The following is a 288,358-nucleotide window of genomic DNA, read 5'->3' as shown; positions in this document are numbered from 1 at the left end:
TTGGCTCACTACTCAAATGTCAGTTGAACCTGTCAAAACAATATGTGAAATCTTTCACAACATTTTGTTACTTTCACATAATACAATGATTATTAGCACATCTAGTCAAATGACTCAGCGTAACTGCCTTCAATTTGAAGACGGATCAGGTTGTGTATGCCTTTGTGATCAAGTTTCTCAGCTGAATAGTAAAATAAACAGTAAAAATAATGCTGGAATTATTTCATTGTGTTAGTCATCGCATGCAAACTAGTCCATCAAATTCAAAATCTGGCAAGTCCGGAGGAGTAAGTCGTGAGTGTTAGTATTGTACAAATATATTTGTAGAGCTTGATTGCAATAATTTGCAAAGACGGGAAAAACAAAACCTTCTCAGTGAAATTACGGGAAAGAATGGAGATGTGTGGCAATTCAGGAAGGGGAAGACAACAAAGTACAGAGGGGGAGAGAGTGCAGAAGATGGTTGGTATACTTCTTCCTCTGTTAAACTGCCAGCAAGCGTCATGGGTAACGAAAAACAAAACAAAATGGACAAATGGACAAAGGTGACAGGATGTCCAGGATGTTTTGTAATTCCCACTATTTTAGTGTTTAATGTACTATCACACATCGCAGTCCTGTGTTTTTTTTTTCATTGTTGGTTTTTTATCAGTGACATTCTAAATGTCTTAATTATGTTCAGTGTTTTTTTACTGTAATTTACTGTGTTGTGTGACCCCCCCTTCCAACGCACACACACACACACACGCACACACACACACACACACACACACACATTACATGCAATTATAGGAGCTCTTTTGCTGCACAGAATAAAAGGGAAAACCTTCTGCTCTCCTCTGCTCCATCCATCCATCCCCATGAAAAATTACAGTCTGCTACAGCGAGCTTTTAGTGTTAGAGAAACCACAGAGGAAAAGATTTTAAGAAGAAAACAAATCAAACTTTTACAGCCCACAGTCATTCTGAAAAAAAGTATATGAATACTTTAACCACTGTGGTTTACAGAATGCCAAATAACTTTTCATATGAGATGATTATTCGGTGATACCAAAGCTTCATTCTGACATGCGTATGAAAGGTTTTAGGAGAGTTACAGCCTCTTCGTTTTTTGGGGGAGAAATGCATCTGCTTCAAAAATGTTGCACAAAATCTGACAAAACATTTAACCCTCTCAGGCTCAAATTAAACTTTTTGTTGCTAATGCACAACCAAGTCCTGCAGTGGTACTTCTGAGTAAAAAAAAAACTCGTAAAATATGTATGTGGGGTAATCAGGTTGTGTTTTTAACTGTTGCAAATCTGCAACGCCTGCCTTGAGAGGGTTAACAGAACAAAAAGTTTAACTCCACTGTGACTACTCCTTCAGTTTCAGTTCAGTTTAGAGTTGCAGAAGATTGTTAAAGCATTTTAAAACAATGCTTTCCTTTCTGACAGCAATATCCAATTTATGACTAAAAAAATGGAGGCCTGAATTCAACAATCCTCCCACTCTTGAAATCCCATTCAGCCCTGTAAAACAGCATTTGGTAAGGGTCCAGAGGTGTGAAAGTCTCTTTTTTTTTCATTTCTTCACACAAGTAGTTCTGTCAATTTTGCACAACACCATAAATTCCTTAGAGGAGAGCCTGTTAAGAAGGATCCTGATATGATTCATCGTGTTGATAATACAACGATGTGCACAGGAGACAGAAATGGAAAGGCGCCGATCATACATGCAGTGTGATTCAGCCAGGGGGAAACTATAACTCCATGCTTTCTGCCCTGCCTGTAAGGTGTGGCCACTTGGAACGGGTTGGACAGCACCTCATACGACACAGTAAATTGGAAAGGATTCAAAAACGGTTCCAGTTGAAGACCAGTTTTAAATTGTCCAATCCTTCTGAATCTTATGCCTCCACGCTTTTCAGTTCCTTTTTTAATCAACACCCCCATCTTTTTATGGCAGGTGTGTATTCCAAAACAACTCGGTGGAAACTCTTGGCGCCAGAGCTCTTGAACACCTGAGTCAAACTTTTTTTCGACATCGTGATCACGTTCAGACATCATTTACTGGTTGAAATTCACTGAAGGCTGACATTCTTCAATGACCAGGAACCAGTAAGCATAATCTATAATGAATAAGTATCAATAACATCCTGTCAATATCCATCTCTACAGTCCAATGGGCATATCATTTTTCTATATGCAGTCAACACATTAGTAAGGTCTCTAATTAACAGGTTATATGGCAGGAATTTGTGGACAGGTGAATTAAAGGTTTAAGATTTAAGGCTTTAAACTTAGCTGGTCACCTCAGCCACACAGCTCTAGCTGTAAACACGTAAGCCCCTCCCACTTGCTGTTCAAACTTTATGTTTGTAAGCAACAGCCAATCACAAGAAAGTTTGATTAAAGCAGAGGTGCTAAAAAAGCTGGTATCAGACTGAAGGGCCACACTAAGGCCGAGTGTTACGTAGATAATTTGGCCTATTGCCATTCAAATGGGGCAATGAGTATAATGGGTCCCTGTCATTATCTCATAGTCATCAATGAGAAAATGTTGATTACATATTACAAAGGAGCTGTGATGTGTTGAAAGACAAACTAGCAAAAAATGTGTATTAGATAAAATCAGTGGTGGTTTAAGTGCCAAAAAAAGCAGTGGGTGCACAGTTGTTTTGACTCATGCATCAGTGGTTATTTTGTGATTATGTCATTGCTGTTTTGTATGCAGTGACTTTACAGTTCACATCTATGCTCTGAGAAGCATCATATCTCGGGCTGAGTGCGGCTCTAGTGATATACAAAACATCCAGAGTATTTTGAAAGTAAGGGAGGTTATCCTCGGCAATATCGCGACACCAATGGAATTAAAAAGAAAGGAATGGTGGGAATCGAAAATACTGCATATGGCCACTGACAGTTTTATTTGGAGTAGCTGTGCAGCTGGCCAGAGGTCTTTGACTATTTCATTATATAATATCTTTCTAAAGTGGAAGAAAGAGCAGGCAATGAGGGTTAGATGACAAGAACAAAGTAAACTGTCATGGTCTGCTACTCTTGCAATGGACAGACTCGCAGACTTACTTTCCATGTATTATGAGGTATGCACAGGTACGGTATGTTTGCAGTGCTAGTCTTTTATCTTGACCGATATGTGACAATTTTCAAATCATGTGGCCTTAAAAATTATGTACGCTTGAACTAAAGACACACACACACAAAGACAGGCAAAAGATCAGACTCTTGAAAGGCAAGTATGAATTAAATATATACCATTTCAACTTGGATGCCTGACATCCCTTTCACTGACAGCAGTGATGATCACACTGTAGTTGACCTTGCCAACTTTGCCAGTTTGTCACTATATTTAGTAGCGCTTTATAACCTTTATGTGGCTTTATTCTTTTTTTAAATAAATTTATTTCTGCTGTAAATACACCTCCTGCTAGGTCTAATCATTGAGAAGCAGCAGCAGCACCTGGGAATAAGTTTACATGCCCTGTGTTATTCTTGTGATTTGTTGCCCAATGGGAACAGCACACTGAGAGAAAAAGTAAAAAACTTCGTCACCGAGTTACCATGATTTAAGTCATATCTTTAACTTGTGCTTTTAGCGATGCTGTCACATGTGCGCTTCCTGTGTCATGTTCAACCATGACTACTGAAGATGTGGAACCTGGAAAAAAAAGTGGGGTGTATTTGTGAAACCTCTATAGTGTAGTGTATGACAATATAAGTACATTAGCATGCAAATATGAAGTGGAAGTGCAGCTATGGTCTCCTCAGATGTGACATTTAAGACTAAGAGCTGTGTTAATGACTGTATTCATCTTCTGTTTTATGGTAAAATTTATCACCACATCTATAAAATGCCAAATTTAGTGTAATAATCATGCTGGGAAAAGGCCACGTAGTCTCAAGTAATACTTTTATGTTTAGTGACAGCCAGCAACCAATATGTTTGATATCCATTCATATTCTAAGGAGGAGACGGCGACACGGTGCATGAGTATGTAAGGTGGAGGCTAGTTAAAAGATGTTTTGAGCAAACATTATGAGCTGGCGCCTTCATGATATATTTTGTGATGTTTCTTTCTGTTTTCCTGATACATGTGACATGATGACTTCAAAGGCTAAACGTCCTCAGCTTTGTTAATGAGTGTTACACGGCTTCACACGACAGTGTAGCGTACGGCCAGTTAAAAAATATAGAATATTCAAATGGCTGATCTCAGTCGTCTTAAACACGGATTACTAATAGGATCCAGTAGGAAGCAATCTAAGTTGTTATGCGGTGTTTTATTAAAACAAGGAAACATGTCACACATTTTAAATGACGTTGTAGATGTGATGTATTGATAAATGATTTCCACGTCCAGCCACAAATAATACTGTGATTAACATATCAGTCATGTTGACAGAGCAGACTGTGAGAACAGAAAATAGCTTGCTGGGCCGGGGTGCGCAGATTGATTCCCTTGTGAAGCATTGTGGCTTACTGTATGTAACAGATGCACGAATCAACCTGTAAGATATATGGGAGCTTCACAATTTCCATTTATTTCACAGAATTATTACTTCTATGCCTCCTTTTTTTTTTTTTCCAGATATACGAAAGCAGAGCAGAGCTGGCAGTGAAATCTGTAAACTTTCAACATCAGAACCGGAGATACTTTTTCACAAGCACGGTAAATGCACCTGGATTTTCCAGGGTGTCTGTTGAGTGGAGGTGATTCAATATAATTAAAGTGCTTTCTGGATTGGTAATATATGCTACAATATAAATGGGTCTGATTAGAATGGATCACCTCTTCACACAAATAATGTGCTATTTCCCATTGGCAACACACTGTTTTATATTATATTATATTATATTGTAATTTATTATACTATATTATGAAAGAAGAGTATCATTATATTATCTTGAGCCATTATAATATATGAAACTATCAAAAACTAAATCCAAAAACTTTAAATATGGTAATTGGTTTACATTACATTAGGAAATATGATTTAGTGCCTCAACATAACATTATATTACTTCATATTATGACAAAATTATATGGTTATGTAATATACTTGGTAATCTAATGATTAATATCCCTTATACAAATAAATTAGGTAATTAGGGGATATTGCAGTGAGGTTAGTGGATGAATAGAGTACCACAAAAAGGCTCTTTGGTTGGCTGTCTGAGTCACAATTGACTGCTGATCTACAAGCAATTATCCCTTTCCAATTTACTGACCATAATTCACAGGTAAAGAATCTATCATCTAATTAGTCTGCTTCCAGTCAAAGGCACATTATTGCAGAAATGGGGACAAAGTGGATCGATCAGACATGCAGACTGACAACTGGCAGCCGTCTTACCTGAAATAATAAAAGAAAATTCAACCAGAGCCCCCTTATTAAGACTTCAAACAGAGAGCAATCTAACCCTTTTAAGCTAGGAGAACGTAGAAGAAACAAAACGATTAGTGGAACGGAAGTGAAGGCAGAAAGGAGTGATGGGATCAGGAGCAAGAATGAGATGTAAAAAGGTAAATAGGAGAGGCATTCGGTAGCTGGGAGGGAAATTGAAAAATAGAATCACACTTTAGGACAGAGAGAGCGAGAGGGAGGAGGAGAAAAGGACAACGGCTAAAAAGGATGAGGCAGTGAGAGAGGAGCAAGGGAGGACATTATATTAGATCTGAGTGGAGGAAGTCATTTAGTTAAATTTAGCCATCATTTAGAAAGCTCTTCATGTCCCCTAAACAACTCCACACCAGCAGGCTACTGGATGCCACAAAGTGCCTGGTGCAATTAGGAAAGGAGGAAGGAGGGAGAGAAGAAAAGAGAGGGAAAGGATGGAAGAAAAGACAGGGAGGGGATAGAGGAGAGGAGAGGAGCAGGTTGGCTATGTGACACCTCTCTGTGTTCTCTGTCTTAGTCAGTGCAGTGACGTCAGCTTTTTAACAGCACTGGTGTCAAATCTGGCCTTCCTCCTGTTTCTAGAGCCAGGAAGACAGCCTGAAAGAGATTATAAGACAGTAAATGTGGATTTTTCATGTATATTTATGAGACATTTATCCTTTTTTGATCACCGCGAAATGCATGCATTCTTAAAGAGGATGGACACAATATCAAAGAACACCTGTGCAATTTAATGTCACCTTTGTGAAGCTTTAAATGTTTCATTTTGTACTGTAGCCTCACCTCTCTCTGCACTCCCACTTACTGAGGAAAATGGCAGAGCAACAAACTGGAAGGATGGCTTTGCTTTTTAAAGAGCAGCTTACAGTAATTTTGGCAATTGCATTTGTACAACACACCATTTCGTCAGTGCTTCTCACTCATCTGCACGACGACCAGTATGGATACAAAGGTAAGTTATCTTATTCAATATTCAGTGTTACACAGCCCATATCATCAGGACTAAATGTTGCAACGACTTTAACTAATGTCCCCCAAAACCTCCGGGGATACCACAAATAAAATATCTAAAACGCCACTGCAGATATCAAATGTCTCCACACAGCACCAAACACAAACATTATAACCGTAGGAAGTACATTAACTTTTTAATCACTCAGGTTTAACTGCATATGGAGGTGCATCAAGTTCACAATTAAATATTAATGGTAATACAGGGGAAACTAAGGTTTATGGCTCTTGATGCACAACATTAAGCACATTAAAGTCTGATGTGCAACACTGGAAAACAAAAACCAAATGGAGGGTACTTCAAGCCCATCACTTCTGTCTGTTCATCTGTATGCCGGGTCTCATAAAGAAACAGTCTGATTTGTGTTGTTTCCAGTTCATTAAAATGATATGTCCAGCTGATTGGAATGGCGGGATATAAATATTAAATAATAAATTATGTATGATTTTTTTTTTTTTTGCAAGTAGTTGCTAAAGGTTGCTGGCTGTCACCAAGTGAAAAACATCACAAAAAGGATGCTGCATCTGGTAACTGCTTTGTAGGGACACCGATTATTCTGCTAACTGTCCCCAAGTACTCTCGAAACAGTAGTGAAACTGCAAAAACTGATGCAAACTAGAAGTGAAAGTTGTACCTTTTGAAATATGTCATTTGCAGTAGTAATGACAAATATTTAATTTGAAAGTGTACTGTCTTCGTCTATGTTACCCAACATTTTCTATGCAAACTACAAGTGACGTCAGCACACTGCTAGCAACTAAAGCACTGAGATTTTTGGTGAAGTGCCATATACCCCTAACAGCCAATTTCAAATAGTGACTGCCAGCAACCGCTTGCCAACTGGTCAGGGAATACACATTTTCCCTAGCAACCAGATGTTACCAGGGGACCAATCTCTTTATAGCAACAGTTTAATTGGAGTTAATCTGTCTACATGTTTAGATGTGGTAGTTGTCAACAATGTGTAGCTTTAATTTGATCATTCTTCTTGACTTGTTCAGTGAATCTAATGCTGACATTAATTATTCGTTTTCCTTTACCATACGCACATTTATCATCATGGGACATACGCTTCTTTCCTCATTAGACTCTTGAGCGTTAGCTCACTCTCTTACCTATTGGATTTACTCTATCATTATCACTGTTGAGCTGTGGGTATTGATATATTATCATGTTCCTTATTTATACGATGTCTTGATACGCTATCCTGTTACTTTATGTGGGAAAGTAACTGTGCCGTAAGCTGCTTTGGCGCTGGCGGTATGCAGTGCCATACGGCTGTAGCTAAGTCTTGGAGAGATAATGGCTTATTGTCTGCTTCTCCTCAACCATCAACAGATTAGAGGCATGTAGACACGCAGGCTCTCCCTCTCGTTTTCTCTTTTGCTCGTTCTCCTCCTGCTTTTTTCTTCTCGCCTCTCCCCAGTCTTCTCCTTTCACTCCTCTTATCTAATTTTTCTTCTCTATAAGCTCTCACTCTGCCTCCTCTTACGCCCACCTGGCACCCCACCTAATTTTTAAACCTGTTCACTCTATTTACAAATATCTTTTTCTTTTTCTTTACGGCGAGAAACATAGGAAAACTGCAGCGTCAGCGTAATCCCACCACCAGCGCCGCACACTCACCTCACCTCACTCTTTTGCTCCCCGTGTCTCTGTTTCTGTGTTACTGACCAGAAAGCTGTTTATAATACCAACAGTGGGTGATGTGGCCTTCTGACATTTAGACAAATGATCTACGGAAGCGGCAGAGGAAATTGAGAGGGGGAAATGAGAGCAAATATAAGAAAGAGGTACTGAGGCAAAGAGAGAGAGAGCGAAAGTAGAAACTGGGAGAGGCAGAAAGTAGCACAGGAAGAGGATAAAAAGAGAAAACAAAAATCAGTGACGAGAGAGGGAGGAAATGAGCAGATGTTAAAGAAAATGAAGAGACAGCAGGTGGAGAAATAGATAGAGAGCAGATGAGACTGTGAGTTATTTCAGTGGTCATATAGACATCTCAATGAAAATGCCAACAACCTAATCAAAGAACTCAAAAGGGCAGAGAGAGAGCAGGGGTAAGAGACATCACAAGGAAATGGAAAGCAGAGTGAGAAGGAACGAGGTAGAGGAAGTTGGTGAGAAAGTGAGGGCCGAGAGGGACAGAGAGAGGAGGAGAGAGAGAGATGGAAGAAGAAAGGGAGGACAGACATTGAGGGAATAGCTGGAGAAGGAGAAGTATGCAAGTGAGGAGAGAGTGGAGTCAAAGGGAAGAAGAAAATTCAGAAGACTGAGTGACAGGGAGAAGAAAAAGCAGACAAACGATACACAAAGCAAAGGATGAAATGTAGAGATAAGAATCAGAGTCATGGATGAAAGAAGGGGGAAAGACATGAGGAGGGAGAAAAGGGCAGAGGGATGAAACAAGAGATGAGATAAGGGATGAGTGGAAAGAAAAGGGAAGAAAATGGGGTGAGAGAAAGAGAGTCGAGAGAATTGCTTGCTCCTTGACATTCAGGAAGCATTACTTGAAACTCGTTATAGAGGCAGCTTATTGTCTAACATGCTAAAGGGGTTTGATAATGTCTTTGCTGGTAAGTTTTGGCAGAATTAGAACAAATTTGACTTCAAAAACACCAAAAAAAAAAGTTCGACAATAAAAACAAGGCAACTGGGATTTGCTTATTATCCATCACCCTGCATTATTTTTCATCCTCTTTCTCCTCGGCTTTGCTTTCTCTATGGATTCCAACATTGGGAAAAGATTTCTGGCTCTGGACTCCTTAAATGTAGGATGGTTTGTTTGCTTGATTTAAAGGCAAACAAACAGGCAGGATGACAGGCAAAAAAGCCCGGTAATTCAGCTGTGGTTTGTCAGACATGAAGTAAGCAAATGCCATTGTTCAGATTTAATGGCCTGTAAAGGACACTGCAACATCAATTTTCATACAGATCTCTGTGTGTGTACTATACACGCAATGTTTGACAACTTTTAGAGCAACCAAAATACAGAACTTCACCTTAAAGGGGTGTTTAACTTTTTCTTCTATAAAGACAGCATTTGATGACCTCTCCTGTACTCTTAATGACATGTTTTGACACCACAGTATATATCAATAAAGATGTGGTTTGACTACCGTTAGAACAGGATTTTCCAAGATCTGGAGACCACCCTCACTAACTTCTTTATTTTGTTTGATAAGCAGGCCAGAAATATAACAGAAAATAGCTTCAAAGGTTACTCCTAGTAGCCTTTGAAGAGGTAAAGAGTTAAGTAGAGACTGTTATAATCAGCAAATTAATTTTAAGGAGTCAAGAGCAGGAGACAGAAAATATAAGCCAAACTGAAAGTGAGTATTTAATGCTGATACCGTAAGTCTGAAGGATTACAAAGTCCAAGTCCAAGAATACACGAAAAGAAAAGCCAGGAAATCCAGAAATCACTTGAAACACAAGCTCGGGAACCACGGGGGAATTCACAGTTAAGTGGACAATACAACAAAGCACAAAGGAAGGCTGAGCCAATATATACACAAAACAAGGGAAGTTAAACAGGAGGGGAACTAAACACATATAAACCTAAATGCAGAGAAACTAGGCATCAAAATATTATGGGAAACTAAACAAGATGCAGACTCAAAAACTAAAAGCACTAAAAGCTTCAAGGCTACAACTATAAAAGTGAACAACTGAGCACATAAAGAACCCAAGGAGCAAAAAATTAAATGCAAAACTCAAAGAACAGACTAAACACATGCAGAGGATAAAGGGGAGGGATAATAAACAAAACAGCAGAAAGAGTGTATACAACCCTACATTTCAAAAAGAGCGAAACTCAAACATGAATCATACTCAAAAGAAAGAGGGACCATGAACTCGCTAAACCCTAAACCCAGGGACCGTGATAGAAGTGCCCGTAATATTTCTCTGGTATGTTACAACACATTCATAGTAGCTACATCAGATAAACCATGCATTCTAATCCCAGTGCACTTTCTCAGACGCTACATCTGTCCTTTGATGCTGCAGCTATATCAGCAACTGAAAGATAATGGCTCCTTTTCAGAGACCTACAACAGGAGGCTGGAGAGGTGGTGGAAGCACAGTTTGCAGGGTTATCAGTCAGGACTGTGGTTCATGTCCCATTGGGACCTTGTGGGTGTTTTTTTCCCTACATACTTTGAATTTCATTTTAGGCATGTTTAGGATGTAAAAGCTACTTTGTTGGTTATGTTTAGGAAAAAAAACATGATTTGGGTTAAAACAAGCCCCTTCACAGGAGTAACACTCCATGTTGACAAGTGAAGAAAGTTGGAGCCAAGAACTCTTATGCCATAACCCAGTTGTGTGTAAATGAGCACCAGCAGTTTTGACGAAACGGCCCTAATTGACACCCCGGGGATGAAGACGGTCTGGCATGAAACTGTTCTACAGTAATTACTCTAAAACTATTACAATACTGGGCTGTATAGAAGTTGAGCCTTACAATTTAATATCATAACGAGCCACTGTACTTTATTTTAGTCTCCTCACTGTAATCATTACCAAGGATTTGACGATATCTTAAAGAACTTGCATCTAATAACACATCATTAGATATATATCATGACACAAACATTCAGAGTCAGCTCATCATAGCTGGCTGTAATTGTAAAGTGCTTAGTATTCTGCAGTGTGGCCACAGCTAACCCTGGTCCGAATCCGGGTCACGGCATTGTGAAACAGTGTCACGGCAGATGAGCTTCATTTAACCCAGCCACTGGGCCACAAGCCAGTACACTCCTAGTGCTGGTCCCAAGCCCAGATACATGGAGAGTGTTACACCAGGAAGGGCATCTGGTAAAAACTTTTCACCAAGTCAAACTTCCAGATCATCAAGAATGGGGTTTCCGTACTGAGTTAGATGGAGGCATATTATCTGTTACTGTGAGCCCTAAAGGAAGCAGCCAGAAATCGACAAGCATTAATTTTCGCATTAATTTTAAAATACTCCTCTATACATTTAAGGCTATTCATTCTCTCTCCACATCATACATCTCTGATTTGGTACAGATCTCCATCCCATCCTGGTGCCTCAGATCCTCCTCTTCTCTCCTTCTTTCTGTTCCTTCCTTTCATCTTATTACCATGGGGGGCAGGGCTGTTAGTCACTCTGCCCTTCGACTTTGGAATTCCCTTCCCCCTGACCTCAGAAACATCCCTTCATTCCCCCTTTTTAAGTCCACCCTCAAAACCCACCTCTTCAAGATAGCCTACTCTAGATTACTTCTCCATGCCCTTAAACTTTCTTTTATTATTGTGTTTATTTCCTGCTTTTATGCCTGTCTTATTTGCTCTGTACAGTGTTCTTGGGTGTTTTGAAAGGCGCTTTTAAATAAAATGTATTATTATTAGTAGTAGTAGTAGTTAAGTAGTATTTGCAGTCCACAGTACAGTAGCTCCTGTGTCATTACTGAACTTATGTTGCTTAATGTTATTAATGGCTGGTTAAAGCAAGCTGGAACTGTGGAGCTTAAAAACCATTCATGTAAAAAGTAAACTTGAAATGTCTACGACTGAATTTATTTTAATTTCATGAACCAATTTAAAAAATAAGTTCAGTTATGACCCAAACACTTTCCAAATAATGTTCTTAATGTGAGATGTAACAAAGCACTAAAATTCCACAATCCACTAACTATCTAGCTCCTCTATTCCTTGTAGAGCTGATGCACCCTCTTCCAGTGATAACAAGTCCTTATGGCAATTATCCATCTGAATCAGTGTGTTCACTTCATTAAAATATTCCTTTTGTCTGATAGAAAACCCTTAATTAATCTTACTTAATAAACATCTGGACAACCACGCTTAAGCATAACACTGGTTACTTAGCTCGGGTGTTCCATTGCTAACTTAAACTAAATACTCTTCCTCAGCTGTGTAAAGACAGGAAACCACGTCACACATCCAAAACGATCAGATCTAATCACAACACCATCCATCCACCCATCTTTATGTATAAAGCACCTTAAAAGCTGACACAACGTTTATGCATTGGAACTATATGATAAAAATACAAAAGATATAAATAAAAAACACAATTTAAGAAAGTCAAATAATTAAAAGAACAAGTAAAAGAAAAAGTAACACACAAGTGAAACAGGCATCACAGCACTTTATTACAAAACTAAATTTAGGATATGAACTCACACATTATTGGTCAAGTGAGTCTTGAAACTGTTCATAGCATCAGCAAGTGTCTCCTGCTACAATACTTTCACCTGCTTGATGACTCAACATTCAAGTGTGACGCAGCTCAAAGAAAGTATGGTATTACATCCTTTTATGCAGTAGCCTACTTTTCCCTTAAAGGCATCAACATTTACAGTATTCGTCTATATTTATCATGAACTGTACATTCAGGGATTCAGTGGTAATGGTTAACGATAAGCTAATGGTTAAGTTGAGGGCCCGGGGTCCCCACAAATACAGGAGTACACGGTGTGTGTGTGCATGTGTCTGTATGTGTGTAGCTGATATTGCTACAGTTGGAGTCTTGGAGCATTTTACAACCTTCCCTTTATTATTTCCTTATCACACTGCTTAAGGCCTTCCCTCCTCCTCCTATTTCCCCTCTCCTCATTCAACCATTTTCTCCTTAACCCCCTCCCTGCTTTCCTCACTCACTCTTTTCCTCCCACTCTTTTCCATTTTTCTGCACTTCCCCACTCCTCTCTTTGCCTTTCCTCTCCAGCTGACAGGGCAATAATGCTCAGTTTACACTTTCGGATGTCAGCATAGCATGAAAACCTCAGAACATCAGTCGTAAGCCTTTTTAATCTTTTTCTTAACCTGAACTGAGAAATTGTTTCCAATGTTTCCACAGTGCTACCAGTTTAATTTGATTCAATTTTGTTTTATTTGATTCAACGACATTTTTGGTGGCTGCAATCCTGCAATTTCCTTCAAGGATGGCGCAAGGAAGCATTGGTAATAAAGCACTTTGTGGTGGTTAATTGAAACAAATAAAATCTAAATTTAACAAGCAACAATTAAACAGCCATTATGTGCTAAGAACTTGGTTTGGCCTTTGGACTCTGGAAACTTATTTCAACCCTTGTTTTCTGGTATTTAAGCACAGTTAAGAGGTCTTTCTCTTCTCTCCTGCTCTGCTGTTACAAAGATACCTTGTAAAAAGTCTTCAACAAATCAGCAATTGCGCCAGTCAGTCACATAGCCTGCCTGTAACACAACCAATCAACCAGCAAGTCAGTCAGTCAGTTTACAAGCAGTTCATCATTTAGTCAGTAAATCAAACAGTCAGTCAGTAAGCCTTCTGGCCTGTTTCTCACCTCCTCCCTCACTCTTCCTCACCCACCGTCCCTCCTGCAGGGCCGTACTGCGGCATCCCACTGTATCGTGGGACCTTTTCAACAGTACCCCCTGTGATGTTCGTTTCCAGAAGCTAACATCTATTAAAAAAAACCTCCAAGCTTCTCTCCTCTCCTTTCAGAACTAGTTTCCAACCTCCCTTCTTCTACCTCCTCCGTCCTGTTCTCTTCGTGTACCACGGGACCATTTTTTGCTGCGTCCTCATGAAGTAGGTTCAACACTGCTAGCGACCATTACCAATCATTAAAAATGGATAGAATAAGAACGATGCTACTGGAGCAACGATAGCCTGTGGCTAGTGCATTTATTCTCAAATGCGCACACACACACACACACGCTGAGTGGAAAATGTCTAAACACAAGTTCACACACAAAGACGCAGGTTATCGATGCAAGCACACACAGAATTATTCAAAACACCTTCTTATCTACAGCTCCATAGTTTACATTTGCACGCTGTACTATTCCTGCGCTCATCTGCGCACGCAAACTTCCAGACGTAAGTGCATAAACACAAATTCCTTCACATGGGCGCACTCATAGAAGCAAATATAAACACTCGTGCAAGCTAACGTACATGCATAAACAAATTCAGAACTAACACATTCACTTCAACTCACAATACTAAACTAATATGACACACAGCTTGTACTGCTCTCGCATGGTTGCACTCAGAAAAGCTGTATACACCAAATGATGTCTAAACACAGTGGCACATGCATTCTTTTAGCTTACACACGGACATTTACACACAAAAGGGCACTCAAGTAGAACGTAATCCCCTCACTGATCCCCCTAACACACGCGGCTGTAACCCTAACTAAGCATTTTTCTCTTCAAGGCAAAGACAAACACTTTCGCACACGGACGCTTTATTCTTCAAAACATTTCATCCTCTGCACACTTTTTAAATTTTCACAGAGAATGATACTGCAACACTCAGCGACCCTGTTAATGTGACTGACAGCGGCATTAAAACACTGGACTTTTCAGTAGATGAGTGGGGTACAGATAATTTGAGGAAAAAACAAGGGACGACAGGGAGATGGGAGGTGGTTGTCAGGAAGAGAGGAACACAGAGACAGAGACACTAATAAACAATCTGAACCCTTTGCCAACCTGGAGAGTAATTATCATTGTGGCTCTATGTCGTTCCCCGTGTGGGTCGTGTGTGTGTGTGTGTGTGTACGTGTGCGTGTGTGTCTCACTGTCTCGCTCTCTCCCTAAAATCACATTAATGGATGAAAGTGGCTTCTGCTGCTGCTGACTCGTCGCTTTGAAATGGAAATGTAACTCATTGGCTCCATATGTAGAATGCACATCCACACACACTCATAAATACCCGACACACGCGCAACCACCCCACACACACGCACATACACACACACGGAGTGTAGGTACGCTCTCCCAGTGTCAAACATGCACACACTTTGCCCTTAAACCATGGAACTAAGTGAGAGAAAAAACTGAAATAACACTAATGTAACATTAACAGACACATTAGCCTGTTTAATGTTAGCCTGCTAGCCAGCTATTAGCCTACAGCTTATAGAAAATGTCATGCTAACAGAGAGGCAAAGCGGAAATAATAAAACAGCAAACGTGCCGCACTGACAGACCCATTAGCCTTTAAATTCATCGTGTGGCTTCACCAGACCAGCAGATTCGAAGCTGCAGGGTATACACGATTGACACTCATTCGATATGAGATAGTTATTCAAACTCGTGCCTTTGAGTAAATCACTGAATTCAGACCAGTTCTTACCAGCTCACCCTGCACTGTCATCAAAAAGTGATTCTCCCTACCTGGTTTAGTAATTACCATATTACTTTTATCTGGGTTATTTAAGTTTCATAGCTATGGGGAATCGTGCAGTGAGGAATAGTTTACACAGACCAGCTAAGGAACTAGATGAAAAAACCCTCAGCATCCCAGTTCAAGGAGTGCTGATGCTGTGCCGGAGGATCAGGGCTGCAGAAGGCACAAAAAAAGAACTTCTCAATCTCATTTGGTAACACGCACTTTAACACTTAGAGCACGTCTTTTGTGGGAATGCGTCACTCAACTAAAAACATTTCCTAAATTGCCCTTGCATTTGTGAAAAGAAGTTTGTTCATTTCTAGAAGAAGCATGAAGAATGAAGCAGCCAATGTGGCGGACTGCTATTTGAGCCGCCGCTACCAGCATGCATTGCACGGCCACTAATGGGACAAATGAACGGGAAGCAGTGGAAATTATGAACTTTACTGGAATTGGTTAAAAAATGTACCATAGCTGTTGATGTACTGAATAATCTGTCAAATTAAATTTGGATATTAGTTTTCATGGGTGTCTTGTAGTCACGCCGACAGATCTTTCATTATGAACTCCATTTGAAAGGTTCATTTCATGCTTATTTTTAGAGCTGGCTGGCTGAGTAATCCTGTGTTATGAAATAACCCTCAGCTCCCACCACAGCGAGGCGTCTGCACCACAAGGTGCAGGAAAACAGCAATAAACTGCTGTGCCAAACGTGGCTGCATTAAAAACTCCGCAGCAGCCGAATGCAAAGTTTAAGACATGATGCAAATTGAGGGTGTCATAGTTTGTTGCAGCTGATAGCTATATGATGTATTTGGGGTTTTAATGGCATGCAGCAGAACTTTATTTAGATTTATTTCATTTATTCAGGCAAAACACTATTAAAAAGATGAATTGAGTGGTCTCTGTTACTCAGCATTACCATTAACATGGTGGTTCTGAAGAACAGCTTAAAAACTACACTAGACATGACATTTATCCTTGCATACAAATGGGTGGTAAAACACAACTGGGCGACCAATGCAACACCACTTTTATAGTACTCATAATTTTGAGGTCTGTCAAGCCATTCCATATGATATACACATGGGCTTTTATTTCCCTTTTTTCATGCTGTCCTCTCAGATTTTAAATGACAGATAGATGTGAGATTCTGCTGTGTGTGATGCAGTATTTACTGCTAGCATGAAATATTTGAGTCCAGTCATTAATATCAACAGATTTCAGAGCCCTGTGTGACCGTGCCTTTAGGTCAGTTTGGCGGATTTCCCTTCGCATCCAAGTTATAAATTCACGGCAGACATGGTTATGATGTCATTACTTAATGCTAGACATTACTAGCCGAGCAGCACAAGATGGAAAAGTCATTCCTGATTAATTGCGTCTGCTGGGGAATACATTTTCATTTTCTCTTTCACTTTGTCTCCCCCTGCATAGCATAGCAGCGCCTCCTGTTCCTCTCTGTTCCAATCTCTCACACACTTGTTCTGCTCTCTGCTTTTTCCTTAACTTATCTCTCTCTCTCTCTGTCTTCATATGCATTCTCATTTCCACTCTTAGTCTTTCTCTCACTGCCCTCTCCCCCCTGTATTAGTGTACTGTATGTAGGCCATGGCTCTGTTAAAAGTTCTGTCATTTGAACACTATAAAGACAGATTACTTGCTCGTTTTGCTCAAACCAGGATGGATTGCTAAAAAAACATAACAAGGATAATGGCCCATATATATTTAACATCTATTGTGTATGTTAGCCAATAATTAACTGTTGTGACCCAGTAGCGCCTTCTATTGTTTTTCCCTTTATATGTTATGCATATATAAATATGCATATTTAAATTTCAGATTTCAGTATTTGTTACATCTCTCTGTATGCCTCACTCTCTCTCACACACACGCCACCTCGTTCCTCTCCACTGAAGTGTGTACTCAGTAGTTAACTGTATTGAAGCGTGTGTGTGTGTGTGTGTGTGTGTGTGTGTGTGTGTGTGTGTGTGTGTGTGTGCATTCTCTGGTCTCTCCGGACATCTAGAAGGACTCTTAAGTACCTGAAAATCATCAGCACTCAATGAGTTGTCTCACTCTGTCTGTTGCAGGTGCACCGACACGTAAAGGGTCTCTTCTGCAGTGTCTCAAGCTCAGATTATTTGAAATGTGTGTTAGTGTAACTGAGGGGAATCAATTACAAAACAAACACCAGAGAACACCTGAACACGTGTGTGTGTGTGTGTGTGTGTGTGTGTGTGTGTGTGTGTGTGTGTAGCTTTTTATTATTTATTACGCAAGCATAGTGGGATGTAATAATTGTTCCAGTACTTCTCTTGCAAATGAAGCAGTAAATTATAAAGATATGCATGCAAATGTACAATACAAACTCCTGTCACGAGCGAAAACAGTGCATCTCATGGAAATTGTTACATTTTTACATAAACAAACCTCTGATCATTTTTGGATAGTGTCTATGAATAAATTCAGTATGTGCAAAGCAGCAGCACGTAAAACTACCATTTTATTTTTATGTTATTACAAATTTCATTTATTTTCATAATTCAGTGACTGGAATCTTCAGCAGGACCAACTGCAACTACAAAGCAATGTGCAACAAACAAATTGCTTCACATGTGGGTGGAGCTTTAAAAATGTCTTAGGTGGTAGCAGGTGGAAGCTGACCTATTCAAACCTCTGACATCCAGGGTCTGGTGTTCTCTTGATGTGCTACTTTAAGGCCTTCAGAAAAGATGGTTCAACATCCAAGGGAAGAAATAAAATAATAAATCCTTTCATTGTGCAAGAAATCACAGGAAACCCCAGTGAGTGGAAAATAAAATTTGAAGTCTCTCGGAAGGGGATGCACAAATTTACCTGAAAGGTGGGTGTGTCAGGAAAAAGCACATGCTGCCCACACGCATCATTAAAGCAAAGCTATAGATTCCTGGCACAGGCAAAGACTAGTGCCCCCACTTATAATAAAGTTTCACATGCACAGAATGGGGCCTGATAGAGATATATGCACCATCCCATCCATAAAGATAAACTTAAAAGAACAATGTGCTCACTTGTGTGACTCATTATCACAAACATTTAGGAGAAAGGGAAATTTGATAATGCATATAGTGAGGTCATAAATTCAAGAGTGACTGTAAAAAATATTGAATCACTTTACCTATAATGATCTGTCAACTCATACATTTAATTTTACTGCAGATCACTTAATCCAAGTGATAAAGTGAATCCAAGCATATCTCACTTGGATTCACTTTATCACTAGCATTAAAACCAGCAGAGTTATTATTTGTGGGCAGCACGGTGGTGTGGTGGTTAGTCCTTCAAAAAACCAACAGTGCGTAACCTGGTGGGGATGACAGTTTGTACAGTTTGAATGCTGATCAGTTGGAAAGTGGACCAGAACAGGAAAGGGAGTAGGAAGGAGTTCACCAAGTACTGAGAGAAGTAAGGGGGAAAAAAATAAAAAAATAGTATGAAAGGCACAGATTTTATATAGTATACTATACATGTTCAATTCAATCTTATTCATAGAGCACCAAACCACAGCAGACCTCAAATTGCTTTATATTGAAAATAAAGCCCATACAAGAATACAGGAAAAACAAAAAACAATCAAATTAACCCCTCTCAGCAAGCACTTGGTGATAGTGGGAAGGAAAAACTCCCTTTTGACAGGAAGAGACCTCAGGGAGGGGCAGCTCTCTGCCACAAACGGTTGGAATTTATGACCAATTATTCTCAGAAAATCATTACGTTCTATATGCTCATTATCACTCGTGGCAATAATATGAGCCACTGTCACTGTAACAGTTTAATTTTCAATAAATATCTCAGAGTGGGGAAACTATACGCTTGTTTTGGCAAGTTGTTAAGTGACCAGTTTGATAGATGCAAATATATAAGTACAGCAACAAGTCATCCATATTAACGGATAATGGATGCAGTAAATAAATGGAGGAATAGCATCTATCGACATTACTGAAATGCGCTGAACATTTATGGTTGTGAACTGTGATTAAAAAAGCCAACAGGTGTATGTACACATGGTTTTATAAATCTGATTCATGTATGACGCAGACCATTTTCAGTTTTTGTGTGCTTGTATACATCTGATATGGCTTCCACACAGGATTTTATAAATTAAGTCACTGGACCTTGAAATAATGTGTTCTGAACAGATGAATCAAAGGTGTTTGTTTAGCCACAGTAACAGAGCAAAGCTTTTCAGGAGAAGAAGTGATGGAAAACTGTAATGGAAATATTTGTCAGATTACAGTACATACAAGAAAACCCTCAAATATCTTTCAGCTTAAGAGTGGACACAAATCCAGAGAGCCGATGTCAGGAACTGGTGGACAAAGCAGCAAAAAGAAGTTATTTCGATTACAGAGGACAATAGCTTCTGAAGCCATGAGTGTACCTACTTTTCCACACAGACTAAATTACATCGATTCATATTTTTGCTAAATAAATAATTGAAAAAGCAATGTTTTTCTTGATGGGTTGTTTTATTACTTTTATTCAGACTGTTTCAAATCATTTCTTATCCAAGTATATCAAAAAGCCAAAATTTGGTAGGGTGGTGCTTAGTTTTTTTATAATGAACAGCACAAGCACAGAGACACAAGCTCAGAGCATTTCAACTCTACTGGATTTCAATATATAACCTTTGATTTTGCATTCGTCCTAGAAGGGAAACCTACTTTCCAGGCAAAATAAGTAACAATTTGTTTTAACTCACTGTATTTATCAATCATAGGCAGAAGACAAATGCTTATATTTAAACACTTTAAAATAGCTTTATATAAACAATTGAAAAATGTAACTTCTCAATTTCTCCTACACAGTCGTATTCCATTATGCCAACATTTCATATATTAACACACTCCTTCCATTTACATGCATCATAAATGCATGTGATAAACATTACAAACATTAGTTTCACTTATTTAACTATTCCGCACATCTTTATGTCATACCCTTATGCCTCAGTAATGAGATAACAGGTGGTTGCATATGGAGAGAAATCATTAGCCAGGGCTGACACCTGAGCAAAATTTATTCACTGAAGATGATGTAGGCCATGAATGAAAGATTTAGGAACAGCTAAGTAAGTGGACCTTGCTTTAGAAACATTTACCACAAGCACGTCCGTGTCCCCAAGGTTAAAAAATAAAGAACTCCATGCTCAAGTCTTCTAAAATACTGTTAACATCATATTAAATGGCGTCTGACATATACACCCACTTCTTCTTTCACATTTTCTCATGCTTTCTGGATTTTCACTGCAAGAGGTTTCACACTTTTTCTATACATCTAATTCCCTCGGTTTGCTGTTTCTAAAGTGAATGTGGATTGTGCAGATAGCTCTATTTTAATTAGCTACCTTCTCACAGTATATGTGTGTGTGTGTGTGTGTGTGTGTGTGTGTGTGTGTGTGTGTGTGTGTGTGTGTGTGTGTGTGTGTGTGTGTGTGTGTGTGTGTCTCCATCTGTGCATTTCCCGTGTGGGATATTAGTATGCCAAGCAGGGGGACAGACAGCTAGTTCCAATATCTTGTTGTTTGGCATTGATTCAATGTCAGCTAATTGTCACCGTGCACATATACTTTCATTTGTGTGTCTGAGTGTGGATGTGTCAATACGTGCATTTGGGGCTAAATGTCCTGATAAACATTAAAAAGCTTCAAAAAACACAGACATTTAACCAGTTCTCACTTTGAAAGGGGAGCAGAAATAAGTCACTGGAATGTCCTATGTGTCGGAGTCTGCGTGTGTGTGTCGGCGTGTGTGTCGGTGTGTGTGTGTGCTCCTTTAAGAGTATAAGTGTGTGCGCGAGTGATTAAACAAGTGCTTCATAGTCCCAGTGGGAGTCTAAAATGAAGTTCTCAGACATGTTATTCTCAGTAGTGTGTGCGTGTGTGTGTGTGCGTGTTCGTGTGTGTTTGTGAGAGTGTGCCAAAAATGTCTTTTGTACAGTCCCCTGTAGAGTGTCGTTAACAATATATCAATTATATAAGCAGTAGCTGGGTTTTATGGGAATTATCATCACAGTTGGACATTTGGACGTTTCTTGGCTATAACAACCTGTTGATGAAAAGGCTGAGTTTATTTTTTATTTATCTTTATTCCTGCTTGAGCTTCTGATGAAGGAAACGTAACTTGGCGAGTGAATGTAATGTAATGACAGTGAATAATTGAACTGGACATTTCGCAAAAAAAGATGTGGCTTCCAATAAACACAATGTTGATACACAGTTAGAATAATATTTATTTTATTTAATCATTAACTGATGTTCTTCAAATGCAAATTTCGATGTTCAAATTTAATCTTACTGACAGACTAAACCTAATAATGAGAATGTATTTATAGAATATTTCGGCCAGTTAAAAGTTGCTTTGATCTCGACTATATTTGTTAAAAAAATTGAGCCTGCTAGCAAAAACAACTACAACAATAATAATTGTGATAAAAATCATAATAAATAGGAGTCGTGAATACAAGAATAAATTATGGGGCAATTATGAGTAGAACACCAAATATCACTGAATGACAGGGACTGAGATTCTAGGTAACATTTTCCTAAATTACTTTGAAAATATAATAATGAAACAAATCACAAGCATCATAAAAAGCTTGAGGACTATTTAAAGAAACATGTTCTTCACCTGGGCTTTTTTTTTCTTTCAGCTGCAGTCATATCTGACTTTTTATGATATTTTTACATGACATTTCCAGACAATCAATTATTAGTTGTGTTGGAATTTAAAGTGCGACATCACATTTAAAAGGGTGGCAACCATCTGGGGTTTGAGGTTTGACGAAATAAATTATTGCCACCCCTCCGTCTGTCTTTCCAGATGTCTGTATGCCCTTTAATTTTCTCATTGTATTTCTGTGTGATTAACTCTTCAGCAACCAAAAGGCTTCATTGAGTCTATCATGTAACGCTTTCTTTAAATTGAGTAACATAATCAAAGAGAGATGCAGAGATGTAGAGACTTCAAGGATGATAAACACGGCATCAAACGCACAGACACGCACAGATCGGGACGAAAGATAAATCACAGGTGATAATCATAAACAGCTTAAAAACACATCTATCATATTTATCAACATACACAAATCGCACGCTGTCTTACATTTACTCAAATCGCTTTTTATTCTGGGTTGATGGCCTGTGTTTATGGCAGAATACAGATGGATAAACATACAACCACCAAAACACACACGCACACACCCTCAATATAATGCACAGTATTAAACATCCAGAGCAGATCAGAGTTAAGGGAAAACACAGCTTACACAAGAACAAAACAAGCTTACTTGCACACATATACATTTATCAAGAATTCTAGCACAGCTGGAGATCTACATCAGAGGGGGGAAGATCTGATGGGTCCATGCGTGAGAAGGGGAGTTTGGGAACAAAATACAGAGAGGACCAGCACCGAGGAAGAGAGGGAGGAGAAGCATACACAGAGAAGCTATTGATGACCTGAGTAACAGAGAAACGAATGTTAACACTTTTTTCTGTCTTCATCTATCTGTGGCACCAGGAAACTCTTGGCCACAGCCCCCCTCCCCCCAAATAAAAAGAGACATGCTGGGCTGCTGACATGAAGCATCAATCCCCTGTTATACCATCAGACTCCACGGCCTTTGAGAAAACTGCTCCTCTGTGTGAGTTCGACTCCACAAAATCACGTTCAACTATGAGCATGGGATTTCCCCTCTTCATGCCCTCCACATGAAAATCTCTCTCTGGTTATTCGTAGACTGTAAACTGAGTTGGTTGCTGAGCTGTGTCACCAAACAGGACTTTTAACTGCTCTAAATGCAAAATTTTAGTCACTTCATTTACTTAGAGGAGGTTATCTGGACAGCACAGAGGCCTGAAAACGAGCATGCCTACACTCCCCAGATGAAATATTGTGTCCAACTTGGCCGCTGCACGCTCTCTTCTCTCACGCGCACACGCACTCTCTTAACTCCCCGTGCTTGCATATAGGATATAGCTCTCACTCCCTCTTTTACAGTCTCTCTGTCCATCTTAGTATCTCAAACACGCACGCACAAAAAGGACGCATGCACGCAATGCCCGGAGCTGAGAGCGTGCGCGCACGCACGCACACGCGAAACTCTCCTGCACACACTCACACCAACGCTGTCTGCAGCAGCGAAACTGCATGCATTACCTTTCTGTCCCTCACTCTCGCCTGCGCGCGCACACGCAAAGTCCAACCTGCGAACACTGTGATCCTCCGGCACACGCGCGCGCATATGCATGCCTGCGCACGCAAACAAGCAGGCGATTTGAAAACCTCCAAAACTCACCCTTGGACGAGGAGAAATCCCCCAAGAGAAGCCCCAGCAGGAGGAGAAGCGGGAGGTCGCGTCTCAGCCTTCCCGTTTTCTTCACGTTCAGCCTCCTCCACATCAGCAGCATCTCTGGCGTTCCTAAATCCGTCATTTTGCTATTAAATAAATCCAAGCTGGCTTAATTTTAAAGCCCTCTCCCCACCTTGCCGCTCTGCTTGACTGAAGGAAGCGGAGGGGGGTAAAAGAGGACGGCCGCCCCCCTCCTCCTTATTCTTTCGTTTTTATATATTAAAAAAAAATACCCGAAGATCAATCACGAATATCCCCCACACACATGTCCATGTTAACGTTTGGACAGGACAACCGGTGACGGGTTGATGGTCTGAGATCGGGCAACACGCCGCTGGTGTGAGCTGTCATAGCAGAGACCGGAGGACCGGAGGAGAGAGACAGAGAGATGAAGAGATTTAGGGAAAGAGAGGAGAGAGATGGTCGGTAGGTCCGCACAGCACAGCGAGCGAGCGACGACTGAGAAAGGGGGGAGAGAGAGGGGGAGAGCGAGAGAGAGCATGGGAGAGAGAGGCAGAGTAAGAGTACGACAGACGGGTTAGTTGAGGAAGTAAAAGAGAGACGGTAAAAGTGGGTGATTGTGGAGGAGGAGGGGAGGAAGGAAAGATGAAGAAAGAACGAGCCACTGGAAACGGAAGAAAGGAGGTAAGCAGGTGAAGAGAGGGATGAGGGGATGAGAGGAAAGGGGGAAGCAAGTAAAGAAAGAGGGAAAGTAATGGAAAAAGAAGGGGAAAGGTTTGAAGGAGAGAGGATAGACTGGCAGGAAAGAGGTGGCGGACAGAAATTTCAGGAAAATTGAAGTGTGGAAGAAAGCGTGAAAAGGGAAAAACGGAGGATAAAAGCACAATGACGGAACAGAGCTGGAGCAAGAAATAAAGGAAGTCATAAGAGAAGGCGAGAAGGAAAAGGAATTAAAGGAAGGACAGAAAGAGAAGTGTGAATAAAATGATTGGAGAACTGTAGAGGTCTGGCGAGCAGAAGTCAGGAGAGAGGGGAAAACAGAGAAGAATTGGAGGATAAGAGTGACAGGGGGTGAAAGAGAAGGAGGCCAAAGAAAAGATGGTGTTGGGGGGTGGCTGGGTAGAGGAATTTAGAGAGGAGGGAGGCATAATAGATGCAGGAAGTGAGAAAGAGTGGGAGGAAAAAAAGACAAGACAAGTAAAGATGGATTTTAGCAAATGGAGGGAGAAGAAAGATCAGACAGAAAGACAGAGAAACGAAAAGACAAGTGAAGAGGAAAGGGAAAGGAAGGTGACACAGATTTTAAAAAAAGGACAGGTTGGGGAAGAGGAAACAAAGCAGGAAAGGTAAGTTAAAGAGCCAAGTGAGGTTAAATAGCCAATAAGACTTAAGTGAAGGAAGGGGATTGGAAATGTGGGCAGGCTGAGGAAAGACACAAGCAATATAAAGACAGAGTTGAAGTGACGGTTGCTGAAGGAAAGCTGACAGGAATGGGGGGAAAAAGAAGTTTTAAAAATGAGACGCTGATGTAGAGCTGTTAAAGAAAACTGAAAAACTAAAAACGACTGTTAGGGAGGAATAAAGGGGGAGAGTGGTGGCGCTAAAGAGAGGTAATGCTCTTGGCCGGCCTACCAAAGTCACACACACACATGAAAATACCTGCTGCATATTTTCAATCACATTTCCAGACTATGTGCTTCCAGACTATGAGAAGGTCACCCGATGTTAAACTCACAAAAAATAATTTTACTCTACTTCTTGTTAATCAGTCTCAGTGTCGCATTAAACACCACTCTGATCCTCTCATCTTTAAGAGTGAATGTGTGTATGGTGTGTGTACCCCAAATGGAGCCACGAGCCAGTTATTGATCCCCGGTCCCCGGTGGCATGTACAGAGGATCAGACTAACAAGATTACAACGCTCCAAACACGACGTGGCGACTTAGCCCGCTGAGCCACAGACACGACCAACACACGGGAACATTTGAAGGCAAATGCACGTCACTCCAAATTTGTCCCATTACAGTATTTCACAGCAGGTGTCACCCAATACTTTCACACTATGAAAAGAGAAGCTTGTGAGTGGGTTTCCCAAAGTAAATGCACTGAAAACTGACATAGCTTTAGTGACATCACTCAGTTTTCTTAGAGATTTTCTGGGATTCAGATGAATTGTGGCAGCTATGAAGCCAATCACCCACTAAGGCCTTAAGATGTTCTTAATGGCATCCTCTATAAGAAGGGTTCTGTTTTTTTTGTAAATATATTACATTATGTTTGTTTTTGTGGATTATTTCTTGTGATTATTGCTGTTGTTCACATTTGCCGGGGAAAAAAAGTTGTGCCAAATAAAATATGTGGATCCACCCACTGTGGTGAACCCTTGCAAATAAGGGAGCAGCCAAATAAGCTTTGATTTTATGCTGTCGGTTATCTTGAAACAGTCAGTAAGGGATAATTCACCCAAGTCAGGAACAGAGATCCATAAACAAATCTAGTAAGGAACATTTTATTGCTAATAAATGTGTATTAGCGATTAATCAGTAAGCAACTTGTGCATCTAGCAGCTAAATAATTTAAAAAACAACTGAATTCAAACTAATCCTCATTTTGCTGTAGGCCCCCAGAGCAACTCCCGTGGGTCCTTTGACCACATGCTACAGGGATTTGTCGGCTACGGCAGCTTGTTGTCTGCTTCTTCAGATATTTTTCTTAATGCATTTTGTCCTGTCTGACACAAACGCTGCATTCCTTCCTGTACAGACAGTGAACCACCTAAACACTGACATCACATCCTGTGTGTGCATATCTGCATGCCAGAATCATGTGCTTTCACACGGGTTTATACAGTACGTGCGTGCTCGGCTGTTGTGCTACATGCTTTAGTGAGTGTGTTTCAGTGAGTGGATGTGTGTGTGTGGGTTGAGCTATTTCACAGCATTACTGTGAGTCATCCATCAAGCTGGTAGCTCTCTGTGCATTGGGCTAGTTTAGTCATTTTATATATATTTATAAAAACATTTTTTACATCCACTAGTGGGAGGCTTCATAACAGCATACGCTCCTAAAAAGACTGTCATTTTCAACCTTGACAAGAGGGTCGTTTGACACAAACACACATCTTCTGCTGCACTTCAACCAACAGGCAGACACAGGGAGGCAAAAAGGCAGATCTGAAATACAGACAGACAGACAGAAAGACAGAGAGATACATAGAAAGACAAACACACAGATGAATAGATGGGCACTAAGGATACCATCAGCACCATGCACCATTCAGCACTATGGAGAGCTCCTGTTTATAGCTCAGTGTAGTCAGGCTGCCATCTGCTGCTGAAAATTAAACTGCAGGAGAAAATGACTAGAGAGCAGAGGGAAAGTGCAAGCCACTGAAGTTTAAGTGCAGATACGCAGCTGAATATGAACCTGTGCAGAATGAATCAGTCAGGTCTACGATGGCCATCACTTTCACTCCAACTGGGTTCAAATCTGAGATATTTCTAATCTCAGAGACACAGAAGTTACTGTTGGAACATGTTTTTCCATCAATGAAAGAAATCAAGGATCATAGAATCCCACATTTTACCGCTCTGAAGGATACCTCTCATTTTAAAAGCTTTAATGGGGCCAAGGCTGTAATTATGGTTACAGCAGTAATGCAGTTGGGCATGTGGTGCAGCCAAGAATAAACAGGATCAAGTTGGAGATTTGACTCGAGAGCTTTATGGCTGTAGGTTTAGAACAAAAAGCATAAACGCTTTCTCTACAAACACATTTGCACTAACAGCTAATTAAACCACTGAAGGTCTCGCGTTTATTTATTTTACTGTGAACTAACAAAAGAGGAGAAAAACAGGTCCCCTCATTTGTCCTATGAGGAGCTGCTAACCTGTGAGTCAGAGTAGAAATGAACTGCATTTCAAACTAATGTCTCGCTGATGTTATCTGCAAACACACACACAAAAGAAGAAAATATCACCTCTCACTGCAGATGTATTCATTGCTCCTTTATTTTTGACCTCATTATGCAAAAACTCAAAGAACATCTAGATCTAAACTGCATTCTTCTTTAATGACTCTAAAAAAAAAAAGGATTGGTTGCTTTGATAATTGTGTTTGCAACTTTTCGTATGAGGTCTGCCAGTTTTTCCACCGTATTCATCTATTTTAAAATAGCACACATTATTGTTTTTCCTCTTACATTAGATGTTAAAAAAGGAGGTGCATCTACTCAAGCTCAGACAGGGGTAAATATGCACTAACTTTACAAAGACAGGGCGGCTGCTCACTGTAGTAATGATAACATACATGGATAATTACAGCATGGAACATAAAGAGTAGGCACTAATCAAAGGCACAAGCATTGTTTTTACAATCACTTCCTTTAAAGTTCCCAGAGGCACAAAGCCTGTATTTCCACTGGAGACCTTTGTTTTCTGCTCTTCTCTTCTTCAGTGGCAAAGAAGCACTGTTGTGTCTCCAGCAGCTTTAGAGTTTAGCAGGGTTTTTGAGCTCAGACCACAGAGGGCCTGAAGTTGAAATATTTAAACTTTTGGTAAAACAGCACTCCACTTCAAATGGGTCTTCGAAAGTCTCTGAGCAACAGCAGGAGCCACAATCAGCACTTGCCCCAAAATCTGTTTAGAGCTGCTAGATGATTCACAGGATAACTGAGCATGAGTCAGTCAAATTTCATCACACAGTGTTTTCTTCCCTTTTGTGTTAAAAATGTCCCACGCATTAGATCAGTATTAACAGACAGACTCATAAAAGCATAAAGGTTTAACAATTAAATCTTTTTTTCCCCAGTTAATAAATAGCGTGGTAAATTATATTCAAAATCAAGTGTTGCAACTGGACTAGTTTTCACTTTACATTCAGTCATACAGTCATCGCATCAGATCATCCTCTGCCAAAACAATAAAGAAATAAACTATTTACTTCAGACTTAAAAAAATCTTTTTATCCAACTAAATCTATCTTTTAAGAATGCTTTGAACATTTTTGACTATATTAGTAGAAGTACACCAAACATTCAATTTCATCAAGCAAAATAACCAAGGGAACAAAAAAAGCACTCTGAAGTACCCTTGATCAAACATTAGAAGACAGCGAGGGAGAGGTTTGGGGGGGGCGTTCAGATCCTTCTGTAATCACCATCGAGCAGCTCAACAACAGAAAAGAAGTATCTGCTATTTATAGTCTTGTGTTCCAATTTTAACACTAGGTACATACTGTAGTTTACATTTGTATCCTAACAACAGTACCTCCGTCAGGTAGCAGGTACTAGTTATAATTCATGTCTCTGCACCATAAGGGATGGATGGATGGATGGAAACATTACTGACGCAGAGTGGGATCATCTGCTCTGAATTTCCTTCAAGAACACCCAGAAGAACAATTCCTGGGCTTTGCAAATATGAGGTTTGAGCAACAGGTGGATGAGGATGTAAGCTGTAGAGGGACATTTGGCCTCACTGACATACATAGCCAAGCATAGCCACACGCTGAGCACTATCAAATTATGATGTTGTGTCTAATCATTTATCTTCTCGTCTAATAGTTTAGTATTTAAGAGACCAGCCGGTATCCAAGGCAACATCTTATTGCTACACGGTCACAAGATGGCAGGGTTATTTCTTCTACCTAAAACCATGCTAGGTCAACGCTACCCATCTTAGTGGGAATCTAAAACTGAAGAGTTTGGCTTTTTGATCAAGTGCTGTTTTAAAAAGTCCTGAATTCAAATTGGTTTGATTTGCAACAATATAAAAATGAGAAAAGGAAAAACTGGAGCAAAAAAAGAAACTGGAAACACTAAATGCTGACATTTTGGCATAAAGAATGAGTAGAAAGATAACCTTTTAAACAAATAACTGTTGACCTTAATTATGGGATGCTACCTGTCTTAGCACATAATGGCAGTTGTCATGGCATTTTCTTTTAGCCTGTAGACCAGAGACCTTTAAGTATGACTGAGGAGTTATTGTGTTTCCAAATCACAAATCACTGCATTTTAAATTGCGTTATTTTCACCTGATTTTGCTGTACAAGCGGGGCTGTGGGACCTATTTGCAATGGTTACCCAAATGTCAAAAGCACTACTGCAGCATGCCTATGTACCATTTTTAAAAGCCTTCTCCTATTATATTTAAATCACCCAGAGAAGCAGTAGGTACACACAGTGTGTCTTACTGAGGCAGGGTCAACAGAGGAGAACCTTAATTGACTCAACTTGAGTCCCCACAGGTTATGAAAACCAGCAAATTTTAATGAGCGCAGGTCCAAGGTGAGCCACTATATTTATTCAACTTGACGGCAAAAGTTTTAACGCAACTCATTCGTATGAGAAATATGGAACTACTTTGCAGTGCTCTGCCATACCCGAGTTGTCTTCAAGTATCTTCCCTATCAAATACAAGGCCCCATGTTCAGAGGATTGTGTGCTCTGTGCTGCTTATTCAGATCCGTCTGTATATGCCTCTGTGTGTGTGTGTGTGTGTGTGTGTGTGTGTGTGTGTGTAACTGTGAGCTAATAGAGAACACACCTGTTCTCCTAAGAGAACTAAAAGTCAAACACGAAGTCTTTTAGAGGGAATGACAGAAGAGGGGAGAGAATACAGAGCACAGGGAGGTGCCAAGACAGAAACATGAGCAGAGAAGAAAATCAAAAGAATTTTAGACAAAGATTAAGTAGGATGTTACACTAGAACAAATGAAGGAACTCAGAGGTCAGGAAACACAGACAACTGTGATGAGGGATTTAAGAAGAAGATCAGGTGAAAGTGGAAAAGGGGTCAAATTAAAAAGGAAAGTGTTAGAGGACAGGAGCTCTGCGGAAAGAGATAGCTGAAGAGAAGTTGCTGGTGATTCCAGCATATTCTCAACAAATGGCTTCCTGACTAAAACTTCAGCTCCATGTCTCCACTACTGCATTTCCTTTTTCTTCCAGCGATAAAATGAGTCCTTGGTGACTTATCAACCTTGAAGACACCTGCTGATTTTAAATAAGATATAAAATCCTTAATTAGCTAAAGGAAAAAAAGTTACTGCACCAAGATCGAAGTCCTGCTCTGGCACTCCATGTCAAATTATTTATGCCCTACAGGTTTCGTCTTTATCCAGGTTATTATTAATTGTTGGCTTGAAGGCGGCAATAATTAAAGTCGTAGCTTTAAGTGACTGAAAATGATGGCTAGGCATGAAATCTAAATGTATCTAGGGCTGATAAATAGATCAACTTTATAACACCAATCAATATGCACAATCCCTGAAGTAAAACTTGCATTATTAAAGGGTAGATTCATGCAGCGTCGGCAAATGGAAAGAACAGAAAACTTTGTATTATTGCAGCATACAAGCATTCGAGCATTACTTGCAGAGACAACCATAATGCATACCTACTCGTAATTGTGCGTAAATGTGGACATCTTGCTGAGTTGGTTATTATAGCTCTCAGAACATGTTGAAACATCACACTCTGATTTAATAATGTGAATATGAAACATTTTGTCATCAAAGGTCAGAAGGAAGATGGATAATATTAATCATCCTGTGAGTCCAAAAGAAACATTTCAGTTCAGTTCATTTTTATTTCAAACATTTCAAACATGTGCCTTCACAATCATTACAAAATATCATTCCATTATTTGTTTGAAAAGGAGTAGGCAGAACATAACATAATGATGAATTATTGAGTAACATTGCAGGACAGACAGGACAGAGGAACGCTGGCAGGGAATAGGGAATTATCTTGATTCGGATGAGGCCGCTATCCCAAAATAGGTCAGAGGGAAAAGTCCACCAAGGTGCAGCACAGGGCATATTAAAAGGAAGTGGAGGAATTTGTGTTAATTTGTAACTATGAACCAAACAGCCAGTGCTTTCTTGATGCTGTCACTAAGAGAGCATCTTTGAACTGACTCCACTGATAATGAACAGGAGAATGACTTCATCGACACCGTGGCATGAAGCTGTTGAGGGGAAATCGCCACATTTTCAGTTTCTGAGCTATTTGCACCAACACTGGGGAGAAAATGGAAAATAGGTGTAGCAACGCAGTAGAAAGGAACTTGTGAATTAGGATTCAACTGAGTTACTGAGGAGCGGGGGGTTGTTAGGTGGAGAGGGAGTGTGGGTGGGGAGAGTAAACAGATTGGGAGGAGGTGGTGATGATAATGATGAAAGCTGTGTGGTGAGCGTGCGGGCTGGTGGGAGGGGGAGTGGTAGGAAAACAGGAAAGAGATGGGGAGGGGGTGGTAATGATGATGGTAAGGGACGATGAGATGTGGTTAAATAAGAAATGATTCGCAAGATTAGGAGGGAAGGAGAGGAAGCAAGGAGCTTATGTGATGATGAGATTGGCTTAAACAAGGAGGTGGAGAGTGGAGAAAGTAGTCAGCTGAAGAGAAGCCACTGGAGAAATGGAGGGAAGGAGTTCGAGGGTGTGGAGGGATGAGAGGAGGATAGACAAGGTGTATGAATACACACAATGTGCTATTGACCGAAGGCTTTCCTTGTTAATTGCACATTCCCTGTGATTGCACTGTGAAATATGGTGCTGAATGAGAATAACTTTCTCTCGCTCTTTTTTTCAGACAGAGAAAGAGAGAGGGCGAGAGCAACAGGCATGAGTGAGACATGAGGGAAAAGACAAGGAGACAGAATATAGGAGCAAAAACGTCTGCAGCAATTTTAATGGCAATCAATCTACTAGCTGCTGCAACTCTTTACTCAAGATTGCAAATGTGGTGGCACTAGAGGAAAAGTCAGGGGGGGACTGTCTATCATCGTGATATATATCATCTGGGCACTGTGGAATAACGGCATCAAATGTCATCCATGCAGAACATGTTTATTTCACAGGAAAAAACTAATTTTAAAGATCCCTCGGATGCTCAAGTGGACATCGGAAACGCCTGTGCAAAAATTTCACAGGAATCCAGCCAACAGTTATTACAATAATTCAATGAGGAGTAAAGTGGAGTTCTAATATACAAAAATACTTTTTTTCAAAAAGCAAATGAACCTTAAGAGCCAGTCCTGAATCTACATTCTTATCTCTCATTTACCTAGTTATTGCATATAAAAGAAAACACCAGCAAAACAGCATGTGCAAAGAGACTAATTGTTTACACAGGCAACAAAGATGCCTGGCAGTCTTAAACCTTTGCAAAACATTAAAAATTCATTTCTGAAACCCACAGAGAAAGGAAATCTGCAGATGTTTTCTGGATACAAGGCACTCACACTGTGCTGGGTTATATGAAATGGAGAAATCTATATTATGGTTTTGAAAAGATGAGTTGTATGAATCGTGTTACTTGGAATAACACCAAGTAGTTATGAAATTTGTTTTACCTATGTATCACATACATGGTTTAGACACCTACATATACCAACAATATAGAAGTCACACTTTGATCTTCCACATGTTTGATTTGGCTGGATCCCACAAACCTGACACAACCTGATACAAACCTCACCATTTATCCAGGCTTAGGACCGGAACTAGGTGTACACTGGACTGTGGCCCCCACATATTTACATGAGTACATCAGCAGGACCGCTCAGATTCAGAGGTTTGGAGACAGAGTTAAAGCGGCAACAGTGAAATAGTTTAGATGTAGTCTAGAAGAAGGATAGTACAAATATAGGACAGAGGATTCCGAAGCTTCAGATGCAGTGAAGAAGAATATGCATAAGAGGATGCTAGAGATAGGCTGAGACGGTACCAGATGAACTGCTGTGGCAACTCCTAGATGAAGTACACAAAAAAAGAAGAATTCATTCTTTGATCAGCCAGTTATGTATTGTGCAGGTCCTCTTTACGCTGCCAAAAAGGCTTAATTAACCTTCATTAATTGGAAGCAAAACCTTTAGTGTCTTTAGATGTTTACTAGGCATCAAAGTCTGCATGCTAGGACAAGGCCTTTGACTCTTTATGTTTTTTGATCCATTCTTGAATGACTTTTGTGGGTTTAGAAAAAAAAAAGTACAGGCTATCTGTCATTGTGGTGGATTAGAACGCTGAGGGTGGATCTACTTTGCCATGAAATAATTTACACGTGAGACTAAGTGTTTTCAGCATGATCATAACAAACTGTATAGCCTAACACTGACTGAGGGCTATACGGTTTCTTCTATCCAGTGAAACACAAAAGTGTTTCAAGTGTTACTGTTGACTTCCTATCAGCTTGAAACAGTCTAGACAAGCTCTTGTGACCTCTGGCATCTGCAAAGCATTTTAACCCTGAGCGGCGCCTCTCACTGGATATCGCCTCTTTTTCAGATCATTTTCTGCAAACTCTGTGCAGGAAAATCCCAGCAGATCCACAAGCCTATCTGATTCCAACAGCCCCGTTCAAAGTAACTTAAATCACCTTTCTTCCCCATTCTCACTTCATTCTACACTTCAGCAGGTCGTCTTGACCATGTCTACATGCCTAAATGCATGGAGTTGCTACTATGTGGTTGGCTGATTAGATATTTGCATTGATGAACAGTTGAACAGGTAGCAAAGCAGCCGGTAAGTGTGGCTGCAGCAGTCTTCCAGTGCAGAGGGAGTTCAAACTATGATATTTTTCACCTGCAGGTTCAGAAAGACCCACACTTAGACTTTTGATGACTTGGCTATTAAATTCTGGCTGAAATTATGCTATTATGAGAAAATATCTTCTCTAAATTAACCTCCCATGATAAATTTAATTGCAGTCAAGCAAACACTCAGCTTCAGTCCATTTACTTCATATTTGCCTGTTTAGGCACAGTGACAATGGTGTTTTACTGCCACTGCTCTAAGTGTGGAAAAAAATCATTCATCTGCTTCTTGTGCTGTGGCCATGAGAAGCGACTGTACGTTCTGTGCTTTTCTTCATTTTTCTTAGGTTGCCCTCATAAATGCAGACCTACTTGTTTAGATTGAGTTACTATTAAATACATGCCATTATTGCTTTTAAAACATGGCATTTAAAATGAGGGACAAAATACCATTATGATCTCATTTTTATGACCCTGCTCGTCATAATGATGAACAACTAGAAAGTCTAGGGAACCCCTGGGTGGTGTGTGTCAAATTAACCTCCATATTAATGCTGGGAGTCAAGGTTTCCCATTGCAATATTAAAGAATGATCAATGGTTTTTCACTTCACCTGTTTTTTTATGTCGCTGCAGCTGTATTCTTCTCAAGAGACGGTGTAACCACCTGTCAGTGGTTTTAATGTTGTGACAGCTATGGGCACGTGGGCTTTATGAAAACTAAATCACTGCACAGCTGGAGAAATATGCTCTCAGGAGGAGTTCTGCACTAAATCTGCTCAAACCCGTACTGTCACATCAGATCAACACAAACTGAATAAAATAGATCAGTATTCAACATATCACACGAAATAAAAATAAAATAAAGTATTTCGGCGAACGTAGATTGTGAAAGGTGGGATGAGATGAGACAGAAAACAAATCTTGAAACAAAAACATCATTTTGTTCCCCTTTTATTAGCAGAGGAAATATTGCTGCACCTGTTTTATTGGTTGGTGACAAATGACATGTAATGCATCTGACTACATGCTTTATAAGGAGATATATATAAGTGAACACAGGTGTTTCACAGTAAATCCATACTATAATTACCCAAACAATCACTGGCTTTGTGAAACATCTGCCTCCAAAAGTATTCATCATTTATAAACACCAGGTGTTCTCCATTGCAGAAAGCAATTTACACAATTCATAATAACCCCAGTATGTTTTCACTGCCTTACCTACTGATTTCTTTATATTCCACCCTTATGTACCGCTATTGAATTAGAAAACTCTAACACCCTGCATATAATGTTGACTATGATATGATCTTTATGCAATGCAGATGCACACATCCTGAATTGATGTACAAAATAACATTTTTTCTAACAGCACAAAGGGCTTTAACATGTTGAAAGCAACAAACATCAGGTCCTTCTTCTTCTCCTTCCCTTTAAAGGTAAGTTAAGGGGAAAACTATTGCAAGGTGACCCAGCATTAACAGCCAGTGGAAAATATTTGACCCCTATTAAGAAGTATCTGACCAAACTCCAGATGCTCTTCTTTCTCTTCCCATTTTAATCAATCAGTCTGATCCGGTCTCTTCCTCTCGCTAATATGCCTGCAAGAACACCGATACAGAGGCCATACAAAGTTCATACGGGTGTAGCCAATAGTGCACTTCTGTTTGTAAACCCACTTCCTGACATGCCAATCACAACACAGACACACATGTCTCTGGGATCAATTTCAATTCTGCGCTTAGGCAACAAATGTGCAGACAGCCTTTCATCTCTTTAGCCTCGCTCACTCTTTTCCTACACTGCCCACTTCTCACTATTGATCTCTGTCACTCTCCTGTTGTCTTGGCTTCCGTCTCCCGTTCCATATATTCCCATTTTCCTCTTTTTTTCTGACCATGACTCATTTTTTCCTCTTCGTCACCTACTTATAAATATTTACTTAAGGACTCTTTCCATTTTACTTTTTTTCCCCTCTCACACGTCTGTGTTTTCACTCTTTCTATTACCCACCCACACACAACCCCAGAACATGCACACATCTCATTAAATGAAGTTAATTTCCGATCCATGAAAAGCTATTGGCCCTCTGCAGAGGTTGCACACATTGTCAGATTGTATTGAACGGGGCACATCTGTATGCCTGTCTGACTGTCTCTTTGATCTGCCTGGCTGTCCTGCAGCATGTCGGCTTGCCTTCAATATGCATTACATGTGAGGTTATGAGTGATGACAGAGGTGGCGTTTATTTACCTAAGTGTAGTAAACCCTGACTTCTTTTCTCTTTTGGCATATTTTTTAGGAGATAAGCTGTCACTGCTGGGATTTTTACGCTTTAGATCACCTGTTAGTCAGCAATGGTGGTTTACAGTGATGTCTTTTTACATGCATTTATGGCGATCATGTTTAAATTTCCATGGTGGCTCACTGAAGTGCTAACCTTCTTCTGCTTCTGCGGATGTCATAAATAAAAATCTTCAAACGAGACTCTAATGTTTAGGAGGAAAGAGGCTGTCAGTGCCTCTGAGCAACAGGGCTAGGCCTCCTTTAATGAACACAGACTTCACAAAAGAACGTCGGATTTAAAAAGAAAAACAGATATAACATGTGAATGTGAAATGAAATGTTAGCAGTAAAGACACATCGATTGTTTGAAGTTATTCTAAAAAATTAATAACAACTCTGCGTGCCCACGCTTTGTTTTTGGAAGATAAGCAAATACAGCCAAAATGTGTGTGTTTGTGTGAGTGTGCGCACAAGTGCGTGCGTGTGTGAATGAATGACAGAGTGAGACACACAGCAAGAGAGAAATAGTAATTATGGAAATCTTCTGCTGAACCTTTGAAAGACTTGTTGTTAAGACACTAAAATACAAAAACAAAATTGTGGTTTGTTTATGATGACACATTCAATGTAGATAACATCAATACAGAGGGCTGCTCGAGTAATTAAGAGTTTGAATATGCCCACTGTCTGCTAATGCTGCAATCCGAATGAGCCGAACATCAGTTAAATGCCTTTAAACAATTCAAAAGGAAGGCTTTACAACATGTGACTGCATTTGCATCATTAAATGGTCTTCACGTTTGGTGGCATTCACGTTTTCAAACTTCTACATGCTGTACAGAGCATGGTGTTACATACAGTCTCCGTTCATCTTATATTGGTTGGCTGGTTTTCTTTTGCCTTTTTCTCTTTTTCCCTGTCTTTGTCAACATGACACAGAGGCCAGGGGACCAACCACCAGGGTTTTAATAGTTTTGCAATTTTCATTAGTTTTTATTTTTATTTAGTTTTGACTTCAGATTTTCAATTTTATATCAGTTTTAATTAGTTTTTACCAATTGTTTGCTAGCTTAGTTTAGTTTTTATTTTTTTGAAAATCCTTAGTTTCAGTTTAGTTTTGATTAGTTTCAGTTATAGTTTTAGTTGTGTTTGCAAAAATTAAGTGTAACAAAATCCCACTTTCATCATATCAGTCATGCTCTTCTGCTTATCCTTGGGTATGTTGCTATTCCAGCTACCATACCCTGCACCCTGCACAGGTCGCCTGTCTGTCGCAGGGCTAACATGCAGAGACAGACAACTCACATTCCCACCTATGGGTTCCTTAAATAAATAAATAAATACATAAATAAAGGCAGATGAACAACCATTGATACCAGGCAACTATAAAATGTATATCTTGGCCCCAAGAGACTATTAACTCTTGCAGCACCGGGTGTTCGTAATTTTGGTTCAAGTGAATTGATAAACTTTTTGAAGGCAACTGACTCACACAGTTATGTAGATGTCCCCGTCCTGTTGTCTCGGGATGCATCACGCTGCCTTGCCTGGGGTTAGCTTCTGTTTTCTGGGGATGAGGGTTGAGTGTGCTCCCTTACCTTCCCAAGGTAAGCTAGGTTAGCCTTCTTGTGTGAGCTTTTCAAGTGCACTTTAAGGTTTGTGGGATTTTTTCCCTTTAGAAATGTCCTTCATAATTTGTCTCTTTCCACTACAAGACACTTGCTTTATCCAAAACACAGACATATTCAAAGTAATCCCAAATTGGACTCTGGCGCTTTCTCCCGACTTTTCCTGACATGATTCTGCACGTGGACGGAGCAGCGACACAGACGACTCGACTAACGTACTGCCACCTGCTGGCATAATGAGACACAGCAAGAAAAAAATCTGGAAACTAAACTTCATTTTCACCCTCGACTATTCTATGACACGCACACATCAGTGAAAACTGAACACATTTTTGCTATAAATTCAGTTAATTTTAGTTAGTTTTGTGAACGCTCATTACAGTTTTAGTTAGTTTTCCTTTTTTTGTTTTTATTTTTATTTCCGTTAACGAAAATGTTTTTTCACTTCTAGTTTTCGTTATTTCGTTAGTTTTCGTTAACGATAATAACCTTGCCAACCACATCCCAACCTACCTGTCAGTCAGTCAAGATGGCATCTTCCATGCTTCCAATTAAAGCATTTACCAGAAGGATTTTGGTGCAGAACTGTTTAAAACTGTTTATAACTGATTTTTTCTAGTCAGCAACTATTGGTCAGCTCATTGGGGAATATTCAGTTTTCCTTAGGGATTAGTGGTTGCCAGGTGTTCAAAAGGCCTGACTGAGACCTTAATGCCCACTTTCTGCTAATGCTGCAATCCGAATGAGCCTAACATCCGTTAAAGGTGTTAGTGTTAATTATTTGGGTTTTTTGGGGGCAGGGGGCGTTTGTTCCTGTTTTATGGCCTTTATACACTAGATGTGTGAAAATTTAGTACATACAAAAACATTTTTCAGATGAACCTATTCTTAATGCAGCAGTTCACATTGAAAGCATAATTTTGAAGGCTGATTTTGGGACATTTATTTTTTGAGATCAAGCAAGATTTTTCCAACATTTTGCATCCAAGTAAACAGATCTGACCAATCAGATCAGAGCATTTGGCAACAATTGCACTTGTAGCTCAAAACACGCACCTGTACTAAATACACAATGATATGGAAATAGTAAAGTAATACTATTTTACTGAAAACGGAAACTGCTGCGGTTCAGGCCGCTCTCTTTAACTATTTCTCTGCCTCCTCAGATGTGGTCCCATCTCGGCCAACAACAGCCCAAACTGCCCCACTGTCATCCTGAAATATGTATGAAATTGATGCAGCTTAAACTGCTGGATCAAACCATGAAATTCTCTTCTCTTGAGAATCGGAAGAAACCAGAATCTCAGTTTCTTCCTTTTCTTGTTTAGAAACATTAGCAGCTCATCATCACTTGATGTCAACCACCTTTTTTTTTTGTAGTGTGTTTTTGGAGGAAATGCTTTTGAATGTTGTAGAAAGGTCTTTGCTTTGAAGGTTTTTCTCATGCACCTTGTTCTGGCTTTGTCATTTGTCATTGTTTGGTAGTTTTTCCTTTGACTGTTTCCACCTTGTTGCTCGTTTCTACCTGTGTCTCGTTTCATCATCTGTGTGTGTATATGTAGTCACGTTTCTCTCTCTGTCCTTACCGGTTCATCTGTTTATGCTCAGAGTGTTCAGCTGTTTTTGCGTCAATCTTTGAATTTAGTGTTCTCTGCAACAACCATTGATCTTTGTTGATTTCAGCTTGCCTCTGCACCCCTCATTTAGGTCTTCTCTCCAGCATTATCCCTTCTCCAACGACACACACACAAACACTTTGGTTCCAAATAAAAGAAAATCTTTCTAAAAATAAAGGCCTTTAGTAACCAACACAATAAAAGGTTAGCCAGTGATCGGTTAAAATGGGTTCAGAAATCAATGTAAGTGGCACGTCTGGCACCATGTTTATTGCTTGCCTAATCCCATTTTAAAATAAAAAAGGTTAAAGGCTTTTCTTTGTCCTTAACATAATTTTACCCATGTAATAAGTATTCATTGATAGCCACACACAATTTGCAATGCTGAAAGTAGGAAAGCTAAATTATTATCAAGACCTGTGTTCAATGGCGTTTAATGGTAAAATGGAATAAAATGCTCTATAATACAGAATGAAATTCCTTAAGGACAATTGCCGTGTTGTTCGTATGATATTTAATGACACCATACTGTGCATCTATATCCGATAAGTAAAAAAAAAAAATAATAATACTGGGGTAAGTAAAAGAGAAGTGTCAGAAGAAAAATCTGATGTTTATGTGAAGCTAACAAAATTAGAATAACCTAATGAGGAAATAATATCTCCAAATCAAATCAAGGCAAATGATTAAGATTGCTTTGCGTGTTTTTATTGTTTAAGCAGTGTCACGCTGACACTTCATGACAAAATATTAAGCCTAATCGTTTTACAGACTGATGATTACCTTGTTGTTTTGTTGTTATTGTCACAAAGATGAGAAGACCTGAGTTAGAATGGATCTGAAAAGTCTTCTAGCACATTAAAAAGTATAATCTAGCATGGGTCGATACGCCATCATTTAGATCAATAGGAGACTGAGATAACTAACCTCCTTTGGAGCCCTCCACAATCCTGTTCCTATCCGATCGTTTTCTGTTTATTAGAAAGCAATATGCAGTCTCATATTAAATGGATATGAAATGGGGAGGAAGCCACTGGCGTAATGATGCACAAGGTGATACAGAGTGGCTTTCGGAGGGAAGATAACGGGTATGCCTTCATAAAATAGAAAAGAGCAGGGCTCTAAAGCATTTCAGAAAGCGATGTAATGGCATTTTGACCTCTTTGTAAGTTAGCATTGAGCTGAATGTGGAAATATGTTGAAGCAAGGTCAGGGAGTGTGTGATGCTGGTGTGTTTTGAGTACAGGCAGCAAGATGGAAGCAACTGAAGCGAGCAGGTTTAACATTTGACATTCCCTCGCAGGGATGATAAAGCCTCCAAAACAATATCATTCTGCATTTTTCCAGCTGTTCATAAATGTATGCATGGATTTATTTATATTGCAATCAATAACAATCACTAAATCCCTGACAGTATTTCAAAACATTACTTGTGTGTGGATTTTTGGCTTATTATCAAACTCTTAGAAAGGGCCTGTAAGGTTCCCTGCTGGGTTGGGCTAATGGCCCGTGTGCATGAAATATGACAGCCTTCTAAATTAAAACATTTGTTCAAAGCAGGTCAGCCTCAGAGGTAGCTATGTGCCAAAACGTGCCTTGTGAGTCTCCACTTTCATGGCCTAAAAAGTGTCATATCCACGAATAAGACCATTAAACACAATAAACTCACAATAACTAATATGTTTGTTTCGAGTGATTGAAAACACAGCTCTGCTTCATTAGTTTTTTTACTTCCCTCACGCTAAAGTCTAAATATACTATAAACATGATGAGGAAAAGGAGAAGATTAAGAACTCAATAAGACAGATCTAACAGATGTTTGTGCATGAAAAGTGAAAGAAATCAATCAATACTTTTATGGTTTTCTTTATTTATTCTTTTTACAGGAGAGCATTTGGACTTTTTTGCTTATGCTGTGACATACTTTGAATAAAGACATTCTCTGTTATTATTATAAATTTTTAAAGTGCAAAAGCAATTTGTAACGTAACTGGATGATTTTCTGTTCGACTTTATCATTGTCTCACATCACTGTGCAGGAATTTTGGGCCACTCTTATTTACAACATTGAGGGCAGCCATGCAGGCAGTCATTTATGCAGATATTTTAAAGTCATCTCGCAACATTTCAACCGGGTTAAGGTCTGGACTTTGAACTGGACCACTGCAACACCTTCATTTCTTTTCCTTTCCATTCTGATTTGTCACTGTGTTCGGGGTCATTGTCCTGTTGTACGGCCCAATTTGGGCCAAAAAGTAGCTGCTGGATAGACAGTCTCAAATTTCACTATAGAGCATTTTAGTATACAGAAAAGTTTATGGTTGAGTCAAAGACTTTGAGGTGCACAGGTCCTGTGACTGTGAAACAGCCAAATGTTAATGTGCTATGTTTGAATTTTAGCAAACGTGGTGCGGTGCATTATGGCCAAGCATCTCCATTTTGGTCCAAAAATGAAGTTAGGCTCAAGTTAGGGTCTTACCTTGAGCCTACAGAGTCTAAGATGTGACTCTTGTTTTTATTTTTTGTTTATGCAGTTTCTTTCTACGTGGGGTTGAATTTGCTGGGAAATCCGCTCCAGCAAAAACTGTTAACTGTTTTGACTGTTTTAGTGAATAATCTTCCTTACTGTAGAACATTGGACTTCCATACAGCTACATAGCTCTTACACGACTGATCGGGAGCTTGAGATCATCATCGAGGTCTCTCCTGCTTAGCATTGTGTTAATACACACCTATCAAAACTTTTGCTTTTACAGAGGTGCTCACACTTCGTGATTGTCAATTCATGTAGATTTGATATGGCTGCTACTTACCCTCTTAATTCCTGTGGAAGCACTAAATGTGTACTTATGTTTTGATGCCTGCTCAATCATCCAGGTCAGGAAATCCCAAAAAGTTTATTCTGTTCATCTGGATATAGTGTGAATGGTACTCGCAGAGGTTGTTGATCAATAGTCATGACAATTTGCATATTCATGATCAAGAAACTGACCTCACAGCCTATTGCGGTGCTAGTTTCAGTCATTATGCAAATGTACTGTTTATAAGGTTGAAGAAACCTGCAGTGCGCTGAGACAGAAGAAGTCACTTGGATGAAATCGCCACATCCAGATGAACAGAATCAACTTTTGATGTGTACTTTTTTTTCACACAATACTTCTGCATTTTGCCTTCATTTTTATTTATTGTAATGACACATTGCAATATTTTATGTTTTGTTATTCAGCTGAGGTTGCCTTTACCTAGTGTTCAAATTTAAATTGACTATTTTCTATATTGCGCAAAAACACAACAGTTGCCTTTAACAGAGCTTTATTTGGTATGGTAAAGGTCCTACAATGATAAATAAAACATAACATATATCAAGCCCTGGTAAGGATTTCTTTTTAATGTCCTGAAATATAAAACCTTCGGCTTGAAAGAGGGTGTACTTTCGTACAAATCTATATTATAAAATCATGACTCAAAATACGATGCAAAATGAACTCTTCCGTCTGAATTTTGAAAAATGTGGAGTTTGGTCCATTACGAATTCAATGATTAAAATGCATGCTGGCATGCTGATCAGAAACTTGAATTTCCAGCAAAATGAGTGTCGACCAATATAAGGGAATGTGCACACACTTTAAAAAGGAGAGGGTGGAGTGGGGACATCCATCCATTCATCCATCCATTTTCTTCCATTTATCTAATTCAGGCACAGGGAGAACATGCAGCTCTATACTGGATTTCAAGCCTTTTAGTTGTGAGGCGTTGGTGCTGGTAAATGGACTCCAGACTCATTACTGTTTAATGTTAAAGGTGCCACATTTGTGTACAATTGCTGAGAAGTAATGGACATAATTTTAACCAAATCATAGTTGCTCTGAACAAACACTAGCAGTCATTTCATGAATAGAACATGAATCCTTTTTGTGAGTTATGTTTTTGGTATGGTGTTCACTGCTGTTATGTTTGACTCATATCAGGGTTTTCAGTGTAAAAATGTTGTTTTAATGATGATTTTATCTGACTTGTCAATTTTAAATAAATGAATCTTAAATTAAAATTTGTGCCTCAGAGTTTGTGGTCAATACCCACAGTTTTACACGTCTAACAAAGTTTAGTTGGCAGTATTAATAAAAGGTAATGTAGCATATCTTTACAGGATCTCCAATACCATTTAATCCTCAGCCAAATCCATGATGAACCGTTATCTCAAATGTCTGATTGGAGTTCATTTAACCGTACAAGCCAGACTGCCTCACGTCTCTGCACGCTCGCCTTTCATCTTCCGTTCTTTCTCTACATCCCCTAATCTCACATGTACACATAATATTTCAAAACAAATAAGTAAAATAATACATATAATCTATGATAATAAGAAGCCTCCATTTGAATGCTTACTGAGGCTTGATTGCATGCTGAAGCTGCAAGTAACTTGGATGAAGTTCAAACAACAAAATCAAATGGCGTAAATTAAAATTCGCTGACACCTTCCCTCGCTCCCGCTCTTTATCCCTGCCTTCTAACTCTCCCTTGCACACACCAAGCATTCACAACACTAAAACCGGCTGTGTGATATAGTGTAGGTTCCCCTACTGCTGCCAAAATAAGCCTGAACTTTCAGGGCTTGAACATATGGGACGTCCTGTGGTGTTTGGCACCAGGAAGTTGACAGAAAGTCCTTTGGGTCCTGTTGGTTGCACAGTGGGGCCTCAGTAGATTGTTCTAGGACACTCTGTGGATGCTCAATCTGAATAGCATCTGTGGAGTTTAGAGGCTTTTTCTGGGTAATTCTTGCTATGTGGTCACACACAATATCACAATCAAACACCCAAAGAAAAAAAAGGGCCCAAGGTGCTTGACCTGGATTTAACGTCGTAACGATTGGTATTCCTGATTAGAGATGGTGTAAGATGCTTTGTTGCACATGGGGAAGACTTTCTCTGTATATTAATTTTGATTTGGAGTAATACAAAGTTTAGTATCTGAGCCTATGCAAAGCAAAAACCAAAGCATTCACCTTGTGCAGTGACACATCACTCACAGCTCTCCTTCTCCACTTGGACGCACCGTAGAATTCCTGTTCATACGTCAAGACATATCTGCGACGTGCTGAATCTGTATGAAAAATGGCAACCTTTCAACTTGAATTTTATAGAAGAGGATGAAGCCACGGTCAAATATGGAGCCAGGATGGAGCAGCGAGTAACTGCTGCATGGGTGCACCCAAATAACAAACAAGAACTCCAGCTTGTTACAGTCAAGCTCATTGTTGTAATTTTTTTTAATGAAAAGTATCTTAAATGAAAGAGATAAACCAAGCACAACACTACACATGTCTGGTTCTTGTGGGTCTTTGAAATGTGCTCATTTTTTTATTTTAGAATTTCATTTTTTGGACTGAACTACAAAAACTTTACATGAATCACAGCTGAAAATATTTATCTTGTTTATCTTGATGCAACTGCTCAATTCAGAGGTCCCACCTCCTGAAACAACTCGTTTTAGCTCCCTCCTCCTTTCCTTTAAGCCAAATCTTTTTCTTTTCTTTTTTTTCTGGCTTCTGGACCCTCAGCCAGAGCTGTGCCTGAGATGGCCGTAATAAGGCTCTGTTGACACCTAACACAGCTGAGAGCAGAAAACCTGAATCTCTGATCTCACATTCAAGGCTCTTATCTCATATACCACTTACATTTACAGCATGATTGCGATTTTTACACCTCTCAGTTGTACGTGCACTTGTGCCTCTGGGTGCTGGATCTCCTCCAGTGTGTCAAAACGGCGATCCTTCATCTTGACTGTCATTTTTCGGAAGATAAGGTTACAGGGAGGGGTCCAGGTGTTGGGCAAAGATTATGTGGCCAAGAAACTCCATGTGCTCTGAGGCAACACGAAACAGAAGCTGATGTTTGCTCCTTTTGCAAGTTTGATGTGATGTGGTGAAATCGCAGAACAACGTAAAAATAGCAGGCGTAATGGACAGGCCAGGAAGGGGATCTTGAATGTGAGATCAAATTTTAATCAAGTAAAACTTTGTTCTTGGACTTTAATAGAATAACTTTTAAACTTGTTATTTATCTCAAACTGAGCCTTGATGCCCATTTTAGCTCCCATCTTCCTTTAAGCCAAATTTCTTTTTATTCTGGCTTCTGCACTCACAGCCGGAGCCGTGTGTCTGAGGAGGCCATATTAAGGCTCTGTTGACATCAAACAGAGCCAAAAGCAGAAAATCTGAATTTAATTTTGGCTGATCTCATGTTCAAGGTCCTTATTGCTAAACTTTTTGATTTTGATTTTAATTAATTATTTTTAATTAAATTTATGTATCTCAGTCGGTGCTATAATAAATACTTCATCTATTTTAACCTACTTGACTACAGTTATCCGGCACTAATTAACCAACATCTAAATTGTAAATTCAAATTGGAAAATCATCCATAGAAAAACGCTAAAGCTGACACGTTAAACTGCTTTTTATATTTATTTATTCATTGTTCAACAGAAAAACAAATTTGAAAAAAAAAATCAAAGAATCAAAGCGTCTTTTCTATCACAGAAGCTTGAAACACAGTAAAGGCATTTATGCTTTATCACCACACCCATATCTGATTAGAGCACTGAAGAAAAAAAAGTCAACATAAAGAAAAGATTTACAGAATTTGACATATTAATGAATGAATATAGCTAACAACTGCAAACACACTTTGATGTGTAAAATCAGTGATTCTTCTGCTTTAATTTTGAATATGCTTTCTCCATTTCATATCAGCATCCCATTACATTAACTATTATCTTCATAGTGAGTTTCTTTCCACTTTGTTACTGGAAAAAGGACACAGACAACGTAATTTCGGCGCTAACCGAGCAGTAAGTAATTTAACATTGAGGAAAGGCAGATCAGTAAGAGCAAAACAAGATTTAGAAGTTCAGTTTCAAAGATTTTTTTTCTCAGCATTGAAAGCAGCAGCTGACAAAATAACCTTGTCTCCAGACTCATTTAGTTGCCGTTATGGAAGTTATAATCATATCACATGATCTTCCTGAGCCAATGGAGTCTGAAAAAGAGCTTGTTCAGCACCGTGGGAATGTTTTAATGTGCAGAGTGTTGTTTGGCGTTCACTCAGTATTTTTGTCATTAATAAAATTCCACAAGAACCAGCCCGCAGGGGTAAAGTGGAATAGATTTAGTTCTGTATTACCTCCTCCTGGGCCCCCAGGAGGAGTGTAGCTCACCCACTGAGAGAGACAGAGGGCAGCTGAAGTTGCAGTGGAGAGAAGAGACAGGAAAGAAAAAGTCAGACAGAGAAAAATGGGGGTACAATGAGGACAGGAACAGGGAGGGAAAACGGAGAGGCAAAGAAGAGAGAGAGGCAGGAAGGTAAATTGACTTTGAGGAGGTTAAACTCTGAGTCTATGCCCAGAAGAGACTGATTATGATAAGGAGAAGAAAGGAGAGAGAGGAGACACATATTTCATTAAGGAATGGGTGGCGAGAGGCTTAGGGAGGGGTGAATGTTGCCTTTTCGATTTTGTTTTTTTGTTTTTTTTTTACCTGTGTTGTTAGACAAGCTAATTAGGTTAGCAGCTAATTAGCTTGTTTTGATTCACCAAGTCACCTTGACCCAAGCCGTGACCTATCCGCCACTAAATGAATAGACACTCACAGAGAGGCATACAAAGAAAAACACAATGATAAAACATACAGACATGCTCACGCACAAACATAGACACCCTAAGAAGAATACAGAAGCGCCTGTACTCACACACAAACAACCCACACACCAACCCATACACAGCTAAGCAGCTAGCAGACAGTTATATTGGATTTGTTTAGGGGGTCAGGCCCAATGAAATTAATCAAGTTCTCTTTCAAAAGAACAAGACTCTCCTGCATACCTCTCCGTGTATACCTCTCTCTTGCTCTTATAAAGTCTCTCTGACTTTTTTTGTGTACTCTGCTTTTGTAAGCTCTCTCAGTCACTCTCTCCTGTCCTCTCTCTCTCAAACAAACACAGGGAGTTGCATTACAGTAATAACAGCTTTATTACTCCCAAAATGTGATCAGATCTTGTGTTATCAATTCAGATTGGATATTACTGTAATTGGACGGCACTAAGCTTGAATTTAATTAGGAAATACAGTTAGCCAACTACAGCTCAATGATTTCATCAGTCATTATTAGTTTTTAACTGCTTGTATCCGAGACTTGGGAGTCAGAAATTCGTGAAACCATCGTGCAGTATCGTTTGATTAGCAACAGCTTCATGTTCCTGCATGACTATGTTTGCAAACACACTGCCAATGCAGTAAAAGCATACTTGGAAAGTTTGAAATTATTGAAGCAGTGTGCTATTGGTCTTGAGAGAGATCCGAGCAAATGGCAGCCAATATTCAAAGAAGAGCTTTGAATGTCCTTCAAGAAGTGCCGTTCCTAAAGACTACTTAAAGAAATTACAGAAAAGCTTTCCCAACAAAGTTCAGGCTGCACTCAAGAATAAAGGTGGTCATACCAAATATTGACTTTTAAGAACATTAGAATTTTCCTTGTATCATTTCCTGGCAAAGTATGAGGAAATGAAGGGTGTCTCAAGACTATTGAGAGTATTAAATGTAAATTACTTCCATCGTGCTGTTGCAATTAGCTATCATCTCCAGAAGCTACCCTGATTACGTGGCGTTGATTTGATGTCCCCTTAACACAGCCTGGAAGTAAAGAGAGAGGTGAGTGGCCTTCGCGTTTGCACACAAACATTGTGGATAAAGCTTCTGGCTTTTAATGGGAGCCCAGCATGTTAGTCATAGTATCCTTAGCTTAGCCTTCACTTTTTTTCTGTTCTCTCTTGCTATTCAGCTTGGTCACCATGTGTGAGGTAGAAAAGTGCAGTTTGAAAAAAACTTGTAAAGTTTAACCAGTTGTTCCGCTAACACACTACCTTAGTTTTTAGATATTCACAGTTAACCATGTCAGTGGTCACCAGTTAATGGTCAGCTATGATTATTTTTATTATATACATATATTCTATCATTCTTTGTTAAATCAAGGTGTAGGCTTGTTTTTTGAGTGCATTGTGTGACACTACAAAAATAGGATTTCATCCATTATGATGCATTATTGCAGGTTAAACAGAGTTAAGTAAATAAAATATTAAAAAATTTCCAGAATCTTAAACATCTGCAGCAATCATATGAATCCATGTAAGACTGATGGGAAACATTTAACAGGTTTATATAAATTAGAAGACTAATAAAAATAAATGCGGTTTCGTTTTTTCTTCTCACAAACATACAAATGTACAGAATAAAAAATAGCTTCACAAAACCCTCTTTTGCAGTTTCCCATGTGTCTGGTATTTTTTTTTCCCAGCATATCAGACGTGTGTATGTGTATGGCACGTTGACACAGGTAATGGTGCACGCTGTAAAATGAAGGCCAGCCTGATGAGTCACAGAAATATCCAGGATGAAGATGTCGGGTTGTCAATTACAGGGTTCAGTGTGTGTGTGTGTGTATGTGTGTGTCTATAGCAAATATGGCAAAACATATTTTGACAAATAAAAAAAATGGGTAGCAATTTGAAAGAAAATTGACAAAATACTAACAAAGTACTTTTTGTGTGGGGGTACCTTTCTTTTTGAAAGCTACAAGGTGAAAAACAATGTGAGCGAGAAGCCATCAGAGGAAAAGCTACAGCTACAGGTGGAAGCGTTTTCGTCCTTGGTGCAGATTTTAGACTCCTTGGAGCCGAGGTATGCTTTGAAAGAACCAACTCATATTTGTACTGTCTGACTGGAATTCAAAACTTTATAGCTTTTCCTAATTGCCACACTCAAAGGTCGAATGTAAAGCTGGCTATCGTAGAGAGAGTTGAGACGTGATATTTTTTAATTGTTGGGATAATGGGCCACATTTTCAGGCACTCGCTTCAGGACTTTCAGACATTGGGGGATTTGCATCTCAGCTCATTTCTTGCTAGAATGTAGACTGTCAAAGAAAGAGGACAGGTACACTAGAGCATGTGCCTGAAAGGAAGGTGCTTGCTGTCTCACAACCCAAAAAGCAGAGCTCCAGACTGTGCTATTTTTACTACTTTGTGGCAAAAGCAGCCACTATCACCTGCCTCCCCCCCCAAAAAGAACCCCCTTTTATGTATGATTTATGTTTATTCATAAATACTTTAGGAAATGTGGATCCCACGAAAAGGACACTCTTCCACTTTACCAAACAGTCATTACTTCACTGCTTCATGGAGAGTGGATTGCTTTTAAAGAGGTGAGAGGAGATGGATCCATGCCAATTCCCACAGTAGCACACCCACTCACCAAGTTATTCCTCAAAATCCCACTTAGTTTCTCACTGCGAGGCAGGTGAACCCCATGTCTCTGGCCTCAGAAATACCAGACATAGACACCATGCCCTGTGTGATCTCTACAGCTGACTGCATTTTGCACCTGTGCCCTTGCTTCCCAAAAATAAAACTGCACACAAGACCTTGAACGAACTTTCCCTCAAGCCATGTTTCATCCTTCTGTCATCTTTATCATCATCTGGGGTTTTTTTTTCATCGTTCGTCATGTCCTCGTCACATCATTTATCTCTATACTGACCGTTTATCTTGGAGATAGCAAGAATGAAAGACAGACAGACAAGGATAAAGTCCAGGGTTTCCTCCAGAAAAATTGTTTGGCCCAGCCCTCGACAGTACCCGGTCACCTACAGTCATGTAGAATTCCACTTACTGCAACTACTGAGTGTAAGAGAAGAGACAGCAAGAAAAGGTAACTTTTCTGAGCTCTCTAGATTTGCAGATACCTGGTATTTTTTGTATTTTGACTGGATTTCAGGCCTTAGACTCTGCGCTTAGTTGCTCTCTCATATGGCAGAAGAAAAACAAGAACAGCCTGTGCAAAAGAGAAAGGTTATCAAGGCTGATAATAAATCTGGTTTTCTTCAAACAATTTGCAGGTCTTTGACTGCAAAGTCCAGCAGGTCTCTAAAGGCTGCTCCCCACAAGCTTAGAGTTCACCTGAGAAGGTCAAACTGAACAACATTATACTTCAAACATCTAAATTTGCTTTCCAGCTCTTCATCTTTTTTTTTTATCAGCTATTATTGCCTGAAAAAAATGACCACAGGTATGAAATCTGTCATTATTTATCCTCCCTTACATATAGTGTACTGTGCTCAAGAACAGTAGCTGCAGTGGACATCTGGGCCTGTGCAGGGTGCACGGTTCCTCGTCTCTGCATCCACTAAAATCCCCCATTGTGTGGTTGCTGTGTCTGGCAGGAATGCCAGCCTTTGAATAGTGGACCTGTGCCCTATCCTATATATCATTCCTTGACAGCTCATTGCAATTTTCTGTGGGAATCATTATGACAGATGAGATCGTTTGCAAATGCAAGCGCCATATCAGGTGACTGGAAGTGGTCAGAAATGAATTATGTGGTACAAAGAGGTCCTGGAATAATTAAAGTTGCAACAGAGCACAAGCCTCTCCTGCATTCAGTCCTTTCACAAACATTTCATCATCTTACTGTATGTTCCTTAAGCAGTTTGAATTGTGGCTACTACAGTACACTAACAGGATATTTTGTGCATCACATCAGAACACACTTGTTTGTTTTGTTACAACAATCACTTAAGTTTCTCCTCCACAGACTAGCCAGGTTTGTTCAACAATATATACACAATCGCTTCAAACTTAGGCCAAGAAAAGATGTTGATTTGGGTGCACTCCACTGAAGTACAAGATAGAACAACGAGCATATGGTACGATGCTTCTGTTCCTGTATCAGCGCCTAATGAAAACACACAAACGTGGTTTTCTGAAGGCAGACGCTTGTAAACTGTGATTCAACTTTCAGCCTGCATGAACAAAAGAGGCCTTTCCATCTGATTTCACTCTTTCATTCTGTCACTCTTTCTGCCTTCCCTTCTTTTTTGCCCTCCTCTCTTAATTTGTTTTGCTACCCTATCTCCCTCTCACACATTCTCTCTTTGTCTCCCAAACACTTTTTCTACTAACACAACTCCATACTTTTCTCCCTCACTTGCTTTCAGTTAGTCCTCTTGTCCGTTTCTTATCACCTGGCCTTAATTCCTCCTCCTCTGCCTTCATCCTTTCAATCCTAGGTTCCTTTTTAATTTTCCCCATTTGATTTTCCGTGTTTGCTGGCACAACTCCTCTCTCTCATCTCCATCCCTTTGCCTCATTATCTTTCTCTTCTCCTCATCTGTCAGTCTATCTCCCTCCCTTCCTTGTTCTGTTTTTCATTCCTCTCTGCGCCTGCCCACCCACCTGTCTCGATTTACTATTTGCACATCATTGCACTGTCATCCAACCATCCATTTCTTCATTCTTTCTTTTGTCAATTCTCTCTTGAGTAATTTTGGTGTTTAAACCCCACAAGGAATTGGGGGGAAAAAAAACAAAAAAAAACTTTTTTCTTTTTATTTCAAAAAAATCGAATATTGTTTCCAGTCAGCACAGAGGATCAACTGCCATTAATGTCACTTCATGAAAAAAGGATTCAGGAACCTCTCTCTTTGGTTTTCCACGTGTCACAAAGAATCTTTAGATATTTGAAAGACTGAAAATATGCACATTACTGCTGGTGCGCAGTCCTCTTTACAATGTGCGAATTTGGTTAGCGTGTGACAGACTAGCTTGTCCACTGTCAACTTCCAAAGCATGTTTGGAGTGATTTTTGTCCTCAATGATCCTTCACAGCACAAGTAGGCAAGAGAGCCAGTAAAAATGTAGATTTTTCTCTTATTTGCATATATTTTATTATACAAGAGTGATGAAAGACATTTAAAATATCCTGCTATGCTTGAGTATGTAAATTCAGGTGGACAGTCATTATTACAAGCATATTAAAAAGCTTCAATATAAAGTAGGACAACATTAGTGCACCAAAACACAACAGCCTTATAACAAATAATAACATGGATAAATTAGGTTTTATGAAGAAAGGGAAGCCGCACCAGTATCTGAGAGTACTCTTGTAGTTTATAGTGGTAGGTGGAGGTGAAAGCCTATTATATCACCAGAAAAAACAAAGCAACTACAAGTGATGTGCAAAGGCCAGTTATTTAACTAATTTTTCATTTAGCTGCACATGACAGCAGAGACACTTAACCTGGGTTTCCTCCAAAGCCAGAAATGGATAAACACATATTGGAACGTTGAAGTTTTAGGGTTAAACAGTTAAGATTTCAATGATTCATTTTAACACTAATTACATCTCAGAGAAGTTGAAGTAACTATTTAAAGTCCACGCATATTTTAGTGCTTATTTGATTCTAGAGTCCTTCACACCTCCACCAGTCCACCATCATCATAACAAGATCTCAGGTTTGTGACTCTATGCATAGCTGTCTGGTTACAAAGAGAGAAGAATTATAGGAATACAACCAACTTAGAGGCTACACAGACTCAATTGCAGCCAGTCCTCCAAAAACCCGATAGCACAAGACTCCACAGCAGGATGTGCAAACTGAATGACTATTGGTTGATAAGCTAGCCTGAACAGGAAATGCCACCCAGCTACAAGGAAATGATTTTTCTATTAACAGAAACATGAACAAAAGTCACCCATGATGTCAGTTGTTGCACATATTTTTGACAGTGGCAGTAGACAACAATACCATGTGGACATTAAAGTCCCTTACCTAAACACTGTCACACACACACACACACACACACACACACACACACAGGCCTTCAGCCTATCTTTAACCAATCAAAATGAGCAACAGCATGTAGATATGACTTTTAAGGTGACAAAAATTGACCTTTTGTATTTGACTACTTAAAAAATGAAAATTGTACTCTAGAGACTGTAGAGTTTTATAACCCCCTATAAAGTATTGAAAAGAACTGAGTAAAAGTTCATTCAACATTGAAGCCACACAAAGAGCAGCTAGGATGAAGTTGCTACACTGGACTGAGCTCTGAGTAGCACAACAGGACCAGGTGTCACCCGATCCCCTCGTCCACCTCGGCGTCATGTCTGTCGGATCTCGAAGCAAGCAACCAAGAAATGCATCACTCAGTTCAAGAGCGAGGCTCAGACTAGAGGATGTTTTTTTCCCAGAAAAGCCATCTCACGAGGGCATCTGGTCACAGTTGAGGTTTGCAGTTTAAGAGCGTGACCACTGAATTGCTGTTTCAACATCCAAATTATTACTTGTGTGCTCTGATAAATACAGTGGGTAAATTCAAAATATTAAATTTTCTCTTCTTTTTTTTATTGAAATGAGGTCATTTTAAATGATCTATTATGGATATCAAGTGAAATAAGACCTTTAATGATTATGAATTTTCTCATCTTCACTGCCCAGCAGCACAAACAAGTGATAAACTCACTAAAAGAGCACAAAAGTGGTGGTGCAGAACTGACTTCACATAGAGCTCAGTTGAGCTTGTTTTCATTGAAAACAGAGACACTACAGGATGTCTAGCATCTCTAAATGCCGCTGTATGGATGGACATGGCACCTACCACCTATCTGTTGTTTTTTTTTTTTTTTTTTTTTATACCTGCTCTTTTAGTGTGTCTGAGCGAGAATGCATCATACATCTGCCCCACTGTGACTTCTTGGCCATTTGAATATTGCAGTTATTTGATCGAGCTGTGGATTTCTCCCAAGTGGAATAATCTTGTGATCCGTTCATCTTCATGTCAACTTCAGACAGGCACAAATAATGTCTTGTGGTGGGAGCGGCACAGCAATTTTGAGATGTTGAGAGTGCTGCAGACTGCACTTACAGTAGCTCAAAGAATGCTACCAGGTTTTATAGGCTATACTTACTGCTTTGATCTGTCGATGTGATCTCTACCTTATACCACAGTGTCATTTAGCTCAAATAAATTCATGAGTAACAGTGAAAATAGCTGGGCAAAAAAAAAAAAAAAGGGGGGGGGGGGGGGGGGGGCATTGAAAGGTAGCAAGTAGATGACAACCAAGAATAATTTCTCACTAGGTTTTCATGAATTTGACTGTTTGCTCATAAAAATTAAAAGCCTGCACTGAATTAAGGATGTGGGAGGTAATGGGAAAGAACAGCTAAAATAATGGGCTTCCTACCACTTTAAATAAAGTAAGGAAAGTTTGTGGCAAGACAAAGAAAGACGGAGTGTGTGCCAGTGGGCAACGATCAGGCTGCGAGTGATAGATATAATATATGATGGCAGAACCAACTGCCCCACAGTTTAATAAAAGTGACATTTCTTTACACTGAAAATCAAGATATATTGACCTCCAAAAGTGGTGGTGCTGGCTCTCTGCAGTCCCATAATTCATTTGTAGCGGCGTGGTATTATTCTTTATGAACACTGGCGTTAAGTGATATTATAACCAAGCTAAGCTTCTCTTCCCACCTCTGCCCTTATTTTTCTATTGATCTGACACACAGATAATGCAGTGAAAATGTTTCATTTCATTTCATTTCACTCAGTAGGGGGCAGGGATAGCTCAGTAGGTAGAGTGGTGGCCCCACGATCGGAAGGCCGGGGAATTTCCCCATGGGGATCAATAAAGTACACTTTCTTTCTTAATACCTTTCTCTGTTGTTATCCGTTTGCGTCAAAAAAACGAGAGGATTAAAAACAAATTAAGAGAAAAGGCGGCTCGGGTAAAAACAAAAGAACAACAAACTCAGGATGTGACACGAATATCCTATTTGAGTAGATCACATCTACTATGATATCATTCATTCAAATGCTTCAAAAGGAATATACAACCCAATTTCCATGTATGACAGGAACAAAAACCTCATTCTGAACTCAAAGACAGAACAAGAACAGGAAAGGCACTCAGAAAACAGAGGTGAGTGAGCAAGAGAACAAAGCAGAGCAAAGAAGCTGATGCCATCTGTCTTGTTGTTCTTCATTACAGCTGTTGCACATATGTACACACGCCCACACACAAACATCCTCTGAGTACACCACCACCTCCAGCATCTCTCGCTGCAGGACACCAGCAGTATTTTAATGTAATTCTGTCCCGAGATGAACAGAAAGTAGAATATGCCACTTTGGGACTTGATAGAATTGCAAATGGCAGTGAGAGCAGACAGAAACAGACCGGGGGTCACACTCAGAGTTTGTTCGTGGCTTGATCAGTAGAGTTCACCGACAGTACGCGCAGCGTCATATGACATTTGCGGGACCTTTGTTAGAAAATGTCATGTTCTGTGTTCATATTAGCTGAAGACACTGTTTTACAGTACCTTGGTGAAGAAAAGACAGCGCCATGTTAGTCAGAGAAAAAAGTGCATGGGCTATTTCACTTTTATCTTGTAAATAAAGCCTGCTTCAGCATTTCTCTCTCTATGAGCACCTATGAAACTAATGCTTCTCACTGAGCAGGCTGGACTACTGTAACAGTCTGGCTCCGATCAGCTACAATTAATTCTGAATTCTACTCCCAGGTGCTAACCTGGACCAGAAGGAGTGAATACATTACGCCTATTTAAAGGCCTTACATTGGAATAAGTATGAAACTTCAACACTTAGTCTTTCAGTTGTTCCAAAGTGGTGGATGACAAGATAACTGAAGCAGATTTTATGCTCTGAACCAGTGCTCCACTGCTTTATACCCTCAGTAAACATTTTCTGATGAGTTTAAGGTTTCAATCCTTGTTAAATACATAATGTTCCATTTGTAAATGATGGTCTTTGTTCCAATAAAAAGGAGGATAAAGCAGTGGGTGCACTACCATCTCACTGATAAGTTACCAGCCTAGAGCACAGTGTCAGTTTCTCAGTCAAAACCACACGTTTCTCATGACGGTTTCAAAATTTAAGATAGTGACAAAGACACTCAGCTAGAGGGTACAGAATGGGACTTTGCAAAGGAATGGTGAAACATACTGAAATATTTATAAGAACATTTAAGCACTCTGAAGAGGGTGAAATGCCACACTTACCTGCCAGAGTCACAAAATCATGATTCCTCATAGGTGAAGCTCATTAAAAGAAAGGTAAACTGATGTTAACTAACATACGGTTGGTGGGCACACGGGCAACCAATTAACCAAGGCTTGAAAGTTACTGAAGCTCTCTGTCCGGCAGCACTCAGGGACAACAGTGCCACCAACTCATTCAACAGGATGTACCAAAGAGGAGGAAGCTTGTTATATTAGGTTCGTGGGTATGGTCAAGTAAGGAGGTTCTGGAAGGCTCTATCACGGTGGGGTAGGCCAGTGTGTTTATGAAACTGACCCAACATGCAGACACGGGAGAAATTAACTGGTGTTTAAACAAAAAGCGAGCCTTTATTGTGGCTGATACAAAAAACCCTGAAACCCTGAAAAACAAGGTGAGGTGAAACAAAGGCGAAACTAAACTGAAACCTAAACTGGGAAAAACTAACTATGAAAACAACAACGAGAGACAAGAACATGAAACTGAACAGGAGACAAAGTAACTATGAAATAATCCAAACATGAACCTAAACATTGGGCCGCATAAACTCTGTGACTTAACATGAACACACACAGACGACCCAACAAAGAAAAGCAGGAGACAGAGGACTTAAATACACAAGAGGATAATGGGGGAAGTGGAAACACCTGGAGAGACACAGCTGACACAAATGCACATGAGGCCACAGGGGGAAGTTGAACAAAACACACTGAACATGTAAACACTAGACCCTTCAAAATAAAACAGGAAACATGGAGAGACGTAGACATGACACACAAGCTCCACAACGTGGACACAACTCTGGAAACATGACACATAATAATGGAGACCTAGATGAAACAAAAACTAGAATAAAACTCAACTAAATCCTAACTAATAATAACACAAGAACTTATGGTGGTATAAGATGTCCTTGAGAGGCCCTAACCTGCACGGCTTAGGCCTGGCTGATCACCTCCTGGCCATCTCTGCCAGCAGGAGGCGACACTGCAGCATATTTTCAACTACTGCCAAGGAGCTTGGAAGAGTAATGTTAGTAATGCTTGTAATTCTAACACCATGGCCAAGTTTTTACCGGCATTAGCAGATATCATCTGTTCGGATAAACCACAACAAACAGCAAAAATCGGCAAACCGTATCAGTTTGGTCCACAGAGGGGAGGAGTAGCACCCCCGACACAGTATACAGCGTGGGCTGCTGGCAACAGCAAGAGACTGGCAGCTCCTGGTTGACCTAGAGACACGTGAGGTTCCTGGACATTATTATAAACAGGGAATATGTCCGGGGATTAGACCAGAGGTGGCCGTGCATTCGCCTGTGTTGCACCCTACCTCTGGAATAGTCTCCCTCAAGCTATTTCCGCGTCTCAATTCAAGCTTTTAAATCTTGATTAAAAACGTATTTATTTAGCCTAGCCTTCCCGGCTTCCTAGAGCCCGCATTTGTAAGTGTACTCAAATGTATTTATTTATTTTGCTCTGAATTATGTTTATAATGATTTAACCTTCAGCCTTTTGGCTTGTACCTACTGTGCCTGGTGTATTATTGGTTAGTTATGTCTCCCACCTGTCAATATATTTGTATTTGTATCTGTTATTGCTCTTAATTGGTTCTGTGAAGCACTTTGGCATACCTCTGGTTTTTGAACGTGCTATAAATAAAATTGTATTGTATGTCACACTCAGGCCAGCAAGTCATACTGCTGGAGCTGACCATCCCTTGAAAAAAAGAAACAATTGGAGGAGGTGCAGGAAGGAAAAAAGCGCAAAAATATGTGGCACTGGTAGCTAATCGGGAGAGGCAGGAGTGGATGTGAGCCTGTGGAGGTGGGATGTAGAGGCTTTGCAGGTCAGTGTCTACACCCATACCTAAAGTTCTTGGCAATCTGCAAAGGAGTAAAGCCATCAAACTACAGAAAAGCTTTGGCTCAAGAGGAGTGATATGTTGTGATGTGTACCTGGAGACAAGTCAGGGCTTGATCACCCCCAGCTGTTTTGCCCAGGTGATGTTAAGACATGAAACACCCAATGACTAGCAGGCGCACCATTTAGAATGCGTCCAGGTTGCACTACAAGGTGTAAGCTGGAACAGTAATCGCTGTACCATCATTGTGAGTTATTGTGCGATTTCCATCCCTGCGGTTGATGTCTTTAAACACAAACTTAATTGCTATGCTTTCAGACAGTCAATATAAGTTACCTCTAGAGCTACATCATATAAAATGATACAAAATTATTTATCCAAATTGCTTGACCCTTGATGACGTAGTAACTGCAGTGCTGCCTTTGTAAGCACCATAGACAATTAAACATTCGTATCATTTTGTATATGTAACAACGAGCCAGTTTAAAGTAAAGTTTGTGAAACTTCAAAGAGAGGAGAAGCATTTTTCTGCCGGCCTTCAATTACTTCAGAATCTCTTCTTCTAGAAAGACAGACAAAACCTAATAACACACACTCAACAATGTGATCTACAATAAGAAGCCATGAGGTAGGAAAAAAAGAAGTACAAAGTAATTCTCGGTGTTATACAGCATTGCAGTCTCCTGCAAATTGTTCTTTAAGGACAAGCAGAGTTTTCGCTTATTTCGATTATCTTATCCAAAAAAGAAATTTATCTTGCTTTTTTATATCCCAGAAGGTCTTTTGTTCAATGTGGGGAAAAAAATTCACTTTCCCTTTTAAACTAAATGTCCTAAACAGAAGTGAAATGAATCAAACCTAAGCTTTATTCCAGTATTTCTGTCCAAAAAAATCTGATATTGTTTGGTTTGTTCAGAGAGGAAAAATCTAAACTCTTCTGACCTACTTTTTTTTAATTTACCAGCACTAAGACTGCAAACAGTGCCAATAATTTTAGCACTTTGGTGGCAAAAAAGTCCAATAAATACAGAACGAACAGACTCAAATATGAATTTTAACTGAAATGAATGAGATTCCTTCTTAATTAAACTTGTTTCACTAAGTCTGCAAACTTGTTATTTTAAAAAGCAGTATTATTAGTACTGATAACATTTTGTGGTAGAGATCTAGTAGCTGTTGTAAACCTACACTGTTATCCATATATCTTTAAAAGCCACTTCAAATGAACATCAGTCTTTACTGACAAAGATATATATAGGTATACTGAACCTGAAAATAAACATCATTGCACAAGAAAAGCTAACTTAAAAAATTGTTATGAGCTACACACATCGTACAGAAGAGGTGCCCCAACTAGCTCAAGAAAGCATGCTTAATTAACCATTATATATTCTTTTGGCTTGGTCTAAAAACATCAACTTTACACTATCTATTGCTGAAGGTGACCTGGAGATCTTTGCACTCATTGATAATTTACTTGCAAGTCTGAGTAATGTAATGTCCCGGGCGAGTCTGGAGTCTATAATGATGAGCACATTAAATGTGAAGCAGTGTAGATGTAGGTCACCAACTTAAGAGTACATCTCACTCTAACAAGAAGGTAATGTCATTGACCTGCTCATCCAGAGCACATAAGGGTGCAGAGTCCTGATCAAGGCCACTTTGGCATGGAATCAGCAGTGAGGAATCGAACCACCATTGCCAGATGATCCACTGTACCACTGGACTTTGCTGACGGTATAATTTAATACTAAAAGATTAGGACAATGGCATTGTCAGCCTCACAAATCCAATTAATAATTCTCAATAAGTGAGCAGAGAGAAGTCAATCTCACTGTCAATATTTCCACCATATTAATTCATACAATTATGGTATTCGTCTTGTAATGAATGTACAAGAATGATATAATAGCCAGCAGAGTCAGTTTCCATGCATCTCAAATAAACAGCAGAATGGAAGCCGCAGTAATATTCAGTTTGACTGGTAGAACAGTAATAGAGTCAGTATATATGAGCCTTATGATAAACATCTACCTTATGGCCTCACTTATATATTCAGCATTCTCTCTGGACATTTACCAACACACACACAAATACAGATAGTTTTCCAAACTCCAACACATAGATATGGCCGAACTAACAATTTGGCATAAAATCTGTTTTAAAGGGTAAGAATTCAGTTTATTTTAATAGAAAGCGTTTTAATGTTGGGAATTTTATTTAGAAATTTCAGTAACTGCTTGGGTTAACATACCTTTAGGCTTGCCAGGTCACCATTGGGCCGCTTCTCTCCAGTGTCGTGCAAACAGTTCCCAACCACACCATCTTGCCATGTAGCTGGCAGCGGTAGTCATAGCGAGATCCGGGACTTCCAAAGCAAGCTGGTGGGCTTCTCCAACCAAAACTTGCAGCAGCAGGTGGTGAACTGGTTCACATGCTGTTACACATAGTTTATCAAGGCTGCAGGGGAGAAAAACAAAATCTGAGATGAGAATTGTGGCTCCGGTTGTGGAGTTTGATTAAAGAGCAGAATGAGATCTTTTGGACAGAAAAACTGCACCATCAGTAGAATAAATTCAACCCTAGGATTTTCTCTGGATACTAGTATTGGCAGTGACTGTGTAGAGGCGCATTTATAGCCTGATTCAGTCACTGTAGTTTGCAGTCATCAACCATAACTCTCATAACTCTCCAAGCTTTCTTTTAAAGCTTGGAGAGTTAGGTTTTTCTTTGGATGATGGCTGCTTTATCACAAATTTTGAGTCCAGTTCTTATATCTATCCATTCTTAGAGGGTTTTTAATCTATTATTGAGACACCTAACACTAGCATATGAATCACTGAAAAATAAAAATGACTCCTAACTCAAAGGATGAACCAGATTTGTCTTTACTAATATTCCCATTTCTTCAGTTGAATCTATGAGAAATACCAAAGATAATACAGTTTGACAGGCATAATTTTTTTTCGACCAACAAGGACAAAAAAGTGGTACCCCTATAGATAGATAGATAGATAGATAGATAGATAGATAGATATTTCAAATATATTTCTGGTTAAATCATCATCAATAAGTACAGTATAAATGGTGATCCTCTCAAAACTGATGGAATTAAGAACACAGACAAGTACTGACAGATTTTGAACCACCATCCGGAAAGCAACTGATTGGCAGCAGCTTCATTTTTCAGCATGAATATGATCTCAAACTCACTGCCAAAGCAGTAAAAGCATACCTGGATAGAAGAACATGCAATGGCCTCTCCAGACCCTGGACCTCAACAATATTGAAGCAGTGTGGGATCATCCTGACAGACTGCTGAACGAAAGGCAACCAGTTTACAAAAAACAGCTTTGGTTGGAAGCACTTGTTCTTGAAGACAAGTTAGAGATTGCAAAAAAGCTTTCCTAAGAGATTTCAGGCTGTGTTGAAGAATAAAGGTCGCCAATTTGAACTGAACTGAGTTGTACAAACAAAATTTTCTGTTTTCTTGGCAAAATAAAGAAATGGAGGGTGGCTTAATACCTTTGCACACTATTTTATTTCTGTTAGTTGATTTTTATCATTGTTTTTCCTTAATCTAGTATAAGCAGTTCCAAAGAATATTAAAACAAATATGTCATACTGCAATACCAGTAGAGTAAACCACATATGTTACTCAGCTTTATTTAAATCAAATCGAAAAGTGACATCAACAATGGAATCAAAATAGCTAAATTCTTATCAAATCTCGTTCCTAACGGTGTCTCTTAAAAATAGCTTTTAATTTCCGTTAAATTGTTTTCTCAATTACATTTCAAAGGAAATGTTCTAATCTGGAAGGAGTATGACTTTCTCCCAGAGATACATCCTTCTTAGCTCCATATTTGAAGGAGGAAAAACTTGTTCCAAATCGCGTCTCCATTCGGGGTAACAGGCAGGGGGCGCTAAAGACTATCTCAGCTGTCACAAGAGACAAGAGTCACAACAGGTACAGGTCACTAACACAGAGAGCCAGACAGCCATTCATGCTCATATTCACACCTACGCCCAATTTAGAATCACTACCTAACGTAGATGTCTCTGGACTGTGGGAGGAAGTCAGACTATTCAGAGAGAACACACGCGGGAAAAATGCAAACTCAACAATCAAACCTCTTCTTATTCTGATGCTCTTAACCGCTGCCTCACTGAGCTGCCTGTGTTTATGACCATTTATTTTTAAAACTACAGGGCTTTAAAGTATAATGGTTCAAATTAAAATATACCCCCAACAGTTTTATTGGTTGTAGTAGCCCTGGCTCATGTATTTGTTTGTTAGGAGGGTGATAAGTTCTGTTTCATCAAGCTGTTGCCTGGAAAGGAGCAGCGGCAAAGGTAAATTCATTAAAAATGTATTTGTCAATGAACAAATGGACTCCTTGAGTCCTTGAGTCCATTTGTTCATGCTTTACTAAGAAAACCTGCATTTTTGCTGAATATGAATTCAATCCTTATACGAGATAGAGCTGCAAATTGATATCTTGCACAGTTTATATCGTGGCTTGTAGTAAACACTGTTTTGTCATTTTAGTTTTATGGGACTTCCTTTAAAGTTGGTCACAGGTAGAGCAGGGCGATATGGCCAAAAATATTTATCACGATATATATTTGAAAATTTGCGATAACGATATAACTGACGATATAATTGATGCGAGACAAAATACAACTCCACAACATTACTAGCGCAAAAAGACAACCTTCCATTTATTTTCACGTAAACAAGAAGCTGGTTTTTATGTACACTAAAGCTTTATAAAAATGTATCAGTGCAAATGCAAATTCCTTGCTGAAAGTTTAACCCAAAGGCATTTCCAGTAGAAATGGGCTGACATATCCTGAGCATAACCATGTATAATATCCACTGAAGTTAAAAAGAGGTGCTTTGCAACATTAAACTGCAGTGTGCAGTACGCATTTTTCGGACCATAAGGTGCACGGGATTATAAGGCACATTAAGCGAAACAAAGCAGTCAGATAAATCAAACTTTATTAAACTCATTCTTCTTGCTTCCTCCACTTCTGTACCATTGATTCATTAATGTTGAATTCTCTGGCAGCTGATCTATTCCCATGTTGTTGCAGTATATTAATGACTAACCTCGTATTGTGGATGGATTATCTCAGTTGTTCTCCTGACTGAAGTTTGGTCCGTTTACAGCATCCGGACATGCGATTGCATTTGTCTCTAACCATGAGGAACCTTCACGTTAACTTTTATAAGTGGAAAAGTGTTAGTGTTCGTCCTCCAGCTTCACTGTTTATGTTATGCTAACATAGCTGTGTCGCTAGCGATCACGTAGCACATCATTATATACCAGCTAGCCCAACTTCAGTAACCCTACAAACGTCACTGCTGTTTAGTTTCCTGTCTTCATTTATGTTGGAAGTGATAGCAGAGCTGTACGTTTGAATTTTTTCAGAAATCTCTCAGTCAGAACGTGCTATATCATGCTTAGGTAACTAGCGAAACTAGCGAGCTAACTTCCGCTAGCTTCCTGCTAACTTCTAACTCCGTTAAATGTAATAACTTTTGTTTTCATGGATGCCTGGAAGTTAAACTTCATAGTTACACCTGGTAAAGCAGCAATGCTGATCGTTTTATTAAAGATGAAATAATTTAGACAGTTTTCAACTCTCAGTGATGCTGCAGTGTTGTTTGACCTGAAGTCAAATATACGGAGTTTGGGACCCAGATTACTCCCAGATTTAAGAGCATCTTAGTCCGACAAATACGACAATAACAACGGCCGCTTGCATGTTCTGCAAAAAAATGTGCTTTGTTGTGTATCTGACGGACAAACACCAAACCAGTTCCACATCATGGAAGTTGCACCATTTTTACAAACCAATTCTGGTTCCTCAACAATCGGCCATGTGCGTATGAAAACAAAGGCACTGCGCATGCGCGTTTTACTCCCATTCTATCGCGATATTTCATTTAACTATCGTTGCCTAACATTATACCGGTATTACCGTGAACGGTATAATATGGCCCAGCCCTAGTCACAGGAGAGAAAAATATTTGCTGTGTGTGTTGAATGGATTGGAGGGTGCTTTACCTTAACTGATCCTGACCTAAATGCTGTTGGGTTTTTTTTTCTTTAGCACAATCAGACCAAATCGCTGCCCTCAAGCCAGCAAAAAGCCCTTGCTGTTCATAACTTTCTTTCTGCTTGTATTTATTTTCCCTTAGTGTGCTGATCAGCAATACTTGCTTTCCCATTCATCCAGCTCAGTGGCAGTACAATCTTCTTTGGCTTTTGAACATATCTGCTGAAACAGTTGGAAGCTAAATGTTTTTCTCAAGTACACATTAAATGGTAGTTTCAAAGCAATAATTTTTGACTACTAGAGGGAAGAAAATACAACGAGGGCTGGGGATTCCTTTTATGAACTTTTTTATTCATGGAAAATGCATCAAATTACTGCCTGATAATATTTACTGGCTACATCAAACAGAAACAGAGCAACATGGACATCCCACAGGAGTCCGCTTTCTGTCTAACTTTCAAATATACTTCAAGTCTTTAAAAGCGTTTTAGCCCTAGTTTGGTCTACTGACTGCTGGGAGTACTGAGAAAGCTATCTAAGTCCCCTGGGCTTGCAGGAGCTGTGACTTTTATCACAACACCCTCATTTACTGCAGCACCATTTCATTCTGGACAGATACTGCACAATGAGCAAGCTGGCTGGGAGTGGTTGTTCACATTCTTATATGGGAATCTAAATATAAACATCAGAATCAATAAGCTGAAAGCTAGAAGCTACAGCTGCAGAATGGACAGTGGCATCAGACACCTTTAACCTAAAGTGTCTAATTTATGAGCAATTAAGTAACTATCTTCTGGAAGAGGATGCTAAAGGGGTTAAATTCTAAATTTTGATTAATTAGCATGCTCAACTCTTGCACTTCTATAACCCCTGAGCCACTGATAAACACTCAGAGTTAACATAGCATGTCCATGTGTGTCTACAGCAGGTATTTATTCTCAACACACAGCCCATATAGCTACTAATTATAGTTTGGCACAAAAGAGTTCAGCGAGTCCACATTGGAGTCAGGCATGGATACCTTGCCACTGACCTTTCTGTAGATCTGAGAGGCATCAGCTGTGAATAGCACTAACAATACCCTCTGTGACATCACCTCTGTGATGTCGAGCACATTTTACAGATCATGGAGCAGGACTGTTGAGCTGAGATCACAGCTACTGAGAAAGGCTAAACTCATGCCTGATATAACTTCCTGTGGTCTTTTAGCCACGCCTGCTCCTTTTATGAACAATTAGAGATGTTTTATAAAGGTTTTTCATTGCTTCACCAAATTAAACCCATTAAATCTGCTCTCTCTCTCTCTCCCCTGCCTTGCACTGTGGTTGCTGTGTGTTGTTATTATTGTGGGACTGCTTTTCTCTCAAACTCCACCACCTGAAGGTGGGGGGAGATGCCACTGCCATGTTGACCATATGGCCGGCTTATTATGCACTGGCAAAGCATCTTAATGAGAGTCCACAAACTGACGGACACATTCTTTTGAGCTCACACTGCACGTACATATGGACAAAATGCACATGGACACACACAAATAGACGGACACATTAACATTCAAGTACATGGCTCCATAGCTGCACACATACAGGAAAAAAAAGCACACGAAGATGAAAGTGGCATGGAGAAACTATTGACCCACACAAACATTCATGGATAGAATCCATTTCTTTGCATACACACATGAAACTGAAAATCATTCAAGCATAAGCACAGGATAAACTCAAAGCCCTGTACTGACACCCAGTGGTAACAGTCAAACAGGGTTTCACATGAGCCCAGCAAGAAGAAAGAAGCTCCGTGTTGTTACGTGTTGCTAAAAATGGTGGACTTTAAACCATGTTCAGCCCAGAGATTAAAAACGTTTCCACTAATGTTGAACCCCAAACCATAAATCTGGATTTAGACCAAATTAGAAAATAATAACAGTGTAATTCAACATTCGAAAGTGTGATGCCTACTGAGCTTTAGGTGAAAACAACATAAGCATTATCAGTATTTTTGGCATTCACTGAGTCAATTACAAGTAAAGTAGTTTATTAATTATGAAGTATTAGAGCAGCTCCCACAAAAATACTGGCAACATGTGAGTTAGGTGTATTTAAAAGCTAGATACAACCACAATCATGACATTACCCACTGTTTTGTTTATGGCGCCACTTTCTACAGTAGCAACTGTAGCATTTCCACACTAGCCTCTTGCTATTCCTTCCTTCTGCTCTCCTGTGCCTTTGGTGGTGAGAGCAGCACCTAATTCTTGAAGCACATATCTGTAATATTTTTTCCTTGCTTTGTGGTATATCTGACTATTTGCTGTTGAAGTTGAAACCGCTTTTTGAGTTTCATCGTGTTCTTTTATTCACTTTGTCCGTAGTTTGAGTTGGAATGTTCTGTACTGTTTTCACTGTGCACCTCAGGAAGAATAGTTCTCGCTGCAGTAACAGTCAACGGGGATTTAACCTTAAAATAATAAAAAATAGTAATAAACAGAAACACAGAGGCACCAACAGCTGCAGTTCCTCAAACAGCCACTTGTAGCTTGATCCACATCCAGCTCAGTTCGCAGATGCTCTCATTTTAAACGCAGGATACTGATAAGTAAATTGATAAGTAAATTTATATAGCTGATTCCTATTTCATAATTCCCATAGGGTAGTGACTTTTTTTAGATAACTCAGCTCTTTGGATTTTGACGTTTTAGCCATCACTCACCTCAATAAACGTAGTCACTTAACTGGACACCTACACCTATTTCTGCTATTGGTGCCTTTTTGAGGCATTTTTATTGTGAGACAAAAAAGCATGCCCTGACTGATGATACGGCCTGCTTTGACAGACAACCAGTCCAAAAAGTCTGTATTTGTTGAGTGAAATTCTGATATTTTCTTTTTATTTTCATGCAGTTACATAGGACCCATTAGCAGGTTCTAATTATGAAAATTTCACACACAAAGCAAAGTGATTACATTTCAAATCATCAAAATAATAGGTTTCAACATAGTTGTAGACATCTTTCATATACAGCCTTGGTGGTAGCAACATATGACTTTACTTTTTTTTTTACTGGCAGATTTTCTGTCAGGTCATTTAAAAAATAGTAGATTGGCAACGATGGGATGAACCAACATAAATTATGTACATGATCTCTGCTTTCAGTAAAAGGATTGACAGCAGACCAAATATTCAGGTTTACCTCTAATAAGTACACAAAACTCATTCCAAAAATACCATAGCCGACATCTTGGAGTCATATCCCAGTGATGACATTTAGCTGTACTGAGAGGAATTACTTGTTCATCTCATGTAGATGAGACCCTCTAACATATTAGTAGTGCCCCTCTGTGAAGCATTGTTATCGCCCAGGGTTAACTTTAGTCATTATCAGTGTAACAGTTACTTAATGCACAAAGGGTGTTGATAGGTTTGTAGCTTGAACCCATCCGCTGGAACGTTAAAGGCAATATAATTACACTGCAAAGCAAGACACAAGTAGGCAAGCTTCTTCATGTTTCTCGTGCACGGGAGAGAACCGGACAGGCACCGTTCCTTCGCTTGACCCCAGTTGCTCTCGTCCGTTCTCCCGTACCACTGTTCTTTTATTGAGGTTACATGAATATGCATAAGTTCATTAACATATGACGTCTACATACACACAAAGAGTACCTTGCCTGTGTGTGTGTGTGTGTGTGTGGACTGCTGATCAAAGGGTCAAACATCCTTGGTCAGGAAGAGGGTAGCCTCCCCCTCCCCCTAGATGGTTCATCCTAGATAACACGGTGAGGAAGTCCTGCAGTTCATCTAAACAAAGAGCACTTAGACTAGAACAGACCCAACTACGTTAATCCTACCATAAAACAATAAGACACGGTATGACCTCTCATGCTCCCAAAGTGCTGTCTAATACACACAAAGTTTGCAGACTATCAAGGATCAAAACCTCTACCAATCTACAACTAATTACAAAACTCTAAGCATATATAAGTAAATATTTCTAAGCATAAATGACAATCAACAATACAAATCTAACAGGTGTGTACACAAACAGTGATCCAAAAGCAGCTGTACGAGAAGTATAAACAGGCTAGAGTCCACATTTGTGCGTACCACTTGAACCTTGTACCACTTTACCGCCCCTCATAAAGAAGTGGATAGATAACCAGAAATTTCTGATCAGTGACAAGCTTTGAGCCCTTTCCATCACCCGAACAAGCAGGAACAAATTCCTAGTTTGTTTAGCTTACTCATGATGAGTGATTACAGCAACCTTTGGTCGTGGTTAAATATCGTCTCCTGCGAAATCCACACAAACTTCCTGGTTTCCATAGCTTTCATAAACTATGATCATCAGAGCACATACATGCGGGGGTTGTGCCTTACTGTCTATATGGGTGTCACTTTCATAAACTGTGATAAGGCACAAAATAAATCAGATGTACAAAGGACAAACTCCCTGACAGACCAACGGAGCGAGGCAGCTGGGTCAGGCCAATTATTAGCATAGGCATTTCTAAATTGAATTTTACACCTGTGTGGAGTCTTGATTTGGCATTTCACATCATTTTATTGATGTTTTACTTCATTTTAAAACAGTAGCTGGTGTTTGATTTTGTATTTTATTTTTTATTTTGGGTTGACACTGAAGGCAGACTTTTTCAAGAGCTTCAGCAGGGTGGATAGTTGGACACTTAAGAAAAGATTTAATCATAGGGCAGTTATCAAGGTAAAGAATCTCTATGTTTTACATTTAAATATGTGTCGATTAAGTCAATGCCAATATTGTTTAAAGATTTTTTTTTTGTCTATGTCCTGAACATGGTTTAATTTAAAATGCGTGCTATAAAGCCAGTTTTTTAAACTATCTTTAAACGATCTATTTTAGGTTCCTGGTTGATGCAGTGGAGTAAACAAGAAGAATGGAGGATCTGAGAGAAAGAGGAAAGAAACGAGAAGGAAGGCACAGGTAAAAAATCTTCAAGAGTGTGTGTTGAATCATAAAGGTTATGTGGTTTCATTTCTGCTTTAACTAATGGCACAGATGTGAAACTGAGCATAATATGTGACATGAGATGAATTTAAATATGGAAATCACATTTATATGAGTGACAGGCCACGAGTCCACCAACCATGCTTTGATCTTAATTAACCTGCTTGATCAAATACATACAATGGAGGAGGAAAGCGGTCTTGCAGACACTTTCTTTCTAGGCAGTAGAAATCCATCTTCTCCTCTGGGTCTTTTATGCTTTGTGACCCATGCGGTGTTTAATAAAACTGGCTGTGTGCTGTGGAAGCATGATAACTTGCGGTGGGAGGAAAAAAAGAAGGAAAATATGAATAAAAAAAAGAAACAATTTCACCTGATTAAATCAAAAGTAACATCTGTATTGATAGGGTGACATAAAAACAAGAACACAAATATTTTAGAAACATCTCAAAAACGTGTTTAAAATGAAAGATTGTATTGTTATTTATTAAGCCATAAAAACGAAATTCATGTTGAATTACCAAATAGCTCGCTGGACTTCTCTGAGAAGTCGGAAATTAATTCAGTATAACATTTAACCACTAAAACTAATTTTCTATTCAGGAATGGAAGGAAATGACTGTAATTTGGCCTTTTAATCAAAAAAATAATAATGTGCTTTAAAAATATCATTTTGATTGCAGAGCTTGAAGATAGTGGTGAATTAACCTTTACAGAAACATTAAAAATGTGTTTAGTAATTAGCAGTACTGTTAATTTAGGATATCTGTGGCATCTGTGGTCTAATAAATTTCTTTAGCGCTGTATCTTTGCATTTTCTCCTTCCCTTATTATCGAAATTTCGGAATCGTGTGTAACGTAAGCTTTTTGGTTTTAGTCTATGTTCACTGTAAAAACATTGCCTCTGATTTATTTCTACCACAGGAACTTACTGAAGTCAGACAGTTAGTGAATTTGTTTCCTAAATCAGGGTCAGCACATGTTATTCTTTAACTGACCAAGCTGCAGCAGGAACGTGTTTCATGTCATCACGGCGGCTTTAAAGTTGTTTCCTATTTGCTGCGCTGAGAATGAGACAGAAATACATTCAACACCACATGCCACTTTGAACCAGGCAGCTATTCAATTTCCTGTCCCTGGATACGCTATCCAGTTTTATTAACCTCTTCATCATTGTTAGGAGGTTAATTGTTGGTGAGATATGTGTTGGTAATGGATATTACATATATATATATTATTTTTCACCATAAAGTATTGTGTTACCAGGTTTCCATTTGATATAATTCACAGCCAAGAAAACAGTTAATTTGTTCTGTGCACTGCTGTGCTTCGCTTTATTGCTGTAGCTAATATCATCTCCACTGTTACTGCCTGCTGTTAGGGCCTCCATTTCAAATGTTAAATACACGCTGAAGTTGTAATTAAATTCTCCATGTAGGTATATCTGACACAAAAATTATGACACTGTCTCTGAGTTTAGCTTTTTTACACCACCCTTGTTGTGATTATGAAGTTATAAAGAAAAATAAAACAATATTTTATCAGCAACTTTTGATTTGAAAGCCTCTAAACTTCCACTAAACTAAACTAAAGCTAGGAGTGGTGTCTATAAAGTTTTTAAATATTAACTACTTTTATATAAATCATTGCAGTTAATTGTTTCCCAATTTATTAAATGTTACGCAACTTTAGAGAGTAATATAACTTGACTAGAAGGTCACAGCAAAGTGAGCCAGTGCACCAGTTTCCAAACTCCTAACATATGGCAGCCAAACTGTGTGACAGTTTTAATTTTTAATGGGGAAAAAAACCTTACTGAAATAAAAGATTTTTGAGCTTTAATGGGCCATGTAATCGAGTGCACTCTTAAACAGGGGTACGCCTTATGACATTATGATGTGATGGAGCCAAGTTGAATCTGGGTGATTACAGTCTGCAGATAATCATACAGTGTGATAAGTAAATATTGTAATCTGAAGTTTGTTGTCATAGTGAGTCATTCTTGTAAAAACTTTTTGAGTCTGGGGAACTGAAGTCCTTTCCTGATTTTGCTGGTCTTTTCAGCACAAATTGCTCTTCATATAAATCTACCTCACTGACTGGATTACCAAGGCTTCGAGCTGCGTCTTTCCACTGTTACCATCTTGGTGTTTTTGGGGGTGTTTTTGTTTTTGACTAATAACCTGTGATCGACAAAGCTTTGGATAATGCTCCTTTTTTTTATAGGGTTAGGGATAATTTACAAAAAGAACTTGAATCAAGTTCCTCCATAAACTCATAAGGAAATGATTTACTGACGTCACAGAGCAAAGGAGCTGAGAGCTATTTTTTTAAATACCTCTCCAGAAAGCAGGAAATCTTTTTCGAATAGTTTTCACCATAGGGGGCCGCGGTGGCGTATCCTAGTGAGCTTTGGGTAGAAACATCTGAAAAGTTAAATTTCTTCCATCAATATCGTGTCTAATGAAGACTCACTAGTTTCATAAATACACAAAAAAATAAGTCGCTTGTCTGCTCGTCACTTGCCATTGGGGGAAAAGCTAAAGACAGCAGACTTTTGTTTTCTCACTGCTTTTAAAAAGTTAGATTATCCAGTATATCGATATCAGATTTTTTTACTTCCTAAAAACTGCCACTGTCATTTATCCTAAAAATCCAATAGTTATCAAGCGTCACATAATAATAATAATAATAATAATAATAACAGCTATAGTGTAATATCATTAGTCCTTATATAACAACCTTCTGCCAGCATCAATCCATTTTGTACTACACCTTGACTTAACAGTATTTCAGTTGCTATGGCAAAGCCAGAGATCACAGTGTAGCATAATCTCAAGGTAAAAAACCCACACCCTGATAATTATTCTGCACTCTGTATTAATCATCGGGGTGGCAGAGATGGTGACGTTTAATGTGCCAGGAAACACAGATATCGAGTGTAATTATGGCCAAAGGGTTGCTTGAGAATCTCTTAGCTTAGATGCCTGTTTGCGTGCCAGTCACATTCTAATCTGGAAGCACCAAAACCATACACTGTGCCTTTCATGCTAAAAGCTTTTGCTATATTTCACACTGACAAGTGACAATCACTGACAAAAATAAACACAGACCCCCCAAAAATGGGTAAAAAGAGAAAGAGATGCAGCGCACTGTTGAAAGAATACTGTTCAATAAAAACTGTACTCTGACCTTTGCGATGAACTGAGGGCTTTGGCAGATTTGTAGATAACAGAGGATTCTTCATTTTGTGCTGTAACCAACACCCAACAGACCATGATCACAATCAGCAATAGTTTGAGGTATAAAATGTAAAACTCTTCACTTAATTCCTTGTTACAGGCTCATCCATTGACTATGCACCCATGGTTTATCACATATTCATTTAATAAATGTAGTCATGACCATACAAATGTTAAAGTATCATGATAAGAAACAGTGCTGTGAAAACCTCGCCCCCCTTCCTGTTTTTCAGGAATCAGGAAGATAATTAAATACAATACAATACAACTTTATTTGTATGGCACATTTAAAAGACCAGCGGTACACCAAAGTGCTTTACAATAAAAACAGGAAAATTAAGACATTAAATAAAAGACTATTAACAAAGTACCACATATGTCATCAGGTTAAGGGCACTAATTATACGGCAATAGAAGGGAATATAAGAACAAAGTACTAAGAACAGATATAGCTAATAGATAAAGTACATAAATAAGAAATTGAACCAAATATAAAATAGGGACACTAACTAGATGGAAAAGCTATGTTGAATAAATGAGTTTTTAAACGGGATTTAAAAGATAAAACGGAGTCTGACGCACAGAAAGCGATAGGAAGGTTGTGCCACAGATTCGGTGCAACCAGGGCAAAAGCACGGTCACCCCTAGATTTAAGCCTAGAGCTAGGCTGAGCCAGGAGTAATTGGGCTGAAGACCTGAGGGCGAGCCCAGGGACATATAGACTAAGAAGATCAACAAGATAACGAGGGGCTAAATTATTTATAATTTTAAAGTTGAGCAACAATATTAGTTAAAGTAATTAACTGTGATTAACCACATTTTTGGGAAACCTGAGTTCAGTTTGATTAGCCCTGCCAGGCAGCCTTGATTACTGACAGACCTGTGGAATCAAGAAGTCACATAAACAGAACCTGTGTGACAAAGTCTCTGACATCTATCGGTCTGGCAAGGGTTACAAAGCCATGGATTCCCATGAACCACAATAACAGTTATTATTCCCAAAAGGAGAAAATTTGGAACAATAGTGGCAGGCCCACCAAAATTACTTCAAGAGCACATGGACAACTCATGAATCCAGTACAACATTTAAAACAACAAACAGGCTCAGGGAGGGGCGGCCATCTGCTGCGACCGGATAGGGTGACAGAAGGAAAACAGGATAAAAGACATGCTGTGAAAGAGAGACGGGGATTAATAACAAGTATGATTCAATGCAGAGAGGTCTATTAACACATGTTGAGTGAGAAAGGTGACTGAAAAGGAAAAACTTATCATGGGAATCCCCCAGCAGCCTACACTTATTGCAGCAAAACTAAGGGAGGATTCAGGGTCACCTGATCCAGCCCTAATGGGTGAATCCTGCTCTCTACCAGAACTTTCTGACGTAGAGTGTCTGGCCCTCAGTTTATGCCATGAAGCTCAAGTTCACTTGGGTTATGCAACAGGGCAAAGATCAGAAACCACACCACCAAGTCCATCACTGAGTAGCCCAAAGAAGGTCTTGGTGTGCCCTAGTCAAAGTATGAACCTAAATCCTACTTAGATTTTTTGGCATGAATTTAAAAAGGCCATTAGTGTTTAGCAACGAGAAAGACTCAGTGCCAGTTGTTGCAAATGCTTGATTGCAGCACTTGCTGCCAACTGTTGTGTAACCAGTTGTTAGGTTTAGTGGACAATTACTTTTCTCAGATAGGGCTAAGTTGGTTTGGAGAACTTTTTCCCTTAATAAATGAAATGATAACTAGGGCTGTTTGATATACCGATATATATCGGATGACGATATAAAAACATCTATTTTAACCTATCGTTTGTTTCGTGGTGTCGTAAAATAAACTGTTTACAGCAATATTTTTTCATCGTTTTGATGGCCACTGTAGTGGCTATATTAATTTCCATGAGTTCTCGCTTTCTCTTATATTTAATATAACCACACTACTGACTATCAAGCGCCTGTTTTTACGTGTTGTCGATAGCAACAACGACAATAAAACCATCGCGTGGCTCCGCTGTCCACTTATTTGTTTTCTACATAAACCTTTCACAATAAAGCTCAAGATCCTGTTGAGACTTTTCAAAATAAACTGAATCACGTGAAAGATTATGCAGAGAGTTTACGGATGAGAAGAAAAAAAAAGAGCCGTCAGGTGCTAAAAAATTAATCTTAGACTCAAAGAAAATGGTGGCCATTACAACTTATGTCTAAAAATGTATAGTTTCATGCATTGGTTAAAACACTCGAATCCAGGTAAAGGACGGAAAAAGTGGAAAAAGTTCACGCAAGTCGAATTGCCCAAGATTCACAGAATTTGCAGAAAATATTACATTTTTGTGATTTATATCGTTGTCAGGACGATAAATGTCTTATATCGGGATATGAGATTTTTGTCATACCACACAACCCTAATGATAATTGATAAATAAACGAAATCATCGTTTAAAAACAGCATTTTTTATTTACTAGGGTTGTCTTTGTCTATGTTTTTTTTTTATGACGATCTGAAACTTTTGAGGATAAAGAAAATATGCACACACAAAAGACAAAAAAAATCAGGAAGGGCACTGCACTGTAGTTCAATATCAGTAAACTGAGACAGCTCAGTGTTTTCTCTTTCACATAGATGAAACTAAAAGATATTTCTACTCTATTATTAATTCTCTGTCATCCTTCAACTGACTTTAATAGATTATTAGTTAACCATTGTTTTAGTACATTATTAAACAGTCGTTCTAGTTTTCTGTTTTTATAGTCAACCAATATCTATTTTCCAGGGATACATGGGATCCATTCCAGCTGAACCCCGCAGGAGCTGAGAAGGAACAAAAGAGAAGATGTTTCCAGCTGGCTCAACATCTAGTGGCTGTTTTGGTGGGGTTAGCTGTCTTGACCACTGCTGTTGTTGCAAAGGTAGGACCATTTGTGAGTTTATCTTTTTCTCTCTGTGAAGTTATTCATCTGGTTACCACTGAGGCTGAAGTCCAAGCTCTGGCTAAAAAATGCTGACTTTGGACACAGCAAAATTGCCTCCAACTCCTCAGATTCTAGTATTTTCTTTCATAGACAGACACTTAAAAATCTGCATCTATGGCTTTGTTGTTGTTTTAGTGTTTTTGGTTTTTTTCTTGAAAGTGCTTTGGATTATTTTGATTCATTTGATCACCACTGAACAGTAGTATTGCTTTCTTAAACTCTGAGTCTGTACTGTGTTCCATATATGGAAAATAAGACCACTGTGTACTGTATTAGAGTCTGACTGATATATTATATTAGAAATTTCCCAATTCATGTTGCATAGTTTATCCATCAGAGCGCACTCTGCAAATCAATTTATGTTTTGTATGTCTAAAAAACTCTTTCAGGCATTTCAGCAAAGAACGCATCGTGTGAAAAGTACAAATCATGTGACAACAAGCTTATCTGTCTCTGCCTGCCTGATCATAAAGTAACACGAAGAAGATTCATGCTATTTATGAGAGGACAGAGTTTACAGTACTGAATGCCTTTGTACCCAGCACTCTCTTTACTGGGATTCCCCATCTAGTTCCTATTCCTGGAAATAGAATTTTCTTAACACACAATGATCATATATCCTTTCAGGGCTCCCTGCTGGTGTTGTCAACATTGTCCAGTCCAATGTCCCGGCGCACCTCAAAGGAAAAACAGTTCTACATGCTGATAATGATGTTCTGCCTAGTCTTCCCCAACGTCCTGGTCTTTTTGAAATCGCTGTGGCGATGTTCCTTCAAGAGCTTTGTACCACCCAAAATGAAGATCATGGCATTTGTATGTTTTTCTACATATTTTTAGTTTAAGTACCTATAACTAGACAGCAGAAAAATGTAAAATTACAAATCGTTACAGACAAACTTAGTAATAATGTTTTTTTTGTTAATCTTTGGCACAAAGTAGGTCCCATTGGGCGCAGTTAATTAATCATGAGTTTATCTTCTAATAGTATTTTCAACAAAATGCTATAAAGAGAATTTTGTCTTATTCTTATTTATGTTGTTCTTGTTTGTGTATTTATTGCCATTTCTGTAAGAATTATACAGACGATAACAGAAAGGTTTATTTAGGTCAAAAGACAGAAAAGAAAAAAAAGTAAAATGTACATTTGATGGTAATGATACAAATTAATGGTGAATATAAAGTATTTTTAATGGCTTCTATTTCCATGTCCAAAACCAATAGAAACACTGCATAAGTGAGGACATCTTTCTGGTTTTGTGTCTTTTCCAGATTTGCCTCATTGAGGTCCTGGTCTCTCTCGGTACTTCAGTCCTCGTGCTGGTGGTTATGCCTCAGTTTGACGTCCTGACTAATCTCTTCATCGGTGGAGGAGTCTGCATTGTGTCTGCAATTATGCAGATAATATTCAGACTACAGCGAGATAACTGGAAAATTGTGTTCCCAATCTGCTCCCTCATACTCACCTCTATTGGTAACTCCTTTTAAATTAGCTTCTATGTGCAAGCTTGTTTCCCTGGCTTTCTTTTTAGCTTTGTCCCCTGAACATTCATAGATTCGGTGTGGTGAAAACACAAAAAACCGAGAGCCGCTCTACAAAAATTAAATATAATATAATCCTTAATTACATTTTATGATAATTAGCTCACAGCAGGTATAGTAGGAGGTTTAACAGTCATGTTGGCAAACCTTACCTGCTCACAAATTAGGGGTAGGGAGTGAATGAAGCAGAAAGCAGTAGAGTCGACAGTTATTTTCTTAGTTCTGTACGTCACTCGTTTCTCCCAATTGTTTGAACACTTCTCAATCAAGGTTTGTGTTTTCAGGCTTTGACTGAACTGATCTGCTACTAATTGTCTGTCAGCTCTTTTAAACTATCATTCCATTGTTGTCTTGTTTATCCAATTCTGACACAGTAATTCTGTCACCCTCATTACAACAACTGCCTCATATAAATGATATAAAACGTCTTAACTGCCAAAACAACAACTCTGTCAAGTTTTGATGCTTAAGATTCAAATCTAGCACCAAGCTTGCAAGCTCCAAGTTCCATGATTGATTTAAAAAAAATATGGTGTATAAAAAATGTATAAATATTGGCAAACTTATATTAAACTTTGCCAAAGTTTCAAGTATTCGGAAAAAAGAGAGAGAAGGTACCTCAGAATGAGATAAATAGGGATTATTTTGTAATGCAGAGTCCAAGAATAATATTATGGAGCTGAAAATGTGAGTGATAGGTGTGTTTTTAGGACATTTGGATAGACAGTGGATACAGCGTATTCCATATACACTGTATCTACTGATATAAGAGAAAGTTTAGATATGCATTTATTAACTGACTAACTTGACCAACAGGTTACTGCATGCTGGGAATTGACTACTATGTCCGTGTAACGTCATATGTGGACAGACAGGGTTCTGACTGCTATATCTACGTGGCACTTGGAATTTTCTCTTCCCTCCTTGTCTCGTTGTGCTGGTGGGAAAATTCACTACAAGCAACCAACCGCATGCAGGTACGCTGTTTTTCTATAGTGGAGCTTCAGCTAGCTTGCATTCTTCCAAGTCTGTATGTTTATGATAAGGAAACTTTTTTTTTTTTTTTACACGATCACTGAGGATCTTTTTTCCTCTCTTATCCCACAGGATACGTTGTCACAACTGGATGGTTTCAGAGACTTTGTGTTTGTCATCAGCAGCATTCTGAGGATATTAGTGATAGGTAATTATTTGCCATCAATGTCTGTATTGACGCAATGAATGGAGAGGAGAAAAAAAAACATGCTGGCAAAATTACACCCACTCTGCACTGGACGCGTGATGAAAAATCTAATTTCCCACATTCGCACTGGAGAACAAACAGATTTCTGTGATGTCAGGGGTGCAGATGGATTGCAGAGGATGTTCTCCAGCTGTGATGAATTCTTCAGTTGTTGTTTTCAGTATTAGTAAATCTAGGTTTTCTATTCTGCACAATAAACCACTATTAATATGTTCTCTTTTATTTTTATTTATTTAAAATCCAATGTATTTCTTAACTTGTAAAATTATTATTGCAAATGTTCTGATACATGGGCTGATTTTTATAAAGTGTTTTTTCTACTGTAACTAAGCACTGCAAGCTAATGACCCAGTTACACCCAAATCAGGGGTCAGGGTTCAGTATCTTGCCTACGGATAGTTAAACGCAAGCTTCCGATTGGTAGATGACCCAATCTACAGAACAGTGCAGATTTATGTTATCTGTACCGTATCTCTGTACACGTTGCAGATTAAATTGTTTCTTCTATCACTGCAGGAATTTAAAACGTTACCACTCTTATTATTTACAGTATTTTTTTTAAATCAATGTATTTCTATACCATAACAATATTTACTTGACCACAAACAAAGAACAGTGATAAAAAATAGTTTCATTGTGAACTAAATGATTTGAGTGAAAGAGGGGTGCATTTTTAAATGTGGCAAGCATGTAAAATTAAAATTGTTTTTGTCTGTTCTAGGGGCCGTATACCTGATCTACCACAAGCTAATTGCGAAAACCATCATATGGGACAATTTTATCCTGTGTGACGGAGAACTCCTGAAAACAGGACTAGTGTTGTTTTTCTTACAAGTAAGTAGAAGGAAGAGAGCATGCAACATGTATTAAAATTACTGTAGGAAGACTAGATGCTATAAATGTAGAATCTGATTTATCACTGCATGTAGCAGACAAAACTGTGTCTGATGGTGATTTAGCAAAAAGCACTTTTTCCCCATTATTGCATTTGATCATTTTCTTTTTATGGCTCTCAGCAGGTTTAGTCTAGATTAATTACTTAATAAGACAAAACTTACTTAAACCAATCAAATCTCATTCACACAGACTCTTTAGCAGCCGCAGGTTTAATCAGTCAGGGGTCTCTGTATCCACTACTTACTTGCCCGAGGCATGATAATGATCACATGTTCCAATTATGATCTGAGTTTTGAAGTGTAAAGCACTTTTTTGCACTTCTTTCTTACTTTTCCACAAAGAATTGGTTCAGAAACATATTTTAATGGTGGTAGGATGGTCTAACGTGTAAATTAAGTACATTACAATCTTAATTTTGTCCTTATGACTGTAAATTAGGCTTAATAAATATTGCCCTCATCTTCTGTCTCAGGCCTTCTGCTCAGCAGCCTGCCACTGGTTTGGAGTTGTGGCCTGTAAGATTCATTCTGTCAGGATGAGTTTTGCCCTTCCTCTATGTTGCACTGGACCTGCAATGCTACTGCTGGGAATAGTGCTGTTCTTTACACTGGGATGGAAACTGGATAATGGGACAAAAGCAGAAAGCATCATAGGTGAGTTTTTCCTTTTTCTTTATTCTTTTTTTTAGGTCAAGACAAATTGAACTACCTTCATAAAAAATTCACTTGCAATAAGTTTTGCATTCAGTTTTTAATTGTTTAATGAGTCGCTTCAGCACAGGGGAGTTTCCAGGAATTTTAACGTTGTTTCCACTTAAGTAGCTCAATATTTTCATCATGAAAATACACTTTGAAAAAATACACCATGACTCCTCTGATGCACTGTATCATTTATATGTATAAATTGTTATAATTATAAATAAATTAGTTATTTAAACTACATGTAATAAAGCTAAAAAAAAAAAAAATGTTTGTTTTATTGCAGAATTTTGTGACAAGTTGCTCTATCTGAACTCCAAAAACACGTCTGCGGTCTTACTCGAGCTTACTAGGAGCATGTGTCGGACTTCACTAAACAGGTGTGTTTGTATGCTGAGAAATGTGTTAATGAAACGTAGCATGTGAGTTTTTCAAGTCACTAATTCTTCTTACACTTCAAGCAGCCTGGTCATTTATAATTTTTTTTTAATGCGAATAAAATGGAAGTATTTATTGTCCAACCTCATCTGCCATGTCCTATAGCAATATATTAAGTACAGATATCTTCTGTATTTCTTATCTTTGCACACTTCACTCAAAATATTTATTTACCATTTGATTGACAGCCACTACTTTCAATGGCCTTTTGCCATGCTGGCACTGGAGGGAGTGTGCATGTGGTCAGGCCTCGTCACATGTACCTACTACGTATGGAAGATCAAGGTATCAGAAAAAAACACAGCGCATATGCACACACTTTCACTCAATTGGCTGTGAGAAGATGTATGCTTTAAATGAATTCAGTCATTTCTTTATTTGGAAGTTTTATTTTAACTCCCAGAAAAGCCACACCACAACATATTAAAGCATATTGTTTTTGAGATCTGATTTTTTTAAAAATGACATACACTTAAATAGCTTTGTGGTTCACCTTCCATTAGGTCCAGCGTATAGAAAGAACATCTCAGCTCTTTGTTCGTCGATTGTATGAATCTGCTTTCATTGACCTGTCTCTGCTACTCAACACCAAGATGAAGGTTCCAAAAGCCAAAACCCAAGAAAGGTCAGTGTGATCTGAGAATAGCTTCCCTGTTGAACATTATTTCAGTGTGGCCATAAATTAACCTAAAAAAAAAAAAATCAATCATAATGGGTGATAACTTTTCAAATGCAGTAGAGGCACAGACATTTCTTCAACAGGAAAGGCAGTATGCAATTATGCAGTGAATAATTTATTTGAAGTATAGGTAGAAAAAAATGCATTTGAAGTTGAGTTCATGCAAACTGTGTCGCTAGCAGAGCACGTCTCAGTGTAAAGACATACACACAGACATGACCCAAAAACAATTGATGTTCATCTGCGACCTCAACAAAATTGGAAACTCGCTTATTTGCATCCCCAAATTCACTGCAGCTGCACATGTGGCACATTTTATGAAGCCATTTCCACAATGGGTGTATAACATTAATGAGCCTCCATAGCAGATGCTTCTAAGATGTGCGTGTTCACAGCATGAAATGTTTAAAAATTCTGCTACAACTTCTCCTCTCCTTAACAGCCATGATGAAATGCAGAAGTGTGTGATCTATCTGTGCGCCACCATGTGGCATGAGACCTACGACGAGATGCTGAAGATTCTCACCTCCATGTTCAGGTTAGAGCCAGTACCTCTGAAAACATCAGGGGCCAGACAAATAAATAAGTGTAGGCACAAAAACATGCATGTGCATACCCCAGTCACTATGATGAGAACTTCTTATCACATTTCTTATCATTATATATTTTATCTGCACATACAGACATAAAGTAGATCAGGCTGCATACAAATCCACAGTGACTGAGATTTAACAACAAGCATGCTTAAGCACGGCTTTATAATTCTGATGAAAATAACGAGTTTGAGTTTAAAGCATCTAGCCCCAGGTGTACTAGTATCACATACACAGCGTGGGTTTAATTTCTCTTTTACATATCATTAAAGAGCAATATAACAGCGTATTAAAATATGGGTTTGATTTACCTCCACCTGTTTAATTTCGCACCAGGCAGGTGTCAGTACACAGGTGAAATTTTTAACCAGAGAGGCGTTTAGAGCCTCTCAGTCTGATGTAAAGTGGTTCTTAAAAATGTAAATAAAAGGTCAAATTCATTAGCTTATGACCTAATATATTCAAAGGCCTAAAATGCCAAGTGTTTGGGCTGCTTAACATTTAAAAAATGCATTTTCCTGTCATTCTTGTTATTTCCTGCTGTGCACTGACTGTTCACACTTAAAAATAAGACCTAAATGAAAAGGCTTTTGCTGTGTTATACAGTCATCTGTTATTGTTTCAGGCTGGACCGTTATCGAGGGGATCCAAAGGAAGATCACAAGGACTGTTTTGACTTTGAGTGTCACATTTTAATGGACGATGCCTTCATGACTGACGATGACACAAACAAGAGGCTGGTTAATAGTTATGTTAATGACTTGATCCATGTTGTCATTGAAGTTTACAGGTGAGATAACCCCACAGTTAAATATATGTGTGTACATCTGCATGTCTCTCTTTATCCATCTTTCAAACTGATCACCTACACATCCCTCCGTTCAGGGTCTTCACCAACAAAGAGCCTGACGATGTGTCGATCATTGAGACTCCCTACGGTGGCAGGTTGATGTTTGTTCTGCCAGAAGGGAACATGCTCTATGTTCACCTAAAAGACAAACTACTCATCAGGAACAAAAAAAGATGGTCCCAGGTACAGATTAGCTGTGAAAGTTTCTATCTCTATATCCCTATTTATGTGTATGTGATTGTGAAATACACTAAAAACCAAGTTCTCTCACTCAAACATGCAGACTTGTTTTCTTTTTTCATGTATTGGAATTGTATGAGCTTGAATGGACCCATCATGTGTATGGTCTGATTCTACTATTCTATAACCTCACACAGTGGGACGGGTTCTTCAACACTCATTATTATTACTCAAATGTGTCAAAAATATATGTTTTACTCAAAAAACTATTTACTATTGAATATGGGATAGAAAAGCAGCAACTCCAAAACTAGATATTTTTATTTATATATATATATATATATATATATATATATTATATATATCTTAGGCATGAAAATAAATGGCTGAAATCATTTCAGTGCTGTTCAGTATTTCAAAATAAGAAACTGTGTTGCTCTATTGTGCTGCATGCAATTATTAATAATGATTTGGACTGTAGTAAATATACTGAGATACTGGAAGTGCTGTTAATTAAATGTGTGTTCAACTCTAATTGTAAATGTATGAAAATGCTTAGTTAAAATTTAAAACATGCTTGCTAGTATTGCTGGTATAATCATTCTGTATTTTCTACCTGTGTGATAAAAGTTTAATTAATTTGACAAATCACCTCTGTCAAGTCATCTAGACTATTAAACAGTGAGTCTCCAAAAGGCTGTTCTTGGATTTTAACATTCAATACTGCTGCTTTTTTCTTTTTTCTTAGATAATGTACATGTATTACCTGCTTGGCTGGAAAGGCTACATTGTGAAGAACCCTTCAAAGATCCCAGTAAGACTTTTCAGCTGTTCGAGTCAACTTATTTTGGCTTTGTGTATAATTTCTTATAATTTTTCAATGACCTATCTTTTTTTTTTTTAGCAATTGAATAACTTTTCCAGAGCCAGTTTGGTCTCTCTGGATAGTGAGACTTTCGTGTTGCCTCAGTATGACAACGACAACAAACGCAAGTTCATCTCAGACGACAACACGTATATTCTTGCTCTTGACGGAGACACTGACTTCCACCCTAAAGCTGTGATTCTGCTTGTAGACAGGTGAGCAGCAGAACAGTCAACTTCTTAAAATCTGTCATGGCTCAGTATTTACATCATTTTCCTCCATAAATCACTGATGCTATTGTAGACAACAAATACCACAAATACTCATTTTATGAGCTATTTAGTCATCCAGTTAGAAAGTGTCGATTTTAGTTATTGTTGCTTGTCAAACATGTCAATTTATAAAACATATTTGTGTTCACAGGTTGAGGATGTATGACAATGTAGGTGCAGCATGTGGTAGAATCCATCCTACTGGCATGGGTGAGTGGGCATTTCATATGTATTGCCACTGATGTATCATTAAATGTATTTCATTTAAAAAATAAACATTTAAAGAAAGCCTTTTGATAAACTGGAAATCGTGTATATTTCATAGGTCCACTCTAGTTCTTGACATTCCCTACATCAGCATTTAGTGGGATTTTTGCTTCTGCAGTGTTCTTTTAAGCTCTGTATATATGATGGACTAACTTAGAAACAACGTACTACATGTACTTTTTTCCAAATGCCTATTATTCTTCAACCTCCTTTGCTTCATCTCTCCTCTCATCTGCCTCTCTGCCATCCCAGGTCCCATGGTGTGGTACCAGAAATTTGAGTATGCAGTAGGTCACTGGCTCCAGAAGACAGCAGAGCATGTGTTTGGTTCTGTGCTGTGCAGTCCGGGATGCTTCAGTCTGTTCAGAGGGTCGGCCCTGATGGATGACCATGTTTTAAAAAGATACTCAACAACTGCACAAAGAGCTCAAGAATATGTGCAGTATGATCAAGGTTGGTAAACGCAACCAAAAGGATCAGTAGACTTTTTTACCTCGTCTAGTTTGTACTCTTAGTGTTTTGACATTTAAACTCTTGGTGTCTCGTGTGTGCTCTTCTAGGGGAGGATCGATGGCTGTGTACTTTGCTATTGCAACAAGGCTGGCGAGTCGAGTATAATGCTGCTTCAGATGCATACACCAACTCACCACAGGAATTTGAAGAGTTTTACAACCAGAGGAGACGATGGGGACCTTCAACATTGGCTAATACACTGGACCTTCTCCACAGGCTAGTGTTACATGTTATTAATAATAGCAGGGTTTCATTCTATAGCCATCCTGCTTTTTACTTAAAACATTTAAAAAAAAAAGAGAAAATTTTTCATTCTTAGTTTGATGGTTTCCTGGTTATGTTTGTAGGCTATAAATCCTACAAACACTTCTACTGCCATACTAACTCTTTTGTGGTTGTGAATCTTAGTGGTCCAGAGACAGTGAAGAGAAACGAGTCCATCTCAGGGATTTACGTCTTCTACCAGATGTTCACTGTTGGATCTTCTATCCTGGGACCTGCCTCTGTGACTCTCATGATAGCAAGTAGGTTTAAGTCTAGTTAATGACTCTAACACATTTATCACCATTATTCATGCCATTAAGTTGCAGTTTATCTCTTATCCTTTCAGCTTTCAAACACTTTTTTAGGTTTTGAAATATATAAAAAGTTCCGTTAGGGAAGTAAATCCTACAGATTCTCTCAGAAACCCGTGACTGTCTTTAAATTATGCTACTCTGCAACAAGGAAACAGAACTAAAGTAATTGAGCAAACACAACTACAATAGATATGGTATAGTGGTTTCATTTTAAGACCGCTCCCATAAAGTAAGCTGTATAATAACTTGTTTAAAGATTTGACTGAACCAAATTCAGATGCCTTACTTGTTCCTTATGGTGTCAATAAACTTAGTTTTATCACCGGCAAATGGAAACGCACAAGACTTGTTAAAATCCTTCTGATCCAGTTCACTGCATGTCACACATTAACATCTTTACTGTATGGTATAATCTTTGTTGCATGTCATTTTATGCAAATTCTTTATACCGCACTTACCAGAACTGGCGTTTACAAAGTTCCTTATTAGGGTTCACATTGTGTAGTATGGTAGACCACACTGATTTCATTGTTTCAATCCACTGTTTAGCACGTGAAATATTATTCTTCTATCATTTGTTTAAACTTGTCTGGGAAATGTTGCCATAATTAATTTATGTATTTATTTATTCTGAATTATGGCTTGGTGGCCTGTTTGAGGTCCTAATGACCTCTGACCATTGCCTACCAAATTCAAGTCTGGGCAGATGTTTGTGCTATATTTTTTTAATAGAAAATTGCCACATTTGTACTATTCCAAATGCGAATACCTGTATGCATCCACAAAAACAGTAAAAAGGACAAGAAAAAAAAGGATGAAACATTAATTATGTAAAGTGAGTTTAAAAATTTGAGTTCTCGTGGTTTGTAAAGATGTATCCTGGAAGCAAAACCTGGAACAAATATTTCTAATCTGAACTTTAATGCAGTCATTAATGCAGGTAACTACAGTGTGAACCACCAGTTTTCATTAAACACTTGGCTTAACTGAAGGCAGACTTAGTAATAACTTGTAATGGTAACTACAGGGAAATTCACTTTGCCAAGCCCATCTGCATTAATAATTTTTGTGCATTAATAACTTTACATCAGTCATTTATTTCTCCTTCTCTCCTCCCCCTCCATCTTTTCCTTCCAGGTGCTTTCCAGTTTGTCTTCAGACTCACTGGTACACTCTCCATCGTCGTCGCGTGCGTTCCCCCCGTGTTCTACATCCTCATTTGCTTTTTAACCAAGTCGAATACCCAAATAACCATTGCCGGCATCATGAGTGTTCTGTATGCATTCCTCATGACTGCGTCCTTCTTTTCCATCATTGGTGGGTAGAATCGTTTTTTGACTGTATGTTGTTGCAGTCTCATATCTTTCAAATAAATGTCCATTAAATGTGCAAATGCCTTTTTCTCTTTTAGGTGACATGGTGATTCAGCAAACCTTCTTGACCCCCACTGGATTGTTTTTGATTTCAATGGCAATCATGTACTTGATAACAGCTTTACTCCACCCTGAGGAGTTTTGTATGTTCATTATTATTGTTCTAAGCATTATTTCACATTTTTTGTGTGATGTTGCTTCATGTCATGTGACATTTTTTGGCTTTGTTTCCTTTTCTTTCTTGCAGTCTTGATTATCTATGGTCTGATGTATTTCATCTGCATCCCCAGTGGATATCTCCTTTTGACCATCTACTCGCTGGTTAACATGAACAATGTGTCCTGGGGCACAAGGGAAACCAACAAGTAATGCATTATTTTAGACCACTGTTTGTTTAATTAATTATCATGAAATAGCAATAATATTATAGGGATCAAAATAAGAATGGAAAATTATAACAAATTCAAATCTCAAACAGAAATGTTGCATTTCCCCAAAACGCAACATTACTGTGTAAAGTTCATAAGATCTGAAGAGTCGGTGGAGGAGCTGCTGTGCTTACAGCCAGAGCTCTGGACCTAAAATGACCATATCAAGAATATCGCCTGTCTTTGACATCATAAGGATCGAAGAGTAGAAAAAAGCCTCAGCCTTTAGAGAAGTCTTAGCCTGAAAGTGTGTATATATAGTCGTGCAGAACTTTTAGCTGACCAAATCCATTAGTTCATCCACTTCCTGTTCCATATTTGACACTCATCCATGAAACAAAAACAAATAAGACAGCAGGGAATTGATTTTTTTTTTTTTAATCTTGTCATATCAATCACTCTTTGTGACCATACATCCTCATATCTGTCTGTCCATTAGGGGAGGTGTAGAGCAGAAGAAACTACACAATCTTCTCTGTGACAAAACCTGTAGATGCTGCTGCTGGGACATGAAGATACAGGTATGGTTACAGTTCCCGACATACCTGACAGCAGGTGATGGATGAATGGATTAATGAACTCTGTTGCTTTACAGATAACCCAGGAAACAGAGCGTCTGATATTTCAGCAGCTCGCGGGTCAGATTATACAGCACATCCCAGCCAATCCAATCACCCAAAACGAAACACCTCTACACCCAGCCTTAATGCTGGAGCCTCACACCAAACAACACGCCAAGAAAGAAGAAGCCAAGGAAGAGATTGCAAGACCTCTAGTTGATGATTTGAGGAAGAAGGCAGCAAAGAGCAGTGACCTGGGTTCCAGTAGCAGGTAGCGTTCTGTTGTTGTTGTCGTGGTTGTTTCTCCTCCTTTATTTGGTCAGTCATTTCTAATGTTGTTCGCTCACAGGCTGATCTGGCCCTATATAAATCAAATTGAATTTAATTAATTATTTTACCAGAAATCCAATATACTACTGGCCTTGAAAATAACACAGTTCCATTCAAGTCTCATACTGAACACAGCTGTTTATAAGGACAAAATGAGATGTGCGCTGGAATTAAGAAGCTCACAATAAGTGCATGTGTGCTGTGTGCAGTGACGATGGTGCTGAAAACAGGAGCATGAGTTCATCTGATGAAGAAGACAGTGATCATGATGATGACTATATGATTCGTGAGGCAGAGATTCCCGCCGCTGGTGAGAAGCACTCTAAATGCATTTAGGTCCTGAGTGCACCACACTGTAATTTCCAGCTATACATGTAGCTGTGGATCATTATATACTATACATTATGTAGCATATAAAACAGAGTAATGATGCTATCTGTGTGTGTGTGTGTTTTCATGTGTATGCAGACTGGGTGCACCCAGTGAAGGAAGAATTTCTGAAAAAGCTGACATACTTCAACATGAAGAGAAATCTACAAGAACAAATACGGTAAATAATAAACATCATCCAAGTATTTGCATGTTTTTGTTGTTCACTTGCAGGCATTTTTACAAGAATAATTAACATTTACACTAAAACTACGTTTGTGTAAGATGCTGTACAATTACCCCGATGGCAAAGCTGCAGTTGTGTAGTTAAACTGCTTTTGTTCTCCTCAGATATGCACTCCGTAACAAAGATTACGATGAAGTGTGCGAAGACTTGGTGCTGATGTTAACAGACACACTCAATGTAGAGCTCAATTCAGTGGGGCCTGAAGACGTTCTCTCAGACTATCAGCTGGAGGAGTTACAACTTGCGCTAAACAGACAGGTGATGACAACTTTGGTGTAAATAAAATAATGACATGTTGCTTTTAAAACAAAATGAAATTAATTTGAGAGGAAACCTGATTTCCAGAGTTTCTATTCTTCTGAAAACTTCTGAAAACTGCTGCTGCAGAAAATACATAACTGACCTGACTTCTCTCTGTGTCTCAGGCACGGCAAACCCTTAAGACCAATCGAATGGAGAAGTTGGAAAAGAGAGTAAAGCTAGCCATTGAGAAAACACTCGCTGCCCCACAAGTGCAAAAGCTAGAAGAGGTAAGATGTTTATTCAGCTGTCGGGTCTGTGAGATAGAGGTAGATACAAAAAGTTGTATTTAAAATGAGTATTTAAACACAGTATTACTACTTCACAATGCACGGTAGATGTAAATGTTTCTAAATTTTGCCGTTCGTTTTCAGTAATTAAGGTATAGTGAACAAAGCAACCGCCCTGAAATTTATTCATTAGCAGATTTCTGATCTTCTAAGGAAAATAAAATTTATATTTGCTAAATGGAGTTAGTCAGTTAAAAAAGTGATCAATTAAATTTTTTTTATTGAACTGTGTGCATTTTTGTGTGTTTAGAATGAGAACGACTTCTGGAACAAGCTAATCGAGCGCTACCTGAAACCAATCGCTCACTCTAAAGAACATCAGGAGGAAGTCAACAGAGAACTAAAGTCACTGAGAAACAAGGTCAGCACTCTGATGATGACAATGATAACAAATGAATGATCCCAAATCATTATGAAAAAATACTCTGATGCGTCAGGTTGCAGGTTGGGAGTGAAACCTTTAAAAACAATTATCCACTTGAAATGTGGCAAAACGAAATCAAATATTAAATTCTCTTACCTCTCCACAGGCCGTCTTCCTGTATTTCATCATAAACGTGCTCTGGGTGGTAGCTACCTTCTTCTTGCAGGCCATTGGAAATGATGTCATCAGCATCAGGATCCCAAAGTATTATCCCAATGGAACTAAAAGTGATGAATTCCTCAAGGTTGGGACCCACAACAGACACTCCTAAATGCATGTGCTGCAGTTAAAGAAGGATTGTGATTCTTTTTAAATAATTGTTTGAACTCCTGTAACATCTGATGTAATTAGTAATCCATTCTATTGCTCTTTTTCTGACAGGTGGAGCCTCTCACTTTGATGTTTCTGTTGTCTTTTGCTATTCTTCTCATTGTGCAGTTTCTGGCCATGTTATATCACAGGTAATAACATCATTTCACATTTAACTTTTATTTTTTTTCCTCACAGGTTGTACTTTTTGACTAATTTAGTGACCTTGAAAATGAAGCAGGACAATCCAGCAGGCTTGATTGAGAAGCAGAGAAATTTAATCAAAGTTATTAATCTGGCACTGAATAACCCCACCCCCCACCCCCCCACCCCGCAATCATGAGCAGGGAGTCTTTGAGTTCTGTCTTTATGGAGAGTTATAATGGCTTTGTCCTTGTCACTGTTATCCATCGATTTCTTCATTTTCATTTTCCCACATTTTCCCCTCATGTTTCATCCTTGTGCCTTTTTGTTTTCAGAGTCTACACCCTGATCCATGTGGTGTCCTATCGCAGCTCAGAGAAAAACTACAAAGAGAAAGACGAAGTAAGTAATTACACTCAAAAGCATACAAATAATCATGAGGCTTGATTATGTTCGGCCACTACGTCACATGGGCCCCACACATACCGGCAGTAAAGCAAGAAAATCAAACTGCAGCCGACTTAACATGATTAAAACAACAAAATAAATGAAAGAATAACTGCACAAATCCAAACTTCACAAACGCTAAAAACATAATAGCAGCTACATCAGGCTGTCAGACATGACAACAAACATTAAAATGTCTTCCTTTCTTTTTTTAAATACAAACTAAAGTATTCAAATTAAGCCTGGAGCTTCACATAGTGCAGACCAACACAGCTGACGTTTAAACAGGTTTCACATACAGTACGGTTTAATCACAATATAGCAATTAAGTATTTGTTTTAATCGTTCTGTACATTTCAGTCGATTTACGATGAAATGAAATGTTTTCATCTTGCTAGGAACAGTTCAAAACTTACCAGGGCCACAATAATTAATTAATACTTGAATGAAAATAACTAACTAGTTTCCATATGATTTTCAACAAATAGATACATTTAAAAATAACATAACAACATAAAAATTGAGAGCTTTTGGGTTTTACTTGCTTTTTGTTAGTTCAGTTACTTTTGTGTCCCTGCAGGGAAAAGAAGCTATTAAACCATGATGAATTCTTTATAGACTGCAAAATATTTAAAATAGTTATTAATTATTAATAAAATGATTCGCATTTATAGAAGCATATGGCATTCGTAGACACACAAACGTGTTGTCTTATGACTTTGTTTCTTAATTAAGTGACAAAAAATGTATTTATGTAAACCAGATTCATAAATTATTAAAAAAGGTGAAAGTGGGTAATAATCAGTACTATACGAGAGAAACTGGATGTAACTGTAATGCACGTTTTTAATAATGCACCATTGTGAAAAATGTTATTAATACTTGTAGAACAAACATATATGAAAGAAGTATAAACTAAACTAAATAATGTAAACTTGTAAGCAATGTGTAATTTGTGTAATATTCACAACTATTACTGAATTTTTTTTAATACTAAAGAAATCTTAAAAATCTGATGATCGTACATGATGCTGAGTTCTGACGAGTGCCCATTTCTGTTAAATTGTCTTTTTGGCATAAAGCTTTCCTTACAACCGTTACCTCTTAATAGCCAATTTGGGACGCAAAACTTTTCTAAACCAGTAAACATGAGGGGGCATTTGCAGCGTGCAGTGTGGATCATTAAAAGCATTTACTGGAGACGGAATTGAAACGTCTGGGGAGAATAACATCAGCAGATGTGGTTGAAGCAATCAGACCTTTAACTTAAGTAAAAGTAGCAATACAAGAAAGTATTAGTCCTATCAGCTACTGACACAGTCACGTTCAAGGCTAACAGTTATGCCACAGACGACGAATTTAGCGCATCAAACCATTCCAAGATTCCACCAGTGTGGTCTCAATGAAACCTGTTAACTGTCCATAACACTAATCCAGACACGGGATCTTCTCAAAGCTTAAAACATAGAGACTCCTGTATTTTGGAAAATGCTGATTGACCTTTTTCCCTGTCATCCAGGACGACACTGGTGATGACCACTTCATTATGGAGAACCCCGCACACAATGAAATTTTCCTGACAACTGAAGACCTGTAGTCAGAAACAAGAAGATGTAGCTGCAAAGACGCAACAACAAGCCGAAAGTGGCATCATTAGCAAGCTTTTTCCCACCTCAGGGCTGTTTCCTCCACTGTGGTTCATTTTTCTCAGGTTTCACTGTGCATTAAACACGGTACATTCTGGTCATGATCATAGCACACACTGTCACACAGTCCTTGTAGACATCCCATGTCTTTAGCTTTCCATCACAGGAAATAATTTACTTTTTATCTATTATGTAGCAGCTGTTTTGCCTCCCGGTATAATCCAGCAGGGGAGGCCAAATGGCACAGGGGAAATCAGTCAGAACAGATCCAATAAACTTTGTTTGTCATTGCACAATGAATTATTAACATGTGAGAATGGGACCTAACACAATAATATCAAAGGATGGAGTGATTTTAAAGATCGGCTGTTTAATTTTAATATAACTGCTTGTAAGATTGCTGTTTTTGCTATCAGAACTATAGTTGAATCCATCAGGTTTACTGATTTTGCATCTCACTATAAAACAGATTTTTTTAAAAAAGCTCTTTGAATAAGATGGATTTTAAGTTTACTGAAAAATCTGTGTAAATCCTGTTATTGTTCTTCTTCAACTATTGCATCCAAATCAATAAAACTACAATACTGGGCTAGATGTAGAGAGGAGTATAATATTTTCACCTGTCTGGGTATTTATGAAAAGTGTATATCTAAATCCTTGGTCAATATTAAAATATTGACAGGTACTTGAATGTGCAGGAAACAGTGCCAGTAATGCAATATTTGCACATAGACTGTTGTTAAGAAATTCTTTTAGTTTATTTTATATTGTGGTGTAATTAAACTGTGTTGCCCTTCCAATATTGTGTCAGTATATTGTGATTATGTTTGCCAAGTACAGCGATGCGCTAGACAAAGTGGACAAAATTGGTACAAGTAAATTAAAAAAAATATTGTGGGCAATAATATGCTTGTATTGAAAAAAATTAAATAACGATCAAACAAAATGTCAAGCTGTCTGTCAACGATATAACCTTACAACTTCTGATCTAACGATCCAATACAGTAAAATGAATATTTATGTACTGTGACTCAACTTTGTTATTTTATAGCAATGTTTGGCTCATTTAAATAATTAAACGTACATCATGCAGATTTCAGATTGTCTGTTTTTTGGTGTAATGCAGAGTTATAGTGTTGCTCTGGTTGTGTGCTGGGTAAAGGAACCGAATCAGTGGACTAACCCTGCAACGTTTAGTTCTGTGTACTTGTTTCTTCTCAGTGTGGTGTGAAAGTCTCACTGCACATAAAACACAGCAGAAACAAAACTGTTAATAATCCACCCGTGCACTTAGTATTATATTTATTTACCACATGCTTCATTAGGCCGACCTTGCTAGCACTGGGCTGGACCTCTCGGCATAGATTCAACAAGTTGCTGGAAATGTTCCTCAAAGATTATGGTCCACATAGCTGCACATCCATGATGTAAATGCACCTTTTTATAGATTCAAAGGTGCTCTATTGGATTGAGATCTGATGACTGGGGGCCATATTGAGATTATTTGAGCTTTGCGTGGTGCATTTTCCTGCTGCCGTGGTCACAAAGGAACAGAGGTAGGTTGCAGCATTTAAATGTTGCTCACTTGGCGGTCCAACGCATGCCAAAAAAAACATCACCTAGACCAGTGGTTCTTAACCTTGTTGGAGGTACCGAACCCCACCAGCTTCATATGCGCATTCACTGAACCCCTCTTTAGTGAAAAATAAAATGTGATTTTTTTACTGGTGCACAAAATGAGCCATGCATGTCATGGCGAAGGCTCTGCCGAACCCCTGAGACCGACTCACCGAACCCCTAGGGTTCAATCGAACCCAGGTTAAGAACCACTGACCTAGACCATTACACCACCACCCATAGCCTGAACTGTTTATACAAACTAAGATGGATCCATGTTTTCAAACCGTTTACGCTAAATGATGCATCAGAAATCAAGACTCATCAGTCTTTCAAGCTTTTGTTGCCCAGTTTTGGTTATTCTGTGCGAATTCTGGCCATTGTGATAGGAGTGGCTATCGGGGTGGTTATTACAGTCACTGCTGCCTTCCTATCAACTCTGGGCAGTTTGGGACCATTTCTCTCTGACCTAGCATCAACAAGGCATTTTCAATTGTAGAACTCACTGGATATTTTACTCTTTTTCAGACCATTCTCTGCAAATCAGAGATGATTGTGTGGAAAAGACACCAGTAGATTAGCAGTTTCTGAAATACTCAAACCAGCTTGTTTAGCATCAAAAACCACACCACATTCAAACTTATTTGAATCTCCATTCTCATGCCCAGTTTAAACTTCAACGGGTCATCTTGAAAATTTCTACGTGCCTAAATGCACTGAGATGCCTTCTTACCACTAGTTAATTAGATACTTTACTATTGAAGTGCTCAGTGAGTGTAGTTTATTGCCAGTCTGATTCTGACAGAAGACGAATGCCTTAAACTATTTCATAAGCATGTTACGTACTTATTTTACCCCTTTGGAAGGAATAAACACAACATGACTTGACCTTTTTAATGAAGAAGTCATTTCATTCAAATGAATGGAAGCAGTAGACAAAAGTTATTAAATAGAGGCGATTGCAAAGCAATCATCCAACATATTTTTGGGGAGAGAGGTTTCAGCTGAGGGTAAGGCAGCAATCTGACACTGAGCACATTTGTAAAGGTCAACACCATCGCTGTTCTCTGCGGGTGCAGAGTAGAACCATCTCAAACGTGACAGTGCAACATACTGAACAGGTTTGATAGCACTCGTACATCAAATGTGACGTGAACAAGATTGTGCATCTTCCATTTTGGACAAAAGCCTTAAGTGTGACTGCTGCCAATGTTCCCCAAACACCCATAAAAATGAACACTTTACCTAAAACCCAATAGATGACATTTTCCAACTTTAGGTCATGTTATTGAATATTGCCAAGATTTCAATATAGGTTATATAACCAGTAATTACATTTGGTGCTTGTTTATTTAGTTGCAATGTCATTCCAAAAGTTTCAGCTAAAGTGCCACCTTAAAGAAATGCACATCAGGCATCGCAAAAATGGCTGCCAGTCTTAGTTTTGTATATATGGTACGGTACACAGATTTTCATTTTAAACCATTTTTAGATAACTATCTGTAAATTAAAGTAACATCTCACCCCCCCCCAAAAAAAAATCTCCTCTGTCCTGCAGAGTTATGTATCCATCTGGAATATTTTGGTGGGATTTGCCCAACTCTGGAGATGTGTGGTGTAAAGATGTCCGTCTTTTCTTGAATATAACGGGACTAAAAGACACGTGTGCTGTCCTAAATGGGTTTTTAAAAAAATCTGAACTAAAAAACAAAAAACAAAACACTACCTACATTAAACAGCAGCCCAGATTAAATGAAATTTAGTCACATTATATTAAAGAGAAGGCAAACATTTCTGCTACACATGCCTCCAAACCTGTGCAGATGAGCCAAAAAAATAAAAAATCTAGATGGATGACATGCACAACAGACCAGAGGAAATAAATATCGAGCTTTACGGTAAACTGCACCTTTAGTATTACTCTTCCGATAGCACGTTTTGTTAAAATTATGTCTCAAACTCTGTAATTCAATTAATTCTATATGAAATTACACAATTAAACTTGTTTAATGATGGAGAATGTTGACCAGCCAGCCAATAAGAACCACTGCCAGCCCAGCTGAGTGACAGTCTGTCCTATCAGTCCACACATTAGTACTTTAGTAATCAAACGCTTGGTTGAATGTGCGTTTGTGTCCCCCTCTGTTGTTGCCGTAGCCGCCGCCGCTTCCGCCGTTCCGGAACCCGTTGCCACGGCCACCGTTTCCACCGAAACTCCTTCCCCTGCCGCCTCTGAACCCTCCTCTGTCACCACGGTTACCACTGCCAAAGCCTCTGTCACCACGGTTACTGAACTGCTTCTCCTCCAGCTCTGGCAGCTCTGTGGCCACAGTGAGCTGCCAACGGCGACCGTCCTGCCATGTTTCCTAATGGAAGAACAAGTTTGGAGACAAAGGATTTCAAACAGGACTGCCAGTCTGTTGAAATATATATTTTCACTTTTTTTCACATTTACAAGAAGTCAACTACATATGTTGAACAGATGTTGGGGTTATTGTTGTTCCCACCTGAATCTCCTTGACTTTATCAGCTGGGACGTCAAAACAAACTCCCTGTTAGAAAAACAATAAGCATGAGATGGCGAGTTTTTCAATGTCTGTGTCAAACAGACATGGTCACATATGTTCACTCATACTAACAGATGTCTCTCTGTTTACATGCTGTGGATAATTAGCTTTGTGCTTATTGTGCGACCAGAGAGACTCAATTCCCATACAACAGGACAATACATTATAAAAAAAAAAAAAAAAAAAAAGACATTTTACTCACTACTTCTCTTAATTTGCATTTTCATTTACCAGTGAGTTTCCAATTCACACTTCCATTTGCTATCATTCATGTGGCACGCTGGGGTGTGGTTTTTTCACTATTTTGCAAGAATGTACAATTTATAAGAAAGTAGAACAGTCGCTGAGCCCAGTCCTTTGTAACTGTACACACGCAGACATCCATCAACATACAACCTCTCCCCCTCTCACACAGATACCCATTATTTTACAAAGGTCTAGCATCTATGTATACACTAGCCACAGCTCACATATCTACATATTGAGTGTGTATACATACTGTTCTGCCTTTGAGGAAGGTCATTCTGTGAATGTGGTTCTCAATCTCCTCTCCTAGCTGCTCTTTGATGGTTCTCCAGGCGTAACCCAGATTATGCATCTCCTGGGAACACACCAACTGCATTGTGCTGAAACCCTGCAAAAAAACAAAAACAAAACAGAAACAACACATTAGGCAGAATTACAGTTATACATCACCTAAAGGCACAGCGCATTTCTAACTAGATGGAGGACAAGCACTATACTTAGTGGGTGGGCAGGGGCAACATGTTAGGCCTGCATGAGAACGCCCACGGGCTTTAAAACAAAGGGCAGACACAAATCTATCGTCTAGGAAAGCTGTATGCGAGGGTGAACGGTGCCTAGTACGACATAATAGCGAGTTCTGTACGCATGCATAAATAACTTACAGCATCAGAGTTGAGCAGTGACCTCTGCTCTAGACTTGTGGCTCCAGAAATGTGGGCCAGGGCAGCAGCCAGTGCATCAACTGCTCCTCTCTCCTCAATCAGCTTCTCAGCTGATGCTCTGAAGTACCCGATAGCCGCGACTGGAACAGAATCCAGAAACCTGGACACAGTATAGGAAAAGTCAACAATCAAACTCTCGCAGTCAGGAAAGATTTTTCACATTCAGTAGTGTCATGATTAAGGCAGAGGCTTCGTGGGACCACCAAGCTGCCAGTACTAAAGCATCGCCCTTGATTATTAATAACACCTTGTGGCCGACTGAATACAAGCTTTCAAATAGTAAACAATTAAAACTATTTCATACTCCTGTAACAAAATATAATTGCTTGCCCTTGGCTCTCACTCCCCTTAATTACCTACCTGACAGCATCCTTGCTTGATGACTTAATAATATCGTTGGCAGTGGGAACGCCAACTCGCCTGAATGTGATGCCCTGAAATAAGAGCAAATAAAAAATGGTTAGTTTAACAGTCACATAGGAAGGCCTCATTGTCACAGATTGTGTAAAAAGCGCCTTTATTTAGCCGGTGCCTCTTAAACACCCTCCTCCTCTACCTTTCTGTTCTTTTCCCTTTGGATCTTATCCATTTCCTTCTCACACGTAAAGAGAAAAGACTGAGTAGGACTGATTGTGTTCTTTTTTCTGATTTTTTTACAGCTTCTTTTTTTAAAAAACAAAAAGGTAAGCCCGGCACTCCTGTTTGCCCAAGTGAGCATTTCAAAAGATACCTACTGCTTTGTTTTCTACGTAGCGCAACTGGTCCTCTTCTTTTCTTTGATAGAAGCAGATGCAGACTCCAGTCCTGCCTGCACGCCCTGTACGTCCTGAACGATGGATGTATGACTCCACATCCTGAGAATAAACACAAAAAAAAACTTCAGACAAAGTAAAGATTTGAGGCTTCATCATTTTACAACATTTCTCCCTTGAAGGCATGGAATATGTCAGGTCTGTTTGTTTGTTAGCAGTGTAGCATCTGCTGTTTCCAAGATATCCTGTTCAGATTTTATGTGATGTTAGGTACCAATAACAGCTGGAGCAGAATTTATTTTAGTGAAAATCTGGTCAAAGTCATACCAAATGTGAAAAATCTACAAAACTGTTATTTTTATTGAGTCGTCAAATTATATAAACTATATACAAATAGAAATGGGTTTGGAGGACACGAGTACCTAGATCAACCTTGACAAAAATTAATTTGAATTAGTTATTAAAGTTTCACAAAAAAAGGGAAAAAAAAGAAAAAGAAAAAAAATCACACTACATATCTCTGTGTGTGTATAGCAATCATATATATCTTAAACAGCTTATAGGACCCAAAGCTTTTTTCCAATTCTACTCCACGTGTACAGATCCATAATAAAGAATATGAACAACGGAGAAGAACAAAATACACCACTTTAGTATGGAATGCTTCAAGGTCATAGGTCAAAGGTCAGACATCAGCGTGTCGTTATAAAAATCAGGCTGACTTCGGCAAGTTGTAATAAAACATTATAAAAACACCAAAGTGTTAGCAGCACCTTTGCCGTTCTGGGGCAGATGCGCTCTCCCAGTGATCTTGTTGTGTATAATCGTGTGAAAGTGTGCAGGTAACATCCATGCACCGCAACTTAATCACTCATTTTCATCCATCATCTTCACAAGTATAAAATCAACACTCTTACAATATTTAAACAAATAAATAAATATAAAAAGGCATAATTAAGGAATTCTTATAGATAACTGGAAACTCTTCTCACCTTGGGTGGAGAACACTGGACCACCAGGTCAACTTCAGGGATATCTAATCCACGGGCTGCAACATTAGTGGCAACCAGAACCTCAAAGGCGCCGTTCCTAAATCCCTTCAGCGTCATCTCTCTCTGCTTCTGGGGGATATCACCATGAAGAGACTGGGTGCTCTTAAAAAAAAAAAAAAAAAAGAAAATTACTGAGGATTTTACCAATTTAATGTGCAACACATCAGTCTGTTAAATGTGCACCATGCAAGTATGTGCATCTACCTGTTTGATGGATGCATTCATGGAAAGCTCATTGGCCTCTTTCTTTGTCTCACAGAAGACAATGGTTCTCCCATGGCTGCCACTGTACACCTGAATCACGTCGCCTATCACTGCCGCACGCTGTGACCAGTGACATGTTATGGCTAGATGCTACAGTAGAAAAAGAAACAGAGACAAATGATTCACCAGGGCGGGGGAAAGCGGGGCGTGAGAGGAGAGAGATTTTCATTAATCCAACTGGCAGGCTAAAAACTTGTACTTTATTACAACTTCACTGAAGTGGATGATGATAAATACAGCAATTTTTACTGCAAATGAACTTGCTGGGTTTTCCTGGTGGAGATGTATGCGAGCTCATTTTACAGTCCGTTACTTTAACTGGCCCTGCATGCAAGCATCTCTAAGCAATGTAAACCAAAGACCCAAGACTGCTGTAACGCTTGTTAAATTGCACCAGTCTCAGCCTCTACGTCTCCCTCCCACACAAACACACTTACTTCCACAGTTGTCGCAGCTTTCTGAGTTTTCTTGCCAATCAGGTCAATATGTTTGCAGTTGGGTCTCATGTATTTCTTTGCCACTTCATACACCCAAGGTGGGCAGGTAGCCGAAAACAAGAGAGTCTGTGGGTTGGTGTCGGCGTCTAAACAGGAGAGATGTGCACGACATTAAAATTTACATATATAACCAAACTAAAACAATTACTACTTCAGTAAACAGTCGTGTAAAAAGGAAAGGACTCTATGCAGTCCTGTGAGAAACTAAGTACACCCTTGCACCCTAGCAGATAAGAGGCTAAATAGCAGCAAGGTGCTGCTAATCACATTCACACTGGATTAACTGATCATCAGGAAGTGTGAGCACCTCTACAAAGGCAGACGTTTTGGCAGTTTGATAAACAAACTAAAACACTATCAGCTCATTTTGGCCTATATACATATTTCAACATACAAACCCAGAGATTGAACTTTACCTTTCTTATACGATGAACCCAAAATCTCTTCGACCTGTTCTGCAAAGCCCATGTCCAACATTTGGTCCACTTCATCCAAAACAACATGTTTGACTTTGGTGAGGTTGAGTTTATTGTTCTGGATGTGGTCCTTGATGCGACCGGGGGTTCCAACTAATATATCAATACCATTACGGATAGCATCAACTGGAAGGAAAAGGTTAATAAAAAGAGTTTTATTTCATAACAATATATAAAGCAAGCTGAAAACAGCAAACAGAAACTGCATTTAAAAATATTCTGACATCTACTTAAGAATCTATTTCTAGAAAAAACAGCAGTGAAGGAATGGTCTCAGTTACCCTGATTATCATCGACATTTTACAGTCACTGAAACTGAAGTCATGATTGAAGCAATCCCAGTTATTAAGTTAATTTGCAAATCCCATGAATCATACACTACAAAAAAAAAAAAAAAAGCCCATGCGCTGTTCCAGTATACAGTCCTGCCACCTTGTGTCTGCCCTGAATTACTGCAGTCAAAAGGTTAAAAGTAGTGCATTTGAGGCATTCAAGCAAAAAAGGTGGATAGAACCACAATTTTTGCTAAATTAAAATGTGTAATACATGTATAACATCCCTCTTTTCTAACTGGAACATCCAAAACTATTTGACTTAAAGAAAACTGTGTTGTTGTATGTGACATACTCTGTGGGTTGTAGGAGCTGCCTCCATAGAAACAGGCGATAGATACGCGCTTAGCGATGTCTTTGAAGTCTTTAGCAACCTGGATAGCCAACTCTCTGGTTGGAGTCAACACCAGAACCTATAGTTAAAAAATAAATAAATAAATACTCAGTCACACAGAATCACAGCGTCCATAAATATTCACTACCTCTGCTGTGTATGGGCGTGTACCTTGGGAGGACGGCCTCTGGCCATGTCCACTGAATCCTTCTGGAGCTTCTCCACCAAAGGGATAGCAAAGGAGAAAGTCTTTCCTGTTCCTGTTCGGGCTTGGGCAATTACGTCCTCTCCATCATAGACATGATTAAATGTCTTTACCTGAATGTCAAACAGATAAGAGACTCCTCGGGCTAAAAAGGGACAGTAATAGTGTGGAACACAGAGAAAGAAAGAGAATCAATGGTAATTAGTTATTAGTTAATTATTTAGCAAACCTCGAAGCACTTCAACAACTCCTATGCCCATGTTAGATTAGCCCTAGAAAGCTTGCAGAAGTCTATAAATATTCAAATAAATTCTGTAATTCTTCATTACATAAAAAGCTGAAGTCAGACTTAACAACATGACTACCCAAAACTATGACGCACCAAGCATGTCAAGAACTTTGCATGTGCCAGTGACCTTCTAATTCTGAGGCACTGTATAAAAATAAATAGAATTAAAAATAAATTAATGAAAATAGGGTAGAAAGTTCTGACATTACCTTTCAGTTTGTCAATAGTGACTTTAGAGATCCTAAAGTTGGAGAATGCACCTTCCTTCTGCTCTGGTGTCTCTTCCTAAACAAGAAAACAAAGTCAGTTTTGTTTTTAAAACCTGTAACTGAAGCCAGAAGATGTGCTGGGAAAAGCAAAAGACATTCTCTCTGCAGATCTTACCGTTTCTTTTTCGCTGTCACTGGCCGAATCTTCGCTCGACTGGGATGGTGTCTGAACCGGGGTGTTTGGGGTGGAATGTCCATTGGTTGCTGCCTCTGCAGTTGCCTTCTTTTGCTTCTTCTTGATTTTCTAATCCCATGAAAAGAAGTGGATCAAATATTACAAATATTACAGAGATCACTTTATAGGCAAAATTATTATATTCCCCTAATATAAACAGGATGTATTAATATGCCCATAAACTGTCCATTAGTTCCAAAATTAGACCTTTGGCTAAGGACAATCAACACTGACCTCTGTGTCTGTCTGTTCTTCAGTGCTCTTCTTAGTCTTCTTCTTTGATGTTTCAACACCATTGCTGTTGCCATTCATATTCATATCAGTGGCCTCATCGAGGTCTTCGTTCACTTGGTCTGCCGCAAGCTTGTCTTTTTTCTTTTTCTTTTTGGGTGCAGGAGGCTCGCAATCTGGATCCTCCTGCTCTTCCAGCTGCTGCTGCTGCTGCTTCTTCAGCTTCTTGCCCTCTTTGGTCTTGTTCTATTTTTTTTATTTTTTTTTAATTTCATTTTAAGACACAAAACAGTAAGAAATTCAGGAACCCCAAGGACTCTGTAGCTACTCAAAGTTTAAAAGTGTTCAGTTCAGTTCCTCCACACATTGTTGGCTAATGTTGTGCTTTTTGTCCTACTATCAGCAAAAACGTCATTTAGATATTGCAGTGGTTAATGTGCATCTGCTGTATCACACAACCTTTCTGCTGGCAAAATATTCAAAGACTACAGTTATTTGGGTGGTTTTTGGCATTAAAGTGGTCTGAAGCTACTTCCAGCTGCTCTCTTATTCAGTAGGGTCCACCTCAGTGGGCAGCTCTGCATGTCTGGCTGATTTTTACGCTGGATGCTCTTCCTGACAACACCAAAATAACTAGTGTCTCCTCCCTGCATCATAACAGGAATATTTTGCTTAATGTAAACCACTGGACTATGAAGCCACTTATAAAAATGAGTGACGTTGAAAACACATTAAACAAAAGACAAAACACTTCTATATGGATATCTGCGTGGTGACTGACCCCAAATATTGACATTTTATTGAATAAATTAATGACTTAATGAAATAAAAAATAAAAAAAGGAATACTACTTTAATAACCAGACATGAGCCCGCTGCTAATAAGACGGCTCCTCTCCTGCACTGCCACCCGCAGATAACATTAGCCGAACAAACTTATAATAAATCATTTCGACCAAAGAACCAGCCAAACTGTGTTTCCCAGTTTAAACGGTTGATTTATTAATCCTGACCTGAGGTTGACAATACGAACACTAATCAGCCATCCACCTTGTAAGTCTGACAAAACTTAATTCTAGGCGGCCATACAAACTTTAGCGAATTTAGTGTATTTAGCATACCAAAGTGATATTCGGCAGCACCTATAGTTATAAGTAAAGTGTTGTTTACTGTTTTACGTAGTATTTGTTTGGGGTTTTTTTTTTAGAACGTCTGGCTATAAAGTAAACAAAACTTAGTTCGTGTTTACAGCGCGGATGTATACTCCAATGTAAACAGTTTCGTCAGACCACACGATCAACTCTCAGACACATGGGCATGCCACGTGATCTTCTCTTAGCTTAGTTAAATGGCTAACACTCGCATTGTGTGCTAACATTAACTTAGCTCACCATCGGACCACGTTGCTGCTCTTCCGCTTCATTACAAAATTTAAGTTTTAAACAGCACGGGACATGAGCGCAAAAATACGTCACTGCTAAGTTCGCTACACACTGTTATCTTATCTCTCTCAGTTTTCCTAACAGTTAAGTAGAGTTAGCTGTCTGGTTAGCTAGTTAGCATGTTCAGCCACATGCTGCCAAAACATGGAGGAGCCGAGCCGCGAGTAAAACCATTTTTCTTTCTTTCCAGGTCGAGACGACCTGCTTTGCTCACCTTTAGGGTTTTAGTTTCCAAGACAGTGTCTACTTCTTCGTCCATTGCTTGATCCTCAGTTTCAAATATGATCTTTGATGGCATTTCTCTTCCCTGTTGGAAACCCTCAGCGTAGACACAGGTAAAACCCACGGGCACGCGGACGGAAAGGAACGCGCAGGGCGGCGCAACGACGCGTGTTCGCGATCCGGGTACAGAAATAGACCTCATAGACACTATATCCAGTCTCCGGATAAGCAAAAGACAAGAAAGAATATTGGTAACAATTTTCTTACGAACGTGAAATAATTACAGCAAAATCACAACGAATTATAACAATGAAAACAAAATCAAATGTTAGGTAAAAAATATTTTCGGATCTCAAGAGGGAAAACAAATCTTAGAATCAGAATCAGAATCAGAATACTTTATTGATCCCTGGGGGAAATTATTTTTTGTTACAGTGCTCCACTTTAAACCAACATTAAGACAAGACAGACAATACACTAACTAAGAATAGTACAATATATACATATATATACATACATACATACATAAGTCACTTATAAATAAATATTTGGAAAAGAAACATGTGTAGCTGTAGCAGCAAACAGTGTGTTAAGTGGATGCGTTGTACAGGGAGATGGCCACAGGCAGGAATGATTTCCTGTGTCGTTCAGTGGTGCTTTTCGGTAATCTCAGTCTCTCACTGAACGAGCTCCTGTGACTGACCAACATGTCATGGAGTGGGTGGGAGGTGTTATCCAACATTGTCTTTATCTTGGACAGCATCCGCCTCTCCGACACCACCTTGAGGGAGTCCAGCTCCATCCCCACAACATTGCTGGCCTTACGGATCAGTTTATTAAGTCTGTTGGCATCTGCGACCCTCAGCCTGCTCCCCCAGCATGCAACAGCATAGAGGATCGTACTGGCCACCACAGACTCATAGAAAATCCTCAGCATTTTCTGGCAGATGTTGAAGGACCTCAGTCGCCTCAAAAAATAGAGACGACTCTGGCCCTTCCTGTAAAGTGCTGTGGTGTTTTTAGCCCAGTCCAGTTTATTGTCAATGTGTACTCCAAGGTATTTATAGTCCTCCACAATGTCAACACTGACCCCCTGGATTGAAACAGGGGTCAAGTGTTTCCTGGTCTTCCTGAAGTCCACGATCAGTTCCTTGGTCTTTGCCACGTTGAGCTGCAGATGATTCTGCTCACACCACGTGACAAAGGAGTCGACCACAGCCCGGTACTCTGTCTCATCATCCCTGCTGATGCATCCAACCACCGCAGAGTCATCAGAAAACTTCTGAAGATGGCAGGTCTCTGTGCAGTGGCTGAAGTCTGTGGTGTAGAGGGTGAAGAGGAAGGGGGAGAGGACAGTCCCCTGTGGTGCCCCTGTGTTGCTAATCACCTTGTCAGACACACACTGTGGGAGACGTACATATTGTGGTCTTCCTGTCAGGTAATCAACAATCCAGGACACCAGAGAAGCATCCACCTGCATCGCTGCTAACTTATCACCCAGGAGGGTCGGCCTGATGGTGTTGAAAGCACTGGAAAAGTCAAAAAACATGACCCTCACAGTGCTCGCCGGCTGGTCCAGATGGGTGTAGACACGATTGAGCAGGTAGATGATGGCGTCCTCTGTTCCGAGACGAGGCTGATAAGCGAACTGAAGGGGATCCAGATGTGGTCTTACTATGGGTCGCAGCTGGTCCAGGATGAGCCTTTCCAGGGTCTTCATGATGTGGGAGGTCAGTGCCACGGGCCTGTAATCCTGGGGGCCACTGGGACGGGGCGTCTTTGGTACAGGGACGAGGCATGATGTCTTCCACATCACCGGGACCCTCTGCAGACTCAGACTCAGCATAAACAGTTTATGAAAGACTCCACACAGCTGGGGGGCACAGGCCTTGAGGACGAGGGGACTCACTCCGTCTGGTCCAGCAGACTTGCCTGAGTGAAGTCTCCTCATTTGCATCTCAACCTGGTATTGAGTGAAGGTGATGGGTGGGGGAGGGGTGTCAGGAATCTCACAGGAGGCAACATGTGAAGAGAGAGGCTGGCACAGTGGTGTGGCTCTGGATTCCAGGCTGACTGCAGGTGAGGTTGTGGGGGTGGGAGCAGACACTGTGGTGTCGAATCTATTGAAAAACAGATTCAACTCGTCGGCTCTATTCTCACCTCCCTCAGCTCCCCTGCTGTTGGTTGGCCTGAATCCAGTGATGGTCTTCATGCCCCTCCACACCTCTCTCATGCTGTTCTGCTGGAGTTTCCACTCCAGCTTCCTCCTGTAATTGTCCTTAGCCTCTCTGATCTTGTCCTTAGAATCAAGTAACTGAAATGGTGAAAAAAGTAGCCAAACAGCCCTAACAGTATTTAATTGAATTTAATCACAACCACATCAACATACTTCATATAGAGTCTGTAGTAGTTTCACATTGTACACTGTCTATTAAGCCTATCAGTATTTTTATTCGTCTTTAGGCATGAAAAGATGAATAAAAATACTGATTGAGGTTGTCATAATTCATGCATGATGGGGTTAAATAACAATAATTGCAATGAAACACGTCATACATCTATAGTAATATTAAATAACCAGTGGGTGGCAGGGTATGGAGTTACACATCAGTGTCCAGTGTAGTGGTTTATGTCCAAGTATACCATCAACACTGACACAAATGCAAGAAAACATCCTTTGAATAGCTGTCCACTGTAGTGACCACTATGCGTGAAAGGGTTAATGGCTGATAACAAGTAAACAGGTTAAAGGACTTGTCACATAATGATCCAATGCAGCTCATTTTGTTTTACTACAACATTCATGTATGTTCTGTAAAGCCAATCCCTCGTTTTGTCGCCTCTACAAACAATATTTATTATAAAATTGGGTTTGGAAAGTGAAGTCTTATTTTTTGCAAATGCTGAATTTATTTAACAGCAAGCAGGAGGTGACAGCCCTGGTTGCAAAAGCCAAGACGGTTTTTATAAAGTAATAAAGTAATAACTTCTACCTTCGGCTATAACTTCAGTTTAACTATAGTTAAAGTCTTCTTAAGTGGAGCATGTGCAAGTTATGATCCTGTTTAGGGTAAAACAGACAATAAAACAGGGGGTTTTTTAGGACATGACAACTTTGTCATTGAGAGATTGCTACTCCTGGGCAAAGAAAATAATGAAAATGAAAATAATTATAAATTGAAGGAAAGATGTGAAGGAGAATTAATAATTAGGCTCCTTAGGAAAAGAAAACTGTGGCGCTCAAAAATGCACACTACCCGCACATATGGGCCTGCTGTGTTCAAAGACCAGTTTTGTGAAGAGGAACTACAAAAATCAAATCCTCAAGATCATTATTCAGCTCCACTGTTTTGAAGAGCTAAATAAATATGGATATCTCAGTGGAAAATAAAACTTCTTTGCTGAGGTTGACATAAAAAAAAAGACAAAAACTTGGTTGTTACAACAGTGAAGCAAGTATAAGTCATTTTTTGTCTTCAACTTTCAGTTTATTTAAATATAGCCATCTTTTTGATCAGTATTATGGTACAGACTGTTTCACACAGAGTAATCACCTTATTCCAAGCAGATTTTAAGATGCTAGTATACTGTTCACAGATTGCATGTTTGTCTAACAAATGTTTACATTTTCAAAAGATATATTTTAACATTTTGTACAGCTTTTTTTTATCCCTACTGGGAGAATATCCTGTGTCCTGGTATGCAGGGTTAACCCACTGTGTGTTCTTGCACTGGAAGGAGAAACCGGAGTAATCATGTGGAGATTATATAAACAGAAGGACCTTCCGTGGTTCTGAAGCAGAAAAAGCAGCAGTAATTTACACTTTGATTTGCATTGCTTGCCAGTCATTTGTCACTTTGCTTTGTATGAACAATTACAATAGAGAGAAGAGGCCATTTTTGAAGATTAATTGTGACCTCTTACAAGTGTGATGAATAAAATGGTGAAAGACAAGCACTTATTTGTCAATTCTTTATCAGAGAAATTTTCACTACACCAGTATCGTGTTGCCAGAAACTACAGGATCCAGTCAAGAGTCCACTGGCAGAGATACCCAGTTTTACAGAGGCAGTTTTTAATGTTCTAGAAAATCAGATGCAGAAGGCCTTTATATATCCTCTCTTGGTCTCACAGTGCGCTCAGTTAAATATTTAAATTGACTTCTGGACCATCAGTTTTAAGAGATGCACTCTGAAAAAAAGAATAAAACTGCAGTAGTTTTCTTCTCTGTGCATTTTATTCCTATGGCTTTGTCCGTCTTATTTCATGCAGCTTCTTTATGACAATACCAACAAACTGAGGTCCCACTTAACTTAGTTTAGTCTATGTTAACCTGTGCTTTTAAAGGTGAGAAGAGGTGCAGTTCGATCTGACAGTACCCTAAAAAATAACCACAGACTTGACATGTTTCCTAGCAGAGCTAGAGCCAACAGTTTGATCGGGTTTGGTTTTCTTCTCATTTTGGGGGAGTGTTGGGGGAAAACTCTGCAAAAGACCCAGGAGAAATAAAGACACAATGAGACAAAGTTACTTTCTTTATCAAACGTGTACACGGGTGAGCTGCGAAGAACAACTCACCCCATGCACAGTGGCTTAGTAATTTTTATAGGCACAGAGCACAGAGACAGTGAGAACAGGATAACAAATAATAAACAGATAAAATAAAACAACTCCATATATGGTGCTAGTCTCGTCAGCAGAGAGCTAGGGAAGATAAAACAATCTAAAACAATATGTCCCAGAAACAAGATGTGTTTGCTGGGAAAGTCTAAAAAGATAATTCTAAACTAATCTAACCATAGGCAGAGGGCAGACAAAAGGCATCTTTGTACATTTAAAAGAAGGTAAAGAAAACATAGAATCATTTTTCCTGTAACATTCCCTCCTGTTTTAACTTATTTTAAATGTATACAACAATTGTCTGTGAAGGTTATTTATTAAGTATCTTAAGCAATTTTTTAATTTTCAAAATGTCAGCATAGCAGAAATGGAAGTCATTTGGTCTAAAGAATAAAACAAAAGAAAATAATAAAAAGAAAAACATAGTAAATGAAAATCATAGTAAATGAAATAACAAGTGGAATAAACAAGAAAAAATAATAAAACTAAAACTACAAAAAATAAAGGATAAAAACCTTATATTTTAAAACGAAAACTACAGAAAATAAAAGGATGAAAACTAAAATGAAAACTTTGTATTTAAAAATGATGAAAACCTAATATGTAAAATGAAAACTTCAAAAAAATAAAAGGATGAAAACCTGCATAACCTACTAATGTTTTAATCAGTGCGTGATCACTTGACAAGTCATTTTTAATCACCACGTCATTCATTAGCAGTTATTACAAGTTCTCCTCTAACAGAATTGCAACGGGATGCTGGTCTTCTTCAGGCACGGCAACATAAGCAGTCATTGTAGTTGTTATCATCTTTGAAATCATTACTCTTAGGCATGGCAACACACACAACACTAATATGAGCAGTGCTATCATGATGAGACCTAGAAGGAAAAATGGCTTTGCTACAGCAGCCAGCCATGAACCGCTGAACAGCCAGTCCAGCCAGCCTTGTGCTGTAGCTGCTCCAGGTGTGTGGTCAGTGACATATTTTTGCAGAGCGGTCAAATTCTGCAAAGCTTCATAAATGTCTCCTCCAGTTTCGTATCCATCAGGGATAAAAGTGCAACATGTTTCCCCGATCAGCTTGCAAACTCCTCCTTGTGATGCTGTTAGCAGGTCTAGTGTCAGTCTGTTCTGCAGCACCATCGTTCTGATGGCCTGCTGTTCTCCTGCTAAGGCGGTTCCCAGGGTCTTAGTCAAGTTGATGTGTCGTAGCAGAGCATATCGGTTGATTTCCACATGATCCCGCACCTCGGCAACTCCAATGCCGGGGATCAAGCTCTGTAAGAATTTCACTCCTCCTCCCCAGATGCGAAACTCTCCCGGCACTCCAGTGTCCACTGTAATGCCGAAAGAATTGGGTGAGGCGATGTCCACTTCACGTCTCTGTCGGCTGCTTGGGTGATGTGCAACACTTTGCATGAAGAAGACGTGATCTGATAATTGCACCAGGGTGCACAGACCCCCCCAACCTTCAGGGAGTGACAGATAAGCCTTATTGCCACATAGGAAGTACCAGTCAGCCAAAACTCTGGTTCCTCTACAGCTGGGTGCCGTCCGTGCACATCCTGTCTGGTACTGAGTCTTTGTTTGTAGTGGCATTCGGTAGCTGTAGTCGGAGCAACAGTTGAGGCTCATCAGCGTCGTGTTACTGGCACAGGTGGCGTTGATTGAACAGGCCATACACTTCCTCTCGTTCCTTGGTGGGCAGAAAGTGTATATGTACTTACATAGGTGAGTAGGCAGCTCCCCCACTGCCCACGATCCATTGTTCATCACACATACTGGCATGTGTGATGCGTTCAGTTTGTTCAGTAGAATTACATCAGGCAGCGGGTCTGAGACTTGGGGCCAGGTCAGTAGGTAGGTCTGTCCGGAACAGTTCACATTTGTGGGTGATGATGACCTCCAGGTTGCTTTCGCTGGGATGCTGTAGTTGGCTTTGGACCAAAGAGTACCATAGCCTGGATGTGTTGCCAGGCCCAACAGGCACCAACTGCGATCTTCAGGTATGCTGTACGGCCACAGGCCAGACGTCTGTGAGGATAGGGGCATATGGGTACATGCATAGCAGTCAGTTTTGTTATTCAAGTGAGCTGTAGTGTTCATAAACTGCCACCAGAAGTTAGTGGCGTAGCCATGGGGAAACTTGGTGTACTTTCCTTTGTCATACAGTGTCTGCCTCTTCTCCATATAGCGTGACTTGTTGTCCCTCACGGAAGCAAAGGTGAGGAGCCCGGCCATGGTCAGGGCTGCTGCAGTTGTTAAGAGCCACCACCTCATGACGACGGGACACACCCTCCTGTCGCGAGTAGACCCCCCGGCCAGGAAAGCTGACCCCTCCACCGGGCGAGATCACAACAAGTGGGCAAGCCTGCCGTCAGCTGTGTTTAGATGGCTTCACTGACTCGCCTGCAGTGACTCTGATGGATCCAGGATGGTCGTTCCGCAATTTTGCAAGCGGTCGGTGTAGTGAGGAGGACTTGGTATGGCCCCTCCCACCTGGGTGTGCTCCAGTTTTTCCTTTGGAGCACCTTGATCAGAACCCAGTCACCAGGCTTTAGTCTGCAAGACACTGGAGAAACATCATCAGGTTGTTGATTATGTACAATGATCTCTTTGTTTTCTAACAGCTTAGACATCCATTCTGCTAATGTGTTTTCTCTGATTGCTTTGTCTATTGGTTGACTGGTGATTGGCAGTGGGAACGGCCTGCCATGAATGATTTCAAATGGAGTTAGTTTATGGGAGCCTTGCGTTAAGCGCATCCACATTTTCACTAAACCCAAACATTCAGGCCACGGCCTTCCTGTTTCTGCCATGCATTTCCTGAGCCTTTGTTTTATAGTGCCGTTAGTTCTCTCTACAAGGCCTGCGCTCTGAGGGTGATAAGCACAGTGGTGTTTTATGCTGAAACCGAGTGCTTCAGAGACCTTAGTGATGACATCATTTACAAAATGAGTGCCGTTGTCTGATCGTATCAAAGCTGGAATGCCATATGTGGGTATGAAGTGATTGCACAGGCATTTTGCTACTGAAATTGCATCTGCCTTTTTCACTGGATAGATTTCCGGCCACTTTGAGAACACATCTATAACCACTAGGGCGTATTTCGACCCTTGACATTCGCTTAGCTTTATAGTGTAGAAATGAGAGTTGACAATACAGGTCATTCCCCCCGATGACAAATGCGTACAGCCATGAGTCACTAATGCCGCCATTTTGTGGAGGAATTTTGGCAACACTGGCTTGCCATAACACATCATTAAGTCGTTTGTCAGAACTGCACCGTGTTTTAGCCATTTTGCCTGCTCTGCTGTGCTTGCTGCTTTTGTTCATTTTTCAACACATCCAGTGGAATCTGATGTGTGTTTACTGCCATCAATGTGATGTTTGTGTTTTGTGCCGCCTATTTTGCTGCTCTGTCAGCAAAATTGTTGCCTGTAGTAATGAAAGAGTCAGTAGGCTTTGTAAGAGGTTGGCATGCTGAACCGGTTTTCCAGTTGGTGTAATCATTCCTCTGTTATGCCAAATTTTTTGCAAAATGATGTACAGCAGAGAAAACATACTGGCTGTCTGTATGTATATTTATTAGTTTGTCTTTGTGTATTTCACTTTCGCGTATCACAGCTATCAGCTCAGCGCTCTGTGCAGAACATGAAGAAGAGAGTGGTTTTGCTTCTATTATTTTACTATCTGTGGTTACTGCGTAACCTACACAATTTCGGCCTGTGCTGTAAGGTCAAATAAGTTCTTAAGTGGCTGCCTCAAAACTGTTTTGCATTATTTCTCTGTGGCCTACTCCTACAATCTCGTGTGAAGTGACCTTCCTCTCCACGGTTCTAGCAGGCGTTGTCTCTATGTTATCTGCTGTGTCTGCGTGGCTGTCTGCAGCCTTGGTGTTTATGACTTTGCTCGCCTCTCTGTTCCTGATAGCCACCTGCGGATTAGTGTTTTAGTCTGCTGTCAACACGTCAGCCTTATTTTTAAGTTACAGAATGCTTCTTCTTTTTTTTCTTGGTTTGGGAGAATAGATGCAACACTACATTTTCACTTAAGGCAATTTTAAATAATTTCTAGTTTTTCAAACAATTCATGGATCTCACACATTTCAAACTTTCAAGTTAGGGTTGTTTCCCATTTATACAAATATATATATATTTAACTTTGCATTGCTCACAGCTCATAGCTCACAGCTCTAAACCTAGGCATTTTTCAATCATATGCCTAATCACTATGTGTCACTGTGATTCTCAAGTATTGTCACAAGTTCGTTTAAATTCGTTTCCAAAACCAACAAAATAATCAAACAAAAACAAAAAACATAAACGTGTCAGGACACAAAAGAAAAAGAAAAATGCTGCCACCCGAACAAGGCAGAAGTCTGCATATGTTGGCTTTTAATAGCATGCAGCTTGTAACATGGTAGACTAATGTGCCTGTGTTAATTCAGCTCCATATTATTGTGTGAAGTTGCACTGGGTTGGGAGTGGTTTTGTGGTTGTCACATTTTTGGTGAGCCAATGGCTGGAATGGGGTTGGACTAATTAGAGGCAGGTGTACTTGATTGCACTGATACACTGGTCTACATATAGCCCACACTACAAACACTGCTGTGTTGTTTTGTCTCTCTGTGCAGTCCAGGGCCTATTATATGCCACAGCCTAAAGGCAGCAGAGTTCCAGAGGCTTGAGTGACCACTGACTATATGCTTCCAGGGTGGTGGGTCTCCAAGAACAACTTCTAACCCTGTTAAAGGCAACATGTGGGGTGCATCTTGGCCGTGTGGCATAGCTGGCTCTGGCCTTGGGACTGTGTGTTTTTATACAATTCATAAGTGGGACACTGGACTGTTTTATCTTTTATCTCTTGATATATTTTTCGTCAATAAATTATCTTTTAGAATTTTATTGACTGTCATCTTTTTGCCCACGACTGAGACGGTTGGTCAGACCTAGAGTCTTTCTTTGGGTGTGTTACAGCAGCTTCTGCTCTAAAAGAAACAAAAAGAAAAAGAAAAGAAAATGTGGAACATGCTCATCAGCTTAGCAGTGTCTACATATTTAATTCAGCTTCTCAATCCTGTAGTTTTAGCTGTTGTCTACAGGGTTTTGCTTATTGGTTGTTATTATAGGTGTGCTCTATATCTCAGCAATGTGTCATTCTAGGATGATAGGTTTCAAGCTGGTCAAGTGCCTCTATGCACTTCATTAGTTTAGTTATTCTCTGTATTGTCTTCATCTCACATGTCATTACACTGAGTTTCAGCAAACCTTAAGCTTGATGCAGACTACTGCTTAACAATTATCCACCTCACATCATAACCGATTAAGGTGCCTCTTCATATTAATATTATGTCATTGTTAATATTATCCTCTTTGTCTTATATGACAGCAATAGCATATTATAATATTTTATCAGTGTGTACCACTATACTACTACTGAGCCAATTTGATAGTTAGGATCATCTTATTCAGCAAACAGATAATTTTGAATTCATCCAATCTGCGGTCACATTTGTTCTCTCTGTTGCATGGCGGACCAGGCAGTTCTATTATATTATTTATATTTTATTTTGTATCCATCAAGGGCTTCAGATGACCTGCAGAATCATCCTTTTCCCAAGGTGGAGACAGTTACCTTTTCACACACTGTCCTTGGCTGAACAGTGACACAGCCTTAATATACTTTATTTATGTTATTAAAATATTTTCGTGTGAAGTATTTGCTTTATATTCATTTTATACATTGTGGGCATGGTCATCATGCCAACTGTGTTTCATTGATAATATCACTTTACAGGTTGTTATCCTTGCTATTATTAATTTCAAATACTCTAAAGATAATTTCTACTGTAATTTTCCCTTTGTTCATCTTTATTTCGTACTTTTTATATTTATATCTACTCAGTGGGGTCTGTTTTCAACCCTTTTAAACTACCTCAAACTACTTTGATCTCTAGTTTTCACTTAATAAGGGATTATTATGTTCTTCCTGATATGGGTGTTGCTGCACATGCGGCTGCAGGAATGAGTGATGGTTTACTAAAAGGATTGTGGGAACTGCACAGTGTCTCGTCTTCTGGTTTTACTAAACTGGCAGTTGGATTCTGTTCTTCTGACTGTTTATATTTTGTTTTCTTAAATCTCTCTCTGTTTTTGTCTGGACTTTTCTTTTCTCACCACTGCTCGTCAGCAGGAATGAGTTTTAATTTCACTTGCTTGATTACCCATCTTATTTATGTATTTACTTATTTTTGTTTATTAAGTAATATATACACGATACAGCTGCTATCACCTTCGCTGGTATTAGAGACGAGAGTGGTTGCTCACACGCCCTTCTACTTTCGGACTATTTCCAAAAGCGGTGTGAACTTTACGAGACGGAACTCGACCGTTCTCTCAACTCACCAGCACGTCAGTGAATAGCAGTAAAAGAAAAACACAGGAGCAGCTCAGTCTCTTATTGGACCGTGAAAATTCAGCTTGCTCCGTTAATTAAAACAATACACACACACACATTCACATTCACACCTATTCGCGCGATCGGAACCCTTATCATAAGGGGAGCTGCCAGTCTTTCTGTAGACGAGCTACTTATTCCCTAGACCCTGTCTAGACCCAGCTGGGGGAGCTACCCAGAGCTCCAAACCTAACCCACAGAAGTGGGGAGCTTCCAGTCGACGAGCTCCAAGCTACCAGCCGACGAGCTACTTTAAACCCACAGAGGTGGGGAGCTTCCAGTCGCGACGAGCTACTTTCGCTATTTTAAATTCCCTGAATTTAAAATACGCTTTTACGCAAGATTGTGTCAGTGTGTCTGTATCTACCTGGTCGGTGTCGCCGGGTCTGGTCCACCTCGATCGGGCCCCACCACGTCGCTTTCTAAGACGTTGGCCAAGACCCGAATTTAACGCTCTTGGTCTTTTTCCACACACCTGGTGTGTGGGCTGTCGACAGGCGAACAACGTGGACTGGTCACGGAGATGGGACACGATGGAGGCGCTCCGGCTCGAAGGACCAAGAAATGTTGGGGGAAAACTCTGCAAAAGACCCAGGAGAAATAAAGACACAATGAGACAAAGTTACTTTCTTTATCAAACGTGTACACGGGTGAGCTGCGAAGAACAACTCACCCCATGCACAGTGGCTTGGTAATTTTTATAGGCACAGAGCACAGAGACAGTGAGAACAGGATAACAAATAATAAACAGATAAAATAAAACAACTCCATATATGGTGCTAGTCTCGTCAGCAGAGAGCTAGGGAAGATAAAACAATCTAAAACAATATGTCCCAGAAACAAGATGTGTTTGCTGGGAAAGTCTAAAAAGATAATTCTAAACTAATCTAACCATAGGCAGAGGGCAGACAAAAGGCATCTTTGTACATTTAAAAGAAGGTAAAGAAAACATAGAATCATTTTTCCTGTAACAGGGAGTTAAGTATTTCCAACTGTGCTGCTCTATTTCACTACAACTCATTATTAAGGGAATGAGCATAAACAAACAAAAACCCATATAATTTATGTCTCTTGAGCCCAATAATGCCAAAAGTAGGGCTTCAGTGGACTGCAGCACTTGCAAGAAAATATTGTTCTCTTTGGTAACTCCTTAAACGCAAGACAAGTGCTCCTAAAGAAGAATTTAATGAACACAAACATGTAAAAAATAAAGATCATCATGTTATCATATCTATAGCACACTTAAACACCGTGTGTCTTCATAGGACCCTTTATATCTACCCAGGGAATACCATGTCATTCTTCAGGTAAGTGAAGTGAGAATTGTGCAGCACAGAGCTATAATTTAATAAAACAAACACCCAGCAGGCAATGTAATATTTTAAAATGAAGCTGCACACTGAAATGTATTCATTACTGCTGTCACTGCCGAATCATCCCATGAATTTGATCAATTCTTAGAAATTGTTTAACAATTTGCTGTTATATATTTTATCAGTGACATCTTGTCATATATTAAAAAATACTGTTTCCTTTTTGAGCTTTTGCAGCTCATATAATGATAACCCCAAGCCAGATGTGAAGCAGCTCAGCAAGAAAAAAGATAAAAAGCATCGCTCAGACAATTGCAAATGGAAGATTGGAGACCTCATAATGCAAAGTAGATGAGAATCCAGAGTGTTAATAGCTGGTTGACGTACACTTGACATCCATTGTGTTGCTGTAAAGAAAATCTACATAAAGTGCTCTACCATTGTTAAATCAGGCAGTAAAATGTCTCATAAATGTATAATATGGCAAAAAAACAAAAACTGGTGCACCTCTGCTGCTGGTTTACCACAGTAACTACGCTCTCATGCATCTGCACACGCTGGATTCAGCTTTGCCAGTTAAATGCCCTGCTACCCTGCTACCACACTACCCCTGCATGTGTACATGGCTGGAACTTAATCTTTGCTGGGAAGGGCTTTAAACTCCCAAATCCCTGCACAGGAATTGACAGCTGCAGTGACTGATAAAAACTTCAATCCATACGTGATAAACAGACAGCACAGTTTTAAAGCCATGATAATTTTAGAAACAGAGAACGTCTTTTGACACAGCAGCCTCACAAGATAATAATGGAAATGTTTCCCCTAATGCAGTTACAGTTGTGTTTTTTCCTTGTATTTATCTATTCCTGTTGTTTAGAGATCGCTCTGTGGGAATCCTGCATCTGAGGTATATGCTGGAACTCCTCCAGTGGATATGACCAAGATACTCCTGCCTTTTGAATACACAGTGGCAGACTTTTAAGGTTTTCAAGAGTTTAGCCAATTTTTTATTTCCAGGGTGCCATATAACTTTTTAATGAAATCTTGTATAAGCCTCTGACCAAATGAAACACTTCATTGGAACAATAAATTGAAATTAAATAATTGTTTTTCTTTGCCACCATGGCGTTAGGCTTATATATTATTAAAAAAACAAAAGTGTTGGTTTAGATTTTCTACTTGATTTGGCCGAGTGAAGGGTAGTCATTTAGCTACAATTTTGTTCTGTATACACTGAACAGCCACTGTATAGGTACATCTTGGCTTGGATTGTGGCATCTGTATGTCACTATTGTGTTAATGTGGACCAACAAGACCCGAGGACTGTTACCAGCACCTTGTTGAATCTATGCATGAACACTGAAGCCAGTTCTGAAGGCAAAAGGAGATCCAACCCCAAACTAGCAAGTTGTAACTAATAAAGTAGCCACTGAAGGTATTATTGTAAATGTTGCTAGAAGATGCATAATTCATTTGTTTGTTTAGGAATTTTTTTTATTTTTATTTTTTGTAATCACTTTAGTTTCAACTTGGTAAAGGCGAGATCTCTGTTGTCTATCTTCCCAGTGCAAACTGCTTGCACAATATAGTACTTAGCACGATGAAATGTGCCACCATCAGTACTGACAAGCAGTTTAGCCGCACGCAGCAAGAAAAGCAATAATTTTTCTAGTTTTCTAGTTACAGCACCTGATGCTTTAAACTCTTTCTTGCCCAGTTTTGTCACAATGTTTGACATGTTTTCAGATCCATAATGAGGCAGATTATGTTTTATGATGGACAGTCTCTTCCATAACTGTTTTGAAGCTGAGTCACTCAGTCGGCTGTCTGCTGTTCTTCATCGTGGCCACTACAAGGTTTGAATTTCTTTTCCTGCATCATATGTACCTCAGGTTTATGGAAGTTGTCATTTATGTTGTTTTGTTCATGGTTTCACCTTTTATACTATGAATGATTTACCGTATCATTGTTTACCCCGATGTTCTAAAGATAATCCAAGGCTATGCTTTAATGTATAGCAAAGGCCTTTAAACATTTTTATGCTTCAGTGATAGTCATGGAAAGAAACAATATGCTTTTGGGCAGTCTGTCTGTCCAACCACTGACCATAAGAATAACCACATACTTATTATGAAAAAACTTTACACGAGCGTCCAGTAACAATGCATCATGAAGTGATGACATTTCATATCCAATGTCTTGAGTCTGACACAGTTATAAACCACAATATGTCTGGTAAACTCAACTTAACCCAGACCTTCCCAAAGTGTGGGGCCCGCCCCCTAGGGGGGGGGGCGTGGTATGAAAATGGGTGGGGGGGGGGGGGGGGCTAAACGCTTGGACATTGCTAGCACGGGCAAAGCAGGACATGAAGCATTGCTGAATATGTTTCCAAACCAACTTCATTCTAAGCCAAAGACTCGAAAGTATGGTGAAGAATATCTTCCCTTTGGTTTCACCTGCACAAGTGCTGAGGTAGGTCTCCCCTGCTTAATTGGTTTTCCCTTTGTCGGGAGCAGCGCTGGGCTCTTCAAATCAGGGACAAACAGTATCCCACATTCTTGATTTTTAGTTCACAAACACTTGTTGTGACGACTAACTACTCCTGACATTTTGGAGATTCTAGCTCTTTATACAGTAAAGTTACAGCAGGATACAAATAATATCAGGCTGATCCTGCCACAATTTGTCCCCCGGTTCAAATCACAACAAACAGTATCCCACAGTTGTTTATGTTTTTAAACCCATTTTGCACAGAGCAGCATTTTTTGAAAAATGCATTGATAGCAATGTTGAATATTATTACACATGAAAAAAAAAACCCAACTACAGTAAAATAATCACATCGTGACGCCTCTGCCTTTCTAAATGGAGGGACAGTAACTGCGTGTATATGTAAGCGTGTAAAACCTGAAGATAGTCAGATTAACAGTATTTTGTCTCTGCCATTCTGCAATTAATCTCATGTAAACAATAACGTGTGCACAGCATGACGTGAAAAAAGGCACATACCTTTGACATTGCGAGGAACTCTGTATTCCTCGTCCACACGTAAACGAAAAAAAGGAGTTTTAAAAAAATCTCAGTTTTCGGTGATTCGAAACGCCGTTTACATGTGGACAAAACAGCTGCGTTTTCGAAAATACCCGTGTAGGTGTGGACATAGCCTAAAAGAGTTAGTAGTTTATTTTATTACTACCTATAATTTATTGCAGATTACTTGCATTTGCTTAATTGTTTACTAAATGTTTGAGGTGTGAAAGAAACCGCAATGGAGCAAAATATGGGTGTGTGTGTGGTTGGAGGATGTGTTTGTGCGTGCGCGCGTGCACACGTCGGAGGGGGGGGGGGGCGAACATTTTTAGCAAAAATTTTGGGAACCACTGACTTAACCTGAGGCATACTTCATACTTCCCAGTTCAAGGTCTACTAGTGATGAGATTTCCGGATCTTTTTAGAGAACCGGCTCTTTCGGTTCGGCTCACTAAAAAGAGCCGGCTCTTTCAGCTCCGAACCGGCTCTTCAGGTTGTTTTGTTGCTTTAATTAATTTATTATTAACAATAATATAAAATTATGCACAAAAGGAATTACTAATGTTAAAAAAAAGTGGTTTTATTTATATATATTAATATATAAATATATGCAGTGGCCCCTAGAGAGAAAACATGTATAAACTCTAAAAAGCACATACAAACTCCAAAACACATTTCTAGCATGAACTGAACTTCCAAACAGAGCTACCTAGATCACTTAAATTACACAATTGAAAGCATGAAAGCATATGTGTATTGTTTGTGTATTTATACACAAGCATTCATATATAGTCAAAAAATAATAATAAAAAAAAAGTTCATTTACCTGTTATTACCACACACCAAATCCGGTCGTTGGTACTTGCTGGCTTGTGTAGCCACTAGGTAACAAAAACTCAACACTGCCCTTAGCATCCTGGAGCACTTCTGTTGTCTTTTGTACGTGTTTTGAGTTTTTATGTGCTTCTGAGTTTTTACGTGTTTTGGAGTTTGTACGTGTTTTTACGTGTTTTGGAGTTTTTACTTGTTTTGGAGTTTGTACATGCTTCAGGGTTTGTACGTGATTTGAAGTTTGTGTGTGCTTTGTCTGTAGGGGCCACCGTAAATATACTTTTATTTATTCACTCCACATAAAATGTAATAAATAAATCATATAATACAAAAATCAACTATTCACATTTCAACTTTTAACTATTTAAATTTTCAGCTTTTTCCTTTTATAAATTTAAAGTGAAACACACAAAACACTGCAAACCATAACACAATTAAATATAAATTATAATGTGAAAACAAAAAGAACATGCATATTCTCTGTCATATGAACCTGCATGACTAACTTTCTGAATCCTTTATCATCTGCAACTGAAAATAGTTGTGGATGATTACTATACCTTTCTAATGTGACGTTGTTGTCCCTGGCTCTCATTCTCTCTCTCTCACTCCTGCTCTGTTCCTGTGCTACTGAGTGTAACTACCGCCTCTCCCCCCTCTTCCCAGCGTAAAGCACAAGGCTCCCATGCTGAGTGAAGCGGAAAAAAAGTGCGAGAGAGAGGGTGAGAGAAAGGGGGGAAAAAAACCCCCAAAAAACCAAAAAAAAAAACCCCACGGCTCTAAGAGCCATTTCATTCGCGACTGACCCATCACTAAGGTCTACATCTCTCCTGGTGAAGGAAACTGTTATTGCATTGCAGCTGTCTGGGGGTGAATACTTGAGGGCATGTACATTCTTCTCAAGTACCAAAACCCATTTTTTATTTGAATTAGACCTTTAAAGGACAAAAAGATTTGCCTTCAAAACACTGCCTGTTTTTTAAAAAATAAAAATAAACATAGTTCCTATTACATTTACAGCAATAATTTATCTGTTGCTTCCTCTTGTAATTTCTCAGAAACTGTGAAAAAACTGTTCAAACTGTTACAGAGGAGGACAAGAATCAGTGTGGTAGATAGAGTCACCTTAACATGTACAATGTCAATATTAATACTAATTTATGTGTGAAAAGAGAATCTACCTTGGAATTTCTTAACTCTCTTGACTTACACCATATCTCCACTCATACTTAAGCAGGTATAGTGAGTGCATTTTGTTTCCTCTTTTATACAAAAAGTAAACCAAGGTGCTGTCTCCAGAGGGCCTTCGATCAGACATTAAAGTCATTGGGATCTTCCAGTTGGTCAAGAGCTATGCTGAGGTGTAACTCAACCATGGACCATGATGTCAAAAATATTCAAGAACTGAAGCCAGGTGGCCCCTCTTAACAGTGGGTAAATGGTTTAACAAAAGTGACTTCAAATTTAATTCAAACATTCTGAAATCAGAATTCATTACCGAGTTAATTTTTTTTTTTTAATCAATTTTTTTTATTATTTATGGGGGGATTTCTTCATGGTACAAGTACACAGAATCTGATTTTTCATGGCAAACTCTCTAACCTTTACTTTCTTGCTTTAAGATCATGATGTTCACATACTGCCCCCTGGTGTTGTTTGAGTGCACCAACCTAATCATGAATCTAGACAACAGATAGTGTCCCCTGACTCATCACAGCAGGAAAAGCACGAGTCAGTCTCTCAGTAAGCCACGACAATGATCCGGCATGTACAACAGCAGGATCCCCCCACAGTGGGAAGCTGGCATTACTAACATACCATGAGTCAAATTGTTTTAATTCTATACACTGTGCACATCAAATAATGAGTTCATTGACCAAACTGGAGCTTATGTTTGATGTGTGATTGACAATGCCATTTCTGCTTTGTTTATGTACAAAGGTGCCCCTGAAAATGAATGGTAAATGGCCTGCATTTGTATAGCTCTTTTCTAGTCCCTAAGGACCCCAAAGCGCTTCACACTACATTCAGTCATTCACCCATTCACACACACATTCACACACTGGCGATGGCAAGCCACATTGTAGCTACAGCTGCCCTGGGGCGCACTGACAGAGGCGAGGCTGCCGGACACTGGCGCCACCGGGCCCTCTGACCACCACCAGTAGGCAAACACGGGGTTAGTATCTTGCCCAAGGATATTTGGCATGCAGGCAGGAGGCAGCCTGGGATCAAACCACCGACCTTCTGATTAGTGGCTGACCTGCTCTGCCACCTGAGCTACAGCCACCCCGGATAACAAATTAATTATGATTACATTAAAAACAGGAAAAGGAAAAGTATCAGAGTATGTGTGCAGCATGTGCAATATTAGCATGTGTGCTTTTTACATTAATGTACGTGTAACAAAAATACTGCAAAAGATTAGTTTATGTCTGGATTCAGACTCATAAATCTTGACAGATAGAGCAGATTTGAGGTTTTAATGAGAGAAAAATATTTTAATGTGAATTGTGATTTTTTTTTATGATCGTAAATTCAAGTAAAGATAAAAACTGTTATTTAAATTCAAATGGAAATCAGCGGATGTGTTTCTGTTAGGATATTTTAAAAACAACACCTGTGCATTTTTGTCATCCTGGACCAATTTTAACACACCAGCACTATGTGCTATGAAGGTTTTCAAAACACTGCCTGATTACGGCTGCTGCTGCTCATTTTTCTGTGCTCAAAACTAAATTGCTAAAACTAAACTAGAGATGAAAACCGGGTTTGGTGGACAAGTGCAACATCTTGTTCCATATGTATTCGGTTTAATCTCAAGAAAATGCACTTAATTAATAAAAGAAAAATTATATAATTCAAGATCATAACACAACCATATGTCTACAGCAGACATATAATACACATTTAGGCTTGTCCCAAACTTTGGCTGCATTCACAATGAAGGAGGTGACCAATTTTTTTTTTACATATTTGACTGGGGTGTATGGGGTAAATACAAGCATGAATATTGCAATTTTTTTTCTTTTTTAAATTCTGATTAGCGTTACTTTCATATGCATCTAAATCAGATACAGGTTAGATCTTCTACAACGTGACTCCAGTGTGAACTTCTACATCATTCAAAATAATCCAATCCCTCTTGAGGAGGTGTGTGTCTGAACTGAGAGCGTTGGTTCTAGAGTCCCGTGGAGATACTGACAGATGTAGTTTCAAAATCAGTTAAAGGTGAGCCTTAGCCATTTCGGAAGAATCTGTTTGTGAATTCTGCCTTACACATTATACTACTTCTGGTTACTTTACATTCACCCAAATCTCCACAGAGAAGAGGAAGCTGTCTTATCATGAAACTCCTAACTAAGAAGATGTCGTTATTTTTCTTTTTTTTTATTAGAAACAGCTGGCTTCTACTGCATATCACCTTGAAACAGTACTAAATAAAAATGTAAACGCTAAACTCAGTTACCTCCATGTTTACCTCATAAACTGATGTCGCCAAAAACGTGCCCCCCCCCCGGAGGTTATACTTATTTTTTGTAACTGAAAAAGTTGAAGCATCTAAAGTATATCTGTCTCTGATATCCTCTCTGACTTACACATGTTTACACCAACATCTTTGCTAACTATATTTTGGTAGTCTAAAGTTCTAGAGGTCAGATGCCGTCTTCCAGCAATTCCTAAAGCGTCAGCCAACCTTTACACGGGACTGAAGAAAGGCACATTCACCACTTTTTTAGTTACTTCGCCTTACCTGGAGTAATAGTTCTGACCTGATCTTATAAATTTTATTTATTTATTTATTTATTTATTTATTTATTTATTTATTTATTTATTTATTTATTTGCCATAGTGGGCGTTGGTTTTAACAGGAGTGCCGGTCTCCAGTGATTGGTTGTTATGCTGGGCAGCACCCAGCCGTTTGAGGTCGAGCCACGTATTTACGTCAGCGTCGTAAAACGTAATGTTATTGGTTGGAAATTTGACCGTCCTCTGAGCGGATCTCCCAGTCGCCCTTCAGCCGACAGAAAGAAACATAAAGATCGCTCTTCTCGCCCAAGACAGACACCAGCCTAACGTGAAACCATGGCAGGGACGATTGCACGGAAAGCTATTGAACACTTGAAGAGCAAGGAGTTCAGGGACTACTTGATGAGGTCTGTGTCAGAAGCCGGAACATTTCTCTGTTAGCACGGCAGCTAAGCTAGTCATGCAGAGTTAGCTAACGTTCACCTGCCCTAACTAAAGTTATAACAAAATTTTAATGAACATTTTAAACAGTTTGTTTTTCTTTTGATATCTCTCTTCATGCATAGATTTCTACTTCGTTTTAAGTTGGTTTGTTTTCAAGAGCGACCATGTCTCCCGTATTTTCTCCACATTATCAGCTTGATTGTTAACTTATAAGGAAGCCACTAAAACAAACAGGTAACCTAGAAAGTGGGCCGAACCCTGACGGTGAAACAACGTTAGCTTCTTAAGATGGTGGTGAACGGCTTTAAAAGTCTGAATCTGCGTCAAAAGCTGGCGGAGAAATCTGCTCCTGGTCAAGATATTGGTAAATGTGTAAGTGTGTTTACATGCCACATATTAGCCACAGGTCTGAAATTTGGAGTAAAGGCCAAATTTTTGCATCTTTGGTCAGCATTGTTTGCGTTTGTCACAAATATACACAGTTGTTATCACTGTTATCTGAAGAGCTTTGCCTGTTTTAACACTTTAAAACCATCGATGGGCAAGCGTTATGACGTCTGGTGTATACTTGTGCAATATCTGTTCTTTTAAATCAAAACTACTGTGTGTTGGCAGTCTGCACAAACGAGTTTTACTGCTTACTTTTGTTAAGGACTTGCAGCTGCCACCGAATTATGCGGGTGTTAAAATGCTACCTCGCTCATTATATCCTTACTAAGAAATGCAAAATTATATTGACATTTGCTACCTACTTGAAGTTGTAATGATGTGTGAAAGACATCGTGTCTTTGTGACTTATCTTTATTTGTTTTCTTTTTTTATGTGGAACTGAAAAAAATAAAACAAACGCCAAACAGCACAGTAAGTTACCATCTTTTCTGTTAGTATATCCTTTTCTGTGACGGGCTGTAGTTTTAACTGTACCTTACTATTTATTGATCTTGTATGTCATTTACAGTGTTAACTTAAAAAATATGACACTGAGTTTTTAGATCCTTATCTTACGGTTATGTCTGGCTTTAAGTGCACAAGCTTGACTGATTCACATATAGTTAAAACAATGAGTCTGTGCTACCTTGTGCAGCAGAAGGTGTTTTTTTTTTTTTTGTTTTTTTTTTTTGCATTTTCTGTCCATTTGTTAAATTAAAATGAATTTTACGCTTGAAGGAGTTAAAGCCCACTTTAGAAAAAGTGGTTGAAGAAAAAAAAATTATGCTAGTTTTGATTATTTCTCCTGCTTGTGGTGTTCGAAAAGTCTTGTTTAATAGATTAAGGCTTATTTTTTCTTTTCCCTTTTTCTACTTTTATCCTTTTGATGTAATTTATTAGTAACTGTATCTTCTCTACATTGACATGACTGTTGTGACTTTTTGCAGCATTTCTGGGGTCCTGTAGCAAACTGGGGTCTTCCTATCGCTGCCATCACAGATATGAAGAAGAGCCCTGAAATTATCAGTGGTAGAATGACCTTTGGTAAGATGGTCACAGATACATCCAGTATACATGCAATATTCTAATAATTTTCTAGTTAGTATTGATATATTTTGTGAGTGGTTCTTTTATCTCAAGGCTACTAAGAAGGCTTTGAGAGAAGCCGTGATGTCTGCACTGGTCTTTTGATTTGTTTTAAGATTTTCTTTGATCTCCATGCTTTCCTGTTAAGATGCCGAAGAGTCTTATATAAAGACTTAACGTTAGAGCTGTAGTAGGTATATAAGAAAATATGGTTCTATTAAATGTATGGTTTCTCTCCTCAGCTCTGTGCTGTTATTCGCTGCTGTTCATGAGGTTTGCCTACAAAGTGCAACCTCGCAACTGGCTACTGTTCGCTTGCCATTTGACCAATGAGTCAGCCCAACTGATCCAGGGTAGCCGTCTCATCAAATACAAGTAAGAAACTTTTCTGTTCTGGGGTTGGTTTCTTTTAAAGTACATTCTAATTTTCAATCACCCGTTCATAGAAGATCATAACTCTGCAAGATATGAGGACTGTGTTTTTGGCAAAGTCTGTGCACATGATGTCACATATCAGGACTCTGATTCAAGAGCCCTGGTTCAAATTCTGACTGAGGGTACAGCTTTTGTTTACTTTGGCTATTTTCCCACTGTGACCTTTAACCCAGATCAGTATTTCATCATTTAACTGCAGTGCTTTAGATTTTAGCAAACAAAAAACCCCAACAACATTAGATATGGTAATAGAAACATTAATGCCTTACGTTTCTGTATTTCAGCATGGAGAAGAAGACGGGCTCTTAGTCCCTGATGCAGATGGACTCCAGAGTGGCACTGTGCTGCTTCAACACTCACCTAAACCTTGAAATCTTGTCTCTGAACTTATCTAATTAGTAAACTGCTGCACTTCCGTTCTTTTTAGTAAAAAAACAAACTTGACGTTATCATGATTTGTACCTTAAGTTTCAGCCACTTTATTAAAAACAGGGATTAAAAACTGATGCTTTGCTCTATAAATTAAGGTCTATTGGTGTGAATAATTGTTATAATTTTTATTTTTTACTTTTTTGGCAACATTCAATATGACGCACCAAAATATAATGTGGAAGAATGTACACAAGGCTAAGCAGCCTGACAGTAAGATGTCTTGCACCCAAGATCTACTTGCTTTGGCACACTTTTAAACAAAACAAACGATTATTTGTCTAATATTGGCAAACTTGAGGTCACGCTTTTGAAATGTGTGGGGTTTTTTTTGGTTTTTTTTTTTTTTTTTGTTAAATTCAGAACACACGGGGGTTAAGCTGTTTGTCTTTTGAGTTGGAAGTTATTCTGTAAATTGTATATATGAGTATATCTGTGGGAAACTTGTCAAACTAGCTTCCCACAAGTGTCAAAATACATTCAAACAAATGTTTAAAACAAAATCAATAGTTACATCTTTTCATGTGGTGAAACTGTCCACGTTATAAAGCAGTATATTCATGGTACAAACTCAGACTGGCTAGGTTATCATCTGGCATGACCAGACAAGAGGAGCTGCTGCTTCTGCCGGTGCTTTTCAAACATGCACTGTGTGTTTTTATGTGTCATTCCCATTAATTTATTGTCACTGAATAATTCACGTTATTTTCCCTGATTAATATTTGGATTCTATAAGTTTGTTAAAATAAACTGACTACGACAAAATTGATTTATTTTCTGAGTTTTGTTTGTTTTACTTTGACTTTGAACTTTTTGTTTGTCTCAGTCATGTCCTCTGTCACTCTTGGTGATCCAGTGACATTTAATTGCATCAGATATTTCTGCTATGGAAAAGTCAAGAAGTCACCTCTCTGTATTTACACTCAGCATTGCCACTGTTGAATAAACAGAAGACACTTTTTTTTCCCGCAAAGATAGAAAGTACAAATCAGAATAACTACGTGAATTCTTTATGACTTTTTGTTCACATGTACACCCAAGGCTTTCAGTGAAAACAGTTGATATATACTATATTAAGCAATAACATTTTGTCCATATTTAATGCTGAACAAATAGCTTGTTTGCACTATAATAACCAGTGGTTGAAGAGGCACTCTGATCTTTTAGTTCCATTTTTATTGGTACCAAATTAAAACATACCCCTCAAGGCAATTTATATTATATGATAAAGACTACAATAATGCGGAGATAATCTCAGCAATCAAATGAACCATTATGAGCAAGCACTTGTTGACAATGGGAAGGAAACATTTCCTTTTAACATTAAGAAACCGCCTGCATAAATAGGTGAAAGCAGTCCTACATCAGGAACGGATCTAGACTGGTGGCATGTGCCACCCTAAAATGATCCCTTGCCATCCTAGTTTTGCATATGACAGTGCTGTTTATTAAAATAAGACAGCATTAACACTTTGAGCCTGTTTATTGTTTATTGATCTTTTGTATGTATTATGCTTGATGTGTGTTATTCTTGTTGGCCATAAACAGGAGTGCAAAGTTGTGTTTCACCTCATGTGAATGTGCTAATGTGACAGCAAAATCCATGTTTCTTTTAAAATGATTAAAGTGAAGTGACCTTTTGATTTGACCATAACTGTAATTAAAATCTAAAGCTGCAATAGAACTCCGAAATGTAGGCAAGCAATGCTTTTAATGGAGTAAAACAGGAATAACTCAAAGGAAGGAAACTCACATGGCCAGAGAGAGCAACCTCCGGTAGATGGCAGCAACGCAACAAGAAGCACGCAGCTGCGCCAGAACGCCGAAGAGGACCAACATGGCGTCCTTCAACAGCAACGAATGGAGAGCTATCTGCGACAAATTCACGAACGCCCAAAATCTCACAGAAATAGAGTCACGAAACGACCCAGAAAATGACCCCTTCCGCTCTAAATACAAAGCCAGGGAGCTTCTCAGAGAAATATACTGCTCGCTGAAGAATTTTGAAGCGGGCGAAGGTGAAGAGGAGGGCGGCGGAGAGAGCGGCGACCAACGGCCGACAGAGCAGCCGGTGGACGGGCAGAGAGAGGACCTGTTCGGCCAGGGCTTCAGCGGTGATTCACCAGCCGGGTTGCGGGCCGCAAAACTCGGAGCTGTGGAATACTACCTGGGCGTCAACCATGTGGACACGGAGGAGCTTCCAGCTGGGCAGGAGCACCTAATGAACTGCATGAAGCTGCTGGAGAGATGCAGAGTGTCGTCCCTGAATGTGTCCCTGTTTATCCACTTTAGGGTAACGTTGATCGTTTCTTTCTTACAATAATACAAAGCTGCTATTTAAAACGCATAAATAAATAAAAATGACACTACATACAGAAGTTATGGTATGATCACTGATAAGAATATGTATTAACCCTGTGACATGTGATTATAATGCTATGGATGATTTTTGAAAACACTCCATCAGAGTGTTTGTGAAGCGTTATAAATAAAGCACTGCTACATTTTTTTAAGAGTCACACCGCTATAGTAGGAGCATCAGACGATGCATGATCATTTGATGCTCATGTCTTGTCTCCTTGTGTTTTCAGAACCAGCTGGGTATCCTCTGGGCAGGCCGGGATGAGACAGAGACTGCACAGGGCTTCCTCGAAACTGCAGAATCCATCTATCAACGTTACATGAAGGAGGCAAGGCTGATTTCCTGAATAAAAGTTTATTTTTGAAAAAATGAGGACTGAATGAAATATTAGTTTTCAGGAAGGTAATGCTGCCCCCACAGTATGGCTGCTGCAATCACAATAGGTAAATCCTCTTCATCATTTAATTCCTTCTTTTTTCAGGATGGTAGTCCTCCCACTGACATGACAGAGTACTTTGCTGCTGAGGAGAGCCTGCTGACTCACCAGGAAAGGATTAAGAGGTAACTTCCACAGCAGATTTCCAGGTTATTGCTATTTCCTTGCTTTTATTTAGTCCTTTTGTCTCTCTCTGCTTTCCTTGTGTATAGGTTTGAGTTGGCCTACACCCATACCATGTACTACCTTGCTCAAGTTTATAAAAACCTGGGTGAGTATGAGATTGTTTAAGGATAATACACGCACACAAAAAATTACACTGATGAAACAACAAGAAAATGCATCTGACCCTTAATTTGCTATGTAAATTACTTGTAATAACTATAGTAACTATAGTTTTGTCCCTCAGGTCAAACTGAGCGTGCCGCTACCTACTGCCACACAACCCTGCAGAGACAGCTACAGTTAAATCAGTTTACTCCAATGGAGTGGGCACTAAATGCTGCTACACTATCCCAGTATTACATCACTAAGGTAAGCATATAGCCAGTTTAAAGTCGTTTATAGACATTTGATCTGCAACCTAAGATATTCTGCATGTTATATAAAATGCTTTTTCTTTTAAAAGTGCTGCATGCAGTATTCACAACCACTAGATGTCACATAAGAGTTACTTAGAATGTCACAGATGATGGCAACAAGAGTAAAAAGGGAGGTTTAACAAGATGGTAGTGAGACCTGCTGTGTTTGGAGCTGATGGCAGTGCTGAGTGGAAGATGCTCAGATTTTCATCAGCAGTATGGACATGATTAGAAATTAATATAATATAGGTTTGAGTTAGAGAGGCAAGATTGAGATGCTTTGGACACGTGCAGGACATCTTAATTTATTGATTTATAAATGGTGTAGATGAAAATCTAATTTTTTAGCGTCCTGGTTTAGTCTAAATCACATACTATAGCGTACACACACAGCCAGATCAGAAGCTTGTAGTAAGAAGAAAGATTGTGTCTTATCCAGCTAATTTCAGCACTAACCCTGAGTTTTCTGCACTACAAAGGTGTTTCACTTCTTACCGGAGTAACTTGTCATGGTAGCTTATACTGTAACGTCGTCTGGAGCAGGCTAAGTTCCACATTAGAGATCAACAGCTCTAAAATCACCGTCTACTGATCAGTCAGTTCTCCAGAACATAGCGTCACCATTCCTAAAATTCCTTGGATCTCTGCAGGCAGAGTAGGTTTGGTCTAAAGTTTTTCATCACCATCTAAAGTCATTGTGTTTCTGATTCAGTAATAAATATAGATTCTTACATGCAGATTTACTGTATGTATTATTTTCTTTTGACAGGGAACAGTTTTAAAACGGTTGCATTGTTGTGTAAGCATTACTGTCTGATCCTAAAGCAGCACCCCTACACTGCCCTTGGTGACATCATATCAAGTCTATGTTTCATTTCTGTTTTTATATTTAGTCTTTATTCTCAAACCCTTAAACAGTATTGAGTCTGCAGCTGAGAGAATAATGTCCAGTTTAAGCCATCCCTTACTAGGACCACTGAAAGTTCAAACTGAGTCTCACAGAAATATGCATATGTTAATTTATTGATTTAGAAAATGTATAAATGTTGTTATACTTGATTCTAATCTGCTGCTAAGTCTCTTTTACACGGACTGAATTGCAGAGTACCTATTTGATCTTCCGAAAAAACTAAGCACATCGGCTTAATTAGGCTATAGGTCAGTAAACTTTAAGTTTCCGAGCTATAATGTGCAGCTGTCACCTAAGAAATAAACAGCACTATGAAGCCACTCGGCAACTAAAAAACAAAATGATTATTTTACTGCTCTGTGCGCTAACGATTAACTGTTAACAAATTGCTGCAACATTCATCTTTTGTTGTTTTTGCAAAAGTGTTGGATTTTACTGGCACAGTTTTTAGATTTTATTTGTTCTTTATAGCTTCTTAATCACCATTTGATAACATCTCCGGAGTAAGCAGCAGTCATAGGGACTTTTGTGGAACAAAAGTCATGTGACCTGTGAAATGTCCCTTTTAGATTAGTTCGCTGGTTAGAAAACCAAATGCAGGAGACACTGCATTCATTTTGTGGGTTGATAACTAGCCTCGTTTTTTAGCTCTTATCCTTATCGCCTGGCCAAGTAAATTCAGATAACAGAAAAATACCCTGAATATGTTGAAATACTTCGTTATACAGGGCCCAGTTAGCCAAAAATATTGACTTGATAAGCTATCCTCTTATCTATTCTCCACTCTTTACACAGCATGGTAAAATTAAGCAGCATTAGTGGCTCGCTGGTTCATATTGCGTCCACACAGCGAGCAAGTCTCCGTGTGGTGTTTCCATTATCTCCTGGTGCTTTTTCAAGGAGCTCCGATTTCTCCTGCAGACATAAAACACACCAGGTTAATGCTGCCTACCTCCACCCCGGACACTAAACGACATTCCTCATTTCAATAGCTTCACTTTCTATTTGAATAAAGATGAGTCAGTCTTCATATTTTGTAGTTGTTTGCTACTATAGAAATATCCAAGATTAAGCCTTAAAAGGAATAAATCTTGAAAGGTTTATTCTGTTCAAAGAGAATAAACCTTTACCTTGCTTTTTTTTTTTTTTTTTAAATGTTCTCCAGCTCTTATGTATTTTCTTATGGTTCAGATGTACAGAAGCATATTTTTAATGTCTGGTTTAATTGCCATGCCTGTCACAGTAGTTTGTTTTAGATGAAGTGATGAGAAATGAGTGTGTAGTTGTCTGTGCTTTTGTGTTTTCTAGGGCCGCTACATGGAAGGCAGACACTGCCTCTCAGCAGCTACTGTTATTTCTGATTTGGCAGGCGAGGTTCCTTCTGAGGCTGCAGCACAAGAGAGTAATTATCTATACCAACTTAATTTGAAATACTTATTAATGCTCATTTACTTTTGTACCCATCATCAGCTACACTGAGTCAAACAGGAGAAAATGCAACTGTGTCCCAAAGCGGACAACTTAAAATTCTTGTCCTCGGCACGGTCCGTGCGAACCCCTCATGCCATCCTTACATCCTTCAGACATATTTGCTCTTGGTTCTCTATCTCGTGGCATATCTCAACATCTTTTTCATCTTTTTCTCTTCTGGTCTGACCCAGATGAGGCAGAGAGTGAACGCAGGGAACATCTTAGACAGAAGAGAGCAGAGATCGCAAGATGTTGGATAAAATACTGTTTGAACCTCCTGCAGGATGCCAAGAAGCAGCTAGAGGTACTGCATAGATGTGTGTGGCTTTATTGTGTTTGTTGTGACACTAACCACAAAAACTTTATCAGCAGAATGTCATGTCTCAGTTAAAACATTTTTTAAGCACTGTCACGTCAAGTTGACCGTTCTTGGTCTTAGAGTATTTTGTCATGTGGAACATCTGTTTTTCTGTGTGTTTATCTCTTTCTGCATCTTTAATCTGCACTGGTGTTTTGTTTTTATCTTAAAATGCAGTCTGTTTGCATGTGTTTGTGCATATTCAGGACAACATCGGTGAGCTGGATACCGATCGTCAGGAGGAACTGAAGAGAGCTAGACGACGTGAGGAGGAAGAAGAAGAAAAGGGCAGGAAGAGTGCTCTGCTGTTTGGCTCTGAAGACACCTTTGACTCTATTGCTAGCATTGAAGAGAAGGTCTGAATCTTGTGCCAGATAATTCTTCTGCTGATACTAAAACTGTAAATATTGTAGGTATTATTGTTAAGAAGAATAATGCTACTGGTTCTGCATGATGCTGCAGGCCTTGTAGACAGTGTGTTTACAGAGTCTCACTCATTTTTTTTTTTTTTTTACTGAGGGGAGAGTTAAAAAATCTGACTATTAAGGAAGAATGAAGCATAGCCTTTTGTAAATTTATAATCGAGCTAATGCAGAAGGAGCAATCAAATTAATTAGCTTTCTTATTTGCAGGTGATGTGTTTGTTCCCCTTGGACTTCACTGAGGCCAGATCTGTATTCTTGGTAGGACAGAATCATGTCACACAGGTATGTGTATACACACACACACACACACACACACACACACACACACACACACACACACACACCCCCAACAAGGCTGCACAATAATTCACTATAATCCCATACAAGATGTACAGATAATCATATAACTCTGTTACATAAGAAAATGCAGCGTACAAACGCACACATTTGTTTGTTTTTGGCAAGCATTTATAAGCCCAAACAGCACTGCAAGATACTACTGTATATGTCAAGGGTGTTAAACATAAGGCACAGGGGTCAGAATTGACCCTCTAAATACAGCCCAGTGGACGGCTTTGGAAAATCTGAAGAATGGCATAGCGGTGTTTTCATAAATTTTACAGCTTTCTGTGGTAAAGACCATTAATACCAAACCAAAGTAACTAAGTAATAAATAAACAATGAAATGATAAAAAGTACCTGTTTTTTCACTGTTTATGATTGAAGTATATATGTGTGTGTGTATGTATATATATATATATATATATATATACATATGACAAACACAAACCATTCACTCATCACAGGCAGACGAACACACACATTTTTCTGTCATTTTACATGCCTATCACTTACAGTTTAGTCATAAAAAGTCATGTTAACAGATTTCTTGGATTTGCTGCAGCGATCTTTCTTCATCATGTAGAAAACCTGAAACTTTCTGTTGAAACTCTTGGATTCAATGGGGCTGTACACTGACAGAAAGGGTAGCTTCACTTGTTTCACTTAAAACCAAAGTAGGCTGGATGTGGCCCACTGTCTAAGATGAGTTTGACACCCTTACTGTATCCAATGTAATATTTCACGTTACAGTTGATCTGTCATTTTATTTCTTGCTGATGTAAAAATTAAGTGCACATCTTAAAGACTAAAAATCCTGAGTTAGATTTGATCCCAGTTTCGTGTTTACCCTTGCTCAAATATTTTCTGCTGTTCATGTGTGAGAAAGAAACACCAACCACTGAACCCACAACGTGTATTTAAAGCCGTACTTTTTGGTGGTCCTGAAATGTGTACGTGGGTGTTGTGACCCAGTGGTTAATGTGTGAGGTTGGCTTTAAGGTTGCTTTTATATTATAGAAAAAGCAATAGTTCCCCACCCAAACTCACTCATAAAGAGAAGCGTGAGGAAGGGAATTTTTTCTTTTCTTTTTTTGACTGTATCTCTATTGTTTCACTCTGAAAGGCCAAGGACTACTTTCAGATGGATGGCTATGTGACAGACCACATAGAGATTTTGCAGGATCACAGTGCTCTGTTCCGATCCCTGGCCTTCTTTGAAGAGGATCTGGAGCGGCGCTGCAAGATGCACAAACGAAGGGTGGACATGCTGGAGCCGATCTGCAACGGTACTTCTTTAAAGACACTGTCATGTCTTTTCTAATGAAGTTTAGTTGAGGAAGAACAGAGGCAAATGACCAGTTAGCTGACTTAACTTGTCTTTCCTTCTCTGTAGACTTGAACGCACAGTACTACCTAATGATCCGCAGACAGTTGATGTTCGAATTGGCTGAGACCTACAATGAAATGATGGACCTAAAACTTGCATTGGCCAACCGACAAGCAGACACACAGTCTCTAGATAACCACACCATTAAGAAATTTAACCATCTCTGCTCTGCCTCTGCCAAGTAAGTACTTTTTTATTTGTTCTCTGTGGGTCTGTTTTACTCATGTCTGAGTAATTTCTGTATCTTCTTCTCTTCAGGTACTTCCAGATGTTCTTAGACTCTCTGTGTTCTCCAGAAGGAAAATTTCCAGAGCGCCTGGAGGAGGAAGTTCTCAGACCAGCTCTGGTCGCACGCTTCAGATTGGCTCGACTACACAGCCGACTCATCAGCACCTCACCTACTGTTCAACTGGACAACCTAAACAAATCTCTGGAAAACTACAAGTACGAATATTCACCCAGCACTTTGGCAGTTAGATATAAAAATAGTTGGCAGGACTTTAAGATTGCACAAAACATAGAATAGAAAAAGACTTATTTAGATCAACTGCATCCTGCTAGTTGCCATGATGTTTGATTTTCCATCTTCCACCTGTTGTGCAGGTATGTGGTGCAGTATTGTGAGGCCAACCCTGAGGCAGGAGCCACTGTGGAGACAGAGCTGGAGCTGAGTAAGGAGATGGCCGGCCTCCTTCCTCTCAAAATCAACCGTCTCAAAGCAAGGATGGCCTCAAACAACTGAAAGAATACACTCTTTACGTCACTTGCTTACTAATCCGGTTAAAGTCATCATTTTTAGGCGCTCATCGGACACTCCCATCTAAAAACTGAATGGAAACTGACTGACTTCTGTGTTTATATTAGCTTCTTTTTGTGCAGTGGGCATGCTGCTTTCACTGTTGAATACATACCCGGCTGTAAATACCTGCTCGCCGCTGTGAAGTAGCCTTTGTGGTAAATTAAGTCTCATTACAAAGAAAATGCATCCTGTTAAACATTCATAAGAAAACACAAGTGTCTCTTTTGTATTGCTAAGAAGTCAAAACTGGTTGGGTATGTTATGAAAAAAACAACATCTTTGGATCAAATGGGCGACAATCTGATCTCATTTTTCACTCTAGCAGTGGAAGAGAGTACAACAAACCAAACAGCCACAGCCTTTGTAAGTTTAAAAGTAAAATATCAGATGCTGCTATTGCGAAAACAGCGTTTTGTTTTTTTATTTTGTTAAATTGTAATTTGTTTAAAATTCTTACTATCCCAGCACCCTCTGGCCTCTGACCCTAGTCTGATTAATACACGCTTTCTAATGTTAATCATATTGGTTTTAATTTATTGTGGCTTTATTTTCTATAAAGCACTCGGTGCACTACAAGTGTCTGATGGTGAAATAAGTGTGATGTCGTACTGCGACCAGCCTGAGGTAACGTTAAGAGAGTTCATCTATTTTGTGCTACTGACTGACAAGATGACCATTAATGAGTGGACCTGATCACACTGGTGTTAGCTTAGTAGACATTATAATTTGTATAACGTGAGGTTCATTTTTTTCAGACAGTTTTTTCTTCCTGTCTGAGGAACCTTATCATCCAGTTTTTATGCACAACATATAGCGATTAGCGATATAAAACTAATGAGCTAATTCACACTTGTACCACATTAGCAACATGTTTTTGTTTTTTTGAGTTTTTGGGGGAGTTTTGGTTTGCTTTCTTTTTTCTTTTTCACTTGCAGTGACAACCTAAGTGTTAAACCGACTTTTTTCTGGTATGCCTTCATATAACACAAGGTGTGGCTCTGAGTAACAAACTAAAATTATCTCAATTTTGGGTGCCGATGACTTTAAGGACTATACTATTAAGCCAGATTATTCGATTGCTTAATGCAGAGAAATGTCTAAAGCTGTGTCTGTTAAAATGTCTTGACTTCACTGTGACTATGTGATCGCCTATAAAAAAGTGCATGTGCGCTTCTTTTTGTCGAGTTCATACTTCTTCTTCTTTGTTCTTCCGCCTGTCATTTGCACTCCGGTCAATTTATACCTCAATGTTACTAATTTACCTCAAGAGGTTTTACATTCTATACATGTTACAGGGCTACATATTTACCACTATGTGCAGCTAAACTAAAGTGTGTTAGGCGACACAGCTTCATTCCTAGAAGCTATTTACAGTAAACATGATGGATTTGGGGTTAACTGAAGTTGGCTGAATCCTTAGAATGTGTTGCAACAGAGGTCAGATGTGTGGGCCGTCAAACCACTGATTGCCAACCAGATATGCAGTTATGTATCTTCCCTAGCAGTGAAGCAACATGGCAGTCACAGAACTGAGGACTAACTTTTTTGTTTAAACCGTTAATCTGAGTTTAACTAAGTCATCAAATATCTTGTCCTTACTCGACATAGTTTCAGACAAATGGAAAGAAACACAATGAATAGGTTCCCTCACAGAGTGATGTATCACAAATCCATGTCGTAATGTTTCCAAAGAACCAACATCTATTTACCACATTTATTTTGGGAAATAACAAACATCGTTACATCCTTTAACCTCTGCGTCAGCTCCACATACCTGCAAACCTACTTCCACAAGCATGCAAATAAAAAATACTTTGCCATAAGAGAGTATTTGTGTTTTTATCACATTATGTAAAAGCATACCACGGCCCAATTTCTGCTTTCATGCTCTCCATTTAATACTTGTCAAAACATGCACTGGCAAACCTGCTCGGCATCACACAATTACCACTAATAGACTGTGAGCAAGAACCTGTTCAAGAGCGCTTAGCGGAAAATGCTGCACACTTACGGAGAAATATTCAGGCTCATAGAAATTCCAGGTTCTTGTTTACATTCATGTGAGAAGAAAGTTTTTACAAGATTTTTTTCAGAGGAATCAAGAGGGTCAGGAGTAGCCAGGTGCTGCTAATCAAATGTAGACAAGAGTGACCAACTCTAAAAAGCAGACATTTTATAATTCTAGACATTAAAATGAAAAAAAAAAAACACGGAGCAGGTATGACTCCGTCTTGATGCATGCTCAGTCATCCAGGTAAGTAAATAATCCAAGTCATCCACTCATCCAAGTGACTTCTTCAGTCTCAACCGACTGCAGGTTTCCCCAACCTTATAAACAGTACATGTACAAATAACTGAAACTAGCCCACTGAATGAACAATGGACTGTGAGGTCCATTGTTCATGAGCCCACGGTTCATTCAGTTGGCTAGTTTCAGTTATTTGTAAATGTACTGTTTATAAGGTTGGGGAAACCTGCAGTCGGTTGAGACTGAAGAAGTCACTTGGATGAGTGACGAAACATTTTCCCCACTGAAAACGCTACGTCCAGATGAACAGAATCAACCTTTTGGGAGCACGTATTACTTGTTTGGAAGCCTCTTCTCTCTAAGCAGAATATGACTTTGGTGTGCAATGTTGACTCTAAACAAAGCTAAGGACTTGTGGAAAATTGTCCTGTAGACAGGTGAGACCAAAGTGCAGATGTTTGTTTGGCTATAATACACAGTTAATGCAAAATTTGGTGAGAATCAAACGGCACACATAGCAAAGGTCAAACACGATGCAGGGCAGATGATTTGAGCTTGTATTGCAGCCACGGGACCCCGTCGATTCTGAACTCCTCTGTGTACCAAAGTATTCAGTTAAAGCCTGGCTGAAACTGCAACAGCGCGAAGATCACAGCAGCAAATGTGAAGCAGAGTAGCTGAAAAAGAAAAGAATCAAAATGTTGCAAAGTCCAGACCTCAGACTGATTGAAATCCTGTGGCAGGACCTTAAGAGTGCTGTACATAAACAAATGCCCACAAACCTCAATGATCTGAAGCAACAATGCAGGCTAAAACTTCTCCACAGCAATGTGAGAGGCTGATTAAGTCAGATAGAAAATAGTTACTTGAAATTATTGTTGCTGCAGGTGGTTTTATAAGCTACTGAATCACGGGGTGTATTTAGTTTCCACAGGACTGCAAAGAGTGCTGTGGAAACATTTTTTTCACATGACTATATATTTGTAGGATTGCCAAGCATTCGAATATAACTTAAGACACCTAAAGAGGTCTGAAAGATTTTTCACTTTTTATGAAGTGGAAAGAATTTCTGTGAAAATAATTGTAGCTAATGGTTAAACATTTATACAATTAAAACAAATGTGATGCACAAAAATTAAGTAAGTTTAATGTATTTGTAATTCAAATGTATCATCCCAGTGAGTGCCTTAAACCTCTATTTTTTTTTAACATTTGATTCATTCTGATGTTTTTCTCTGGTTCTATTAGTGCGATTGAGCTTAAGACTGGTGACACTGCAAAAAGAAAGCAAACAAAAGCCAATGAGTGTGTTTTGATATGTGTGTGAACTTGCAAAATTGACGAGGACCTTTTTTGTTTTCTTTCTTTTAAACTGTTAAGTTTCAGTTTGCATTCACAGACCTGACGTACGCACGCTCCTAGGATCAAACAAAGCAGGAGGAGGGGAAGGCAATATGGCACTGCAGATTCTTGTCTTTGACTGTCTACGACACAGAGATGGTTCACGAATCCAGAAGCAGAAGCATTTCTATAAAGAAAATGGGTTAATTGGTTCTTATGGTTATCAGTGACTACGCAAACCCCGACTTGGACTGGTAAAATGATCCTGGTCGATTTGCGCATATGTTAATGGCTGTGTTTGCATTTGCTGTCTGTCTGTGTTTGAGAGTGTAAAAATAAGACAGTCTGTGTTGCCATAAACTCTTGTCACCCAGACAATAGACTCGAATCCCACACAGTGCAATAGTGGTGGGGATAGAAACCAAGCTGACTGTAAAATATGACTGTTTACAGATATAGTTCATACTGGCTAGTGCAGGGGAACACATGCACTGCAACAAATGTTAGTGAATGTATAGACAGTGCTTTGTTTCAAATAACTCGAATATTTAGTATTGCAGAGAAGAGCAGGATTGTGTAAGCGGCTATATGAGCCTCATAAATAAGTTCATGTATGCCTGTGCGTATGTGTGTGTTTGAGGCAAGGCTGGGCGGGCTAGTGTGTCATTTCCTGAAGAAAATGATAGCAACTGATGTTACCACTTCCTACTGATGTGTCAGCTGAAACAGGCAGAAAAAGAAGAGAGAGAAGGAAAGAGTAAACTGCTGTAAAGCTGACGACTGTATACACTAAACTGAACTGAATTAAAATGATTGATCCCTTGTTTTTTGACACAACAAAGCCAAAGAAAGGAATGCAGTCTTTGTGCCACTGTGCCACTTCTGCCTTTGTCTAAGAACTTAACAAATATTTGAGTAAGACTGCTGACAGTAACATGAACGGAAGCACCCACACAGATGCTCATTGGGTCACTGGGTTAGGCTGTTCCACAAAACGTCCATCCAGACGTCACAAATTCAACCCGGTGTGATGTTCCATATAACCCACATGAGGAAATCAAATCTTTAAGTCAGCATAGTCAAGGAAGATGAAGAAATACCCCCTTTTTTTTTTGTTAATGGCGGAAATCCAGTCTCTTCATTATTTTCTTTTCTCAGATACAACTGAGGACGGTTTGTACTTTACAAGAAAACGTGTATGGGATTAGAACACCATCTGATGCAGTAAGGCGGGGTAACATGCTGATGTTGTGACACTAATGATACCACAATCATGTTATCAGTTTGTTTCATCAGGAATAATTTGAAGCTACAATAAACTTCCACGAAACCATCAATAATTTCCCCAGAATTCAAGCAAAGCATGAAAAAAAACACAGAATTTGCTTTTACATTTAGGTTAAGTACTCAAAACGTGCAGTACATGTAGAGTATAGTATGACTTAAATAAAGCTTACATTTCTTCTTCGTGTTACGGTGTTTGAATATTGCCTTTTAACTAAAACTGATATTTAATGATTTGTTTCCAGTTTTAAATGATTAAATAACTTTAAATGTTAACAATCCCTGGTTTCACATTTAGAGTAGCCACAACTAAACTCTTCTCAGCTCTCACTACTTCTATTTTCTGACAAAGGTAAAGCTCATCCAACAAACGTGTATGGTCTGAGAGCATAATTACTATTCATGATTTTAATACCTGGATTTCCCCCAAAATACCTGCATTAGAGCTACCGGACTTGCACATTTCTTATTAATGTTCTAGCATTTTTTACTAATCTTGTGTTTACTAATCTGTGTTTCATTGTTCATGTTATCTTAACTTATCTTAGCTGTTCATCAGTCCTGAAATATGACATGACATCCTGATCCAAGATTTGTTCAATGATGTCAGCTTGTTCAAAAGAAACGACTCTTTCTTAAAATCACATGTGTTCTCCTCACAAGCTTGTGACACAAACTTTTTATATATGGCTTACCTGCAGCTCTGATTAGCTTCTGAGTCATCCCCTTATATGCTTGAGGCTAAGAAACGCACCAGATGTCAGCAACCAAAACTGTCTCAACCTGTACAGTCTTCCGTAAAGAGAAAGACAGAGTTGATCCTTAAAGTTCAAAAAGTAGCTCAATTCAGTGTTATAATGATCATCCACATGTTATCGGGACTACATCATTTAAAAATATATATTTTATTTGAATAAAACATGTATCCTCTGACATACAATGGAGCAAATTCTCCTCCTCCTGAAAAATAGTGCATCAAATTGTAGAAAACAAAACAGTGAATGCATTTAATTGCATTACTGACCAACATAAGCATCTGCCAGACATGTGAGGCACATAAAAGGCACAGAATCAAAAGAATGGCAGGCCACATTAACTCACACTGAAGGAGCCAAGCTAAACATATGAAGAGCAGACAGGTCAGTGATAATGGGAGTACTGTTGGTATCTCGGGAGATGAGGCTGTTGCTGTGGCATTTGGAGTGTAAATAATTTAACACAGCAAAGGTTCTGTTAATGGTTTAAAGCTGCTGAATGATACCTCTGTCCCCCTTTCCATTTCTCCGCTTCTGCGAAATTAGGTGAAGCGAAGTAAGGTGGGTGAAATAAAAAGTGAGAAAGAAATCTCTCACACACTTACACAAACACACGCGCGCACATAGGGGCGCCAAGGTAGCGTAAAATTACTTTTTTGGGGGTGAACTGAACTGAGAGAAGTAAAAAGAACAGAGTCAACTGAAGTGAAGGGAGTTGATCTGAAAGAAGAAGATCCCTTTGATGCTATCGTGTCCTTATCTCTACATGAAGTGGCTCGGCAGTCAATTAGGGTAAATTATCGCTTCCTTTCACATTATAAAAAATCGTACAGATCTGAATGTTTGCTGCTATCATTCGGCATTTCCTTCGTCCAAGTTTGCAGTTGCGCAAACTCAGACCTCATATCTGATGCTAATGCAAAAGTTTCCACTCAGGAAGATGTTTCAGCCACTTATTTTCTACACAAGAAGACTCAGGAAACCATGACGCACACGGAGGGCTGAGCCTCTTCAGGGGGAGTTTGGCTGTCTGAGGCAGTTTACAGTTATACTTCACAACGCAAAGAAGCTTGAGCTCAGAAAGGGACTGCCTTCAGGAGGACATTTTCCTGTTTTACTAAAGAGAGACAAATTGAGCAAGATGAAACTGATTCTTCTCCTCCTCATCTCCTGCCTCGCCTTACATAGCACAAAGGGTAAGTCGACAATTAAATCTACTTTGTGCCTCTTTTTTTTTTTTTTTACCGGGATTGATGTCGCAGTATACTTTATCGGGTCAGGTTGTTGAGGAAACAACAAGTGGACATGTTTACCATCCTGACAGCTTAAGTGCTTTCCGGGAACATCCTCACATAGAAAGTCACTGGGAATCCCAGGGCCCTCGGGGGTTTCTGATTGACAAGCAAAAAAATAGGAACTGTTCCACTTCACTGGTATACAACTCTGCGTCAGCATACTGTGATTACCGTAAGTCTCTATGACTCATTTAATCAATCCAGGGTTCTCAGAGTCGATCAGCATCCCCTCAAGTTGAGCATTAGACTTCAAAACCCCTATAAAATCGAATGTATATATATAAAATAAAATACATGTACATAACATAGATGCTGCGTGCTTTACAGTAACATGCCATGATGTAATGGTAGGACTCCAGGTATCGGAAAAAAACAAAGGCGTTTCATTTTCCGAGTTAAGTTTCGACGATACTTCTTGAACACTTTTTAAATATAAATGTAGAGACGGAGAGAGAGAGTAGTGAAACGGAATGGACAAACCATTTTGCGTAAAATATATCCGATACTAAACAGCCACATTTTAACCCCCCTGAGGCCCCAATTAATCAGACACTATTAGATATTTTCCCGTGTACACGTGATTTTATTGTATTTATGATAGCAATAAGACTTTTATGTTTTTATCCACTGAGTTAAATACTTAAAAAGTTTGTAAGTAATTTTACAGTCATAGCAGATTTTCACGTGTTGGTCGTCTAAGAATTTTCTTTCTTTCTTTCTTTCTTTCTTTCTTTCTTTCTTTTGGCTGCATGATTATATAAAAAAAAATACTAGACTTTATTTTATTGTGGGTGTTCAATACACCCAAAAGCACTATGGGCACATGACACCATCACTTATACTCATCATTTTATCATCAGTGGCTACTGAGTGTTCACATGTATATTTACTGTGACAGCCTTATGACAGGAAGCCTGTGGTGCAAAGAACCCAGCTGTCTAACTTCCACATCTTAATTGCCTGAATAACAGATAGTGATAGATTATCTTTGCCAGTAGTATAGATGTAATAAATAATTATCAGTACAGCTTCAGCAGCACAGGCGCTTTTCTAATAAAAATTTACAAAAAGAGTTAGAGAGGGCAAACAAATCGTCAGACCAACCAAATACTTGTTACAATTTCTCAAATATTTAATATTAGTTGGAATGACTCAACTCTTAATGGTTTTAGCATCACACAACCTCCACGATCAATGTGCTGCAATGCGTGGAGAAAAAGTTGCAATACTCCTACTTCCTATTTTAACTAATTTCTTACGAAAATAAACAGCTCTGAATGCCTTTGAGAAAACCGTTACTTTATTCCATCACAGACTAATGTTGTAATCTTAAAAACGTCCAAACGTGGAGATCACGAACAGTAAATATATCCAGAAATGTTCCCCGAGTGTGTGAATAAAGGTAAAATGTACTATTAACGGGGCAAAATAATAAAATGTTATCTACACTTGTCTGTCTCTAGGAGCACCAAGGACTGCTGTGTATAAGTTTATGAGATGTAACCCTGATGGTGACCAGGCCAACTGTGTGACTCAACAAAGCCCAGAGATGGAGTGGAGTCCAGATCTGCCATCAAAACTGCCTGCTTCTGCTGCAGAGTATCTGTAAGTGTTCGTGTGTCATAGTCTGTTCACATCTGGTATGTGAAGTTTTGTTTTTTTTTTATTTGTGAGCTGCTCAGAGGACAGAGGTGGCGGCAAGTTCACGTCAATGTTCAGTTGGGTCTGAAAAAAACAAGAGAGTGCTGTTTTTAGACAAAAGCTGACTTTAAATATGAAAAATGCTGATGCTGCACTGGCTTTGTCACCTTGGTGAGCAGTGCAGGCTCTCTCTGCATGCTTGCCTGTGTGTTTTCTTATCTTGTGCGTTTGAGAGTATATAAGTGTGAGGTAGGTGGCCAAGAAAAGCCAAAATAGAAGACAACGTGGAGGGATAAAGAAAGAGAGTAACCAGAGAAAGGGCAGGGAGGTTACAGCTGGACTAAAGAAAGAAAGAAAAACACAACAGTTGATGATCTTTTTCTTCACAAGACACAGAAATATTTAGAACTTAAATGAGCTGATGTCTGATAGTCTGAAATGAATGCAAGGAATGTTGGTTCTTTCTCTGCGCAGGAAATAATTTAGATGATTTTAACTTTACCCAAAGTATACATATCTTGAAAATGTGCATACCCTGGAGGTCAGAGTTGCCAAGTGCACAAAACATTAAGACACTTCCAAAAAAATTGTATTTTATGGTATAAAGAGATACATTTGAATAAAAATGCATTCTGCATTATATCAACATAGTAACTCACATATATTGGATCATAAAAGAGACTCCAAACATGAGGTAGACTTGAGCTCTGCTTACTGCAGACTTCAGCACAGAGGAAGTGAACTCATCGCTTGTTGCAACAGGCTATTAAGACAGATGCAGAGACACTGTCCGTAGGTTTCGGAGGAAAAATGGCTCATTTCATCATTTTTATGATGAATTTCATATTTCAGCAGGATTTTAGCCCACACTTTATAAAGTCTCTTTTATTACAAATGAAAATCGCTAATGTCCTCAGTGACTTGTTCCTCTGAGTGGTGGCATCAATGGTTTTAAATGTGTTGTATGATGATAGACTTAAAAATGTAAAATGGAAGAAAAGCATCAAAAATTGAAATTTAAGGTTGTCTGTGATTTACTTCTGTGTGGATTAGCTTCCCATTCAACTTTAAAAAGTAAATAAATAAGTTTCCATATTAACAGTTTCAGATATAATCGTATCAAATATTATTTGTTATGCTTTTAAAAAAAATACAAACATAAAAAGTCTCAGCTGTGCTCCTCTCACAAGGTCCACAATGGATTGTTACGTTAACACACGAAGATTTTGTTTCACGATCATCACAATTTTATATTGAGCTAAATAGTTTAGTATCAAATTAATTTTTAAACATTTTAACAGTTCAGTTGCTACATTGTTGCTCTTTCTGTATAAATTATCCGGCAGGTACTATAATCTTTGCTGCTGCTTTGTTAAAACTATTCATTTTTACTGTGTAATATGTGTGTATACTGTGTATCCTAGGAGGACATATGCTTATGTATAAAGATTCTAAAACATACATTAAAAACCTACTTAATGAAATTTTACTAAACTTAGAAATTTATTAATGAGCTGGTAAAAAAGCAGCATGTATTTGAATTTCTGTTTAGCATAAAATGTGTCTGTGAAAAAACTGATATTTTAATATGTGTGACCTCTAAAAAAAAAAAGTAAGAGTATCACAATCTTGGTCTTCGCCCTCAGTTTCCTCTTTTAAAGTTCCTCTTAATGTCAATCCTTTCAGTTAACAAAATTATATTCAAAAATAAAGGAAATCTTTCAAAAGTGAACATGCCAGATTACATTTTTCTCAGTAAGAGTCCTTCTATCGTGTTACTGAAACATCTGTGACAACACAAACCTTCAGATAACTTAATAAAAACTTGGATGAATTTCACATGTTCTGCGTTTTCACAGGTGTGTATAGAAAACATGCCATAAACTCATTACAGACACAAAGACAAGAGTTAGAGGGTAGCAGGTAAAAAGGTTCAGCTGTTAACATTGTGATGAAATGTAAAAAACCTCTAAATATGAACAGCGTCTGGCTTGTTTGAGTCTTTTCGCTGAAGCTTGCTTATAATCACCGGAGCTTCCGCAGCAGCCGTCCTTTTTACAGCACGCCTTGAACGGGAAGTCACAAGGAAGTGTACAAAGGAAGTGGGCTGTTGCTTCTGGTCTATTGTTTTGTGTTTTTGTATGTGTCAAGCTCTTTGGATAATCCTATCTGAGAAGCACAGGATTATATATGTATTACTTGTATCATTAGTTAATATGAAGTTATTTATTTCAACAACCTGGAAAAGAAAGCCCACTGACGAAGCAGTTCAAGTCAGATTCTCAAACTAAATTTCATTTGATAAAGATATATGCAAAGCAAATACGCAAGCAAGCTCAAGCTCGACAAGACTGTAGAAATGTTCTTAATGATGCAGTCACAATGAAATTCAAGTTGTTGGTAGGAGTGTAAAAGCAGAAGAGGACAGGAAACAACGCGATTGAAGTGGTGGAGACATAGATGGCAAGTTAACAACAGCAGCTCAAAGTTGTAAAGTCGATAGTTTTGTTATCAGACACTTTGCTGTCTTAGAGATCTCAAATGCTTTTCACGCTCTCTGCTGCCAAACAGCTTCCCTCGTTCTGTGCTGGTTGTAAGAAAAAAAAATAAAGACTAGAGTAAAATCCCAAACTTTCAGCCAGGAAAATGTGGATGTTTTAGTACAGTTCAATCCCTGTTCATGGAGTTGTTATCATGCACACAAATATTAAAGTCTCAAATCAGAGCAAAGTTTGGAGATGCAAAGACAGCCGCAAGAGCAAAAGAGAAGGCTTACCAAAAAGTAGAGAGACCTACTATTATATATGTTTTAGAGATGCTGGCACTAACACAAAACAGGAGGCACAGCTGAAGAGGTGAAGGTTTCCATTGGGCAGGATTAGAAAGGAGTACATCAGAGGGACAGCTCAGGGAGAGGAGCTGGGAGACAAAGTACAACTTTATTTGTATAGCACATTTAGAACCAGAGGTGGTCAAAGTGCTTCACAAAATCCAGCCTTCCTGCAAAGTAAATGCAGGAAGGCTGAGATGGTTTAGATGTGTGGAGGCAGATGATCTGTTGAGGCGACCCGTAAAAGGAGCAGCAGAAAGAGAAAGAAGAGACATTTATCAGCTAATCTCTCTATCTCACGTCTTATGTGTTTTCAGGGAGGCAGAGCCTGTGGAGGATGAAAATTCACCAATGGAGGAGGACGATGAGGAAGAGCAGGAATACGAGGAGGAGGCAGAGGAGGAGGAATCGAAACTGAGCGAGTCACCTGGAATATTCCTGGGCGAGGAAGGTTCTGGTGGTTACGAAGGCTCTGCAGCTGAAGGTCCATACATAGCGGACAAGAGCAACCTCGGTGAGACTGGTTCTGGCATGCTCTGGAAAGAAAGTGAAGGTATTTTTTGTAGGACAGGATTCGCATGGATTCAGTAGAATCCATGTGTTTTCTCTTTTGTTTTCTCCATGTAATTTGATCTTTCTCCTTGTTTATCTTTCTCCTCTGAAGATATGAGTGACCTGAGGAGGCTGTTCGCCAGCAGGCGTACCAGCGATGAGGTAAAACCCGATGAGCGTGATTACAAAGAAGACCACCTTCTGCAGCTGTAGACTGGACTGCCAACCACTCCGAAGCACATAAACAAGGCTGGCATCTAATTTGATTCCCTGTCTGGGCTTATAGTAAACTCCACCTGCTGGGAAAAAACAAATGCCATTTTTTGTACTCTCTGTGTTATTGTTATTAATTATTTTCAGAAAGGCCAAAACAACGACTGTAAACAATGTGAAAATAATTGTGCCAGTATTGTGCTTTCCTATGGAAAAAAGCTTTCAAATGCTTTTTTAAATATAAATAAAAATATTCTTTTAAATCATTGTAATACCAGTGCAATAAAAGCATGCCTTTGTCCATGCATTGCATTACGCCAGCCATTTTTTTTAGTTTTAAGGAACGTGTTCCTTAGAAACACTTATTTAAATTATTTGATCCCTTTATTCACAAATCCTGCAACATTTTATGCCTAACCTGAGAATATTGAAAAATATTCCGGCTCAAGATTTAAACGAGATCATCTTCAAGACACAAACCCCTCAGAAATGGGTTCAGAAAGTCCTAACCAGAGTTAGAACATATTCGAAATATGTACTATAAACACACATGCATTTTTAACAAACTCTGTAATTTCAATTTGAAAAAAACTTCTACCAATAAAGTGTTTATTTTATCCCTACTACTGTGTTATCTGTTCTCATAACTGCTTTCATATATGTCAAGTTCCTCAGTAATTTAAACTGAGGTACCTTCTATTATTCAAGCGTTTGATTTTTTTATACGGTACTTGCAAGCAACATCAGGAGCTATTTTCACTAGAAAAAAGTACATATTTGCCATCTATAATTAAAAATTAAGTTTACTATCTCAAAATTTCAGACTTGTGAGAAAATAATCAAAATGGAGAAATATCTTGAAATTCTAACTTTATTCCTTTTGAGAAAATGGCCTGAAATTTCTATTCACTTCTATTCTTTTTTTCAGTGGCAGAAACAAACTTCTGTTGTAGGTTGTCTTCAGATTTTCCACTGTTAAATTTGTGGCCAATATTAGAACACTGTTGAAATTATTTATTCGCCCACCAAGTGGCACTGAACTTAATTTACAGCTGTAAAACGGCTTCCTCATATTTTCATTTGTTTCATATGAATTCATATGTTTTTAGTCTCAATGGGGAAATCAATTTCCTTGCCATGCTATGCTAGCTTTGTACTGTACTAAAATGCCACCTTTGCACTAAGCTGTTTATTTCTTCCCTTCTGGATATGCCACGATAAATTCTAAGTGGTATTATTGGAAAGTACAAGCATTTCCTCAGCCATGAAGTGGCAGACCATGCCAAGTTATGAATGCTGAAGCTTATAGTGGATAAAAGTCACCAACACTTTGCTGACTTCATTACTGCAACGCTCCAAACCTCCTCTGGCGTTAAAATCAGCATAAAAACCACGCACCAAGAGCTTCACACTGTGGGTTTCCATGGCTTAGCAGCTCGTATTGGGATCGAGACATAGATTTCATCATCAGACAAAGATCCGTGTGGACAGGTGGGTACCACGACATCTCTGTTTTTTTTTGAGATGTCATGGAGTTGTCCGACAAGAAATTGCATTCCATCTAAACATGATGAGTATAACGCGAATGAATTGGTCATCCAGTCTCCAGTTCGCTGTGTCAGTGTCCACAACAGAGCTAACAAGCCAACGCTTTTGTCCATGTAGCGCAGGGGTGGGCAACTCCAGGCCTCGAGGGCCGGTGTCCCTGCACGTTTTAGATGTGTCCTTGAACCAACACAGCTGATTTAAATGGCTAAATTAGCTCCTCAACATGTCCGGAAGTTCTCCAGAGGCCTGGTAACGAACTAATCATGTGATTCAGGTGTATTGACCCAAGGTGAGATCTAAAACCTGCAGGACACTGGCCCTTGGGGCTTGGAATTGCCCCTGATGTAGCGCATTTAAATGTTGCCTTCCTGTAGACATGCTACTGGCTGTGTCAGTGCTTCTGCCATGTCCACGCCGTGTAGCCCGCTTGGTTTCTAAGGTTGCATTATCTTTTGGTTTGGTTTTGCCCTTACAAAACATGCCTCATATTTGCCAGCAAATCCACACCTCGCTTTACACCACTGATACTGACTTACACACGTCAGGGTTTTTTCCAATTAAGTATAGCTGAACTAGACGTTTTGCAAACACCTGGAACGACAAGAAGCTATAGTAAGTCAGGATAATCTTTAATTAATCAGGCAAACCTTTAAGAATAGTTTTTTATAATGGGGGTTGGGCAATAAAGCTAAATCTATAGAGGAAATTGAGGTAACAAAAAACAAACAAAAACTAGAATTATGCTGCCCCCTGGTGGTGAATGTTTTAGTTAAAATGTGCAGAAAGTAACTACAAAAACTACCTTTAAAGTCTGCACCAACAGCAAATACATGAACTCAACCAGCAGCCTTACCTATACAGGTTATGGCTTTTTTTTCCTTTCTAATTGTTAGGTGGTACCGGTATTCGTGAGTGCCTTCAACCTCCAATCCTCTATATCCGTGGCCGCCCACATACACATGATTCGGGTCACATGACGGTTATCCCTAGTTCAGTGACAGACTGGCTACACGAAGCGAGGCTAGCTGTTAGCAAAACTGTCTAGACGGCCGAGATGGTAAGTGTAAAAACAAACATTGGCTGGTCAGGCTACAGTAAAATTGGAGGCGGTGTTTGGTGTTTCTTGTTCATGAAAATATAACATTAACACGAGTTTCCGTTTTTCTGAGGAAGCAATTAATTTTAATACTCAACCCTGTAAAGAAAGCTAGCTGGGCTGGTCGAATTAGCATCGCTAGGAGGCCGTCTTTCTCAATGATCGTGATGTTTTGGTTAGCTAATGGCCCAGCAGCATGATGCCAGCAGTTAAACGTGTTGATTGCTAAGGCAAGTATTTGAGTTCGGTCAAAAAGTCGGGTAGATGAGTGGTTCAAACAAATTTCACTGTTAGCAGACGTTGCTGATCGTTAGCTCAGTGAAGTTGTGCCGTCACATGCATGTTGAATTACTGCAATAACCGTAGAAATTAAGCCAATTCATTTTCTGATTAAGGGCAAAGGGTTGTTCGCTTATTGATTCGAGGGTCGGCTTTCAATAGTGATTGGGTAGCTGATAATTTGTTTTATTTGGGGGTAGGGGGTTCTATGAAGAGTTTACTTCAGTGTTGATTCTCATCTTATATAAATACTTGATGACTGAGCTCATTCTTGGTGGTTTGCTGCTTCTGCATGTTGAAGCATTTGTTTGTGACTTTGTGCCAGCTCAGAGGAAAATAATGCGACTGTGCAGATAGTGACTGGTGAATTGGTTGTTATGGCAATAACAGATGCCGTAAATAAGTAGGAGGTGAGATAGTGGGTTTTAACATGTGATATTCATGTCAGAGCTTCCATCACAGATGAGGACACTAACCTGGCATCTCTCTCTATAACTGTCATTGTTATCACTGCAACATGTTGTTGGGGTTGTGTGTAAACAAAGTCATTTGTCTTTAGGGCAGATTCATGTTGATGGAAGCTACAGCACAGCTCAGGGCTTCTTATTACAGCTAGCTGCAATTTCTCTTTAGTTGTTTTAAAAGCAGCATATGTTTGATTACATAGCATGTTGATTGCTCTAAATTTCATCCTCTGAATGTTTTTGTGTTTCTAGAGTTTCCTGGGAGGATTGTTCGGGCCGGTTTGTGAGATAGATGTACTGCTGAATGATGCAGAGAACAGAAAGACGGCCGAGCTGAAAACAGAAGATGGGAAAGTGGAGAAACACTACCTGTTCTACGATGGAGAGTCGGTTTCTGGAAAGGTAAACTGTGTTTGCGTCATTTATCACATGTCACAATGTGGGTCCTGCACATGTGAATCATAGCTTAAGTTTGTTCTCATTTTCTGTGCAGCAGATAGTTTCAGTCAGTCAGTGTATAATGGACTTCTCAGTCTATTTTGGGTTCATTGCTTTAAGTCCAGTGGGAAATTACGATTCTTTTGATGAGCGTGCAAGACTTGCTTTGGCTTCGGCTTTGCGTCTGCTGTTGCTGTGCATGAGCTCTATTGAGCAGTCTGATATGTGCCTTGTTCACTGTTGACTTCTTCTGTTATCCAGCACAACTCAAAATCAAGTAAAAGGTCAGTTAGTGTGGTAACAGCAGAAAGATATTCACCATTGATGTTGATTGTAATAAACAGTTTTCACCGTGATTACCTAACAGCTGTCAAGCAGAGAAATGTGAGATTTATTTTTGGAGAAGAAATTATTACAGGTTTGTTGAAAGTCGGCAAGCAAATAGGAATATATGTTAGTTATAAAGAAATATGCACAATAATCATAAAAGAAAAGCCCTTTAAAGGAACATTATGCTGGTAGCATGTCAGAATATTATCTTTCTGTTCAGTCCACTTTTATTCATAGAGCACCAGTTCACGCAAGCAAGAAGAAACTTGTTCTCAACAAATGTTTCCTCTTCAGGTGAATCTAAATGTGAAGCAGGGAGGAAAGCGGCTGGAGCACCAGGGGATCCGCATCGAGTTTGTTGGACAGATAGGTGAGCATGGTTGATGCTAATGTTAATGTGGCTTTATCACATGGCTGAAAGGTTTAACAGGGCATGTGGTTATCATGTGCAGGTCTGCCGTAGTGCCGCTAACCCCCGCCTCCAACTGTATTTGCTTTGGGACAAAGATAATGAGTGCAGTGTGTTGAAAGAGAATGAAATGCTCAAATAAAACTAATAAATACAGATTTGGGTTTTTTTTTGTTTTGTTTGTTTTTTAAGTGAATTCAAAGCAATCAGACCTTCAGCCAGTCTGAATCCTCTCTGCTATATTTCAGAGCTTTTCTCTGATAAGAGCAACACCCACGAGTTTGTGGACCTGGTCAAAGAGTTGGCTTTACCGGGAGAGCTCACCCAGAACAGAAGCTACGACTTTGAGTTCATGCAGGTGGAGAAGCCCTATGAGTCCTATACTGGAGCCAACGTTAGGCTAAGGTGACACAACCTATTATATAATGTTTATTTTCTGTCAGATTTCTCAATAGTCTTTACTACTGAGTAGGTGCAGGGCTTGTGAGCTCGCTGTGACACAGATTACCGCTTTTTGGATGTTTTTGTTTTTTCTTCATTTACAGTTAAGTCATCAAATGTCATCAATTCAAATTGTTTTATTTTCAGTTTGCCTGTCTCTCCTCCACTCCACACTGTACTCTCCACATATAAGTGTGACTCAGATACTATTTAATTAAAAGACACACACACACATCGTGCAGGAGAGAGAAACTGATGACCCTGTATAAGATTTAATTAAAAATTAAGCAGACAGAAACAACCTTTGAGATAGAGTATGAACATGACACACATAAGTGTTCATGAACACTTATGTTAAAATGTTCAGGCCAAGTTTGTTTGAGGTGAAACTTTCATGGACAATTGTTAACAGGATATAAAACATACTAAGTGATGCCTCAGCTGGCCATCACTCTTGTGCACCAATGGTATCCATCAAGCTTTTTTTTGTTCAGCTACTTCTTTTTTTTTTTTAATGCATTTTATTTCTAATAGAGAAAAAAAATCTGTATGATTTCAGTCTGACTTTTATAGCTTGGTGTGTTGTCGTGTTCGACTTGCAGATACTTCCTCAGGGTGACAATAGTTCGGCGCCTGTCTGACTTGGTGAAGGAATACGAGTTAATTGTCCATCAGTTAGCCACCTACCCTGACGTCAACAATTCGATCAAAATGGAGGTCGGCATAGAAGACTGTCTTCACATCGAGTTTGAATACAATAAATCCAAGTAAGAGCAATGTGACTTTAACTTATCAAATGAACAAGTTAATGCTCTGTCACTGCAGAAAATCCCAAATCTAAATAAGAGCTGTCTTTACTTGCATTTATGCCTTTCTTATAGGTACCACCTCAAGGATGTGATTGTTGGGAAGATTTATTTCCTGCTGGTCAGAATCAAGATCCAACACATGGAGCTGCAGCTCATTAAGAAGGAGATAACAGGCATAGGTGAGAATCCAGGGCAGCCACATATAAAAATAAAGTAACCTAGATAGAGCACATAAATGACAAGTCATTGTGGACTTGGATTAACTCTGTAGTTCATCTCCTCTCAGCTTTTAAACCTGGTTTCTTTTCTTCTCTGTAAACCAACTGTGTCCCACTAAGAGTACTGGAAACTTTGCTCCACTTTAATATTTTGTCTCCGGTAGTAAAGTCCTTGTCCTCCTTTTCAGGTCCCAGTACTACCACAGAGACAGAGACGGTTGCTAAGTACGAGATCATGGATGGAGCCCCAGTTAAAGGAGAATCAATTCCCATCAGACTGTTCTTGGCTGGTAAGAGCTCATCTCCTCTTTGGCAGCTATTATGTTGAGTGCTGATCCAGACTCCTATCATCAGGATATCGCTTTTCCTGTTAACTTCCCTCGTCATGAAACAGTCAAACAGGCCAGTTTTTGTTTGCTTTTTATTTTGTTTTGTTTTTTGTTAGTGACATCTAATCGTCTCTCATGTTTCCTTACAGGATATGACTTGACACCCACCATGAGGGATGTCAACAAGAAGTTCTCTGTACGCTACTTCCTTAATCTGGTGCTGGTGGACGAAGAGGACAGGAGATACTTTAAACAACAGGTAAGTCACCACCACTCCAAATAAACGGGCTCTGTTATATATGTGTGATTGTGAAATTATATTGTGTATATTTATTTATTTCTGGAGAGAGGTGCAGGGTTTTTGATTTTTGTTATTAGAATCTGTAGTTCCATCAGGAAACTGAGGGGATCCGGTACCAAAATAATGATGCACTTGATTCCTAATGCTGTAACGCTAATTGCTAAATGAGTGGTAACCTTAGACAGCACAGCAGGGCTGTGGATGTGCAGTGCACAAAGGAAAACAGAAGTGGGCCAGAGAATAACACCAGGAACTTTTAAATCCTGCTTTGATCACAAAAAGTGATTAATGTATTTACAGCCACTGGCCACTTTATTAGGTGCACCTTGCTAGCACTATTTTTGGTGAGCTTCTCTGAATTGTAGCTGCAGTTTCCTATTCTTAGCTGACAGGAGTGGCATCCAATGCGATCTTTCTGCTGTAACCCATCTGCTTCAAGATCCGATGTGTTGTGGGTTCACGGATGTCCCTCTGCATACATTGGTTGTGACAAGTGGTTATTTAAGTTACTGCTGCCTTTTGATCCTTTCAAAGCAGTCAGTCTGTTCTCCTCTGACCTCTGACTTCAACGAGCCATTTCCAGACCAGCTGTTGCTCGCTGGATATTTTCTCTTTTTTGGGGCCAGCTGTAGAGATGACTGTGGCGCTAAATCAGGGTCAAAGGTTTCATTCATTTGAAAAAGTGATTAGAAACTGAAATTATTTTCATATTTGAAACAAAAACAAAATGTGTTTGCAAAACCTAAATTACTTTATTTTTAATAAATTATTTGTTTTCATGCAGCTTCAAAGTAATTTTTTTTTTTTTGTTTCAAACCCTTTTGTTACGGGAATACTGTTATCTGATTGGCTGGTAGGTCGCTGAGCTAAAAGAGCTATGAATGCCATAAAGAAATCTAAGACTCGCCTGTTCATTTCTGTATATTATTTATTTCTGTCCATCACAAGATGATCAAAGACCGTGTTTCTTACCTGTTGGGTGGTACCGGCGGCATCCTGTGAACGAGCAGTGGCCATGTTCAATCAAAATACCGCTTTTTAATTTGTAACAAACGTGACACAGTAGGTGTCACTCATTAGTCTATGCCCCGCCCTTCCCCTTTGATACACGCTCACAACACATTTTTGCAACATTTCTGTTTTTGTTGTGTTTTTTTTTTTTTTTTTTTTAACACATTTTTTATGTTTTTAAATATCAAAACTTAGAATTTTAGTTTCAAATAACTTTTTGACCCTGATTTCGTTCCATATGTGGGAGAATCACAGTAGATCAGCAGTTTTTGAAATGCTCAGACACTCTGGCACCAACAGCCATAACACGTTCAAAGTCTTTTTAATTCGACCTATTTCCCCATTCTGATGCTCAGTTTGAACTTCAGCTGGACATCTTAACCATGTTTACATGCTTCCATGTGATTGGCTGAATAGATACTTGTACTATACAGTTTAATAGGCATATCCAATGAATTGGCCAGTGGATACAACATATACCAGCACTGAATCACAGTTGATTTCATTCACGTACACGTCCATAATTTAGCCCACCTTAGTTGGTATATTAACTTCACATTTGTAAAAAAAATTTCCTTTTGCATAAAAAGATGAACTGAATTTCAATTGTGCTTGATTACATCTAGATTTCATTTCATTTCTTCCACACACACACAGCAATACTGTGTGTGTGTGTGTGTGTGTGTGTGTGTGTGTGTGTGTGTGTGTGTGGTAGCAGAAGAAAATAACAAAAAATTCCTTAAAAAAAACAAAAGGCCACACTGACGACGCTCTGAACTTGGCATGAACTGATGTAATGACTTCCAGCAGCATTACTCACGCAAGTGGAAGCAGGTTTATCAGACAAGGCAAAATATGATTCCTGCACAAATTAATACTGGGGGGGGGGCAAGGGATAAAGGACGTATAGTGTCTTAGGCACATTTATTAATTATCTCTTTGATGGATCATTTTGACATAATTAAAATGACATTAAGTTGAATTGGCTGCAGCCGTTATAATCTCAGCAACTGCTGTTTTTAGTTTAATGTAATTTAATTGTGGTGTGTGGCTCTGTGCCGATGTGCAATATGCAGCCCCACCCTGACCTCCAGCTTGCTTAACTTTTCCATATGATAAGTACATGAATAGTTCTACATTTAAAAACATGCATTACCGTATTTTTATTTTTGCTGCTCTGTGTCTGTGTTTAGGAGATTGTTTTGTGGAGAAAAGCTCCAGAGAAGCTGAGGAAAAGAAACTTCCACCAGCGCTACGAGTCTCCCGAGCCCCGAACCCAGCCGGTAACTGCAGAGCAGCCAGAGATGTGAGGGCCGGGCTAAGAACTGATAATACATGCAGACGCACCACAGCTCGTCACTGCTGAACAGCCAGAGATGTGAGGCCTGCCCCCACTCTCTTCCTGGACTGAGAAATGTCTGTATTCATAAATACACGTAACACACCTTCAGGCATCCCCCCTTCCCCGCCCCCCGCACCACTTCACAGCTTCAGGTGTGAGCTGCCCATCATCACTCTCTTTCGCGCCCCGCCCCAGGACGTAGACACACTCGCATACAGATGCACACAGTCAGAGTCTGCTGAATGCTACATGTCAAGGCAAGCGCGCAAAACAAACCAACCCAAGTAACGAACAATGAGACAGCCTTTTTATCATCCTGACGTCTCGGACTGCAAACACACTCAAGCACACACAACTGAAGCCATACAGTCGGGTTTCATGCGGAATAAAACAGGAGCAAAGACGGAAAAGAAGAGAGCGCTACAGACCAACGCACCATTTTATCTTGTTATTCTGCAGCAGGAGCTTCTTTTTGTTTGCTTTCTGAACAGCACTGCTCTTGGACTTCCTCTTGCATCTCGCCCAGATACTCTACAAAGTGTCACTTTCTAGAGTCTCGATGGACCCAGTAAGTGAAGGTATTCATGATGTGGGGTGGGATCAGCCCGAACAAAGAATGTGAGTCAGCACCCAAGTTCTGCATTTATTCATATCAGGTGTTATTCATCCATGGAGCTGGGAAAAGAAGGAACTTCTCAGTTAAATATTTTCGTTACTGTAACTGCTTCCAGCCCAACAGAAAGGTTACCCCTTGTTTGATGTTTTACACATTTCTAGCTCCAGTCCAAAACACATTTCAATAAGGAAAACGTCATTCACCGTGGACATCAGGTTCATAAAATCATCATTTTGAACCTCAGCTAGCAGTTATTTATTTCTAAGACTACAAAGTGCCAGATGGTCAATATACAATCATACAATGGAGAAAAATGCAACAAATCCTCACACTGGAGAAGGAGAATTGATTATGTTTGATTTTTGATTCTCTGATTGATTAATGAACTAATGCCACAAGCATCATCAATACATCATTTCACACATTTCAGGTGTAACATATGCAGATCAATGAAGATGTCAGTTTTCAACAACTTGCATCAGGAATTCCTCCACAAATATCTGAAGGTGTAGTTTCTCTGTTCATGTCTTTGGCTGCTACGACACCCGTTCAGTTTGAATTTTCACTGCACTTTCTATCACTAACCTGTAATCTTAGATAACTCAAAGTTTGCTTCACCCATGTTCCAAATAAGAAAAGCTTTGTCTTTTCTCTTTAGTACTTTAGCACTATAAGGAAATTCCTCTGACCTCCTTTATTAGAGGAAAAAAGCTCAAAAGTCAGACTTGTTAAATTTAAAGAAGATATGTCTATTTGAAATTTGGGTGAATTGAACTTTTAAGCAAGGATTGAAAAAAATGACTGAAAAAAAACTCATTTCTGTTACATCAAAAGACACTTTTTGTGTTTACAACTTGATTCATTAGAAACAAAGTGGTTAATGATGATCAGCAGCCTGTAGACTCGCTGTTCTTCTTTTTTTCATGCTGTTTTATTGAACCTGTTGGTTTAGTGTGCTTGAAATACTAATGTGATGAATGGCTCGCGTCAGCTGTTGTAAGCACTGGAAGAGTTGCAGTATGGTTATACTGTCAAATCCAACAATGTTCCACTGTGATGCTCAGACCTGTAGTCTAGGTCCTGCTTTAAAGACACTGTTCAGTCCCATGTGTTGGGTGATTTTTGCCCTTCAGCTTTGATCCATTTGCACTTTTCCCCTGTCATGCTTACCTTTGTACTAAAGAGGCATGGACGCTGAAAGCAAACATCACTCAAGGACAACTTCACCTCAGAGATATCCTGAGTCTGTAACACAAACTATACACACATTTATACTTCACTACATTTTTTTGTTTGTTTTCTTTGTTTGACTTTATATGTAAAATACTTGTAGCTTTAGTTCCCCATTTTTCATATATGGATCATGAAGCTGTGCTGCTTTTCACCTCAGAAAAGTCTGAATGCTGATCTGCACTCCAGCTCTTCGTTGTCCAGCCTTGGAGTCTGGTTCTCTCTTGTCTGAAAACTGTAATTTATTTGCAAAAAACGCTCTCTTCACTTCTTTTTGCTTGGCAGAAATATTTTGTCTTTCTGAATACTGTATAAATAGGGTTTCAATGGTTTTCTTTAAAGACTGTCCAAGGTCACGAGGAGAAACACTTAAAAGCCAAAACTCTCGGCCCCCGTCTTATCTACTGCATGTTTATCTTTACACAATGTCTGATCATGCCATTGTGTGTGTGTGTGCGCGCGTGCGTGTGTATGATAATGTGTGTATATGTGTGTGTGTATATATATATATATATACATATATAAATATATACACTAAACACAGATATCTAGCTAAAAATGAATCATAAATAAAGTTGATTTATACTGAACTTTTTTTTTTTTTTTTTTTAGGATGACAGAAAGTGCATTTAGACCAATGAATTCCAACCAAGGGTACAAATATACCAGGGGGTAATTTACAGGATCAATCAGTAGCTTTTACGCTGATCAGAATACTAGGTTACTGTCAGTGTAATTGCTCAGCAGTAGTCCCGGCACAGTTAAAACCGCTAAAAGTAATTCTGTTAAATACTATTAAACAAGTAATGGATTCAATTTTAAATTACTTTAACCCAGTGCATTTCTGCAGAGAGATGATGAAAGAGTACCTGAGTTCATCTGACAGGCCTGTGGGGCCACATCTGTTTGAAAAAAGGATAGGATGGTTGAGAACATAAGGAAATAAAGCTTCGAAAAATCAAAGTCATGCTGTGGGCTGTCTTTGTGATCAATTTAGTGTAATAATTAATTCTTCAATTCTATCTGCAGGTAGGTTGATAATGGCTAAAAGTATACTTGATTCCCCAAATACCATAAAACAAAATGAATATTCTTTTAGGCTTCTGTCTTTGGATAAGTTGATGCATAAAACTTGTTGGAAAAACATTTTTCTTAATAAATTTAACTCTATGGATATGGAAGGAACCCAGAGGAAGAGATGTTATTTACTCGCTTGAGAATAGGACATACAGGTTTAAACTGCACTGCACTGAAGAGGGAAACACCCAGCAGGTCCACCATCCACTCATGTAGGTGGCGGTAATGCACTTGTAAGTGTGGTTTGCCAACCAGCATTGACCTCCAACGAAGAAGAAGCTAGAGCAGGGGCAGTTCAAACTGAGGTGAGGTGGTCTGCAGTAAACCGGACTAACCGACAGAAGGTCCTGAGGCGTCGTTGCACTTTTTGGGTGAATTAAATGTGTTTCTACGCTAATCAGTAACAAACGCCTTTAGCTAGCTAAGAAGAGCAGTTGGGAGAAAGCTGTTGTTCGGTAGTTAATCTGTGCACATGAATGAATTTACCCTGAATACAGAAATCACTCTCTTGTGCTTTGATGCTAATTAAAGTATCTGCTGTAGTCCAGACATTAGCTCTATTGCTTTGACTGTACGGAGCTGAAGGATGATCAAACCGGCTGCAGGTAGTTTAAGATGAGGCGTTTAGAGGCTAAAAACATATCTGTATTGGTATCAGCAATACTGACCCTGTATTACTTGGTATCAGATCAATACCAAAATTTCCAATCCTGCACACCACTACTCAGTCACAAACCAGTGTTTCCCTTAGTTCTGCAGACTCCCTGCAGAAGTCTAAATCATGCATTACTGTGACATGAGTGAGCTGGACTCTTCTACAGCTTCCTCTCTCCAAACAGTAACACTAGAACACAACAAACGTGTCATGCACTTCTACAACCTCACATGAACAGATTAAACGCTGTAATCACCAAAGATGAAATATTGAGGGGATTGAAAATATTCTCACGGTATTAATTCATTCACAAACTGCCTGTAATATCAGCTCGAGTCTCTAGCTAATATCTCAGTTTGTTGCTAACACAGTTACATGTGCCGTACTCTGTGCAGCTTACATCCTTTGAGAGAAATAATATGAATCGTTAATATATATTGTTCAATGCTAAAGCAACAGCTCAAACGTGGTCATAAAACCGCCATATGTTTCTTTGAGTTTTCCTGCAGATGACCCTGATGCAGCAACACAACTAAACCAGGATTGGAAACCTGTCCCATCAGCTCATCTTTGTAAATCAACAACTCGAAGGTGAAATATTATACTTGATAATCTGTTTATATTTATAGAGCTTTGTCTTTTTTTTTTTTAACAAACAGTCCACCTGTTAGCTGTCAGCAAAACTGTAGACTGAAAAAAATGTAAGCTCAGAACTTATGAACCTGAAGTGTGTGAGGACTGAGAAGGATCAAACTTCATTTCAGCTTTGAGGAATAAACTTCACATTTGATTGATGATTCTTTTCTGTTTGTGATTACAGGAGCTGCCCTCAAATTCAGACTTCAGCACGATCCAGTGACAGCAGACAAATCTTCCCACATTTTAACCGTTAATGCTGAATACACTCATTTAATATTGTAGTGAATTTACTGTAAATCCAAAATTAACTGATAAAAAAGGTCAAAAGCTGTTTCAATGAGAAAGTTAAAGACAAAAACAAAGGAATGATATAATAATGTAACTGGTATCATGATGCACTCTATTGCCAAACGTATTCACTCATCCAAATCATTGAATTTGTGTGTTCCAATCACTTCCGTGGCCACAGGAAGTGATTGAAAAAAAAAGAATCAAGCATCTAGGCCTGCAGACTGCTTCTACAAACATTTGTAAGAAATGGGTCGCTCTCAGGAGCTCAGTGAATTCCAGCGTGGTACTGTGATAGGATGCCATCTGTCGAGCAGGTCTAGTCGTGAAATTTCCTCACTACTAAATATTCCACAGTCAACTGTTAGTAGTATTATAACAAAGTGGAAGCGATTGGGAACAACAGCAACTCAGCCACGAAGTGGGAGGCCACGTAAAATTACAAAACGGGGGAAGTGGATGCTGAAGCACATACTGCGCAGAGGTAGCCAACTTTCTGCAGAGTCAATTGCTACAGACCTCCAAACCTCATGTGGCCTTCAGATCAGCTCAAGAACAGTGCGAAGAGAGCTTCATGAAATGGGTTTCTATGGCTGTGCAGCTGCACCCAAGCCTTACATCACCAACCGTAATGCAAAGCACCGGATGCGGTGGTGTAAAGCACACCGCCACTGGACTCTAGAGCAGTGGAAACGTGTTCTCTGGAGTGGTGAATCATGCTTCTCTGTCTGGCAATGCGATGGACAAGTCTGGGTTTGGCGGTTGCCAGGAGAACAGTACTTGTCTGACTGTATTGTACCCAGTGTGAAGTATGGTGGAGGAGGAGTTATGGTGTGGGGTTGTTTTTCAGGAGTTGGGCTTGGCCCCTTACTTCCAGTGAACGAAACTCTTAATTCTTCAGCGTACCAAGACATTTTGGACAATTTTATGCTCCCAACTTTGTGGGAACAGTTTGGGGATAGCCCATTCCTGCTCCAACATGACTGCACCCCAGTGCACAAATCAAGGTCCATAAAGACGTGGATGAATGAGTTTGGTGTAGATGAACTTGACTGGCCTGCACAGAGCCCTGACCTCAACCCAATAGAATACCTCTGGGATGAGTTAGAGCGGAGACTGCGAGCCAGACCTTCTCGTCCGACATCAGTGTCTGACCTCACAAATGCACTTCTGGAAGAATGGTCAGAAATTCCTATAAACACACTCCTAAACCTTGTGGAAAGCCTTCCCAGAAGAATTGAAGCTGTTATAGCTGCAAAGGGTGGGCCTACTTCATATTAAACCCAATGGATTAAGAATGGGATGGGACTCAAGTTCATATGTGTGTGAAGGCAAATAGCTTTGGCAGTAATAGTGTATATATCCTTATCTTTGACCATTTACACGCTGCTCTTTACATTCAGGAACATAAACAGTAAATGAATTTGGTGTATAAGATAGCTGTTGATCACAGACGGCTTCTGCTTTTAACACTGACATGTAGTCCCCTTCATGAAAGTGAAATGATATCTTTCTCTGACAACATTAAATAAAATCTGATAGACGGTCAAAGGTCTTCACTTGTATGTTGAACTAAAAACTTTAATGTAGAACAGTGTTTTGTAATATTTTGTTTTATTTGGCATAAGGTAATCAAGAGACAGTAATATACATTTTAATAATATAAGTTTCTACAGGACTGAATATAGCATCATTATGTAGAAGTCCAGAGCTTCTGTGCTTTATCTGGGAATCATGTGAAGTGTTTGTGACATCAGGGAGGGGCAGCCAACTGCTGCAACCAGTTGGGGGTCATGGGGAAAGTGAGAGGACAGAAGAAACACTGTGGAAGAGCATCAGAGATTAATAATAACCAATGATTTAATGCAGAGTGGTATATAAGCCCATCATGATTGAAATAGCTGAGTGAAGAAGAAAGACTCAATGCAAGCCCCAAGCAGCCTAAGCCTAATGTGGTGTAACTAAGGGAGGATTCAGAGTCACCTGATCCAGTCCTGACTATATACTTTGTGAAAACAGGCAGATCTAGAGAAGTTTTTCAAGGGTGGCATGGAAATCAAATGGGGTAACAAAATCAAAGCCTTTTTTAAACACATATGTAGGTGTTACATATGGTTATAAAGAGTAAAATGCAGTAAGTAAACCCATGTTTCATATAAATATAGTCTATAACTTCTTTATTAATTCATGTAGCCCACATAATGAAACATTTCAGTTACATTAAACATGTGAATTTTAATATTATGTAATGTATAGCTTGTATAATGAATAAATATGTACCCAATAAGTAGAACATTTAAAAGGTGTTAACACAGTTTTTCATGATTTGTTGGATTAATATTCTGAGGTCCAAAATATAATTGGCCATTTCTGGCTACTTTTGATTGTTTGTTTTGTTTTTGGTTGTTGTTGTTGTTGTTGTTTTTTACCTTGCTTTGCTTGGTATCATTCTTTTCAGCACAACCTCACATGTCTGAATTTGCAGTTATTTTTTCATTAACATACTGTATTAACACAACTGATTTGAAATCACACAAAAACATAAAATCCTAGTAGTACTTATATTTTCTTTTTACTGAAACCACAGACATGTTTAGTAAATTATTTTCATAACCTGAAATGCAAATATAAATTGTAAATTTTTAAAACTAGTTAAAAGTAAAAAAAAAAAAAAAAACTACTTAATGAGAGAACAATCAGGTATCACAATAAGATGCCCCACAAATTATTTGCGCCAGTAAAAAAATAAAAATGTCCACCACAAGACAGAGAAGAACACCACAGGGAGAAACCCTGCAGGCCTGACAGCAGGAGGTGTATCACTCTTTCTGTTTTCCACCTGGAGACAGTGTTCACGTTGCATTCTGCCTATGTGACATTCATTAGTGCCCTCACTGACACACAAAACAAAACAATGACTACACAACACATTAACTACACAAAAATGACTCCACGATTCCTCACAATGTTACCGTAGATCAAGACAATGCCATTCAGCGTAAGGATCTGGTTAGATGCTAAGACAACTGGGTCAAGTGAGGACTTTTCAACTAATGGTTTAATAACTGCCACCTTAAAGGCCTGTGGTAAAGGCTGAACATAATGATACATCTGTGAGATGATTATGAATATTTTTTTCCTCTAATGGTTAAATTTTGTTTGTGAAGAAACTTGTGAAGTCAATACTAGTTAGGGTTAAAGGAAAGCTTGTTTCAACAGAGCTCTGTGACTGTGTTGGCACACTGTATTGAAGAAAGTAACAGTAGAGAAATTATATTGTTACATTTGGTTACAGCAAAAAGACATCTACTATAATAAAATGTCTTCCCCATTGCTGTGTAATCCATTAATGCAAATTTAAACGATATTAAGAAATTATCAGACAAAATTGGGTTTTCAAGGAATTCTATTAAATATTCAGTTTCTATGGCACATGTCAGAACAAGCTCCAGACTCCAATGGGTGGGCTCTTTTACATTTTGCGAGAATCCAAATAAATCTAATACTAGATTAAATGCTGTATTGATTCTGTCATTTTCATCTACATGGATAAATTCGTCAACAGTAATTATTTTACCTAAACTAAGTACTAAAGAGACAGTGAGAAGGAGAAAATCTTAGTAAAGGCCAGGTGGGGAATAGATAACAACAAATAAAATTGGTTATCAGTGTTCCCAGTTAGAGAGGACAAGGCTAAGAGTAAGACATTCACAAGAATTAAAACCGTCTGGGTCTATGGTTGATTTAAAAAAAAGAAAAGAAAAAAGAAGTGAAAACTTGCTGCCACTCCCCCTCCTCAGCCCGTGGTTCTAGGATTCTGCCAGTTAATCTAACTCTAACCCTTGATTCATTAAAATTAGCATAATCATCCTGCTGTAGCCAACTTTCTGTAAGGCAGAGCAAACCAATATGTCGATCAAAAATTAAATCATTTACTAACAGGAACTTAGAGAAGGGAGTTTAACCATCCACATTTAACAGTTTTACTGGTGGGAGGGAGCGACTTCACCCCAAACCACTACTGCGCAGACTCTAACTCCAAGTATGTGACATAATATTCCCCATAAACTGTCGATTTATTTGTTGGTTTTAGTACAGTTTGAGGAAGTGACACCATGTCGTCCATCTATTATACAATCATTAATCTCGACAGAAATTTTTTTTTTCTTTTTACTCAGGCACATATGTGGGGGCCTATATACGGACTGGTCCTGCAGCACGTTGTGCTAACAGCAGGTCAGGAAGAGGAGTGTGTTGACCGTCCTCTGTTGCTGTGTGAGCCATTTATTCACACTTACCTGGCCGTATGGAGTGAGCCTGGCAAACTTTTTGTGTAGTCCTTGAGGATCTCGCCCACAGCCGACATGTCGGTGAACCGCTGTGTTTGTTTCATTTCTCGGCTTCAGCGTCACTTTAACTCCCGGACCCCTCGCATCACCACCAGCAGCTGTCATGCGTCCTCTGGGTCTAGTTTGTTACAGGGACAGCATCGACCCGGTACAGTGGTCTGGAGCAGGGATGTTTCATCTAACAGCTCCTCTCCGAAACCTCCGGACACCTCGTTGTTTGTCCCCGTCTCCCTGAAGGCAGACGCCTCGGCAGACGGCGGTGTGGGAATAGAGCTCACCCAGCCGCTGGATAAAAGTGAGTAAACGAAACCTAAGTTGGTCAGTTAAACTACTCTGAACTTAATAATGTACAAGATAATACTGGGTGTTGTTTTTTTAACATTTTTTTTTTTTATTAAAGTGTATACTTGTTCTATTGGTTGCGAATGATTATAAAGGTGGGGGTTATTTTCTCAGATGATGCAACATCGTCTCTGCTGTTTGTGTCTGTGATTCAGATGAGCTGCTGAAGGTTCTGAATCGGTTTTACAAAAGGAAAGAGATGCAGAAGCTGGCAGCGGACTCGGGTTTGGATGGTGAGGGGAAAAAAAACTCATCTGTTGATCGTGTGTATTTAGCCATGGAAGGCCACAAGCCAGTGATCATATGCCAGAAAGAGATTTCCTCTGTCTAATAACCTTGTTTATATGTTGACAAATAGGTTATATACAGATGTGGTCAGAACTTTACATACACTCATCAAGGTTTGAATTTATTTAGGGTTCTCTCTAATCCACATAGGGTGAAATATATATAGACTCACTTAAATCTTTTAATAAGTGGTGCTGAAGGTTCTCCAGTGTCTTTTAACATAACATGGCCAACGCCTAGTATCTTCTCATTAGTTATCATGATTGACTACAACTTTTTGACTGGAACTTCTCTTTGTCAGCATAAAAGAATTGATTGACAACACTTAGTGGATTATCCAATACTCATAACAATGGGAAAGTAATGGAATGAATAGCTAGGAAGATAATTGTAAATTTACACAAGCGGGGAAATTTGCACAGATTTAACACCAGATATCTTTGGCTATCCGTTTTCTCTCCATGCACATGCAGCTCGTCTGTTCCACCAGGCCTTCATCAGCTTCAGGAAGTATATCCTAGAGATGACGTCGCTCCCTGCCGACCTGCACATCATCCTCAACGACATCTGCTGTGGAGCAGGTTTGTCTCTTTATGGAGTAACTGTTACTTGGTTGAAACTGTTTGTTCAGTGACCGTTATATTTAGAAATATTCCTCTGTCTGACTTTTCTCAGGTCATATAGATGACATCTATCCATACTTCATGCGTCATGCCAAGCACATCTTTCCCATGTTGGACTGTATGGATGACCTGAGAAAGATCTCAGACCTCAGGGTCCCGGCCAACTGGTGTGTATTTTAAACCCGACCAAACGCCACACACGTCGCATTAAAAGAAGCTTTCTGGCTTCCGCTACCAAACCATATTTATGTGCTCGCTAGGTACCCCGAGGCTCGTGCCATCCAGAGGAAGGTGATTTTCCACGCTGGGCCAACTAACAGTGGTAAAACCTACCATGCCATCCAACGCTACCTGGCTGCTAAGTCTGGTGTGTACTGTGGCCCCTTGAAGCTGCTGGCCCACGAGATCTTTGAGAAGAGCAACGATGCTGTACGTAACTGTGCTCCTGTGTAAACATCAGTCTTTTCATGTGTCCTAGTGTGTTTGTGTGTGGAGAAAGGTCACATTGTGTATGTTCTCAAGGTGTCTTAGTTTCTATTAATACTGACATTAATTGCACTTTCTCTGTGTGCTTCAGGGTGTACCATGTGACCTGGTTACTGGAGAGGAGAGGACCTTCGTGGACCCAGAGGGTCGAGCAGCTGGTCATGTGGCCTGCACCATTGAGATGTGCAGCGTCACTACACCGTGTAAGTGTGATAATCGTTATGTAAATGTTCTTTACATACAGTTCAATATTTTAGATACTGTTCTGATATTCTTTCTTTGACCTGAGTTTCTGTGATGTTAATAAATAATCTGTCACGGGAAACAAATATTCCCCTTATAACCACGTATGATTAAACTATAAAGGATGGCTCTGAATGAAGTTTGAAACCTTGCTCTAGAAAGGATACATTTCTTTTAATCTGAAAAAATGAATATATTTTTTAAAAAGAAAATGGAGAGGTTATCGATTCATATTAGGTAGTTATTGAAATTTTGTGTATGTTAACTGATTAAAAGGTAGATTTTGACCTCAGTTTTATGTGTTTATAGATGAGGTTGCTGTAATCGACGAAATTCAAATGATCCGAGATCCTTCCAGAGGATGGGCATGGACCAGAGCTCTGCTGGGTTTGTACAACATACTCAGAAACGTAATTATTATTTTATTTTTTTTTAAACCTAAATTACTTTATTATTCTGTGCATTTGTGCAGGTCTCTGTGCAGAGGAGATCCACGTGTGTGGGGAACCTGCAGCCATAGACTTTATCAAAGAGCTGATGTTCACCACTGGAGAGGAGGTGGAGGTGAGACTGTGATGGACGCGACATCTGAAAGAAAAGATTTTGGCTGATGTTTCTAACCTCATCATTGGCGATCCCCTTTTTCTCATCTCATCTCAGTCTTCTTCTCTCTGCAGGTTCACAATTACCAGCGTCTAACTCCTTTCTCAATACTGGATCATGCTGTGGAGTCATTAGACAACCTGAGGCCAGGAGACTGCATCGTGTGCTTTAGTAAAAATGACATCTATTCTATCAGCAGGCAGATCGAGGCCAGAGGGCAAGAATGTGCTGTAATTTATGGGAGCCTACCTCCAGGTGAGTATCTAAGTGGTTTTATATTTGTCACTTGAATGCTTGCACTCATTAGTCACTTCTTAAGGTACGCTTTTCTGGTTCTGGGTTGAAGCCCCGTTTGTCTTCAGAACTGTCTTAATTCTTCATGACATAGATCAAAGAAGGTGCTGGAAGAGCTTTTTATCACAAAGTTGCTGCGGATTTATTAGCTGAACATCCGAGATGTTAATCTCCTGTTCTGCCACATCCCAAAGGTGCTCTGTTGGATTGTGGACTGTAGAGGTTATATGAGAACAGTCAACTCACTATCATGTTTGAGATTATTTGAGCTTTATTTTATTCTGTTGGAAGCAGCTATCAGAAGATGGGTATCCTGTGATCATAGAAGTATGGACATGGTCAGCAGCAGTACTCAGGCATTCAAACAATGCTCAGATGGTACTAAGGGCCTAAGAAAATACCCCCCACACTATAACACGACCACCAGCCTGAACAATTGTTACAAGGCAGGATGCATCCATGGTTTTGTCTTGCTTATGCAAAATTCTGACCCAACCATCCAATGAACGTCCAAGCAAAACTGGTGACTCAAAAGACCAGATGACATTTTTAAAAATGCGTAACATGGGTAAACGCAACTCATTAATGAGCACCTGAAGAGGTCTGTCTAATGAAATGGCCAGTGAGTGTATGCCTTTGTGTAGAACTGAGCCAATAAGTCAGTTTAGTCAATTTTTAGGAGAAAAATGGTTAAATGTCAAAATTTTGATTTACAGGCACCAAGCTGTCCCAGGCAAAGAAATTTAATGACCCTGATGACCCCTGCAAGATTCTGGTTGCTACAGATGCTATAGGCATGGGGCTTAACCTGTAAGTGCAAAACATACTTTATGGAATATTTTTAGAGCCATATCAATCTTTTTTTTTTTTCTCTCTTTCAAGTGGTTGCATGCTTTCTGCCATATAGGATATTGTTCATCTGTGTGCTTACCTTTCTGTTTTACTTCACCCTACCGCCCCTTCTCTCGCTCCAGGAGTATAAAACGCATCATCTTCAACAGTCTGGTGAAGCCTAACGTTAATGAGAAAGGGGAGAAACAGATGGAGACCATCAGCACTTCTCAGGCTCTGCAGATTGCTGGCCGTGCTGGGAGGTCAGCCTCCTTTGATACAACAATGCAGACAATCCCTTTGAGCTTCTGTTAGGCCACTATATTAAACTCCATCTTCTGCCACCTGTTGCAGGTTCTCCTCCAAGTTTAAAGAGGGAGAAGTTACAACCATGCACAGAGACGATCTCCCCGTGCTCAAAGAAATACTCAGTCACTCTGTCGATCCTATAGAGGTGATCATTTTACACACAAACACAAAATCTACTTTCAGCATTCCTGCAATAACACATCTTTCTCATTTTATTCTCCAATTTATTGCCTCAGACTGCAGGACTCCATCCAACTGCAGAGCAGATAGAGATGTTTGCTTACCATCTGCCCGATGCAACGCTGTCCAACCTTGTTGTGAGTAGAGCCACTCGTTTAGTGATCAGTGCGAGAATTGAAATGTTCATTATAGACCTTCAAACAGCAGAATAAAAAATAAATACATAAAAACGGGGGAAAGATTTGTAGTTTTCCAGCTACATTTCATGGTCTTCATCAGTGAGTAGAGTTTACTGAGACGGGTTAAATAGTTGGTAATGTGGTAAAATAAAGCCTGAGCAGTCTTTAGATTGAAACAGAAGCTGGTATTTTACTGTAGTGTGAATTTTTCAGGAGCTGCATGTTTTTATTTGGGACTGTTAGTCGCTGTTTTTTTTCCTCAACAGTTTGTGAAACCACCTGAAAAAGTCTGTTTAAGTCTGGTTAAGACTTAAGATCTGAAATGCCTAAATGTAAACAAATACAACTGACTGCTGCATGTATCCTTTCTATATTACACTACATGAAATAATTTGATAAAAGAACATTTTCATGACAAAACTGTTGTCATTTTTTAGTAGCATAAAAGTATTTTTACGCGTTAACACAGATTATCCGCCATCACAGTCAACGCGATTAAAAGTTTTAACTGCATGCGCATTTTTAACCTTTGCTAAAAGATTGAAGAAAACTATTCAAATTCTCTTTTTAAGCACACATTCTTTGTTTGTTCTGCATTTACTTCATTATATTGCATAAATGTCAGTTACAAGCTTAAATATGACGTTAAAAAAAAGTAATTGCAACCAGGCTATTGATCAAGTAATTGCGATTAATTGGTTAATTTTTCTTAATCTATTGACAGCACTAATATTTTCAGTTTCCCCTTTGTAGCAAAAATGAAAGTTAAATATTGTTTTGTGTTTCAGCGCAGACCCGCTAAAACTAAAAGCAAAGGATCGTCATTAGTTTATTTCTTTATTATTTTTTGAAGACGCTAATAGCTAACTTTCCTTTTTAAAGTCCAGCATGCGTGCTGAAATGATGAAGCAAAATGCACCCTAATACAAATGTGTTTAAGCTGTGAATGGGTACATAAAGGAAAATGCACGTTTTGTATTTCAGTTTTACTGTTCGACATTTTAAAGCCACGTCTTATTCAAGATTGTAAATGCTCTCGTTCTCTCGCCCCCTTCTCAGGACATATTTGTCAGCCTCTCTCAGGTGGACGGTTTGTATTTTGTTTGCAACATTGACGACTTTAAGTTTCTGGCGGACATGATTCAGCACATACCGCTTAACCTGAGGTCACGCTACGTCTTCTGCACTGCTCCCATCAACAAAAAGCAGCCTTTTGTATGTACCTCCTTCCTTAAGGTGAGTGAGTGGATGTAAACATTAGAAGGCTGCAGAGATTTAAGGTTAATGGTGGAAGGACAGGAGTGAGCAGTAGAGGGTGCTGATGAGGAGAGTAAAAATGATGAAACGAGGGTGAGGAAGTTGACCCAGTGAGGCATTGGTGTAATAACCCTCCTGTCACACCTGATTCTTTTTATGGTCTTATCAAACTGATAAAACAAGAGTAGATAAAATTCCCATGAATGAGCAACCTTTGAGGTTAAGGGTTAAGTTCTGCGTATTTCTATTGTTTGTGTGTGCTAAGGCTCCGAGTATTTAGTTTAGAGCAATAGCGATGCACCTATAGAAGGTAATTTGGTTCTGTAAATAAAACTGTGATCAGATAATAAATACTAAAACTGTGTTCAACACAAATAAAGTATACGTTTAACATTTACTTTATTATCTGAGTGTGTACAGCATGTCATCTGCACTGTTGATGGATCAATCATGTTTCTTCTCCAGTTTGCCCGTCAATTCAGTCGAGACGAACCCCTGACGTTTGACTGGGTCTGTCGCCACATCAGCTGGCCTCTGGCTCCACCTAAAAACATTAAAGACCTGGTTCACCTGGAAGCTGTCCATGACGTGTTGGATCTCTACCTCTGGTTAAGGTAGCTTTATATTTCCACCTTTGGCAAGTTGCCTCACCTGTTTTTATGCCTTTTTAATATGCGATCACGATGTGTTTGTTTGTATGAACTCTTCTTTGTTGTCGTAATTTCCAGTTTTGCCATATTAATCCTCTTTATCTGTGTCTACGTGCCTCCGCAGCTACCGTTTCATGGACATGTTTCCAGATACTGCCTCAATTAGAGAAATCCAGCGGGAACTTGATGATATCATCCAGCAGGGTGTGCGAAATATCACCCGGCTCATCAGAGCCTCTGACACAACAGTCACTGACCCACTGCAGGCGCAGAGCAACAGGCATGGCCAGACAGGAAGGGGAACTGGCAGCACACATTTTTTGACTGGAAGCAGAGGTCAAAGGGGACAGAGAGCCTCAGGACAGATGATGGACAGCTCTCTGGCTAGTCGTCTGGTGAGAGACGGGCTGTTGACGCCCGATTTGCTCCAGCAGCTGCAGAGGGAATGGTCTAAAGATCAGAAGCAAGACAACAGCAGTCAGAGGGCACTTGATCTGGAGCATCAGAGTAATAACAAAGGGAAAAGGAAAAAGAAGAAGAAATGAAGAACCTTTTCATTTTGCTTCAGTGAAGAGCAAAAAACTGACATCAGCATTTGTTGATGTTTTAAGCATTTAAGACAGATGTGAGAACTCCTTCTAGCACTGAAAGTATCCCAGTAAGCTTTGACCTCCAGCGTTAAAACTAAAAAAACCACCTTGTTCCTGTGCTACAGATCTAACCAAATGTTTTCTTCCATTCAACAAATGTACAAACTCACTAAAGCTGGAAAATGTTTCTAGCTCCAGTCTCTGTCTATGAAGGATCAAGTGTCTGTGAGAGATCTCCTCTTTGTGAAACCAATAACTGACAGACATCATTGTCAAATGTGCTGTTTCAGTAGAATTTTTGACACCAGAAGACACTGAAGTTCATTAAATGCTGGAAGTTTTCTCAGTCGTCAGACTCTAACACGTAATTTCTATGAACATTTCTTTAACTGAGGAAAAAAGTGAGAGCCTTAACTGGGTGAAGGCCTGTTATTCAGATGAAATGTCATATTTTTCCTCTTTGTATGCTTGAAATGATATGATATTAAACAGTATTTTAAATGTGTTGATGTTTGTAGTGTTCTGTGTCAATGTGATTTGCAGCTCATGCAAGGGGAAGGAAACAAAAAGAGCCTGAAGGTTTTCTAAAATGGGGTTTTACTGCAACATAATATATACTGTCTCCTTTTTTAAAAATATATTTATTCCCAAAATATACAGTGCATACATGCAGTTTGTGTATTTTATAATATATTTAATAAATATTTAATAAATCATTTCCCCCAGGGATCAATAAAGTATTCTGATTCTGATTCTGATTTATTATTTTTTGCATTATTAATTTGTCTTACAAATTTGTCTAATGAGGCCAAGGTGCATCACTTACAGTGCACCGCAGGGGGGATTTCAAATATTTTAGTTTCCTAAAATCTTCAGTTCAAAGTTTAGGAAAAGTCACTCGAGCAACTATGACGAAAACACTAAGCAAGCCTGTATCTGACACATTAAAGGAAATGATTGTAGAAAGGAGGTTGTGCTTGCTGTTAATCATTGAATTGGTGCAGAGGCTGGTATCTGCTCAGTGGACTCGGCAAGAGACAATGAGAGCACAAACGTAAAAAGAAATAACACCTAGCAGAGTGGAAAGGATTGGGGGGAAAACACATTTTTCCTTATTTTAGTGAAGTGTGTTCACCTGTCACGCACGCTGACAGTATCAAAGAATAGCTGGAAGACTTTGTGGTGATTCTTATCAGTGAAGATGTTGGCTGTTCATCTCATTTCCTTCTTTTTCTCCAAACTCCAGGAGGACCCCACAAAGAAGGTGAGTGCTACACACACAAACACAAGTCTGTTTCAAACAGTGCATATAATTAATACAGCCCTGGTAATGAGGGGGTTTGAAGCTCTACAGTTATTTAAAGTCTTCTCAGTTATGAAAGTGTAAGCTGCTAATGCACTGAATTTATGCTCTTGATTGGAAATCGTATTTTAAATGCAACTCTACTCGCTACATTAATCATCAGAGATATATTTGCCACCAATGACAAACTTACTCTTCTAATGTGTTGTTTCCTGATTTACTTCTTGGGCAGTTCTATCAGGATTTATCCAGAAAGAGAAAGTGATTAAAAGAAGGACAAATCTCTGATGATTTCTTTGAGGATTTGCAGAAATGCACGTGACTAAAATTAAGTCAACGAGACATGGCAGAAGTCAGTAGAGTAATATAAATGATCAAGGTGAAATGTGGGATCATTAGTCACTGTGTCACCATTTATCTTTATCTGAACAATCATTAACAACTTTCCCTGGCAGTGTCGCTGCTCCTCTTAGTCCACATTGGATCGCACATTTTCACCCGGGACAAAGTATGGACACTCCTACAATCACACTGTCCTCGCTCACGCTACACTCACACTCTGGCACTTATATCGTAAAACCTCAGGGTGTTGTCCTATGAGCACATGCTCCACGGCGACGGTTCAGCTGTGAATACAGCACACGGGGTGTGGCTGATGATCTTCAGCTTTTTTGTTTTGTACTACTTCCTAACTCATTTACAGAGACAGTTTGGCATGTTGAGTTACTGTTACAACATCACTGAGTTTCAAATTCAGATTATTAACCCCAAAATTCAAAACATATGTGAAAAGACATCAGATACATGAAAAAAATCCTTCATATCTGAAATACAAGAAAAAAGTTGCTTTTTTAAACTTTTTCTCTGTTGATCAGATGTTCAAATTGATTCTGGTGAATTTTGATATGTAATATTATAAAGCTGTGATGAGGCATGTAACAGTAACAGAGGATATAAAAAGAAAAGTAACTGAATGAGAGAAGCAAAACTAGTCTGACACCTAATAAGAAAGTCCACAAAATACAAATGAGAGAGAGAGAAATATACATTTTTCTCTCTTTCATCCCTTCTTGTTCGAGTGAAAATCCAGCGGTACATCTCACTTTGTTTTGCTCTCTGTGTTCTGTGTCTCTTTCAGGTCGACAGGTTTCTGCATGCAATGCGCCTCCATGATGACCAGTTAATTGATATCTCAGCTCGTTTCCAGGCTGAAATGAAGAAGGGGCTCTCAGCTGAAAGTTCGGCCGCCGCAGCTGTAAAAATGCTGCCGACACATGTCCGCTCCACTCCTGATGGCTCAGGTTACTCGTGTTAATGTCCCTTTTATTAGGGCTGCTGGGCAGATCTTAAAAAAAAGAAGAAGACTGCCATTGTTTTGAAGTAAAAGCAAGAGATTAAAGATCTTCCTTCTCTTTCAACCACTCTTGCAGAGAAGGGACAGTTTCTGGCACTGGATCTTGGAGGCTCCAAGTTTAAGGTGCTCCAGGTTAAGGTGAGAGAGGGGATGGGGGTCAGGAAGGGAGGAGTGGAGATGGAGGAGAAGATATACCCTATGTCAAAGGAGCTGTTCAATGGGAGAGCACCAGAGGTAAGAATAAAAAGATCTGAAAGTAGATTTGAGGAGGATTCAACAAGCAAGAAGAAGAGATTTGAACTTCTCCCTCTTCATTGTCTTTGTGTATGTAGTTATTTGACCATGTGTCAGAATCTCTGAAGGACTTTCTTCACGTAAAGAACATCAGTCTGGATAAGAAACATCCTCTGGCATTCACTTTTTCCTTCCCCTGCGAACAGACCCGCTTGGATAAGGTATGACTCTCTACATCGAGACATCTGGTTTTCATGAGCTGTACCTGTAGTGTGTTATACTCCACGTGCTGACATCTGTCTGTCTTTTTAGATTTAGATCCCATAATCATTCGAACCACTTTTTTCCTCTTGCAGGGATTACTGTTGAGCTGGAGTAAGAACTGCCGGGCTCGAGGCCTTCAGGGGAAAGATGTGGTCCAGGCTCTCAGAGAGGCTATTGACAGAACTGGGGTGGGTTGCCAGTGCTTGCTTCCATAATTTACCCATAAACTATCTGCAGAAACTGAGACATGATGAGAAATATAACGTAAGATGAAGTGGAAAAATAAAGAGTTGAACCCATCTGATACCCAGTATGTAAACTGAACAGTATAACCTGGTTTATCTCTTTAATAACGCCCTCTGCAGGGAATGGACATAGAAGTGTTAGCGATGGTTAATGATACTGTGGCGACAATGATGACCTGTGGTTTTGATGATCAGTACTGCGATGTAGGGCTCATCATTGGTAAGTAGATTCACATAATTCAACTAGTCTCTTGTGTCCTTTTACAGAAACTATTGTTTTGTATGAGTGTGACATGTACATGAGCAGCCATCACTCTAAACTTCTTCTGTAGTTCATTTAAATAAGCATAAAGTTATCCAGTGTTCAGTAAAACAAAGCAAATGTTCTGCATTAAAACTAGAAAAAGCTTGAAACCAAAATTCTGTATTATAAATTAGGTTTTATTCTGGTTTCTTTTTTATCTAGTGAGCCTTTGGAGCCCTTACGATTGATGCATAATTATCTAAACATAGCTAATAGATATTATCTAATCAAAGATAACTGCATATTAGTGACAGGAAATAGTGCTGACTGTAAATGCAAAAGGCATCAATAACTCTGATTCTGCAAATCTACTCCAAACTTTGTGTTTTAACTTTTGCAAAACACGTTTAAATATTTTTAGATTAATTCTTATTTATGTTTTTTGTGCAAACACATGGAAACAATGACAATATTTTGCAAGAGAAGACAAAGCACACTTACCCATAGTCATCTTGCTCCCTCTGGTGGTTTGCTGTGCATGTGTGGATATTGAATTAGATGTGAAGTATAGACAGATAGAACCATTAACGTATCCTGTTTATTGTAGTAATCTTAATGGAATCAGTCTATGTATCCTGTGTGTTTGGGTGCTTACAGGCACAGGCACCAACGCGTGTTACATGGAGGAGCTGCGTCATGTTGACCTGGTGGAGGGAGACGAGGGCAGGATGTGTGTGAACACCGAGTGGGGAGGCTTTGGGGACGATGGGGCCCTGAGTGATTACATAACAGAGTTTGATCAGGATGTTGATGCAACCTCTATCAATCCTGGAAAACAAATGTAAGGAAAGCAGCTTTGTCTTTTCTTTTGATATAAAATAGTGTGTCCATTAAGACGTCCTTCATTTCTTTATGACTTCCGAAGATAAATTTGAAATAGGTGCAACTTTCTTAGGGAAGTTTTCTTGTAATTTCTTAGAGTAAGGGATAGTTCTCCAGGCTTCTTGGAGGACTTTTCTTTGGATGATGGCTGCCTTTTGTTCTGCCAAGAAGATCACACACTGCTTCAGTGATATTAAGGTCTGGGTTCTGGGGAGGCCAGTCCATGACTGATACTGTTCCAAGTGGGAGTGTGTTTGGGATCATTATCATGCTGATAATCAGACAGATGCCAATCAGAATCTTTCCTAATGTTATTGCATGGTGTCAAAATCTGATCTGATGGTATTTTTCTGTATTTGTAATCCTCAACGCAGCCTGCTGAAATGCAATCCCAAGCAATGACAGGCACCACCATATTTTACAGATGGCTATAGACACACACTGTTGTACCTTTCTTCTGATCATCTCCATCCAGCTTCACAATTAAACCAGAACTTTCAAATTTGGATTACTCACTCCATAAATCCTGTTGATACTAATTTTCAGTCCAGTGTTTGTGTATTTTGCCATACGTGACTTTTGGATAATGTTCTTCTGATGTCGATTTAGCATTCATGCTTTTTTTTTTTTTTGTCCTCCACTTGTCCAGTTTCCAGTTTTCTTAAGGACACACTGCACATCGTGCTGAGAAATGCCAGCTTTTCAGTTCTAGCTGTTTGGGTCTCAGCTTCTTGGTTCAATATTACCATTTTATGCTTGTCAACCTGTGGCATTTTGGGGATTTTTCATAGATTCAACTAATGAAATGGGAAATAGTTTTTTGTGACAGGCTAACAAACGGCTCAATTTAAAAGCGCCGTTTCATCCCTTCAGTTAGGTGTCTTTTTAATGCTTGAACAAATGTCCATTGTTGGCTTATCAAACTGAAAAAAAAAACATTAATTGAAAAAGTGTCTGATACAAGGACGGGACTAAAAAGTGAAAAAGCAACGAATATCTATAGAAAAACTCTGAAGAGCTTTCAGAAATGAGTGGCTTAAGATGTTTGCTCAGTACTGTAGAACTCTGTATAAACCTTTTACCCTTTTCTGGTCTATTGTAGCTTTGAGAAGATGGTCAGTGGGATGTATCTGGGTGAGCTAGTGAGGCTGGTTGTGTTAAAGATGGCTAAACTGGGACAGCTGTTTGATGGACTCGTGCCTGATGCCCTGAGGACCAAAGGGAAGATAACCACAGCACACGTGGCAGCCATGGAGGAGTAAGCTGTCTTTATCTCTCTTGGTCACCTGGCGTCTGTCCAAAAACAGCATGAATGCCATAAATATTCATTTGTCTCAGGTACAAAAATGGTCTGAAGAACACCAGAGATATTCTCGTGGAGCTCGGTTTGAACCCATCACAAGATGACTGCGTTGCTGTTCAACACGTCAGCACCATCGTGTCCTTCAGGTCCTCCAATCTGGTGGCCGCGGGGCTGGCTGCCATCTTAACCCGAATCAAGCAAAACCGGCATTTGAGGGCATTGAGGATCACTGTGGGAGTGGACGGAACTGTGTACAAGACACATCCGCAGTAAGTCAGTGTGGGAATCACTCAAACCCATATTAGTTTACAACTACTGAGATTAATAAATATGTAACTGATATAACACAAAAAGAGCCAGTACTCTCAACAGTCCTCTTCCTTTCTAACTATGACTAATGGCTGCTGTAAAAAGTTTCTGATATTTTTAAAAAAAATCCAAAATAAATAAAAGTTTGAAGCAAAATCAATTAAACTTCACTCACAAAGAGCCTTGAGTAGAAACTAGAGTTAAGCAATGGATTAAATAAATGACCAAAGACATAAGCTGTTAAATGATTGGGGTAAATTTGTCACACGTGAGTTTAACCTAACATCAACCACACAGTACCACAGCTCAGCACTGCACTCACCACTCATACACAATGAGAATCCTCATGTGCACAATTTGACCTCAACTATAGGCTGTAAATAAAAGATGGACTATTCTGGCTCTGTGGAATTGCCTTAATCTCTCTGATGGCCAGCAGTGGATAAAAAGAAGCCTGTATAGAAGCCTATGGAAAACCTGCCGTGGCTTCTTTGCTCTTCGACCTGAGGTCTCAGTCATGGTTTTAGCATCTCAGCATCCCAATCATCACTTTCAGTGAGTGAAGAAAATCCTGACAAGGCTTGAAAAACTGAACTTTGGAATCCAGTGGATGATGTGTATGATAGTGATGCCCTGATCACCTCTGATAAAGTCAGCGAACCCAACACAACAAACAGGGCCTTGATGAAGAGTTTGGACATAACAGCATCATGTCCTCTCTTACTTGATGAGCTGCAGATCACTAATATAAATACTTCTTAACAAACATCTAAAATAGCCTGATGAAATATCGAATGTTTTGTGTTTCTGTCACTTCTATTCCAGGTATGCTAAACGTCTCCATAAGGTGGTGCGCCGGTTGCTTCCTGAGTGCCAGGTTAGATTCGTCCTCTCGGACAGCGGCAGCAGCAAAGGGGCTGCCCTGGTAACAGCAGTTGCCCAACGCTTGGCATCACGGAAGAGACAGGTTAGAGCGCTGCAAGTTGTATGTCTGTGTTTGTGTGATTCTTCACAGGTGAAATAAAAAAGAAGGGCTTAAATATCTGATAAACAGTATCTCTGGTTTTCCAGGTGGATGAGACACTGGCTCCCTTCAAACTGAGTCAAGAGCAGCTCCAGTTGGTCAAGGCCACGATGAGAGCAGGGCTGGAGGCAGGGCTAAAGAACAAAGGCCCCTCAGCAGTTAAGATGCTGCCCTCTTACGTTTACCATACACCTGATGGCACAGGTCAGAGACAAACACTGACGTTCTTACAGGCCTCTTAATCAAACCCAAACAGCAGCTTCACAATCAATACATTCAGCGTCACCTCTAGCTTTCGCAAAGATGTAACTGCTTTGTTAAAAACTTTTTTAGGAAGTTTGTATTTTTAAAATATAAACAAAGATCATAATTATTATTTTTTTAACCAGAGCGTGGAAAATATCTTGCTTTGGATCTGGGAGGAACCAACTTCAGAGCTATGCTGGTCAAATTCAAGAAAGGCCTTCAAAACAACACACGGCTTTACCATAAAATCTACACTGTACCGCTGGAGATAATGCAGGGAACAGGAGAAGAGGTGAGAAACATGCATATACCGTCAGCACCCTGACAGAAAGCATCAAACTGGGTTTAGTCATTAAGTAATTAAATTAATTATAAGAAGTTGTACACTGCTGACAGTGTTGTCTAAACGAGGTAGGGTTGAATTCTTCTAAAACAGTACTGAAAATCTAACACACAGTTTGTTTGTTTTTTTCTCTCTCTGTTTGTCTCCAGCTGTTTGATCATTTAGCGCAATACGTGAGTGACTTCCTGGACTACATGGGGATGAAGAAAGCACATCTTCCAGCAGGCTTCACCTTCTCTTTCCCCTGTGAGCAGACGGCCATTGACACGGTACGTCAAAATCGTTTGTTGCAGCCACAGAAAACCTGGCTGCACCTTATTTTACAGTGAAGCAGTAAAACACAATAAGCTAGACTTTGTATCAAAGTGGTTAAATTAGAAATAGTATGCCCTGGCCTGGTGGCCTGGCTGCCCCTGAGTGGATCGGGGGCAGGCGTGGGGGTTTGGGGTTCGGGGGTGCTTCGCCTCCGTGCTGGGGCTCTGGCTGGGCCTTGGGGGCTTCGGTCCTCGTCGGTGTGTCACCGAGGTTGTGGGCGGGTGGGTGCACGGGGGCTCAGCCCTGGCGCAGGGGGCCTCTTGTGCATCGGCCTAACTGGGGGGCTCTTCAACTGGCGGGGAGGTTGTTCCATCCTTGCAGGAGTCCACTCTGCAGGTGGGGGAGAGACATAGGAGAGGTGGAGAATAAACTTAACCTGGGTGTCTGTTGTCTTGTGTAGTCTGGGAGATGACCTGGACCTGGGCTCCCTTGCCTTGGTGGGTACCAGAGGACAGGGGTGCCTACTGGGGTCAGCGGGGGAGCTGGCCCTAGGGAGGGGCATCCTCCCCTCCCTCCTTTTCCTCCCCATCCCCGGCTACCTCCCTCTTCCCGCTCCACCACACTCACTCACACAGGTAGGGCCTTGGGGTGCGGGTGTGTCACCAGGGTGCAAGGGAGACATCCCCCCCCCTCCCCTCTGTCCCCTTCTGGCCACCTGTGCCTCAATTTTATCTCACAACTTAGACATCCACATTACTTACACTCTCATAACACACACATATATATAGGGCCTTGAGGGTGGGCACGTTAACGGCGTACAGTGGACGGTCTGTGTACTCAAACCTACCTCTGGCGCCGGTGCCCACCTCTCAATTTTAAATCCATGTAGACATTGAGGGTTCTCGGGAGGGGCCGTGCTAACACCTGCTGCTCTCTGGCAGCAGCACCATGCTCTCCCTTGTTTTAAATGCACTTTAGAACAACACGCAGCAACACTACACATGAGCGGGAGGAGGGAGGTATGGGGTCTTCACACACCCCCGTTCTCTGCTAGCCGGCGGGGGGGCTGGGAGGAGATGTTGGCTGTCCGATTGGCCTCCCTGCTGCTGCGGAGCCTGGGACGGTCTGCTTGCCTCCACCCCGGGGGGAAGGGTAACATCTCTTGGGTCTGGGTTCTGTTTCCCCCTCTGGGGGCGAGGGTACCTGGACCCGGGGTATAGAGTATGTTTGGGGAATGTGATTGTGTGTACATGTCCATTTATGTCAATCCTTACGTTGGGTGAGTGCTGAGTGTTTGTATATGTGTGCATGAGGGTGGGAATGCATGTTTGTGTCTGTGTGTGCCTGTTTGTCTGTGTCTATATGTCAGTTTAGACTCCACCTCTCTGGGAACTCCCAGGCCCTCCAGGGCCTATCTCCCCTCACCACACTCCCTGCCGGTGACTGATGCCCTCAGGGGTCGGTGCATTGGTGGTTCTTGGTGTCCGGGACTGGGCGCTGAGGTATGTACCAGCTCACTCCCGGTGGCTACCTGGCGCCTGTTGCTCGGTCAGGCCTCCTCCTCCTCCATGAAGCAGGCATGCCTCCATGCCTGCTTCATGCCCTGGGGGACGGGGCTATGGCTCTCTACATCCTCTTGCAGACCATTACATGTGGAAACCATTTGAATACAAGCGCGCTGATCCACACAGGTGTGCACACGGATGTTCACTGTTCGTAGACTTAAATTAAACCTTTCTCGGCTGCTACTTCAAAGCACATTGTGCGCCGTCTGTCCTGCGTGCTGCACAACAACATTGAATATTTAGTACTTACTGCTGTTTACACTTAGCTAGATTAATGTGATGGTGTTGTGTTTAGTATGTTGCTTTGGTTTTTTTTGCTTGTTTTCTATTCTTTTTCTCTCAACAGGTGATCCAGGAGATTCCCCCCCCCCCCCCCCCCCCCACTTCTCACTGTCCCTCTCCCCTTCTGTTTTTCTTTTCCTTCCTCTTTCTTTCTCCCTTTCCTATCCCTCACTCATGTCTGTCCCGTCTGTAACAACTGAAAATAAAATAAAATAAATAATAAAAACAAAGGTCGATCAAATAGACCAATACGGCAATGCCACGATGATCGATTTGGCAAAATAAATCCATTGGGTATCCTTGTTGGTCTTCAGACAACAATTCTGACGGCTAAAGAACCAAATGGGACAGGCAAAAAAAAAGGAAAAAAAAGAAATAGTATTACCCTGTGAGGGACTGGCAACCTGTCCGAGTTTGACCGGGTTTAACACACCGTGTCCCTGCTGGGACAGGCTTCAGCCCTCAGATACAGTTGGATAAGCTGTTAAGAAAACTGACCGATGGATGGAAATAATTCTTATTAGACAACCAAACCACCTTGAACCTGTTCTAAATAATTAGAAACATCATATAGTGCTTGAAGGAAATTGCCGTCCCGGGTTTCCTCCGTGGCGTGAGCGATAAGCAGAGTTCTGTCCTTTCCTTCTAAGATTCCTAATTATTTAAAGTAACACTCAGGTATGCCATTCAGCTGGGTTAGTTACGACGTCGGGAGCAGCTTGGGAGAACAAGGAAACACAGACTGCTTCAGGTTGTCTTCCCAAATCGACTCAAAGGTTTATTTGATACACAGCAGTTTATATAGAGAAAAAAAGGTTCGTGTGTCAGCTTTCCCAGTTCAAACCGGTACAGACTAAATAAGGAAACGTCTTCCTGCCTTCTGAGCAAAGTATCCCTTGTGTAGTTTATCAGTTCAGCTACAATTTATGATCATCCCAGCAAAATACACTCCTAGACATAAAATACAGAGTTCTTTCATTAGTGAATTCTGAAACAAACCACCTAGCCTTTAACGAGCCTTTTTCTAAGAGATAAAGAAAAAGGGAGGATGGGAGTAAGGAAGTGGTCTCATCTCTGTGGTGTTTTCGACCTTGGGGTACCAGCTTGTGAGTCTTACACATTAATTCTTGGGTCACAGAGAAAGAGAAAAACAACTAGTAGATGGGCCTTATTGAGTAACTCTTTTCTGTATAATATCACAATAAAACAATATCCTGTAAATGCTACTATGGTATCAAAATATCACAACAGTGCTGATAAAAGTAACAATATTTAGACCCGCTGTCACAGTCTGGCGAGGGCAGACTGTATGTGTTGACAAAAGGACCCAAAACGCAGACTCCAAAAACTGAACGTGGCGTGGATTTAACAAAAATCAAGCCGTTTATTGAGGCTAGCAAAAAGGGTACAAACAAAAGGGCATTGGTGAAACTAAACAATAACCTAAACTGGGTGAACTAAAACTAAACATGAAAAAACCTTAAACATGGTGAACTGACATAGATTCCTGAAGTAGTGACATGGATGAGCAGACGACCTGACAAAGAATGACTGAAAGCACACGGACTAAATACACACAGGCGGATAATGAGGGAAGTGGGAACACATGGAGAAACAGCTGACACACATGAACATAACGACACAAGGAGAGAGTAACACTAAAAACATTGAACATAGGAACACAGGACCCCTTCAAAATAAAACAGGAAATATAATGAGACGCAGACCTGACAACATAAGACACACAGACATGAAACACACGAAGGGCAAGAGAGACTTCACAGGGGTTGAAAACACAAGGGGGAACTAATAAGCAAATGCACATAGGAAACTTAATAAGCTTAAACATACACTATAAACATCAAAAGAACTAAAACTCAAAACACTGGGTCATAAGACCCAGGATCGTGACACCCGCTCATTAGAAGAAAACTGTAGCTTTACACTGTCTTAAAATTACACTGGTTCACACGGTTGTTTCCCTTCCAGGCTGGATGTTGTTCAAAGTCCTGTGGAGTATATTATTTGGTATCTGATTTCCTCAAAGTGCTGCTCTCATAAAGGTTAAAGGCCACAGATTGTAGATTGATGTAGCAAACCTGACATCGCTCACTGGTTTCTAAAGTCTGCATTTTGAAGCCTCAACATTTTAGCCACCAACTTGTTAGTTTTTTGGAGCCAGAAGTTATTATATTTGGATGAGAGGGTGGCCTGTTATCAGTTAACACTAGATAGCTTGGTTGCATCTGTGAACTGTATAGGGACACATAAAGACAAAACACTGACAGACTAACTGAGAGACTGATAGAAAACTGAAGCACAAACTTGTTGTTCAAGCTCATACCACACAGGAAGCCACGTGTAAGATGGATGATGGGGGGCATCACAGACATCATCATCAACTCATTCAGTTACATTCAGCTCTCTTAGATCTATAGGCAAAGATCCTTAACATGTCCCAAGGTCACGGCTCAAACAAAAAGCCTTTGTAGTCGCTGTGCCACATTTGTAGGATCATCTGGTTGTTGTTGTCATTATGTTTATTGCTTATTGTTTATGGTCCATATGTCCACCTTTGAGTATTTCAATGTAATTACACACATACATATATAGCTGTATTTAAATGTGCTTTACAAATAAATTGTACTCACTGGCTATAGTTCCATGAGAAATGCTCCAAAAGAGATGAACACTTACAAACACAGATGAGAGGTACAATTCAGTGAATCAGCACAGGTGAGGCCATTGAAATAACAGACACTCAGTCGTCTGTTAATTAAAGCGACAACATCCAAAACTCGAGCACACAGATAGACAAGTTGTTTTTTGTTTTAAATCACCTCTCAGTGCAACTGTCTTATTGCTCTGATGTTGGGCATTTTAAAATATGAATCTATGGGCACTGACTAGCCTCAAGTGGAACTAGCCTTTTTGGCACTTGATCATTCGACGTTCTCAGAATGTTATATTTACAGAACTGTTCTGTTAAATAAAAATGTAAACAGACTCCTAAAGCAGTAGCATTATTATTTCTGTAGCAGTTTGTAATCTTTTTCAACCTTTGGATGTTCTGTAGGGTATCCTGGTTAGCTGGACCAAAGGCTTCAAGGCCACAGACTGCGAAGGACATGATGTTGTTAACTTGCTACGGGAGGCCATCAAAAGACGTAACGTGAGTCAATAAAAACAACAGAGTAAAGATTTAAAATGATGGCCAGGTTTTAAACAGATGAGGGGAAGAAACATTACATCAGATTGGTACACGTCTAGGCTAACAGGAACATTACAATGCATTTGTGGGTGTGCGCACACAGGAGTATGACTTGGACATAGTAGCAGTGGTCAATGACACAGTTGGGACAATGATGAGCTGTGCCTATGAAGACCCTCAGTGTGAAGTTGGACTGATTGCAGGTATGTGGCCTCAAGGGTGAAGAAATGCTAAGTTAAGAATAAGCTTATAGTTATGATGGTTCATTTAAGAATTTTAAATGCAAAGAACAGTATTATAATATTTGACGTAATAAGGAAATAAGCTATATGAGTCTGTTTTACAGGAACTGGGTCAAATGCTTGTTACATGGAGGAACTCAAGAACATTGAGAAGATTAGACAAAAGAAACAGAAAACAGAAGGAGACGAGGAGACACCTGAAGCAGTGGAGGACAAGGTGGAAGGACTTGCTTGTTGGGAGCTAAAAACATATTGTTAAAACATAATTAAACACTTTATGTGTGTGTGTGTTTCCCTCTCTCATCAGGATGATGGGTCAAAAGGAGATAAGAAGGCGGAGACTTCTGAGACATCAAAGATGTGTATAAACACGGAGTGGGGGGGTCTGGGTGATGATGGATCCTTGGATGACATCATCACACCTTTTGATGCTGAGGTGGACCACAACTCAGTAAACCCTGGAAAACAAAGGTTAGCTACACTCACCTTACTGTGTATGTATGATGACGCCTACTTGAGGCACACACATAAAATTTGATGTTTTATGACTGATTTTTTTAAACATACTGTGACACATATGTGTCTCGTGTAGTAGTTAGTTGATGTTTTTGAGATTTATTCAGTAACTTGTAGCAAGTTGAGATGGTCACACAACATTTTTACAAGTTTATGTTCGTGTTTATAGGTTTGAAAAGCTCACCAGTGGGATGTATTTAGGTGAAATTGTCCGAGAGGTATTACTGGATCTAACAAGAGGAGGTTTGCTGTTCAGAGGACGCGTCACGGAAACCTTAAAAACACCTGGAATATTCCAAACTAAATATCTGTCACAAATAGAGAGGTAGGACAAATGATGCCTATGTTTGTGCTATTTTTTGATAGATTTAAAGTATTCATAATTTAACATGAATATTGCATTTTCTGCTGTGTAACTGTGTTGTCTCCCTCCAGTGACCGTTTGGCTCTACTGCAAGTCAGATCTATTCTCCAGCACCTGGGGCTCAACAGTACCTGCGATGACAGCATCATTGTCAAAGAGGTACAAGATAGAAAAGCAACATGCCACACAGTAACCTCCTACAGACTGCATCACAAATTCAATGTTTTCCTCTTTTACAAGGTATAAAAATTTTAACAATTAAGCCATTGTGTATGTGTTTTGACCCGGACCACGTCGCTTACTTCCAGCAGATATTTTGATCTAGTGCAAACAATGCACAGGTGTAATTTGTAATAACCTTGGCTGTTTTACAGGGTTTTTGCAAAGTGGAACACTGAGGCCAAAGACGGCTCTCAACTTTTATTTAGCCTGTTGGTATCTTAAAGAAAGACGCACCTGAAATTTTCTGTGTCTTCTCCATTAACTTGCCTCCACCAGTGTGTGAATGTGAGAGTGAATGAATAGTGGTAAAGCGCTTTGGGTGCCTAGAAAAGCGCTATATAAATGCAATCCATTATTACCATTATTATTAAGCCATGTTGGTGAGCCATCTTGCACAACAGAAAGACTAGACAAACTCTGGGTACACTAAAATAAATATTTAGTAATGTTATTGGTTACAACTTTGTTTGTGGACATCAGAAAGTCTAATTTCAGCGAGGAATTGGAGGACTGTGACTGTCAGACTTTTGAACCTTGTAAGCAACTGTTAAAACTAAGCATTGTCCTTGAAAAGTAGCATTGTTATATTGTTATTTCTGGTATCGATCCAACCCTCCAGATATTAATGGAGAGAGGAAGCCCTCAGATTTTTCTCACATCACATCATGTACATAATGCTCTAGATTTTTCTGCCATACTAGATGTGATACAGCCACCAGTTGCTAGGGGAAAGTACTGTATGTATTCCCCGACTATTTGGAAGTGGTTTCTGCATTTTGCTGGCTCTCGCTGAGTGAAACTGGCTGCAAAGAATCAGAAACCTGCTTGTGATTTCTTTAGTTGCTAGCATACAGGCATGATAGCCTCTAATTTTTCATGTTTGTCTGAAAATTCTCTTGCAGCCAGTTGGGGAATAATAATTTTTCTGACTAACAGTTAAAATGTTTGAATAAAAGTCTGGAAACTGTTTCCTAAGAGTATGGATACCTGGTTGAAATGAATGAACATAAACAGTCTTGCTAACCATAACTGATGGTTAAAAGCAGTCCAGATATCCAGATTAAAATAAGTTTAAATTAACAAACAATCAGTTGTGCTGTTGGAAAGATTCTTCATCTGCCTTTACTGTAAAAGCTTTCTGCCATTTAAATAAATTAATTAAAAAAAAATGCTGCCCATAAGTCAAAATTTTCTTTAATATCTTGAAATTCTGAGCTAAATTTTGAGATACCCAACTTGAAATTTCCACAAAATTTGGACTTATGGACAGCTTTCATTAATTTTTTTTACAGTAACAGAAATAAGGTTATCATCAGATATAGTTTGGGAAGTAGTTCAAAGAAATATGCTCTCTGCTTCAACCTTACCTTGAGGTTGGGTAATATTCTTCATATTATTTGAGTGGTGCATTGTCTGGCTGAGAAAACTGTGACGCCAGGAGACTGTTACCTGTTGCAATATTGATAAAGGTTTCCATTGTTGCTTAGGTATGTGGAGCGGTATCGCGCCGAGCAGCAGAGCTGTGTGGGGCAGGCATGGCAGCCGTGGTAGATAAGATCAGAGAGAACCGAGGACTGGACCATCTGAACATCACTGTAGGGGTTGATGGTGCACTCTACAAACTACACCCACAGTGAGTTAATTTAATAAAAATATTGTTTGTTTGTTTTGGGTGCAGTGATGTGTTGGGTGTGTGTCAGGTGTATACTGTACTTTCATTTTAACCTTTCATAATTATTCAAACAGCTTGGTTAAAACATTTTCTGTTGTTTCTAGTTTTTCTGGAGTCCTTCAAGAGACTACCAGAGTTTTGGCTCCTCAGTGTAACGTGACCTTCTTGCCTTCAGAGGAAGGCAGCGGGAAAGGTGCTGCCCTGATTACTGCTGTAGCCAGGCAGAAGCGAGATCGTTGACTTCACACACCTGGAAAAAAGAAAGATGTCCGAAGATGTTTTTTCACTTTTTGCATTCAGTTGCACTGCTGTTTCTTTGTTGGGTTTTTGTTGGGGTTTTTTTGCACTACCAAAATTCTGTATTGGCCTAAGAGAGTTTCAGACTGTGTGGATGGAAGATGGAAGCATTGCTGCCTGTGATTAAATCACTGTTTGTAATAAATTTTAAAAGAACTGTAATTGGTTTGAATTGACTATTATATTAAGGGTGTGCCAGTCAACACTCTGACACTATGTTTGCTTCAGCTTAGTTAACTTAATCCATGTTAGTTAAGTTAAATAGAAGAAAACTTCTTCTATTATCTTTACTGCTCACAAATAACATAAAATAAAATATATGTAACTTGATAAGCCTTCTGTGTTAATCCACGGTTATCTGTGTTTGCAATAAATGGACAATGTCATTTGAACTGAAATGAAAACCTGGCATAAGACAACCCACTGTGGTTTAATATATATGCTTCAAACCCAAACCCTCCACATTCCAGTCACCAAGTTAGCTGTGGGAAAATGTCAGTCACAGCTGTGTGGTCACATGCCAAAATGAGAAAATCCCAACAATCCTATGAGGAAGTGCTTGGTGACACTGGGGAGGAAGAACATCCTTTAAACAGGAAGAAACTGCCGTCAGAACCATGTTTGGGGTGGGGCAGCAATCTGTGGGATGTGAGGGGTAAGAGAAGTGAAGTATGAACATAGAGAGACAAGGACAAAACAAAACTTTAGAAAAGAGAAGCCAAAAATTATTGTCAGGTAGCAGAAACATATAAACACATGTGGAGAGGAAATAGGTGAGTGGAGAAGAAGCATCGCAAAACTACAGGACGCTTCAGGGTCACCTGATCCAGCACAAACACAAGTGTCAAGCTTAAAAACTAAAGAGTGTGCATGTCCCAAAACCAAACTGGGAGCTGGATCTAAAGGAGAAGGAGCTGATAGCTAAAGGCTCAGCGTCCTATTCTACTTTTAGAAACTCTAAGATCTTAAATGCTCTGATGGATAATATGATACTATGAGGTCTCAATGATGTGATGGGGCCTAATTATTGAAGACTTTGCATGTAAGGAGAAGGATTTTAGTTTCAGTTGTTGATTTTAGAGGAAGCCAATCAAGCAAATATGGGAGAAATTTACTCTGTTATTCTCCCCCCTGTCTCTCTGCAGTGTTTTGGATTAACTGGCTTTTAAGAGAGATTTTTGAACAATCGAGTGTGGATTTTAATCCACACTAAATTGTGTGTCTTCCTTCTCTCACCCCAACCAGTCGCAGCAGATGGCCGCCCCTCCCTGAGCCTGGTTCTGCCGGAGGTTTCTTCCTGTTAAAAGGGCGTTTTTCCTTCCCACTGTCGCCAAAATGCTTGCTCATAGGGGGTCATATGATTGTTGGGTTTTTCTCAGCGCCTTGAGGCGACTTTTGTTGTGATTTGGCGCTATATAAATAAAATTGAATTGAATTGAGATGTTTTTCATCATTTCATCAGGTTTGAGTAAAAATAACTTCATTTTTGTCTGAATTTAAAGGTAGAAAATCATTCAAGCTTTTATTTCCCCAAGACATGTCTGGGATTTAAATAAATGATTTCATAGATAAACATGTGTATGACTGATAAGAAGTTGTAGTTAAATACATTTTGTTCCTCTCTTTTACTTAAAGATTTATAGACACTCCTTAGAATGACTTTATATTGTGTAACAGTTGTGAACCTGATGATTTATATGTAAGTGTGTGTAGAAAATATGTAATATTCCGCAAAAGAGAAAGTATACACGGTCATATCGTGTAGACACAAATCTCTTTACACACTGATATCATGGGCATCAGTCTTATTCTAACTAAAAGCAATTACCTGTGCAGCCAACTGTTACAAAATTGTGTGTGTGTGTGTGTGTGTGTGTGTGTGTGTGTGTGTGTGTGTGTGTGTGTGTGTGTGTGTGTGTGTGTGTTTGCTTGCTTGTGGGGGTTAGTCAGCAGTTTCTTAGTTTATTGATGGGGAGCAGGAGGAGGACTGGAATGCTGCTGACCACATTTCCTGACAATAAAAACAACCAATCCTCTGTTCAGTCACTGTACACTGATTCTCTGTCCTTGTGGTCACCCGGCTCTCTCTCTCTCTCTCTCTCTCTCTAACTGTCTCTGGCCATCTGTGCCATTTTAGTCATTCTCCTTGTCCCTTTTATCTGTCTGGCTGGAGCTTTGCCCAGTCTTTCTGTGTCTTTATCTGTATGTCTGCTCGGTGCATTAGCAGTCCAAGCAGTAACCTGAAGAACTCCAGTGATAGACCGCTGTTGAAAGTTTATTAATTAATTAATTTAAAAGAAAAAAGAAGTAAAGATTGTATGTTTTGGCATTTCTGATGAAATTTCAGTCTATGGTCAACTTTAAAATTAGTTTCATTAGGCAAAACTTACAATTTGCGTTGTTGTTTGTTTACACATTTAATCTGAAGCTATTGATCTGATGATACTGCACTGGGTTAATGAGAGGTGCGGTGATCAGTGTGAGGCTAATCCATTCATGACAGATTAGATGATGCGTTGAAGATGAAGACAGGCAGGAAGACAGTAGCGGAGTGTAATAAGTGAAGAGAATAATGCACAGGAACAGTAAATAAAGACAGAGTGCGATAACCACTGCATGACTGATGAATGATGAGGGATTAAAGTAAGGGAGGAAAAATAGTGTGCTAACGGGAGTGAAATACTAGCTAATCTCTCAGGGATTAACATGTGAGAATGCTACCAGCTGAGGGCTACGTCATCCTCACACATACACACAATAATCCCACGCTGTCCTTGTATCAAGCTACTGTCTTCACAGTACAATTTCACAGGCTGCGACACGGCAGCTTTATGTGGCACTGAATGCAAGCGCAGATAGGCTCCTCAAAATATAGCTCCTGCATCCTACAACAGAGCAGAGACTGATAAAAAAGACTGCATCCTTTCTTTTCCTCTAACATTAGGCCTACTAACATTCTTGTCCTTTCTACCTTCCTTCATTGTTTGGCTCGTTCTGTCTCTATCTTTCATTTAAAAACACTCCATCCATCATTTCTCTGATGTTTTTCCTAAAGGGGCCTGTCTTAGGGAGCAAGGCGTCTTTGCTGTGTATTTTTTATTTTATCTTTTGATTGAGGGCTCTGTGAATGTGTGTGTCTTTGTCTGCCCTACAAACAAACAATACAAGCTTTCACACACACTCAGAAATTTTCTCCAGTAGATGGGCAGAACTGAGCTATTGCAGCCTACAGTGGAGAGAGCACTGGTCTTATTCTGGATATTGTGTTGCAGTCATTAGTTTTGTGAGAAAATAGACCTTCAGTTTAGTTTCACAGCCCGACTAATTCTCTTCAAAGATACAATGAATCAACGTTTGAATCCCAGGCTTAAACCTCTGAGTGGAGTGGACAGTGGAAGAATTAGACGCCACAATGCATCAAAACATCAGTATGATGAGAGCTGCTGGACACCAGCTCTGCTGCATCATGGGGAGCCTTTGTTGATTAAGGTAACTAACTTATTTATGGTAAACTGAAAGACCTCTGAGACTGAATAAAGAGGTGACAATGAATATTATTATTATTATTCAATTCAATTCAATTTTATTTATATAGCGCCAAATCACAACAACAGTCGCCTCAAGGCGATCAATCAATAATATTATTAAGAAGAAGAAGAAGAAGAATTTGTTATTAAGCTTCTGAAAATCTGTATCCATTTTTTCCATGTGAAGTACGTTGGAATCAAAATTTTCTGTATATAACTTTAACTTATAATTATCTGTATTATGACTGTATCTGAAAGGACTCCTTTATTTTAGTGCATAAAAATGTTATAATACTGTACACTGATCATTAGAAGTACATTTATATTTACAAATCACAGTTTCATAATTGCACACTGGTTTCTCTAAACCTTCCTTGTTTGGTATGCATTCATTATCTGGTATAATTTGTGGTGCCTTGATGTGACCATTTTCTATAATGTTTACAATGCCAGACCTTATAACAGGCGGATTGTTACAGTGTTGTGATTTACAGTCTAAAGACTTAAATAACTGCAGTTAAACTTTTTGTTCTTTGTGTTAGTCAGAGGAAAATTTGATGTTTGACGTGGCAAGTTACTGGATAACGCACTGACCTTGGTGGTATTTTACTATATTTCATTTTATGAAACCTATATTTTAGGTTTCATATAGTTGGAGAAATGATCTCCAGCTCAGGTTTCTTCAAGGAAACCATATCATTGTCTAAAATATCAACAGTAAAGTTAACCAGACACTATCGTGCTCCAGTGTTCGTCAGTCTCACACAGAAAAATCCAATGCACATAAAGCGGTTTATTTTTTGTTTAAGCAGCGTGCCTCTCATGAGCATAACAAGTAAAGGCAGGCTTGCAGGCAGTGTGTCAAATATATAGTACCCCAGAGAATGAGGAATTCAAAAGCAATAGAGACAGATTGATGCAACAATTAAAAAAAAGACCACAACTGGACTCTAGAATGAATTAATAAACTTTTACAGGTGTCATGTGCTGTAAAAGGCTCAGAAAAGTTTTCCATTAACAGTACTGATACATATCTCTGTTGTCTTCAGCCTTTAAAAAGTAAAAATACAAAAAAAGATTTTTATTTTATTTTTCATGAAGTTGAACGCATGAAAAATAATTAAAAGAAGGTAGAATGAATTTAGAGCCAACTTATTAGATATACAAAATATAATAGTTCTGACCCTAGTCTATCAATGTCCTAAAAAGTGTCTAGAGGCAGCTGTTGTTGCTGCAGTGACAATGTCACATCTGTTTGAAAAGACAGTTTATGAAAGTAGCAGGCTGATGGACTGAATCTTGAGAAAGAAGGCCGAGTGAATGAATGGCCTTCATTCTACTTAAATTATGGTCAAGCAGGTGTAGTGCACAAAAGGAGCGGCAGGTGTGTGTCCTTCTGTTAAACAAAAACAAGCTGAAGCAGTACATCACACTTATCTGCATCACAAACATTCAGTTTATTGTCTAAATGCTCGGTCACGCAGAACAAATACCTTCACCCGTGGGGGAGGTGGGTCAGAAACCAGAAACCTCCATTGTCAGTAAGACAAAGACACTGTGGGACAGTAGACATGTCTTAACTGGAAGGAAGATAGCGTGGAAAAGGCAAAAAGACCATGTAACTTAAGATGAAATGGTACGAATAATAAATAAATGTCTATCCCAAAGATTAATGTGGGGAAAGTGCACTCACATTGCAGTAAATGTGTGAAATATGGCCCGAGGGGTAGCAGTGTAATAACCCCCACTCCTCAAAATCTCATTCAGATGATGAGCCTGTGCTGCTATACTTCACTATATTTCAAGTTGATGTAGATTTCAGGTTGGGGTTTGTTTGTTTTTTTGTTTTTGTTTTTTTTGTTGTTAATAATTTCAGCCTTTAGCCATTTTTGATTCAGTTATCTAATGTGTGTCCCTTAACTTAGTCAGTATGACCCTGAGGGGAAAAAATATTACCCATTCCTGCTGAGCAGTATCCCGTGCCCACAGGAAACACTTCGTAATGTCCTTAACCAGAGATGGGCAGTAACGCGTTACTTGTAACGCGTTACTGTAATCTGATTACTTTTTTCAAGTAACGAGTAAAGTAAGGGATTACTATTGCAAAATCGGTAATTAGATTACCGTTACTTTCCCGTAGGAACGCTGCGTTACTGCGTTACTAAAACCGTGATTTTTTTTGCGAGAATGTCTCATGACAGTGACGTAAGCAAGTGCGACGTTGGTGACAGCAGCTGTGTGCAGATCAACAATGGATAATATATCGAGTGCGGGAGAGAGTATGAGCGTGCAGCGTTTAAAGTGTGGAAGTACTGACCTTACTTTGAGTTTGATTCCATAAAAAGTGACAAAAACATTAGCGTCCATCGTGCGTGGGAAGAAAACTTCTTTTTCCAGCGAAAAAAACCCCTAAACTTCCGAGCAAGCACCGAGTAGCTACGACGTGATGGGAAACTCACAGAGACACTCGCGCGGATTCTTCAACTGACCGCAGCACACCTACACCAGGGTAACCCTCCGCCTACCCTGCTCCTGCTTTACAGGTGAAAATAGAGCAAAAGGACCGCTGAGTCTTTGACTTTATTTATTTTCTGCTGTGTTTTACTTGCATCTGTTTGAAAGAGTGAGTGAAAACACAAAAAATATTTTATTTTATGTGCTGGAATGTGTAGAAAATAGGTATAAATGTTAAACTAATTTATTCAAGTCAGAGAATGTTGCATATAATTAAATGTTTTGCTTGATGCATAAAGTTAAAAGATTAAAACTGATAAAACAAGTTAAAAAAAGAGACTTTTCCATTTGATTACATTTTGTATGATGGATTATGTAGAAAAAGTAGAATTGGGCTGAAAGATCTATCACTTTATCACCTATTCAGGTTGTAAATCGTGTTTTTAAAAAGTAACTAAGTAACTAAGTAATTAATTACTTTTGAAAATAAGTAATCAGTAAAGTAACGGGATTACTTTTTGGGGGGAGTAATCAGTAATTAGTTACTGATTACTTTTTTCAAGTAACTTGACCAACACTGTCCTTAACTTCCTGGTATGTCCCTGAGTTTAGAGAACCAAAGAGCAATAAGTTTCCCTTGAATTTCCTCACAGCTAGCCGGCAGCAGTAACTAAAGTGGCACTTTACAGCAGTCTGAGTAATACCATAACTGTGTGGCTCATTGTCTTCCTGGCACAGGCTAAACAGAATGAAACTTTACAACTTCCTTTTGACAGTAAAGCTCAAATCCTCACGTCACCCCCTCCCTCTTCTTCCTCCATCACTGGGTTTGCCTCCAAGGCATCAGCAGGCCCGACCAATAGCAGGCCAGAGGATGTAGCAATAGTTCTGTCTAGCCAATGAGCTTGCAGGCAGTGGGCGTGTCCTTTTCTGCGGCACTCCTGCCTCCCTCTCCCCCCCTGAGTGTCTCTCTCTCTCTGCCTCCCACAGCCAAACTTGCTGTATCATTCATGCTTCCTGGCTTCACTCACATGCACAGAGAAGGAAGAGTTAGAGTCTTAGCCACACATGAAGGAGCTCCGGCTATTTTAAACCACACTGGACTAGACTCGGGATATCTTTATACCTCTTGCAGATTATATTTACGAAACAGGGGCAGAGAAAAGTCTGAGTTAACTTTCTTATCTTTGGAGTTTTTTAAATCCATCTGCAGGTTAAGGCGTGTGAGAGACTGAGGAAGCGTTTGAGTGAGTCTGTATGAGTGTGTGAGAGAGACAGAGCGAGAACAAGCAGCAGAATGATTGCGGCTCAGCTACTAGCCTATTACTTCACTGAGCTCAAGGATGACCAGGTTAAAAAGGTGAGTGTTTACCTCTTTCCTCCCTTTTTGATTCTGTTTGTTTGTCTTAGATACACGAAGAAGACGAGCTTATAAAAGATGAGAGAAGCACATGTGTTGTAGAGGTCACCGGGTTTACTAGGTATCTCCATCATAAGTTTTTCCACCACACGGGTACATTTCTTCGAGGAAGTGAAAGAAAGCTTCATCCTGTCGCGAGAACAGACCGATTTCTCGGACCCGTGTCATTTTCACAGACACGCGTTTTAAAGGGAATGACCCCGGCCTAGTGAGACGTGACAAACTGCACAGGGAGGTGTGTGTGCGTAGTAAAATGTAGTCACAACATGAGTAAGGTTTTTGTCGTGATAGAAGATGTGAGGGGGCGTGGCAAAGAGCAAGAGAGGAAGTGAGCTGCAAGGATGAAAGGACGCATGAGCACAGGATGAATGGGTAGAAGTTACTTCAGGGGTCACAGAGTTTCTATTATATTCTTGTTTAAAAAATACCCACACTTTAATTTACCTTCAGTGGAGCCCGAAGGGGTTCGGTACGGCCCGGCCGAGGAGGCGGAGGCCTTGAATAGGTTGAATTATTCATGGTGTGTTCATGTGTCCCTATTTAAAAGTGATGAGTGATGTGATGTACACTTCAGGAAACTTAAAGAAGTCTGTCTGATCATTAGGACCAGATTTAGTTGTCCTCAGAGAGGTGTGTGTGAGAGAGTGAGATCAAAAAGTTGATCTTTTCCAATCAGTTTCCAGCACCTCTTCATTGAATGCACCATAAAATCTGGTCGCCATAGTTACGAAACAGTAAAACTTAGTCAGAGGAGGTTAAATTACTACCAGGCCCACTGGTGTCACAGTTTTTAGTCTTTGTGTCTAAATTTAAAATTGCCGTTTCTCATCGTGTGCTTAAATTTCACACGGCACGGTGTCCATTTAAGGTCGCTTGTCGTGTCACACACAAGCTGCAGATTCAGCAACAAGTCTGTTATCACACTTCCTTCTTCCATTCTCACTTTCCCATTCTTATTCGAGCTAATCTTTGTGGTCTGTTCACACGGGGCCCTGTCGTCTCCAGCTGTGCCTGCTGTGCTGCACTAAAGTCAGAGCGCAGTCTGTAAAGGTAAAAGACATGAATCAGCAGCCAGGATCTGATGTAATACAACACATCTCCCTCCCTTTTTACTCCTGCTCTCTTCCTCTCCCTGCTTCCCTAAAATAGGCCAGCTTTGAACCATGTGACCACAGGTGGACAGCAGGAGGAGGCTTACACCCACACACGCATACACAGACAGGCACACAACGCCAGCTATTTTGGAGCTTTTATAAGAGCAGGGTTTGTGTAGCACTTTCTCTAGTTGTGAAATTGTCAAACATGCAGTTCAATATTTGAGCAGCTATAATTAAACGTGTACACACAATCTGATCAATAATGAGTTTCTAGATGACCTGTGGTTGCCAAAGAGACTCGATCAGCTGATTGTCTCTCCGGTCAACCCAATTCACCGCCGTGTCCTTGACCGTACGTTCCCGCTGCAGCTGGTAGGTCATCCAGAGTACATCGTGCGAGTACGTCTGTGTACACGGAGTTGAAAAAGGGAAGCTGCAGCAGGGGGCATTGTAGAGGATGGTATTTTTCCACATGGTGAGGATGCGTGCGCACAATTTCTTGTGTGCGCACACGTACACACAGTGGAGTCATGTTTCAATGCTTCCCTGAGCCACCTCGTGGTGAGGAGGAGAGCAAGGCATTGTTGAGAGAAGGAATGCAAACAAAAGGGAGAATGAGAAGGAGGGAGGGAGGGAAACAGCGGCAGAGAGTGTGACCTCTTCCTGAAACTTGCACCGAGCTCTGGGCGGAGGCACAGAAAGCTGTTTTAGAGGTGTGTTGAAGGGCCTTTACAAACTCTTGCCTCCTGTCTCCTCAAAAAGGGAAACTGTACAAATAAGAAAATGAAGTTGGTCGTGAAATCTAAACAGTCTTAGTCATCACACACACCTATTTTCTCTACAAACGGCAGCGGAGATATTTTTTATTTATGAGCAATATCGTATCAGATAGTGTCCTGATACGATGAAATGCTTAGACATGAATTTTTGCTGAGTCAGAGATGTTTTTTCTTTTCTTTGAAAGGAACTGTACAAGTAATATTTAGTCAGATTTTGGAGGGGATTTCATTTAGGTTAGTGTGAAGCAACTTTTTAATCCTCCTCCTTTGTAGCTGAGCATCAGGCAGGACAGCTGAGAACACATTGTTATTTAAGTAGAGGAGAGAATGCCCCCCTATTCACTTAGCTAATTGGGCACATTGTTTTAAACAAGGCAACAGAATAAAAACAGTCTCATGCAAGTATGTTAGCCAACAGCAAACATACACCAAGGGTAGGTGGCAGAGAGTTTGAAACCTCTGCCACCTATAAGCATTCATATGTTGTATGAATGCTTATGCAATTGTTGCTTTTACCGTTACAAAGTTCCTGCCAGCAGCAGTTAAAAACGAAATCTAGAAATCAGAACATGAGGAGATCCTCTGATGATAGGAGATGTTGAAGCAGCACTGCGGGCTAACTGGCTGGGCTGCCAGCAGTTGGAAGTTTAAATAGCTCAGAGCTGCAAACCTGAATGGATCTATTTACATCAGCTGACAGTCAGTGCAGTGCACAAGAGCTGCACTAAATAAAGAAATGGGTGAAAGATAACTTTAAGAAGACTCCCTCTATTGGCAAGCCTGCACTCTTTTGGCCTGTGCAGTTTTCATTATTAAAAAGTGCCACTTAGCCTTTCAGCAGTTATTCACGTTCTGAATATGATACTCAAGCGAAAATATTGGGTTAGATACTAAATAAACTGAAACAGACTGCGCAGACCACCTGAATCAGTACTGATCAGTAGAGTCTAGGACATGTGCAGTATACACACATGCATAGCGAAATGGATAAAAGATGAGCTGACTTCCAAAATTGGGTGAAAAGTTAAAGATTACACTTTTTCAAAACACTGTTGGCGAAATTAGGAACCGATTTCCATCACAATAACAAAAATGTCCTTAACCAAACGTTTGACCCCCACTGCATGGACTTTCTTAAGGCCTTTTGTTGCAGCTAAAGTCTTTCATCTCTTGTTTGGGAGATTTTCCCGTGCTTCCTGATAAAGGCTTCTCGTTCTGTAAGATTTTGGGCCTGTCTTGTTATAGCTTGGAGGACTGTTCGAGCCCCACAAACCTTTAGGTTGTTCCTTTAGAGTGAGCCTGTTGTGAAATTTGAGGTACAGAAGCCATAAGCTTTTTAACTTTAGCTTATATTTGTCTTTTTAATCGATCTGTAATATGTAACTCCAGAAAACTGTAATAAAATTCATTATTCCATTTGTTGGAATAACATTTTTTGTTACTCCTCTACTCCTTGCTTAACAAAGAATTTCGTTTCGTTTGTAACCTGCAATTATTTAAATTTTGCTGGCTCAGGGGAGGCCAGGGCTGCAGAGTCAGACTATTTACAAGGCTTTGAAATATGATCCTCCTGTCCTTTCCTAAAGATGACTGTAAACAAGACATAACCCCAACAAGCTAGATGACAAGCGTGAAGCTGAAAAGAGGTCGAAAAGAATTCAAGATATTTAACTTCAAGCGTTATGGAGATCAGCCATGAAGAACAAAGACGTTTAAATAATATCAATATTTGTGTAATGCATGTAAACTGTATCAGTTCCATTTAGTTTAATTTAAAATCTCTAATCACTGTCTTATGAGTATGAAAAGCAGAATGGAAGACATGTTTGCATGCACGTGTAAATGTGTGTATGTGCACACTGTAAATGAAATAACAGATGTAGAGTTACAAAGGGAGGACGTTTGCAAGCAACAACATGTCACTGCTGTTAAACCATCCCTTCTAACTAAGGACTACATTTGGGTGTAAAATACAACCCAGCACAGGTGTGGACTTGTTTTTGGCTGTATCCAAAAAGTTTCCTGTGCCTGCATACTCTAACCCGAGTATGCAGTATATTCGGGTTAGAGGTTACATTTACTCAGCTGTGCCCTCCTGTCTGACAAGAGCTTGTGCACATAATGAGCCTTTATTCCACACACTCCACATTAGGCCCCATACAATGAATCCGTTAGACTACTTAACAGTTACTGCAGATAGGATGGTCACATACATGAGAATAGTACTATGGGTTGGAGATAAGCTTTTATATATTATTCATGAATGGCTGCAAGGTGAAACTAGCAGGTGAGAAAGACAAGTCTCTGCTGGTTGCACTGGATTTGTGCCTTAGTTTCACCACACATATTTTCTGTGATATAAAATCCATGTCAGTGGCCAACAGTTTTTCCTGTTTCACAGCAGACTGCCATTGTCATGTCACAAGGGCCAGATTTATAAAGGAAGTACAGTTAACACCCCTAAAAGAGGATGTTGCGACATTCCTATGTGACAGATTTGACAATTTCTGATGCCTGTAAGCTGTCACATTTCCCTGGCTTCACATTACACTGTGACTTTTAATACTTACCAGCTACAGAAGCTTAGCCAACATTGTTGAGAGAGATCATTGCAAGATGTGACACTAGTGACGATACAAGAACAAACTGAAAGATGCGAGTTTTGTCCATGCCTGCAGTATTTTTGAGTAGTAATCACAGACTGTATAAAAGCCACCCATTGGTTCCCGAACTCCACACTTTATCGGCTGCCGTGATTAAGTTAACATTGGAAAGCTTGGACAGCAGGCTGTATAATCTATAATCACAATTGAAGTAATGCACATTCATACCATAGATACCTGCTATTTAGGGGTAAGTAACAGATGAATAAAATTTTACTTCTTGGGTGGTCTCCATATGTCCATGTCTCTTCTCTGGCAGGTAATTAACTCAATTAAAACAAATTAAAATGCTCTGGATTCCTTCAACACCACAAATAGAGGTCCAGATCAATGAGACCAGGCAAGCAGACTGACTAGCTCCCTTTGTCAGCACACCTCTCAGTCAAAGCAGCCGTGGCCCCAACTTTTATGACCCCATCTACAATTCTTTAATTAGTTTTTCCTCCTTTGAAGCCTACTAGCGTTAATTAACCCTTTTCCTTTTTTTCTGGACTGAGTGGTTTTGCCATATTTTAGTCCTGCTTCCACAACAAAATGACTGAGTGTGTATCAGAAATTAGTGAGGATGATCTCTGCCTATGCAGCTTATTAGGAAAAACCGAGAAGAACCTATTCTGATGGTCGTCAAACCAAGTCTTTAACCACATCTTTATATAATACCCATGGGGCAACATGTTGTTCATTATGTGCCATGTCTGTGTGACCATTAGGCATAACATCCAGCCTACTGTCGACTGAGGTCAAATGATTGGGACTTTTACCCACAATTGAGAATATATTCTGTTTTTGGTTTCTGAAACCACAAAAGCATCTCTTTGCTTCATCACAGTGTGTGATGTAACACTGGATTTCAGCAGATTGTTTAACGTGCTGTTCCTGAAGGGTCAGACAGTTCAGCCTTTGCACAGTTGCTAAAGTGGGAAGTTTCAATAGGGAGACTTTAGAATTTCAAGACTTGATGGTTTAAGGCAATTTAAGACAACTGGCTCTTTTTCCTGGTAAGAATAATGTCTGACTGAATTCTCGGCATACCTCCTACTTTGCCTTATCACTGTCATTCGAGCAATAAAACCACAACCCTACCCTGCTGTGCAGTGTTGCCTTTTGCTAGGACTGAGTGACACACAGTGGACTTCCTTGTTTCACTGTGTCACCAAGGTGACCCTGTGCACACATTGCGATGACTCCGATCTGAGAAATTGATCTGATTATTTTGGAATAAAGCTATATAAGAAATCTTCATTACTGGTATATTATCCAGCTACAGGTTATCTAACATTTTATGATATCGAAGCAGGTTATCTTTATGCATGAGTCCAATCATTATGAGATAGGGAGTCATATTTACGATATCCTCATGCTTGGTCATTGTCAGTGTGTGTGTGTGTGTGTGTGTGTGTGTCAGTTAGAAGTGTATTTATTGCAGACAGATGCTTAATAGTTTAGATGGAAATAATTTCTATTTTTTGTTTGTCGTTATTTTTACTCTTAGATCGATAAGTACCTGTACTCCATGCGTTTCTCTGATGAGACGTTACTGGACATCACGCAGCGATTTCGCAAGGAGCTGGTCACAGGACTGGGTCGGGATACTAACGCCACTGCTACACTGAAGATGCTGCCAACATTTGTACGCTCAATCCCCGATGGATCAGGTTAGTCCATCTAAACCTGCTTTTATATCACTGTATCAGGGAACAGAAGCCAGTCTCCACAGGCAGTAAAGGCTTGGTAAAGTCCATGAGGTCATTTATATTTAGATCATATTTCTTCATGTTTGGTGTGTGAAAGTGTAGAAAAGCTTTACAGCTCAGAAACAGGAACACTGACCTTAGAGTTGCAGATCCAGGAATATCCTTTTATTATGCAGGTCAGTAAAATTCAGAGAAAACCTTAATGGGACAGTGTTTTGTAGAGAGTGTGTTATGCAGGAGCAAGGTGACAGACGGTCCCTTATCTTTTACTTGCTGTACTTCTGGGAGCATCGGTCCAACGAAGACTGACTTTTGTTACTTATGCACAGTCATCATCATTAACAGCAAAGCTCTTTGAATGAACACAACATTTCTGCCTTGCAACAAGTCTACTTTAGTTTACAGTGTAAGAGCTGTGAGCCCTGACACACATTACACACACAAATCAGAGATTAGCACTAATCCTGCTGCCATTGTTGGAGAAGACATCACTGTGAAAGCTGGTCCTAAACTTACAGAAATGCACATGGAGTCAATTAGAGTTATATAACAAATTCAAGGAAATTAGTTACTGTTGCAGTTGCAGACGAGGTGTAATAGCTCAGCCAGTGTTGCTTTGTAGCACAGTTTTTTACTTATTTTAATTCACAAATAAATAATTTGTGAACAGGAATTTTACTCCCTGATTTTTAAAGAGAGACAGCTTGATGTGTGGTGATTTAAAGTGAACAGATTTTTACAGCACTTGTCTATTCAGGGTTGTGGGGGGTTTGAAGCCTATCCCAGGTGTCACAGGGTGAAAGTGCAGGTACTCCCTAGGTCACCAGTCTGTTTGGGGGCTGTTTCATCACCTGCTTTTTTAAAAATGTGCGCAGATATCACTGAACAGCTGTGGGGGAAAATGGGTACATGTAGTGGAAGATATTCGATGTTTGTTGTTTTTGTTGTTGTTTTTTTAAAATCAGGTCCAACAAAATCAGATTGCCCCAGTTGTGTTAATTAAAGGGTACGCCAAATGGGTCTGTTATTATCAACAGTGTCTCAGTCATGTAAGATAAAGAATAAAAAAAATTGTAGCTGTGTAGTTGAGCTCAAAATAAAAGCCAAGTTAAAAAATGCAGCCAGTTTTTGCAAGCTTCGTGTACTTTTAACGCTCCACATGATCTCTCTATATGTACTGTAAAAACAAAAAATTATTTTCCAAGAAGGATGTCGGCCGAGAACTCAATGGCTTCACTGCAGGAGTGACCCCATCGCAAAATTGTCCCTGGTTTGTACTTTCTAGAGTTACAGCTTGATTTGTTTGGACTGACTTGCTGCTCAGTAAGCGTTAGGAAGTGAACAGACCTTACGTGATGAATCTGAGATTACTGCCAGTTTTATCAAAGGTCAGTATGCTTTAAATTCAAATGAGCCATGATGACGCAGCCCGGTTTATCTAACTCTACTGTTTATCTAGTCAGAAAGCTATAAAGAAATTAAGTTCCTCGTTGAGATACACTAAATAAACTACTGTACCATTATTCAGCTAAATATACACATAGGACTTAAAGGGATATCGGTGGTGAGATTAAGTAGTACTTTTTCACAGCCCATCAACAGCCTATTGACCTCTCACAAGCTTTTATTATGCAGGGTATTGTCAGGAGTTAGGATTTCACCAGCCGTATAATTGTTTCATTTACCTATGAAGCACCATTTCTGATAAGCTGTTGACCTTGTGAATATATGTCCTTGATCATAATGCCCCTGGTGGTGGTAATCATTAACCAATGAATATACAGGAAGCCACAGCAGGACAGACAGAGCAAAGTAAACCTGAGCTATTCATACACATGAACAAACATAGGCTCACAAGAAACAGTAGGAGTTTATAGATGGGAGCTTTTAAGCAAACATTAATCTTATAATCTGATTCTTTACCTCATCTTCCTTATAGGCCACTCTCACTGTATTTGTTTAAGCTTACAGATATTAGACATGCAGAGAAGGCAGTGACATTGGACACATTCAATGCTTTCTGTAGGTAGAAGTCTCAAACACTAATGCTCATGTGTTGCCCCTTTCAGTGAATAAAATATTCCTGAAATGCTCTGACTCGCTTTTTAGTGTTACAAGTGAGTTTTTCCTTTCCCACATGGCAAAGTGTTCGCTCTAGGAGGTCACTCGATTGTTGTTTTCTACAGTACTGCTGGATCTTTACCTCACAGACTGTTGTTGTGAATTGATGTTCTGTAAATGAACCTGAACTGTACTGATGTTTTTTTCGCTCTTCCCCTCTCCCACTTTTGGTCTCTCCCTGTATTCCAACTCTTTCCATCGCAACAGAGAAAGGAGACTTCATTGCACTCGATTTGGGAGGCAGCAACTTCAGAATCCTCCGCGTCAAAGTGAGCCATGAGAAGAAACAGACTGTGCAGATGGAGAGTGAAATCTACGACACGCCCGAGGATATTATTCACGGCACTGGAGCGAGAGTAGGTTTACAGAGAAATATACACATGTAAACAGCTTATTCTGAGCTCCACATGAGATAACTTCCCTCTCTTTCCACCTCCATTCCAGCTGTTTGACCATGTGGCAGAGTGTCTTGGTAACTTCATGGAAAAACACAACATCAAAGACAAGAAACTTCCAGTTGGTTTCACCTTCTCCTTCCCCTGCCAGCAGACCAAACTGGATGAGGTAAACTAAGCAGTCAACAAACTTCCCTCCACCCTTTTCCCGTAACAAGTCGTCACAGTTTGCAGACTCAGCCAAGAAAATAAACACTCAACAGAGACTTGAATCTCTTACTTTTTCCTCTGGCTTTCTTTGGTTGTCTCCAGGGCTTTCTGATAACATGGACTAAGCGTTTCAAGGCCAGTGGAGTGGAGGGGATGGATGTTGTCCAGCTGCTTAACAAAGCCATCAAGAAACGAGGGGTGAGTGTCTGCTGTCATCTCCCTTGGTACCACACTTTAGTTAATGTCATTAAACTGGGATATAGTTTAACAAAAATGGTGCTAAAAGGCTCTCTTATGTATTTTGGCTTTTAAATATTTCAGGACTATGAGGCTGACATTATGGCAGTCGTAAATGACACTGTGGGAACAATGATGACCTGCGGCTTTGATGACCAGCGCTGTGAAGTCGGCATTATTATCGGTATTGCAGATTTACTGTCCATAAAAATAAAGAAGCAAAATAAAAATTAGATGCTTATATGGGAAAAATTGAAGACAAATGGATAATTGTAGCCAGTCTGTGTAAAATCGATGTAACTGTAGGCGTATTTGTGCTTTAGGTACAGGTACTAATGCATGCTACATGGAGGAGCTGCGTCACATTGACCTGGTGGAGGGAGACGAGGGCAGGATGTGCGTGAACACTGAGTGGGGAGCCTTCGGGGACGACGGCAGGCTGGAAGACATCAGGACTGAGTTTGACAGGGAGATAGACAGAGGCTCTCTCAACCCAGGCAGCCAGCTGTAAGTCAAACCAAAAGTATCACACCTTTCCTCACATCATAAAATTAATACTTAAACTGCTCCCAGTTAATTTACCAGAAAACCATGAGAAACCTGTAAACATCCTTTCAGCTGCTACAAACACAACTACCGGCAGCTGTGAAAGAGCAGCTATAGTGAGTAGTGATGCATTTCTGAACCTCAAGCTGAAATGTCTTTTCTGTGCATTAGATTTGAGAAGATGGTCAGTGGGATGTACATGGGGGAGCTGGTTCGCCTCATCCTGGTGAAGATGGCCAGAGAAGGCTTGCTGTTTGAGGGAAGGATCACCCCCGAGCTGCTCACTAAAGGAAAGATCGAGACCAAGCACGTCTCAGCCATAGAGAAGTGAGTCACACCACAGTCTTAAACCGAGTAGACAAAAAAATTGAATGATTTTTGAATGAAATTGTAAACTTTTTTTTTTTTTATCTCTTTTGTTTAGGAGCAAGGAAGGGTTGATCAAGGCGAGAGAGATTTTGAACAAACTGGGTTTGGAGCCATCAGCGGACGACTGCATTGCTGTGCAGCATGTGTGTATTGTTACTGAGAAAACACTTCAGTTATTTATTTATTTCTTTTTGGTTTCAGAGAGGGAACTTAAATCAGGAAAATCATATAAGATGAAATTGTATAGTTAAGTAGTTAATTTGTAACTTTTAGTCTGTTTAAAATATTAAGATCCATGGAACAAATGAAATCAAATATTTAAGACGTTTCTTAATAATTTGGATGGTCTTGATGCATTTTTGCTTGTCTTCCCTCAGGTTTGTGCCATTGTGTCTTTCCGCTCCGCCAGCCTTGTAGCTGCTACTCTGGCCGGCATCCTGATGAGGCTGAAGGAGAACAAAGGAGCGTCACGTCTCCGAACCACTGTAGGCATCGATGGGTCTCTCTACAAGATGCACCCACAGTAAGTGATAAGTTTAAAGACGAACCGTTTAGATTAGTGTTTACTTAAATGCTCTCTCGCTCTTTAGTTTTGTACTAGAATTGCCGTCCGGCATTTGGGAGTTAAATGTGTACCTATCGTCTTACTTTGATCTTAAGTAAAATGTGCATAGTTAAGCAGAATCTCATATGCATTTCAGATATGCCCGTCGTCTTCACAAGACAGTCAGACGTTTGGTCCCGGACTGCGATGTTCGATTCCTCCTCTCGGAGAGCGGCAGTGGAAAGGGTGCTGCCATGGTGACCGCTGTGGCCTACAGACTCGCTGAACAATCGCGACAAATCGCCCAAATACTGTCCGAGTTTTCCCTGACGACTGAACAGCTGCTGGAGGTGAGAAAAGATGCTGCAGTGTTTGTTCTGCCAATTTGCGTTTCACAATATTTAGACTCTGACAATAAAATATTAATTTTAGGTGAAGCAGAGAATGAAGATAGAGATCCAAAATGGCCTTTCTAAAAGCACACAGGACATTGCCACAGTCAAAATGCTGCCAACCTTTGTGCAAAGCACTCCTGACGGCACAGGTAATGCGCGCGCGCGCGCACACACACACACACACACACACTTCAGCATATGAAAATATCCAACTAGATAGTCAAAGGAGCTTGCAAAGAAAAGCGTCTGGACTTCTTTAAGTTGCTAGAAGACATAGATGGACATAGTGGACATAGATGTCATAGATGTCAACCAGTATGACATAGATGGACATAGAGATAGCTCACAGTGGACATAGATGTCCACTGTGAGCGACCATCTTTGAACAGTGGCGGGGGTTTACGACACCAACTGTCTGCCATCTATAATCCAGTTCTGAGATCCCTTCCCAGACGCCTTAACGCCCACTCACATCCTGGGCCATCTGACCTCAGGAAATCGCATGATAAGGTGGGGCCAGGTTTCACAATGAGCTCACCCGAAACCCTGGCTGATTGGGACCCACACCCATTTTCACACCTTGGCTCATGTGATTAGAGGACCGTCAGGGGGTCCTTTTGTCCCTCTTTGGGGGGAAACTCCCACAGGGTTTAAATCTGGGACTCTCCACCATTTGACCTTTGAACTGAAGAAGCTTCTCGGATGAGAAGCAACTTAAAGAAGTCCAGACGCTTTTCTTTGCAAGCTCCTTTGACTACGATGACCTGGATGACTGAGAACCTTCACGGTCAAACTAGATAGTTTGACCGCAGATCTGTTCGGGAAGAAGGAACCGTTGGCTTCACTACTTCACACCTTTTCTTTCTGCAACTCTTGCAGCTTTAACAAAAAAAAGATGTTTTTCTTAATAGAACAGCTTCAGCTCTGTACATACACAGCAACACACATGTACCCACATAACTGTATGAATATTATGGAAAACCTATGGCCATAAGATAAAAGATTAGTCTGTTTATTCTGTTTTTCAAGCTTACATTGCCTATTAAGTCTTTTCCTAATATGTTTGAATGTTTTGACCGCTGGTCATTTATCTTTCTCTTGTTTTGTTTATCTGTGTGTCCAGAACATGGTGATTTCCTGGCTTTAGATTTAGGAGGAACCAACTTCAGAGTTCTGTTGGTTAAAATTCGCTCTGGGAAGAGGAGATCAGTGGAGATGCACAACAAAATCTACGCTATTCCTCTCGAAGTGATGCAGGGCACAGGGGAGGAGGTGAGATAAACAGCCTGTAATCTAGAGTTAACGGTGTAAAATTATACCGGCAGGTAACTGCGACGAAAGGAGGACTGGTGAATATCTCCCCGTTAAATAGAGGGTAAAGATTAGGATGGTAGATGGGGGATGTGAGGCTTGTTGGTTTAAGAGATAAGTAAATAGGATAGAAGCTGGGAGGAGGGTCAAAAGTTTAGGGACAGACAATTAGAGAGGGACAATTAGAAAAGTTGACTGGCTTAGATTGGCATCGAGTTGACAATCTCTAAAACAGAGAACTTTAAACTTAACCCTTAAGCACCAGCTTAAGCTTATCCAGTCACCTTTGACTTCTTTAGTCTCACTCCTCTGGAAACAGGACAGGAGAGTGATATTTAACAGATGCTCTTTACAATAGGATAATTTTAACACCTTTGCAGCCTGTGTTATGTATTTTAGCGTTATCACATGTTTCTCAGTAATTCTCAGAGGTCCCATTATTCAAAGCAAGTGGCCATTAATGAATCAGATTTGCCACGCAGATCATTTTAAATGTCTTTGAAATCATCTGTGTCCTAATATAACAATGCATTTCACACACAATGCATCAGATTAGTGCATGGGCAAAAAAATAATACATTTAACCACAACACTCTAAACTGCATCATTCTTGAATTCCTCTAATTGAAATTATGCAGCGTTTTGGATGTTAAGCCACTAGTAAGTATCACAGTACATGCAGAGAGAGACTTTCCTCTGGTTTCTGTGATGAGGAGCAAATACGGTCTTATGGCGTAAAGTGCTTTGAGTCATCATTAAGACTAGTGATGTACTTTACAAATGCAATTTTTAATGTGTCACTTTTTTATTTTTCCAGTTGTTCGATCACATCGTGCACTGTATCAGTGACTTCCTGGACTACATGGGGATGAAGAATGCCCGTCTTCCTCTGGGCTTCACCTTCTCCTTCCCCTGCCGACAGACCAGCCTGGACGCTGTGAGTAATACTCCTGCTTCTTCGTCTTTTATGTACAGCCCTGTACTTTCTTCTATACTCTGAGAGTCTTAAACTGGCTGTATTGCAAACTAAAGCTGTGATTTATGCATAACTTGTCCACCGTTAAGCAACATCAAGAGGGGAAAAAAAGCCAAATAACATTTCATGAACTGATGCCTGAGCCATCCATGAAGTTGTCACATGATAAACTAAACTTGTGTGCGTCTGTGTACAGGGCATCTTGGTGACATGGACCAAAGGCTTCAAGGCGACAGACTGCGAAGGGGAAGATGTGGTGGGACTGTTGAGGGACGCCATTAGGAGGAGAGAGGTATGAGGATATGAGGAGCAGCATCACTCAGTACAACATGGAATCATGGTGTTTTTGTGGCACGTCATATTGTTTGTCTGGTCTGCAGGAATTTGATCTGGACGTGGTTGCTGTAGTGAATGATACAGTGGGAACCATGATGACCTGTGCCTATGAAGAACCCACCTGTGAAGTTGGTCTTATCGCCGGTTAGTTCACCTTAAAGTAACACTTGTTTTTATAAAATATTCAGCTTTTTTGTGCTATATCTATATAATGCGTCTCTCTGATTACAGGTACTGGCAGTAATGCGTGTTACATGGAAGAGATGAAGAACGTTGAGATGATTGAGGGCGATGAGGGTCAGATGTGTGTCAACATGGAGTGGGGAGCTTTTGGAGACAACGGATGCCTGGACGACATCAGGACAGAGTACGACCGTTCTGTGGACGACTTCTCCCTAAACCCGGGGAAACAAAGGTGCCTCATACACACCATCCCATGCTTGAAAAGATACAGGGCATTCATTCCTATCTTTGAGGTGCATGTAAATACCGTATATTTATGTTTCCTTTGTCTTTGCTTGAATTCTGCATTTTAGATATGAGAAAATGATCAGCGGCATGTACCTCGGTGAAATCGTGCGGAACATCCTCATCGACATGACCAAAAAAGGATTCCTGTTCAGAGGACAGATTTCTGAAACACTAAAGACCAGAAGCATCTTTGAAACAAAGTTCCTGTCACAGATAGAAAGGTAAACAATGAACGCTATCTTTGTTTGCGTCTAATAAGAGTGTCAGTTCACCCTTCCACGAGATAAGAAGTCATCTGGACAGGAGATTATACTCCATTAGCACCGCTTGCTATCGTACCACTGATTGTGTTGTCTATTTAATGATAAGATATTGCTCCTGTCTCCTTACTAAAGTTTCATTTGTCATCTTTTAATGACTTTCTGTATGTGTCTTTGTACAGTGACAGATTGGCTTTGCTGCAGGTGCGATCAATCCTGCAACACTTGGGCCTGGACAGCACCTGTGATGACAGTATCATAGTCAAAGAGGTAAAGAAGAGTTAGTTAGTTAGTAATCAAAGTCTTAGACTTGCATTTGGACACTGAGAGAGAACCATAATACTATCTTGTTAGCCTTATTTTATGAAAGACTATGTGACACAGGAGTAGGAGAGAAACTGAAACTTAGGCTGTATTTGTTCTCAGTTTGACTGATATGTACAGTGGGGCAAAAAAGTATTTAGTCAGCCACCGATTGTGCAAGTTCCCCCACCTAAAATGATGACAGAGGTCAGTAATTTGCACCAGAGGTACACTTCAACTGTGAGAGACAGAATGTGAAAAAAAAATCCATGAATTCACATGGTAGGATTTGTAAAGAATTTATTCGTAAATTAGGGTGGAAAATAAGTATTTGGTCACTTCAAACAAGGAAAATCTCTGGCCCTCACAGACCTGTAACGTCTTCTGTAAGAAGCTTTTCTGTCCCCCACTCGTTACCTGTATGAATGGCACCTGTTTGAACTCATCATCTGTATAAAAGACACCTGTCCACAGCCTCAAACAGTCAGACTCCAAACTCCGCCATGGCCAAGACCAAAGAGCTTTCGAAGGACACCAGGAAAAGTATTGTAGACCTGCACCAGACTGGGAAGAGTGAATCTACAATAGGCAAGCAGCTTGGTGTGAAAAAATCAACTGTGGGAGCAATCATCAGAAAATGGAAGACATACAAGACCACTGATAATCTCCCTCGATCTGGGGCTCCACGCAAGATCTCATCCCGTGGGGTCAAAATGATCATGAGAACGGTGAGCAAAGATCCCAGAACCACACGGGGGGACCTGGTGAATGACCTGCAGAGAGCTGGGACCAAAGTAACAAAGGTCACCATCAGTAACACACTACAACGGCAGGGAATCAAATCCCGCAGTGCCAGACGTGTTCCGCTGCTGAAGCCAGTGCATGTCCAGGCCCGTCTGAAGTTTGCCAGAGAGCACATGGATGATACAGCAGAGGATTGGGAGAATGTCATGTGGTCAGATGAAACCAAAGTAGAACTTTTTGGTATAAACTCAACTCGTCGTGTTTGGAGGAAGAAGAATACTGAGTTGCATCCCAAGAACACCATACCTACTGTGAAGCATGGGGGTGGAAACATCATGCTATGGGGCCGTTTTTCTGCCAAGGGGACAGGACGACTGATCCGTGTTAAGGACAGAATGAATGGGGCCATGTATCGTGAGATTTTGAGCCAAAACCTCCTTCCATCAGTGAGAACTTTGAAGATGAAACGAGGCTGGGTCTTCCAACATGACAATGATCCAAAACACACCGCCCGGGCAACAAAGGAGTGGCTCCGTAAGAAGCATTTGAAAGTCCTGGAGTGGCCTAGCCAGTCTCCAGACCTCAACCCCATAGAAAATCTGTGGCGGGAGTTGAAAGTCCGTGTTGCTCGGCGACAGCCCCAAAACATCACTGCTCTCGAGAAGATCTGCATGGAGGAATGGGCCAAAATACCAGCTACTGTGTGTGCAAACCTGGTAAAGACCTATAGTAAACGTTTGACCTCTGTTATTGCCAACAAAGGTTATGTTACAAAGTATTGAGTTGTATTTTTGTTATTGACCAAATACTTATTTTCCACTCTGATTTACGAATAAATTCTTTACAAATCCTACCATGTGGATTCATGGATTTTTTTTTTTTTCACATTCTGTCTCTCACAGTTGAAGTGTACCTCTGGTGCAAATTACTGACCTCTGTCATCATTTTAGGTGGGGGAACTTGCACAATCGGTGGCTGACTAAATACTTTTTTGCCCCACTGTACTTGTGTGGCTCAAAAAGCTGTTGCAATAATGATAAATGTCTTCTTTGTTAGGTTTGTGGAACAGTGTCACGTCGTGCAGCTCAGCTATGTGGCGCAGGAATGGCGGCAGTGGTCGATAAGATTAGAGAGAACCGTGGACTGGACCATTTGGACATCACCGTAGGGGTAGACGGGACCCTGTACAAATTACATCCACAGTAAGTTTAATCCATTAATTTATTTATTATTTCATATGTTAAAAATAATTCACTGGCAACTGAAGTGAAGAGGAATATGATGACCTCATAAGCTGCTGCGTTATGTCACCATTTTCACAAAAAAGTATCTTTGTAGTTACAATAATAACGCAGCAGACAGACAAATAGAAATGATAGTAGGCTCATCGAGTTAAGAAGAGCACCAGGCTGCTAACAGAAAGGATCATTCTTTGCTACTTTTTAAAAGGTTTTGTGAAAGTATTTTTTTTCTTAGTCATGGTGATAAATTTATTTGGAAGTAAGCTAAATGAGCTAAAAGTAAGCATTTGACATTAAATAGCAGTCGCAAGATAGCCAATGCAAAAATCCTTTATGATAAATGGATGATCCCGAAGTGTCAAAGTAGCATATTAACTAAAGCGTACACATAGCACAGAGAGTCTTGTGTCAAGTTGAGTCTTGCTTCAGTCCTGTTATAACTGCATATGAGATTCACTGCACAATGCAAGAGAAAAACCTCAGGTTAAGTAAATATTCTCTGCCCGTTTGTTCTTATGTCCAGTGTCACCACAAGAGCACTGCTTAGGAGACATAGTCATTAATAGGTCATTGGTTTGGACATGTTTTCGAACGAACGAATCAGTGGCAAGTTGATTTATTGTGCCTTAACCCTTGAGCTGACACGTAAGCTTTCCTTTATTTATAAGATGGTGGTGCAGATCCGATTTTAAACTGTCATTAACTCTCCAAATCCCGTGTGGAAAGTCTGTGTGATGGCTGATTGCATTGTTTTGTGAAACCAGTCCAGATAATACTCCTGTGAATTCAAAGCTAGCAAGTAGCTATCTCCTGCACACCCCGAAACATCTCCACTGTGGTACTGCAGCTGATAGAAATGAGCTCCTGCTGTGTGCTAAAGCTGAGGAAGCAAAACTGCAGGCAGTGTCCGTATCTGATTCTCTGATTTCTTTTTTGGATGTGTGAAAACAACTTTTATTTTATGCTAAGCTATGCAGAAAAGCCTGTTTCCCGGTTAGATAGTAGAGGCCTGGTTGTCTTTCTTTTGTTTTTGAACATGATTCATTTTGGCGAGGAGATGGTAAACCATACCTTCGCTCCCTCTTGTGTCACTTTCACACCCATTAACCGTATCATCAGACTGGCTCTTTTTGCTTTTCTGTCTAACGTGTACATCCTCTGTCTCTGTGTAGCTTCTCCCTGATCATGCACCAGACGGTTAAAGAACTGGCTCCAAACTGTAATGTCAAGTTCTTGCTGTCAGAGGATGGAAGTGGAAAAGGAGCTGCACTCATCACAGCCGTGGGCTGCCGGCTAAGACAGGAGCTGAACAGCAAATAGAACATTTTCTACATCTCACTGTTATCTCATCCCCTCTCCTGCCCCAGTTCTCAACCATTGTCTCCTTTCCTCCTAAATCAAACAAGACCAGTCGACATATCACGCTCCGGTAGCTGCTTTAGTCCGTCTACGTGAGGCAGAGAAAAGGAGAGGTTTTCTCTCTGTTGTGGTTAGATTTATTAACAGCACCCAGTCTCTTAAGGATATTGCAAGTTTGCAATTTCTGTGGATAAAACACGCACAAGTAGCCCTTTGTCTTCTTTTTTTTTAATGCAGGACAGTCGCATGCCTGTAAACCCCCTTTGTCTCCATCTGGAGGAATTCTCTGGTAACTGCATTCTGTTATAAGTTGCAGGTCAGCACACCAGTTGCAGAGAAACATCGCAGATTGACTTTTAACTTGTTCAGTAGAAACAAAAACATAAAAACGCTCTTTTAGACCAAAGTCTGTGTGTCTGCTGTAGATTACGCGCGTATGTACAGGAAAGCATGAAAGGGATGCGATATATAAATGTGTACTGAGATGAAAGGGAAACTTTTTTTTTTCTTCTTTTCTTTTCTTTATTTTATTTTATTGCTTTTTTTTGGTATTTGATATCTTACCCACATATAAAACAATGTTATAAATACATTGTTGTTATTTATTGTATTTTTATATATCGGGAGATGTTGAAGAAAAATGTTACTGTTGCAAAATATGATGCACACATAGGAAGCCAGCGAAGAAGTTCCCTCACATGGTACCTGTCCTGTATTTATGTGCTCAAGCATGACAGAAGAGGGACTTCTGCAGTGGCAGATTTAGAGAACCAAGTGGTGCTCAAAGTCAACGCCCACACGTCTTTTAGCATTTAAAGTTCATTCCATCCTGTTCTTTGTTCTGTTTATGTTTCCTAAAAACATTTCTCCTCTGGTCCTCTCCGGCCCACCTGCAGTTGCTCCCTGCTCCACGGTTTGAGAACCACTGGTCTTATCTCAGAGAGCAGTATCTTTTTATTGTCTGTAGTGTAAACTATGTGTCCTGTTGTTGGTACCGGTCACAGCTGCTGTTAGTGTGTTCATTTCTTAAGAAGTCCTGGCTAACCTCATCACCATGATGATACCTTAACAGCTATTTAATTATGAAACAGAAATGTGGTGCTAACACGGATGCCAGGGGAATAACAACAGCAGCCATAGTGTGTATAAACTCACATGAACATTACAGAACTTTTAAAAGAGTTTTAACATGTTGGCCAATAATAAAAGCACGTACTCTACTCGCCCCTTTAATATCACCATGTGCTCCTAAAAGCTCAGGAGGATGTCTAAGGTAACTACTGTCAGGCTCATTCATGTAGCATAACTTATGCAAATTGATATTTATTTTCATTGTGTTAAAAGCAAAAGGGAAAAAAAAGTCTCAAAGTTACGACGGCTTAGATTCATTATGAAGCAATTAAAGAGCACAAGAAGAAAATATTCTATTGTTAGATCAGTGGTGCCCGTGGAGGACGGGATATAGTTGAGATGCCACCTTTTTAAATATTCAAATGAATACCAGCTGAGCTAAAAGAATGTCCTTTCCTACCTTTTAGTCATATTGTATGATTAAAGAAGTCAGGTAGCTCCTTTACTCTGCCTTCAGATTGACCCCAGAATGTCCAGTCGCACACAAACGCTTGAATCTGTGTGATTCTGCTAACAAAGGATGTATCTGTCCCACATCGCCAATCAGTCACTTAATAAAGTCAAACCTGTGTAAACATGATGTCGTGGTTGGTTTGTTTTTGTTTGTGCATTGATCATTTAGCACTCACGTAGTTGTGAATCTCTTCAGTGGTGTTACAAATGTATTCAGTGTGAGCTAAAGGTCAAAGCAACCCTGCGGTGCTGAAGTTGCACACTTAGAGCTCTGTTAACAGCTACAGCAGTTATAATTCAGGCGTTAGATGGGGCACAAATAAATGTGTGTCAGTACTTCCTGTATTGTAACTTTATTAGCACTGTCACATTATTTAAACTTTTTTATTTCAGCCACAGACGACAAAAATCCTGCTTCGTATAGACAACAAGACACTTAACACAACCACAGTGCGTGCTTAAAACATCAAAAAGTTTCCAATAATCAAACGTTTTTACTTCATCCTGAAACCTAATGCTCACAGGTTACAATATTTAAAGCGTCATTTTCTGACTCTTTAACTGTGCGACAACCACAAGTTTCATATTTACTTCTGGGTATTTTACATGAATGTCTTCAGTAGATAGCATCACTATGTTTCACATTTGATTGTACTAAGTAGCGGCACTTGAATTTTTAATGTAGACTTTATCCAGTGAACTCACAATATAAGAGGAAAAATACTGTATTAATGTGCACCATGTAACAAATGTGTGAAGGGGGAAAGAACTGCACAGCAACAAATACATGCAAACCAGACAACTGATTAATTTAAGGCAAAAATGGGAGAAGGAGGCGTATTTACTGGCGATTTTCTGACATCACTTTGAGCTTTAATTGATCTCTGAATGTTTTATGAGTAATCAATATGAGTAAAAGCCAGATTAAAAAGACTAACTACGCTGTTGCTGCCAATTCTGAATCCCAGCAAACTTAAAGAATGAGTGAATTACTTTGATTATTGAGAGTTAATATAGAAGAGAAATTAAATAAAACACCTATTTTAGCTTAAATGTTAAAGAAAGCCTTATATCAAATGAAGACGCTACACAACAACATTATTAAGGGTTTGGACTGTTTGTCCGTTCTCTGCACAAGAAAACCAGTAACCACAGTTAAATGTTTCCAGTAACACTTGAATGTCCAAGATGGAGGAAAGAGAGCATGTAGAGGTCTGGACGGCAACGGGGGGAGGACACTTTTGGAGTGGAATACACTTCTAAAAGCATGAAGGGAACACTTGATCATCACACTATGACACAAAGTCAGTTCAGCTTCAGGGAAATCAGTCTGTCCAGTTAGGATGAAAGTCACAGCCGCTGCACTGGAGGAGCATCAAGTGGCCTCAGACCACTGCTCCTTCCTTAACCCTTTTCTCTTGTTTTAATTTTTGCTAACGTCCTTGACACTACTATTTGCATGAAATTGTACCTGCATCCCATTTAGGACGCAAACGTAGTCCACCTCCTCCAGTAGATGTTTGCTGTGTATCCCAGCACAGTCCCGAGAGTGTGGAGGTGATACCAGGAGGAGACAGGCTGTGCCACAAGGAGAGCTGGACAGAGCTGTAGAAAAGCAACGACCTAGCAGCAGGACAAGTATCTGCTTCTTTGCTCTAAAGAGGGTGAGGAGGAGTACTGCAAGAGCTCTACAAAATAAGGCTACTGATGTGCATGCCCCTGACAAAACTGTTAGAATTAGACCTACAACGGTCTTATGTCCTTTAGTGAGACCTGTGCACACTGAGCAAATATGACAGCTTTTAAAGAGATTGTGGACGCCATGATAAACATGACCTTTTGGCAGTGGGTCAGTGATAGTCTGGGGAAGCATATCCTTGGAGGCTTGCACAGACCTCCACCTGCTTGGTCAGTGATACCCTGACTGCTATATGATACCAGAGAGAAATCCTCAGACTGACTGTCAACTAGCCAAATAGATTATCAAGTAACTCACTGATGCCTTGAAACAAATCTGGGAGGAGATCTTCCAGGATACTATCCAGTATCTCATCAGGAGTATATCCAGACATATCCAGTAAACATTACCGAGGCACATTATGACACAAGCTGGAACAGCCTGTGAATTTATGTTTGACTTTGGTGTGAGGATTTTGGTTTCCACTTTTACTTCACTTTAATTACACAAAGTATATCAGTAAAGGTTATCTGACCACGATGAAAACATATTTTAGTGTTCGCGTAATTTCTTGGAGCAGTGTAAATAGATCAAGGTTGGATTAATCTACACACAGCCACAAATGTTTCAGTGGCATAATTAAATGTTTTGCATGTGCTGCAATAGCTTGATAGTCACATTCATTCATCCATCGTGTATTATACAACGTTCCTGATCCACAGGAATGAATGCCTTAGTTTGATTAACTCTGTCCAGTACTCCGCAGGGCTTCCTCTGTCTCCACCAGCTGTAGTGTTTTTATTCACAATTCAGAAAAATCCTGCTGCCTTCCCTTTGAGAATGTCCTCATCATGATGTCTGTCAGCGATCACTGGGTGTGCTCCATAAGCGCCACAGCTGGAGATTTTGTGTCGTCCAGTTTCTTCACCGGATGCGAGTTGCGTGTGTTCTTCTTAAGGTGTCTGCGAGCATCTCTCTCTGTGACCAGGTCACTGCTGGCAAGCGTGTTTGAGACGTATGTAGTGTTTGTTCTAATAGATGACATGTCATTGCGGTGGCTGCGGGTCATGGTGACTCTGAAGGTGTGTGTGTGCTGCAGTTCCATCTTGTCCTCCTCTGACACTTTGATGAAGGGACACCAAGCAAAGGCATGACGGAAACCAGCGCGAAACCTGCAGGAAAAGATGGATTTATTTCCGATTTACTGACGTTTTTGAAGCTATAATATTATTTTTAAACTCGGCACAATTACTGCCAGATCACCTTTGGTTTAGACAGCAGTAAATAATAGGATTGTACATAGTTGAACTCATTGCCAGCCAGAATATGGCCAGATACACCTGATGAAGACAGAAAATAATGAGTAAACACAAAACTACAGATTCAAGAATATAAAACAGAGAGGCATCCGTGAACCTGCTGAATGTAATGTTGCTTATAAATGTCTCTGTTAAATGATCCCAGTATGAAGTAGACATGGTAGGGCAGCCAGCATAGGGCAAACGTCACCACCACCACAACCATCATCTTCACCACCTATGGAAAATAAGAAGACATATGAGCCTGAGTAATTGCTGCTGTGTTTTTTTCTGTTAAGATCAGGTCAGCTCAGAGGATTTGTAGTCAAACTGAGTAGTAAAAAAAAAGGAACAGTGTAACCTTTCTCTTGGCATTTATCTGGCTATGGTAATGGTCTGACGCCTCTCCAGGGATGTGCCCACCCCACAGCGATCGGCCGACTATAGTGTATGTCACCAGCATCACCAGCAGAGGGAGAAGGTAGATCAGCAATATAACCGCAAACTGATAACTACATGGAGAAAAAGAGATGAGAAACGGTAACACAACATTCAACCTTTAGATTGTGTCAGCTGTTATCACCAAGCCATCACCACAAATCCGATGTTAGTGTGCCGTTTGCAAATTCAATACCATTTAAATTTTTTCAGTTTGTGCTTTTCTACATGTCTCTCACCGAGCAATAACTACTTTTTGCATTTGATGAAACCTGGAAAATTGCTTCGAAACTGTTTAGCAACATGGATATTAAATGCTTAATTTCTATGTCAGGCAGAAAACAACAACAAACATTTTAACCTTCCAGCAGTTTTAGTGCAAGAGGTCTCAGAGAAGCCAAGGCTCTGTCTTCCTGTCTGTGATTTTCTTTCTTTGTCAGGCTTTAGAGAATTAAGCTTGTTATTGCATGCCAAAATGCATTTTGGCATGCAACATTTAATAAAGGTATTTTAAAATGTTATTTAAAAGGAGAGTGCCTTGGAGTTCTTTGATGTTTTAGATGAACACAAGATTGATTTAACCTGAGCAGTCATAGCAACATTTAACATAGCCACTCCTCGCTTGCTTTCATTGTAAATGTAAAAATCTGATCAACCTCGTTCACTTTTAAATGCTGTATTAGAAGAAATGAAGCCGAGCAGAAGAAAAACAATTTGGAGATCCAACTTGAGGTCAAAGTTTTTACCTTCTATGTAAACATTTATTTTATTCAGTTTTTGTCCAACTTTCTTTTAGATATTTTTGCCAGTGCTTAAGTAGAAACTTTTGCTCAATCCAAATAGGTAAACACACACATCTGCATTTAAAGAGTGGCACAAATAGCTCCTAAACTGACAGACCTGTTAGCGATGTCACCATCTATGCACGTGTGTGCCTCTTTATTTCACCTTAGTTGATGTGTTCCTCCATAATCATCAGGCCAGTCAACCATACACACAGTTCTGGGGTAATAAAATCTTGTCACACTGTAGTAGCACTGAGGAAACGCCAGTGATACTGCCACAATCCATATCAGGGCAATCACCACCTTTGTAGAGGTGGAGGAGAGGCGAGGCTTCAGAGGATGGATGATGGCCATGTACCTGAAAAAGACAGAAACTTTTGTATGATTACACCTTCACATGTCTTTGTCTAAAGAAACTCAGTCATAGGTGCACTGATAGGGAAAACAGGGCAATGCTTTAAAGCTTTTAGTGTGTGAAAAAAAGTGACATTTTCTTTTCATGACAGAAAACTACCCACTCATCAAACCATCAGCTGCAAAACAACAGCTTCAAAGCTGAGCAGTAATCAAAAGGTTCCTGCTGAGTGTTTGTTTTAAACAACCTTTTTTCAAAGTGTTTTTCCTATTTTGAACAAACAAAAACATTTCTTTAGTAATTATTTATTTGTGGAATATATGCTAACTGTCAGAGGTCAAGTGATAAAAGCCCAGGATAATAACCATTTAAAACCCACGCAATCCTTTTAAAAAATATTCGGATACAATAAAAATAATTAAAAATCAGTGACATCCCGTAATTCAGGTTAATGATGGTATATTAAAAAATTCCTTTCCCGCCAATCTACCATATAATACAGAAGTTACCTCATTAAAAGTTGAAGGTGAAATAATGTTAATAACTGCCAATGAATGCGGTAGCTATGGCAACCCATCTCAACCAGTATGCAGTCTACTTTTTTCAACTTAGCACTATTGCATGGTATTGTTAAAATTACGGTGAAATCGGTCATCTGTGGTTATGAGTCATAAACTTACATTATTGTGGAGTGGCTTTGTCAATGTTCTGTGGATAATAACAGCTTCATGAGATCTTACATAAACGTTTCGCATAAAGATGAAAGTTTGAAAGTAGAACCTATAACAAGTTTTTATTTCCTTTTTACCGACATCTAGTTCTCACTAGATGTCGGTAGCAACCCATCCAATCCACACATGGAAAGAAATCAAACCATATATGTTATGTGTAGTGATGAGAAATGACACAGGGGAAAAGTACTGAAAACACAAAGAAAGGGAGATGCAAAAAGACATGGAAATTATTGACACCAGCTGAAATTACTGCAGTGTTACACGAAACATGATGGGTAAAACCAATGAGCTCTCTCAAGACCTTTGCAACCTTATTGTTGCAAAGCATACTGATGGCATTGGTTACAGAAGAATTTCTAAACTACTCTAGGTCCCAGTGAGCACTGTTGGGGACATTAGCTGAAAGTGGAATTTCACCATAAACCAGCCATGACCAGGTGCTCCCCACAAAACTTCAGACAAAGGAGTGAAAAGAATTATCAGAAAAGTTGTCAAAGAGCCAAGGACTGCTTGTGGAGAGCCAAAGAAATACCTGGAAGCAGCAGGTATAATTGCTTCAAAGAAAGCAAGCAATGCACTCGCCCATCATGGCCTGTATGCACGCTCACCATGCTGGAACATGACACAGACCACTGCTAAAGAAAGAGCATGTTGAAGCATGTTCAAAGTTTGCTGAACAATCCTGTGAAATACTGGAAGCATAAAGTCTGTGGGGCGGCTTTTCTGCATACATCACCCTTCATGTAACTGATCTAAGGATGAGAGTTCATAGGACCCAAGGAGCCTTCGGGATTTGAAGACTGTCTGTGAGGAAGAATAGGCCAAAATCACACCTGAGTAATTTGACTAGCATGTGACTAGTTTCTGTCATTACCTGCAAAGTCTTTTGTACAAAGTATTACATACATTTCAGTAAGCGGGTTCAATACTTTCCCCCCTCTGTCTTTTCTTATTATTACACATAATTTATGGAAATCAATGGTTTGATTTCTTTGCGTTTTTGCATTGGATGGGTTGTTACTGACATTTGGTGAGAATTTCATGTCAATGTTTCCAGCACCTTGATCAATCTGAGCCAAAAAAAACCCAGTAAGAATTAATGGATCTGCTAGAAAGATTTGGTTAATAAACTGCTTTTTTCAGAAAAAAAAAGGAAAAAAGACAATTAATTGCATCAGATTTTTAAAAAGTCACATCAAAGTAGATACTATAAGAGTAATGGAAAAGAAGAGTATTGGGAATTGATTAATACCATTTAAAAATGATTCACACTTTCAAAATTAAAATAAAAAGCTAGTCCTTCTTCCATTATCTGCTCGTTATCCAGGTCCTGAGCAACAGAGCAGCAATCTAAGCACATTTTCCAGACCTTCCTTCCCCGTGAATACTAAAGATTGCTGATTGCTGTTATAATGTTTCAGTATTTAGTCCAGCATCATTTTGCTTGCAGAGCTACCTGAAAACACTTGGACACTTGGAAAATCAGAAAGTTGCTGCGACAGCTGTGGTTTCCTTCATGTTTCAGTCAAAGCTGTCAGGTCATCCCCACTAAAACATCAATGATCTGACATTTTTCAGCAGCCCACAGGTGTTCTGTGGGATTTAGGTCAAGCCTCCAAGAGGAGGACCACACTGACTTGGATGTTTTCTAGTTTTTCTTTGCATCCCATAATGGTTTATTTTATATAAGATAGCTTTATTACAATCATAAGAGTTTATGGATAGTCTAAATCCACAAAGAGGTTTTGCTGCATCATATATAGGTGAACAATTCTGAGTTCATCAAGTAAATCATGATGAAAATAAAACAAAAAACAAATAGTTCTTAATAACACATTTAATTCTCAGTTTGTGTTCCTGCTGTGTGTTCAAAATCATTGTACGGTTGTCATTAGGGTGAAACACCCTTCTTTGATGTTGATTATTTTTATCTTGAAGGAGTGTCATATTGCATAAGGTCGGTCCTATAAATTTGTAACTATCTTACTACAAGTATCACATACTGAGCATAGATTTTATACCTTACTCAGTATATGATATTTTATTCGGGCTGACCATTCATGCTCCAGTAAGCATTACTGGCATCTGTGTTTCATCTGTGTCCGCCTGCTGACCTATATCTCCTTCATGCAGCATTTTCATTTGTACTGCCTGCTGAGAATGAGAGCAAATCATGCTCCTCAAGGAGCTGTTGTTTGAGCTCAAATGTCGAAACCCTTATTCTTCCAGAAACTCTGAAAATGATCCGTGTTCTTGCAGAAAAGAGATGCCTTTGCCCAGATCTGCTAGTTGCTTGAAACAATATGCCACTATGTTGATTTTTTTCATTGAGTTGTGATGATTCCTTTTTTTGACTGCTTTCATAATGCACTTTCTAAATAGTGTTTGCATAAAATGGGGATCAGTCACCCCATTAGTGTCTGATTGGTAGCACAAAAGAGTCTCTGATGTAATGACTTGTTCATTTTAATAGCAGTTGACCTCATATTTTTCACATGATCCCTTTGGCTCCAGTGCTGAGTTCCCCTTTTTTCCTCTGTCGCTCATGCCCCCAGTCTCCCTCCCCTCACCTATTTAAATCCCTTTTTGTGTAGGTGTTTCTATGTTTTTGTTGCTGTTCAACTCTGTGAAGGTGGTGCTACTCCATCCCTGCCTTTTCCTAATCGCCTCTAATGACATTTAAACTACAGCTCATTAATCTGTAGACATGTTCAGACAACTAGATTTTCAAGCCTAACGCTGTGATTTTTTCACACTTCATATGCTCATATGCTGGTTTCCCTGTACTCCAGATTGCCTGCTGTGCCAGTCTGCAGCTCAGTGTTCAGTCTACCTTTTTTAATGCACAGTATAGTTCATTGTCGTTATTCACTTATTCTGAACTCTATAGGAGAGCGTTCTTACCTGTCCACTGCAATGGCAGCCATTGAGTATATGGACGAAAACATGGCAGTGATGGGGAAGAAGTTCTGAAACCTGCAGTAACCCAAGCCAAAGTACCAGTCATTGTGAAGCGCATACACAAAGTTAAAAAGGGTGTTAAAGCTCGCCATGGAAACGTCAGAGAAAGCCAGGTTGACAATGAAGTAATTGGTCACAGTCCTCATGCGCCTGTGAGCGAGGATAATCCAGATCACTGTGACGTTCCCAGTGATGGACACCAGGATGATGAGGGAGTACGCTATAGCCCAGAGAGCCACCTGGGAGAGGAGAGGAGACCTTTAATGTCAGCATCTTATACGCAGTTACAAAAAAAAAAACACAATAAAGGAACTCACAAATACGTATATATTTGCAAACCCCACCCTATCCCTGCACAGGATGTCTACAGCAAGTGGTATATGGACTGACACTTTTGTAGCACATTCCTAATTTATTTGAGCACTCAAAGCATTTTCTTACTACAACCCTCATTAGCCCATTTGTACAAACATCTTTTCCTGTGTCTGAGTGCTTTTATCCTAACGCTCACACTCGGATGGATACATCAGGGGAAACTAAGGGTTTAGTAGCTTGCTCAAAGATACCTCAACATAATGACAAGAGGAAAAGAGATCGAGCCACCAACCTTACAATTAGTAGATACCTCAGTCTACCTCCTGAGACGTAACAACTCTGAACAACAAACATTTTCAGAAATCTTAAGTTTCTTTACACAGGGAATTCCTAGTTTATCTCATCCCCCAAAGAGAGATAAACCGATCAAAGTCAGCTTCCAGGTAAAGTCTATTCTGTGATAAGCAACCACCAATCTTCAGCATTTTTTAATATCTGTAGACCCCGTTCCTTTCATTGTCTGACCTATAAGAAAATTAATAGGACAGACATGCTGCACTTTATCTGGGGCCAGAAATGAAAACCCTGACATCCATCACCTGTTCATACCCAGTCAACCACTGTCGCAGAAATGTAAAGCAATGAGCTACTTCAGACAGCCAAGCACAGATAGGAGGAGAGGACTGTAAACTGTGCACGGTGTGGTGCAGGTTTAAATGACTGTGGGGGAGTTAAAAGTGTTTAGAGGAATGAGCAAAAAGCCTTCAGATAACTTAACTAATATACAGTCTGTGAAGTGAAAATGTCCTTTGAATCAGCCCCACATTTTGTCCCTGAGACAAATCACATTCACCAGTAAGCCTTTACTTCATTCTGTTGAGTTTCTGTCTGTTTCAGGCACTTTACTTAGATTTCACAACAATGATGTCACTGACATATGGTTTTTACCCTTCAACATTATACAAGTAAAAAAAAGAATACACCTGTTTACTTCACTGAGTCGTCTTTCTTACTTCTTTCATTAATATCATCATCAAAATGTCATCTTTTTAAATTCTGCAGTTCTGACTTTAATCACTTTCATTTGTTATCTCAGTGTTTTTCTCTCACCTGCCAGTCGGGCTGTTGGAACTGATTCCAGGTCGTCTCGTTCCCGTCCTCCAACCACTCAGTGGTCATCGACAATGGCCACGAAGTGGTCTCTTCATCTCGTTCAATATGTTGTATCAGACTACCGGCGTCCATGTTGGCTTTCTGTCTTACCGGTGACAGAACCTGTAGATATAATTGTATATACGTTGTGCGTCATGCGTAATTATCCACAATGACCGACAAATTAAAACAAACAAACAAACAAACACTCTCTTGTAGGGGGATTATGAGTAAATACACTCGCGTGTGTATCATTGTGTCTATAAAATGATTTCTTCATTTTGTACGCTATAATTAGAGGCACTGAAACCACCCCAATAATAGCTTATTTTCCCACTTCAACACGCACTAGCTTTAAGCTGCATCAACTCCAAAACAAGGTGCGAATGTGTTAATCTCCTTGCTGTTCATTGTAGTAGGGCGGTTTCAATTTGTATTAAAGTTTTTGAGTCTGATTTGAGACAACCATATCAATCGTTGTGACGGCATCCGGCTTTTGATTACAAGCATTAACAACAGGATGCAAGTATTACCGTGGTGACAACTTCCAGACTCTCCCGACAGCTTAATTTTTTTGCTACAAGACGATTGTTTAAAAAAAAAAATTAAAAATGACTTTCTTTCTTATTTTGTTTTATTATATCTTAATTCATTTATTAATTCATTAAAGGTGCTTTGAGATTAACTAAATAGATGCACGACTGAGCATGAATTACGCACATTTGTCACATACAGTGTGTTTCTTTGGCTGCCTTAACTCCACAAGTGATAAATTCATGCACTGGACAATACCCGGAGAAAACCTAAACCTGAATCATATTATTAGTTTTCATCTGTCTTACCCGTCTATTAATGGTCAAATTGAAACTCAATCCATTGCTTTTGTCCAAAAATCAGATTCCTTCTGCGTAAAGGACAAACAGGTCCATCCAATAATCCATTAAGGTATTTCTCCGGATTCCCCGCTCACTCCTTCTCACACACGCATATATTCTGCCTCTCTCTACTGGAATGTGTGACTTGCTCGTGTTGATCTGAGAGTGAGAAGCGCAGACGTTCAGGCACGCTACCGTGCGCGCAGAGTCGCGCCAAAATCCTCCACTACCAGAGGGAGAGAGATGAAGAGAGGTACGAGGTGTAAAATCCTGACAAAATAAACGTCTAACAAGAAAGATAAATGTGATGGAAAGAACTAAGAGTTAAACAGAAAATTTAAAAATTGCGAGACTTGTGAGAGCAGTGCCTGATTTACGTACTCCACCTCTAAAATAGCCGAATATCAACAAGATGATGGAGAGGGGGAAACAAATGTAAGAGCCTGGACAGAGAACGGGAAAGCTAGGGTGGTCCGAGAAGAAGGAAAGAGAGAGGTGTACCCCTGCATTTTACCGCTACTGCTGTAATTTCTTTACAGCCGTCAATTTTCACCGCTCGACAAGTCTGAAACACTTGAGATGGTTTCTTGTGAAATTGCCCGAACCCATCAGCACTACCCATCTTCTATGCCTACAAAAAAAAAACAAAAAAACAAAAAACGAGGACACACATATGTGTCTATCCTGGTGGTCTCATACTGAGAGCCTCTAGAAGAGAGAATGCTGTGCTCATTCACCCTTTTTCATTGTGAATTTGAGCGTGCTAAAAATGCACAATCAGGTGAGAGCTAGAGAAAAAATGATTCTTCAATTGAGTTTTCAATAAAACTCTGAAAGCAACAGTGAAGCTCTTCTATTATTGAGGTGTTCAGCCAAGCTGCAATCACTACAAATCCATCTAAGTAAGAATGTCCCCACCAAGAGATTACATTTGTGGATTTTGGCATGACTGTAGAGAGTTTGTCCTTCTTTTTTAACTGCATTGTTAAAAGCAGCAGGATTATGAGACTCTCTTGTCTACACCTTCTGCATGCTTTTTCTAGCCTTCCAAACTGTTGTTCAATTTTGAGGAACATGGTTTGTGCCTGTGAATTTTGTTTGAGGTTCTTCATCTTGTTCTTACCACTTAGTCATTAAAAAAATGCACAGCAGAAATCCAGCATTTACCAGAATTCAGCTCACACTGTCCCACATAGCAAGCAGGTCTGGCCCGGATCTGGTATCAAGCCTGCACTGCTGGTTGACTGCTGGCATGATAAGACGTATTTCATCCAGATATGGGCCACGGCCGGCATAGATGGCACTGTTTATGTGATGGCATGCCACATCTGGCCCGATTGTAGTTTGGGTTATGTTGCCCAGGCTGATAGAAAACAGGTCTGGCCCGGATCTGGCATCAAGCTGGCACTACTGACTGACCGGTGTCATGGCAGGGTGTCTGTCAACCACATGTGGACTAGGTCCGGCAAAGATGGCACTATTTATGTTCCTATTTTAGTTAGAAGACCCAAATGCCATGTTGTAACACTATACTGCTATAGTAGCCAACTTTTCAAGTACAGATTTGACAGGTTTGTGAGTGTACACTTTATTCAAAACCTAGTGACGGTTTACTCATCTTTGCCAGTGGGTGGCTGTAGCTCAGGCAGTAGGGCAGGTCACCTACTGATCGGAAGGTTAGTGGTTCGATCTCTGGCTCTTCCAGTGTTCAAGAGTGTGAATGTAGTTAGGAAGCACCCGTTTTAGAGAAAGTGTGTCGTTGGGTGAATGTGGCATATTGTATAGAGCACTCTGAGTAATGTGGGAGAGTAGAAAAGCGCTATATAAAAATCAGTCCATTCACTGTCTGAACAGAGTTTCGTCATGTTACTTTTGGACTGTTATGTTCCGGCACATGTTGTTATTACATGGCTTGATTAAGGTACACATTAGGCTGACATCTGGGCCAGCAGTGTGTCTGCAACTGGCCACGTGCTGGCCCATGTGTGGGCCACCTCTGGTAAACCTGATCTGGGCCACCAAAGGGCCATCATTCTTTGCGGTATGTGGGCCATGTGTAAGCACATTGTGTGGGCCAGATCAGGGCCATACCAATTTTGCTATGTGGAGTCTGGGAATGAGTAATTTCTCCCAATGAAAAACAAAAGAGGTGCCCAAAAGAGTAGCAGTTTTGATATTTTATCTAATGCAGTTATCTGAGGCAAACAGAAAAGTGCCGCAGAGTTGAAAGTGATGTTAAAAAGTCATGCCATGATACTTGTTTAAGTCCAGCCCTGTGCTTGCAGTTTTTGAAAAGTCACACATTTAAAAAGGCTGCAGCTGTCTACTTTCAGTTAGAGCTGTGCCTCTGAAACATGACAAAACACTAACAGGTCTCCAGGAGATCGTATCACTGCCAAACTGCAGTAAAACATAAACCTGAATAAAAGTATTTACATGTGAGTTGTGTGTTGTTCTTAGGAACAATCCATGTGTTGGACTGGAAAGGGTTCTCTTCACATGAAATTATAGACAGTCTTTTTGTGCTTATATTGAAGAAACATGAAGCCACAAAAACTCAAATGCAGCAGTTTGTCACTGGAGTGGTAGAGTTGTCAGACATGTTGTCTGAACACCAGAGGGTCTGATCTGGTCTGCTGGTTGGCTTTGGCTTTAAAGTGTATGATAATTGCTGTGCACTCAGTGGTTTTTCATTGAAATTACTGTTATTCCTGGTGTGTTGATGTCATGCAAACATTTCTTCACAAGAACAAAAACGTACTGAAAGTTCTGGATCTAGATGAAGTGTTTAAAACATGCTGTTTACTTTAGAAAAAAAACTGTGTGTGACAGCTTTACCTTTATGAATGCACTTTGATCTGTCAATGGGAAAGCATGTAATGATAGCTGAATCACTGAATGAGGGGAAACTGAGATGCATCATGTTTTTGAAAACGTTTTGCTCATTAAGTGTGAAAATGTCCAAGAAATGATTCGCCCTTATTTTTTTCTTTTTTTACATTGTGCTTTAACGGAGCAAGACTTTGTTGTAACTTTTAAAATCTTTGTACCTTTCAGCGTAATATTTTTTGTTCTTGCTGTTAAATATACTATGACCATCAGACCAGTAGTATCTTTGTATTTTTGCATCAACAAGGTGAGTCCCAAAGAGCTATTAGCTGAAAACCTGGCATGTCTAAGCATGGTGAGCAGTTTGTCCTTAATATTTGATAATAGGGTCGGGGGGTGTTACCACAGTGTGTGTCCATAGCCATCTGCAAAACGCGATAAAAGCTCTGTCATGGTTTGCAGCCTTTTTGTGTTGTGGATCTTGTCAAAATTGTTGGAATTATGAACACAAAAAAGTCCTGTCAGATGTTGATGCATGGTAAAATACCATCTGCAAATTATCGGCTTGGGAACAGCTTCATGTTTCAACATGAGAATGATCCCAAACACATTGTCAATACAGTAAAAGCACACCTGGATAGAAAAGCACTTGGTGGAACACCTGTGGTGGACTGGGCTCCCCAGAGTCCAGATCCCAACATTAGTGATGCATCTTGAAAGAGAACAGAACAAAAGGCAGCCAACAGCCAAAGAAGAGTTTTGAATGTCCTTCAGTAACCCTGGACAACTACTCCTGAAGACCACTTAAAGAAATTAAAAGAAAGCTTGCCTAAGAGAGTTTAGACTGTGCTGAAGGATAAAGGTGGTCACACCAAATATTGACTTTTGTACCGACTTTGTTTCAGCCTAGTCTTGCTGGCAATTCAAAGCTTTATTTATCTAAAATTTGCACGTAAGGCTGTTAGACACACAGAGGACACAGAGACCAGGAATAGTCAACCAGGCAGCAACCCCCTCCCCATTACATCACCGATACAAATCAGATATAAAATTATACTACTTTGTATTAAATGTGTCTCATTTAAAGTCTAAGATTAAAATTTATTTTTGTGCATAATTTCTTTATCTTTATGTGTCAGAGTGTATCCTGACGCTGCAACTTAAAATTCAAAGCAAGTGTAGGTTCTGTATTTACAGAAACTTACTTTTATATTGTGCCCCTATTTCTAAGAGTGTGCTTTCTATCCACATTGCTTATCACCAGCTAGAAGGTGCCTCTAAGGACACGCCATGTACACTTTCTTTTATACTGTTTGTAAAAAAAAACAAAACCCTCTTGTCATTGCATTGACTTTGAGTTTATCCTCGAAGAAATTCAACAACATATCTCACAGTGCAAACAGGCAGATTGTGACTCCAGTGATTTTTTTTTTCAGTCTCACTGTTACTGTTGTAGATTTTTGTGCTTTGTGCTTCTGTGATAGTTTCTCACTTTGTTACCTGCTTCTCGTTGCATGCCCGTTCCTCACATTCCTGCCTTGCAGGGGAAATCTACTGCATATGCCCGTGCATGTAATTAGTGAACAGAATGACCAAAGGTAGAGTTTGCTGACTGTGTACAATGTGCACTGCCTGTGTGTACTTTCATGTGATCACACAAGCTTGTTTGCCCAGTGACTGACACGCTGAAGGATGCAGGCCCAAAAATTTAAAGTTTCTGAGAAGGTGTAGCAGTTCTTAATAAATGTGGTTGCCCGAGTGAATCTGGGCGAGAGCTGGCTATCAAGGGTCAAAACCTAATCAAGAGGGGAAGAAACTCATTTTCACCACCTAAACTAGCAAACACAGAAATAGACACCTGCAGTGACTCTTCAGTTGCACCTGAACACATCTCAAATAAATACTTTACAAAAACTAGACAGTCTGTACTCCCAGGCAACCAGAGGACACAAAAATTCTCATTTTGCTGAAGGTTGAATTTCATAACACTTGAAAATCTTTGAGTTTCTTTGTTGCTTTCACTCCAAGGTCATTTTCTGACTGAAGAAAGTAATAAAGGTGATGTATAAGTAAGAAAAGTACCAAGAGGGGGGAAACAGCCAATCACACAGCTCCCTCCTATTGATGTGAAATGTTTTGTTGGCCGAGTCACTGCTGATTAAGATGTTGCTGCTTTTGGTGCTTAGAAAACTGCAATAAGGGCGCTACAGCAGCTAAAAAGGCGAGGGATGGCGATTTATCATATACAAACTAATGACTGGTTTATCACATTCGATGTCTTCTGATCCTCTGATATATATTCAGGGATTTGAATGTTTGCTTTGGATAGAGTCTGTGCTGTGAACTCTTTGATAGGCGGTTATTTAAAGAAGATCGGATATGCATGTGTAAGTTGTGTGTATCGGATCTGTTTATCGAGTCGCAGATGCCAACAGACTCAAGTGACTGATCCGCAAGGAAAGTAATGTTGTGGCGATGGACTCTCTTAAGGTGGTGTCGGAGAGTTGACCAAGATATTGACCAAGATAAGGACAATACCTCCCACGCACTCCATGATGCGCTTGCCAGTCACAGGAGTATGTTTAGTGAACGGCTGTGGTCATCAAAATGCACCACTGAATTACACAGGAAGTCACTCCTGCCTTATTTATATAGCTCCAATTTTAATTAATTAATGACAAATTTTATTTATTATAATATATTTAATTAATTAATTTTGGCGCTCAATAGCCTCCATACCAAAGCTGCTACCTCTGAAAATTCTTTGAAGAACCCTCCAGTGATCCAGTCAGTGATCCAGTCAATGATCCAGTCCCTCACAGCATGGGGATGCATGGTCCCTCCGCCAAATGTCACCACGAGGAGAGAAGGTACTGTAGATGTTTTTGTTTTGAGTAATGTTTGATGTACTTTCTGTATGAAGGTAAATATGTTGCAAAATGTGAGAACTTGCAGAATAAAATGTGAGAATTTAAAAAAAAAATCTGAACTTGTATTTTTTGAAATTTTCACTTGTAAAAAGTTTTCACATGCTTGTGTTTTAAATTTACAGTTACAAAAATATGAATAAATGTGGAGACTGATACTTACACAGATATACTGAGAGCTTCAAACTTGTAATTCTGATTTTATTGATATTTATTTAATTTCTTTTACTATTTCCACAACTCTGATCACAGCCTCTCGAATCAGTTAAAACAGCTGCTCAAGTTGAAATTTTTTTGCACATTCACATATTTCATTCTACAGCCTCTAATATTTGGCAGTATATTTACCTTCATATATCTGCTGCATTAGCGTAAAGAAAACAAACATTTTTATCTTTGTGAAAACAGTGATAAGAGTATGTTTGCCGTTCAGGTTTCTGCTACGATGACACATTTCTAACGGTTGGTTCATGCTCATCTCACATAATTTCTTATGGCCAGACAGACGGGTTAGTAAGCAGGTATCTGTATAAAACAAATGCCCGTGTGGGGGGCAATAATTCGGGTAGTCATTAGGTCAATTTACATGCTGAAGAAACTGTACTTTCCTGTTGTACCACTTGAGGCTTGGGCCCAGTTATGTAATAGTCCTGCACTTGTTTGTTCCTGTTGTTTCTGGTCTCTGAGTTCTGGCTGGAAGTGGCAGGTTTTGTCTTCACCTTTTGGTGGGGTCTTTGGTTTCCCGTCTTTCAGCCACTGTACCTGCCTCCTGTCATTGTCATCAGGAGCAGTATATATGGGCCCGCTTGCATTCTGTGGGAGAATGCTTCAAATCAAAGTTTATTTCTATAGCACATTTTGAAAGACCAATAATCATCATCGAAGTGCTTCACAGTCGACCACAAGACACATAAAATTCGGGACAGAGCATAACAAGCAAACAGGGAATAAAAAACACTTTTGCATAGTGCAGAGCAAACCAGATGAAGGTCAAACTAGTTTGATTCAAAAGTAAACAAGTGAGTTTTTAGGTGCGATTTGAAAGATTGGATAGACTCAGACATGCGAATATCAGCTGGGAGATTATTCCAGAGTCTAGGTGTAGCAATAGCAAAGGCTCGATCACCTCAGGTCTTTAACCGAGACCTTGGTTGCACTAAGAGCAACTGACTCGAAGATCTTAGTGCTCTCTTGGGGTTGTACAAGTGCAGGAGATCAGTTAGGTAGCTAGACGCCAAGTTTTTTTAAATTTTAAAAGTGATCAAAAGAATTTTAAAGTCAATACGGTATTTAATGGGGAGCCAATGTAAGAAGATAAATGCTTATCTTCTCAGGCTCCTAGATTGCATTTATGTATTTTGGTGTTTCCCCGGGTACATTTTGCAACATATTTGCTCTGCTTTTCTAGTCGAGCTGGTCCGTCCTGCTGTCTGCCTGTCCACCCACCAGCATCTCATGACAGCCTCGATGAACAAATCCTTCGCATTCAGATCAGAGCCTGTTGCATTCACTCTCTCTTCTGAGTCACTTTGTGCCAGTAAACCAGTTTCAGTATAACACAGTCCGTCTCCTTGAAGTGCACTTTGTCGAAAAATCCAGTCTTGTATAAAATGCTGAGTTAATACATTTTAATTGCATTGGTGTATTTCATACTTGTTTTGTTCTAATAACAGAGGGAATGAATCTTGTTCACAGTGGACTTTATCTTGTTTTTCCTTGACTTTTTGCTTTCAACAGCATCAGATTAGAGTACAAACAAGACTCAGATCAAAGTATGTGAATGTATTCATCTTCACTTTGTGACCATGTTAATCTTAAAATAAAATGATAGCAGATAAGAAAGAGTCTACCTTCTCCCAATAGTTTCGGGTCCAGACGTCTGTCTTTATGTGGATCTCCACAGCATTTTTATTCCTTTTTCCCTTGTTCCACATCTTCAAACAATGTCCCACATTTTGACTGGCTCTGCAGGAAATGCACTTCTCTAAAGTCCCAAAACATTGATCCGGTTCATCTTTGCAAATTTTCTCAAATATGATGGAAACAACCCTAAAAAAAGGAAGTGCCATTATGTTCCTAGAAATAGAGTTTCTATTCTTTCTGAACAGGAAGTGGAGGGGCACAGTAGATAAAGATTGCTAAAATTGCCAGCTTTGGCAGCCTGTGGCTACATCCAAACTGTGCTGTGTTTTAATTTGGATGCATCCAGACAGAAGAGAAGTTGAAATAACAGAGAAATAAAAGAGATTACAGGAGTATATAAAGACTTTCACGTGAAAGCAAAAGAACAAACTTTAGCTTCCCTTTATCCTTATTGTATTTACTCAGTAATAGAGCAAAATGTATATTTATCCTGCACAGTTTATTGCATTTTTATTTGTGAGTTATGAAAATTTAGGGTTACATCTCAGTCCCATTTTGTCCCATGCAAACTCAGTGTTTGTCATGTTTACTTCTGAACACCCTACAGCATAAAATGGTGAGATACAGATAATAACGTCAAACTGTAGACCTGCACAGTGTGGTGAAGCTATTGCTGACACAGGCTGCCCAAAAACTTCTAGATATTTACATAGGCGTGTACGTTAATGGGTTAGAAATACCTGGGCAAAGTACAGAAGATGTTGTGAAATAGCCGCACTGTTCATAAGTTGTTCTGCTGGTCTCCGGTTTGGCTCTTTCAATCATGTGTGTTGGTTTTTTAACCTATCATAGGAGCTTGTTATCAGCAACAACTATATGCTGGATAGCTTAGCTTGAAAGATACCTTTGTAATTTACTGTGATAGTAAAAACCAGGTAGATACTCAGTTTAAACAAAAATATTAAAAACAGGCTTAAAACAAACTGAACAGAAAGCCCCAGAAAAATCAAAGAAGTTTTTTATTGTTTTATTTTTTGACAATAGCGAACCCATCTGTCACTTAAAATGACCACGTCCTTAATTGGGCAAAGATTTGAATCTTAATAAAATTTGAATTGGATTTTATTAATGTACTTATGTCACATAACTTCTACAAGTTAAAAGTCTTGCACAAGCTCACATCCACCAGCCCCCTTCGGCCGTCCATATATCAGACTGTACGCGCGTTTCCAGGTGCTATGACGAGGACAACGCGGAAGTGAATTGTCAACAGTCCAAAGAGCCGCTGAAAGAAACTATCTTCCGTCCAGACACGATGGCAGAGGGAGAGTCTAAATGTTGTGCTGATTGTTCCTATTATATCATCAAATTCATGCTGTTCATCTACGCCTGCTGTTGGTGGGTGAGTACAGACACGATTATCCTAAAACCTAGAGTGTGCGCTTTGTTTGCTCGGAGATCCCGGCTGGCAGGGAGGGAAGGCTGGGTGTGTTTTTGTGTATGTGTGTGCTTGTGTGTTTATCAATGCTTTTGATTTGTGGGTATGCGAGCTCCGGTCAGATCCGTGGGGTGGACAAAGGGTGATCCGGTCTTATTTCGTTTTTCTAATAAAACCATGGGCTTTGTAAGCTACACCTGTGGACGGACAGGTGCTGTAGGATATTGCTCACAGAAACCTTCCGCCGCCACACCCTCCTTGCTTACCTTTACCCTACCCGAATGAGAACTGGGTAAATTAAATTAAATTAAAACAGAGAAAAAAGGAAGAACGGACGAGGCGTCATTTTTCACGCAGGAGTCTTGTGTCCTCCCGTGGTCACTGTACCACAGTACGGGTCATGTGGACCGTGTAAATCAAATGACAGTGACAGCACTGCAGCAGCGTCGCTTCAGTAGTTTTTCATTCAATCTGCTGACCACTTAACTCCACGCAGGCTATCAGTAAAGTTTCTGTTTTTCTTGCGTAGAATTTTTTTCAGTGTGTGGAGCATTTTTATTTAATTTTATTATGTTTTGGGGGTTTTGTAATTGAGTGGCAGTGTGAGATCAGGGCTGCACTGCTCCTTGTTCTTCTTGTCTGATTGTTTGGGGTCACTGATGCATTGAAAAATTATATGGGGACATTTTTATTCTGCAGAGGTTCATACTGACTTGGAGGAAGGACGCATTAGAGGATCTGAATGGAAAATGATCAGTTATGATGAAAGTATTACATTAAATGCATTTTAAAAATCCACCTAAAAGTTATTTAGACTTACTTTTATTTGTTTACATTTAGACTGCTGCTGTACAGGTCACTGATGAAACACTGCAAATGAGTCAAAACTCTCCAGCCATCATCAGTCATTCCCATCGAGGTTCCTCAGCATAATGCTGCCATAGCAGACTTTCTGGGAGTTATCTTGTTTTCCCTTTAGGATTTTTCAGGAACGACAGACATAGCCTGCCTGGAAACGACCTGCAGATCATCTTTTCCAAGTGTGTGTGTTTGAGTGATAAAGCCATCTGAGATAAGAGCGGGAGTGTATTGTAGCTTCTTGCATTAGAACAGTTTAGGCAGTTTAACACATGCACATACACGGCAGAGTAAAACTTTGCAGATAGTAGTCCAACACTATCTACTTTACTTTTCTTTTCTTTCTTTTCTTTCTTTTTTTTTTTTATAGCTTTTCTTGGGAAAACCACACAATCTCCCAGACAGAAGCACCTGGAACTCCCCAAGCAGAGGAAGCCGAGGGTCCCAAATTATTTTGTATGCCCCTGTGAGGACCCACACTTCATATAGACACTGAAGGTTTTCAAGGTTATTAAAAGTAGTCGTACAACATACAGTACCCAGTTTGCTTCAGTTTAAAACGACCAAAACACATACCCTTTTCATTAGTGTCATGTCTACATTAAAACTTGCAATTTCCTATAAAGAAATTTTTGATTTAGCCTTCTACATATTGGATCTATATTTGAATAAAATGGTGTGGTGGTTTACACATTTGCCTAACAAGTAAAATATCTCCTGGCTGCTTTCTGGGTGGAAACACAAACTCCAGCTTCAAACTCTGCCAGATCAAATATACAGAGCAACCTGTTGTGATGACGCTTTGTGATTTTTTTTTTTTTTTTTTTTTTTTTTTTTTTTTTAATTAATGTATTTTTTTGAGTGGCTGGAAGCCCGCCTTTATCGTTGCTGTCATTTATTAAATTTGATTTTTAATTATGAATTTGGCAACCAACAAATAAAACCAGGAAACCTTTGAGAAAAACTTCAATCTGACAATGCTGCTCTCATTTTGATGATGAAATGATTGCTACAGATAATAATAAGTCTCAGAGCAGACTGTGCACCTGATTTTAGTCATATAATCTTTCAGAATAGAAGAATATCACTATATATGATCCCAGTTTAGTTGACATGTTAGCATAGTTTTGTTCTTACATTTCTCCACCTTATCTTCTACTTTAATAACCAGATATATGGGGGGATATAAACAATGGCTAATTATTAGATCAATAACGCATTGAGATATGCCAATTCTGATATAGTTACAACCAAAGCGTCACATGAATTTAAACAGTTAGTCTACAGTTTTCAAAGGATGTCATGTTGGTTGTTGAGCTGTAAGTAAACTTTGACCTTTCAGCCATCTGTTTAATTCAGTCTTACTAATGCTTGGCTTAAACTAACACAGAGTGTTAGTTTAAGCCAAGCAGAATTTCAATAAATGTTAACACTAAAGTGGATATACTATGTTTTCCTTTTTTTTTGTCATATATAAAAATATTGTGACAGTGGTGGATGGAGGTCATTGTTTGCTTCAGTAATCCCTGTGAGCAAAAAGCTCAGGCTAAAGTCTAAACTCTCTGTTTCAGACAGGGTCTTTTTTCTACTCTTGGTTTTCACAGAGAATGGATATCCCTAATATGGTCGTCATGGCTCTGACTGCGGGTACAGAAACCCCACTGACCCATTCTTCAAACCTTTTGCTTACGAGGGTCAGCCAATCGGAAGAAAGTTGTCTTTTTGCTTTAGTAGAATAAAATACAGTGCTGGAAATCAACATTATAAATCCGCTCACCAAGTTTTCTAAATGATAGGTTTGTAGCTTGAACCCATCCGCTGGAACGTTAAAGGCAATATAATTACACTGCAAAGCAAGACACAAGTAGGCAAGCTTCTTCATGTTTCTCGTGCACGGGAGAGAACCGGACAGGCACCGTTCCTTCGCTTGACCCCAGTTGCTCTCGTCCGTTCTCCCGTACCACTGTTCTTTTATTGAGGTTACATGAATATGCATAAGTTCATTAACATATGACGTCTACATACACACAAAGAGTACCGTGTGTGTGTGTGTGTGTGTGTGTGTGTGTGTGTGTGTGTGTGTGTGTGTGTGTGTGTGTGTGTGTGGACTGCTGATCAAAGGGTCAAACATCCTTGGTCAGGAAGAGGGTAGCCTCCCCCTCACCCTAGATGGTTCATCCTAGATAACACGGTGAGGAAGTCCTGCAGTTCATCTAAACAAAGAGCACTTAGACTAGAACAGACGCAACTACGTTAATCCTACCATAAAACAATAAGACACGGTATGACCTCTCATGCTCCCAAAGTGCTGTCTAATACACACAAAGTTTGCAGACTATCAAGGATCAAAACCTCTACCAATCTACAACTAATTACAAAACTCTAAGCATATATAATTAAATATTTCTAAGCATAAATGACAATCAACAATACAAATCTAACACTAAACACCTGAAAGGTATTACAGCGAGACAAGTTCAGTACAGCCAGGCCGGTTGGAAATGGGTATCATGACAGTAATTAACAACTTAAGCCGGGCTTTCCACTTCAGGTCTCTGCACATTTGCATTAAAAGGGACATTTTGTGGGTCATGTTACTCTTTTTTTTTTCCATACAAACTTATCCCTATGATGTTATCTGATGATGATAAGTCCGATAAGTAAGTGATAAAGAGATTCTAAATAACAAAATTATAGCATTAGAATGCAAAACTTTTGCAAATAAGATGAGATTAATGCAGCAGAAAAATCATTAATCTTTGTATAGCGTGTTAAACATTTTAATTCAGGTTAATTATTTTATCACTGAGTGCAAGCTCAGTCCTGCTGTTTATTTCTAGAGCTCTGAAACTTTAAACTGGATGCATTTAAACTGTTACTGCCCCATAGGATAATAAAGTAAACGTGGAAATCTCTTTAGCTTATAAGCAGATTAAACTGAAATTCATTTCATTGTTTGAACAGGTATTCTTTGTGCGCTCTGTATTCCTCTAGCAGATGAATAGAAATCAATACATGCACGTTCCTGTGACAATGTGTTGCTTCATTCATTGTTTTTAGCAAAGCACAACTTAACAAGTTGCACATTTAAAAATTGTTTCCCCACCAGAGAATGTAGTTCCTGTGGCACATAGACAGACACAGAAAACTTTAAGCTTGACATCTGGTTTTTCCACAGGTTCTTTTCTGTAGACAAAAGTAGTGGATCAGTACTGGAACACAGAGTTCATGCACACAGAGTTGTCCGACCAGTAAAAACTGGGCCACATTAGAGTATATTGACCATTTAATCCCGAAACAATAGCCTTACTTGTAACTATTTATTTTTTTTAAAGGCAGTAACGTGAAGTGATATAATTAGATTCTTGAACGTGATGTTTATTTCAACAAATACCTCCAAATGGGAGATATGACTGCAACAGTTTATACTGCTGGCTTACAAGCTTGTCTTTTTTTGTCTTCCTTTCTGGGAAATACTGTATAACCAACCATGCAGCTGCTCCCTCTCATAGATGATGTGACAGACTGTATATTTTTGAAGACGGATGGCTAATTGAACTTGGTGCACTTAGAAAATTCATTTATTTGTCTCTTCTGAAAGAACCTTTTGAGAAGTTAATTTGCGATGGGAGGAAGCTCAAAAAGGAGTAGAACGGGAGGCAAAGGCATAAGACTCAGTAATGGGTTTATTATGGAGAATGAATGCTGCCTTGATAAGGAAGGTGAAACAGATAAACATGTTATATTTACTTTGATCCTGCTGCTCGTTGACTCAGTCACATTAATAAGATATTTTTTGCCACATGGTGCCTCTGAATAAAGAGTTCTGGCACATCCTCCTGGAAACCTAGACACAAAGATTGAACGGCAACAGCGATTCTCATAAAATGTTTCCTGCAACAGGTGCTCAAATCTTTTTTTCAGTTCACCGCATGATGCTACAGTAATCATTTCACACTATAATATAATATAATGAGTAATGAAAACAACAAGTAATGATGCACCAGTTGGTTTTGGAGAAACAGAGGACTCTGCAGTGTGAGTACTCTTGTGGAGATTTACTAGAATTCAGAGCTTCACTTACTAAAATGTCAGTCGGTAATTTAAACCACCTGTAAAAAGAAACTCGAGCGGGTTACTTTCAGATCTCTTTGTGCTTCTTCATTTGGTTTTGTTTTTCTTTTGCTCTTAATGACCTGTTTTTCACCCCCATTCAGCGTTTTTGCAGAACAGGATGTGCGCGTGCTGGCTATCAACTGCTTAGAGTGTAAATGTCCAAACAGTGCGGTGTATATTTTGGAGGAACAATGTACAGAAGATGATGAGTCATTTCCTGCTTACTGTGGGAATGATTTAACCCACATTAGGACAACAGATTAATCTCCTCTGGCTCTGTATTCAAATGGAGAACAGTTGACAAAGAGTAAACGCAAGATTCAAGCAAAGCTCGAGGGTGACGAGAATGCCTCGGGTCATGTTTAACAGTGTTTGAACGCCGCTTTGATTTAAATTCTTATTCCGAAATTAGCATGAAGTGAAATAATGTAAACAACTGATTAGGAGGACAGAACAGAGGAGCACGACTGGAGAGGTGCAGAGAGGATTTGTCAGCGGTTTTGATTGCCGTCTGTAATTTGTCACAAATTGTTTGTTCCTGTCATCTGAATCTCAGAGAAATGTAAAAGCAGCTGGAGTTCTTCCAATAACCTTCCCGGCATGTTCCCAAGTTTGCTGCTTTCTTTTTGATTGATTGATTGATTGATTGAATCTTTATTTTGAACATGTTGAAAAAGTATAAAAAAAATAGAATTAAAAGAGACAAATGAACAAAGCAAACAAAAGGAAAACGAGCAACCACAACTCCAAATAACGTCCATGTTCAAAAAGGAGCAGGAAGAAGCATAAGCTTATTTAATCCCACCCCTTTTCCACTATCTAGTATCAATAGACTACAGAAATACCTCCTTGCAATTACATTATATGTTATGTGTAATTTTTTTTTAAATATATACACATATATGTTTCTATCTATCCATACATACGTATATACACACATACGCACATGTACACATTTTCAATAACCCCATTAACGCCTCAAGGATACACAACCTACAATTATTTATTTTTATATATATATATATATATATATATATATATATATATATATATATATATATATATATATATATATATATATATATATATATATATATATATATACATACATACACACACACACACACACACACACACACACACACACACACACCCATACCAACAAACCCGTGCATGCGCACACACATGAAAATATTAGACAAGAACACCCTATCAAATCTCTACCTTTTCCCTGTACCCTGTAAAAACCATATCCTTAAACCGCTTTTTAAACTGCGCCATGCTTGGACATTGCTTCATATCTTTACTTAGTCTGTTCCACAGCTTCACTCCACACACAGAGATGCAAAAACTTTTTAATGTTGTACGGATACGAGGATGTTTTAAATTTAATTCCCCCCTCAAATTGTATCCCCGTTCCCTTTTAGAAAACATTTTTAGAATATTTCAGTTTGCTGCGTGAAGTTATTTGCTGCTCTTAACCTTTACTTATCCAGTGAAGGTTGACTGAGCTCACTAACACACAGGAAAACGCTGGGATGTCATATTTTTGAATTTTTGTTGCGTTTACTTTGAGACCATTAAAACATTCATCTGTAAAGCCCAAGGTACAAAATGTAAAAACTCAAATGCTAGCTCGTGCTCTGGTGAGATCTTTGTCCACTGTTCACAAGAACTCTGCCTACAGTGTTGGAGAATTTTGGTCTTTACCCAAATCGTCCTCATGATGAAGGTCAAATTTGTCATTTTCACTCTTGACACACTGATTTATTATTTAATCCAGTCTAATATTTTCAGTGTTAATACATTTTGCATACAATCATGATCTCATTAGTCATGAGCATTACTTATCTTCCACATTAGTAAGTCATGCTTTGGGTCTTCCTAACACCAATATCCTGAAATTAGGATCATGGTCAATGCTATGAAATGCTGATATGTTCCCATATTTTCATTCTTTTGATTTCTATAACTGACCGTGTAGTTGTAAAACTCCTGAACCCATATTTGGAGGTGATCACAGATTATTCGGGTATATATTTACCTCAATGATGCAATGCTCAGAGAAATTTGCAAAAAAACCTCAAGATCTACATCACAGACTCCACAGGCCTCGGCATGCTACATTTTAAAGTTCATGACAATACAAAAAAGACTGAACATGTATGACTTGTTTGGAAGGGTTACCAGAACAAAGCCTCTTCTCTGTAAAGAGAACACAGCAGCACAGTTGGGTTTGCAAAAATGCATCTGAACAAACTACAAGGTTTCTGGACAAGGTCATTTGGACATTCGAGGCCAAAGTGGAGATGTTTAGCCACATTTGGTGATTAACAAACATCTCATAGGAACTGTCCACTAGTGGTAGAGGGCTGAAGCTTGATTTTAACTTCTTTATATGGCCAGAATACTCTATCTAAATGTGAGGCCATCTTTCCAACAGCTTAAGCTCGGCTGAAATTGGCTCGTGCAACAGGACAATGATCTCAAGCATAGAAAAAAAATCTTCAACAGAAGATGTTGCAGCAGCCCATCCCAGTCCAGACCTGAACCTGAATACATAACTGGATGCCCACAGTCCTCAGTGAACTGAAGCAACGTTGTAAAGAAGAGTGAGCCAGAATTCATCTGCAATGATGTAGCAGACAGAAAAATTGTCTCCAGAAGGCATCACAGACCCTTTCGCTATTGGTTTAGCATTGGCTTGAGGTCAATATAAACACACAGATCTGGATGCATATTTATTAGCCTTTATTATAATTTGAGGGGTTTTTGTAATGCATATGATCATTAACCAAAGGACTAGAGAAAGATTCTAACATTTTGTGATAAGGTACATCAGTGTAAATTCATGGAAACGTGGTATTTATATATGGTACACTTGCCTACTGCGCATTAAAGTCCATACTGACAAGGAATAAATGTGAAAGATGGAAATCAATGCAATAACTTGTGAAAAGAGATTTTTCATCCATAGACTGACCTTTTTAGAGGAAAGCTCATCAAAGTTTTTAGAACTGGCTGTCTGGCCACAATTAATAAATATGCTAGAAATTTCAGACAGGTTAGTAAATTGTTCTGTTATTTGTTAGATATTTACATCTGGGGAACAAAATCCACATTTACTGAGCTGCTGGACTGGCTAAAAATAGCCTATGATGTCATTCTGAATGTAGATGACAAGATTTCCTTTTCTCTCAGATCTAACAGGTGTTCTGATTATCACATAGGGAAAATATGAGAGCCAGTAGTTTACAGATATTTGTTAGTTCCATGTTGGTTTCTTAACTCTGCTTTAGCTTTAAAATGTCTCCAAAAGCTAATTTAAATTAGGACGCAATAGCAGTGACAATCCTAAAGTTACATTTCTTTTCCTTTTCTGTCTGTGCTATGTCTGCAGATTGTACCCTGGTTTCAAAGCTGCACTGCATGCCTTTATAGCTGTGAGCTGTGTCCAGTAATAGCACCACGAAGTTGTTTTAGCAGAGTGTAATAGGTTATAAACTACCACTTGATCTTGGCCTAATGCCCTGAAACTGTTGCCGAGCCATCTGCAGCTAAGTGCATGATGATAAACAGTGTGTGACCCGTTTTATTTTATTTTCCCGAGTACGTTTGTTAGAAATCTGTTTGCATGAATCAGAATGATCCTCAAACAAGACAGACTCTTTGTGGAGATTATCACTCTTGACTGTTGACATATTCTATCCTTGGCAGAAATTTCAAATTGCTGTTTAAAAGGCTCTAAGTGATCTCCTCTCCTCTTGGCTGAATGGAAGCGAGTTCGTGGCGTACAGGCCAGCGGCCAGTAAGAGACCATAACAGACACCAAGCAGGGACATGTAAGGGAAAGGCATCATGGTGGATTATAAACAGTGTCGGACCTTCTGAAATCTGCATAGGCCCCCCCTCCCCCTTTTTCTCTTTTGCTGTGATGCGCTGTGCATCTCACAGGATGGCTGAAATCAGATTGGGAGGGGGGATGGCGGCAAACAGCAATTAGCAATATGTCATACAATGGTGTTTGCAGAAGCAATATGCCGTGATTATTGGATCGTTTAGTCTGCTTCTCTGCTCACGCCATGCATTTCCCTCTGCCTCTCGCTCACTCTCTCTCTGAAACATTGCTACTTTGATATTTCTGTCCACAATAAGCCAACAAGGCAGAATTAAAGCGATGTTTTCTCCATTTCCTCCTCTGATCTATTCAGTACCAGGGATAGCGCCAGGTGGCTTAACACAAATATCCTAAATTTGTCTGTTTACAGCATACCTCACAAGCAGAAAAATAAACCAGCTCTTCTATGTTTTCTCAGTAGCAGCCTTCCTGATAACAAGCTTCAATTATTATAGAAAAACAACAATTTCATTACAGTCATTGCTTTGAAAATGAAATGGGGAAAAGTTATTTTTTTCAGGGTACAGAAGAGAAAATGCTTGTTTTTTTGGTAATGGATATGTGGATGAATATTGCAAGAGGTCGTGCTCATTTTAACCCTTCCAGCATGCAAAAACAGACCAAATAACTGAAATCAGTATAAATGGATTGTTGCAATTTGGCCAGTTTCCACTTCAGCTGCCGGATCCTATTTCAGGACGTGCCATGTGCTATTTGGCAGTCAGTGAGTTTGTATAAATGGCTCTTTTAATTTTAATTTAGCCTGGAAGTCATTGTTGAAACACACCTGGGCATTTAAATTTGTTTCAGCAAATGCATAGTTGTTAACATTTAGCTGCTGTTATTGAGAAACACTGTTCTCAGACTGAAATTTAGTTTTATATGGTGCAAAAGCATTTGCCTCATAACTGATTTTTTTTCTTGTTTTGTTTATTTGCATATTTTTCACACTTAAATGTTTCAGATCATCAAACAAAGATGACGTGAATAAATACAAAATGCAGTTTTGAAAAGGGGGGAAAAAAAGTTATCCAAACATACATGACCCCATGTGAAAGGTAACTGCCTCTTAAATCTAATTCTGCCACCATTTGTAGCAACTGCTAATGAGTCTTTCATGTCCATGTGCAGGAATTTAGGCCCACTCTTCTTTGCATACTTGCTTTAATTCAGCAACACTGAACGATTTAAAGAACGAACAACCTGTTAAAAGTCAGGCCAAAGTATCTCGCTTGGATTTAGACGTTTCGTGACACTACCGCCATCCTGCATAACTCTTGGTATGATGTTCGTTTTCATAAAAAGCTTCATCAGTTTTACGCCAGATGTAACGGGACTCGAACCTTTCAAAAATGTAAACTTTTGTCTCGTCAGTCCTCGTCAGCTATTGTTGAGTTTCTTTAGATCACAGCATGATGTGATGCTTATTGAGATCCCTGTCCCTTTGTTGAAAGTGCTGCAGCTGCTATACCATCTTTAAGTGACATCTTTAACTGAAGATGAGTTAGTGAAATCGTACTTCAGAATTGGTTTTAGTAAAAAGAAAATTATTTCTTCTTTAGCACATAAACACAGTGTGGTGATAAATAGAAGGATGCAGAAAAGATGGTGCAGAAAGCTACAATAGTCAGAAGGAAAGTACACAAGCCTGAAGGAGTTGGCCTGATTTGTACACAATGAAATAGCTGGCAGTGGACAGATGCAAGGATATTGATGGTCACACCGTCGTGCAATAGACAGGACGTATGTTAAATCACAAGACACAATCAGATGGCTGATCAGTTTGTTTCACTAACTTATTTACACAAGGCATAAAATTATCACTAATATATATAAATTTTTTTAAATGTTGCCCTAATACTCCTTAAGAAAGATGTGACCATTTTACAAATGATAATGATCAGAAGGTGGGGAAATACTTCACAGCACTTTATTAGCTAGATTGATATGCATAGAATAAGCCAAATATTTGAGGTTATATGGTGCAGTTTGCTCAAAGTGTGTCTGTAATAAACAAATAAACATTTTCAAAGTGAGCCAGAAGAGTATAGCACACACACAGGCTTGCTTTGACACAGTAGAACAACTTGTCGTTTCTAAAGATAGGATTCAAAACAGCGTCACGTGAGGTGGTGATAAGTTTCCTCACGGTGTCATTTTAGATGCAGGAACCTGAGGATGTCAGCGCTGGAAACACCGCTGTAAGGGAACAACAAAAAAACAGTTTTATATTGAGACCGACCACTCATTCAGACGTCTACACACTTGACCCGGCTCCTCTCTGTGCAGGGGTTGTGTTGTGTTTAAAAAAAAAAAACAAAAAAAACCCCAAGTAATTTGGGTGAGCTGACCCTTTGTGCTCTCCCCTCTCTCATTTTGCTCCTCCTAGACTTTGACAGGTTTGTTTGCTGATTGCTTAAATAGCTTCTGCCACTGTTAATTTGACTTAATTGACCTTTTGATTAGGGTTCTCATTAACAATTCTAATGTCTACACAGGAGCCTTCTTGTGATATATTATTCAGCTGGCGTGCAGCAGTACGTGGCTGTTCAACAGTGCTTCTTTCACAACACAACAGAAAGAATAATGGAGCTGTTGGTCTTTATATGTTTAAAAATATACCTATGTTGAGGTATAATTATGTGAATCCACTCTAAATGGAGGTTCTTGAGCTAAACCGGCCTTGCAAGTTTCGCTTGAATCGAATTGAAATTTATAGCATTGAGCACAAAAAGGGACAAAAAACCCCACTAATTTCTGTCGAGAAATATAATTTGCTATTTGTGAAAGTTTGCTTTGTTCATGTGATACTGCTCTGTTTCACAGGAACATCCTGCTGAGTTTCCAATTATCAGTCCGTAATGCCAGTGCCCGGTTTCGTTTCTACCCATCTTTTGTCTTTAATGGGAAAACTAGCCTTCTCCATCCTGATGTGATGACTTTGTATGGATGATTGGTTACTTGAGAACTTAAAACTGAAGATTGCTTCTCTTTCAGTTCTCTTCAATGACAAAGACAGAAAAGTGTGTATTTATGGCTGTGTATAAACAATCTAGGCAATTTGCTTCACAGCACTGATGGTTCTTAAATGTTCTTTTGAATTGATTGTTGAATTATGTTGGAGTAATGTGGTGAAGGGAAACTCGAATAAAGACACTGTGTGCGTGCATGTGTCAGACTATACAAAACTTCAGAGAACCTAATTAAGAAACTATTTTTTACAATAACAACGCTGAATTATCTGTTACCATAGTCCACTACAGTCTGGCGATTATACAGATTATAATTGCTTAATTTATTTATCATTTCTTCTTCGGGAGAAATTTCATACCCTTGTAGCTCTACAAGGGTATGCCTATAATTATGTCAGTGTTTGCCAGGATTTCTTTTGTTGTTGTTGTTTGATAAAGAAACTATTAAAACGCTTTATACAATTGGCTTTAGAAATGGACAAAAACATTTTTGCTTCTGTATACCACCAAAGTGGAATTTAAATGAAACATTCATGATTTGATTGAGGTGCAGACTTTATGCTTTATAGGCATATAGATTTTTATGCTTGTTGTTGAGGTTTCTGTCTAAATCAGACAGACTCACATGGACCATCATCCATAGACTGTACATGAGAGATTGGGAGACTGGCACAGCTTACTGGTGTGAAAAGTGAAGTCAGTGTGAAAGTCCTGTTAAACTGCATTTTATAATTATTTGCTTTAGGGTGAGGCTAACGTGTGGTTTACAAACTGCTATAATATGAGTGTGCAGTGTCTCTTGGTTTCTTAGTCCGATTCACCTCCTGGTCATCACATACAGTGTGAGGGCTACACTAACCAACAGGTGATGTCACAGCAGTTACATTTATGTGAATACGTTTGTGTGACTTGTTATTAGCTGACGGTAGATGTATCCACTGTGGCCCATCTTTGTGGTTGTTTGAGTTCTTGTTACCTTCCTGTCAACTCAAAGCTAATTGGCCTTTCTCCTCTGACCTCCAGCATCAACAAAAATCCAAACCTATCTGTCCCTGTGTCGAAATATTAATTGCCTTATTGTTAAATCAAGCATTGACTGTGAAAACCACGTTTTTTGGGGAAGCAAAGTTCAATTTCACTAGCTATATCCAGCCCTGATTACTGCTGGACCTCCTGAATCAAGAAATCACTTAAATAGAACCTGTCTGACAAAGTGATGTTGCTGTATTTTCCTTCTAATATGTATGACCTTAAACTTAAGTATTGTACGCGTCTCTTTCTCTGTTGTCTTTGAGACCTGGTGGTCTAAGCACTTTCCATTTTTTTTCCACCTCAATATTCCCTGCTAAGTGGTAGCTGACGAACATGTAATTGTGGAAATTAAGCTTTGGCCCACTGAATGTTTTATTCTCTTAGTTATATTTAAATCTGCAGAAACTGAGCGAATCTAGAAACCTGCTGGTTTCCCATCATGTTCAAGCTGATGACTAATCTGTCCTAACTGCTTCGCTTGTGTGTTTCCAGCTAATAGGCGGATGTATCCTGGGTATTGGCATCTATGCAGAAGTAGAGCGACAGCAGTACAAGACACTGGAGGGTGTGTTTCTGGCCCCATCTATAATCCTGATCCTACTGGGCATCATCCTATTTGTTGTTTCATTCATTGGAGTCTTGGGTTCCCTGAGGGATAATATAACTCTATTGAAAGTGGTGAGTGGTGAAGTATTGGAAATTGCCTTTGCATCATTGTTATTTGTAAAGATGCAAATAACCCCCCCCCCCCCCCCCCCCCCCCCCCCACACACACACACAGTTTAAACTAAACCAGTCTGTCTTACTTTCTGGGATTTAAAGAGAGACAAACAAACAGAAAAAGCTGTTACTGGATGAAACTGGTTGAGAGTTGCATGATGCTGCACCAAAAACCTAGTTGGAATTGCTTTGCTAGCAGATCGTTTGCTTATAAGATGCCAACTTGTCTGCAAACACTTTCCAACTGAAACTGTGTGAAGAGTGTGACACAAACCAGAAATAGAGATTGTTACGTTTTGGAAACATGTTTGTTTCACTGGTAAAAGCACAACTTTTACTTCAGCTGTAGCAACGTGCTAGCAACCAAAACAATCAATAGGAGGTATTTGGTGCAGCATCACATTTGCAACTGATTTCATCGCCAGCAACCAGTCAGACAATGTATATTTTCCCTAGCGACTGGAGGATGCTCACACCGGTCTCTAAGCTGGAGTGAGTAATGGCTTATTACACTAAGGAGAGTCATTTGACATAATGTACTAAATTTTTGCTTCTGTTATGTACTAAAACTATAGGAAGAAATGCAATGAACTGACTGGTGAAAAATCAAGACACACTGTATTACAAATTACTTAATAAGCAACTAAACAACTGGAGTCACTGCCAGATGCAGGAAAAGACAAACATGGGAAGATGGCATCTATATTCAGGATTTTATGAAAGCACAGAGCAAGACCAGAGTGTTCTGGTCACTGGTTGCTTTAGAGATTAACTAGGATAGGAAGGAAAGGTCTTTCTGTATGGACACAATACACAAACTGTTAAAAGATGCACACAAAGGCACTTTAGAAAACGTTATCTCAATTTTTTTTTCTTTTTTTTTGGGGGGGGGATATGCTTGAACTCAATAGAACAATGAAATTCATATTCTTGTCTGGTGCACCACAGTTCATGTACACCCTGGCAGCGTGTCTGCTCCTGGAGCTGGTTGGAGCAATCTTGGGGCTGGTGTTTCGCAACCAGGTGAGTTGCCTCAAGTGTTAATCAGTTCCCTACCATTTTGAAATCCTCTGACTTCAGCAGGTGGGCAGTGAAGGCATGTGTTTTATTTCACGTAGCAGGGAGCAAGATAACAACCAAAGCAGTCTGACACTGACAGTCTGCTTACCACGAGGAAGAGATTCACTCTAGCCAAGAAAAGTAAAGCCACATTATGTAGTTTAATTTGATTTCTGAAGTCTTATTCTCTTTAACATGAGATAAAGCTGTTAAAAGCTGTTTTCCTGTGACCAATACAATAGATTAAACTTGCACAGGATCAGAATTCATATGTTTAGAAGAGTATGTAGAATTATCAGTTGTCTATGTGATATTTATGTCCTCTTTCACAATGTCTCTGTATTTTGCACTTTTAATATTTCCCTCTTAAGTTCTCCTGTTGGTCCTGCTTACTGTCTCTGCCTTATGATCTCTGGCTTCTTCCAACATAGGTCATCATGTCTGTCAATACTTTTTAAACCAGAAAGGAGCAACTTTACATGACATAGAAACTCCAAATAGTTAAAATGTAAAGAATGGAAAGTTAAAGTCAGTGATTGTTGGAAATTACTGCAGTGTTGAATGTCAAACTGTCTGCAATAAGGCACTGCAGGTGGGTGATTCAAAATGCAGGGTCTTGTCTAATGTAGAGGCCCCCAACCCCGAAGTGTAGAGCACCTTTTAATGAATCCTGTTTAGACAAGAAAACTCGATTGCCTTTATTTGCTGTGCTGTTGGATTTTCCAGAGGTTGTTCCTGCTGCTGCGTCGTACCAAGAGATTTTAATGGTGCGCCATTTAAAGGCAGTTGTTAATAAAAGCAACAGAAATTGAGGCTTAATCATCAGGATTGTGATTTTTATTTTGTAATCCTTTTTTATGGGGAAGGCTCAGTTTTAAATGAAGTGTAAAGGGGACCAAAATGAGACACTGTGGGAGGCTCATTTGATTCATCAACAAATTCTTAAATGAAAAAACAACAACAACCAATTATGGCTGCATGTTGTAAAATTTATTTTATATGAAACAAATTATCAAACCTCCACCTCTTAATGATTTAACTCGATGTAAATGAGGCATCAGGGTTCTGTACTCCAACAACACTGTTTATTATGCTTTTATTAAAATAATGAAAATGGGTCCACTTCACATGGATTAAATTTGATGTTATGTAAACAATAATTTTCTGTATATTTAAAATAAACTTTGGCTCAAACTAAAGGAGGTTGTTCAAGCAGAATTACAAAAAAAAACCAAGATCTGGATGTAAATATGTCGTTTTTTGTTGTTGTTTGTTTTTTAGTTAGTTTTTAAATTGTAATCCAAGCCTCTCTAGATGAGAGGTCTAAAAAATAATCTTATAAAGTTAAAGCTGCAGGGTTTTGTTTTTTGTTTTTGTTTTTTTTAATCATAATTACTAAAGAAGGGCTAACAACAGAAGGTAGATAAGCCAGTAAATCTAGGGTCTGTAGTGTCTGAAGTCCTCTTTATCAAAATCAACATAACAGAAATAAAGCAGGAAAAATAGACCCTCTGGACCCATCAAAAAAACCAAAAACACAAAACCCCCACACACACATACACAAAACACAAAATAATTAACAACTGTTCAACCAAAAATTACCGCTGCACTGGCTGGACGGTGTGTAGAGGAAAGGAAAGCACACCAAGGGTCCTGCCCCCTCTTTATTGCTTTTCAGTTAATCACACCAGACCAGCTACACCTGAGAGGAGAGCACAACGCACCGTGAGTCACAGATCATTTACACACCATAACCGGCACGAAGGGGGAGATAACATTGACATGACTTATCTCCTTCTCATTTGCATGTTACAGCGCCGTGTTCGTTAGGCATAAAATTCCTCATATAATTTTGTTAAATGAAAACCTTTTGATAATTAATTTTGAGGGGAAAAAACAGAATGGTGTTAATGGTTATTAAAATTACAGAATAAGTTTGTTAGGTGCTTAGCCTCTAGTCCTGCCCTGAGAAATGAGGTTTGCACAGAACACAACTGGTGGAGGATGATAACTAATATGAGCCATGATCAAAACAAGATTCGCGTTAATCAAGCAAACATCACCAATTCTCTGATAACATCCTGACGTCATTGGGTTTTCTTTATAAATAGCTCACTCTCATAAATATCTTGATGTGGATTTGTAGGGAAGAGCTTAAGAATCCTTCTGTCCTCTGCTGAGAACAACTCCACACCACATAATTTTGTCCACAGCCCCGCCTAGTTTTAATAAATTCTGCCAAGTGGTTTTTGCCTAATCTTTCAGACACACGGGTAAACAAATGACAATGGAAACTTTAATTTCCCTGAGGCTCAACCCGTTTTGACGATAAAGGCTTGTGTTTTATTTAAATCTATTTTAATTTTTATGTCAGAATATATGACAGAATAGAATAATCCTTTAATTGCCCCACAAGGGGAAATTTGGCTGTAACAGCAGCCAGAAAGACACATATACAACAAACAGGACACAGAACAGAAACATACAAAATTTTTCTTACATATTTACATCAAGGACAATGGGTTACTATAAACAGAGTGCCGTTATTAAATTAAATAAAATTAACTACAGATAAGATGCAAACCAGGTTGTAGTGCAAATCGGTTGATTAAATTATTGCAGTTACAGCGCAGATGTAAACATCTATGTTTGTTGGGAGCAGTTCTGATTGTACAGTCTGACAGCTGCAGGGAGGAAGGACCTGTGGAAACGCTCCTTCATGCATCTAGGATGCAGCAGTCTGTCACTGAAGGAGCTCTGCAGTTCAGCAACATTTACATGCATGGGGTGGGAGACTCTATCCATCAGAGATGAGTCCTTCTGTCTCCCACCACCTGCACTGGGTCCAGGGTGCATCCCAGAACAGAGCTGGCCTTCCTGATGAGTTTATCCAACCTCTTCCTCTCAGCTGCCGATAAACCGCTGCTCCAATATACAACACTGTAAAAAATGACAGATGCCACCAAAGAGTCATAGAAGGTCTTTAAAAGCGCTCCCTGGACTCCAAATTCAATCACAAATCTGTTGCTGTCTACAGACACAGAAAATCACATCTACTACTTACATCCAGCAAGAGCCTCTTAGACGTGAAACTGAAATTCCTCCACCTCCCAGATGACATTCTTTGTTAATGAAGCTTTCCACTTCAGGCTCACAAACATAAGATCTGGGACTTGACTCTTTGTTTCACCCTCCTCTGCTCAAAGTTGTACGACTGAAGGTCACCTACTCTGGTCAGAACACAAAAAGGCTCCACTTGTGTTGAAAAAATGAATTAATCATTAATCTTTTTGAATTTGAGTTATATTTATTTAATTCCCTCACTATGCTCTGTGTGCTGCTCTTTGAAACTTTTGAACATTAAAGGTTACTGATTGCATTTCAGGTCTGACACTCTCATGTAGGAAACATAGAAATTGTTTTAATTGGTTGCCAAATTAAAGTGAAATTAATTTCACTGATTAACTGACTGATTCTTAGTGATACACTGGTCACATTTTTAATCTGTTCAGTGTAAAACCAACTATAACAGATTTCCATTTCCTGCATCACCATCTTAATGCATATGGATTTTCATGACAAGGCGTACTTTTACGATGTGGCTCAACAGGTTGCACGTATGAAATGTTGAGAGCACAATCGAGATTTCAATCTTTAAAAGAATCCCTGAAAATGGGCCAAGTGATGGAGTATGTAGACTTTCAAAAATACATTTTGAACGTCTACATACTTATTTTTGGCTTCCCGTTTTAATTAACATCCTGTTTGAGGAGATGATGCCCTTTGAGCTCTCGTTCTACAAATGTGCACATCGTACTTTGGTTTAAATGTGGGTGCCTTGTCCCAGTACATCCACTGTCAACACCTGATATGTTCAAGAGGGGAAGAAAAGAAATGAAATGAAAAATTAAATCTCTTTTAATCTCTGTGGCTCTAATGGAGGAGGCTGCATTCTCGATTCGTTATTGTCGGCAGTGCTTTGAAGAATGAAATAAAGGAACAATATTAGGCCTAAGTAAAGGGTAAAAAAGAAAAACAGCGCTTATCAAACCTCCACCTCTTAATGATTTAACTCGATGTAAATGAGGCATCAGGGTTCTGTACTCCAACAACACTGTTTATTATGCTTTTATTAAAATAATGAAAATGGGTCCACTTCACATGGATTAAATTTGATGTTATGTAAACAATAATTTTCTGTATATTTAAAATAAACTTTGGCTCAAACTAAAGGAGGTTGTTCAAGCAGAATTACAAAAAAAAACCAAGATCTGGATGTAAATATGTCGTTTTTTGTTGTTGTTTGTTTTTTAGTTAGTTTTTAAATTGTAATCCAAGCCTCTCTAGATGAGAGGTCTAAAAAATAATCTTATAAAGTTAAAGCTGCAGGGTTTTGTTTTTTGTTTTTGTTTTTTTTAATCATAATTACTAAAGAAGGGCTAACAACAGAAGGTAGATAAGCCAGTAAATCTAGGGTCTGTAGTGTCTGAAGTCCTCTTTATCAAAATCAACATAACAGAAATAAAGCAGGAAAAATAGACCCTCTGGACCCATCAAAAAAACCAAAAACACAAAACCCCCACACACACATACACAAAACACAAAATAATTAACAACTGTTCAACCAAAAATTACCGCTGCACTGGCTGGACGGTGTGTAGAGGAAAGGAAAGCACACCAAGGGTCCTGCCCCCTCTTTATTGCTTTTCAGTTAATCACACCAGACCAGCTACACCTGAGAGGAGAGCACAACGCACCGTGAGTCACAGATCATTTACACACCATAACCGGCACGAAGGGGGAGATAACATTGACATGACTTATCTCCTTCTCATTTGCATGTTACAGCGCCGTGTTCGTTAGGCATAAAATTCCTCATATAATTTTGTTAAATGAAAACCTTTTGATAATTAATTTTGAGGGGAAAAAACAGAATGGTGTTAATGGTTATTAAAATTACAGAATAAGTTTGTTAGGTGCTTAGCCTCTAGTCCTGCCCTGAGAAATGAGGTTTGCACAGAACACAACTGGTGGAGGATGATAACTAATATGAGCCATGATCAAAACAAGATTCGCGTTAATCAAGCAAACATCACCAATTCTCTGATAACATCCTGACGTCATTGGGTTTTCTTTATAAATAGCTCACTCTCATAAATATCTTGATGTGGATTTGTAGGGAAGAGCTTAAGAATCCTTCTGTCCTCTGCTGAGAACAACTCCACACCACATAATTTTGTCCACAGCCCCGCCTAGTTTTAATAAATTCTGCCAAGTGGTTTTTGCCTAATCTTTCAGACACACGGGTAAACAAATGACAATGGAAACTTTAATTTCCCTGAGGCTCAACCCGTTTTGACGATAAAGGCTTGTGTTTTATTTAAATCTATTTTAATTTTTATGTCAGAATATATGACAGAATAGAATAATCCTTTAATTGCCCCACAAGGGGAAATTTGGCTGTAACAGCAGCCAGAAAGACACATATACAACAAACAGGACACAGAACAGAAACATACAAAATTTTTCTTACATATTTACATCAAGGACAATGGGTTACTATAAACAGAGTGCCGTTATTAAATTAAATAAAATTAACTACAGATAAGATGCAAACCAGGTTGTAGTGCAAATCGGTTGATTAAATTATTGCAGTTACAGCGCAGATGTAAACATCTATGTTTGTTGGGAGCAGTTCTGATTGTACAGTCTGACAGCTGCAGGGAGGAAGGACCTGTGGAAACGCTCCTTCATGCATCTAGGATGCAGCAGTCTGTCACTGAAGGAGCTCTGCAGTTCAGCAACATTTACATGCATGGGGTGGGAGACTCTATCCATCAGAGATGAGTCCTTCTGTCTCCCACCACCTGCACTGGGTCCAGGGTGCATCCCAGAACAGAGCTGGCCTTCCTGATGAGTTTATCCAACCTCTTCCTCTCAGCTGCCGATAAACCGCTGCTCCAATATACAACACTGTAAAAAATGACAGATGCCACCAAAGAGTCATAGAAGGTCTTTAAAAGCGCTCCCTGGACTCCAAATTCAATCACAAATCTGTTGCTGTCTACAGACACAGAAAATCACATCTACTACTTACATCCAGCAAGAGCCTCTTAGACGTGAAACTGAAATTCCTCCACCTCCCAGATGACATTCTTTGTTAATGAAGCTTTCCACTTCAGGCTCACAAACATAAGATCTGGGACTTGACTCTTTGTTTCACCCTCCTCTGCTCAAAGTTGTACGACTGAAGGTCACCTACTCTGGTCAGAACACAAAAAGGCTCCACTTGTGTTGAAAAAATGAATTAATCATTAATCTTTTTGAATTTGAGTTATATTTATTTAATTCCCTCACTATGCTCTGTGTGCTGCTCTTTGAAACTTTTGAACATTAAAGGTTACTGATTGCATTTCAGGTCTGACACTCTCATGTAGGAAACATAGAAATTGTTTTAATTGGTTGCCAAATTAAAGTGAAATTAATTTCACTGATTAACTGACTGATTCTTAGTGATACACTGGTCACATTTTTAATCTGTTCAGTGTAAAACCAACTATAACAGATTTCCATTTCCTGCATCACCATCTTAATGCATATGGATTTTCATGACAAGGCGTACTTTTACGATGTGGCTCAACAGGTTGCACGTATGAAATGTTGAGAGCACAATCGAGATTTCAATCTTTAAAAGAATCCCTGAAAATGGGCCAAGTGATGGAGTATGTAGACTTTCAAAAATACATTTTGAACGTCTACATACTTATTTTTGGCTTCCCGTTTTAATTAACATCCTGTTTGAGGAGATGATGCCCTTTGAGCTCTCGTTCTACAAATGTGCACATCGTACTTTGGTTTAAATGTGGGTGCCTTGTCCCAGTACATCCACTGTCAACACCTGATATGTTCAAGAGGGGAAGAAAAGAAATGAAATGAAAAATTAAATCTCTTTTAATCTCTGTGGCTCTAATGGAGGAGGCTGCATTCTCGATTCGTTATTGTCGGCAGTGCTTTGAAGAATGAAATAAAGGAACAATATTAGGCCTAAGTAAAGGGTAAAAAAGAAAAACAGCGCTTTGTCGCTTTCATCGCCAATGAACTATAAATAAGACTAATGTATCAGAAACAGAGTGGAGAAATTAGTGGAGTAAATGAACCGTTCCCTGAATGAAAACATTTAATGAAAAGCTCTCAAAAAATTCTCTTAAGAGACCTCCAAATTATAAATATTTATGCCAAGTGACTGTATAAGCTTATATATTAAACTTAATGTAACCCCACAGCACCAGATTGTGACTGACAGATGTGAGCGGTCAAGTTCGCTCTCATTTTAATATCCTGGTTCAGTGAATCAGTCACCTTGACTTATGATAGCATTTGCTCTCAGCAGGCGCCTGTTTGACACACTGATTGTTGTGTACCGAAATACCCTTTAACATAGAGGGTATTTTGGTACACAACACACACAATTTGAGACACAATTGGCTGCTTTTTAAAAAAATATATATAAGTAGGAGGAATAAAAGCTCTAACATTAAAAAAAAAAATCTAAACTGTTTCATTGATCATAATTTTGCACAGTCAAAGCTCTTAAATCCTTAAATCCCCTAAAATGTTGATTAAGCTCAACAAGTCATGATTATGTTTGGTTATTAAAGCTTAATGCAATTCCACGGTTAACCCTGAAAGTCACACTACAAATAAAACCTGCAGCTTCTCCTTTCAAAAACATGGGTTATATTTGGCTCTGTTTTTATTTGGAGTTGTGGCTTCGTTTTAAGGCTAACAATGTCCGCATACTATAACTGTTGGGCAGCATGCAGTGTGCTATTAAAACAGGATGAGGACAAATACATCACCATAAATGGACTACTGCCGTTTTGCTTAGAGGACGTGCGGGCCAAAGACATTTCATACAGCACCGAAAATGGCAACTAAATGGTTTTTGACACATACAAGTAACTCTACAGCTCCACTGACAGATGTGATAATCTGACTTTCTCCTCTCCTGTACTATTCACAGTTTTGCGTTCTTTTTCTAACTCCCTCACAGGCGGAACGTTTATTGAACAAGAACATTCGAAAGGGCATAGTAAACTACTACGATGACTTGGACTTCAAAAACATCATGGACTACGTTCAGAATAGGGTAAGACGACTCTTAATTTCCTGTTACTTGATAAACGTCACCTGTCTTTTTTTTACATACGGACTGTATTAATCACCCAGAAACCCTCAGGACTTTAAATAAAGTCAGAAACCAAAGTTCCTTGACTTGACTTTAGTAAATCCCCAAATACACAGCTTTAAAGGATAAATAAATATTACAGCCTATACCTCTCCATCTGTACTAAGAGTGATTTTTTTTTTTTTTTTTTTTTTTTTTTTTTTTTTTAGATCACTGATCTGTTTTAATAGTTTTAAGGGTTAAAGCTATGCCCTCTAATCTATAAATTATAAACTAGAATTAAAGACATGCTTCATGTGTTCTTAAAGATGCGTTAAAGAGTCAGGTGTTTAGCTTTTTTTTTTTTTCTTTTCTTTTTTCTCTCTCTCAGTAGGTGCATGTTGTTGTTATAATCCCTTTAATGACAGCTATAATGCGACAGCCAAGCTAGTTAGACAGAACTAGTATTAGCTGGTAAATATCCCGGTAAACACTCACATCCTGTTATGGTCATATCTAGTTAAAAAAACTAAAATGAGGCCAGTGCGCAGACTATGGGTGAAGTCACAGTAGTGGTATCCATCTTTTATGTATAGTCTATGTTAATAATCTCCTGCAGTAGAGACAAAGCCTGATGATTATTATTATTATAAAGCTGAGGATTTTTTGTTGTTTTAAAACTGCACAACCAGTGAACCTGAATCCTCACTGAAAATTTTTAGTTGCATCGCTGTGCATGACCATCAGAGCACACCGAGCCGCCATGCACACAGCCTGAAGCTGGAGATCTCTTTCCCAGCTTTTATCAAGCATATGGTAATGCACTGTAGGGGACAGCGGACTGGTCACACATTGAAACTAGCAGCCAGCTACAAACTCTGATTAGCACAGGAGAGGGGGCATATGTTCTGCACGCTACAGGCCTTCATCATTTTAAGGATTGTGTACTGTGGATTTGTGGCCTGATTGCGTGATAGTTGCAGGCTGCTTGAATTCCCTAAAGCTATTGTGTCTCAGGTGATTTGGTGGTTTAGAAAATGGGCTGAATTTTTTACACAGTTGTGGACTGGCAGATTTAACAGCATTTGAGCATTGTCCATGAAAGCTACAAGAAAGATCTTTGTGTGCATTTGGTCAGGTCCAGATAACTGATAACGGGTGTTTGTAAAACTTTCTCAGGATGAGAAACAGTTTATGCATGTCGATCTTTGAATGGAGGATACTGGCTTTTGCTTTGAGGGGGCTTTGTCTCTGTAATACACCGAGCACACCCTGATCTGTTTCAGGGTTAACACAGAGGGGCAGATGATGGTTCATGTGCACAATCATACTTATGGACAATTGTGGAATGACCAGTTAATCTCACATTAGTCTTTGGATTGTGTGAGAAAACTGCACTACCCAGAGGTTACCAAAGCAGGGACGAGGACAGGCAAACTTTACTCTATACTAGCTGGATGTGTAAATTGATAAATAAGGCATTTATACTGAGAGAACTGTTGCTCACTCGATAATTTCTCTTTTTTAACCAATCGCTGTAAACCCTAGAGATGGTTGCGTGTGATAATCCCAGTAGATCAGCAGTTTCTAATTCGACAGGTCTGAATTGCATCAACAAACACGCCACCTTAAATCACATTTCTTCCCTATTCACATGTTCAATTTGATCTTCAGCAGGTTATTAACAGGCAGCGGAAGAGGCCTAATAAATCTGGTCAGTTTATAAAGAGAGGATGCAACGAGAGTTTTAAAAATTAATATCTTTCTCTTTCACAGAGAAGGTTTGTTAATGCTGGAGGAAAAAACATCTGACAATAATGCATGTGCTTAGTTGGTTAGGACAATTGGTTGGTGTATTTATTTTTGTCAAAGATCAGCAGCACCTTGGTTATGCAGATCTTAGTTGGTTGTGTAGAAAAGAAGTGCCGATTAATTATCTGTCAAAGCATAAAAGGAGCCTCTTTTTTTTGTTTTGGCAGCCGATTCATCCAGTGACATGTTTGAAGAACTTTATAGCAGCAAAGATTGCTTCAGTGATGTTAGAAAGCCATTTAACAGAAGCCTGTAAAGGTTTTTAAAGCTGCTTGCTGGGCCCGTTGCCCTGCTCTTAGAGAGATTAAGTGTTTTTCTGAAGAACTTCAATGGAAAACCATGTTTGAAAAAACAAACTTGGAGGGCACTGAGACTATGTTCTGAACTTATTTTTGTTTGTGAGAACGGTACCAAATTCAGTCATGCATTTGTGTTTGCGTCGTGTAAATGGTGACATTTTTCTCTGTTCCTTTCATATAAGATTTAAAAAGGCGTCCCTTTGTTGTCGGTGGGTAAGTGAGAACAACTGAATAGGAAGTTTATGTTGCGTTTGTCTGTGAGCAATCAGAATATTTCACTGCTCATACCAGGTCTGTGCCCTGTGAGCACAGTTCTGTATCCAGCAGTGTTTTTAATGTTCTTCTACATTATAAAACCATCTATTTTTTATTTTAATGTGTTCTGTGTAATGTCGTCCCGTGTGCCCGCTGAACTCTGGAAAAGCTCATATCCAGTAAGAAGAAAAAAACATTTCTAATGTGTTTAGATGGCACCTCCGTCTGTACTGTCAGGTTATTTTATTTTTGTGTGTGTGTAATGCGAAAAGGGTCAGAGGAGTCTTTCCTGCAAAATGCCTGAAGGTGTTTTGAGTGTAAACTCAACAGGAGGCATCCTGTCCCAGTCTCCATGTAAATAGCTGCTGATGTTTTGGATGGGGCTACGTCTTAGCCATCTGTCATAATTGCAACAACAAAGAAAAATTGATTGTCGGGACCAGTTTTCAGGCTTGAAAACGCCCTCATGCCTCAGAGCCCGAACAGTTGCGTCAGCACTTTTTCTTTTCTTTATTTTTGTTATCGAACCGTCTCTGAATCCAAAAAAGGAAATCGACAATCCAACATTCAGAGCCGGGACACACACATTGTTTAGTCAGAGGAGGCAGAATTTAATTTCTGCCATGCTATTTTTCTTCCATCGCCTCTGGTGACAGTCAATGCTGGACTCATTGTTTTCTGTTTTTCTTGAATGTGTCATTTCAGAAATGCATTTTGAAAGCTCTTAGCATGTGGCACAAACATTCGCTTTGGCTGAAGGATGAATTAATTGCATTAAAATAGTTAGATTTCACAAAAATCTCTAATAGGATAAAAAATATAATGATGCTTTTAAATCCGAAAGGTCAAAGCTTCACTTTCATAATTTTCTGGAAGTTTCTCACTAAAACTATTCTTACAGCGAAATAGTGACCATTATTCACATTTGGTAGGATGCCCAACTGGTGACACCCTCTGTGAATAAAGGACCAACTTTGATGAAAATTTGACACTTTTTTTTTTTCTTGCCTGAACTTCCTTAATTAAACCATTGCCTAGTTTCAAGGTTATACCTTTGAGTTTCTCCATCCATCCATTCATTTATCCATCTCTTATATACTGTGATGGGTTAGAGGCAGGTTACATCCCTGGACAGATTGCCAGTCTGTTGTTCAGCCAACACAAAAAAAATGGAAGAGAATATTTCCAGTTAACCTCACATTTATCAGTATGGTCAGCTCCATAGATTTATAGATATTTCTGAAGTCAGTAGGGGCATGGATCAGAGAAAAGAGTAACTTGAGCAGAGAAATAGCTGTGTGAGTACTATTTTAAGATGGACTTTAAGTGAACCTCTCCTTGACAATATTAAAATCTGATTCTGTACAGGTTAAGACATCTTCACTTTAATAACTGAGATAAGACTCCAAATGTAGAGTCACTTGAAAACAAAAGCACACCCACTTTCTATTGTAAGAGTTTCTGTATCAGGACATGTTAAAAATAACCTGGTCCTTAGCAGGTTCTAAATTTCGGTAAATACAACCTCAAGTGAACTAAAAAACGTGTCATTTTACACCATGTCATTATTTAATTAACAAACATTAAGCTGAAATGCAGAAGCAGTGTGTGGGAAAATGAAGTACACTCTTACTGCTTCCATAGGAATGGGGAAGTAGGTGTTAATCAAATGCTCTTGATTAAATGATCATCAGCAAGCGTGACCACCTGTCTGAAAGCCGAATTTTTGCCAGTTTGCTGGTCCGGAGCATTCAGGTCTTTTACACAATGCCAGCAACGAAACACATCAACAGTGATGAAATTAAATTGGAGAGGTTTAGTCTTAATGGATAGCACCGCATCTGGCAAAAACCAAACACAGCATATCAGGACAAAGAGGCGGTCGAGGGGTGATGGTTTAGACTGGTTTGGAATTGGACCTGGACATCCTGCAGTCACTGTCTCGACCATGAACTACTCTGTATACCAGAGTCAGATGTGAGGCTACATGTCTATCAGCTGAAGATCGTGCAAAACCGGGTCCTGCAACAGGTCAATGATCCCAAGCACAGCAACAAAACTACAACAGAATGGATGGGAAAGAAAAGACTTGAGCGAGCTGTGTCACCAAATGAACTGAAGCAACATTCCCCCACCTCATGTGAGAGATTGTGAGAGACTGATAAAGTCGCACAAAAAATTGCTTACTTCAAGTTCTTGACGATTGGCTCTACAAGCGGATGTGGAATGACTCTAGGGTTCAAACTCCAGACTGTAATAACCGCACCACCACTTCCTGTTTCTTAACCGAATAAAGCAAGTAGGACAGGCATGGGGTCACATAGAAGGGTTCTGCATATTTGTTTTTCTCATTACATTTACACACTAACATAGCAGGCGTACACCTGAGCAAGACCAAGCAAAATCCATCTGAGGAGTTGACAAAAGTTAGAGTTGGGCCTTAAGTCTAATTTCCATTTTTTTACAAAATAACTTTTAACCATTTCGTATCTGAAATCTTGTATAGTGTCTGAAAGTGTGACGCTATCACTGGTTTTACTGTTAATGGCTCTTCCTTTGACACAGAATGATAAATGTCACATGAACCACAAAATAATTGATCTCTTAGTTTGAAGCATACTTAAAGATGTGTCTTCAGTGACAAACCACATCTGTAAGCTTTTTGTTCCAGCTGTAAAGATATTAGGAAACATCTCATTCTGAGCACAGAGTTCATGTATAAGTGGTAGGTCGCATCATATCCGGTATTAACTCGATTTCAAGCTGCCCTTTCTATCCACTGTGCCTCAGTATTGTAATGGAGATGTGACATTTATTCCACCAGTAAGCTGCCTCTTTCTTCGCCCCTGCAGAGGAGACAGAGGAGACATTTTTCTCACACAATTACATGCATAATTTATCAAAATAGTTGTCATATTATTGACCACTTGTTGGTTTCATTGCCAGGAGCAACAATTTTTCATTTCCCTCATTAGATAACACCTTAGTCACTGCAGACACTTGCTTCATAAAAACAGTTCAGCTTGAAAACGTCACATCATTTGTTAACCACAATCTGTGCTGCAGGCACAGCAATAAATACCCCCACAGCACTGCAGCCGGGCTTTGTTGTGTATACCAAGAAGTGTTAGAGCACTTCAAACAAAAAAGTCATTCAGGCAGACACTCTTTCAAACGCCATCTTTCCCGAGTGCTGCATGTTTCACTCAGAAGTGATCATGCATATTTATAAGCAAATTCTGGATTCATCACGGAAAGCATTGGCGCAATTTAAGCATAGCAGTTGTGCATAGACATGGTAAATTTCATTAAGAGACAACTGTGAGCATAACATTAAAATTCATCCAGTGGTGTCTGTCAATGAAAATATAATAAACACAGAAACATAACACAAAATGCAGTAACAAACAAGAAAAGTACGAAGTCCATTAATAAATCTTACATGAATGCACAAACACTAACCTTTGCCATCCACTTACTGGAAACACTTGTATTCATTTTCATGGGTTGAGGTAGAGACATTGAACTTATATTGCAGTATGGTTATGATTATATGGAACATTAACAGACCTGAAAACAAATCTTCACTAGATCTCCTTTTCCATCCATCTAATAGAGTTTAAAACTGTACCTATACAAATGTACTGAGTTATTACAGCACTTGTTTTTTTGTTTGTTTTTTTGTGTAAATGACAAAATACTATAATTTTTGGTAAAAGCAGAGAAAACTCATTTTCAGGAGCTATATCAGCCTCGGGGAAGTGGGTGAACTGGTTCCCTGCTGTAAAAATTTCAAGCAGCTGGTTTTACAAGACCTACTGGTTTGATGGGAACTAAAGCCCCAGTGACACACTTTTAGAGTCCAGACAGTGAACCTACCGGTATGTATTACCGTAAGTCACTAGGAAAAAACTGTATTCTTCAAGGTTGTTTGGCGTCGATAGGTGCAATTTTTCACAAACCGGTATTAGGTGCTGCATTGACAACTACCGTGCTTTGGTTGCTAGTGGTTCTTATGGAAGCCGCCAACGTCTTTGCAAACTCTCACTACTTAATCTCCAAGCAGTAGAGCTGGGCGATAGAACGATAACGATATGTATCGCGATATAACTTTTACTCGATAGAGAAATTAAGCTATCGCGATAGACCTCGCCGCTCTTGTCCTCTTAAAAAAAAAAAAAAAAAAAAAAGGTCAGCCAATCCAAATTCAGTAGCACAGAGCCGAACCAATCACAGCCGCAGCATCACGTCGCGTGACTTGTAACTTACAGCACAAGTGCCGTGTTTGTTTGGGAAGCAGCCAGCGGGTAATGGAGGAAATGAGTGTGCCGACTAGAAAAATCAACCGAGCGTGACCGAAGAGAAAACAGATGATGGTTCCAACGCCGGAGAGATTGTCGAACGGAAGAGCCAAAGAAGTTCCGTAGTGTGAAGGTATTTCGGCTATTTCAAGTCTGACAAAAAACAGAGTAGCGTGCACTGTAAATTGTGCCGAAAGCAAGTCTGGAAATACAATGAACTGGTGCATGCGTCACACTGTGCGCCACGTTATTGTTTCGGTGAAATGAATTTCTACAATACTGTTACTGTTAATTCTACTCTCTGCAGTGTTTAAATGCTTACATATACACACAGTTACTGTCCCTCCACACATACGACTCGGTTCTGCTTCTATGCCCCAGCTTTGTTTACTTTTTCCCACCGAGGCTTCTAGACTTCTGATTGGCCAACATTTCTGCACGGTTAGGAATCTAGCGCCACCTGCTGCTTTGGCATGTTCATAGCAGCGTTTTCCTTCATTTCTGCCTTTATGTGTGGACGGGATTATTTTTTAAAACGGAAACGGAAAATCTCCGTTTTCAAAAATACCCGTGTACGTGTGGACGTAGCCTCAGTCTCTGACTGGAAGTGCTAATTCGTCATTCGGCTTTTGTCAGACTAAAGTAACTGTTAAAACTGTTTGAAAAGCTCAGCTATACAACAAGGAGAGATTGAGAATTTCCTTTTAGTTCTCAGTTTATTTGATATTGACAAAAGTTAGTCAGTTTTGTCTGTTCTTCTGTAAAACAAACTAAGATTTATTTTTAGAATTAATATTTTGTTTCTAAGTGGAATTGACAATTTAGTCTGTTTCGTTTGTTCTATTTTGAAACTTAAACGCTTTAGCGGCTGCCTTTTGTGTAGTTTGCAATATTTGCCTTTATTTATCTGAAAAAGTCTCATGTTCCTTAAGTACATCTACCCTGTTGAACTTATTATGGGAAATAAATAATATAATAAATAAATAAAAACAAGCTGCTGATTATTTCACATTTTACTTGTGAGCAACGGCACATTTAAATCTTACAAATATAGTTATTTGGCTTATATCGTGATAGATATCGTTATCGCCTGAAATGAAAAAAACATATCGTGATATGAAAAAATCTCATATCGCCCAGCTCTACCAAGCAGTAGTGAAAATATAAGAAAAATACATTGGATTTAGTTCTAAGGCACAATGTTTACTTTGAAGAATGAGTTGCAAGCCAGAAACACTTCAAATTTTTCACAACTGTTTAGTGCTTCATTAGCAAGTGTTTGCATACAAGTTGCCATCTTCCATGCAAACTATGGGCAACTGCAGCAATCTGTTAGTGAACAAAAGAATTATATGCAAGTTTTTGGTGCAGCAACCTCTTTCAGTGACAGCTGCAAACCATTCGTCAACTTGGTTGGGCAAAATATTTTTGTAGAAAAAGAGGCTGCCAGGAGATGGCCAACCTCTAGATCCTTGTGAATGTCATTCTACTGAATTAAATCAGACTCTACAGAACTCAGCTGCCAGACTTTCAGCTAGAACGAGGAGACAAGATCACATTTCTCTTACCTTTTTACACAATGTTTAGCATTGAATTTAAGATTTTACTGATTTCTGTTAAAGTCTTTCATAGCTTTGCTCCAAGCTACATTTCTGACCTCTTAGTAATTACTATATGCACCAGAGGTCTTTTGCCTGTTCCAGGGGCCCAACTGAAAACTCAAAGGGACAAATCTGAAACAACCTGTCTGGCAAAATCAAGTCAAGTCAAGTTGGCTTTATTGTCACTTCAACCATATACAGTTTAACAGTACACAGTGAGGCGAAACAACGTTCCTCCAGGAACCAAGGTGCTACATGCAACATAAATTTACAACATAATTTAACAGAAAAACTCTAAACTAGCTAACTAAGAGGCCTAGTTAGCTGGCTAGCAGAGACAAGACAGACTGACCTAACATAAATTACAACATAAATTAACAAAAAACTATCTAACTATCTAAGGATGACTTTTTTTTGTTATCAGACAGCAGACAACAAAGTGCACGTGCAAATGTGCAAACAAGAGCAGCAAGTGACAGTGTGACAAAAAAAAACCCCACAATGTAACATAATAATAAGGTTTTGTGATGATGAGTTGAGGTAGTGGAGGAACAGTAAACATTCCTTAGTGTAGCAGCAAAAATTAGGAAGTGCAGAAGTTAGTGCAAAAAGTCCAGTAATAATATTGTGCAAAAGAGCATTTACAGGTTGGTGTGTACGATGGTTTGGTGGTGTAGGTCAGTGTGTTTGCGCTTGTGTTGATTAGTCAGTCCAGTCTCAATGTTTTGAGGTAGTTGAGTTAAGGTGTGTGTGTGTGTGTGTGTGTGTGTGTGTGTGTGTGTGTGTGTGTGTGTGTGTGTGTGTGTCAGTCACTTCCTTGAAATCATCTTTTAAAAAATACTTTGATGAGAAAGCTTTTCCCTCCCCTTAAATTTACTTTAAAGTGTCTTTTTTCCCCTCTATTTGTTAATTCTGTTTTATTCTGTTGCTCCTGTGAAGCACGTTGTAATGTGGAGCTTGAACAATGTTATATAAATAAAGTCATAATTATGGTTATTATTAATACAGTAACAATAGTAAGTGATCCTGAAAAGTTTAGCAAACTTTTTGAAAAAAAACACCTCAGTCTTTAACCTGTAATCACACGCTCATTATGTTGCTGTAATTGCAACCCACGCTTTGAGCGGTTGGCTCAGAGGGGGACTTAACCATACGATTAGTCACAGTCTGCATGCAAGCAGCTCGTCATCAGTCAGCTGGACAGTCACAAAATTAGTCGCTTATTCTGCAAATATTTAATTCCAGGAGACTTTTGGAAATTTAATCACAATAAAAATAAATAAATAAAATAAACTCGAGCTACCAGCTTATTGTTGTATACCTCTGCAAACCAGCTCAGCTAAATATTTTGTGAGGGTGACTTTTTGACCAATTAATGTTTATACAAATTCCTGACATGTCACATTCATGAGGATGTAAACACACAGAATTCCTTCAGCCACACACTGGGGGTGAAAAGAGAGAGAGAGAGAAGTGAAGCGAACTGATTTAACAATTACTCCATGAAGGCTCTGTAATTGTCGAGGTTGCCAGTTTAAGAGCTACGGACAGATGGACAACCCTAGAACATAATGGCTTCGGTCATGACTGTCACCAGTGAGGGTCATAAAAATAAATGTGTCACATCACTTTTAAATGACTTTGTATTTCAGTTTCAACTTTAGTAAACAAACTGTTGTGTAATCCATCCATCACTCTCACACGTCACATCAGAATCTCAGGAGATGGACGTGTTTTGAAAAGATGCTTCATTTTTATGTCATGAGGCTGCGTAATGAATTGAACAGTCTGCTCATAGACGGGATTAGATTGGGTGATACTGCACTGTTGCACCTACCACACTGAGAACTCTGTGTTCTTATATTAAGTTTTTGTTTGTTGTTGTGGCTTTTTTTTTTTTTTTTTTTTTTTTTTGGGGGGGGGGGGGGGTTTGTGTGTGACCTTTCTTTGGGTCTTGACCCAGTGCTGGAAAAACAGCTGTGCAGAATCACACCAACAGAGGAGGGAGTATTGCTTTGGCAGACTGGCATCATATCAGCATACTGACAAAGAGCGCTCTCATATCTATTCATTTATTCATCGTCCCTCTTTATCTCTTGTCTCATTCTCTCTTTCTGCCTCATGTTCTCCCTCCAAATAAAATATTAGATTCAATAAGTGACTACCAAGCAGAGGTACCAGTATTGGGCTCTGCTTCGCTCATTCTTTACTCTCTGAGGCAGCTGTGCAGTTGCTATCTACCCCAAGTGAAAGCGTAAATCAAACAAAAATAACTGAGATGTCAAACGGCAGCTGTAATTTACTCCGAGTGCCATCAATTGAGACATATTCCCCATTTTTATATTCAGATATTGAAAATCCTTTGGTACCAGATGTCATTTATATTGGGTCTAATTTTGTTTTTCTTTCTTATGCTAGTCAAATACAGGCGTAACTCCATTAACAGCTGTATCCCATTAATGCTAATTGTTAACTGAGGCGATACTGCTATGACAAGTTCATTTGCATTTCTTGTATAATGAGAAGTGCCAATTTAAGGCTTATGTCCTATTTTAACAGTGAGTTTGTTCTTCAGCACTACCTTAAAAACTGTCACTGTTATTGTCACTTTGGATGAAAATGGGAAATACAGTTCAGCACACCAAAGCATCGGTGTGGCAACTTTTCCACCCTGTACGATGAAAACTGAGCAAAGAAAGTGCACATTTGTGCCTTCAGCAAATGTAAGAATAGCTAAATGAAACGAATAAACTGATTGCCTAAGTAATAAACACAGAACGCATAGGAAATGCCCCCTGAACCACCTTTTCTTATGTTGTAGATGCATAAACACTACAAATTCTCATTTTGGCTTGTTGGTTGGTGGTTGCTGGGAAACATGACATCATAATAAATTGTGCGCAATTCAGGTTTACATGGATGTAAATTAATGTTATTTTTATGAAATAAAACAATATTAGGCTTTTCATAGGTCTTGGAGCTAGATAAATGCTACAAATGGGTCATTTTAGTCCATTTCTAGTTGGTTGCTAGGCAATGTTAAGCCATCATAAAATGTCACACATTATTTAAGTATATCTGGATATAATTTAGATGTTATGTGCATAAACAGTATGAATGGGTCATTTAAGCTTGCTGGTAGGTGGTTGCTAGGCAATGTAATGATGTGAAAACCTTCAGGGTCCCAAGATGTACCTGTGTGCCAACTCTGGTTGCACAACTGCTGATCATTTAGGAAGAGTTTGGAAACAAATGAACAGAGCTTTTGTGTATTATACTGGATTTTGTGTTGTTTGTATATTGAAGAAGACTTAAAACTTTATTAAATACGTTGTTGTCTTACTAACGCTAATGTGTTTTCCCAAGTTTGTTTGCTGTTGATTTGTTTAGGTTTCTTTAGTCTCTTGAGAGTTTGCAAAAGAAGAGGGCAGTAAAAATGACTGGTGCAGCCTCTGCAGCCACTTGTTGATCCCACAACACGTGGCTGCAGGTGATGACACATAATGATTCACTGTTCTTGTGAAGATGATAATTTCCAAATTTGATGCAGGTCAGTGAAGCAGCAAATTCTCTTTGAGTATTCCAAATTAGTCCTTTTATCTCCTCCTGGTGAAGTATTTTGTATTTTCAGGTTTTCTTTCGAAATGGGAATATTTTCCTCAGATCTGAATATTAACATAAATTCTGATACATGGCCTGTGATGTACGAGCCACCTGTCCGGGTGGTATCCTGCCTCTCACTGAATGACATCTGAAATGGGCCCAAAACCCCCGTGACTCCGAATTGGATTAGTTATTAAGGAAATGGATGGATAGACAGATGGATGGACTTGTGCCGGAGTCGGCTCTGAGTATTTTGTACACAAACAGGCCAGCACTTTACAAGACAGGGACAAAGATGCATCCCCGAGGAAGAGCTTACATTTCTAGTGGGAAGGAAAAATGCACCTGCTCTTAAAAGTAATGAAGGAAGTAGATATAAGCAGGTTTTTGGATATGTGCAAATATCACAACACCTACCGACCTTTTCAAGAATGTGGTAGAAGGAATGAAAGGGGGAAGCTGTGTTTGCACAGTCAAATAAATTTGCCACCAGTGGAAAATTGTATTTGGATAGTAAACACAGCTGCATCTGAATGTGAATATTGATGGTATAGTTTACCTCATTTGTCTTGTAAACAGCTCAGTAAAATATTTTGTACAGGGAAACGTCACTTCTTCAGGGGAAAGCCCTTCAATCTGCTCCTTTGAAATTCTGGCTGAAAGGAAAAGTGTGAGAGAGAATCAAATACTAACCGGATGCCAAATGTTGTTAATTGTGATTAATTTCATCCTAAAATGCTACTTTTGGCATCATGCCAGCACAACATAGTTAGTTACTTATTGACTCTCTCTGTCTCTCCTGTGTTTTAAAACCACTTTCCTTTTCCTTCTTACCTTTAATATTGTCCTCTTTGTCAGTTTAAGTGTTGTGGAGGTGAAGAATTTAAAGACTGGAAAGTCAACATGTACCACAACTGTAGTGCGCCTGGTCCGTTAGCCTGCGGTGTCCCATATACCTGCTGTGTTACTACTAAGGTAGGTGTCATTATTGATGGTCTTACCACTACATCGGCTAGTACAATATATGCTTTTCTTGTTGCAATAATACCTCTTGTATTACCAGTTTCTATGCATGATGCTAACTGCTTCTGCCTCTTCTGATAATACTGCTATAGCACAATTTATGTTCAGCTACTACATTTAAAACATTTTTATTATTATTATAATTACAAGTACATATTTTACATGGTATATAACATTTAAATTATGTTTTTTTTTAGAAACTACTTGTGGGTAGACTTTTACATCCATCATGGGCATGAATGTCATGGAAATTTAGGGCATTTAATGGTTTCTTTGAACAGCTTTTGTTTTTAATGACCGGGTGGGGGGGGGGACAAGAATTGGGTGCACAAGTTTGAATTTGAACTTATATTGCACTGACTACAACCAGTAGTTTTTCTTTTATCAGCATTAAAAAGATTTGTTTGACAGCACTCATCAGATTGACCAATATTCAGAACAAGGGAAATCCAAGGAATTCAGCAAAAATCTAAAGTGGAGACTAGTAGATTTGAACAAGTTGGAAAAGTCGCTTGGAGCCATTTCTAAACAACTGCAGATCATCAGTTCAGACGGGTCTATGTAAGCACAATTTATCTGGAAGAATGCCAAAACTGTCATCATCACATAAGAAGAAATTGGTTGTAGGATGTTCAGAATAAACCGAGGCTCAAATCTGGTGTGAACTGGAAGCCATATGCCTTTTGGAGAAAGGTTTTATGGTCAAAGACTGAGCTTTTTGACTATAGTGACAGCTTGAGGTTTTCAAACTTTCAACTGTCAAGCACGATGGTGTCATGCTCTGGGGCTGCTTTGCTGCCTGTGGTACATTACATCACACAGAGTAGATGGAATAATGATCGATGAGTACCTCCAAATTCTTCAGCTTCATCTCAAATCAACAGCTAGACACTTAAAACCAAGACACAGATGGGTGTTCCAGCAGGACAATAACCCCAAACACTCATCAAGACTGATTTGTGGTTTGAAATGTTGACCAGTTTAATATATGTGTGGATTTGAGAAAATCCTAAAATACATTCAAACTTGTAAACCAAATGTTAAAAGACCAAAATGACACTGGCATTTATCATCTTAAACTGTATCTCATGCTGACCTATTTTTAATGGGGTCCAGTTATAAAAACATATGAAGCTAGAATACATTAAGTCCCCTGTAAAAGAGGATTGCACATATTTAACACACCTGTCTCTTCACTGGAGTTGATGAACACTTCATGCTAAGAGGTTTTTAAAAACAATTGTGTAGATGTTTTGTGGCTGCAGTGGGAATGAACAAAGTCTGATTAGTTAAAGCTAAAGATTCCAGGTTTGCTGTTGGGTGATATTCACGTGAAAATACGTGAATAAATGGCTTAATGGCTAAAGTGTGGCGTGAATTTATCTTGATACATCCTCATCTGTCTCATGAGAGGGTTTTTGATCTGCAGTTGTGCTGAGGAGAACTCCCAAAATCCCACGCAGCTTCACTTCTGAGAGACAAATTACACACTGTGAGATGCTGGCATTTTATTTGCTCAGGAAGGCACCTTCTCACTGAGGGCATGCAGTCTCACAATCACAGTGGGAGCTGAAGATCAGAGTTAGATACCAACTAATCTGTAATTTTATCATGTTTGTTCCTGAATTTGTTTTTTTAGTTTTGGATGTGTGTGTGTGTGTGTGTGTGTGTGTGTGTGTCATTAAAGCTCTCAGACACACAGGCCTAAAGATCTGTCGGCGACACCTTCCTCAACCCTCAGCCCCAAGCAACTGCTAAACAACTGAACTTCTGATTTTCATCTGCAAAGTGGTTGGCATTAAGGAATGCACATTTTTCTCTAGTGCTCGGTGGCTGCCAGTGTCTGTGTGTCTGGGTCTTAAAGTAATAGCTCTTGCATGCAGAGTGACATTTAAAATGCACCTCTTCACCCTATATTGTGATTAAGCCTTAGCCATGGCATGTGCAGGCAATTTTCTCCACCTCTAAGTAGCAAAGGCTCCCTGTAATCTGTACACCTACACTGTCCAGTAATTATAAGGACAAAGAGAACAAAGAGAAAGTCTCGAGCTAAACACACAACAGTTTGACGAACTGTCTGAACTAATGAAACTGATCTCATCCGACATTCTCTAAAATTTAATTTTATTTAAAGGTTTCTTTGTTGGGTCAAACTTTTTGTTAGATGTTTAGATCTATCTTTCGTTCGTTAGTTCGTTCTTTCTTTCTTTGACTAGCAGCATTTTTATGTGGAATAAAAATGGTCTTGACAAACTGTTTGGCAGAGAGAAAATAGCAAAACGATCCCTACCTGCCAGAGATGACTCACATAAGTGGCAACGGATGCTGTAGAGCAGAGCATATATGCCCTTAATGCAGACTTATCTTTGCGAACAAACATGGATATAATGATTTAGAGGTTTATTTTTAATTCCACTTAATTTTAGTTTTAATACAACAAGATGCAGGCTGCAGGTGACTCTGTTCTGAAGATAAAACCGTTAGATTAGATAAAAGCTTTTATTCTCCTGGCTGTCCCCACACTGTACAGCTTTCTGTTAATTTTCATTTGAAACATTTTACTTCTCTTTCAGAATAATGAAGTGCCCAACACTATGTGTGGGTACAAGGCCCTAGATGACAAGGTAAGACCACCAAGTCATAAAACACTTTATTATGTGCTGAAATATCCATTGTGACTATTGTGTGCTTTATATCCACAGAAGGTTCATTTAAACTGGGAATTGCAGACAGAAAACTGGCAGTTGCTGTCCTTTTTATCTCATTGACAGCTGAATGTTTCTTAGCAATAACTCTGGGTGTGCTGTGTCGCTCTCACACAACTGAGGACAAGTGTCAGATAATTAAGTAATGGACTGGTCTTATTATAAGCAAGGAACAGAAAGTTAAACAGTTGGAAGAAAGGAAAGGGAGCTGCCTTTGACTTTTTGTAGTTTTGAAATTGGACTAACCACCAGTGTTCTGTGTCCCACAGCATCAACCACTGCCTGACATCTATACCAGAGGCTGCACCGGTGCATTCATTTACTGGCTGCTGGACAATTATAAGATTATGATCATACTTCTGTTTTTGATCCTAGTGCCTCAGGTATACACACACACACATACACACACACACACACATACACACACATTTGTACAGTGAGATAGTGATACAGATGCTTTACCTTTCTACTCATTTTTTACAAGTTAGCTTTTCCCATTATCTGTGGCCTTTTCTTCTCCTAATATGTTTGTATAGGAGTGTTCATGCAGAAATGAATGAAAGACCATGTGCTTGACTCTGTTTGCATGTGCAAATATTTACACTCATTTTTAATGTGTTTTATCCCAACTGTGACTCACTTTGTAACTGTGTGTTTTTAAAAAGTTCGAAACAAATACAGTTATTATTGCGGTGACGGGAAAGCTGTCGATGGTGGGTACAAACAACAGCAATTAACTTCTTCAAAAGGGTGTCTGAATAAAAGTGTGGCGCTCTGGAGGGGAGGGGCACAGAGTAGAGGCATACATCTTTCAATTGTTGCCCATGGGACAGAAAATGGATTTAAAAAGATGCGCTGAAAAAGCCTTTTAGAAGCACAATTTAACATAAAACATTAGCTGCAAAAAACAGGCTGGTTTAGTATGATTTACCTGAGACAAGGATGACTAAGTTATATTTTAATGTGTAGCGCTATATATGAGGAGTTATTTATGTCACTTTGTAGCTAAATGAGTTTTATTTTCATTATTGGTATTTATTCCCACCATGGATGTTTATGGAACAATTACCATTTAATTTTACTTTACCTTTTTAACAATTAAATGTTTAAACTCAATACAAAAGTATAGACAGATGTACAGATGGGCAAATAGATAAATAATGTAATAAAAGTCTCAACAGAAAGCCTGTTTAAACAAAACAAATGTAGACTAAAAAGACTGTCTCATTGGCCTTTATTCATGTACGAGGAACAACTAAAAAATTCTGAGCTTGTAAATGGAGATAGTCAGCAGCAGTGTCTTTTGTAACAAGATGAGATAAATAATATGGAGCATGGCCACTTAGCACTCTGTGTGTAAATACAAGGATTTTAAACAAATGCTAAAATCTCTTGGGAGCTAATTTATTCAGTATAAGGTGGGAGTGTTGTGAGCTTGATTTCTAGAACGTGTTGTTAAATATCAACACGTTAATAGTCTGGATGCAGTATTTTGTACAGCTTGGAGAGATTATCTGTCAAAACCGGTAAACAGGGTATTACAATAATCTAAGCACAAATGCGGGAATTGTTGTTTTTTTGTGGGGGGTTTTTTTGTTTTTGGGTTTGTTTGTTTTTTGGTTCAGCTGCGCAGACCAGAGAAGAATTTAATATTGTACCGAGATTTCAAACACTGAACTTTACATTTGAAACAAAAGAAGCAAGAGCCGGACTGATTTTAGGATATCGTTCAGGTGCTATAATTATTGCTTCAGTAAAGTTGGCATTTAATACAAGGCAACTGCTAGAGAGCTAAACCCAGTTAAACAGTGGGTCCAGCTGGTGAAGCTTAAAAGACATATATGGTTGAATGTCATCACCATAGAAATGATAAGAAATGTCATTAAAATACTAAATGATGCCAGCTGAAGCATGTAGAAAGAAAATAATACTGGACCCAGGACTGAACCTTGTGGAACCACACAGGTTAGGGAGATAATGTTAGAGGTGGCCAAACAGAGAGATTTCATGCAAGGTTGTACAGTTTTTCAGTTGACCTTTTTGTGATAGGTGTGGCTGCAGTGATGTGTCATTTGTACTTCAGATTTTGAGAACGCAAACTTGTATTTGCTTCTGTATTTACCAAAACAGCTTGCAGAGACTTATAGAGTGTACCTTTTAGAGCTCAGTGGAATAATAATAATAATGGATTGGATTTATATAGCGCTTTTCAAGGCACCCAAAGCGCTTTACAATACCACTATTCATTCACACACTGGTGGAGGCAGCTACAGTTGTAGCCACAGCTGCCCTGGGGCAGACTGACAGAAGCGAGGCTGCCATATCGCGCCATCGGCCCCTCTGGCCAACACCAGTAGGCAAGTAGGGTAAAGTGTCTTGCCCAAGGACACAACAACCAGGACAGAGAGCCCAGGGATCGAACCGGCGACCTTCTGGTTACAGATGCGATTCCCAACCCCCTGAGCCACGGTCGCCCCGAATAAATCATCCAAAACCCAGATTAGCAAATGGAATAAAATGGAAATTGCTTCACCCCTTAGGCACATCTGACAGCTCCACAGCCTTAGGAGAGATAAAATCAGCTGTGCAGTTACTTGCTGGTCCAATTTATTTAGATTTGCTTGGACCAAACAGGCCATAATAAAAACACAAAAATTAACTTTTATTTTAAAATATTCTGTCTGAACTTAAAATGGACCAAAGATTTTCTTTTTAAATCAGACTTTTGTTCTTTTCCAGCATTAAAAGAACAAATGCACACTATTCATTCACTCTGCACACCTTATACTCCTTCATCCTTCCCTTTTCTTGAACCAGATTCATTTGGTAGTGTGGATGTAACAGCACAGATGCTGTTTTTCATTACTTTGCCATTTCTACCCTCATAAATCCCATTTTCAATCATACATTTAATAATCCACACACTCTGGCAGCTATGAATATATGAATGTAGGCTGTGCTGGACTTTAATAAGCATGTTGAACTTCACTGAGCTGTGCAGAAGGTGTCAGTCGTCTGGTTCATTACACAGGTGCTTCTCTTTTGCTCTTTGTCACACATCCTGATTTCTCAGGTGATGCCCAACATTTAATCTGGTGTCCCACTCTGTCAGATATTTGAGGTTACTTACGAATGTTTAGTTCCAAGTGGAAAATTTCATCTAACTCAACAGAAATCTCTATATAGCAGGACAAGTCATTTTCATCTCAGCTTCCAGTTTAGATTCCAATTGTGTGTATTTCTGGACGTGTGGTTAGTGTAGGTCTAATTAATAAAAAATAATAAAATAAATATTAAGCAAGTTTTATTCAAGACATATTAAAATGGAAAAAAAAATACACAAAGTGTATTTTTTGGCTGTGAACAATCCAAAAATGTGTATGTGATTAAAAGTACCTTTGTTCCTCTCATTTCTATGATTCACTGAGATTATTCTGACAAATTTCACAATCATGAAAAAGCAAATGGAACGAATACCAGCTCTAAATATAAATAAATAGATTAAAGTATTGCTGATATGTGTGCTTTTGTTATCTGAGATGTGAGCTTAATTTCTGGGATGCGTTTGCAGAGTAAGTAGAAAAGATTTTTTTGGTGAAGGCTGTGCAGATACTTGTCAGCTATTCCTCAAAACTGCATTAGGCACAAACTTAAACGAGTCAAAAAGAAAAGTCAGAAATGAAAATTAGAAAGCCCTTCCTCTTCTTCTTGCGTAATCTTTTTCTAAGTCATTACCATAAGACAAGCACAGATATTATACATAAAAGCCTTTTAGAGGGTTTATCTCTTGCATGGACTTTCTTGGCATTCACAGACCTGTATTTAATAATTAGCTGATTTCTTTCAGGCCTGAAAAACAAAAAACAAAGCTGGGAGGAGGTACAGGTGTCTAGTTTGCTAGTTCTCGTTTGGGAAACAGAAGCAGAGAGATTTCGCACTCAATTTCGTTGTGTGGACAGATGTGGCAGTAGTAGTCGCGTGCCCTTATTGCAGACTGTATCTCTGTATCTCTGCAAAGACAAACTCAGAAGCATACAAAGCAGCCTGATGTTGCTTCAGGTGATCTTTCAAAGGATGTCCAGTTTATCTAAACACACATTTCCTTTGTTCCTTCCGCCTCACATCTCTTCTTTTAATCTCTTTCTCATATCTTACATTAGGGAGGCTTAGATACAAGGTAAAGACACAAATGAGACTGATGAGAAGCAGCCACAGTCACCTTTCTTCCACCATGCTTATTAAGATTCTCTCTCTCTCATTCCCTCTGTCTAGTTCTTCGGTGTGCTAGTCACCCGGATATATATCACTCGTGTTGAAGACATAAGTGATCAGTATGCTGAACCCACCGAAGATGCACGACGTCAGAAAGGTCGCTTGGACAAATGGTTCAAATGTATGCCAGAATGGGACTGACAGAAAACTGCAAGTAGCGAAGAGATCTGATATTCAATTGTGCTTTTTTTTCTTTTTCTTTTTTTCAGCGTCCACTGTTTTACTTACTTTTAACAACTTTGTTGAAATACAGTGTACTAATGGTGGAAAATACTCGTTTAGATATGAGCTTTTAACTGCAATGTGCCTAACATGGTCTCAGGGATAAAGACAAAATACAAAACAACCACTTTTGTTTCTTTCTTTTATGTGAAATGAGTCTTTTCCAGTGCAACACACAATCACAGTTTGTGGCGTTGCCTTAATTTTGATACTTTTCTGCCCCTGTTTCTTCTGTTGATTAAACCATTGCTTGACCTTTCTAAATAATCAATGCTGAATTGGTATTGAAGTGCTGGTATGCATAAAAATGGTCTAAAATGACTTTTTTTGTTTGTTGCTTAAAAACAGCTGGTCAGTTTACCTTATTTGTATCTCCTGATGTGTCCAGGACAAGTGTTACCTATGATGCTCAGATGTATTACAGATATTTTATTAAAGCAAAAAAAACCTTTATTATGAAATACAATTTTGTCAGTGGGAACAGAAAAAAAATATGAATCTTAGTAAAGTGGCAATGCCATAATCTCAGGGTGCCTATAAGCAGCAACCTTGTCTTTTAGAATATTGCCACTGCATGCCAGTTTGAATACTGCTGTTAGTAGACTTGCATGTAGTATGTATCCTACTCCTTATTTGTGTAGTGGTTGACAATCAGCACAGTACAACTGTCTTTAGTCAAACAATTATGCAGTGGAAATGACGATTTGTGATTGACATGTTAGTCATGATTGCATGTTTTCAAGCTGCCTTTTCACAGAATAGTGAAGTTATAAAAGCAGCACTTTAGATCTGCCGTGGCCAAAGCTGCGGACGTGGCACAAATTTTGTTTCCTGTAATTTGCCGCTTGACTTTTTTTATTTAGCTTTTTTTTTTACATGTTTCTGTGATCTAATGAAGAACAATTTGGGGCGTTTCATAATTTTCAAAGACTTTTATTGGCAAATAAATCAGATTTATGTAAACAGTGCCTGTTTGCAGTGTTGACCCTTCGTCGTAACAGCTCCCTCTGGCATGCTGAATATCAGTTTCTGAGTTCATGAGTATGCTTCTGATCACTCTGCGAAACAGTATACAATCACTGTGAACTGCCAAAATTGAAGCAGTAAATTGTATGAAGAAAAAAAATTGCGCCACTGCCAACAACAAAAAACCACATGATGCCTAACAACAGGTTCAAAGGGAACAATACAGAGATATTTCCCACTGACTATTGTTGTGTGGAAAGATGTAACAGGAGTAGTAGTGTGGCCTTGTTATTTAGACAGAGCATCATTACAGCAGAGCTATAAGTGTAACTCACTCGGTAATGAGTGTGGGTGTAGAAGTATACAACGTGAGGTATAGCGACGTTTATTTACCACTAATTACCAGCAGTAAATCAGTCACAGAGTTCTTCCTGAACATGGTGAAATGCTTGGAAGTATAGTCGCAAAATGTCTGTACAACACTACCATGAGTTCCCAGAACCTCAAACTTCACAAGCTATGGAAAGCTGACTGGTAACCACACTCCCCCCCCCCCTATATTGCTAATATGCTAACCACATAATAATAATAATGGATTGGATTCATATAGCGCTTTTCAAGGCACCCAAAGTGCTTTACAATGCCACTATTCATTCACACACTGGTGGAGGCAAGCTACGGTTGTAGCCACAGCTGCCCTGGGGCAGACTGACAGAAGCGAGGCTGCCATATCGCGCCATCGGCCCCTCTGGCCAACACCAGTAGGCGGTAGGGTAAAGTGTCTTGCCCAAGGACACAACGACCAGGACAGAGAGCCCAGGGATCGAACCGGCGACCTTCCGGTTACATAGTGCACATTGGATTCAAACTCATACCTTCGGTGACTACCTCCCTACTACTTGTCAAAGTGACATCACCGAACATAATGCAACACCATTGGTTATTTCTCAAGTTAGCACGACGGTTCAGTGGTTTGCACTATTGCCTCACAACAAGAGGGTCCTGGGTTTTCCACAGGACCTCTAGTTTCTACACTGGGACACTCTCTTGCAACATAAAGCTCAAAACCTAAAGTGTTTCACATACTTAAAGTAAAATAAAGGTTAAAAAAACAGATTGGTCTAAATGAATTAACATTGTAGAGAAGCAGATATTGCTTTACAATATATTACAGCTTATCGTCATTGTGGTTTTACTATTGACGTTTATATATGCACTTGTTATGACCTAACTGAACAATGTGAATTTATTGTACTGTTGAACTTCTTGCGTCTGACGTAACATCAAACCAGAGACCGAAGTTGGGTTTATTTTTTTGTTTGGTTTTTTTTGGGGGGGGGTTTTTGTTTGTTTTTCTTCCTTTGTCAGATGTACACATTATTATCTTTAATTTGTATCTATTCCTGTAATATATTATACTGCAGCTACATCATGGCTAAAGCACATTTGCAATCGTTTCAGGTTCCACTCAGTTCTTGCCTTTAATTATTCGACCAAGGTTTACAGAATATTGCAGTGGTCCAGAAAAATTTTTGTTTATTTATTTTTTTGTTGCAAATTACATATTTTATTAATTAGGTGTTGGTTGAGCTTGCGCATTTGTAACTACTGGCTGGTGTATGTACTCTGTTGTATGGGGGTTTTATTATGTGTTACAGTTATTTTATACTCTTTACTGTGAGGATGCGTTTAGAGAGAATCAGTTTCAATATAAAGCGACAACAGCTTCTAGCATTAAGGAAATTATTTTTTTATGATTTGATGCATTTAAAAATGAAAACTATTTTTAGTTACATGGATTTAATTACATGAATGTCACTCAATGTGCTTCGTTTGTCTGCTTCGTTAAACTAACGGTGCTAAGGGAACTATTTTGGCTAATTAGTTTGTCACAACTACATTTTTTGGAAATTTGATTGAAACTGTAATGTAAGTTAAATAAAAATATATTGACCCAGTTCACCGTCCATGTGATATAACAATATATATGGGTAGTTCTGTTATTTTCATATTCATTATTTGTCACTGGTCGTATAAATATGTACAAAGGTGGTCTCAGCTCCAAAGTTTATACAGTGTTGGAAAGACTGCACAACATAATTTGAAAGTATGTTTTTGAAATGCTTTGTTGGGTTTAGGTTGGAAAATAAATGATTAAAATATTTTAAGAGTCCTGTTGTTTGTCTTTTAGTGGACTGTATTTAAGGAACAAACCACAAAAGCAACTCAATCACCAAAACATCTCCCCAAGTCTACACCCTTTCCTAAAAATTGTCACCTCTGGCTTAAACATTAAAACCGCTTTAAAATTATAGTACTCAATAGGTCGTCCTGTGAAGGTATTTCGGGTGATGCTGTATAAATGATTGTTGATATCATACTGTGTATTTTCTAGGCCAGGCTTCATCCTGAGTTTACAGCTGTGTGTAAATTTTTCATGTTGAAGTATGTGAGCATCTACAGACAAAGACGGAACAGATGAAAAATGTAAAAGTTCCTGAATTATTTCCATAAAAGTCTCCAAACAGAGCCAGTTCTTGTAATAATTCAAGCTGTCACATTCAGCTCCACTGTTACAAACCGTCACTAATGCTTACATGTAAAATGCCCAAGAATGGTCCGTATAACAGGACATTCATACCAAAACATACGAGACAACATAAGAATATTTTATTAGATTCGCATTGGAGAAAGAAACCTACTCGTTGAATTGTTTGTTTGGTTTAAACATAATATCAAAATAAGTAAACACATTTATCAAAGACTCAGGCTGAGTGACAAAAATCTTTGTTGTGTTAAAAACAATATGTTGCAATAGTAACATTTTACAGTATATTTAGGCTAAAACAGTGACCAAAATTTGTGGCACTGAAAACCTCTAAAATTGAAAGATTAGTTTAGAGTCAGTTTATTTCTAATTTTACTTTTTACATTACCAAACAGTGCTATACTAGAAGCTTCTCAAACACAAGCACCATGTGTACATGACGTCTCTTCTGTTTTACACATTAGAAGAGTTTATGTGAAAAGAGCAGGAATGTCCACAGAGGCTTGGTGTTTATCTGTTGTACGATCTTTCTTCCTCCTGCTCCTGCTGCTCCACAGACTTCCTGCTGAATCGAACCCATTAATATTTTACTTCGACCACCACTCAGGACCAGAAAGTTATTTTGTTTTATCACAGAAAGAAGACACTTTGGGGAATGATCTGAAAGCAATGGCCATGTTCCACTCACCAAAACGATATAAATAATCATAGCAATACACTCAGACTCTGGCTCAATTTTAAAGCAAGTACTGTAAGCTGTCCATGACACAAAATTAAAAGATGATCACAGCTATTCATCTCCTTGAGAGCAGTCATGTGGTTACCCCCAGACCACTATGAAATTGAGCTGTTATAGAAATACAACCTTAGGCAGAAATTTAGGGACAAAGGATACTAGATCCTCTTTTTCAGGGAAAAATAAAGTTAACCTTTTCAAGACAGCATTGTAAATATACCTATAATATCTCATAATATAATATACACTCACACCAATTCATCTTGTGGTAATTATATTTGTAAAACAATACATTTTCAATTAATTCATTTTGTTAGCTGCACCATAACACAGTTTATGATCTTGTATTTCAGTGCAGCAGTCGTATTATGTTGTCTTCTAATGCATGACTGTCGAGAAATGGCCAAAAAAAAAGAAAATTGCTCCAATAAATTTCTTTAATCTTTTCTAAACTTTTACTTGAACTTCAAAGAAAAAAAACTGAAGTGAAGGAAAGACATTAAGAAGAATTCATAATGATTACTGGTGCGCTCAGAGAGTCTGACTGCACTTAACACTGGCCTCCTTAATATTGTTCTTGAATTAGGTCTCAAACGGCAATGTCCCGAAAATGTGGTAAGCTCATCTTAATTGCTTCAGTTCAGTAAAAGAGAACAACTGGTGAACAATATTACTTCAGCTGCAAGATTAAATTCCAGAGGGAATAAATTGCCTATAAAAGGAAATAAAATGCTTGTCACATTGAAATTAGTTGCGTATCCTTGGCCACTCATGCTTTCTCTTCATAGACAGATGAGCAAGTGTAACTAATGCCTTTATTAAGGCTTTCTGTGACAGAAGAAAAATTAATTATGATCATCCTAAGGCAGCAGCACCTAAATTGAGGATATAATTAATGCAAACTGAATTATGGTAAACCTTAAATTGACTCTGATCAGTTTTATGTAGCTCATAATCCTTCTTTAGATTAGCTACGCAAGAAGCAGTTTTTATAACAGTAGCAAAATGTTCAAAGTTCACCTGTGGGTTTAACAGCCTGCCGCTAAAGGTTCAAAATATATCAGCAGGATATGGCAGAAAATATCTCTTATCTGACTGACTGTTTTCGCGAACGAGTGTTACTTTGAACTCTGGGACGGCGTTATCGGCTTTCCTTTTATAAAGGATGGTCCGGTGTATAATAAAGGAAGCACTGAAGCACCTTTCCTAGGGATTTAAAGAATTCAAACAGCTCTTGTTATGACTGCCACACAGATACTCCACAGAATCCCTTCACTCTGTTAGGAACCTTGCTAAAACCATAGGACTACAGCCTGTGTTTATCCAGACAGGGGGCCTGTCCATAACTACAACCATTGTTGTATTTGCTTAAGATAGAATTTCACAATTTCCCAAGCACCCACTGCCTGAGAGTGGTTACTTGATATAGTGAGATAGTTGAGATAGTCACATATTTCTTCCGGCAAGCTTCCAGCCGAGTAGTTTGTCCTTGACAATTAGTCATGAACCATCTTGCCTCATCTGCAGGCAAATTTAGGAGGGCAAACCTCTCTTGGTGTGGGAGTCATCTTGTGAGCTTATGGTTTTACATCATGAGAGAAAAAGTATGTGTATCTCCCTCTCAGTCTGGCTTTCTGTCTCCCCCTTGACTTTCACCTCTCCTCTTCAGCTGTTTACACCAAAACAAGCAGACAGCTGTACAGACAGCAGAGTGATTGGTCTGTCAGGCACACAGCATGTCTTATATGACCATAAGTGAAAGGGTTACAGAAGCAAACAGTATATGCTTTAAATCAGACTCTTCGCTGGTTTTAAAGTTTGTTTATAGTTCCTCTGAGGATGTAGGCTGTCTGCATGTCTGCTGCTTCTGTCTCTTTGTGGAATCCAAATCTCAGCGATGTTCAGGACTCAGTGGGGGTCACACCATCTGTTGCAGCATTCAGTCACGTTAGTTGTCGCTGAAGATGGTTCTTTACAACAATGACATTTGCTTACGAGCAACAGATAATTACTGGCACTGGGGTGAATTCAACCTGAAAAGTGTTTGTTTGTCAGGGCAGTTTACCGTTAACACTTCAGATATTTTATGTGCACCCTCCTGAGAGGTTTATACTCTTTTATTTTTTTTATTTCATTTTAGAGTCATTTTAAGAACAAAAATTTCTGTATATTTGAAAAAAGCAAATATGCATAAAAATAAAACGAACTATACTCATAAACCGCCTGATGACATTGCAGAACAAGTTTCAGCCAGCAGCTGTCAGTTGACCTTTTACCTGTTATCAGACAGAAAATATATATAAGATATGTAGAGTCATGTGACAAAGAAGTACCCTCAGATAACCTTCACCAAATGTAATTTTACTATGTGTCATTATTTATTAAACAAAAATTAAAATGCAGACGCAGTGCACGCCAGCTTTATCTTCACCCTGACATGAAGAAGATGATGGATGGATGGTTTTGTCAGACATGAAGCTGTGTACCAAACCTTTCAACTTTGGCCTTTTCTGTCCGAGGGACATTTTCCCCGAAGTCTTGTGGTTTGTTCAGAATGTTTTTGTTCGCAAACTTTGCAAACCTGCTGCTATGTTATTTTTATAGAGAAGAGACTCTCTTGGCAACTTTTCCAAACAAGCCATACTCTGTTTTTTAATGGTACTGTCATGAACTTTAACATTTGACACTCTAAATGAAGCCTGTATGTCTGAGATGTAGCTCTCGGGTGTTCTGCATTTTCTCTCTGCATTACTCATTCTGACCTCGGGGTGAATTTCCTGGCAATATTGAATGTTTTCCATTTGTGAATATTCCTTCTGATTGTAGAATGATGGACTTTGATTAGCAGCACCTGGTTGCTATTTACCCTCTTAATTTCTGTGAAAGCAATAGGAGTATACTGCTTCTGCATTAAATACATATAATGAAACACTGTAACAAATTATGGTGACAAAATACTTTCAGAGTCAGTGGAAGCACATCACATTCGACATGGTAAAAATCCCATTGCTGAGTAATCTATATTCAATGTAAGATCAAGATAACCGTGTGTTGGCTAGTCTCATGTTTTAAAAGTTCAATTAGCGATTATTTTTAATTAACATTAAAAAAAATTCTAATTTATTTAGCTAATAAGAAACCATAGCATTTCTTTCTAAAGCAAAGACAGGGAGATACACATATAAGAGTGCAATCAATAGTGTGTGATTTATCATTGAGATCTATAGCTCTAAAATTACTTTGTTACTTATAAAGAAAGAGAAATCATTGTGCAGTCAGTTTATTGGCAGACTCATAAAGATCGCAGAGATGCTGTATATTCACTCTTCCATTGCAATTATTTATACACAGGTGCTTTCTCCCACACACTGACACTATGTCCCAGTATGCAGCAATGTGTGGGAGTGAGCTGGCCTATTAGTGTTGTAGATAGCCCTGTGTCTGGACTGATGCTGACATTTAGCCCTGACCCATGTAAGAAAGTAATCTAATTATTTTTGTGGGAGCAGTGAACATTTTTTCTCTTTGCATACTTAAACAGTTAAACTGTAGCTTGCCAATGATACACATTGTTCCTGTTTATATCGTTAGTTAGCTCAACTTGTTTGTGTCGACATACCACATCAGAGACACGTCTAATGGGCTGTGGCCACGGATGTATACTTGACATGCGTATACTTCTCTCTCTGTGACTATTACAACAAATTAGCTAATTACTCTTCAGAGCAGACATGATTTGTCTGATCTGAAGCTGGCATTTAGCACTGACAACGACACTCAATAAACTAACAACAGAAATAGATGAAAAGCAGCAACCACTACAGGATCCCCTGAGAGTACTGCAACAGATGTAATGAAAGATGCATTCATCTAAATAACTTTAAATAAATTATATTATAAGTGCTATTTCAAACTTGTCAGAGGAATAAACAACTGCTTTTACTTATGAGGGTACATTTGCAGTCAGCACTTCTTCTATGCATAATTAAAATGGTCTATCAGTAAAGGAAACTGAATGTGTGTATAGGCAGAAGGGGATTTTGGTAGTGTGCCACATTAGCAGATCGGGTCCAGATCGGGTCATAAACCAGTGTACTTCTGTCGAGAGGCATTTCATTCTTCCCTATATTATCATTAGTCGTACAGCTGGAGCATCTCTATACATAAAAGTTTAAAACGTTGTAAATAAAAACAATATTCAGAATGCAGACATTGAAATGTTACTTCCTTTAAATCCTACGTGCTTATGTTTGTCATAAATTTTAGGTAAAGAGTCCTAAACACAGACTTACAGAGAGGCAGATGTAGACATTTGTGATACAAAGAAAGCCCACAATACTTCATGAACAGACAGAAAATACAGAGAGACAATGGGAGATACAGAGACTAAGGGTTACAAAAGGACCTCCTAGCTACTAATCCTACCCATATTATTAATATATAATATTAATTTGTAAATTGGACAAATTAACACCAAAAAAGCAAATTTTTTGCCTGCTGTGGTTGTGATAGTTACTACTAGGAGACAGTCACTGTCAGTGTTTTCATTACTTTGTAAGTTATTTAGTAGTGCCATAATCAAATCATTAATTACAATACTTTTTTAGCCTCTGCCCCACACGTTCATTTGTGCCCACACTAAAAGTTGATCGGGCATCAACACACAGAAGCTCCTACTGTGGCAACTCTGCAAATTTTCTACTGATTTTGTTTTAGTAACTGCTGAGTATAACAATTAGTTTCAGCAGAAATGTCAAATACACAGTGTCCAATCAAAGGCACAACACAACAAGAACTGGATTGGCCCCCAAACCCCCCAGATCCCAGTCCAATCAAACATCTGTGGCATGTACCAAAACAACCATGGAGGCCTCAAACACCCCACAGGACCCTGAAGATCTGCTGCCAGTTGGAATGCCAGAGACTACAGGAGGCCCTCAGTTGTACTGCATCCACGCCCTGATTGGTCCAAGCTGTTTTGGCAGCACAAGGTGACCCTACACAACATTAGGCACTGGGTTTTAATGTTTTAAAGTTTTCAAGAACATATAACATTTTCTGTTCAAGTGTTTTGGTTGAGGTTACTTTATGTGCAGTATAAGGATGTGATAGAGAGCAGC

At 39.3% G+C, this 288,358-nt stretch overlaps 12 protein-coding genes across 15 annotated transcripts in view; 9 read left to right on the top strand and 3 right to left on the bottom strand.

Moving 5' to 3' along the window:
- LOC146583171 (CUB and sushi domain-containing protein 1-like) overlaps nt 1-24,380 on the bottom strand; it is a 456,826-nt gene extending 432,446 nt beyond the window's left edge. For both annotated transcript variants that reach the window (XM_085268026.1, XM_085268032.1), the window contains exon 1: nt 23,906-24,380. In XM_085268026.1, the coding sequence (XP_085124152.1) occupies nt 23,906-24,041 (136 nt within the window). In that variant the 5' untranslated portion in view covers nt 24,042-24,380. The remainder of the gene's footprint in view (nt 1-23,905) is intronic.
- Nucleotides 24,381-69,248: 44,868 nt separating this feature from the next.
- chs1 (chitin synthase 1) lies at nt 69,249-93,612 on the top strand. 2 transcript variants are annotated; one of them, XM_085268009.1, is made up of 36 exons: nt 69,249-69,321; nt 69,485-69,562; nt 69,722-69,802; nt 75,838-75,973; nt 76,664-76,849; nt 77,306-77,507; nt 78,392-78,552; nt 78,683-78,758; nt 79,540-79,652; nt 80,188-80,368; nt 80,700-80,793; nt 81,040-81,136; nt 81,355-81,476; nt 81,973-82,068; nt 82,749-82,913; nt 83,009-83,156; nt 83,902-83,967; nt 84,058-84,233; nt 84,442-84,500; nt 84,810-85,010; nt 85,118-85,286; nt 85,479-85,594; nt 86,786-86,965; nt 87,060-87,164; nt 87,269-87,386; nt 87,889-87,970; nt 88,045-88,280; nt 88,549-88,649; nt 88,808-88,889; nt 89,060-89,213; nt 89,381-89,485; nt 89,796-89,906; nt 90,076-90,213; nt 90,351-90,430; nt 90,758-90,824; nt 92,389-93,612. In XM_085268009.1, the coding sequence occupies exons 3-36, from the start codon at nt 69,756-69,758 to the stop codon at nt 92,464-92,466; spliced, it is 4,248 nt and encodes a 1,415-aa protein (XP_085124135.1). In that variant the 5' UTR covers nt 69,249-69,321; nt 69,485-69,562; nt 69,722-69,755; the 3' UTR covers nt 92,467-93,612. The 2 variants fall into 2 exon arrangements, with proteins under 2 accessions (XP_085124135.1, XP_085124130.1); XM_085268004.1 differs by having other exon boundaries at nt 69,274-69,562.
- A 1,400-nt stretch (nt 93,613-95,012) lies between these two features.
- ddx21 (DEAD (Asp-Glu-Ala-Asp) box helicase 21) lies at nt 95,013-104,408 on the bottom strand. The gene is made up of 16 exons (XM_085268016.1): nt 104,199-104,408; nt 102,547-102,789; nt 102,253-102,381; nt 102,078-102,153; nt 101,546-101,724; nt 101,336-101,453; nt 100,649-100,834; nt 100,173-100,318; nt 99,676-99,825; nt 99,412-99,573; nt 98,402-98,521; nt 98,028-98,101; nt 97,608-97,767; nt 97,199-97,333; nt 96,640-96,684; nt 95,013-96,498 (listed from the first exon to the last, which is right to left on the bottom strand). The coding sequence occupies exons 1-16, from the start codon at nt 104,406-104,408 to the stop codon at nt 96,232-96,234; spliced, it is 2,400 nt and encodes a 799-aa protein (XP_085124142.1). The 3' UTR covers nt 95,013-96,231.
- A 20,006-nt stretch (nt 104,409-124,414) lies between these two features.
- On the top strand, nt 124,415-127,808 carry mpc1 (mitochondrial pyruvate carrier 1). The gene is made up of 4 exons (XM_085267995.1): nt 124,415-124,627; nt 126,037-126,133; nt 126,418-126,550; nt 126,895-127,808. The coding sequence occupies exons 1-4, from the start codon at nt 124,553-124,555 to the stop codon at nt 126,917-126,919; spliced, it is 330 nt and encodes a 109-aa protein (XP_085124121.1). The 5' UTR covers nt 124,415-124,552; the 3' UTR covers nt 126,920-127,808.
- A 996-nt stretch (nt 127,809-128,804) lies between these two features.
- On the top strand, nt 128,805-137,294 carry kifbp (kinesin family binding protein). The gene is made up of 13 exons (XM_085267989.1): nt 128,805-129,332; nt 129,631-129,729; nt 129,883-129,962; nt 130,050-130,108; nt 130,247-130,371; nt 132,637-132,730; nt 132,990-133,102; nt 133,363-133,512; nt 133,789-133,863; nt 135,047-135,209; nt 135,317-135,491; nt 135,569-135,754; nt 135,914-137,294. The coding sequence occupies exons 1-13, from the start codon at nt 128,820-128,822 to the stop codon at nt 136,050-136,052; spliced, it is 1,971 nt and encodes a 656-aa protein (XP_085124115.1). The 5' UTR covers nt 128,805-128,819; the 3' UTR covers nt 136,053-137,294.
- A 5,479-nt stretch (nt 137,295-142,773) lies between these two features.
- srgn (serglycin) lies at nt 142,774-148,891 on the top strand. Of its 2 annotated transcripts, none has more exons than XM_085267978.1 (4): nt 142,774-142,933; nt 144,496-144,637; nt 147,821-148,056; nt 148,168-148,891. In XM_085267978.1, the coding sequence occupies exons 1-4, from the start codon at nt 142,879-142,881 to the stop codon at nt 148,266-148,268; spliced, it is 534 nt and encodes a 177-aa protein (XP_085124104.1). In that variant the 5' UTR covers nt 142,774-142,878; the 3' UTR covers nt 148,269-148,891. The 2 variants fall into 2 exon arrangements, with proteins under 2 accessions (XP_085124104.1, XP_085124108.1); XM_085267982.1 differs by having other exon boundaries at nt 142,775-142,933; nt 147,821-148,017.
- A 1,823-nt stretch (nt 148,892-150,714) lies between these two features.
- vps26a (VPS26, retromer complex component A) lies at nt 150,715-160,092 on the top strand. Its single transcript, XM_085267970.1, has 9 exons — nt 150,715-150,873; nt 151,908-152,057; nt 152,718-152,793; nt 153,081-153,237; nt 153,876-154,040; nt 154,155-154,261; nt 154,489-154,590; nt 154,779-154,888; nt 157,135-160,092. Exons 1-9 carry the CDS (start codon nt 150,871-150,873, stop codon nt 157,249-157,251), a joined length of 987 nt encoding a protein of 328 aa, XP_085124096.1. The 5' UTR covers nt 150,715-150,870; the 3' UTR covers nt 157,252-160,092.
- Nucleotides 160,093-165,862: 5,770 nt separating this feature from the next.
- Nucleotides 165,863-173,717, top strand: supv3l1 (SUV3-like helicase). The gene is made up of 16 exons (XM_085267947.1): nt 165,863-166,432; nt 166,635-166,712; nt 167,241-167,348; nt 167,443-167,557; nt 167,651-167,819; nt 167,968-168,079; nt 168,429-168,506; nt 168,592-168,683; nt 168,797-168,977; nt 169,733-169,826; nt 169,991-170,110; nt 170,202-170,301; nt 170,393-170,473; nt 171,575-171,751; nt 172,238-172,386; nt 172,547-173,717. The coding sequence occupies exons 1-16, from the start codon at nt 166,153-166,155 to the stop codon at nt 172,965-172,967; spliced, it is 2,355 nt and encodes a 784-aa protein (XP_085124073.1). The 5' UTR covers nt 165,863-166,152; the 3' UTR covers nt 172,968-173,717.
- Nucleotides 173,718-174,044: 327 nt separating this feature from the next.
- Nucleotides 174,045-189,940, top strand: LOC146583163 (hexokinase HKDC1-like). The gene is made up of 21 exons (XM_085267931.1): nt 174,045-174,276; nt 175,454-175,616; nt 175,746-175,903; nt 176,002-176,124; nt 176,260-176,355; nt 176,533-176,632; nt 177,314-177,497; nt 178,641-178,796; nt 178,877-179,110; nt 179,976-180,117; nt 180,222-180,378; nt 180,564-180,712; nt 180,913-181,032; nt 185,942-186,037; nt 186,180-186,279; nt 186,423-186,535; nt 186,626-186,789; nt 187,004-187,159; nt 187,270-187,357; nt 188,908-189,053; nt 189,197-189,940. Exons 1-21 carry the CDS (start codon nt 174,214-174,216, stop codon nt 189,330-189,332), a joined length of 2,844 nt encoding a protein of 947 aa, XP_085124057.1. The 5' UTR covers nt 174,045-174,213; the 3' UTR covers nt 189,333-189,940.
- Nucleotides 189,941-196,363: 6,423 nt separating this feature from the next.
- On the top strand, nt 196,364-216,552 carry hk1 (hexokinase 1). Its single transcript, XM_085267940.1, has 21 exons — nt 196,364-196,730; nt 202,822-202,984; nt 205,352-205,500; nt 205,589-205,708; nt 205,852-205,947; nt 206,071-206,170; nt 206,310-206,493; nt 206,704-206,859; nt 206,957-207,044; nt 207,279-207,424; nt 207,603-207,795; nt 207,878-207,989; nt 208,964-209,112; nt 209,969-210,088; nt 210,324-210,419; nt 210,508-210,607; nt 210,695-210,878; nt 211,000-211,155; nt 211,377-211,464; nt 213,298-213,443; nt 214,655-216,552. Exons 1-21 carry the CDS (start codon nt 196,668-196,670, stop codon nt 214,800-214,802), a joined length of 2,757 nt encoding a protein of 918 aa, XP_085124066.1. The 5' UTR covers nt 196,364-196,667; the 3' UTR covers nt 214,803-216,552.
- Nucleotides 216,553-216,762: 210 nt separating this feature from the next.
- tacr2 (tachykinin receptor 2) lies at nt 216,763-227,394 on the bottom strand. Its single transcript, XM_085267920.1, has 8 exons — nt 226,984-227,394; nt 226,100-226,264; nt 224,618-224,913; nt 220,788-220,982; nt 219,763-219,913; nt 219,520-219,639; nt 219,367-219,443; nt 216,763-219,275 (listed from the first exon to the last, which is right to left on the bottom strand). Exons 2-8 carry the CDS (start codon nt 226,232-226,234, stop codon nt 218,972-218,974), a joined length of 1,278 nt encoding a protein of 425 aa, XP_085124046.1. The 5' UTR covers nt 226,235-226,264; nt 226,984-227,394; the 3' UTR covers nt 216,763-218,971.
- Nucleotides 227,395-235,883: 8,489 nt separating this feature from the next.
- tspan15 (tetraspanin 15) lies at nt 235,884-282,117 on the top strand. Its single transcript, XM_085267911.1, has 8 exons — nt 235,884-236,037; nt 249,442-249,627; nt 250,618-250,692; nt 258,782-258,877; nt 271,625-271,741; nt 274,363-274,413; nt 274,764-274,877; nt 278,767-282,117. Exons 1-8 carry the CDS (start codon nt 235,951-235,953, stop codon nt 278,905-278,907), a joined length of 867 nt encoding a protein of 288 aa, XP_085124037.1. The 5' UTR covers nt 235,884-235,950; the 3' UTR covers nt 278,908-282,117.
- Nucleotides 282,118-288,358: the final 6,241 nt, after the last annotated feature.

The sequence above is a fragment of the Mchenga conophoros genome, linkage group LG1 (assembly GCF_057382185.1).
Source record: "Mchenga conophoros isolate Kocher_MC1m ecotype Shallow Benthic linkage group LG1, M_conophoros_male_GT1.1, whole genome shotgun sequence".
NCBI classification, from domain to species: Eukaryota; Metazoa; Chordata; class Actinopteri; order Cichliformes; family Cichlidae; genus Mchenga; species Mchenga conophoros.
This window is presented reverse-complemented; position numbering and strand designations above follow the sequence as displayed.

What these genes read in the sequence shown, in the direction of transcription:
- chs1 (XM_085268009.1), top strand. Translation starts at nt 69,756, where the DNA reads ATGGAGGATCTGAGAGAAAGAGGAAAGAAACGAGAAGGAAGGCACAG. An exon ending in AAACGAGAAGGAAGGCACAG is followed by an intron (nt 69,803 to 75,837) that starts GTAAAAAATCTT and finishes TCTATTTTCCAG; the next exon opens with GGATACATGGGATCCATTCC. An exon ending in ATTCTCACCTCCATGTTCAG is followed by an intron (nt 82,069 to 82,748) that starts GTTAGAGCCAGT and finishes TTATTGTTTCAG; the next exon opens with GCTGGACCGTTATCGAGGGG.
- ddx21 (XM_085268016.1), bottom strand. Translation starts at nt 104,408, where the DNA reads ATGAGGTCTATTTCTGTACCCGGATCGCGAACACGCGTCGTTGCGCCG. An exon ending in TCAAGCAAGGATGCTGTCAG is followed by an intron (nt 97,768 to 98,027) that starts GTAGGTAATTAA and finishes TACTGTGTCCAG; the next exon opens with GTTTCTGGATTCTGTTCCAG. An exon ending in CACTGCTCAACTCTGATGCT is followed by an intron (nt 97,334 to 97,607) that starts GTAAGTTATTTA and finishes GTTTTTTTGCAG; the next exon opens with GGTTTCAGCACAATGCAGTT.
- mpc1 (XM_085267995.1), top strand. Translation starts at nt 124,553, where the DNA reads ATGGCAGGGACGATTGCACGGAAAGCTATTGAACACTTGAAGAGCAAG. An exon ending in GGGACTACTTGATGAGGTCT is followed by an intron (nt 124,628 to 126,036) that starts GTGTCAGAAGCC and finishes GACTTTTTGCAG; the next exon opens with CATTTCTGGGGTCCTGTAGC. An exon ending in AGCCGTCTCATCAAATACAA is followed by an intron (nt 126,551 to 126,894) that starts GTAAGAAACTTT and finishes TCTGTATTTCAG; the next exon opens with CATGGAGAAGAAGACGGGCT.
- kifbp (XM_085267989.1), top strand. Translation starts at nt 128,820, where the DNA reads ATGGCAGCAACGCAACAAGAAGCACGCAGCTGCGCCAGAACGCCGAAG. An exon ending in GACAGAATCATGTCACACAG is followed by an intron (nt 133,864 to 135,046) that starts GTATGTGTATAC and finishes TCACTCTGAAAG; the next exon opens with GCCAAGGACTACTTTCAGAT. An exon ending in AAATCTCTGGAAAACTACAA is followed by an intron (nt 135,755 to 135,913) that starts GTACGAATATTC and finishes CCTGTTGTGCAG; the next exon opens with GTATGTGGTGCAGTATTGTG.
- srgn (XM_085267978.1), top strand. Translation starts at nt 142,879, where the DNA reads ATGAAACTGATTCTTCTCCTCCTCATCTCCTGCCTCGCCTTACATAGC. An exon ending in GCTTCTGCTGCAGAGTATCT is followed by an intron (nt 144,638 to 147,820) that starts GTAAGTGTTCGT and finishes ATGTGTTTTCAG; the next exon opens with GGAGGCAGAGCCTGTGGAGG. An exon ending in GCTCTGGAAAGAAAGTGAAG is followed by an intron (nt 148,057 to 148,167) that starts GTATTTTTTGTA and finishes TCTCCTCTGAAG; the next exon opens with ATATGAGTGACCTGAGGAGG.
- vps26a (XM_085267970.1), top strand. An exon ending in GAAGGAGATAACAGGCATAG is followed by an intron (nt 154,262 to 154,488) that starts GTGAGAATCCAG and finishes CCTCCTTTTCAG; the next exon opens with GTCCCAGTACTACCACAGAG. An exon ending in GGAGATACTTTAAACAACAG is followed by an intron (nt 154,889 to 157,134) that starts GTAAGTCACCAC and finishes GTCTGTGTTTAG; the next exon opens with GAGATTGTTTTGTGGAGAAA.
- supv3l1 (XM_085267947.1), top strand. Translation starts at nt 166,153, where the DNA reads ATGTCGGTGAACCGCTGTGTTTGTTTCATTTCTCGGCTTCAGCGTCAC. An exon ending in AGCGGACTCGGGTTTGGATG is followed by an intron (nt 166,713 to 167,240) that starts GTGAGGGGAAAA and finishes ATGCACATGCAG; the next exon opens with CTCGTCTGTTCCACCAGGCC. An exon ending in CGACATCTGCTGTGGAGCAG is followed by an intron (nt 167,349 to 167,442) that starts GTTTGTCTCTTT and finishes GACTTTTCTCAG; the next exon opens with GTCATATAGATGACATCTAT.
- LOC146583163 (XM_085267931.1), top strand. Translation starts at nt 174,214, where the DNA reads ATGTTGGCTGTTCATCTCATTTCCTTCTTTTTCTCCAAACTCCAGGAG. An exon ending in AGGAGGACCCCACAAAGAAG is followed by an intron (nt 174,277 to 175,453) that starts GTGAGTGCTACA and finishes TGTCTCTTTCAG; the next exon opens with GTCGACAGGTTTCTGCATGC. An exon ending in CCATACACCTGATGGCACAG is followed by an intron (nt 180,379 to 180,563) that starts GTCAGAGACAAA and finishes TTTTTTAACCAG; the next exon opens with AGCGTGGAAAATATCTTGCT.
- hk1 (XM_085267940.1), top strand. Translation starts at nt 196,668, where the DNA reads ATGATTGCGGCTCAGCTACTAGCCTATTACTTCACTGAGCTCAAGGAT. An exon ending in CACGTCTCAGCCATAGAGAA is followed by an intron (nt 206,860 to 206,956) that starts GTGAGTCACACC and finishes TCTTTTGTTTAG; the next exon opens with GAGCAAGGAAGGGTTGATCA. An exon ending in AAGCACTCCTGACGGCACAG is followed by an intron (nt 207,990 to 208,963) that starts GTAATGCGCGCG and finishes CTGTGTGTCCAG; the next exon opens with AACATGGTGATTTCCTGGCT.
- tacr2 (XM_085267920.1), bottom strand. Translation starts at nt 226,234, where the DNA reads ATGGACGCCGGTAGTCTGATACAACATATTGAACGAGATGAAGAGACC. An exon ending in GCTGCCATTGCAGTGGACAG is followed by an intron (nt 220,983 to 224,617) that starts GTAAGAACGCTC and finishes TGTCTTTTTCAG; the next exon opens with GTACATGGCCATCATCCATC. An exon ending in TACTGCTGTCTAAACCAAAG is followed by an intron (nt 219,276 to 219,366) that starts GTGATCTGGCAG and finishes CTTTTCCTGCAG; the next exon opens with GTTTCGCGCTGGTTTCCGTC.
- tspan15 (XM_085267911.1), top strand. Translation starts at nt 235,951, where the DNA reads ATGGCAGAGGGAGAGTCTAAATGTTGTGCTGATTGTTCCTATTATATC. An exon ending in GGCTGGTGTTTCGCAACCAG is followed by an intron (nt 250,693 to 258,781) that starts GTGAGTTGCCTC and finishes ACTCCCTCACAG; the next exon opens with GCGGAACGTTTATTGAACAA. An exon ending in TTTTGATCCTAGTGCCTCAG is followed by an intron (nt 274,878 to 278,766) that starts GTATACACACAC and finishes CCCTCTGTCTAG; the next exon opens with TTCTTCGGTGTGCTAGTCAC.